We start from the raw sequence: 287,375 nt of genomic DNA on the forward strand, positions 1-287,375 counted from the left end.
AAGGTCTTAGAAAGGCTTCATGAACTGTAAGCCCACAAGAGAGATGCTATCATAGATAGTATTCCTACTTTCTAAATCTTCTATCTAGCTAGACAACAAATAAACACACAGGAAAAAGTATCACTTTTCATCTGAATAGCTCACTATGAGCTCAGAAATACATGTTGAAAATAAACTTGTAATTGGTTGTGGGAGGGAGATCAGCCAGTTGGATAAGGAGCCAGGAAAGGCTTGGGAGCATAGCTAAGGAAACAGAAACACAAAGTTCTTTCTGGGTAAAGAGTCACAGGCTTCGAAGCTCTGAACGCATGTCTAGCTGCAGATTGTTGCAGTGGTGTGAGAATACATCACTAAAATCAAGCATCCTCTCTCAGATGCTGGCAGGAACCACACTCTGACACCATCTGTGAGCCCTTAGGTAACAGACACCCCAGTGTCAGGATTTCTCTCCTGGGAAGCGAGTTAACCTCACAGGGCATTGGCACCACACAGGGCCTGCTCCCCATCCCCTCCCAGGCTTCCTGACTGATAACCAGAGAGGCTGGCTGAAGGTTCTTGCTATGACTCTTCCCCCCAGCCCAAGAATATAAGATAAGCCTCCCTTTTTGCCATATGGGCTCTGATTTCTCTCTCCAGAGACCCCCCCACCCCCATCCTACTGTTGCCTGTTGGTCTATCAATTATTCTTCTAATAAATTATATATTTATCAGTAAATTGTCTCAGACTCCTTTTTATTCTTTTAGACACCCCCTGGTAGGTCTAAAATCGACTATGTAGACCAGGGTGGTTTGAAACTCACAGAGATCTACCTGCCTTTGCCTCCTGAGTGGTTGCTGGAATTAAAGGTCTGAATCACTGTACCTGGCCTAAGGATTTATTTTATGTGTATATGTGAATTCCTGAATGTTGTGTGTGCTCTATGTGTGTGCCCAATGCCGCTAGAGGCCGGAAGGTGGCACTGGATACCCAGGAATTGAAGTTACAGGAAGTTGTGAGCTGCCAGGTGGGTGCTGGGAACCAAACCCTGATCCCCTGCAAGAGCCGTAAGCCTTCTTAAGCACTGAGGCATCTCTCTAGCCCCCAGTATCATCTTGAGCCTTATACCCCATCCAAATCTTACCTAGTAGACACTGAAAGGTATATTGGCAGGACTGGAGAGATGGCTCAGAGGTTAAGAGCACTGATTGCTCTTCCAAAGGTTCTGAGTTTAATTCCCACTAACCACATGGTGGCTCACAACCATCTGTCAGGGGATCAGATCTCCTCTTCTGGTGTGTCTGACAGCCACAGTGTACTCATATACATAAAATAAATAAATCTTTTTTTAAAAAAATGCTGCTAACACCAAAAGAGAAAGAGAAGGAGAGGGAGGAAGGGAAGAAGGAAGGAAGGAAGGAAGGAAGGAAGGAAGGAAGGAAGAAAGAAAAAAGAAAAAAAAGGTATATTGACATAGAATCTCTCTCCTGTGTCTCACACCATCTGTCCCTTACAGGAGTAATCCTTGGCTGTCACAGTCATAGAATACATTTATAGAATAAAACCTTTGGGCCACGCTTCCTAGAGGCAGGAAGGTATCTGGTCATGTGACCTCAGCATCCCTCTAGGAATTGTGTTTGAGACTGAGAGATCACATCTGTGCCTTGGGGCTTCTCCTGAAACTGGAGTAGCCCTGGCAGCTTTTAGGTGGCCTGCCACTACTCTAACTCCTGGTCCTCCGTGTGTGTGCTCTCAAGTCCTGAGACATCCTGGGCTGCTCCCGGTTTAAGGGTGCTGGGCGGTTTGTTCCACATAGCCCTTGAGACATGAACTGAAGCAAGGTTAAGTTGGGAAGCAGTCAGAGTAGAGCTCAGCTCTGGGAGTGGAGTAAAGCCAGAAAGGTTTGCAGCTGGTGGTGCTGGGTATGCCTGCATCAGGGAGAATGATGGGTGGGAAGAGGGTCAGAATGCTGAGACTCATTCATTTCGTCTATTCCAATTTTAACATTTCTAAAAAATAAACAGTCTGATTAACTAAAGTATCCCTGATGATTATATTTGCATCTGTCAGTCTCACATTAGGTAGCAGAGATTTAAAGTGCAGAAACCACTGTGCTGAGTGGCAAATGACTTCCATGACAGAGCTCAGGAGCTGGAGGCAGGAGGATCTGAAGTTCAAAGTCGTCCTTGGCCAGACCAGGAGTTTACCTGCATTAGAGAACCTATCTTAAAAACAAACCAGAAGTCTCTCAAAGGCCTTCCAACGTAACTCGAACTCAACAGTAAACTGCATCTTTGCTGGGGGACACAGGAGAAAGTGTCAGGCTGATTGGACAAGGGTATTTCTCCACAGTATGAGCCCGTGAGATGGCTCAGCACTGGAGGCATTTTGGCCACGCCCGACAACTTGATTTTGATCCTCAGACTTCACTCACATGGTGAAAGGAAAGAACCAACCAACCAACCCCTTCAAGCTATCCCATGGCTTCTGCATGTGTGCTGTGTGCCCCTCAAGAAAATAGGTACATCTGTAGCCCGGGATGCCCTTGTGTTCATGGCGACCCTCCTGGTCCAGCCTCCCTCCCATCCAGGAGGCTTCACGCTCACTTGTTCATTGATGTTTGATGAGATAGTATTGCTGAACAGTTCAGGCCTCCAACTCACGATCATCCTACCCCAGCCTCCCAAGGGCACCACCTCTGTGCATCACCAACCCTCAGCCCTAGGCTGGAGTAGATAGGTAAAGCCAGGCATGCTGCTTCCTGCTGCTGCTGCTTTCTTTTGTTGAAGGCATTGATGGTTAAACACGATGGGAGAGACATGGGGTAGAATCAGATGTGAGCTGACATAGAAGAAAGCACAGGGTTTATGAAGGAGAAATTAAAATAAACTCTTGTGGCTGCATGAATTTTTTTTCATAAAAATGGAGAACAGAAAAGAATTTAAAAAGGAGAGGATGGGGATATGTTGAGGTACATGGGAGGAGCGGGAGGAAAGAGTTGGAGTAGATATGTTCAAGGTATAGTGCTTAAATAGATGAAATTGCCAGAGAGACAGAGAGAGGAAGGAAGGAAGGAAGGAAGGAAGGAAGGAAGGAAGGAAGGAAGGAAGGAAGGAAGGAAGAAAGAAAAGAAAAGAAAAGAAGAGAAAAGAAAAGAAAAGAAAAGAAAAGAAAAGAAGAGAAAAGAAAAGAAGGAAGGAAAGAGAAAATAAAAGAAATCCCAATTGAGGAGACTGACCGGTTGAAAAGCATAGACAAGCATAAAGGATGCACAGGAAAAGGGCAGACAGATAGAGCAAGGGCTCTGTCTCTTGTGGTTGCAGTGTATGGTGCAGAGAGGAAGCAGAGACCACAACCAGAAAGGAAGCCAACCATTCCTGGTGAAGAGACTGGCAGCTTAACCACAGGGCAAGCCTGCAGTTCCGTGTGTCTTAAATCCCCTGGGGTCGGAGTCTACAGAGACAGCTCAGTGGTTAAGAGCATTTGCAGCTCTTCAGGTCCCACCACCAGCCTGGAGGTTCGTAGCTATTTGCAGTTCAAGTTCCAGAAGATCTGACAAGCTGTTCTGCACATCCTGCCCATCAGGCATGCACACTGTACACATACACACAGGCAAAGCCCTCTGCAAACAAAATAAAAATAAATTTGTCTTAAAATCCAGTGGAGAATCTGGTGTTAGAGTGACTACTACTCCTTTGTGACAAGTCAGCACTAAAAAAATCCATTTTTACTCACACACACACACACACACACACACACACACACACACACAAAGGGATTGTTGCTTGAGACTGAACTATTCTGGGGACCTAAAGACAAGGACCAGTCACAAATCTGGCGGCACCTCGCCATCATTGTTTCTGGGTGTGAGACAGCCATGTGAGATGAGCATGAAGAGACAGCAGCTCACACCTGGACATATGATAAGGTCGGTAGCATGAAGCTTGGACAGTTAAGGCCTCAGTAGTCAGTGGCTCGCCCTCTGTGGAGAGATCAGATCCTTCACTGTGATAACCGATCCCCAATACGACTCAGAAGCCCTTGACAGTGGTCAGTATTCGATAAAATCTGAAATTCTATAGCTGGGCGTGGTGGCGCATGCCTTTAATCCCAGCACTTGGGAGGCAGAGGCAGGCGGATTTCTGAGTTCGAGGCCAGCCTGGTCTACAGAGTGAGTTCCAGAGTTCCAGGACAGCCAGGGCTATACAGAGAAACCCTGTCTCGAAAGACAAAAAAAAAAAAGTCTGAAATTCTGTCATATAGCTTAATGCCTGCATGCTGAGTACTTCAAAGCTCAAGTGTAGGAGAGATTTGACTTGCACAGCTGTCCCCCTAACGGGGGACACGGTGACCGATCTTCAGTGTAGATGTTTGGTTCTCCAAACACTCACGAGAGCCCTCTTTGTTTAGATATAAACCAGCCCTTGGTATTCAGGTTGGGGGGGGGGGGTCTGTAGTGAGGATCCACTTGCTTCACAGGTTGAAATGCAAAATGTGACTACCAGGGGCTCCTGGTAAACACAGAAAAGAGCTCTTAGGGTGGAGGCATCTGTCAGACATCTGGCCCTTGATTGGCCCAGGTTTAGCACTACTCAGAAGGTAAGCAAGCCAAGAGACCTAACTCAACAGATCGCCCCACCCCCAACACGGGCTTTGATGTTTGTAGATATAGAAGGAGGAGCTCCAGCCTCCCCCTGCCCTGCATGGGGCAGAGCTCCAGCCTCCCCCTGCCCCACATCTCCTTCTCCTCTGTTTTCACTTTTAGCATAACTTTTATTTCTAAATAGCTTTTTGTTCTTGTTTTCTTCTTATGATTGTCTTTGGAGTTGTTTTAGACAAGCTCTAGCTGTTAGCTCATGGCTGGCCTAGAGGTGAACCTGCTGCTACTGCCTCCCAGGTACTGGGGTTTGTATGTATGAGACACCACAGTCTGATTTTGACATATGTTTTCTTACTTAAAGAATTACATTTATTTATTTATTTATTTATTTATTTATTTATTTATTTATTTATTTATTATAGTGTGTGGGGGAGGCAATGTGTGCCATGGTGTGTGTGTGTGGCAGCAAGAGGACAACTTGCAGGAATTGCTTCTCTCCTCCTGCCACGTGGGACTCAGGAGTTCAACTCTCAAAGTCTCTTCTGGTGACATACTTCCTCTAGCAAGGCTCTATCTCTTAAAGGTCTCCCCAGACAGTACCACCAACTTAGAGCCAAGGGAGCCTATGGGGTGGGGGGCCACTACTCAAAGCACCACAGTCACTTAAGAGGCTCCATACTGCCCTGGGGCCCAGGACTGGGCAGCATCTCTCTGCAGGTCTCCATCCTTCTCACCAGTCCAGCTTTGCAGCTTCCCATCCACACAAGCGGATTCCTTATAGTCAATTTTTATACATATGCATGTGTGTGCATAGCCACATGCACACATGATTGTTCCTGCTACTCTAGAGAACCCTACTATTCTAGTCAAACTCTAAATCAAGATGTGATTTGAGAAGACATTTATATAATACTGAACCCAGTTGCAGGAAAAACTGCATGTTATGTCTAGATCCTAGACTCTACTGTATACAAGTGTTTGGATATAATATAACACATACACAGGAGACTAGGGAAGGGCTAGAGACAGAAGACAGACAAGGGGAGGAAGGACAAGATGCAGATAATGGATACAAGTTATGAAAAAAAGTTGCTTTTTTTCTAGTTTTAACTCTATCATGGATTTTTCCTCTTGTGTATGTGGCGATGCATAAGATGTTATTTTGAGTGAAAGTGTAAAATCCAAAGGGAAGCTCTATGGCTTCTGAATGGCTGTTCTAACTGTAGGAGGTCACTGAGATGGACAGACTTTGCGTCTAGGCAAGGGCTTGTTTGAGTGGTTATATTAATGCATGTGATATTTTTATTTGTAAATCCTCCAATACAGTGATTTTTATTTTAAAAAGCAAGCATTTATGGGCTGTTTTGGTTAATAAGAACTAGATCTATACCTACAGTTTTGACATAAAAATATTAAAATTCCTAGGATCATTTGTTTATGCAGTCATCTTAAATGCTGGGACTTTTGCTCAGGGATAGCTTAGAAAATTATTCTTTTTATTAATATTTATTTAGTTGATGTATATGAATACACTGTAGCTGTCTTCAGACACACCAGAAGAGGGAACTGGATCTCATTACAGATGGTTGTGAGCCACCATGTGGTTGCTGGGAATTGACCTCAGGACCTCTGGAAGAGCAGTCAGTGCTCTTAATCACTGAGCCATCTCTCCAGCCCCCTAGAAAATTGTTATTCTCCTTCATATATACCTGAAGACATTAAGTCAATAAACTGTGGTAAACCTGTATATCTCTATTTGTTTTATCACTTTCATGATAGTCAAACTTTAGAATCAACCTAGGTGTCCATGAACAACTGAATGGAAGAAGAAAAAGGGTCATGTACGCTCAATGGGGTTTCATTTGTTTATAATGAATAACTTATCGTTTTCAGGAAAATGTATACAGATAGAAATCACTGTGCTTCATAAAATAAGTGAGACATTGAGGTTGCATTTTTTCTCTCATTGGTGGAACATGAGTTACACCAATCCATGAGTGTGCACACATACACAAACTCACCGCACACGTGCACGCGTGCGCGCGCGCGCGCACACACACACTTTGATATGAAAGTAGAAAGGAAGAGGGAAGATTGGAGAGGTGAATAGAAGCAATGGAGCCAGGTGGTGGTGGTGCACATCTTCAATCCCAGCACTTAAGAGGCAGAGGCAAGCAGATCTCTGTGAGTTCAAGGCCACTCTGGTTTACAGAGCAAATTTCAGGACAGCCAGAACTACAGAAACCCTGCCTTGAAAAACCAAGAACGAGGGGGTGGGGGTGGGGGTGGGGCTAATGGAGAATGAATATAATCAATGAGCTACTTTTTTTTTTTTTTTTTTTAGCCAAGAGAACCTAGAACCTACACCCACACAAGTGCTGGAGTCTGATGCAGAAGGAATGTGAGTTCAAAGCAAGTTTCAGACCAGCCTAGACTAAATAGCAAGAGTATGTATGTATGTATGTATGTATCCATGTAAGTATATATGTATGTATGCATGATGCATATGAAACAAGGGACTGGAGAGATGTCTCCGAGGCTAAGTGCTCTCATTGCTCTTGTAGAGCACCAACTGTGGTTCCTAGCACCCATGTCAGATGGCTTCTAAGTGCTTATAACTCCAGCTACAGGGATCCAGTGTCCTAGCATCTATTACTATGTGTATTTATGTGCATCCCCCCATAATTAAAATAAACATACATATACAGTAGGAAAACAGATTTTGTGTCAAGTATTTCACAGCACCTCTTAGGTAGAGAACTTCCTGCAACAAACAACATAAATATCCTACTTCTATACTATAAATGAGGTAGCCACTCGGTCCCCGAGGCCACTGAACGCTTCACTGATAGACAGTGTGACCGCAGAACTATTTTACGTGTGCAGGCTGGAGATGAAATCCATGGCTTCCTGTGTGCTTTCAGGTGCTCCATTGGTGAAGTCCTTGCCCAGCCACTCATATTTACTCTCCTTTCTGCTTCTTGGATGTTCTTACCACTACTCAACTGAAGCCAGGAGACTTTGTCTGGCTCACAGGGCAGGGTATTTATTCATAGGCTGTCATTGAAACTTGGGGCTGTATAGGGGTTGTTGGCCAAAGTCCCAGAGGTAGTAAGATCTAGGTTTATAGTGACTCATGATGCCTTGGAAGGGCCTGATGATCCCATAGCTATGACCTACCTGCTGCAGGTCTCTAGCCTGGACCAGAGGAACTGGAGCTTGGGCCGAACAGACATTTCCCTCTGCTGGACATTCGTCCCATCATCCCTCAGCAGGCTCTCAGAAGCACACTGCCAAGAGAAACCAGAAAAGACAGCGACTGAGGGGACACAGCCCATAGATACAGCTAGGATCCGGACACTTGACCAACACCAGGAGTGACCCCTCCTGTTAGAGTCAAGCCTCAGCCCTTTCTTCATAGGCAGACACTGCCAGCAAGCTGTAGGTGGTTTGCTTTGCGTTATTCTTTCCTAGGCTGTGGCTTTGCTCCACTCTGAAGAATACTGCTGGTCTCTGATACCTCTGTGTAGGAGCTTTGTAGTTGTGTGTGTGTGTGTGTGTGTGTGTGTGTGTCCCTTCCATGGGTTAGCCTGCATTTCCCTTTCTCTTTGGGTCTGGACTCCACCCTCTCTCACGAAGCTCCCCAGGAATCCTCAGTCTTTGCTGCTGCTGCTGCTGATCCTCCTTTATATTCTGGTGGCCTGGTGTACTGGCTAGTTTTGTGTCAACTTGACACAGCTGGGGTTATCACAGAGAAAGGAGCTTCAGTTGAGGAAATGCCTCCATGAGATCCAACTCTAAGGCATTTTCTCAATTAATGATCAAGGGGGAAAGGCCCCTTGTGGGTGGGACCATCTCTGGGCTGGTAGTCTTGGGTTCTATAAGAGAGCAGGCTGAGCAAACCAGGGGAGGCAAGCCAGTAAAGAACATCCCTCCATGGCCTCTGCATCAGCTCCTGCTCCCTGACCTGTTTGAGTTCCAGTCCTGACTTCCTTTGGTGATGAACAGCAGCATGGAAGTGTAAGCCGAATAAACCCTTTCCTCCCCAACTTGCTTCTTGGTCATGATGTTTGTGCAGGAATAGAAACCCTGACTAAGACACCTGGGGAACCATTCCTTAGGCCTGGGGTCACATTTTGCTAGTTGGTGGCAGGGATAGTCAGAAGACACTGAGGTCTCTGTGGGCATGCCAGGGTCCATGGCTGGGGTTAGAGGCCAAGGGAGAACCAAGAGGACTTAGGATGAGAAGCACATACAGAAGGGACACTGAATACAATTAAGAATGCCAAAAGCACAGAGTAAGATTGCTGAGAGTCTGTCAGTCTATGTGACGTAGTGGGACTGACAGACAAGGCTCTGAGGGACTGACTGGCCCTTCTGGGTGTCCCTTTCCTCATCTGAGAAGTGGGGATAGCCACACCCAACATTTGGGTTTGAGAGATAGTGCCCTGGAAAGCCAGCCCTGGGACCACACTTCCTTCCTGGTGTTAAATACCTTTGTGATAAGTTTTTTCCAGGAACTCTTCCTTCTTCAACTGCTTTGTTGGGTTCCTTCCAAGTTTTAATTATATACTCACTTTTTAGAAGTTTTCAAATATTTCTTTTTAAATGACACTATGCACTGAGGATTATGTCCCCAGGCTGTCTCCAAACGTCTGGGCTTAAGTGATCCTTGTGAAACATCTGAATGTTTGTTTCCTCTTTCATTGGCCCACAACCCCGTGTTCCTGTTCTCAATTTTCAGTGAGGCCCACAAAAGGCCCTACACATATATCAACAGTGTCTTAGATGATTCTGTTTTTCCAACACTATGGTAAGTGTTTCCAGTGAGGGGGCTGGGTTCTCTAAGCTTTTTCAGATAGTCTCATTATTTTCAGCAGGACAAGATGTAATTTCACCTACTTGGTTCCATTCAGCTGGCCAGGCACTGCCAAGGGTTCACGGTTGGCAGGAGCAGCTCACAGACTAGCATGAAGACACAGTGGGTGTCTTCCTTACCCTAGAGACACACATTGCCTGGATGAGGGTGTTGCTCATTAATGCTATGGGATGACATCCAAGTCCTGGAATTGTCCCCACGGAGTAGAGACAGGGCCTTGTAGGGATGACAACTCGTCTGTGTTAGCCCCCAACCCAACCTGTCTTGCAGCGCTGTGTCACCATCTGGAGAAACCCAACCTGTCTTGCAGCGCTGTGTCACCATCTGGAGAAACCCAACCTGTCTTGCAGCGCTGTGTCACCATCTGGAGAAACAGCATTTGTCTTTGCTGCCTCTGTGCTGAGCTCAGTATCCACAGCACAGAGCTCAGGAACTCTGTACTGGCTGGTTTTATATGTCAACTTGACACAACTTGGAGTTATTACCAAGGAGCCTCCCTTGAGGAAATGCCTCCATGAGATCCAGCTGTAAGGCATTTTCTCAGTTAGTGATCAAGGAGCAAGGCCCCAGCCCATTATGGGTGGTGCCATGCCTGGGCTGGTGGTCCTGGGTTCTATAAGAAAGCAGGCTGAGTAAGCCATGGGAAGCAATCCAGTAAGCAGCACCCCTCCAGGGCCTCTGCATCAGCTCCTGCCTCCAAGTTCCTGCCTTGTGTGAGTTCCTGTCCTGACTTCCTTTGGTGATGAACAGCAATGTGGAAGTATAAGCTGAATAAACCCTTTCCTCCCCAACTTGCTTCGTGGTCATGCTGTTTTGTGCAGGAATAGAAATCCTGACTAAGACAAACACCAAGCAGGCTGGTGCCCCAGGATTGGCTCTGGACAGCCCCTTCCTCTCAGACTTTGGGGACTTGGCAGCTTTGGTGAGGATGGTGGTTCTGCTGCCTCCTGGAGGCTGGCATTTGCTCACTGCCAGGGCAACTCTTCCATCTGAGCTGCCCCAAGGATGAGGTTCAGGCTAAGTGCATGGCTTTATGCCTGCCATGGTAGCATGGGGGACTAACTCAGAGCAGCTGTGTGACCTCACACACAGCATGCAGCTTGGGGTGTCTCCTGTGATGAAGGCTCCTAACGCTGACTCGGGCTCACTCTGCAGGGTCAGAGGGAGGATTGGAGGTGATCAACTTTCTTGCTCTACTGCAGCAAGACCACAACCTTTAGGACCCTTGGGCCACAGCGGACCTGCTCTTTGCTCGACATCTCTCCAGGACTCTGCAACATTCTCTTCCTGTTCTGGCCAAGGCATGGTAACTACTGGGGAAGATGTGGCCCAGGGAGTGGCAGTGAGGCTGAAGACAAACATGTGCTGGCCACATTTGCACAAGAGATCAGATCACTTGGCCTACATCTGAGCAACATTCTCTGTGCTTAGACGCTGTCTGTGGTGTCCCGGTGAGAGGATGGGCAGAGTGCTGGGGAAAGGCAGCAGAAACTGCACAGCACCCAGGCTGCCCTGCTTCTCTCTAACCCCCTTTTCACTGCAATGACCTCGTGTGGAGGATAAGCTGCAGCTCAGGCAGAGGTGAGACAGTGCAGGGCTGGGAGGGCTGTCTTGTCTTCTGGGATTTTGTCGGCTCTTTTGTCTTGTTCTAGAGCTTGGACCTGATCCAAAGGGCCCATTCATATCTGTTCCTAGCGCCATTCCTTTTCCCACTAAGGATCTCCTGAGAGAGCAGCTGTAGATGCAGCAGCTGGCAGTGCCTTGGGAGGGCGATCCAGAGTTCTCTCTTCAGTCAGGTTAGAAGCCTGTGGTCCTGGGCCATCAGTCTGTATGGCAAGTGGGGAGTCCAGTAGGACCAGCAGGCGTATGAGGGCATGTTGGATAGAAGAATGTAAGTCTCCAGGAGGCAATCAGATGGGGCGAGCAGACTGTGTTTCTATGGAACCTTAGAAACCTGTCATAACCACCAGCTCCCCTCCTGAGATAAGCAAAGCCCACCTCCATTCTCAGAGTGGACCATTCTTTCTACCCCATACGAGATGTGACTTCCTAAAACTTTTCCTTAGAGGACGGGGCATAGCAGCTGCTGGAGAATTATAGCCTGTATCTTAACAGGAACCCAGGAAAGTGTTTATAAATTATCACATGGCAGTTGGACCAGGAATTCCAGAGATGGTGGGACATAAGAAATGGATTAGCTACCTCGGGTTCCGGCTCCTTCTCTTCACAAACAGCACTGCCCAGCTTCTTGGGAGTTTTGAAGGGAGCAGGACATGTCATGCAGATGGGAGTTCAGCAGGTCTCCCTTCACTGGCTCTAAGATCTCAAACACACTATTTATTCTAAAGTGCCCATTCCTCCCTCTTCTAAGAGCCACTGAACAGGATAAGTAATCACAGGTAAGAAAAGGCACAGCCTAGAACCAGTGAAAGAAACCCACCCACCCAAGCCTTGGAGAGTCGCTTTGGAGAAATAACACCAGCAGCCGGGTAACAATGAGACATATACAGCTTTATTTAATCTGTAAAAAGTCACACTCTGGCAGAGTGACGCCTTTCTTATCTTAGCAGAAAGCAAGGAGTGTGTGAAAAACCTTTTCTTCAGATTTGGAACCATAGGACCCTGGCTGGGCTCACATCTGGATACTTCCAGAGTCCTTGTGTGTGGCAGCTTCCTCCCAGAGGGTCTCCCTGGCTGGTATGACCCCTCATCAACATCAGACAGGGGGGCAAAAATATTTCTACCTGGACAGGGCTGCCCTGAGTTTGTCCCCTTCCCTCTGATAAAGGGACATTACATGCTTAAGACCTTCCTAGAAAGTCACCTTCAAGGTGTCTTGGCTTCCATTTTGTCATCTGACATCATGATGGTGTGCTAATGGTCCTTCCTCTTCCCCAGTAAGATCCCCACCATCGATGGCATTTTTAAATATCACTCCATTTTTTCTGGAACTGAGGGATGGAGAACCGCTCTGCATCAGACATCCTGCAGATGCGTGGGTGTCTGGTAAGTGGAATCAGACGCTACAGGGACAGAGCACTTTCTCTCTGCAGAGTGAAGCCTGGCGCTCTGTTTTCCAGCTTTCTTGGCTAATCTAGAGCTTAGGCCAGTTCTCTGGAGAAAACACTGTGGTGTACCAGACATCATTCACAGGCTTCAGATCTATCCCTCTGACTCACACAATGGCAGGGATGGATCCACGTGGACAGGGGAGGTGACTGCCACCCTGCCTGCCTATCTGTGTAATAGTTATCCCTTCTACTGGTCAAGGCAGTCAATGGCCCACACAGTAACTACAGTTTTGCATATTCCTCAGACCTGCTCTCTCCTGAAATCACTCTGCAAATACTGTTTGTTGTCCAAGTGGAACCAAAATCCAATCTTGTGGCCCAACCCACCCAGATATCCACTCTGCATATTTCCCTTAAAAAAATGCCACTGAGGATTCAAAAAAAGTCCCTTTGCAGAAGCACTACAAGAAAGCATGTCTAAAGTCACAGAAGTATGCACACACAGACACAGACACGCGTGCTCGCACACACATGGAGTTGGGAATTAAAGAATCTCATCAGATACATATTTGAGGGAGCATAGGGAAAGGCTGGCAAGAGAAGATATGGAGGTCAGGTCAGATGGAGATGTTGGAATGTTACAGTAATGGCATGGGTGTGGCTCTGGTACACACAGAAAGGGTGGAGAGAATGACACTCTCGGCTACTAGAGAGAGATGCTGTGGCCATGCGTGAGTGAAAGGAAGTGGGGGCCAGCTGACGGAATGAAATGTTCTATTACGGAGTGGTCATTTCAAGGAGAGGGACTTGCATGGTCCAGGGGAGGAGATCTGCTTAGCAAGACACTTCCATGGTCTGGTGTCTGTCCAGGACATCAGGGGACTCACAGGATTCTTGAGTTCCATCTGACTGATTGCTGGTCACAGACCTGCTAAAGGGACTTTCTCCAGAGCCAATGCTACTTGAGGTGGAGTGGGTTCGTGATCGGGCGAGCCGGGTCATGCTGGCAGATGGTACTGTAACAAAGAACCAAGAGGTCAGGAGGAGGAGCCTGGTGGAGCTCAGATACTCTACAAGGTTCAGCAAAGATGTTCCCTTTCCCAGCCCCCCTAAGATGGTGCCCAGGGTGACATAAGGTCCCCCCACTCTGCACTCTCTGCTGCAGCTGAGTGACTGTATGTAAGGCTGCCTTGACCCTCTGCATCTGTATTCTCCTCAGAGTCTCCTTTAGAGTGGGATGGGAAACCCTACAGAGTAGAGCCTCTTAGCTGTGCCCACGCCATTCATACAGTGATTAGGAGGTGGCTTTGGGAACAGACACTGGTCACCAAAACCTGCAGTGCATGCAAGACTAAACCAAAGAAAGAACAACAAACCACACAAGTAGGAAGGTATTTCACAAACACAGTGCAAGCCCGATACAACAAGACTACCATCCGTGTCCACAGGCTACTGTTGCCCTCTGGGTGGGAGACACGGATGGGGAGAGGGGAGAGAAGGTGTTTTGGAGCTGATCTCTACACAGGGATGAGGTAGAGGTGGTTGGGTTCAGGGACTGAGAGGGGAGGGACTCTAGGGATGTTTAATTTAGACTCCTTTTTTGCTACTGTTACTACTTTGACCGTAAGATCCTTTCAGTATTAGCACGGCCTGCACAGGGCCTTACTGGAAATGACTCACTATCTATTATTCTAGATCATCAGTCATTTCCCTGTTGTCTGTTCGTTACTGGGATCAAAGGATACCATTATCTGCTCACAGATGCTAGTCTTCCTCGTCAAGGATTAGCAAACAGGTGGTTGTGGTGGCAGTGAGAGAGGGGCCCTCCCTGCTGAGCTTTTGCTGGGGCTGTCACCCTGGCTGAGGGGGAGAGGCTGCCTGGGCAGTTCTATGGAATCCTCTTTTCTTCCAGGGAGTAGGCCTGCTCTGTCGGGTTAACTCAGAACACACTGAGCCCTGTTCTATCGGGCTCTCACTGTACAGGGAAACCGCGGACATGCGGCAGGCAGCCAATGCAGCAGGAAGAGCAGAGTTGGGAGGCGGGCAGGGCCAGCACAAGAAGGTACCTGACTCGCTGCTGAGGTGACTGAGCTGCACATACGGGACTGGAAGCAGGATGGACACAGGAAAAGGCAGGTTAGTGACCCACAAGGACTAAGTGACAACCTTGGCTGCCTAGATGATGCTAACAGGATATTTGGCCAGGAATGAACGTTTCTGTCAAGGTCCCAGAGAAGAGTCTGATGTAAGCACTTTAATGCCACGACTCTCAACAGACCAGGGAACCTATTCCACCCTCATCCTATACAGTCACCCTACCCTGGACTAGGACCCAGCTGCATCGTCAGTATTTTTGGGAAAGGATGAGAACAGGCAAGGAGGGGACTCTTCCTCCTGATGAGCCAGAGGGCTGTGTGTGGGCTCGGTTGGTAGCAGCTCACAGACGGGGACAACATAGCCACTCTAGACAAGACACACATGATCTTCCTGTCAACTACAGTTCTGAACCCAGGGCCCAACTTCTGAGGCAGCTCTCAATGGTCACCATCCAATGGACAAAGATGGAAATACTGTCTGCTAGGTAGAGTTCTGTACTGGGGTTAAAACCCTTGAGAAGTATAAATTTCTGTGACAAATGAGAAAGCTCAGGGGTCTGAGAGGTTAGAACCCAACACGGCAGCACATGACATACACACATGTGTGGACATACACTGCCAGCTCATCTCTTGGCAGAACAGATTTTACTAATGACACTCTTCTTTCTTCTTGGAGTTTCTACTTTGTTTCTGTGGGCACGAAGTACATCTGCTGGGTTCAGATGTACCGCATGCTCTGACTCACGGCTAAGGCAGTCAAAGCCTCAGTGGTTAAGATGTGAGCCTGGAGTCAAGACGTTGAAGGGTCAGCCATGGCTATGCTGTTTACTGGCTGCCCTAGGAGGCATGCTCAACATTCTTGAGCCTCAGCGTGCTCAGTGCCACTTCTTAAAGACAAGTATGGTAGCACATACCTTTAATCCCAGCACTTGGGAAGCAGAGGCAGCTGGATCACTGAGTTCGAGGCCAGCCTGGTCTACAGAGTCAGAGTTCCAGGTCAGCTAGGGCTACACAGATACCCAGTCTCAAGGAACAAAAGAAAAGAAACCAACAAAATCAGTTTTAGTCTGAGGACATTTAGCTGTCAGCCTAACTTAAACACATGCACAGATGGACGACCGCTCTGTATTCTGTTGTTCTCTACCTGAAGGCTGACAAGCACACGGGGCATGTCCTCACAACTGTGGCCTCCTAGATGTAAACTTACCCTAGTACCTATACATTTATAATAAATAGAAAACGTATACTACTCACTGTAGCCCATTCCCTGCAAAAAGTACTTGAAGGCCTCGGTGAGCTTCCCAGGCTACAGGGACAAACAAAGACGGCATTAATTTCTGCATAGGTAGCGAGGTAGCAGTGTGTGTGTGTGTGTGTGTGTCTGTGTGTCTGTGTGTGTGTGTGTGTCTGTGTGTGTGTGTCTGTGTGTGTGTAACTGTGTAACTATTATGAACACTTCCTTACTTACCTGAACTACTTGGGGCAGTCCTCCACAGTCTGCCATCTAGAAGAGGAAGAACACCTAAGTCAGTGGACCTCCGCTGAGGGGAGTGCCCTCACCATCCCAAGCCCAAAGGGCAGGGCTTAATGGTAGGCTCCTTGATGCTTAACTGCATCATCTTTGGATCACTTCAGTGTGCTCTATGCCTTGACATTGGCAATACCTGAGAGGGACACTCAGGCTGCCCATCCACAGGATGCTAAGGCCTGGCTTTCAGGCCTCTCTTTGGGCTGACAGTGTTGCCAGCTACACCATTCACCCTGGCCTTGCTTGTACCCAAAGAAACTAATCGCTCAGTCCTTCACTTTAGCCTGAGTACCTGGACACAGGTTTGTGTCACCATGTCTGCTTTCTAGTCCCCTTCATCTCTTTATTGTCCTTACTCTATGACAAAGGGTATGATGTCATCAGGAGAGGAGAACTGTCCGGCCCCTCCCCACCTTCCCCAGCTGGATCTTCGGTGCTGCTCTTCACCTTTGAAGGGTTTTCATCGGGCTAGTGTGTACTGGAATCGCCTGTTAAATCCTGACTCTTGGATTCTATCTCGAGGGTTCTGACTGAATAGGTGTGCAATGAGGCCAGAGAACTAGCATTTCTAACTCGGTGACAGAGGTGTAGCATCTGCCAGTCTGTACTTAGCACTGTTTGCAGTGCGTTTTGGCCAGACAGAAACCAACATCCTCTTTTCAGATGATATGACCTGACCTCAGAGAGGGGCTATTCCGCTGACTTGCCTCAATTTAAAGGAATATGAAAGGACTGGAGAGATGGCTCAGTAATTAGAGCATGTTTTGTTCTTCTAGAAGACCAGGGTTTGATCCCCAGCACCCATATGGCAGTTCTAAAGGATTTGCCACCTTTTTTTGACCTTCTTGGACACCACCAGTCCAGTCAAGCACATGATGCACACACACACACACACACACACACACACACACACACACACACACACACACTCAAACATACACTTGCAGGCAAAATAGTCATATAGATATATAATGTATATATATATATATATATATGTATATATATATATATATATATATACACATACACACACACATACATTATATAGTATATAACACACACACACACACATATATTCATTGATGGAATTAAAACCCTTTAAATGGGAGCCATTATTTAAGACAGAAGGATGTCACAAAAGGCATTAGAATTTGAGAAAAACAAGCCTGAGAAACAACCACGTAATCTGACAAATATAAAATGGAACAAACTAGTGTGGCTGGGGACTTTTGCAAAGTTTAGAAGCTAAAAACTAGTTAGAAGTAAGACACTGCTGCATGGGGCCTTAACTGGGGCAAGTCCAGGTTACATAGTGAATTCCAGGCAAGTTGTGAACCACATAGGGGAGCTACTGTGTCTTAAAAAGAAGAAGAAAAGAAGACGTAGAAAAGGAAGAGGAAGATGAGGAGGAAGAGAAGGGGCCATAAGACTCTGCCCTGCCTAGGGAAGCTAAAGGCAGTGGAGGGCTGGTGAGAGGACGTCATCACCTTCAGTGGACAGCTCCACACCATGCCCATGGGAATGGTCTCCTTCAAGGGTAGTGTGCACTCTTAACCAATGAGCCTTTTCTCCAGCCCCCATTAGTTCTTATTACATTTTAAAGTTGCATTTATTTAATTTGTGTGTGTTTATGCACGTCATGCTTGGTGGTGTGTGTGTGCCTGCATGTGTATGTGCGCGTGCTTGTGTGTGGACAAAGATGATAACTGGTGGGAGTCAATTCTCTTCGCCGTCAACTCAGGCTGTCAGGGCTGTGAGGTATGGCAGTGAGCACCTTTACTTGCTGAGCCATCTAGGTGGTCCAGTGTTTTGTGAAACTGGGTCTTATGTAGCCTGAACTTTCCATCCAGCTGAGAATGGACTTCGACTCCTGATTTTTTTTTTTTTACCTCCCAAGCAGTTTGTTTGTTTGTTTGTTTGTTTGGTTTTTGGTATTATCAAATTTGTAAAAATCAAATTTGAAGCCATAAATTTCTTATCCATATTTTAGAGAAGCCCGTGGGTCCCCTGCAGTCCAGAGCACTGTGAGTTAGGCAGCCTCAGAGCACCAGGCCTATGTGTATTCTGAGAGCTACCTGTTGCTCAACAGGGCTTCCCTTTGACACACACTTGAGAGAGAGAGAAAGGGAAGAAGTTGGAAGTCCTGTGGATGATGGAGTCCAAGCAGTGGCAGCAGGCCAGCAGGCCAGGTCCACAAACACATGACCAGAGCTCTGTTTGGAAAATAAAACTTCTGTCTGGGGGACACTTATAATATTCTTGATAATCTAGAAATGTATGACAAATATAAGTGGCCTAAGAGAAAAAAAAAACCTGTATCCTTTATCACTAAGATGTGCTTAGATGTTTCCTTAAAAATACAACAGGGGCCAGGCATGGTAGCACACACTTTTAATCCCAGCACTGGAGAAGGAGAGGCAGGCGGATCTCTCTCTGAGTTTGAGGCCAGCCTGGTCTACAAAGTGAGTTCGAGTACAGCCAAGGCTGTTATGCAGAAATAACTTGTCTTGAAAAACAAAACAAAACAAAGGACTCAGGAAATAAAGCATTACTTTATTTCTTGTAATTTTGTAATGTTTACTTAATTTTCAGTAGAATAGGAAAATGTTTATACCATAAATGGAGGAAACAGATACATGGTTATAGATATCTTCTAATCTTTATTTGTCTGTTTGTTTTGTAGGTCAGGATAGCCTGGAACTCACTATGTAGCGCAGGCTGGCATCAAACTTATAGCAATCCTCAGCCTCCTATGACTTGGAATTTTAAGTATAGGCCATTATCTCAGCCGTTTTTTTTTTTTTTTTCCTTCAGACAGCGTCTCTTTGTAGCTCAGGCTAGTCTCAATCTCACTAAAAATCCACTTGTGCCTTCTGAGTGATGGGATTAAAGGAATGCACCACCATGCCTAGACCTCCAGCTCCTCTGATATGATCTAAAAACATAGAAAACAGACACTAATATTTCACTACATATTTCTTTTTTTTTTAAACAAATTTTTATTCGATATTTTCTTCAGTGGGCAGGATATAAATTTAGAAAGTAATTTAGAAAATATATTCTCTGGGCTGGTGAGATGGCTCGGAGGGTCCCAGTGGTTGCAGCTGAGCCTGATACCCTGAGTGCCCTCCCTAAGGCCCATAGGATAGAAGGAGAGAAGGAAGTTGTTCTAACTTCCAAGTGTGCCTTGGCATGTGTTGTTCCCTACCAATAAATACATAAATGTAATTCATGAATTTTTTTTCTTATTCTTCCAGAGAGAGAGAGAGAGAGAGAGAGAGAGAGAGAGAAGGGGGGTGGGGGTAGAGAAAGAAAGACAGAAACAGAAACAGAGAGAACAAACACAAATGCCTATAAGTGGGGAGAAGAGAATCACACAGTGTAGCTTAAAACACAGAGCTGGAATGTATCTCAGTTATCACAATGGTCAGCTATGAGAGCAAATACACTACCTTTAGCAAAGTTGTATTTATAGGGTCGAGGCGAGAATTACATTCAACCTGAAAAAGAAAACAATTCTATAAACTGCTAGAATCACCATGCTAGTGATCTTACAATCAGAGAGATCAGGTCATATGTGATGCTTGCTTGGCTAATGGCTCAGAGTTTATCTAAAAAAAAAATGTCATTTCCTTGTCTTTAACGAACAGCACAAGGACTCTAAAGTCCATAAGACATGTGGGACAGCACCTCCCTTCTCAGAGAGGTGAGCAGGACTGTGGCCCCGCCCTACTGGATCTCCTCCATGCCTTCCCAGCACAGTTGGACTAAGTTGTGTCCGCTGGGCCTAAGCCTGTGTCCACCTCCCTGCTCAGCCCCTCCTGCCTGGGGGGAATGGACGGATGGACAGACGGCTGCCACGCCCCAGCCTCTGACTCTTCTGACTCAAGATCTCTGGCTCTCCAGTGTGAAGCTGAATTCTTTGTGACTGTTCCATTGTGATGGTCATCAAAATCGGGGATGATGGCCTGCCTCGTCTCTTTGTTTGTGATCTTGGCTCCATGAAAACGGTCTGGGAAGATTATCTCTGAGTATATGCCCTATCACTTGAGCCATATACCTCCAGCTCCAGCAGGCCAATATTTTAATCAAATAATTTTTATCAAACAACTTTAATCAAATTTAATCACTTAATCAAACAACTTTTCCTTATCACATTTTCTAAGAATATACACACAGAAGCTGCGATAAGAGCTGGGGATCTAGGAACGTGTGTGATTATACCAAAAAGGAAAATGAAGTCAGTTCAAAACCATCACTGCTGTGTGCAATGAACACGTAGAACACCAGTAGGGTTTTTAGAGACAGACAAGAAGAGGTGGGTGCCTGGAGACGTGCAGAGGTGGAGAAAGGAGGACTGTGCAGGGCACGCAAGTCACTGTGGTGGCGAGTGTACAGTGCCGACACACACAGGCAAACTCCGGGAGGCATGGAGCTGACTGAGCTGACAGGGTTTGAGTGCTTTAGCAGAGCAGTGGCACAAGTGTGGTACTGAGGAGGCAGTGAGCGGTCAGGGAGTGGATCGAGTTACCTATGCCAGAATCAGCAATCCAGGTGAACTTGGGATCTCAGGATTGCTGAAGGGCAGGCTTACACAACTCCTCTAAAACCAGGAGATGATCGAGAAGCCACATTCGGGTCAGAGGCTCAGTCTGCTCTACGCAAGGGACAATGCAGGCAGGGTAAAAAAAACGTATCCTTTTTGTACAGAAAACACGATTCTACAGGTAGAATTTTAAAGTGGCTATCTAGTCACAGTGCTCAGAGTATCGTAGACAAGCCATAAATATTTTCTAGGAGATCAACTTCTGTCTCTGCATAATAAACCATGCTTTCCATTCTCCACTACGTTGTAATTCATATAATGTTCTATGCCTCCACGGTTAACTACCCACAGTCACCGAGGCTGTGTGTGTTTTCAGGCAGGGTTGGAGACAACGCTAATGCTCTACACCTCTGATCACTGGTCTCTGACACATCTTTGCATTTCCTAAATCCTGGAACGGAGATAGCTTCTGTTACTCCTCAGCACTGAATAGGAGATGCTCCGGATGATGCTGAACTAGTGAGCACAACCAGGTGTCAATAGCACATGGGGGGGCTGGCGAGATGGCTCAGCGGTTAAGAGCACTGACTGCTCTTCCGAAGGTCCTGAGTTCAAATCCCAGCAACCACATGGTGGCTCACAACCATCCGTAATGAGATCTGACACCCTCTTCTGGTGCATCTGAAGACAGCTACAGTGTACTAATGAATAATAATAAATAAATCTTAAAAAAAAAAAAAAAGCACATGGGGGCTTTCTCCTTGATATTGCGGGGATGACTCGTAAGTTCCTACCATTAGAGGCATGAGGGGCTCTGGCAAGAGAGGTGGGTCTGTGATTAGAGAAGTGGGCTCTCTGTCTTTCAGATGAAGCCACACCTCTCTAAAAACAGGAGCGTGGAAGTAAAATAAAAAGGCCTTATTTATTTGGATAAGTTATACCTTAAAAATCATGGAACATGTTATTTAATCCAACACAAGGGAAAGGCTATGGAAAGGCTCTCTGCAGCTTCTGCACCTACTGGATGTGTGGTGGTAACTCCCCAAGTGGAAGGCTGACTGTAAACATCTGACAGTTACTGCCAGAGTGGACAGTGGCACACAGAGCCATCAAGGACCACACTGATCAATCTGAGGAGACCTGGTGACACTTCTGGGGAACTAATTTTCAAAGTATGTCACAGTAGAACCTGGTGGATGCGATTAGACACGGCATGACCTAGTGTGATCATGTGTCAACGGTGTCGGCAGGGTGCCTGCCATACAGGCTGGACTACATCAGCACCACTTACCACAGCCTCCACAGCAGGTGAATTGTCCCCCACCACCAGTAAGGTAGAACACCTAGGACCAGGGGGAAGAAGAGCACTCGGTCAGCAAGGGAGCACCAACACTGCTGAACACGGATCAGTCGTGGCAGGCAGCGACTCAGGGGGGAGACAGGCACTTACTTTAGCGTTTTCAATCTGTTATCATTTTGGCCCAGTATAGGCCTTTCGATCTCCAGGTCTCTGCGCCTAGACAAACAAAGCAGACTCAGCATCGTTTACAGGAAAACCAGGGCCTTCGTGTGTCTCCTGGACATGTCCTCCAGAGTGTGATGGGCTAGGAACACTGACTGTCCTCACACCTGAGGACGGAAGGGCCCTGAGCAGTGCCCTGAGCAGCCGCTTCCATGGCACATAAGAACAACAGGGTCTGTGGGATGCTAAGAAGAGGGAGAGCTTGAAAATTCAAGCGGCTGCACTGCTGAAATCCTCAAGGCTGACTGAATTTCCAAGTGGTCTGTAGAAATGAGCACAATCCCTTGAAGAAGGGATGGTGTACTTTTATGTGGGAAGAGAGTCTTACTTATAATAGCTTTGCACAGGACTTTTATCGTTATTTCAATTAAAAATAGGAAAGCTCTCCAGACCAGATTTAAATCCTGGCATTGGGCCTTCCTGGCTGTGCATCTCTGCAAATGTACAGCTGACTCATGCAGCCTTCCCCACCACATTCCTTCTTTGGTAAAACTATTCCTAGGGAAATCAGTGCTCTCTCCTTAGCCTACCCTGGGACAGGGAGAGAGATGACAGCAAGTTTTGAAATAATCAAGGAGAAAGGAGTTGACTTACATCCACATGCTACTCTGCCTGCTTCATGACAAGGCGGCAGCAAACAGCATTAAAACCAAGCCCCAGTGACCCCTGTACGCTGCCCACACCACACACACTGTGTCTTCCTACACGTGCCTGGCTTTCTTCTGGACCTCAGCATTAACTGCTTTTTCTGACTATATGCTAATTTGGCTTTCTTTGTTCCCCTAAGAGAGCCTAGAAACTGCTACTGTTTTTAGCACTCACTTCTTTAAAGCTCTTTCTTACAGCCCTTCCATCCTAGAATGATCAAACACCATAGGCGATCCGATTAAACGACCATGGCAGGAGTTATTTCTCCTCTCTGCTTCCTTGAATGTCAAGCAGATTTTAGAGGTGGGCTACACAGTTAACTAAAGGGTTGGGAGACAACCCTACCCATTATAGGAACCCAGGAAGAGCTGGAGGTTTTCTTGGTTGATATCTTGAGCAATGTGCAGTCTGTAGGTTTGAATGAGGTCCAAATTGGCCTGCAACTCCTCCTAGAACGAGTGGAAGAAAAGACCAGTAAGCTGAACGGCAGAACACGTCCATCTTATGTAGTTTGTATTTTCAGTGACAGGAGCCACTGTGCTCAGGAGGGGACTGGGGGTGCTGTGGAGAGTTATTAATGTACCAGCACACCGAATGGCTTACATCTTCTAAGATCAACAATACCTATGGGCCCCATCAGAGTTCAGTTCCATATTCTGTGTCGAACCAGGGCACCAACTGGTAGATGGATATACCAAAGATAGTTATATGGAGCGAAAAATGCCAGGTCCAGGCAGTATATCCTATGATTTTACCTATTTTAAATTAAAAATTAGGCAAAAGTAAAGAAGAGAGGTAATGGAACAGTGAGTGTGTTTCGGGGGATTAATGAATAGGAAGAAGAGAACCTCTTTGTTCTCTTTGTATGGAGACATTTTATACAGTAATATATGTAGATATATAAGAGAATCTATAGGACAAAGGTCAGAGGCACGCACTTACAGTATGTGCATCATAGTGTATGTGAGTTATGCCCCCTTTGTCAAGAATACAATATGGACGGAGGTTACCCACGAAGAACCAGATTAAAATCCCAGCACTTGGAAAGCTAAAGGAAGAGCATCCAAGTTTGATGCCAATCCTGGGGACAGACATTGTCAAAAGCAAGAGAGCAGGGAATCAGAAGACCTAGAGTGATTGCCTATGAGAAACAGGAAATGGATGTTTCATAGATTTTCTATAATAAGCCTGAATAAGCTCTTCTTCCTAAATGTATAATATTAGTAAAAAAATAAAATGAAAAAAAAAGAGAAAATAATAACAGGAAGACTATAACTTTGGAACTAGACCCTGATTCAAATGTCAGCTCCATCACTTTCATGTGGACAATGGTGGTATATTATGCTGTGTTTCAGGCCTTTGGTTTCCCTCTCTCAAAATTAAGCCAAGGTGCTGGAGAGATTGCTAAGCGGTTAAGAGCACTGGCTCTTCTTTCAGAAGATCCAGGCTTATACCACCTACACCAGATAAAATAAAAACTACTCAGCAGGCACATAGCCAGTAGGTGGTGACAGCCTGCTGTATCTCGACCTTCCATTCTCCTTTAGGGGTATTTAGAATTAAGGATGCAAACTAACTGAGCAGCCTCCACGCCTCCCTGTAACTGCCCCTCCACACCCCAGCCCCTCACAGCTCCACACCTCATCGAGCAGTGTCTCCATCACTCACTTTCCCTTAGAAATCAGGACTGGAGGCAAATCCCCCACCAACAGCTGTCCATCCCAGGACAGCAGCCGTCCTGCTGGACACCAGTGTCCCTCAGTCCCTGGCTGGATGAGGTCATCTCTAAGCTCCTTTCCCAATAGCAGCTCAGCGCTCTTGGCTTGTCTCCTCTGAAATGTTGATTCCTGTGAAGCCCTTCCTGAACCTCCTGGTGGCTCTAAAGCTGTCTGCTGAGGCACTGGTGTTGTCAAACATACCCAGATGGCATTCTGCTCACGGGGGACAGGTGGGGAGAGGCTGTTTTCTGTCTCTCTCTGAGTGCCAAGATCCGTGAGGCTAAGAGAAGCCCCTCCTGCAGGGCTAGCCTTTGCAGGCCCACGTGCCCTTCTGACTGCAAGGACCATGCTCTTTGCAGGATCCGTGCATTGCAATGAGCCTCTTTCTCTCCTGAAGCACAGGAAGGCTTTTTGTACAAGAACAGGAGCTTACCTGGCCAAAGTGATGAGCCAGAATTATGTCCACAATGTTGGTGGTAAAACCTGAGAGCTAAAAGATAAAAAATGGTGTTAAGCTGGGCGTGGTGGCACATGCCTTTAATCTGAGCACTCAGGAGGCAGGGGCAGGCGAATTTCTCTGGTCTACAAAGTGAGTTCCAGGACAGCCAGGGCTATACAGAGAAACCCTGTCTCGAAAAACCACCACCACCACCACCAAAACCCAAAAAAACCCAAAATGGTGTTAATAGAGTTAGCAAGTGTGAGTATTTCACAGGCTGTCCACTAAAGGAAGGTGTTCTTTTCTGTCCAAACATTATTCCTCAATAAAACAAGAGGTCACAGGGCATGGTGGCAAACAACTGTAATCCCAGTTACTAGGATGAGAGAGGTTAAGGGAGGAGGACCATAGTTTGAAGTTAGACGGGATGTATAGGAAGTTACTGGTCAGCATATGCTACAGAGAGAGACCATTTTTTCAAACCAGACAAACCCTACAAATTTAGTGTGATATATTTGTGTGACACAGTATTTTCAAAGAAACATAGGAAGTCTGAAAAAGGTTAAATTTCCATTCTAAGGTAGTATGGCATACTTTGAAATAGGGGCATTGTAGCAGGGTATTTTATAGTTACACCTACAGACCCATGAATTCAGAAGGCCGGGGTAGAAGGTTTAGTTTACTTCAGCACTGGACTTGGAGATTAACCCTAGTGACCTTGGGAGACCTAATCTCAAAAAGAAAAAGATAAAAAGAAAGCTAAAAAGGAGAGAGAGAAGGGGGTGGAGAGGGAAAAGGAGGGTTGAAGGACCGTGTGAGGGAACATGTTAGGTAGTGCTCTGAAACGTGCAGTCTGGGACGGTGGCCTCTGCTGCCTCCTCCCTGCCCCTAGTTTTGCATTTACACTGGGTTGATGGTGGGTAGAGATCAACTTACCACCCTGCCCAAGACATCCAAGACACAAAAAATAAGGTTCCTTCCAGTTTTAGCCATCTTTATTTCAGGGAGTGGGAGGAAAAGCTATATTTACAGAATGTTCTCACATTTTGAACATTTCTCTCCCAATTCTTCCCATTTCAAAACGATGCATCTCACAGTCTAATAAACGCGGCAATCTGTGTAAATCTGGAGACAGTCTATTTTCAGAAACAAATTTCAGCTCAACTCATCTTGCCAGTTCCCCGTTAGGCTTCTGCCTGGGTTCTGGATGGAATTCCCTCTGAGGACTTGGATGAGGTGGAGCTGAGGATGCAGGGAAGGAGGTGCGGGAGAGCCTTGGCCATGGGTGACAGGTTAGGGAAGAAAGATGGCCTGAGGTCACCCATGGGCTGTCAGTGAGCCTCAGGCTGCAGCGAGAGAGGAGCATGAGTAACGACCCAGCTCACTTCACGGGCTGCCCGATCCATAATGCTCAGAGACCCACCGTGCTCTATGAATGTCACAGGCTGCTCCCTGTCTAAGCGTGGGGGTCAGGACATCCACATACTAGACAGACATTTACATAAGTCAGGCTGGGGGAGGATTCCACAGCCACTGGCAACAGCGTTGTTAGTACTCTCCATCCAAAGCCAGGGGAGGCAATATTCCCTAAAGGGAAACCCATGTGGGGACAGACAGACAGACAGACTGTTCAGAATCTGGTCTGCTGGTAGGCAGAAAATATGTGCAAGATTTCATTTGCCTGGAATTGGATAAGTAGACTAGGCTAGCCTGTCCCTGCCTTGAGCAGTGGGATGCCACCATGGCCAGCCCTGGATAGGTTTTTCTTGTTTTTTTAAGACAGGTTTTCTTGGCTGTCGTGGAACTCACTTTGTAGACCAGGATGGTCTATACAGAGATCCTCCTATTTCTGCTTCCCAGAGTGCTGGGATTAAAGGAAAGGCTACCAAGCCTGGCCTGGATAAGCCTGTCCTTATGCCAGTTCACCTCAGACTCTATCCTCCTCTCACATCTGGCTTAAGGAACATAATTCTTTGGGCATACACTGTTCTACCCTTACTATCTTTTTTTTTTTTAAACCCTCTATTATTGGTACATAGACTGTGTCACCTTTTTTGTCTTACAATGGTTTCACAGATATTCTGGCTTGGTGAGTTCTAGCTATATGACCTTAAATAACATATTGATTCACTTGGTGAGTTTAAGAGCAGTAGCTGCTATACAGTAAGCATCGGATACGTGTTAATTTCTTTAAAGATCATTATTAACCCTCTGCCTAGAGCTACATCACTATAAAGTTCTCAGATACCAAAATACTGGATATCATGGGTTTGAGTGTCAATAAAAATCTATGACACATGTGATAAACAGGGTCATAGTCCTCTGGAGAAACTTCTTTCAGTGGCAAATTACAAAGACACTCATTGTAATTACAAAGTATTTAAAAATGAAATTATTACATTAGTCATCTTTTAGCAGGATGTGAAACTCGAGTTCTTTTTCTCTTATGGAAAACATCATTGCTTTCAGCTCGACATCCATAGATTTATATTAAATCACAGAAATACCACTTGTCCTTCAATAAGAAAACAGACTGCTTCGGCTGGAAGCTGTAAACAGTGAACATGCTTTCCCAGGACCTCTCCTAGGCTCCGGTTTAGCATGGAGATTTTATATGTGACAGGTCACTAGCATATTTATTTTTGATAGGCCATTAGTATACTTACTTTGTTTTCTATCTGGTGGCACATATTTTAGAGACCAAAATCCTTCATTTTCCATGTGGTAAACATTAATAATCAATATGACAAGTGGAACAGTAGAAAAGAGCTGTTTCTTATGTTTACTAGAGATAATGAGTCATCCAGTCATTTTATTTATTAAGCAACTAAAAATGCAAGCCAGGCTAAGAGAAGATATCTAAGCTACAAGAATTTAGCAAGAGACTAATATCTAAAATATGTTTTTTTTCCATTTTTTATTAGGTATTTAGCTCATTTACATTTCCAATGCTATACCAAAAGTCCCCCATACCCACCCACCCCCTCTAAAATATGTTTATGTTGAATGAGGAACCCTATCAGAAGGGCACAAGATTTTAACAGGAATTTTGCAAGAATATTCAAAAAAAAAAAAAAAAGGCAGTGACATCACTGCCTTTTAGGAGAAGCGAGTTCTAAGCTATACCTTCTAAGAGGATGCTCAGGGCTGGGGGTAGCATGGCAGTGAGGTGCTTGTTGAGCATGTGAAGGGGGTCCCTCTACCCCAAGGAAGAAAAACACACAAGGACAGAAAATCCTTTGTTGCTGGTGCAATGATAATGGGAAGAAGCCAGACACAGATGGCTACAATCTAAAATACCAGTTACACGAAGCTTCAGAACAGACGGGGCCTGTCCCTTCGAAATAGATGTCAGAATACGGCAAGGCGTGTCAGTCAGGAAAAGGTGGACGATTCTACATGCCAGTTGAGTGGTGATTACGTGTGTAAATATTTGTAAGTTGCACACCTAAAACCTTTCGAGCGGGGCTGTTGTTAAAGCTGGATGTTAGAAATACCTACATAACATGTTCAGTTCACCATGCTCAACAAAACAAAACTTCACATTGTGCCCTTAAACTGTGTAAAGGTCAATTTCTAAGGGACCAGAGAATGAGCAGACACACACAACCACCCAGTACTTACTTTGGAAGCTGCCCAGTCAATCCAGCCCTTAGCACACGGGTCAATGTTAATGAGCACAAGACCTTCCACCAGCTCTGGATGATTCAGCTGAGAGAGACAAAGACAACTGTGTGAGACGCCCACTCCCCACTTCTCCCCAAGCAGTGGGCGAGGTCAGCAGCTTGGTCTATGCCTCAGTGCCTCATGTCTGAAAGGAAGACTGCAGAGACGTGCTATGGAGCATTTATCTTGAAACCTGACTAGCACCTGGAGACCAGTCTCTCCAAATGGGATGCAATCATCTTCCCTTGAATGGGTGCTTGGGGAAGACAGGATTTTGGTTGCTTCAGCAGAAGGGGGCATGCTGCAGTTGTCCAACTCATAGGGGACTTGCTTGTGGGCAGGTACTTTGTACTTACTGCAAATCTGCTGAGAATGTAGGCTCCTGCTCCAACCCCAATACCAATGATGCTCTTCATACTGTGAATAGGACAGATAAACAACCGACAGTGTTAACTACCTATGGAAAGGATACAAGTGGATGCTTCACAACCTTTAGTGCCGTACCTACGCTAACAAGGATAACACCATCTACTTTCAACTGTGCTTTTGTAGTTAAATAGAATATGCTATGGACATAGTGATGCACACATTTAATCTTAGCGCTTGGGAGGTAGAGGCAGGTAAATCTCTGAGTTCCAGGCCAACCAGAGCTATAAGAGAGACTGTCTCAAAAAAAAAAGTATACATATGTGTGTGTATACATATACTTATATATGTGTTTATATACATGTGTGTGTATGTGCTGTGTTGAGACAGTCTGTTCTTATACATCTATACACATTTATATATACACACATATATCTACAGGTATATATGTACACACACACACACACACACACACACCCCTCAATCTTGGGAATCATTTTTACTACATCAAAATTCATCAGCAAATCTTGTCAAACTACCCAGAAAAATTTCACTGTTACCCACTTTACATTTGTATATTTTCAACTTTTTTAAATAAATAAACTTTTATTTTTAAAGATGATTTTATTTGAATTTATGTATATCTGTGTGTGGCTATGTACAGGCTGAGTGCAAGGTGCCTGTGGAGTTCAATAAAGCACACTGGATCCCCTGAGGCTGGAGCTACAGGCAGGTGTTAGTAGATGCTGGGAACCAAACTCAGGTTTTCTGGAGGAGCAGGAACCTCAACTGCTGAGCCCTCCCTGTCTTCAGTCCTTAAAATGTATTTGAATCCGTCTCCTAACAGAATGAAGTATCACGCTGTCCTCATCTTTTTCCTCAGTGACTCTGGTCATTTACCTTATCCCTGAATTTAGCTTTTATTTCTCTACAAATGACTGCAGCAGGAATAATCCTTAAATTAAATAGTTTTACTGGGTTACATTTTATATACTTATAGCAATCATTTTAAAAGTCTAACTTGTGTTTCAGCCCAGGATTAAAATACTTCAATGTCTTTCCTTTATGCCAACAAAGACACTGCCCACATTTATCTGATCTTTCAGACCTAAGGGATCTTGTCTGTGCTTATCAGATTTTACAACATGCCTTTCTTCTACCTGATCTTATATTGGTCTTTCCTTCTGTCCTAGCTCTCCATCTTAGCCTATATGACACCTACCAGGAAAGACATTCCCTACCTAGCCTCATTTATCTATCATATAGATAAATGCTCTCTTATCTATCATAACATCAGACTTCTTTATGCTCATGTTGCTTAATGCCCAGGATCAATCTCAGAGAGCTGACCATGCTCTCTTGCTGAGATACACACCACAGGCATACTTTGCTTACAGCATTTATTGTGATTGTCAACTACACCCATCTCCCAACTAAGCACAATGAACATAGTGACTCTTCTGTTTTGCACATCACTGTATTTAGGGACAATAAAGACAGCAGAGTCAAAACAGTAAGGTGACAGAGTGGGCACAGATCTCAGTGAAGGAATATCCATTTATCTGAGTGAAAGCCTGGCTTTCATTTGTAGCAATGAGGGAAGACTACAAAAATCTACTCACCTTAAGTGTGTGAGAACAGGAGGCAGCATCTCAGCTAGCTCATCCATGGTGGGGTACTGGTACCTGAAACCCAGAAGAATCACTCCTGAATTAGAAAGCACCCACAGTTCCCAGACACTAGGAGACCTTGACCAGTCCAGGAGTCTTAGAGAAACACAGATTTATTTTATTTTACTTATTTTACCAAAGGCTCAAAGGATGTGATGTAGTGCCTAGAAACAAGTGTGGTGTGCTCCATAATCCCCCATGACTGCCATGTGAGGAAGAAATAAAACATCCACACTCCGTGTACCAGAGCAGGCTACAGGAAAAGAACTGGTTAAAGGGCCCACTATGTGCTACTTCCACACCCTTAACATTCACCTCCAGACTCAGGATTGTCCTGCAGTCTGCCAGTCATATTTAGGCAGTTAACTGCAACAGGAAACAACGCTTTCCTGGGCCTATGCATCAGGATAAGCCTATGTAAGACTCAGGATCCTCAGAATAAATGCCCATTTATTTCACTTAGACCTAATACGTTTATTCTATGAATTGCTTATTTATAATATGAACTGATTCTAAAATGGTCAGGCGAGTCCAGAACTGACCCAGAGGTGGGAGAGTAAGAACAAAGTCACAGATGACAGATCAGAAAGAGAGGATATTTTACAATGAGACTCTGTGTGTGTGTGTGTGTGTGTTAAACAGTCTCCCATGTTCGGTGGCCTCTGCTCCACAGCCCCCAGAGCCATCTGCTGCACTGTAAGGAGTGGAGTGTCCTCACACCATTGTGCACAAGTGAGAAAACAGTCTTGATGGACAGCACCTGGACAAATGACAACAGTGTGGACAGAGACAACTAGGATTCTGTGTGACAAGACTTCTTGGGCTATTTCCTTGCACAGTGACTAAGAATCCCACAGGCCTGTTGGATCGAGTGAGCTAACACACAAAGCATTAAATAGTGTGTGGCAGGGCCTGGGTCCTGTGCAGGTGCAGACTCTCCCTTGTCTGGATGCTCATTCTACTGGTTCCCTCCTCCCCAAAAGTTCTCATTGGCACCCTGGGGACACTTGGGAGCCTGTGACTGGCAGGCAGAGCAAGGTTAGGATGACGTTGAGTGTCAAGGCCAGTCAGGTGGTGCCCTTACCCATCAATGTGGCTTCAGAACAAATGGTTCCCCAGGCGTCCAAAATCCATCCCTAGGTGGGAACTTAGATGGGAAGGCCCTCCCAGAGCAGGGTCAAAGGAGTCTGGGCTCAGCCTATGTATTTGGCGATTCAAGAAGGGACACAGAGTGGCAAGTAAAAACAAATGAGTTGGGGGACAGAAGATGGCGAAGTGGGTGCTCCAGACACGTGGCTTGTGCCTACAGGGACACAGGTCCTGGCAATGAAGAGGCTTTCCTGGGTATGTGAAAACACCGAGGAGCCATCAACACACAAGCTTCTGAGACCAAGGGCAGAAAGACAGGCAAGCGACACCACCCGTGGGTGTGAAGCCATCGAAGGGAGGGGAGTGCAGCCTACAGCCTCTTATAGCCCATCTGAAGTGGAAAATTCTGGTTTGTTTGGAAAGTCAGTTATGTTAAATGCTGTTTTTCTGGGGCATACAGGTTAAAGGATGTCTTGCTAAAGCGGACACAGGAAAGAATATTTTCCTGAAGCCAGACACAGGTGAAAGGATGTTTTAATATATAGCAAACATGTGGAAGGACCTATAATGAAGAAATATAAATAACGACCCCACAAGCATTGAGTATTGGTTTGCACTGCCTAAATATTCTTTGCTAACAACACACATGTATTGGTTTGCCATACTAGTGTTGTTGAGCTCCACTAGTGGTGACCCCAGAGAGAAACATGGCCAAGCTCATGAGGTTCCCTCTGGCAGCTTACAGCTTCAGTGGCCTTGCCTCAGGCAGGTTGGTGAGCCTTTCGTTTTCTTCAGGATTGATCTACAGCTGCAGGTTTATGCCTGGTCTATGCCTGCCTAGAGAACTTGTCTGCAGCTGCTAAGTCTTATTTGATGTTTGCTATGGGACTGAACTGCTGCCAAAGAAGATTGCTGAACAGGTCCACTTCCCCCATATCCTAATAACTTTTCTCTTTCTCTACCGCTACCTTCTAGCAGAGAAGAGGTTGAACCTTTATTAAAAGTAGGTTGCACAAAATCTGTGCCTACACCACTATTGTTCTTTATCCTGTGTGGCCCCCACAGAGCTTCCCTGTGGCCTTACTTACCCTGTGGGGAAGGAGGGTGCTGCTTCTTGTTGGCCAGGAGCGTCCACGTGACAGACAGCAAAGTGCTGGGTGATCTCTTGCATATCCTCAAAGTTGAAGAATGTGTTGAAGCAGGACTTATCTATGAGATAAGGATGCCAGTGGGTCAAGTTCCCCAGCTGTCCCTGCTTCCCCTCTGCCCTGCAAAGCTGACCAGGGTTCTCTCAGTCCCTTCTCCTCAGCAGTCCACTCCAGTGAGGGTCTGCACACAGCCTGTGCCTCAAGCTGCCCAAGGAGGACTCCATAGGAGGCACCTCAGTGACTGGAGGACAACTGGTTCTCAATTCCATGAGATGGGTTCAGAGCAAAAAGCATCTAGGGGATTTTTGCTGGGTTTCCTGGTGGTGCACAAAATAATCTTCTACCCACAATGCTGTCTGCTATCTATGCACCTTGTCTCCTATCTGATGAGGAAGGACACTGACCTTCCTGGCCCTGGCTAGGGTTATCCTCAGTTGCTGACATCCACCACATGGGGCTTTCTATGGTCAGAGCTGCTGTGTGCATGGAGGAGATGCTGCCCTGTTGTCTATGCTCTTAGCATAGGGCCTTCCTCACTTCTCAGCCCTGGGCTGTCAACTGAACACTCAAAGCCAGGGCAGCACGAAGGAGACATGTTTGCAGGGTCTGTGTACCTGTAGTCAGAACCTACACAGGGGAGGATATTCCAAATGCTGGCTTTACACTCTCCCTGGCTTAAAGGCTAATCTCACTCCACATGCTAAGTGTTGTTTTTCTACAATGCTTTTAAACAAAAGTGTCAAGGATTTTTTTTTTCCTTTTGGAAAAATCTGCATACAAATAATGAGAAATCTTCTGGTGGAAATAAGATTTGAGTATGAAATTCATTTGTAGCTCACATACACCTAATATAGATTGCCTCATGATTATTGTATGCAATATTTTTAGTGCACCTGTGTGTTGCATGTGACTTATTACATGAACTTGCAACATCACAGCAGAACTGAAACGGCCTTGGATTTTGTAGTATTGTTGCATTTGAGTTTGGATGATAGGGATGCTAAAACTATACTAAGATGAAGCACCTATTTATAGAATCTGGTGATAGGCTGCATGCAGAAAGAAAACTGTTAGTAATCCAGTGAGTTTCTTACAACAAAATTTTCTACCCTCAAACATGTAAATAAAACAAAACAACAACAAAAATCATTGCTGAGGCTGTGTAAGTAGCTCAGTAGTACAGCACTTCCTTCGCCTGAGTGTGGCCCAGCATTCCTACCAGGACCACCACAACAAAACCAGGAAACGACTTGGCTCCACTTTCTCAATACCTGACAGATTTATCTTTCACCCTTAAGCAGACATAGTAGAATGGTAAAACATAGGCCTAAAATTCCCCAAACACACTACCCTACATACGACCTTAGAATATTAACCCTGCATGTAACAATAGAGATGGAGTGTTAAGAAAGAAGATTATCTCTGCTCTATTAAAATACCATTGTTTGGGTTTGGAGAGATGGCTTGGTGGTTAAGAGCATTTGCTGCTCTTACTGAAGACCAGGGTTTAGTTCGTAGCACCCACATGCTGGCTCAGAGCCATCTGTAACTGAAGTTCCAGGTGATCTGATGCCCCTTTCTGACATCCACAGGCATCAAGTACACACATCGGACACATACATACATGTAGTACAAGCACGCAAAAACATAAAGTTTGTTTTAAATGAAATACTGTTTCCTTAATATATAAAGATTATGCATTATGATAAAATGCTGTAAATCAAATACATACGGTTGAGCCCAATGTCGTGGTATGTCAGGATAACAGGTCTGTTTCCTTTTGGTAAGCCTCTTATGGTGACGTGGACCATACCATGCGGTGTTTCAATGTCATGTTCCTGTAATAAGACAATGTAAAACCTCAGGCAGGCTTAATGAACAATAAATCCACCAGAAAGGTGCAGTGCTATTGACACTATTTGAACATTCTATTTCTACTAACCAAATTGATAAATAAATACACAGAAAAAGATCCCTTGTTGTCCTCAAAACTTAGTTTCAGGAGTCTAGGAAATCAAAAAGTTTTTGATAATAAATTTGTAATTGGGTATGAAAAGGAGATCACCAAGTTGGATAAAGAGCCAGGAAATATTTTGGGAAAGAACACTTAGGGAACCTTTACATGTGAAACTGTTCCTCCATACACAGGCCAGAAGCTTCAAAGATCTTGATAATTTTGATAACACTGAAAGGTATATTGGTGTAGAATCTCTCTCCTCTCTTGCCTGTGTCTCACACCATCTGTCCCTTATGGGAGTAATCCTTGGCTGTCACAGTCATAAAATACATTCATAGAATAAAACCTTTGGGCCATGCTTCCTAGAGGCAGGAAGGTATCTGGTCATGTGGTCTCAGCATCCCTCTAGGAATTGTGTTTGAGACTGAGAGATCACATCTGTGCCTTGGGGCTTCTCCTGAAATGGGAGTAACCCTGGCAGCTCTAACTCCTGGTCCTCCGTGTGTGTGCTCTCGAGTCCTGAGACATCCCGGGCTGCTCCCGGTTTAAGGGTGCTGGGTGGTTTGTTCCACATAGCCCATGAGACATGAACTGAAGCAAGGTTAAGTTGGGAAGCAGTCAGAGTAGAGTTCAGCTCAGAGAACTGAGTAAAAGCCAGAAAGGTTTGCAACTGGTAGTGTTGGAGATTTATTCTAGTCCTCTCCAACTTATATGGTGCTAAAAAAAAAAATCGCATCTACCCTCATGGATTTCTGAAGTCGCCATCTGTCTCAAAGTTTTACATGGATAAGAAAGGCTTAATTGTGCCAATTGGAATCTCAACAAATGCAATGGGCTTCCAGTATAATTTTCTTAATAGTGATCCTCATTATAACTTTGGTTTCCCTTATGTGGAAAAGACAATTTCTGCCTAATAGGACATCGGTATATCTCAAATCCTAGGCTCCAGGCCAGAGCAGAGAGAGAGCTTTACTGATTCACGGCACACATGCTTCTCTATGTAATATTCTTGGTTACTGATTTTGCCTATCAAAGCCCACTAAATGGCTTAAATAAAGGAAGGCGAAATGTAGACTAGAGTCGGGTATTATGAACTGTTTATGAAATGAAGCACAGGGTCTGGATAGAAAGTATATGTAGAAGTCAATCCGTCAGAGCATGGGCATGGAGAGCCTTGCTAGACTCACTGAGGTGATCTGCACACGTGTGTGGCTGTGTGTGACGCACACATGCACACCAAGTTAATAATTTACTAAATACCGACCGAGTGAACCTGACTATATGCTTCTCTGACCTGAGCTCTCTGAGGCTAACAGAGCAGGCCAGAGGGATGTGATTTCTGCCTTAGAAATACTGTATTTGTATCAGAGCACCAACCAGTGGGATAAAAACCCACATAATAACAACTTGACAAACACAGTACTGTCCTAAAAAATTAAGAAAGCCATCAGGAAAGTACAAACTGAATCCCACAAAATGCAATTTGATACAACAAGAATGTAGAAAAGCACACACACACACACACACACACACACACACATATCCTTTTGGCAGACCTGTAATCTGGAACAACTGCTCTGGAGGAGAGTTTGAAAATTTCTACATTAAGAAGGGCCTCCCTAGGGTTGGGGATTTAGCTCAGTGCTAGAGCGCTTGTCTAGCAAGCGCAAGGTCCCGTGTTTGGTCCTCAGCTCTGAAGGAAAAAAAAAAAAAAGAGAAGGGCCTACCTACTGTACCTTGGAAGGTGTGTGTGTGTTTCAAAAATGTATTTCATGTGTGTCCCTGGTCACAATATTTCCTTTTAGGTGTACCTAAAGAAACTCTCAAACATGGAGACACACACACACACACACACACACACACACACACACACACACGCTCAAAATGATCAGTCATGTTTATTTTTTTTAAAACCTAGAACCCATAGATAGGGAAATGAATAAATGAATTATGATTTATATAATGAAATGAAAATGAGTAAACTAGCAGTACAAGTATTAACTACAAAAAAGTCTTAAAAACGCAGTGCCCAGACAGAACAGATGCAGAAGACAGTGTGTACAATAAATCAGTCATACTAACATTTCACAGTACACCACAAATTGTATGTGCTTATGATAGGAAGGAAAGCGGTGTGTCCCAACCCTAGCGTTTTGTTTCCTTGAGGAACTGAATGGATTCTGAAACAGGACTCAAGGGGACCAGTATCTCATCTCCACATTCGGTTTATTGAGAAAAATATAAGATTGAATTGAAGAATATTGGGAGAGGAGAATAAGTCTTCTTATTTGGTTGACATCATAGTTTAATAGTAAGGTCCCTTAAATTTGTCACTCTGACTATCTATTAGTAGACCTTTCCTTCTGCCTCACTCAATCCTTTAATAAAATCTGAGTAAAAAGTCCACTTGGGCCTCAGATAAGCCACTGCATGAGACGCAAGAAAACACTCGATTATAACGTGGCCTCAACACAGAAGTCTCCCAATCCGTAGCCAGGCAGTCAGCAGTAGTGTGTGTAAAGGGATGGACAATGAGCTGCGAAAGGACGATAGAACAATGATAAAAATGGAGCTGTCTCTAGGCATGGTGGTGCATGTCTTTAATCCCAGGACTTGGGATGCAGGGGCACGTGGATCTCTGTGAGTTCAAGGCCAGACCGATTTACAAACGAGTCTAGGACAGCCTGTGTTACAAAGAAGAAACCCTGTCCCGAAAAACATGAAAGAAAAAATGGAGGTGTCCAAGATGGAATTTTAAAAACCCTTTAAAGTCGGTAGGGAAGTGGGGCAAAGTAACTGCTTTGTCATCATTCACAATGTGCATAAAATTCAGAGTCAAAATTGGGCCCTTAACAAAACCTCGTTCTTTCCAGGGAAAGCTCAGCCCCTACCTCCCCATACTGTGCTCTGTGTTGTTACTGTTTGGAGTTCCTCTTCCTTTGGAAAGAATGTGACTGTAAACAGCCTGAGAGGAAACGCAAGAGAAAGATGGAAGGCACTAACCTCCATGGGGATTTGTGAATAAAGCAAACTAGGGGGAGAGCCGCAGAGACACCATGATGTAATGATTTTTCGATTCTGTCGCCTTCCTGATCCAGTCAACCCTCATCTGTCTCACTGGCTCTTTCTTTCTCTAGGGACTGCCACACCAGCATTCTAGAATGTGACCCACAATGGCACCCTGTGCTCAGAGGGCAGAACTCAGAGTGGCTTCTCACAGGCTCTGGTGTCATCTCTGAGGTTGTATGCGTTAGGAACACACTACATTACACTCCAGGCTTATGAAACAACCTAAGCTCATACAGCTCGCTGACATCTCCATCTATCCTGACTGCCATCATAATCAGAGCTGTTAATAATCTGAGCTAGGATGGTACTGGTTTGGATAATCAGCAGCTTTGGACTTTCTCATGTCCTTTCCCTTTATCTAAATGTGCGGTCTCCGTATCACTGGCCCTTTGTTTCTGAGACCAGTTAATTATCATCATTTAATGCCTGCCACTATTTCTTCTCCATTCTAGCAACTTTTTGTTGTTGTTGTTGTTGTTTTGTTTTTTGAGACAGGGTTTCTCTGTGTAGCCCTGGCTGTCCTTGAACTCACTCTGTAGACCAGGCTGGCCCTGAACTCAGAAATCTGCCTGCCTCTGCCTCCCAAGTGCTGGGATTAAAGGAGTGCGTCACCATGGCCCAGGTGCAACTTTTTTGCTAATATGAAATGTTATTGTTTTTATTATGTTATGCTTATCATGTTAAACACAGTAATAAATGTTATCATGTTTTACTATGAATCTTCCGTTGTTATGTAGAAATTGTTTGTGTTTGTGTGTTTGTGTGTGTGTGTGTGTGTGTGTGTGTGTGTGTGTGTGTGTGTGTGTGAGACTCAGGTCTTTGCTAGGCAATTGTACTTCCTCTGAGCTACATTCTAAGTCCCACCATACAGGGCTTTTTGGTATAATGTTCCATTCACTACTACTATACAGAGGGATAAAGCTCACTTGTGTAATCTCACAGCAAATACCCAACTGACTGGGGCAGTGGTGGCTCGCACCTTTAATCCTGGTACTTGGGAGAGGCAGAGACAGGGGGATGGATTTCTAAGAGTTTGAGGCCAGTCTGGTCTACAGAGCTCTAAGACAGCCAGAGCTACACAGAGAAACCTTGTTTCAAACAAACAAACAAACAAACAAACAAACAAACCAACCTTTACCCACCACTTCCCCAAACCAAACCAAATTTAAAAACCCTCTGCCAATTACTTAGGCCCTGTCAAGTTTCCTGTCCAAGTTCTTGTAACCCTGTGGCCTTGCCTTCTCCCCTTTTGCCTCTCACACCTTCCACTCGAGTTCACACAACACTTCCAGGCACCCAGTTTTTACTCTGCAGCCACCCACACCCTCCACACTTCCCACCAGCCACATTTTTCATCTAAGAATCTTTTTTGCAATATGCCATCCTACAAGTCATTTTCTCTTCAGAACCAGCTCTCGTATCTTCTTCCCGCAGCCTTAGATGACCAATAGGAGAGAGAAAGAGTGTAACCAGCTTCGCCCTCTGCCCCAGAACTCTCTTACCACGCTGTGTCTCAGGAGTGTGCATGAGCAGTGTGGGATCATTTCTCTACCACTGAGGATCCTGCCCTAAACTTATCATAGTGTGACAGTAAAGATCTTTTCTTACCACTGTGGCTCTAGGCTGTACGTCTGAGAAAAGATGAGGGAGCCATCATGCATGTGACATGATATTGTCTACTGCTGGAATAAACCCTCCACTTACAGAGCATATGTATAGGCAGATGGCAATTTGCGATTTTTGTTTGTTTTTGACTTTAGTTTTTTTCTGTAAGGTACCCCCCCACCCCCACCCCCAGCCACCAACTTAATTCTTATTTGGTGGCAAGCCATTCATTCACCAATCATGAATACTGATTTGCGCTGTAGTGATAATATCTGGTCCTCAAATGGGTCCTCTACAGAGCAACTGTAATTAAACAGGCAACATGAATTATTCAATCCTCGGCCAAGCCTGGATTCTTCTACATTCATTATCAGCTTCTTCTACAGAGATGATATATTCTGCCACATAAGAGCTTCTTACTATCCACTAATGTTTATTGAGTGCTAAAGACCGAGTATTGAACCTGGGGTCTTATGCACGCTAGGCAAGCCTTCTACCACTAAGCTACAGTCCTGGTCAGTTTTTCTTTTAACACTGAGAATCCATGTATCCAAAACTAGTGGCAAACATTCGACAGTCACAAGTACCTTCCATCATTTTATTTCTATCTGACCTAAACTAGAGTTGTACCTCACAACGCCAGAAGATAATGAGGCTTCATTCAAAGTATCAACACTTTTGGGTAGGCTCTCTTTTTTTTTTATAACGCAAGGTGAATTATTTTTAGCAGCACTAGAAGGAAAGAAATCAAAAACCACTGTATATCTACACTGGTGAAAATTAGGTTTAATCTGATACATTCCAAAAGAAAGTATGTCATATGAAGGTTCCAAAGACAGGCACACCTTAGCATAACAGCACAGGACTTCATAATGGAAAGAAAAGCTGGAATAGTTTTTTGTTGTTGACGTTCAGGGCTGGGGAGAGCTCTCACTGTATTACATCATAGCTCCAATTTATAACAACAATAGTAGTAGTAGTTATTGCTATTATTGTTGGATGTGTGCACTCCATCGTGTACTTGTGGAAATCAAAGGACAGACACTAAGGAGTTGATTCGCTCCTTCCACCTTGCTGAAGCATGTTTTTTCTTGTTTTTGCCATACTGTATACTCGAGGCTAACTAGACTGTGGGCTTCCAGGAGAGTCTCCCATCTCTGCCTCCTATCTCACTATAGGAGTGATGGGATCATAGACACATACCACTGCATCTAGGCTTTCTATCTAAAACTTCTATTTATTTACTGGAGTAAAATGGACATGCCATCGAAGTTAGAAGACAACCTGTGAGAGTTTGGTCTCTCCTGCTCTCCTGTGAGTTCTGGGAATCAAACTCAGGTTGTCAGCTTTGGCAGCAAGCACCTTTATCTGCTGAGCTGACTGCTTGAGGCTTTTTTCTTTTTTCTTTTTAAATTTATATGAGCACGTTGTAGCTGTCTTTAGACGGACCAGAAGAGGGCAGATCCCATTACAGATGACTGTGAACTACCATGTGGTTGCTGGCTTAACCGCTGAGCCATCTCTCTAGTCCCTCCATGTGGCTTTTTGAGATTGAGCTCAGGTTATCAGGCTTATGCAGTCAGCTTTTACCCTCTGGAACCTCCCACTGGTCCCTTGCTCGAGTATTACTGTGTGCACCTTGCACTCCTGTGTGAACACCACAGCACGCATGTGAAGGTCAGAGGGCAGATTTATGGAGTTGCTCTTTTCCTGTATCTTATGCAGGTTCCAGGGACTGACCTCGGGTTACAAGGCTTACATTGTAAGTCGATTTATCCGCTGGGCCCTTTTACTGGCCCTTATTAGAATAATTTTAAGCCTTAATATTAAATTTAACTTCACTTAAGACTATACTTAGATATGAAAAAGGAATACTTGCCTAGCATGAGCAAGTCCCTGGACACACACCCAAGCAAGCAAGCACACATGCACACACACTCACACAGTAAAGCAGAAAAAAATAGATGGTTTAAATTTACTAACGTCTTGGTAACTGATGAAAGCAAGAGCTTTCAGAGAGGAGTGCAAATGCGTCCTATTTCTAACGTGCCTTCCAATGAGTCCTCCTGTCGCTCTATCTCAATGATCTCCTTCTTGGTAAATTATGTCAAAAACAATCAACTCCAACTGATCCTACTAGGACCCAAACCATAGTTAACGTCAGATTAAATTAAAAACAACTAAACTCAATCTTGACTGTCCCACTGTCACAGAGTATCAACAGTTCTGAAGACTTTAAATCTGAGTGAATGACTGCCAAGCACAGTGGGCTGATTCTGTCATAAAGAACCAGCTGGAACTGGGACACAAGGACAACAGACCAGCCTGCTCATGCATAGCAAGCCTCATCTAACCTGCCAACCAACCTCAGCTTTAAGGACAGTGGAGTACTTAAATGCTAGTTCTAGATTTATCCAGGAAGAAATAAGTAATGGATTCAGGAGGAGTCAGTTTCTCTGTCCCAATCATTCCGTGTCCTCACTCAGATATTAAGAACAATGAAAACCTACAATGTTGCTTTGCTTCTCTAAAACATACATTTCAAAGATCATATCCAAAAGATAATCTGTCATAGGGGACCAATAATTGTGATGGAACTGGTTTGCCAATACAAAAGGGTTTTTGGTTCTGTTTTGTTTTAATTTCTCTACACAAAGATTGAATAGACTGGATTTGCCCTTGATGCTAATGCTATAAAGACTGTACTTAACATGAAGTGCATACTGGAAGCAATTGTTTCCTGATGGACATGCAAAAAGGCTGAACACTGGCGACAAGGTGTACAGTTTGAAGAGCTGTCCTTCCTGCCAGTACCCTTTAAGTCAACTTCATGTTGTAGCTCTGGCACCCATCCCAGGGTGAGAGAGTCAGGCTGTGGGGGCTGTAAGGCTCCCTATCTACCTGTGTGTTCCTTTCTTAGACTTCTTTCAGGGCTAGTTAGCAGATAAAGTAGGTGGGTGGAGAATGGCTGGCTCATTTTACTGATTTTCTAATTGGCAACAGTAGATTATAAAGAACAGTACCATGTGGGAAAATACTGAGCCAGGATAAAATTTGCATTTCCAAACATAAAGCCAAGAAAAATCTTCATTTTGTATTAATAATAATTTAATCTTTGGTTTAGGAAACAATTTTGCTATTAAGATGTCTCTTCTGCAAACTGCTGGCCATTTGTTTTACCTGAGTCTAGTGACAACCTTCATTTGTCCACTGTGACAAATGAGGTCTCTGATATCATCCTAGGAACAGAGATCTCAATCACAAAGACACAGCCCAACTAAGTAAACTACAGGTGTTAGACAGGTTCCTAGAAAACGCCTGTAAGCCCAGAACTCAGGAGGTTGAAGCAGGAGGCACTGTCATGAGTCCAAGGTCAGCCTGGTCTACAGTCCCTGCTTGAACAAAACAAAACAAAACAAAACAAAATACAAACAACAGCAATACAAGATCCACTTCTCTACGACCAGCAGCACAGGGAGGGAGGCACTGTAGGGATCCTGTACAGAGCTTCTCTGGTGCTTGTACAGTCCTTACCTGACAGTCAAAGTCCTGGAAGTTTCGTGTGCCATTCTGTCAATAGAAGGCAGAAAACACAGTCAGTTTCCCCAAATGTGCAGTAAGCTTAGTTCACAGTGAAAGCAGTGCACGTGTAGCCTCCTGGTTGTCACAAACTACAATGATTCGCACTGAAAGGCTTGGCGAGGGACTGGGGGTTTGATATGCTTCTGCAGGCTGTCTTCAGAGGTGAGAGTAAGATGAGATAAAGTCTCGTTACCCGGCAAATCTTGTTGTGTCATGCCTTCTGTGGAAAGCAAGCACTAGCGTGTAGGCACACAGTGAAACATGAACCTAAACATGAGCTCTAAAGCTCACCCTCAACACACAGGAGAAGCAGAAACCTGGAAGGGGAGATATTGGAGGCCACCCTGAGGGGGATGGAGGTCAGAAAAATGGTTTCCAGATCCACAAATTAAAGAAACTAAGAAGACAAGCCAGGAAATGAAAACTTCAAATCTAACTTTTGTTAGATTTCTTAAGAAAAGCAATGTTGGAGGCATGGGGAGGGCGGGGATGGCTTCCCAGTTAAGAGTGAACACTGTGCCGGGCATATCTTTAACCCCAGCACTTGAGGCAGAGGCAGGTGGATCTCTTAGTTTGAGGCCAGCCTGGTCTACAGAGTGAGTTCCGGGACAGGGAGGGGTAGAGAGAGAAACCCTGTCTCAAAAACAAAAGAGTGCACACTGCTCTTGCTGAGGACATGAGTTCAGTTCTGTCACTCATGTGGGGCAGCTCACAAGTACTTGTAATTCCTGTTCCAGGGAATCTAAAACCTTTGGCTCCTGCAGTCACCCCACACATGTGCGCACACACATACACACACACACACACACACACACACACACACACACACCATGTAAATAAAAATAACAAATCTCTTTTAAAAAAAAAGAAAGAGTAAATGAGCTAAATACCTAATAAAAAATGGAAAAAAAAAGAAAGCAAAAAAAAAAAAGAAAGAAAGAAAGAAAAGGAAAAGGAAAAGGGAAAGGGAAAGGGAAAGGGAAAGGGAAAGGGAAAGGAAAAGGAAAAGGAAAAGGAAAAGGAAAAGGAAAAGGAAAAGGAAAAGGAAAAGGAAAAGGAAAAGGAAAAGCAATGTTGCAGGCTGGAGAGATGCCTGAGCAGTTAAAAGCATGTGCTGCCTTGCAGAGGGTCTAGGTTAGGTGGCTCACATCCACCTGTAAGTCCAGTTCCAAGGGGTCTGATATCTTCTTCTGGCCTCCGTAGGCATTTACACACATATAAAAATGCTTACACAGATAGACATAAATTAAAAAATCAATGGCATTTGTTTACCTAAAAATCAATGTTTCTGAAGGAAAGAAAAACTGAACAGAATTCTTAATAGGCTGGCATATTAATTATATCCTACAAAATAGTCAGGAAGAAAAAGGAGGGAAGGCCATTGCGTCATTTAAGAAGTATACCATATCTAAAAGCTTGAAACAAAACTCACCAAGCTTCTCAGTGGGGGATTATAGGATGGTGATTCTTGAGGGAATCAATGGAATGATGAAGAGGCAGTGTTTAAGATGCCAGGGTTGGGTGAGGGAAAAGGACTGAAGCCCTGAGGGCCAGCAGGAAGAATGGAAACAGGCAGCCTCAGGAAAGAGGAAGTTGAGGGGATGCCCCAGAATGCACCAGAGACCTGGGAAGTGAGAGACTCCCAGGACCCAAAGGGAGGGACCTTAGATGAAAGGCATGATAGTAGTGAGAGGGAACTTATAGAGTCCACCTCCACCAGAAGACAGGACATCAAGTGAGGGATGAGGTTGCCACCCCACAGTCACATCTCTGACTCATAATTTTTCCTGTCTGAAAGAATTACAGGGATGGAAATGGAGAAGAGCCTGAGGAAAAGAAGGTCCAGTGACAGGCCCAAAGTGGGATCCAGCTCAAGAGGAGGTCCCAAAGCCTGACACTATTGCTGAGGCTATGGAGCACTCACAAAAAGGGACCTAGCATGTCTACCCTCCGAAAGACCCAACAAGCAGCTAAGAGAGTCAGGTACAGATATTTGCACCTAACCAATGGACAGAAGCAGCTGACCCCTGTTGTTGAATTAGGGAAGCCTGAAAGAAGCTGAGGAGAAGGGTGATCCTGTAGGAGGACAAGCAGTCTTAATTAATCTGGACCCCTGAGATCTCTCAAACACTGGACCACCAAACATGCAGCATACTCCAGCTGATAGGAAGCCCCCAACACACATACAGTAGAGGACTTCCGGGTCTGTGTTCACTCAGAGATGAAGCACCTAACCCTCAAGAGACTGGAGGCCCCAGGGAGTTTAGAGGTCAGGTGGGGTGGGGGTGGGGGCATCCAAGTGGAGACGGGGTGGGTTGGGGAGGAGATGTGGGATGTGGAGCAGACGGAGGGTGAGTGGGGGGGGCAGGGAATGGAATATGGAGTGTAAAAAATAAATTAAAAATAAAATGAGTACAGCAAGAGGAACAGGTGATATATTTGGAAAGAGAGAGAGAGAGAGAAAGAGAGAGAGAGAGAGAGAGAACCTTTCTGACTTGATTTTTCATGAGGAACAAGCCATTCCCTGAAAAGCTCTCTTATTATTTAGACCGTTATATAATTGCATTCATCTTCCCAACAGCTTCCAGAAGGCATAGAGTTGCTAATAGACACCTTTCTCAACACTGCCCCGCTAGATATCTGATTGTTCAAGCTGGTTTTAGAAATAGTTCTTCTGTGAGCCAGAGGTATAGCTCTGCAGTAGTGCACGGGTCTTAGTACGTTCAAGGCCCTGGGTTCAATTCTCAACATTAAGAAAAGAAAAAAAATATCATTCTTCCCGATCCACCACTTACTCAGCTGTCAAGACAAAACAGAGGCTGAGGCAAAGCCCCATGAGTACCCACACCAAGTGAAACAAACGCTCCTGCTCAGGAGAGGAGCTGGAAACCAGCTGGAGTAACATGGAGCAGTGGTATCCAATGGAGTGAAGTAGCCATTAGTAACACGGACAATCCAAGCTGTACATATATGTGTGTAATCGTTTTTACATTGCTTTTAATTTTGTTTTGTAAGACAGGTTCTCACTATGTAGCCTTGAACTCACAGTCTTCTTGGTTCCTGAGTGCTGAAATTATAGGCGTATGCAGTACACTTTTCTATTAGGTTTAAAATTATTACAGAAACTTGTATATGACATTGATGGCCTTCTGAAGGAATAAAGTTCTAGATAATCAGCCTTGGGTTTTCTACAATGTACACAGGAAATCCACAACAGGTCAACCACTGGGAAACTGCAGATGCTAGCAATAATAAGAAGGATAGAGAAGGCTGGTCTTAGCATCATTCTTGACTCAAAGTTGATAAAACAGCTGAAAAGTCTTACAGAGTTACAGCATATGAAGATAGCTATGATAAACACATACACACACAGGATAGCACACTCCAGGGAAGGCTGCCATAAGCAAAAGAGCATCTCGTGTTGACTGGCTCCTACTAGTCAGTCTCAGGGATATAGGTAAGAACTTCTTCAGAGAGGCCATTGTACTGAATTTCCAGTAAGACTATCAAAGACCAAAGGAAGGGTCCTTGCGTAGACTAAAGTGGATGGTTTCAGTAAGATATAAATGACCAGCAGGGAAGTTCTCTGATTTATATAATAAACAAGCCAATTTTTAAAAATTAAACCAGGCCCACGCCTATAATCCTAACCCTTAGGTGAGGTAGGATTGCTGAGAGTTCAAGGCCAGTCTGGGCGGCACAGAGAGTTCCAGCCTAACCTGCCTAGGTTATGAAGCCTTGTCTCAAAAAAAACAAAACAAAGATCAGAAGGAAAATACCTAACGTTAACTACCATCTGTCTCTGCATAGGAATTATGAGAGATCACAACTTCCTCAATGCTTCTCTACACTAAGCATGCATTTCCCTTTCATAATTTACCACAAAAAGGACTTGTACAAGAAGAGCACAGACTTAAGATAGGCCATGTCGGTGTCCCTGGATGCTCCTTTAGGGACTGTTTGGAAAGTCACTCTAGCCTGATTGGGCTCTTCAGGGGCAACTGTCACTGGTGCACATACTCTGCCTCCTGATGATCATGTGATAGCACCCACAAGGCCTTGTGTGAGGGCTGAGCCTCTGAGATGAACACAAGAGAAATGCCAACAGTAGGAACAGGCAATTCCTTCCAGAAATACCAAATACCAGCTATCTTTTTTTGTTGAGAGTTAGCAAAAATCTTAATCAAATTATTAGATTCCCTCTCAAGATAAAGATCTTCTAAAGGGGAGCATGGCTGGGGATGTAGGTCTGTGATACCAACCTTGGGTAGCATGCCAAAATCCCTGGGTTCCATTTTTAACACTGGGGCAAAGGACAAAATAATAAGGAACCTTCCGGAGAAAGAAAAACATGGTATCTCTCTTTAAAAAAAATCCTTCCCAACAGAAAGTAAAATGAAAATGGGAGAGTAAGCGAGTAGATGGGTTACATAAGCTCAGAAAATACCCTGTCTTTAATAACTGAATAAGACAATTAACATAAATTAATACTCAGTGTTGTTTGAAAGCTTTGACATAAAGCTCTGCTCTACAGCCTAGGCTGGCCTCAAATTTATGATTCTTCTTCTTTAGCTTCCTCAGCAAACCAGTCTCTGAGAAGAAATATGTTCAAGCTGATAATCCAAGATACGAATGAAAATCCTATATATGCTTTAAGCATCTATACCAGTTGTATTTTCAAAAATAACATACTTGCTAATAAATCGTAAATAAATCCTAATAAATGCTAAGACTGTTGTCTATAATCAAGTAAACACCTGTAGCCTGATGAAAAATACAATTTCAACTTTTGAAGCTGACATCTATACTATACACTGTTAGGCTAATGTTACAGGTCACAGACTCCTGCATTAAAAAATTCTTGGGTTGGAGAGATGGTTTAGCAACTAAAAGCACTAAATGATCTTCCAGAGGACCTGGGTTCAGTTCCCAGCACCCACATGGCAGCTCACAACTGTCTGTAACTCCTGTTCCAGGGCATCTGACCCCCTCACATATGTAGGAAAAACACCAGTGTAAGTAAAATAAATAGCTAATTTTAAAAAAAATTCCAGAAATAAAAAGAAAAAATACAAAAAAAAAAAAAAAAAACAAAGGAAAAAAAATTCCTTGGGCTCTCAGATAGGTTGTGACTATGGTTTCATCTCTCCTTACCATCTCCTGTTTCTTGATATTGGTTGTCAGCCACTCAGTCTGTTGTGTTGTCATTAATAACTGCTTGAACACACTCCTTGCACAAGGTCACTTCGGTCATTTCTTACAACAGTTTTGACAATTGCTCTTGGAACACTAAGATATGCCCATCCTCTAGTTCATAACAGACTAGCACCCTAGAACAGTATCTCATGGAAGTGTCAACAAATGTAAGTTTAATGGCAGACACCAAGTGGGGAAGTGCTAGAGAAGGAGCCCAGGGCCTCGTACTCACGAGATGAATACGCTACCATCGAGCTATGCCCCCACACTTTTCTTTTTCTCTCTTTTTGCCATAGTTAGGTTTTTTCCTTCAAAGCACACTCCATCTCCTCATTCCCAGACTTACTACATGGTAATCAAGTTCTCAAGGCCAAGGCCAAGGTCAGCAGCGGCATCCTGAGCCCTCCTCCAAGTAACCTCACTCTGTCTCTTATCACTTCCCTGAGACACGATCCATGCCCTCATTTTTTCCTGGAATTTTTTCATACTCTCAGACTCCAAGAAAGCAACACTACCCACATGGAGTCTGGAGCACAGAAAGTAATCCCTGTGGGCTCCCCTGGGAGCGCTAGGGACTCAGGTGCTGACTGCCCTCTGACACTCACTGTGCCTTCCTTTCCAACCCCTTCCTGACACTCTAGATACCCAGCCTTTAACCAGTAACCCACCAGGCAGGCCAGAGCTTCTGGAAACCTTTATTAGATTTGAGGAATGTTATTATTGCATGTGTGTGCATGACTGGAAGAGGAGGGACATATGGAGGTCAGAGGGCAAAGGGTAGCTGGTTCTCTTCTCCCATCTTTACTTGGGTTTGGGGATCAAACTCAGGTCATCAGGCTTATACAACATGTGCTGCTAGAGGCTGAGTCTCAGGACCCGCCCCAGTGTCCCCACGCTGCACACACCTTTTCAAAAAGGAACCCTGATACACAAACTTTTCTGTTTCTGTTCTCCTGGAGCTTACAAACATGCTGCTCTCAGGGGCTGGAAAGATGGCTCAGCACTTACTAGTGCTTGCTGCTGCTCTTCCAGAAGTCCCAGGTTCAATTCCTAACACCCACATGACAGCTCACAAGTATCTCTAACTACGGTTTGGGGAGGATCCAATGCCATCTTCTGGTCTCTGTGGACATGAGGCACACAAGTGGTGCATAGACTTATATGCAAACAGAACAACCATATCAATTAAAAAATTATTTTAAAGTTGATCTCAGAGTTCTTCCTCTTACAATTCTTATATACACCCCCTTCCCCTTTGCTTATATGTCTAGTCTTTAGTAAAAAAAACAAAAAAACAAAAAAAAAAAACCTTAAACCACAGTAAGGGCTATTTCATGATTTACTATAATAACCAACACAAAGCAAACAGATTGTTCGGCTCATCCCCCTGGGTATTTATTTCTCTTTCTGATATATCTTCAGCGCTTCTGAAGACAGCTATGGCTGTCTACTATGGCCATAGTAGGCAGACTAAAAGTCAGGGAGTGAGAAGCATGGTGGGCTCTCCTGTTTGGCATGAGATCTTCTGGGTGAGGTGGCTGGACAGCCTAACAAGCAGATGGTGAGAAGAGCACCAGACCTCTAGATCCAGGTCAAAGTTAAATGTTAAATGTGTGGGCTGGACAGGTAGCTCAGCAGTTTAAGAGCAGTGACTGCTCTTCCAGAGGACTGGGGTTCAATTCCCAGCATTCAAATGGCAAGTCACAACTGTCTGTAACTCCAGTTCCAGAGGATATGACACTCTCACAACACAGACATGCATGCAGACAAAACACTGATGCAGATAGATAGATAGATAGATAGATAGATAGATAGATAGATAGATAGATAGATAGATAGATAGATAATTTTTTAAAAGTTAAAGGTGCTAGGCACTAGTCTGGGTTCTAACACTTTAATAGACACTGGCTTTGGACCAGGTATAAGCCTCATCTGTAAAACAGCTGAGTATTTGGCAAGAGGATAGAAGAATAACACAATATTTGGTTGGTTTATTTGTTTTGTTTTTTGATGAGATAGGGTCTCTCTACATAGCCCTGGCTATCCTGGAACTAGCTCTGTAGACCAGGCTGGCCTTGAACTCAGAGATCCACCAGCCTCTGCCTTCTGTGTGCCAGGATTAAAGGTGTGTACCACCATGCCCAGTTGGGAGAATAATAATAATATTTCTAAAAATACTCTGAAAATGGCTAAATACTTTTTTGAGACAGAGTCTTATTATGTAGCCCTGGCTAGCCTGGAGCTCATTATGCAGCCTAGACTCTTGACAGCCTTCTTGCCTCTGCCCTCTAAGTACTAGGATTTCAGGGGTGGGCCTGCCTTTCCTTTTTCTTTTAAAACAGGGTCTTGCTATGTAATCTAGGGCTTAATCTTCTCTTATCTCAGCTTTCTAAGCACTGGTATTATAGTTCTGTACTACCACATTTATAATGTTATTTGAGGGGGGAAAATATATCTATACATTCTGCTTTGGTGGTTACTTCTTTTCATTACTGGAGCCAAAATAAACATGGCAAATTCACCCACTTCTTGACAATTCTGAGCTATAGACAAAATTACAGTCATACTAAAATAAAAATGGGAAGAATACCAACAAGTTATAAGACAAGTTAACATGAGCTTCTCTTAAAATATATGGAAAATGCTTCCTTATGGTCACCCCAGGACACATTTCCCTGTAACAGGGTCTGTGTACATTCCTTTTAGGTCCCTGAAGCCTGAAAGGGTTTGGCAATATCTTATGCTAAGAGCAAAGTATCAAGTGAGAGATGGGGTAAAATAATATTCATTTCTAGGTTGTTCCTTAAAGAGACAAGAAAAGTCACAATGGCCAAGTCTAGATGGTCACACAGGCGGGCAGAACATTTCAGAATAGGAAAATCTTGGGTTTCAGACCCAGCTCTACCATTTACTGACTGAGCAAGCTGGCCTATCAATCAGATATTGTCATCTGTTACGTGAAGATTATAGTACTTTAAAGAGAAATCTGAGCATTAAGAGAGAATGCATGTAAAGCACTTGGCACATAAAAGTACTTAGTTAGTAAATGAATAATAGCAGGATAGCCCATACTCCATAATGAAGAAAGGGAGAAGGGAGGAAACCGAGGTGGGGGCGAGGGGACAGGGAGGCCAAACAACAACAAAGTTGCTTAAGGCGTCTACTCGTTCTGATCCAGAGGCTTCCTCTTAATAGCAGTGAGCATCATTCATGGACTTTGCACCCCATTTAGCACTATCTAGAGACCTTTTTAGTTGTCACCACTGGGTGGGGGGCTAGGGAAGGCTAGTAGCATCTAGTGGACACAGGCTGACGTTGTTGCTAAACATTCTACAATACATAGTAGAACAGTGTCCTAAACAACACCCAGTCCAAACACCAGTGCCAATACGGAGAAATCCTGCAAGCAGTGCCTGGAACTCAATCTTGCCAGCCACTTCCTTCTTAGCTTTAGTTCACTCAGCAATACAGAAACGTCCTTCTCCGTGCTCTCTACCTCACAGAGTCACCCAGAGCATCAAATGACACCATGGAGACGGAGGAGAGGCATTTTCCTCATCAGCTTCTTTTACAACATGTACAAAGGTACCAACTTACTGGGCAGAGCTGGCAGTTTTCAAACGCCAGGGAATCCCCGAAGTCAGGAAGATGGAGGGCTAGCTAAGGAGTCAGTAGTCCTCGGCAACGCCATTGTTCAAAGGGGACTCTTGCCTGCTCAGTCAGAACATGGGGCGATCATGAATGGAAACTGGGACAGGAACATGTCTCAGGGAGGAAGGAGCAAGATGGAATGTGTGAAGTTCATGGGAGCAGGACAGCACATGGAAGAGAGCCCAGAGGCCGTTAGGGAGTGGGGCTTTGCTTGGAGTCAGTCTATTTGGCCACAATGAACTACAACAACAGAAAGTTGATTCCTCACAGTTTAGGAAGCGGCAAGGTTTAAGACAGAGGTTTCGGTTTCTGATAAGGGCTCTCTTCCTGCTTTACAAATGGCTGCCTTCTTACTAAGTCCTCACACAGTAACAAGAAGAGGCCACCAACCCATCAGATTAGGCTCTGTGTTTCTGATCTTACTGAACTTTAATCACTTCTATTAAAGTCTGTCTTAGTTTTATACTGTTGCTGTAATTAAAAAAAAAAAAAACAAAACCTGACAAAAGGAACTTGGGAGAGGAAGGTTTTATTTTCGCTCACAAACCAGGTTACAATCCATAGCAGCTGAGAAGTCAAGGTGGCAGGAACTTGAAACAGCCAGTCCTAGTCCCAGTCAGCCCCAGTCAGCCAGCCCCAGCCCCAGTCAGTCAGCCCCAGCCCCAGTCAGCCAGCCCCAGCCCCAGTCAGCCAGCCCCAGCCCCAGTCAGCCAGCCCCAGCCCCAGTCAGTCAGCCCCAGCCCCAGTCAGTCCGTCCCAGCCCCAGCCCCAGTCAGTCCGTCCCAGCCCCAGTCAGTCCGTCCCAGCCCAGTCCACACACAGCGCCAGTGCTCAGCTCACTTTCTCCTTTTTCATGCAATACAGAACCCAACCCCAGACAATGGTGCTGCCTACTGCTAGGCTATCTTCCCACATCACTTAGTATAATCAAGACAAACCCCCAGTCATGCCCACAGACCATCCTAAGCTAGATAACCAATCCCAAAAGACAGCCTTCCCGGGTGATCCTAGATCACGTCAAGTTGACAATTAAAACTGACCGTCACAGGGCTTCCTCTCCAAAAGTCACATGTGGTGGGGGCTAAAGTTTCAGTGTGTAAAATTGGGGGGACAGAATTCACTCTGTAACATTCAAGCAAATCTGATAGCAATGCCCTTATTTGTAAGTAGCTTAGTGGCTGAGCACAACCAGGATTCCTTTGTTTAATCCTCAGTACAAACAAAACAACTACACTATATCCCAGACCAGTTCCGTAAGGTGTCAGTAAGAAGGCACAGCTTGGCATTAGCGACTCTTACATCTCCACATGTAGTTCCAACCAGAAGCCAAGCCTGAGTCATGCTGGCACCGTCTTTACCCCTGAGACTGGTCTGGAGCTGGGGTCTGGGATCTGCATTGTTAAGCACTCCCCTACCTGATTCTGAGGTCAGGTTACTTCCTTGCTGAAGCTAACCTGTCTGCTTTCCCCTGCCCTGAGAATACTCATTTCTGTGGCCAGACCTGCGCTTTATAACTATAGATTTTAGTATCTTCCTCTTCTTTGTGGTACAGTCCTTCATATACACAGAAAAATGGTATTTAATGAGTAGAGATTTCTGGAAACACTGTGGGGGGCAGTCAGCAGAAGTCAAGAAGGTGTTTACAGACTGCCAAAGGAGAGAACATAAAGTCTAGTGAAAGTCAAAGGAAGGAGTGACAAAGAGAAAAGGTCACAGGGAAGAGGGTGGGGCTGCCAGGATGCAATGTAAGTCAGAAAAAATATAAGTCAGTAGAGTAAGATGTTATAAAGGGCCTTGCTTTGGACAGAGAGAGAAGCTAGCATTGACATCTTTTGGTGCGCTCTCTCATCCCCTCTCGCCCACCAGTCTAACCACACCCTCTCCATTCTTTCCTCTAAGGATGTTGTAGACTAACACCGGCTAGAAAGTATTTAACAGAGCATCGTTAGGACAGTAAGCCAAAAGAACAGTGTAGGAAAGAGTTTCTGGTGTGCACACTGAACAGGGAGGGACAAGAAAGATCTGCTGAGTTCTAGTGGCTTTCAAGTATGCCATTCATCATGAAATTCTCCAACACCAAGATAAAATGAGGCACACTCTGCTGGATGTGGTAGAGGCAGGCGGATTTCTGAGTTCGAGGCCAGCCTGGTCTACAAAGTGAGTTCCAGGACAGCCAGGGCTATACAGAGAAACCCTGTCTTGGAAAAAAAAAAAAAACAAAAAAACCAAACACCTTTACTACCAAAAAATAAGGTAAACTCCTGACAGCTATCTCTGACGAAAATGGTCACATTGCAGACTCAGCAAACTTTTGAGAGAGCACTGGAGCCTGTACACATCACTAGCCATGCATGTTAAAATCTCCTTATGGAAACTAAAAGTCAAACATTTGGATCCTAACAAATACCACCTTGACACTTTCTATCTAAGTTGGTTGTATTATTTTTTCCTTTCTATAAAATAGAAAAACTTCAGAAAAATGACCGAATTTGCCTATGGAAAACAAAGGGTCAGGGAGACATCAAAGAGTAGGTTAGGAAATGAGTTTCAAAAAGTATCCCCATCAATAAGAATCAAGCTAAGTATTTTACTTAGTAGTCTCATATATAAAAAGTTAATTAATAGCACAAGAAAACCATCTACTCATCTTTGAGCTAAAACGAAACAGGCGTTACCTTATCATTTAGAAGCGGTTTGATCTCTGTGAGTTGAACATCCTGAAGTTCATCCATGAGGATGGCTCAGAGCAGATGAGTCTCAAGGATGAACCAGGAACTCTGAAACAGAAGAGAAGGAAGAGGAAACATGCTTACGCTGGCATTGGAAACACGACATCATCCATTCAGATACTGGACTTTCCTCCATGTACATCTTGTACTGCACAGGGCACAGCAGACGCACAGTGGAGGCAGACGGGCTCTCAACTGGCCTGTTGTTCTTCCCCTCTGGTATTCATACCTTTGCGCCCCAAACCCCACCCCTGAGTGTGGGGCAGGATCTATGTCTTGCTTTTGACTAACAGAATGAGGGAAATAAGAACGTACATGAGTGCTTTCATGTGGTACATTACAAAGTATTTAAACACCTGTCTTGCTGCCCTGCTGGTTGCATTGAGCCAGCTGGCATACTAGAAGAGAGCCATGTGGCAGGGAACTAAGGGCAGCTTCCCGTAAGACAGCAAAGAGAGGGAGGGGAAGGACAGAAAGTAACTGAGACACTCGGTTCAATAATCTCTACAAGAAACTGAATACTGCCAGCAAGCACATGACGCTAGAGATAGCTTCCTTCCCAGTGGGGACTCAGCTGAGAGAACCCTGACACTTTGTTTGAAGCCTCAGCAAGGACACATGACACCTTGAGATAATAAAGGTGTGTTGTCTTAGGTTACTATGTCTGTGGTGGTATTTTAAACAAAGAACAATAGATACAATAGTTTTTGCAGTCTGCAGTGTATATCGTGGTTCCTAAAGATGGGCAAGAGAACAATACTCTCAGAATTATGCTTCTGGAAGCAACGATGTGGAGAGAGGATTAAGGAAGGCAACAGCTGAAAATTAGTGATATAGAATAGGACCCTGTACTGGCCGGCTTTGTGTGTCAACTTGACACAAGCTAGAGTTATCACAGAGTAAGGAGCCTCCCTTAAGGAAACGCCTCCATGAGATCCAACTCTTAGGCATTTTCTCAATTAATGAATAAGTGGGGAAGGCCCACTGTGGGTGGTGCCATCCCTGGGCTGGTAGTCTTGGGTTCTAATAAGAAAGCAAGCTGAGCAAGCCAGGGAAAGCAAGCCAGTAAGGAACATCCCTCCATGGCCTCTGCATCAGCTCCTGCTTCCTGACCTGCCTGAGTTCCAGTCCTGACTTCCTTTGTTGATAAACAGCAATGTGGAAATGTAAGCTGAATAAACCCTTTCCTCCCCAACTTGCTTCTTGGTCATGATGTTTATGCAGAAACAGAAACCCTGACTAAGACAGACCCTAAATTAGTAATGGCAAGGGCAGTGAAAACAAATCAACAACTCTACTGAGGAATCTCAGTGTAATAAGGAGAACGGTAGCTGACCTGAGATGACCTTCTAAGAGTCCACTATCCTTGATACTTGATATTCACACTCAAATGTAATCACCCACCTGAACAAATCAGGAATGTCGTACATTACTCATAGAACATAAGCGAAGTGATAAAATATGACTTTTTAGAATTCCCTTACATGGACATTTTAGTTTCTGTGATTTCTATCACCAAGGGAGAAAACTAGTATATTGTTAGGGCACACACAGACCTCTGAAGGTCCACGTAGAGGAACCAACACATCAATACTAACCTGCTAGCCACATGAGTGATCTTGCAAAAGAAGTCTAAAGCCTCAGTCAGAGCTTAGATGTCTAAGCCATAGAAACACCTGACTGCAACCATATGAGACACTGACCAAATTGTACTGTCAAGGCATTCTGGGTTCCTGACCCACAGAAACTATAAAAGATAATAAATAATTTTATTTCAAAAGGATATGTTCTACAGCAATAAGTAGCCAGTAAGGAGGACCACATTGTGGAGTTCAAAGAAAGGAAGGTGGCTGAGGGAGATGAGGTAACTAAGCAGAAAGCCTTCCTTCACCCCAGCGTACAGCCCTGGATAGGCTGTAAGCACTGGATACTGCAGCCACATGGTTCTCCCTCTGTGGAGAAAGCACCACACTTTCTTCCTTCTTTCTTGTCCCTGGACCTATCAGAGCAGGAAAAAACCCTAACTCAATGATCTTGAATTGTGGCCATTCAACGCCACTTACTGGAAAGCTCCTGTGCAAAGCACTAGGAAAGATCAGAGTGTCTCTTCCTCCTAGGAACTTACAGAACAGCAGAGATGACTATGGTCTCTAAAATGATAAATATAAAGAATAGTCAAGAGTCCTAGGTGGGAACAATCACTTCTAACCTGTGAGAATTAAGACAACTTTCAAAAGAGACTGGTGTGCTACAAAAGAGACTGGTATACTATAGATGCTTGACAAATGCTGGAATTATACCCTGACTAAACCCACGGTGGACAGAAATTATGCTCAAATGATTTCATAAATCTATTCTAGTAAAGATCATGGCTTACAGTGCAGCACACCGCAGGTATATGCTGCTGTCCCCCATGCTTACGAGGCTGTCTGGTGATATGGTTGCTGCCTCTGTCTAGCATGACAAGAGGCATTGAGCTACATATCATTTGCTCAAGAGACAGAAACTCAAGGCTCCAAAGGTATAAGTAGTTTTCTAGCATGGATGTGGCCCTGGGTTCAATGTCCATCTTTAAAAAAAAAATGTCTGAGACTTCTTTATTCATTTTGTGTTTATTAATCATACAATAAACTGTGGCTGCATTCCATTTGGACTTTATATGGTCATTCAGACCATGTGAAAAATAATACAATGATAAAAAGATACTTTACTTACAGTTCTTCCATCGAAGGATAACCATTTACCTCTACAAGCAAGGCAGAGGCAGGGGGATCAAAAGCTTGATGCCATCCTGGGCTCCACAGGAAGAACCTGCCTCAAAGCACGGATCTTAGTTTATTCTCATGTAAAATGATGATATCCTGGCATCGTTTTTCCATACCACCTACTTCATTTACCAACCAATTCATTCACAACAAAGCAGCACAAACTTCATTGTGGGTGTGTCAGGCCTCAAAGCATCCGTACCCTGTCATTTTTTGTTTTCTAAGGCAGGGTTTCAAATACCCCAGGCTAACCTCAAACCTGGTATACATCTGAGACTGTCCTTGAACTACCGATCCTCCTGCTTCTAAGTGGTGGAACTGCAGGCAGGTGTCAACATGCTCAACCATCTCCTGTTTCTATGATAAAACAAAATGAGATGACTGTGCCAGTATATACTTAAGATGCAAACTAAAGAAGACTGTCCCCTAGCTGGGCAGACTAAGGAAGGAATGCTAGAGCGGTTCCAGGATTGTGAAGGGACGCAGTGAATTCTTTTTTTTTTCCTTAGTTCCTACCATTTTGAGCCCTTCCCGGTGAGCAGTTTTATAAGATCTATGAGAAAAGGAAGATCACATGGTGGAAAACTCCATCTCCAGATCCCTCAGCTGCACAGACTGGCTCCCTCCTGGGGATGTGGCCTGCAGTTCCGGCATCTGCTGCCAGGTTCCATCCTGGCACAAAGAGGTACTGATATTTTTAAAAGGCTGGGAAAGCTTTCATAAGCTACAGTAGACAATAAATGTCTGCCCTCTTTCCTAGTCTTGAGAAGAAGTATGAAGAGTGTATTTTGACAATCACCCTTCGACTGAAGGAACAGGAAAGGGCAACATAGGCACCAACTCCATGCCAGGACTTCTCTCACATCAATCTCCCAGGAAGACATCTTCATTTACTCTATAGATGAGAAACCTAGGCTTGGACCTGTTTTCTGAAATTCCACGTGTAAGGGATTAGGAGATGTCTCCACTATACCATAACATCTATACCAGTCCCACCAGCTGGGAACCTGGATCAGTTCCTTCCTCCCCACCCACACAGTGGCACCCCATGAGACAGATTTGATGGAAGCCTAAAGCAATCCTATACATATCAACAATGACTCAGACCCCTTGGAAATGCAGGTTTGAGTCATCACTCCAGGATAAGAACTCATTCTTTCAAAAGCTAATTAAGTCAAGGAGAATATGAAATAACTAAAGAAGAAGGGAATTAAATTCCAGCTATTTCTTGGCAGCCTTGTTTTAAAAACAAGGGCTACTTCTCACTTCTTAAAATAGTGTGCTTCAAACTTTAACGTACACTCCCCTGGGGCTTTTATCAGTTTTAAGGGATAACGGCTGAGCATGTGATCCATCACTAAGGATCAGGATCCTCTGAGATGAGAGAGTGATCACTGACAGCATTAATAGAGCTAGAGCTCTATTAGTTCATCCTGCCATCTCCCCAAAAAGAATACATCCAGTGTTTTTTATATAATAAACTACATGGATCTTAAAAAAGACTCAACAGGCCAGATCAACCAGGAGAATATACCAGACAGAAGAGAGTGAGTCTGAGAGTCACTGAGTGAGCTGAGTAGACCCAGCTGAGAGTGAGTCTTTCAAGCAGCTGGAATTATAAATGTAAAGAATAAAGGAGTGACTAGGGGTGATGCTCAGTGCTAGAGCACCAGCCCAGCACACACAGGGCCTGAGCCTCAGCACCTCTGAGAAATGAACATCAGTTAAAATAATGGGAAATTAAAAGTTGAGTTAAACATGGCACAAGGTCAGGGAAGAAACAGGTTTTTGTCAAAGTTTCTAGTTAAGGGAGAGAAAAGAATGATGATCCAAATGCATGGAAATGGAGGAACTGGGAAAAAAAAAAAGCAACAGACATTAATGAACATTTCAGTTTTAAGTCAGGAACCAGAGAGACCTGAGTTCAAGAGTGAGAATTACAGACCCTGGGCTCTTCAGAAGGACAAGTGAGTGACGGAGCTAAAAATAAAACATTCAGAGGCACAGGAAGAAAAGCAGAAACGTGGTGCCAAAGCAGTCAAGGGAAAAAGGTTTACGTTGTAGGGGAGAAAACTGGAATGATGGAAAGGAAGGGAGAGGCTGAGAACTGGAAAGGCTTCATCTTCTGGCAGGGAACATTAATGGTGTCAAAACCTAGGAAGTTCCGTGGCTTTACTACAGCTGGGTCTGTGTTGAAGTCCATGACCCATGTCACTCAAGACTTCTGTGATAACCCTGCCTTTGCTCCCACCCCACCTCCCCCTAAAATAGTAGCAGCCTAAACAGGAAGCCATCAAAGAGAACTCTTAAAAACTGTGATAGGATGCTGAAGTGTCACTCTGCACAGTAGATGGCTTCCAGTAGCAGGGTGGGAGGAGGACTCAGCTCCATTTAAGGGGTAGGCTATCGAGAGTCTGACCCCATTCCAGTGTGTGTGTGGGTGGACAGGGAAGGACTGGAAAGTGAACATGATAGGGATATGTGATGTGAAATCCCCAAAGAATACACACACACACACACACACACATGTTAGGAAAAAAAAAAAAACAAAAAAACAAAACAAAAAAAAAACCTCTTATGAAGAGCAAGGCATGCTATAATATGAACACTAAAGAAACTAAGGCAGGAGAGTGCTCCGAGTTCAAGATCAGCTGAGACTACATAAATATGCTGTCTCAAAACATCTGGGTCTGGAGAGATGGCTCAGTGGTTAAGAGCACTGACTGCTCTTCCAGAAGTCCTGAGTTCAATTCCCAGCAACCCTTTGCAATGAGATCTGATGGTCTCTTCTGGTGTGTCTGAAAATAGCAACAATGTATTCACACATACAAAAACAAACAAACAAAAAACCTAAAATCATTTAGGGGAAATGAAGTTCAGTGACCTGTACTGAGAAAGCCCTGGACTATGTGGATCATCTTTTATAAATTTGGAGAATGGCCGGTGGTGGTGTCGCCTTTAATCCCAGCACTTGGGAGGCAGAGGCAGTCGGATTTCTGAGTTCAAGGCCAGCCTGGTCTACAGAGTGAGTTCCAGGACAGCCAGGGTTACACAGAGAAACCATGTCTCCAAAAACCAAAAAAAAAAAGAAAGAAAGAAAAAATTTGAAAAATGTTGTTTCTACATTGAAGTGCAAGAGAAAATGTTACTAGGAGGTGGGGTGAGACAGCAGTGCTTCTTGACACACACAGAACACTAGAAGGGTCTTTAAAGAGTATCAAGACCTGGGATTTTTAAGAAGTTTGGCAAACCTCAGAATAGAAAACACAGAAAAGCACAGAAGTTCTGCTGAAGTGTGGCGAGACTGCTGTGACTCCCCAGAACACATTAGTGTAACAGTGTGGGGACAGGAGCACAGCACAGTGGTAGTGTGCTTATCTAGCATGTGTGGGGCATTAGGTTCCATTTCTATCGTCACAAGAAATAAAGTCCAGTGATGCAAAACGAAAGCCTTTGTCCAGTCAGAACGTAGAAGGCTGGAGCCGCATGGGCCCTTCCAGTCCCAGAGAGTCCATAAGAACACCGGGAGCGCGTTCTAGATGTAGGCGGCCCCGAGAGGGCTGAGGGACACTGGGCATCCTCCCATCTATAAAGGAAGGACTTAGGCAGAATGATCTTCCGGGCTCCTGGGCAGGACTGACATTCTGAATTCTCTATAAACGCACTTCATATTTTCCTCAGGCCAACCAGTTAGCGACCTAATACGAATCAAGAACTTGGTAAAGGTCACTCAGCAGATCAGCAGACATTTGGTCTGACCCTAAGGGACATGGGAGTCTGCACTGTGAAATTTCAAGTACTTAAAAACATTTTTTAAAAAGGCAGTAATAAAATACTGTTTTATTTCATAGCTTTCTCCCTGACCAAGGTAATTTGTCATCTTTGGCTTTGTCTGAACATACTGACACCAAGATACTCATTGGTATTCTAGGGGCAAAGTCAACCACTTTTGGTCTTGGAAAGAATTCAGACAGAACAAAACAGAACCAAAACAGAATTAAGGCAGCAAACCAGAGGCACACTAAAGGGTAATGAGCTGGAAGGGGTCAGCTGCAGCCCAGCTGGTCCTGAAACACTTACAGCTAGAAGAGGCAGGAGCACCCAGGTGACTGGATAGAGCCAAGAGAGCATGCAGACTCATGCATTCATTCTCTCTCTCTCTCTCTCTCTCCTGCTCTCTCTCTCTCTCTCCTTCTCTTCCTCATTCCTTCCCTCTCCTAACAGTTCATTGATTATCACAATGAAAAATAGAGGTACTGGCATGCGGGCTAGAATGGAGATGAAAAAACTGAGACTTAAGAAGACAAACAGGGGCTGGTGAGATGGCTCAGTGGGTAGGAGCATCCGACTGCTCTTCCAAAGGTCCTGAGTTCAAATCCCAGCAACCACATGGTGGTTCACAACCATCCATAAGGAGATCTGACTCCCTCTTCTGGAGTGTCTGAAGACAGCTACAGTGTACTTACATATAATAAATAAATAAATCTTGAAGAAGAAGAAGACGACGACAAACAGACCAACCACTAATAAATGGCTCAGGTGGAACTGAAACTCAAGTTTTCTAACAGCAAATGCTGAGTTATGCCCAGTCTCACACACTGCCTCACTGATGATTATAGACAAAGACAGCTCTGGTGTAGGGAGAATGTGTTCTGTGTATCACCATGTTTAGTAATATCCCAGACATTTACAACTGGATGGCTATAACATCCTCCTCCAACAGCTCTAACAATCAAAACTGCCTCCATATGATGCCAAATAACCTCAGTAAGGCATTAATCATCAGTTTAAAGAACTATCAAAGTTTTACCAGCTTAAAATCCTATCGGGTTTCACCAATGGTATTTCTATGTGTGTTCCATTCTACCAAGAAGAAAGAGGGCCACTTCGGCTGTCTTCCATTGCATCTGGTACTTGGAACATAGCATTGGAGCTAAAAGAAGCTTCCTCAGGGCAGAGGCGAGACAACTAAGGGCTAGGATGGCCAAGAGATTCCTGAAGGAGTGAGAATGGTGGATCCTTAAGAGATATGCTTGATTAACCGCAATGCAGGAGGGGACAAATGAGGACACTCAAGGTAAGAAAACACACACACACAATACAGTGCTGTAGCTTTGAGAGAAGACAGGCTACAGAGGAAACTGAGTCAGAAAAAAAGGGGCACACGAGTACGTTTTTGCATGGACAACACTGATGGTTTCTAGAAAGAGTGACTCGGAAGCTTAGCTTTACCAATTGTTTGAAACTTGGTCATCTTTGCCAGGCGTGGAAAATCCTTTAATCTCACCACTGGAAAGGCAAAGGCAGACGGATTGCTGTCAGTTTGATGCCAGCTTTGTCTTTATAGTGAGTTCAAGCTAGCCACAACAACATGGTGAGTCTGTGTTCAAACAAACAAACAAACAAACAAAACAACAGAACAAAACCCAAAGAATAAACACCAACCTCACTCCTCGATGTCAACTCCACAGCTCCATGCAGGTCCTGCACCAGGCAGCCTGAGGCAGGCTACAATCTCACCTCAAACACGATCACATGGCAAAAACACAACTATATGAAAGAGAAGATAATGCTTCCCCCCAAACACAGCATTCCTATAGAAATGTTCTCCAATAAGAATTACTTAGATGGGGCTGGTGTGATGGCTCAGTGGGTAAGAGTACCCGACTGCTCTTCCAAAGGTCCAGTGTTCAAGTCCCAGCAACCACATGGTGGCTCACAACCATCCGTAATGAGATCTGACGCCCTCTTCTGGTGTGTCTGAAGACAGCTACAGTGTACTTACATATAATAAATAAATAAATCTTTAAAAAAAAAGAATTACTTAGATGAACTCTAGAACACAAAATTTAAAAGAACAATGATAAACATAATTTTAAAACATTCAAGGGGTTTAAAAGGGACATGAGCAAACGCTTCAGTGAACCTAAAGAAGATGAAATAATTCTTAGTGAAGTCCAAGAAAACACAAGTGTAAGGCTCAGTGAAATGATAAAGACAATTCAGGATCAGAAAACTGAATTCAGTACATAGATAGAAATCCTGAAGCTAACATGAGATGGATGAAAAATTCAATAGCCCAGTTAGAAAACTCAAGGGAAAGCCTTATCATAGGATGGATGAAGTAGAAGGCAGAGTATCAGGGCTTGAAAATAAAGTACAGCAATTAGACATTAAAACAAACAATAAAAACAACAACAACAACAAAAACAAACCAAAAACCCATAGAAGAAACATGCAGGAAATCTGAGGCACAATGAAAAGACGAAACCTGCTCTTGCTCTCTTGCCTTCTTGCTCTACCTCTGTCCTCTCACTGCTTCCCTCTCTCTCTACACTCCCCCCCCCACCCCCATGTGCTCACAGCTGGTCTCTACTCCTCTATTCTCTCTGCCTTTCTCTATCTCTACCACCCTCTCAACTCCCCTCCCCATGCCCTGAATAAACTCTATTCTGTTAAAAAAAAAAAAAAAAAAGACCAAATCTTTTAATTATAAGCATAGAAGAAGGAGGGGAAGAAGGAGGAGGAAGGAGAAAGAGAATCATTATCATCATCATCATCATCGTCGTCGTTGTCATCTCAGGTCGATGGCACAGACAAGATCTTCAACAGGATCAGAGAAGAAAACTTCCCCTAGTCAAGGAAAGACATACAAGAAGCCAACAATACCATAGACAGGAATAGAAAAGAAACTCTCTACAGTATATTATAGTCAAAACTCTAAATATAGCCGGGCAGTGGTGGCACACGCCTTTAATCCCAGCACTTGGGAGGCAGAGGCAGGAGGATTTCTGAGTTCGAGGCCAGCCTGGTCTACAAAGTGAGTTCCAGGACAGCCAGGGCTACACAGAGAAACCCTGTCTCAAAAAACCAACCAACCAACCAACCAACCAAACCAAAAAACCTCTAAATATACAGAATAAAGAAAGAGTATTGAGGGCTGGTGAGATGGCTCAGTGGGTAAGAGCACAGACTGCTCTTCCGAAGGTCCGGAGTTCAAATCCCAGCAACCACATGGTGGCTCACAACCATCTGTAACGAGATCTGACTCTGTCTTCTGGAGTGTCTGAAGATAGCTACAGTGTACTTACATATAATAAGTAAATAAATCTTTACAAAAAAAAAAAGAAAGAAAGAAAGAGTATTGAATACTGCAAGAGAAAAACCACAAGTGCACATCAAAGAACATGCACTAGACTAACAGCTAATGTTTCAATAGAAACTTTAAAAGCTGCAAGAGCCTGGAGCAATGTGCCTGAAATTCTAAAAAAGCACAAATGCCAACCTAGAGTACTGTGCCCAGAAAAACTATCTTCCACAGTTGAAGGAAAAAGAAAAACTTTCCATGACACGGTCTAAAAGAATTCCTGCCCACCACACCAGCTCTACAGAGAATACTGGAAACAATCCTCTAGGGTGAAGAGGGGAGGAAGCGTAGCCAAGAGACCAGAGGAAGGAGACAGGAAGCATGATCACTGAAACACCAAACAGGACCAAGAACAGAAACAGCACAACAACAACAAAATAATGGCAGCCAACACACACCTGTCAGTAATAACTTTATATACTAGTGGCCCCAACTCTCCAATAAAAAAACTATAGATAAATATAGCTCTTTTCCTTACCAACAAAGTTTCTTTTTACAACATATGGGAAAGATGGAAACTATGACAGAAACCTACAACTGGAGAGATGGCTTAATGGTTAAGAGCACTGGCTGTTCTTCCTTTGGACCCCAGTTCAATTCCCAGTGCCCACACAGCAGCTTACCATGGTCCTTAACTCCAGTCCCAATAAATCGAGCAGAACTCTCTTATGGCACACACAGAAATGCAAACAAACCACTCAAACACAAAGTAAAAACAAACCTGTTTTTTATTTTTAAATTTTTATTTTTCAACATTTTACTTTTATTTACGCATATGTATGTGTTAGCATGCACATGTACTTGCCTGTGAATGCCAGAAGAGAGCACCGAATCTCCAGGAACTGAGTCCCAGGCAGTTGTGAGCTGCCTGCTGTGGGTTCAAGAACGGAACTCAGGTCATCTGCAAGAGCACTTAACTACTGAGCTACTTTTTCAGTTCCTTAAATAAATATTTAAAAAAAAAATTTTTTTTAATTAAAAAAGAAAAGGAAGGAATGGAAATCTGGTGGGTGTAGTGGCACACGACTTTAATCCCAGCAGAGATTAAAGCAGTGTTTGAACTCAGGTAAATCTCTGAGTTCAAAGCTATCGTGGTTTATTCAGTGAGACTCAGTCTCAGAAAACAAAACAAACCACCAACCAGATAGGTAAATAAATCTACAACTGGTCGAAATGCAGAGAACAACTGACTGAGTTGGTGCTCAACTTCTTTTAATACATCTACAATCCAACTCCTACACCCAAGACTCAAGGAACCTCACCAAAGAGGGGGCAGAGAGACTAAGAGCTAGACAGCCAGGATACCTGCTGCTAGACAGTATGTTCTAGACACGACAGGGAAGATATACCCATGAAATCCCAACAATATATAGTTGCCTAAACAAGACACGTGTGAGTATGCTTGGCCCAGGGAGTGGCACTATTTGGAGGTGTGGCTTTGTTGGAGTAGGTGTGGTCTTGTTGGAAGAAGTGCGTTCCTGTAAGGGATGAGCTTTGAGACCCTCCTCCTAGCTGCCTGGAAACAGTCTGCCACTGGCTTCCATTGGATGAAGATGTAGAACTCTTAGCTCCTCCAATAAGTACCATGGCTGCCTAGATTCTGCCATGTTTCTCGACATGATGATAATGGAACCTCTGAACCTGTAAGCCAGCCCCAGTTAAATGTTGTCCTTTATAAGAGTTGCCTTGGTCATGGTGTCTCTTCACAGCAGTAAAGCTCTAACAAAGACAACATGCGTAATGACAACAGAAGCTGACATGTTAGATGGGGGAAATCTCATAAGACCCACATTAGATGAAGAGCTACTGGAAATCAATGGCTGCTGAGGGAGGAACACTCAGTTTTTTCTAGGGACAAACTCCCTGAGAAGTTACTTAATCCAAAATAATCAGCCCTAAACACATATACATAAAGACAACACTAAATGGACTAACCAGGCTGTGTGTGTATATTTATAGATATAAGAGATTATTATTATTATTATTATTATTATTATTATTATTATTATAGAAGAGAACATAAATTTTAGGAGTTGTGAGAAGATACATGAGCTAGAGGGAGAAGAGGAGCAAGTAGACAGATACAATACTAGGGTATGAAATTCTTATAAATTTAAATATTTAAGTTAAAAGCACACAAAATCTTTGTTCATATTGTTTACAGTTTTCTTAGCTATAGTTGGACCTGGGAGCTTTAAAGAATATCAATACATGGCCTCAATCCAAAAGATCATTTTAATTGTTTGGGGCAGGGCTTAAGCGTTTTTTTGTTTTGTTTTGTTTTGTTTTGTTTTGTTTTTTTAAAGCTCTTTGGGTAATTCTTAACCAGGGCTAAGAAGCACTGGTCTTCAACAGTGACCCCTTCCTCCAATAAGGAAAGAGACACAGAAAATTGAACTAGGTTCATGCACCTGAATGTGTATAGGGCTAAGACCACTGTTTAGACACCAAGCCCAGATTCTGAAAGATATTCTAGGATACTGGGCTACATTCCATACATCTATAAGAAACACAATTATATGATGACTTGGCTCTTAAGTTCTGTCAGGCTTAAAGCCTGAATTAATCTAATCATGAAACCATTGACTTAAACATCCTCCCAAGTATCTAGGATAATGGATGTTGGTTTCACTGCTGTCTCCTGGGGGCCCTTAAGGAAGCAAAGGATCTCGAGAGACAGCCTGAGAAGCCAAATAAACAAACCACGGAACAAGCCTTTAAAAAAAAAAAACCTAGCTCACAGATTATTCCTACACAAATGAAAATGTGGGCATCTTGCTACAAGGAGAAATAGTTTCAGAAGCTGCCTTCCTTCCTACATAAGCAAAATAGGGGAGTGAAGGTCAAAGGCAGCTGTTAAGGTATACCCATAGATCTTCATTCTAACAGGAAATACACTTGCTTCTCCTTGGCCCTGGATAAGGTCAACCACACCCCTCATAACAGACCCACCCTTTTGCTGGGTCATTCTTGGGCTCTGGCAGCAGGTGGGAAGTAGACTTTCGGGGCCTGCCAAGTTGGAAATCTGAGTCTGCCCTATGTGCTCATTGTATTCATTCCAGGTTCTTGATACAGATAACTGCTAGGACAGAGCAATCCCCACAGACAGATCTTGTTAATTACAGACTCCCAACCAGCAGGGAGCTTTCTAACATAGGGTTTATCTAAAGCAACTCCAGTGCCAGATGCACACCCTTCTGCCTTCCCCTCTTGAAGGACGCAGCTCAAGACATTAGGGAAGCTACTGTTGGCAAGGCCTGGTATGGAGCTTGGAAGAGCTCCGGGTTCCTACCAGCTAAAGGCAGAATCCCTGAAAACAATCCGTTCCTTTCTACAGTCTGAATGGACAAACAAGGACAAACAACAGCCCTGAAGTACTTTGTGTTCATACCTGCCAGTTACTGAGTGCTTTCCCAATGTCAGGTACCAGAATCAGCACTTTATCCATTCATTATTTTATTTTATTTTATTTTATTTTATTTATTTTTTTTTTTAAAGGATATCTTTTTTTTTTTAAAGATTTATTTATTATTATATGTAAGTACACTGTTGCTGTCTTCAGACACACCAGAAAAGGGAGTCAGATCATGTTACAGATGGTTGTGAGCCACCATGTGGTTGCTGGGATTTGAACTCTGGACCTTCGGAAGAGCAGTCGGGTGCTCTTACCCACTGAGCCATCTCACCAGCCCCCTTATTTTATTTTTTAAGGATTTATTTATTTATTTAATGTATATGAGTACACTGTAGCTGTACAGATGGTTGTGAGCCTTCATGTGTGTTGGGAATTGAATTTTAGGACCTCTGTTCACTCTGGTCGACCCCACTTACTCAGTCTCTGTTTTATTTATTCGAGCCCAAAGATTTATTTATTATTATAAATAGGTACACTGTAGCTGACTTCAGACACTCCAGAAGAGGGCATCAGATCTCACTACGAGTGGTTGTGAGCCACCATGTGGTTGCTGGGATTTGAACTCAGGACTTCGGTAGAGCAGTCAGTGCTCTTACCCACTGAGCCATCTTGCCAGCCCCCATTCATTATTTTATGTTATATTCTGACACTTGTAAGCTAAGCATTGTCCCCCTGACAGATAAAGATGCTGAGGCACAGCTTAGCTTTGTAATTTGACAGAGGCCACACAGTTAGCAAGCAGCAGAGGAAGGATTTGAACATTAGCATTCTGCATCCAGATCTTGGACAAGTCTCTATTAACAATTTTTCCTGTTTGATGCCAACTGATCACTAATTCTTTTTTATATTTTCAGGTTTGGTTTCGGTGGCAGTTTGGATGAAAATGGCCCCTACGGACTCATATATTTGAATACTTGGTCCCTGTTGGTGGAACCTTGGGAAAGATCATGAGGTATGGCCTTGTGGAAGAGGTATGTCATTGGGGCTTGAGGGTTGCAAAAGTCGACACCATTCCCAGTAAGCTCTTTCTGCCTCTTGGTTGTGACTCAGGATGTGAGCTCTCAGCTGCTGATCTAGTATCATGCCTGCCTGCCTGCTGCCATGCTCCCTGCGGTGATGGCCACAGACTCTAACCCTCTGAAACTGTAAGACCCAAATAAACTCTTTTATAAGTTGCCTTGCTCATGGTGTCCTATCACAACAACAGAAAAGTATCTAAGACATTTCTAAAGTCTACTACAAATTTCATGATCAGCAAATTTTGAAAGCAGAAAAGCAGTATTTAAAACTTTGACTACTGGGCTGGTGAGATGGCTCAGTGGGTAAGAGCACCCCACTGCTCTTCCAAAGGTCTGGAGTTCAAATCCCAGCAACCACATGGTGGCTCACAACCATCCATAATGAGATCTGACTCCCTCTTCTGGAGTGTCTGAAGACAGCTACAGTGTACTTACATATAATCAATAAATAAATCTTTAAAAAAAAAAAACAAACTTTGACTACTATTACAAAGAACATACCAACACCTACCAGGGGTTGCTGGAAAAGCAATCTACCTGTGGGATGTCTAAGGTATTAAGCTACATTCTGGTCCACACCGGTTCAGACCATCTCAACACAGTGACTTTAAAGCAGCAGCGCCTTCTAAGGCTGAAGACTGTCAGGAGGAGCTCTGCTCCACCCCAGCTTCTGGACTGAAAACAAAACAAAACAAAACAAAACAAAACAAAACAAAACAAAACAAAAACAATAATCTGATTTCTCTGTGCTCTCAGCCAAGTTTTAGAGATTAATGTACAGTTCTTATAATTTTTTTAAAAAGTACTCAATTTTCTTTCTTGATACTGGATATCAAAATTAGGCTCTCGTGCTTAACAAGGACTCTACCAGGCTCATTCCCTTTGTTTGTTTGTTCCTTTGTTTTTGTTTTGTTGCTGTTTTCAATACAGGGTTTCTCTGTGTAGCCCTGGTCATCCTAGAATCATTCTGCAGAGACTGGCTTTGAACTCACAGAGATTTGTCTGCCTCTGCTTCCTGAGTGCAGGGACTAAAGGCATGCTCTCCACTATGCTCAGCAGGCCATTCACTTTTAACCATGAACTGAAACCCAAGGTATAAAAATGTAGAAGCACCATAAGGATAAAACTGTCACTTCTAACAAACTGTTTTAAACAAATGCTACTTCTTGAAAAAAAATTATCACAATTATGATTTAGTAAGAAGCTAACAGTACTTCAAAATCTTAAATTATAATTAGAATTAGGAAGCAATTTCATAAAGTTTATTATGATCTACTTACTATTTTCCTTATCCTAATTTATTGGATTTATAAGACTCTCAGCCATCATACTGATCATTCCCCCAAGTGACAGCTATTTCCCTAAAAGTTGAAACAGCATCTTCCCTAAGATATACAAAATATATACCAAAAGGTCTTAATGAGTCACCAGATGAAGTATAAAGAATGGTTGTATTAGACTACAGACTATGGGCATTAGGTGGTAAAATGACAGTCAAAGCTTGGGGGAAGCCACTCCACACTTAGGAAGTTAATATACCTAAAAACTTATGAGCGTGTGTGTGTGTGTGTGTGTGTGTGTGTGTGTGTGTGTGTGTGTAGATAGTGAACATATGGAGGTCAGAAGACAACTCTGTAGAGTCAGTCTCTCCTTTCACCATTATATGTGATCCAGGGATCAAACTCAGATCATTATCTTTGCAGCAAGAGCTTTTACCCACTAAGTCATCTTATCGGCCCCAGAAAACTAATCTATTTTTTTAAGAATTATTTATTTATTTTATGTATATGAGTACACTTTAGCTATTTTCAGATATACCAGAAGACAGGCATCAGATCTCATTACAGATGGTTGTGAGCCACCATGTGGTTGCTGGGAGTTGAACTCAAGACCTTTGGAAGAGCAGTCTGTGCTCTTAACCACTGAGCCATCTCTCCAGCCCCCAGAAAACTAATCTTAATTTACTATATTAAGTCTCTTGGAAAGACAAAAAGTAACACCTACACATAACGAGTTAGGAAGGCTAACAGCTCTATACTACACAGCCCCATATTAGGTTTAATAGCATAGCGTTCTCAGTACTGTAATTAATGTTTACATGGAATGCAACTCCGCCTGCAAAGAAGGCACATTTCCTTCAGAGTGCACCCCTACAGCTAGCAACAATAAATATTTACTTTGGACTAATAACATGTCGAACTCTTTCTGGTGTTATAAGAAACAGAACTTTTCCAAAAGAGAATAACATTCTCTGGGTGGGAGGCAAAGGATCAAACCTAGAGCATGGGCTCTACTACTGAGTTATATACCCAGTTCAAAGCAATTCACTTTTCTATTTAATATATCCTCCATATGCTAATTAATTTTATATGAATAAATATGAAAGGAAAGTAATGACAAAATTATTGGCTACTGTTATAAATACAATGAAATTAAGCACTATATCTAAAGTTTTATTGTTTTTTGTTTTTGTTTTTGTCTTTGTTTTTTTCCTTTAAGAAAGTAAACCCTGGCGGGGGCAGCACTAACACATACCTTTAATCCCAGCAGATCTGAGTTCCAGGCCAGCCTGGTCTACAAAGCAAGTCCTAGTACAGCCAGGGCTACACAGAGAAACCCTGTCTCAGAAAACAAAACAAAACAAAACAAAAACAAAAACAAAAAGCCCTGAAACCTATAAATATGTGCTCTCAATCTGGGTAAGCTTTTGTGTGCTGTTCTCAAGTAGCCTGACTCTTAAAAGGAACAAGGAAATTTCTCAGCGTAGGTAACACCTTTTCTGCATTAAACCTATAGTATTATTAATCTGTGGACCTACGAGGGCCCTTCCCCTCCCTAGTGCACCCTTCTGAGATGGTCTCATGTAGTCTAGGTTGGCCTCAAACTTGCTATATAGGCAAGAATACCTTAAACTCTTGATCCTCCTGAGCCCTTCCTGAGGAACCATTTCCTTTCTTCTTGCTTATCGAGGCTCCTCACCCTCCCCACAAAACCCAGCAAACAACAAACAACCAAACAAAACAAAACCTTCTCTTTCCTACTGTCTTCACTTCTTGCCTGGGTTTGGCCATCCATCATTATCAGTCAAGCAGAGAGACAGGCCCTGCTCCCCGCTCCTGGGAAGCTCACATGTGATACGACCTGGAGTTATTATTTGCATAGCCATATCACCAGACTCCAAGTTTTAGCAAAGGCTTTGTGCTTCTAGAAGCTACCAGCATCTGTCATGCAGCACTCACCAAAAATGTTTGTTGTATGAGTAGATCATTTTAGCAAGCTCTTTTTAAAATCCATAAATATTTTAGTATGAATCTTCAAGATGGACTCATCATCTTTGCTTTTAAAACACAAAGGGAATATGTCTACAATGTAAAAATAATACACAAACATACAAAGGTATAAATTTTAAAACTCAATTCTCGAGGCTCCTACATCCCATTTTTTGAAATGACTATTATGGCATTATATATCTATTTCCAGAACTGATTCATGCCAGTAACACACATAATCTGTTTGTCTGTCTGTCCCCCTCTGTCCTTCCCAACCTCTCTGGAACAAATTCATTGACATTTCCTGACTAGCTTTTCAACATTCTTGTCTAGTGGCTCTCAAAGTGTTGCATTCAGACTAGGAGAGCCCCCACAATCTGGTAGTGGATTAGATCTGTCAGTTCTCAGGCCCCTCTTAAGACCTCTACTGAATCAGAAACTCTGGAGAGAAGCCAAGCAATGTGCCAATAAGAAGCTGTCTAGTTGGCTGATGTACAGTAAAGGTTAAGAACTATTATATTGTTTTTGATAGAAATTGCACCAGGTTTTTTCCTTCTGTTCTTCCCCCCTCTAGCCAGGGCAGACACTGTTACATCGTCTCAGTTTCATTACCCAAACTTCAAAATGCTTCCATTGCCCTTTCAATTCTGTCACTAACAATCTGTCAAGCTCTAAAAAACCTAAATCTTCCCCAAAGTGGTCTCACTGCTGTTGTGCATACTCCTCCTCCTGACCTCTTCCTAACTCCCATGCCACACACAATCCCTCGACCATCTACCCTGACAGTATCTACACACCATCTTCAGTGGTCAAGAAAAGTTATCCTCTCCCTAATAGATCAGATGCTCCTTAGTATCTCCTCTACTCCTTGATCTAAACACATACCTGGTATTTTAAGAGTTGCTGGTTTATATCTTCACACACAGAAGAAACATTGGTAACTTAAGGAAGGAAGGAATGAAGGAAGGAAGGAAGGAAGGGAGGGAGGGAGGGAGGGAGGGAGGGAGGGAGGGAGGAAGGAAGGAAGGAAGGAAGGAAGGAAGGAAGGAAGGAAGGAAGGAAGTTAGGAAGGAAGGAGTTAGTTTCTGGCAATAATCTTCAAGGCCTCTCACACACACTGTCAACTTCTTTACCACTGAGCTCCTCGCTTAGCCCAGGCAAATTCTCAAAGAATAAAAAGTCTGGAATGCCAAGCTGAAACCCTAGTTCTATGATCTTAGACAAGTTTAGTTCTCAGGAAGCTATCTACCAAAGTGAGGAGATTAGACCACTGTTTGCTTTCAGATTTAATATAATGTTATGGTGTTTTCCAGACTGGTTGTGGAGGCACAGGCCTATAAACCCAGCACTTAGAGAGAGAGGAAGGAAGATCAGGATTTTCAGGCCAGCCCAGGACACAGAGACTCTGTCTAAAAAAAGGAGAAAAAAAAAAATCCCACATTGGAATCATTCCTTATACTATCACTTTGCTTTGCTTATAATCTAATGTGGCAGTTTTCAGATATGTACAGTTAAACAATGCTCACTAGTTAGCTAGGAAACTGCTTGAAAAGGAACCCTGTTTTATTCGATTCTGAACTTTCCACAATACTCATTACCATGCCTTATACACAATAATAGTTCACTGTAATATCAGGAAAACATTCAAAATAACTCTTTAAGAAGCTTTATTAAAGGGGGCTGGAGAGATGGCTCAGCAGTTAAGAGCACTGACTGCTCTTCCAGAGGTCCTGAGTTCAATTCCCAGCAACCGCATGGTGGCTCACAACCATTTATAATAGGGATCCGAAGCCCTCTTCTGGTGTGTCTGAAGAGAGTGACAGTGTACTCACATACATAAAATAAATAATAATTTTTTTAAAAGAAGCTTTATTAGGGCCTTTCAGTGGGGAAAGATGCTTGCCTGGAACCCTGAATTCAGTCTCCAAAACCCATAGAAAGGTGAATGGTTAGAACTGACTCCACAAAATTGTACTCTGATTTCCACATGCACAGCATAGCATCTGTGGTCCCACCAATAATTAAATAAAAAAAAATTTTAAGAAACTTTATTAAGTCAGATGTGGTGGTACATGAAATCCTAGTATCCTGGAGGTTGAGGTCAAAAGATCATGAGTTTGAGGATAGACTGGCCTATAAAGCAAGGCTCTGCTAATAATAATAATAATAATAATAATAATATAGAGCTGGCATAATGGCTCAGCTGGTAAAGGCACTTTCCCCCAATCCTAATGATCTCAATTTAGGATCCTCATAGTAAAAGAACTGACTGTTTCAAAATTGTCCTCTGACCTCTAAAAGAGTCCTAATACGTGCATGTTACAAATACTACATATTGATAGACAATAAAAACTATGATCACTCAGCTGTCACCTGGGCTAATAAGCCACACAAAGTAAAAGAATGAGAAACTGAATCTCACATGAATTTCAAGTGCAGACTAAAATGTCATAAGCCTCAGGCACTCCTACTGCCACATAAAAATAAAAACTCCCATGTAGGCTAAAGAAGCATATACCTGCTCCACTATCGGGGAGACTTCTAGATGCAAGACCATCATCTGCAAACTTTCAAAAACAAAAGGGTGGACTAAGGCTGATACAGGATAATCTGAAGAGAAATATAAAGGGAGGGACAGCAAAGAGAAACTGGAGGGCAAGAGGACCAACAGAATAGCAATAGAACATTAATTACCCTTTGAGTAACGGCAAGGAACAGCTGGAACTCAGTTTTTTTTTTTTTTTTTTTTTTTTTGGCCAACCAGGACCCAGGCATTTGGGGGTGCAAAGACTGCGCCTGACCTGGCCGGGGATGGGGGTGGGGTTGGGGGGGATCTTACTGAGGATAAGACCCGGGCCTGCAGCCTGCTATGTATTATTTAATTCTAGTTAGGAAAATTAAGCAGGGAAGATGAAAATTTTGTGGAGCCTTTGAAGTGTGGAGGAGGATTTGCTAAGGGAGGAAAAGGCAGTTTGTGCTAGTTATTTTGGGGGCAAAAAAAAAAAAAAAATCAACACATTTTTATAGCTGTTCATTTGGAACTCAAATCAAAGGAGGTGTCTTAGATTCTTCACCACCGTGTCAACGCTTTCTCGTTTTATCTTAAAGCCTGAAAATGCTCAAGACCAGCTTTGGAGCAGAGCCAGAAAGTCCCAAAAAGAGGTGATACTGGCTAAATCTGCTCTGTCACCTCCACAAGTCCAGCCAGCCCAGCCAGCCTAGTCCTGACAGCTAGAAAAGAAATGCTAATTATACCTTGGGGGGCTGGGGGGGGGACACCCTGGGGGAGGGGAGTGGGGTTGACGCAGGAGAGGCTTACTGTGTTCTACCAGGGAGCCACAGGGGAGAGCCTCTCAGCTTAAGCCATGAGGCTCCAAGTCTACCTGTGACATGCAGGAGAGCTCTGCAGGGGGAAAAAACGGCTTCGAGAAAAAGAAGGGAGAAAGCACTGGATAGGGAAGCAGCGAGGTACAAAGGTGAACCGATCTTAATAAAACCTTTAGCAAGATCCCTGGCACAAAGCGAGTATTTGGGAGGGAGCCAGTTCACGTTAACATCGCGATTGTTATCACAACAGCATTTCCACCGTACTGACCAGAAGATAATTCTATTCGTAGCCCACTTTTACGACCTTTAAAAGCAACTCTAGATAAATGACAAGTGTATTCCCCACCGCCCCAAATTTAAAGATACAAGGTCAAACCCCACCAGCTCTGGCTGTGAAAGCCCCACCGCCTCTGAGTTAAGAGAGCTGGCCGTGTCACTTGTCAGTTGCATGACCTTGGACGCGACATTTCACCTCTCCGTGCCTCAGTTTCTTTGGCTACAAAGTGGGCTTTAGACAAACCGTGGTCCTGTGGTCCCAGGAGAGAAGAGTGCCTCTGTGGCTTTGGGAAGAAACCCACAGAAGGCGAGTCCAGGCCCCTGTCAAAACTCTCTGGGCTGTGAGGGGCAACGGGGTAGGTGGATGCTCAGCTCTAGGAGCTCCGTGCTCCGCCGTGAGAGGCGGAGAACGGGTGACAGCCTCAGGGGGTTCCAGCGACGGAGGGTGCAGACCTCTGTAGCGACGCCGGACCCCAACAGGTCACACGCTGCCCTCCGCCGACTAGGTACCGGCAGGGGCGCGGGAGGCCGGGCTGAACGCGATAGGCTCGGGGGGCTCAGAGAAGGCCGACCGCGAGGACCCGGGGCTGGTCGCGTGGCCATCGGTCCGCAGCGCACAGAGGAGCGACACCCGGGCGGGCGTACCGCGCGGCGCGCCCTCCGCCCGCTGTGGTAGAGGCGCTCACTCACCTGAAGCGCTAGCGCGGGGCCGTCAATCTACAGCAGCAGCGGCAGCAGCAGCAGCAGCAGCAGCAGCAGCAGCAAGGAGGGGGGGCGCTGCGCAGCGCAGGCGCGCTGAGGATGCCGGGGGTTTACGCATGCGCAACGCGCCTGCTTACGCTAGGAACTACAGACAAAATGGTGGTCAGGCCTACAGAGTCTCTAGCAGCGCCATCTTGGCTGTAGTTTTTCTTCTTGCGGTGTCCCGGAGGCTGTTGCTCAGAACTGCCAGGAGGGGATGTGAAATGTTTTCTCTGCACACCTACCTCTCCCTCATGGTTGAATTATTAGTAAGCTCTTATGGGCCATGACATACTTGTTTTAACAAGGTTTAAAGCTACACTCAAGATCATCTGGCACTCCTGAGCCTCAGGGATTCGATTTCCAGGAATCAAATTCCTAGTCCTCTTCCATCTTTTACAAATGGCAGCCATATTATTTCCTTCTTGAGTAGAACAAGAGAGTTGGTTACTTCACACAAAACAAACAAAAAACGACTGAACATATTATTGACTCAACAATTAAAGATTTTCATTGTTAATTGTGCATATACGAGCATCTGTGCAGGGCAGTGATGTTCATATAAATGTAGCAGATTCCTACTAAAGACAGCTGCAGAATGTTGAAATGGGAGATTACAGACATGAATTCCAGTCCTCTCTACGAACAGTGCACATCTAAACACTAAGTCATCTCTCCAGACTAGAATCAAAACGTTGCCTGCATGTGCTGGCAACTTTTATGTCAATTTGAAATAAAGTAATTTGGGAAGAGAATCTCAGTTGAGAAAAGGCCCCTAGTAAATTGGACTGTGTAGTGTATTTTCTTAGTAATGACTGATAATGGGAGCACCCAGCCTACTATGGGTAGGTGGCCCTGGAGGGGATAACAAAGCAAGCTGAACAAGCCATGAGAGAAGCTGGGAAACAGCACTCCTCTATGGCACAAGGGTCACCATACCTTTGGGAGCTGACTCTTTCACAGGGCTTACATATCAGATATTTATATTTGATTCATAACACTAGCAAATTAGTTATAAAGGAACAACAGATAATTGTGTGTCTGGGGCTCACCTCAACATGAGCAACTTATGTTATTAAAGGGTTGTAGCATTAGGTAGGTTGGCCTATTATCAGTTTCTGCCATCTTCCTTCAGTGAACTGTCTACCTAGAAGGGTAAAATTAAACAAACCCAGGCCAGGCCCAAGCCAATCTGAATGAAGGCAAAACTAGTATTGAAGGCATTTTATTACATGATTTATATTTTTTTTTTTTTAAGATTTATTTATTACATGTAAGTACACTGTAGCTGTCTTCAGACACACCAGAAGAGGGCGTCAGATCTCGTTACAGATGGTTGTGAGCCACCATGTGGTTGCTGGGATTTGAACTCTGGACCTTCGGAAGAGCAGTCGGGTGCTCTTACCCACTGAGCCATCTCACCAGCCCCCACATGATTTATATTTAACTGTTAACAAAGCACTGAACTGCAAGTTTACCCTCAGTACATATTACTGGCTAAATTAGGAAACATTGCCAATGTTCTATAAATGACACAAAAAACAAAGCCTCTCTCATAAAGCTGTGAATAAGCATAAACCATGCTTGGAGCTCAGTACCACTGAGACAGGCCAACACAAACCACTGGCCTAGCAGCTGCTGTGTAGCCCAGAGCCTGCAACTCCTGACTCTAGCTTCTACTTCTTTAGTGCTGAGGTCCAAGTTTTCATGCTTTGTTTTTTAAACGTTCTAGTCATTTTTAAGTTGAAGACATCAAACACATTTTCCATCTTCAAGTTTGAACACTTATAAACAAATGTGATCGGATGTAAGAAAATGGAGGAAGGCACAGTCACCTTTGAGGATGACTGAGCAAAGTGAGATGAAGACATGTTCCAAAGTCTATCTGCTCTTGAAACAACAGTCAGTAATAACATCTTTGATTCTCAAATACAGGCTTTCTTGGAAGCTGTCTGGTTTCCTTCTTCGTTCTACTCTGGACAGTATCATTCTATCTTTGATAACTAGGTGTTAACTGTCTGGGCTTTTCTATGACCACCCCAATTTCCAAATAATGACATGGAGGCATAATTATTTATTTAACCAACTTAATCCACTTTATCTTTTTGTATAGAAAGACTTATGTGTAGCCACAGCTGGAGCCTGGGTCCTCTGAACAGATCTGGTGTGGGTTTTCACAAGGTGATCAGTGAATTCCTGATAAGGAGACTTGTTGAACAGTTTCTTTCCAGAGGTCAGGGGTCAAGTAGCTGTAGGTCATGGAGGGGGCATCAAAGATGGCCTTGACAGAGTTGCCCAAGCTGGCAGCGCAGCCCCTGGCTGAAGTGCAGCAGTCATCTATATTGGCCACCATCAGGGGCTTCTTCAGCACAGTGCAGAGACACTGCTATTGCCTCTGAGGGCAGGGATGAGACGCACCAGCACAGAGCCACAGCAGCCTGTCACCTAGCATGGAACAGTATACAGCTTGCAAACACTGTTGCCCCAATAGCCTCTCTGCACAGGGGTGATGGAGAGCTTGGCCAAAACGATGGTCCCTCAGATGGCAGTGGCTACCTCCTTGGATCACCTAAAGCCAACACCAATGTCACGTGACCACTGTAGTCTCCAATAGTGACAAAAACCTTGAGTCTGGTCCGTTGGCCAGCAGAGTCTGCGTCTGCACTGGCAGGATCTTCAGAACTTCATCCTTTAGGGATGCGCCCAGGAAAGAGTCAATAATCTTGGATTCCTTAATGGGCAGGGAGAACAGGCAGATCTCCAAGGACTTGATCTTCAAGTTCTTAACCAGGCGGCCCTGCTTGGTGATGGGGATCCGTTCCTTGTCTTCAACTTTACCTCCATGATCCTCAAGGTCTCACAGAAGCCACTGCAGCCTCTAATCCTGAGCCCCTGGGTTTTCCCCAAGAAGCAGCTATAGTGATGCTTTTGGCCTCAGCTTAGGCTAGTTCCCCAGCTAGCTCTTAACTTATATTAGCCCATTTATACTATTCTACGTCTGCCAGATGGCTGGTCACCTCTCCTCAGTTTGGGTGAGGTTGACACTTTGGGTGGCAACTCTCCTGTACCTGACTCCTTCCCAGAGTTCCTCTTTCTGGATGTACTACGTTAGTATCCAGCCTTCTGCTACAGGCTACAGGCTTTTTATCTTAACCAGTCACAAGGTGCTTTTTAGGAAGGCAAGGAAGGGCAGAGACACACTGTCACATAGTGTACACTTCAACAACTAGGCAAAACTTGTAAGTTTATTTCTAATCCAGACTTTATGTATCTGCTTGAGTTCTCCATGTGGTATTCCATATGAGATAGTAGCTTTCCCACCTCATTAACTACAGTATACTCATTTTATTAAGTCTTCAACAACAAACTATAACATTGTTCTAGGCTTTTACTCTTTAAACAAATCCTCACAGTGTCCTTACGACATAGATTCTAACATCCATCTAATGTTCGAGATAAGAGGTTAAATAACTCTATCTCAGCCCCAGGAAATGACAACACACGGTTTTTAAATAACACGCCATTCACTAACAGAACTTAAAAAAAATATTAAAAACCCCAAAATATGGGGACTAAAGGTGCAGCTTCTTGAGGGTGCTTCCCTAGCACCCACAAAGCTCTGGGGTCAATTCTTAGGGAGGCAGGGGTAATTCCCAAAGGAAAAAATTAAATTGGCACAGCCTTTTCTTGTCATGAATTTAGATTCCAGGAAGTCAATTCAATATTAAAAACTAAAGCACTCTACAGAGATTAGGACACTTCAGAAAATGGGCATGCTGTAAAGTGTCCACACATACCCGTTATGTGACAACATCCTATAATCCACCTTCAGTCCCACACTCACAAACTTTAGCGTCAGTCTTTTATGGCAACAACCCACCTTGGCCTCTAAAACATTTCCTTGAGGTTGGTTTTAGATGTCTCTGGATTATTTTATGGGATGAAAAGCGCTGACCATGAGGATGTTAGGAGCAACGGACGACTGGTTCTGAAGGCCATTTTGAGCATCGTGCACATCCCGACAAAAAGTGTCCTTAACACACTCTTCTGGATACATACATGCTGTCACTCGGCAACAGTGAAGTGCTGTAGAGCTGGGACATTCCAGCTGACTGCTGTGAGGTAGGGTCCCTGACAGGATCCTCATCACTGCGTGGAAGGTGAGCTCTGGAGGGGGAGCTTGAGCAGTTTCCGAGCAGGTGAAGAGTCTAATTGGTCCATACTTCTCTTCTCTGCAGAGGCAAGAGGCCAAAAGATACATTTCATTAAATTCATACAAAATGTATTGGACAGTGTGCCAGACAGTGAAGGGTAGTAAATGACACATGAAGTCTTTGTCCTCAAGGAGATGGCAGTCTAGCAGGAAAGCTAGCACGGTGTGACAAATAAGACAGTGGCTGGAGGAACCACTGTCCCATAGCCAGGAAAGCTATAGGAGAGCATCCACAGCTTGACTTCATGTATCCTTGAAAACTAAAGCTATCAAAAAACACTGGGTAGCTTCATGGAGTGCATCTATGGAATCTACATCGAGGCATTTCCTGTCATCAATATTTGACTTCCTACGGGAAGTATAACAAGTCTAAGGACTTCTGTCTGGAAAGGCAGTTTGCATCTCAAAGGTTATCTATCCATCAGATAGAGCCAACCCTCAGCCGTGGTCCCCTCAAAGGATGCACTTACTGAGCTGTACTGACACCTTCTGGAGGTACTGAGTACTCTCATCCATGAGGGCTTGCAGCTGCTTCACTGATCCTTGGAGCTCATCCATCTGCAGAGGAAAGGTCAGCATGAGCAGCAGTACTCTCTGACTCCCCGCACTACCAAACAAGCTCCTGTTTTGGGGCTTGTTTCAGCCTCAAATGCTTATGCCAGACATTCTCTCTTGGCACCGCTGAAACATACCCCACACGTCTCCACCCTGCTCTGCACCCCAGGACACTGACCCCCAAACCTCTACCCACAAGATGCCAGGCCCTCTAGTTTTGTTTGACTGTAAGGGCAAAGAAGCTGCTAGCCACTGTATGCAAAGCAGCAGGCCTGCTCCTCCTGTATTCTCTACTCCTTCTACTCTCTTGTTAGTATCTAACATCATATATTTACTTTAAAATTTTCCCGGTTTTCCCAAGGAAGAGAGGTTAATATCCATTTTTTAAACCTCCAAAGCTCACCTGCATTTGGAGTATCCCTGAGGGCTACACTTTAAAAGGTTTGGTTGCTGCTACTTAAGTGTTACCACGGTGAGGGATGGGCCTTTAGAGGGAGTCTAGGATCTGTGGAGTCTGACCTTGAAGTGACTATTAGTTCCTTCCCTCTTTTTCTTACCCATCACCACGAAGGGAGTAATGTCCTCTGTCACATGTTCCCAACACAATCTACTGCATGACCACAGGTCCAAATCAACAGGATTTAAGCAACCATGGACTATAACTAGCAACCAAAATAATCCATTCCTTCTTATAAGTCACTTCTGGTCTTGTCACAATGTCACAAGGCTAAAAAAGATGACGAGTCTAGAAAGCAAGGTAATCAACCTAAGAAGCCTGAAGCGCCTTACCACTAACTCCACGTAGGCAAAGACTTGGTTCTGATCTTGTACTATTCTCTGGTAGTCTGGCTTCGTGCTAAGAACTTCCTTCTGGGAAGACCTGAGGTAGGCTGCAGGATCCACCTTGACTTCAGTGATTCTGGTTTCAGTTGATCCTCTAAAAACAAAACAAAAATAAAAGCCTTTTCCTGGAACTTACAATCATTTCCTGGAAACAACATAAGAGAGCCTTTGAGAGGCAAACCCTGTTCCCCTCAAAAATCATGTTCCTCATAGCCTCTTTACATCACATCTGTAATTAGGAGCTCACCTAACATTCTTTTAAAAATTTGTTTTATGGACATGAGTACACTGTAGCTGTTTTCAGACACCCCAGGAGGCGGCATCTGATCCCATTTTAGATGGTTGTGAGCCACCATGTGGTTGCTGGGAATTGAACTCAGGACCACTGGTTCTTAACAGCTGAGCCATCTCTCCGGCCCTCTCACCTTTGCAGTTGAGATTTAGCTGGGGAGAAGCAGCTTTCAAATGACAGCTGAAAGGTGTGTGGCGCTGCACTTGTAACTCCAGCATTAGGAAGCCGAGACAGGACGACTGTGAATTTGAGGAGCTGAGACTACCCATGACTGCCTTGGGAGACCGTATTTTAAATGATGAACAAAACTAGTTCAGAAGCTAAATAGACAAAAATCTAGTGCTTTCCCACCTCCCTCAACTTAACTACCAAAGATGGCCTCTCACACCTTCTACCTCCCGGGCCACTTCCCTCATGGCTGTCTGTTTTCATTAAGGCCTTAACCAAGGGACTCTCCTAGCTACAGCTCAAAAACCATGTGCTCACTAAGGAATCCTGAAGACCATTGTTGGCACAGAACCAGGTGAACAGGTGCAAGACGGCTATGTGCCCGTCTCCCTGAAGAATCTGAGTGGTGACCAAAAACACGACCTGAAAGCAGTTCTGTTTGGGTCCCTCCCTTTCCACCAAGAACACAGACACTTTAAGTTGACTGAAGTATGAAAACAGATTCAACACTCAATCTGTACGAATGGATTTGAAAGAAATTCAAATCAAACTCCACAGGGTAAAAAGACAGCGGCTCCTTTCCAGTTCCCGGATCTAACCTGGGCATCTCTTCAGGTGGAACCTCGTTCTGGTACTGCAGTAAGAGCCGATCCCAGGCCTGACGCTCTAAAGAAAACCTGTGGAATTCGAGAAGGGAAATTCGGTTAACTTTCGGTCACATTTGTAATCATTCAGGGCAGCAGTAAGTACTTTAGGCACATAATCTGGTTATAAAATTCATTAAAAGGTCGTTAAAGGATTAGAAAGCTCAACTGATTCAGAGGATATTAATTTAATCAAGTAATACACAAGCTGTTAAAATCAAATTAACACCCTTATTTCCTAGACTCCACCCTATCAAACTGTCCATCAGGGCTGGTGATAAGCCTTGTCACTTCTAAAGCAGACACACAAGTGCTGCCCACCATGTGCACCAGGCATGCTCTCCAGGCTCGGTCATTTCCTTTCCACTTACTTTGTTATATATTCTTTCACCTCAGCTACTGATGCTTCCAGTGAAAAATCTGCTGCTTTTCTGGAATATAGATGATATTTTGAGATTAATATGAATTCTCTATCAATCACTCGCTTTTCATGAGTTACATAATTTTAGTAGCACTAAAATATATTCATAGTTTTTTATTGTTCAGAAAATGTTCGATGGGCAGTGGTGGCGCACGCCTTTAATCCCAGCACTCGAGAGGCAGAGGCAAGAGGATTTCTGAGTTCGAGGCCAGCCTGGTCTACAGAGTGAGTTCCAGGACAGCCAGGACTGCAGAGAAACCCTGTCTCAAAAAACCAAAGAAAATGTTCTTGGGGGAGGGGGGAATAATACAATATCTACTCTGCACTCAAAATAGCTAAATAGTTTTTAAATCTGTTTTTTTCACCAATTCCCATTCAAATCATGGAGATTAATCTTTCTCAAAATAGTTCTTTACTCTTCCTTCCTAACTTTAAAAGTCCATGACTACTGCAAAGAGAATTAAAGGCAAACCTATTAACTTGGTTTTTAAGACTGTGTTCCGGTTCCTCACAATGTAGCAATCTCTCATGGCTCAGCTCAATTAGATGATGATCTCTAACAGGAAAGAAGCAGGACTGAAACTGCCGAACTGTGGAAGACATACGCGGCTTAGACAGGGTAACTCCTGTCTGTCTACCAAGGCATGTGCACAGGGTCTCTAGCAAGGAGGCAGCAGCCTGTGCTTATTATCTACATAAAGAGATGTTGTTGGGCTAAAATATCTCATGTCTGATTAGAAATGTCACTCTCAAGAACTTGTGGAAGGGGGATCTTGCAGGAATTCCAAATTCAGATCCAGTGCGTGATTTGTTCCAGGGTGGAGTTAGAAGTTGTGACAGCAGCCTCACCCTTGAAGGACTACCAAGGGGATGGTACCCTATTAACATAAACTCTACTTATTATTACTAATGTTTATGTGTGCACATGCACACGTGTACGTGTGCACATGATACAGTGTATGTAGAAGTAAGACGTCAACTTTCAACGATAAATTAATTTCCTTCCACAAGGGAGGCATAGTTAAAAATGAGGTCAACAGCTTGTGCAATGAGAGCGCTTTCCTATCCCCACTGAGCCATCCTGCCAGCCCATTCTGCTAATATTCTTGCTTGCAAAGAGCATTAGAATATGAGCTACCCTCTGCATGGCAATCAGAGACCTGAGGAATGGTCCCCTCAATCTTTCCACAGCTGTCACTTTTCACTCCCCAGGTCTTTTGTGTTTCAGTCCTAGAGTGAAATCATTAGGGTCCTCTTTCAACCCTCTGTCATTATCCTACCTGCTGACTTCCTGGAGTATCACTAGCTGAGACTGAATTTTCTGTGTTATTTCCTCTAATACAAATATGACAAAAGGACTTGACTTCTTATCTCTATATCTCCTTCCTCATCATCTAGAAGAGCCTGGTACAAGCCAAGCATGGCAGTTTATACCTCTAATCCCAACACGTGGGATGTAGATGTAGAAGGATTACCTAAATGTTAAGGCCAGTCTAGACTACAGAGACCCGATCTCAGGAAAGCAAAAATAAAAAATTACAGAGCATGGTGGAACATGGGTGCTGGACAAACTTATGTAAGCAATGGGTTAACTATAATCAAGCTGTAACTCAGTTATACTTAAGGACAGAAGGGGAACTGCTCTTACTCTTTTGAATCTTCAACAAAACATTTTTGCAGTGTTCCATCATTTCCCAGCCTGTCTGTAAAATGTTTCAATTCTTCAGAGAGAGAAGATGCTAGAGAAAATAAATTTATGTTATAAAATAGAAAGGCCACAAATGTTCACAACAAACAGATGACAAAGATATTAAGGGGTTTCCTAGTCTAGGGTCTCTGATCCCATTCTGGCCCTCTTTCAGACAAAACAGTCACGTAAGTATGCAAAGACTTTATTTGGGGGGTTGGAAGTTTAGCTCCATGGCGGAGAACTTTCCTAGCAAGTTCAAGGTCTTGGGTGTGGCACCCAGCACCAGGCATGGTTATGATGGATTAATTAGTAATGGCCCCATGGGCTCCTATGTTTGAATATCTGGTCCATGTTGGTGGAACATTTTTGGAATGATTGGGGGGCTGTGGTCTTGTTGAAGGAGGTGTGTCTGTGAGGGTGGGTTTTGAGGGCCATGATGTTTTATCACAGTAATAGAAAAGTAACTATATGTGCATGGCGGGTGGGAGGGGGCAGGGGAGACACAAATACAAAAAAAAACTATCCTTTTCTCTGGGTAGAGAGCTAAATGGGCGGCAACTGTATTAAGTGTTTTTAATACTCTACTCATGAAGAAGCAGTTAAACATAAGATAGCTATACAATTTTACTTTTTCCAAAAATGTGAATGCTATCACTGTAGAGAAAGCATCACAGAAGTCAGGCAACAGTGAAGAATGTAGTGATAAGGAGCAATTTTTAATGAGGTGGAGAGCCTGGTTTTAACATCATGGCTGTCTCCAAAGGAAGGAATGGAAAGGTCAGAGACCTGTCTAACTTAGCAACTCACCTTTCGCTCTAAAACATTCAAGGCTGAAGTCCTTAGTGTTCTTTAAGAAAGGTTCAAGTTTTTCAACAGAGAACTAAGTATTAAAAAAAAAAAAAGCACTTTTAGTAAAACCAAAGTCTCCCAAGTAAGCTCTCTGTGGCTTCATGCTACTATGAACTTTATGATAAAAACTACAGAGCCGGGGCGGGGGGCAGGGGGGGGGGGCCGCGAGTGCACGCCTTTAATCCCACCGCTTGGGAGGCAGAGGCAGGGCTATACAGAGAAACCCTGTCTCGAAAAACCAAAACCAAAAACAAACTACAGCACCTAACTTTTTCATCCAACACTGTTTATACAGATAAGTATATCAAGAAAAATTCTCTGTTGCTCACTCTATATAGTTTTAAAATATATTTATATACAATTGTTTTTATTTACATATTACATACTTGTATGTTTATACACATACACACACACACACACACACACACACACACACACACACACACACACACGTATGATATACTTTTTTGTTTGTTTGTTTCTTGGAGACAGGGTTTCTTTGTGTAGCCCAGGCTGTCCTTGAACTCAGATCCACCTGTAAGGCATGCACCACCACACCTGACTTATGTTTTGATTTTTAACTTAGGGAAAACAATGGTCATTTAATTCACACAAATCACTTGCTCACCCAAACAGTCCAAAGCACCAATGCCAGAAAACAACTTAAAAAACACTGGTCTACCATGTAGCTAGCCTTCAAATGTCTACAGCAATAGATCTTGACCTCTCACTCTGAATTCCCACCACTTGCTGCCAATGAGGAAATGGTACTGGGGAGCCTCTCAGCTGCTCCGCTGGCAGCAGCAGAGCTCAGTGCAAAGGCCACTCAGCTGCCCAGGAGAGAACTGCCAGCGCGGGAAGGCATCTTATCCCAGGTTCATCACTCAGTCTGACATCTCTCTGAAGTTGTGACAATTACAGACAACACCAAATGAAAACACTTAATGATCCCTGAAACTCTTACCTGGAAGCTGGAGAGCAGGAGGGCGCCCAGCCGTTGGCTCTGGGCTAACTTCACACTGATGGACCTGCAGAGCTCTGACATAGAACAGCACGTTTACTGATCATCAAAGTTAGTCAGCAAAACAAGACTGAAAAATCTCCCTCTCCATGTAACCCAGCTTAAGGCAAGCTGCCTTCTGAGTAAGAACAGAATTCTAATTTTTCCAGGCTCACTGAGGAATGAAGTTCACACTTTCATGTACCCAAATTTTCAAGTCTTTTCAAGTATTACATTAAAATCTTATTTAACAAAGTGGTTGACAATATCGTAGTGAAACCTATTGCTTTGAATGTCAATTAAAAAACAAAGTAGAGCCGGGCATGGTGGCGCACGCCTTTATTCTCAGCACTTGGGAGGCAGAGGCAGGCGGATTTCTGAGTTTGAGGCCAGCCTGGTCTACAGAGTGAGTTCCAGGACAGTCAGGGCTACACAGAGAAACCTTGTCTCGAAAAACCACAAAAAAAAAAAAAAACAAAAACAAAAACCCAAAGTAGATAAAAATAATTTAGGCCAATGGTGGTGGTGCACGCCTTTAATCCCAGCACTTGAGAGGCAGAGGCAGGTGGATCTCTGTGAATTCAAGGCCAGCCTTATCTAAAGAGCAAGTTCTAGGACAGGGCTACACAGAGAAACCTTTTCTTAGAAGGCATTTGTATAGCAGGCACGGCAATGTGCTTTAATACATAATCCAAAAGAGCTATTTTCTGGGGTTGGGGCTGTTGCTCAATGGTTGAAACCTCGCCTTGATTGTACGTAGACTGAATCTGACCCTCAGCACTGAAAAGTAAAAACCATTTCATATAAACAACATAAGTTCCACTTTACAATTGAAGAAATTCAATCAAGTAAGGAAAGTAAGACTGTCTGAAGACAGGCTGAAGAAGCCATGCTTCAAACCCAAGTATGTCAGCAGGGTTGGTAGCAAGCTGCCTGTGGGGAGCTAACATTAATAGCCAGTACCAGCTCAACACCTGCTGTATAACAGACATTTTTCTTTCCTGCTAGGCACATCTCACTAAAATTTTAAGGCAAATATCTTTTATTTAATTGGGCTTTTTTTTTTAAACACAGTCTTGAAATATAGTCCAGGCTGGTCTTAAACTCCTGGCAATCCTCCTGCATTGGACTCCAAAGTGCTGAGATCACAGGCAAGAAGGGCCACGCCTGGTATGGATTCTGTTTTGCTAACAGATGGTTAACACTGGGGCATGGCCCACAGGCTGCTTAGACTCTTTGCCCAAGGTTGTACAGCAGGTCTTGCGCGAATGGACTGGGAGGTGCTTTACATGATCGTGTGACCGACCCAGACAACTGGAAGATGGACCTGCTCTTTTCTCAATGACATCCACTTAAAAAACAATTGTCAGATAGTAGGAAGTTGGCTTTAAGAATTCTTGCCCTTCAGCTGATCGTCTTTCTGGCCATAAGCAAGGAAGTCTGGCGGGTAGCCAGGGATTACCAGGAAAATTATTCATCTTATTACCTGGGTGATCTGATGCTCTGAAATGGGAGTGAAGGTAGAGCTAGTAATGGACAAGCCAGCACTCTCCTGGCACAGCTGGCCAATAGAGCGCATAACACTACAGGAGCAGGTTTTGGACTTGGCTATTTTAACTCAGATCCCCTCCAGATATGCAGCCACCCGAAAGGACAGTGATTCGTAAAGAGAAATCCCAATGGCTTTAACGCTTGAGGGTCTGCTAGCTGCCAAGGGTGCGAGTACTGGGGCTTATTGCCCCAGCTTACTGAGGACTTAATACAAAGGACATGAAGCCCAGGCTCAAACTAGACTTTCTACACTAATATCCTGTACTTTGATCCTGACATATCAAGTGATTACAAAGTTAGAAAAAAGTCACAAATTACATTCAAATATGGCATCCCTAAAAACCATTTTACTGTTTCTTTTTTTTTTTAGTTTTGGGGACTAAATGTGGGGCCTTGGGCATGAGAGATACGTACCTCACCACTGAACTACATAACCTATCCCCATTTAATGTATTTTTATGTGCATCTTCCTTCTGAGTCATTTCTAGTTAAAAAGGCTAGAATCAAGCAGGTTATCAACCCCACTGGCCTTCTGTCCCATCTTAGGGATGAGACACAGAGGGAACTCAAATCCCTAGCATCCTAGATAGGATGACGTGTTAAATAACTAGCAACCAGGATTTCTGTTCATGGCAGCTAATATGTAAACAGCAGTTAATACTGAACACGCATTCGGTGTGTGGCACTGGGATTTATAAACAAGAATGTTCCCACAGAGTCATCTCCATTTTATAGGTAAGGAACTGAGGCACAAGAAGGTGATGTGTTCAAAGCTGCAGGACTAAAACGTAGCCAAGTGCTGTCTACCTGCTACACTCTCTGACATTCATGTCTTGCTGCCTCTTAGATGGGCTAGAAATCCATCCATCGCTTTATGAACGCAGCATCCCACCTGTGATGCCTGGGTGGAAGGGAGCCAATGACTTCCGCCGGTTTACTTCTTTCATGCTTGCTCGTCTCCAGGACTGCCTTCTGTCTTGAGGACGGATAGACTGTTCTTGAGGGGACAAATGAAAGGACCTCAACTGAGATCCCTCCTGGTGGTCGGCACCACAACTTTCCCCCTCTCCAGGGTTCGAGCCAAGGTGGTTTTTTTCCTCTGAAACGCCTTGCGTCATCATTTCCTGGTAGGCAGAGGATTGAGGCAATGCTTCCAAAGGCTTGAGACTTGGCTGCAATGGACGATCCTGAGTCTCGGACATCGTGGGTTCCTGGTCTAGCATTTGTTATAGAAAAGTCAAAATATAAAATCAAAGCTACCTCAGATACAAACCTCAGTAAGTATCCAAGCCAAGGGTGACAACAGAAAATGCACACGCCCACTTTTTAACTGCAGCAACTTTAATATATAAGATGGTATACAGTTGAAGGACCAGCTTCCTAGGAGCCTAGGCAGAAGGGAAGGAGGACGGAGGGAAACCTATTTCCCTGGTGATGGAAACCTAGAGAAGGCCTTTTTGTAAACCCACACACGTGTGATTCCAAAGGCACCAGGAGCCAAGGAGGATTCTGGGATAGTTCAGGAGCCTGATTCCCAAAGCAAGAGGCATTGAATTTCACTGTAAAACTCACCTTCTGATCTGGTCACTGACGTCATCCTGGATGAAGGAGGAAAACAGGAAAATGAGGAGATCCGTTCGAGCTCCAGTCTCACAGGGGCCTCACTATCCCATAATAGGTCTCATGCTTCAGGTGCCCTCACTTGCCTCCTCCGAGATTCTCAGCAGCAAGATTACTATCACTGACTGCTGTCTTCAAGAACTCGGTCTACAGAACCTATCTTAGCTCCTCACTTTGTGAGGCACTAGCCCCCAGTTCCGTGGAAGGTCTTAGGATCTTTGTTTTCCAAACGAGAAAACAAACAAACAAACCCCGCATCACTTCTTACTCTCTCCAGATTTTGCCATGGCTGGAAATCCTACTTTTTAATCTCTGCCCACATCTGTCCTTCTACCCATAAAACAGAGTCATCCTCCTCCCTAACTCTGCTTAAATACGCAGTCACTTCTCTTTGGCAGATTTGGAGGCCACACATCTTTCCTCTATAGAACTGGTTGGAGATCGCACCACATCCCCATTTCCAGCACCTGTCACAGAAAACAGACAGAGAGGCAAGGTCGAGTATCCATCCCGCCACCTTGCATCTAAGTCTCCCTCCCAAAAGACCGCTGAATGTGGAGGACGCTTGGTAAAAGCGAATGGAGGCTGAGGGACCATACTGAAAGGACAAAGACTCTAAAGATCTAAATCACCACAATCCTCGTGGGTGATCACACAGACTCCAGCTTGGATAACAGACATTGAAGCGCTTCTGAGGCTGTACACGTGACAGCCTTCTGACGTCATTATCCCAATCAACAACAGGTCCCACAACTCTGAGTAAGGGACTCTTTCGGGAGACCCAGGTTCCCGGGGCACAGCAGTGTAACCCCGGCTGCCACCCCAGCCCTCCGACCTGTCCCAGGCCACTATCTGGAGTCAAGGACGCCAGCAGTGCCCGGGAGCGAGGAGTGGCCTTCTTTCAGGCGTCCTGTCAGGAGAAAGTCTCTGAGCCCCCGGGGCCCTGCGGCTGGGAGCGGCCGGTGGGCCGGGCAGAGGCGGGTCAGGGGAGAACCACATCCGGGTCCCGAACCCCAGCGTGACGCCGGTCTAGCCCAGCTCCCCTCCCCGCGTTCCTGAACCAGTAAGCCCAAGGTCACCTCTGCAAACTCGGCGTCGCCGCAGAAGGTCCTCTCCCGCGTCAGTCCGGTTCGGGGTTCCCCGCTGCCTCCGCTACTTACGAAACTCCCGCCGAACAACTGCGCGTGCGCAGCCTCCGCCTTCCGCGCTGGCTCGCGCAACCCGTGCCTCCGGCGGAGCGCCTGCGTACTCCGGGATTTAACGTTCTGGCCCAAGCGCACCTTGTCCTACCGTTTTCACCCAGCTACAGATCAAGCACATCTGCAGCTACGTCCAGGCCTGGGGATTGACCTCTCCAAAACACCAGTTTGCTGACTTTTCCCGCCGTACATCCTACCTATGGGTGTGGTGCTGTTCCAGGCCATGGCTTCCCCTCTATCTCTTTGATTCCAAAAGTCTGGACAGTGACTTTCTCCAGGGAGAACTGGAGCTCTGAGCTCAGTCTGTACCCTGCCTATCTTCCTGCTCCATGGGCCCCTCCCATGGGCCCTTAAGTACCTAGCAAAGTTCAAGCACACCCCCTGCCAGCGTTAACAGCCAACCCTACTGCCACAACCCCGTGCCAATTCTTGCCTCTGTTCCTTTGTTCGAGCATGCTTTTTGCCTGGAAAGCCTTTCCTTTCTCCTTCCACCCTTCTATGTTGACGCTAGATGTTCAGTGCTCATGTCTGTTCCACTGTCCCGTGCCTGGGAGGGTCTTCTTCAGGACAAGGTATAGAGGCATCAGAATGCCCCCCATGCATCAATGAAGTGAATCCTTTCAGATCTGAACCTTGTGAACTGAGAGTAGTACGAAAGATTCCAAAGGTCCAGTTGTGGTGGTGCATGCCTTTAATCCCAGTACTGGGAAGACAGAGGCAGGAGGATCTCTGTGTCTTTGAGGCCAGCCTAGTACCCGGGCCAGCCAAGGATACATAGTGAGACCCTGTCTCAAACAAACAAACAAAAAACAAACAAAAAAAACAAAGAAGCAAAAGATGGGTCTGGCAGTGGTGGTGCACTCCTTTAATCCCAGCACTTGGGAGGCAGAGGCAGGTGGATTTCTGAGTTCGAGGCCAACCTGGTCTACAGAGTGAGTTCCAGGATAGCCAGGGCTATACAGAGAAACCCTGTCTCAAAAAACCAAAAAAAAAAAAAAAAAAAAAAAAAAAAGCAGAAGATGGCTAGCTGAACCATAATTTTGATAATTTTGACCATTTTGAAGTAATTGTGGTCCCTTGGAAGTTTTTTGGTAAGAGGTAGAAATGTGTATTCCAGAAGTTTCTACTCTGCCATTCTGGTCTAATAGTTTCAACAGCTATCTGGAAGAGGTGTGTTCTTATTCCTGAATATCACTTCCTGGAGCACCTCATGTGTTGATGTCCCCAAAACAGAACTTAATATTCCCGGCCAGAGCTGGCCATGTTGGGACACACTGAGATCACTGCCTCGTGGAATCCAGTCCCAGTAAACATCCTTGCTCGGAAGTCTTCCGTGGCTCCCTTCTGTTAATAAGATGCATACAGATTCTTGCCCTGTTCCACATCAAAGTTTCATTTCTTAACTTCATTTCCCCACCCCCTTTCTGGTTACTTTAAAGCAGGTTCTCATGTACCCCAGGCTGGCCTCAGTATATAGCCAAAGATGACACTGTAACTTCTGACCCTCCTGTCTTTCCCTCCCAAGTATTGCCACCATGCCTGGTTTTGCCTCTTTCTCCCAGGCTTTCTCTCTCTGAGCCTCTCCTCTGTTTCCTGCCTACAATCCACTACCATCCCCTTTGTCTGCTCAACATTCCAACCCTGGGTGTGCTCCCCTGGGGCTCCCAACTTCCATAATTGATGCTAAACATCTTATTTTCCAGGCCCATTTATTATATCCTCCATGGCTGGCACAGGTCTGGCTGTTGTTAGCCATCCCTCTCCTCCCCCAAACCCTCAAGGAGATCTATAAAAGTTAAGCATTGGGTCTTAGGCTGTCCAAATATCCAGAAATGAGCTAAAACTGGACCATAGGAGAATTTCTGGCAGTTAAATAAAAAACAGCATTCCTCCGAGACTGGTAAGACTGGTTCCCATCTGTCAACGGGACTTATGGCTACCTATGGTGCTCACCAGTTAGCCAAGCCCATGCTGCTCTCAGGGCCCCATCACTATCAAAAGTACCTATTGCTGGGCTTGGTGGCACACGCCTTTAATCCCAGCACTTGGGAGGCAGAGGCAGGTGAATATCTGAGTTCAAGGCCAGCCTGGTCTACAGAATGAGTTCCAGGACAGCCAGGGCTATACAGAGAAACCCTGTCTCAGAAAAAAAAAAGTACCTATTTCACTGGCTAGCCCTTCTCACCTCCTCCTCCATCCTAAGCTCCCTCCGGCTCCTGGGCTTCCTACCCCCCCCCCATGAGTCTTCTCTCTCACTCCTCCCCCCTCCTCTATCCCATCTCTTTCTATACTGCTATCCCCACTGTTCTCTCCCACTTCTGAAGCCCTGGCCATGTGCAGTCTACTTCTTTCTCTGCTCTGGACTATTCCAGAGGCCTCTGGCTGTCCAGTCTTATATTCACAATAAAAACCTTAACCATATTATGGAGTGGTGGCATTGGCACCTTCTTTACTGTATCCCTCATGTAGACCAGGCTGGCCTCGAACTCAGAAATCCGCCTGCCTCTGCCTCCTGAGTGCTGGGATTAAAGGTGTGCACCACCATGCCCAGCTTTTTTTTTTTTTTTTTTTTTTTTTTTTCAAGACAGGGTTTCTCTGCATAGCCCTGGCTGTCCTGGAACTCACTCTGGAGACCAGGCTGGTCTTGAACTCAGAAATCCACCTGCCTCTGCCTCCCAAGTGCTGGGATTAAAGGTGTGCGCCACCGCTGCCCAGAGGAATGAGTTTCTTACTTGATAGTCAACAGTGACTTGCAGGTTTGTGAATTAGTTATTTTGTAAAGGAATTTTCAAGCTCTGGTTAGAAACACAAATAACTTAGGCTGTCTGGGCCTAAAGCTCTCTGCTAAACAGCTTGCCTTGCAACATGCAGGAAACAGACCCTGGGTTCCATCCCCTAATACACAAAGGTGCAAATACAGCCTAATTGGTTTCTGACTGCATGCCTCCAGAAACACTCAAGTACAACTGTCCAGCTCCCAAATCCTCAGTCCACAACCCTGGTAGGATAGGATACATTTAGGGTGTTAACTCCACACTGTAATGCCTAAAAGTATCTTTTCCCCATAGCAGATTATTTTAAGTCTGTTATGGGAAAACCTGGTTCTATTTTTCTCCTTTTTGAATGTGGTGCATTTGTTCCTCAGCAGTGGTGACACACTTCCTGAGAGACACTGAGTTACCAGCCAGGAGCCACCAGAAACTCCAACCCCCAACCCCACTGTGGTTGCCCCATCTGGGTGATTCCAAACTAGCCAGCTGGCTCCAGTTTTCCCCTCCTTCTGAGAAACTGCAGGTGGAATGGTGTCAGCTTTCAAATGGGCTGGGAAGATCAGAGAGCAGGCAACTGTTTATATGACATACTTTATTTCCAATCTACAACCATTAAAAACACTTTGTAAGTTTACACTGTACAGTTCTCATGTCTAAAATAAGACACAGGGCAAGGATAGCTGGTGGACCAGATGCTGTCCTACCACCCAATATGTCCTGGGAAGGAGCCTTTAAAGAAAGAAAGGCAGGGGGCGAGGTGACAGAAGGGAGAGGAGAAGGACAGAACAGTGGAAGGGATAGGTGGACAGTTGGCCCAAGGATGCCCTTGGTCCCTTCCCTCCTGAGTGGTCCGGCAGGGCCCACGACTGCAGGACCCTCACCAGGAAACCAGGCTGAGCAGGAGGGGCGTCACAGTATTGGCCAGGGTGAGGCGGGGAGCCAGGATGGAGAGGAGAGGCAGTCTCTAGCTCTTCCCTAGGCGCTGGGGGTTGGAACTGATTTTTGGCACTGTCTTCATGGTCTCCCTGGAATCAGGAGGACGAGGAGGTGTGGCATGGGAGGGTGAGGTGAGCAGGCACCGAATTTTGTTCTTGCAGTCTTAGGTTTCTTTCCCTTGGCAGAGGCCCTCTGGTCCTTCTGGCCTCCTGCCTCCAGGGACTCTCCCCCTTGCCTACTGTGACCACCGATTACTCGGGGAGGGTGAGCTGGGCTGAGATGGAGCCAGAGAGATAACAGGAAACCTGCAAGACCATTGCCCCCACTCCAGCTTCCAGAAAGAGGAAATGCCACAGTGCTGTTCTGTGTGGGGCCAGACGCCCTGAATCTAGGAGTCCCGCTGACTGGTTGTTTTCCATTGTTCCTGCCCAAGTTGCACTGAAAGCTCACCTGGGCCCACAACCCTGTTGCTGTTGGCAAACTTGTCTAGTCAGAATGACTAGAGGCTCTTTCATGCCCCAGACATCTGGGTCTGCTGCAGTGGGGCCAACAATCTGCACTTCTGCCAATTTCCCTGGTGATGCTTCTACTATGGGGACAGAGTTGCCATTGGTGCCCCAGCTGCCTTGATCACATTGGCAAGGCCTAACTGAAGAGGCACCAAAAGGTCTGGATAGATGCTAGGAATGATGTGGTGGGTGAGCCCCCTGTGTGAAGAAGTAAACTAAGGCACAGAGATCAATAGTTGAGCCAAGAACAAGGGTTGCCAAGGCCCAGTGGATCCAGAGGCTGTAGAGCCCAAAACAGAAAGGATATCTGAGGCCCATAGGTCATAGAGCTCCTAAGAGGACCATAAAACTGGGAGGCTCAAACTTGGGATAGGTCTCCAGACTGCCAGCTGAGGTCTCTCGTTATATAAGTGGCACAGGTGGCTTTGCATGTGTCGAGATAAGGACTCAACTGCCTCAGTCCTTCCAGGATACTTGAAGGAAACCAAAGCCTCTCCCATTAGGGTCCAGGGAGCTAGTGAAGGCCATGTCAATGGGGTAGGCAGAGAGAAGAGGAGGGTCCCGGGACGGTGAAGAAGGAAAGTGGTCAGGTGGAGCAGGGACTGTGGCCCAGGATCATGTCCTTGGTCCCCTTTCGTGGATCTGTGGACTCTGCAAACTGCAGATGCCGCTGGTTCAGGGTAGTAGGTTCTGCCAAGATGAGCTGATCAGCAGGGGAGAACTGATGGGATGGAGACAGAGGCACAAAACCAAAGAAGAGAGCTTTCAAGCTTCCCCTGCTTTATAGCAAAGCCACCGGAAGTAGGCTGGGCAGAGAAGATCCAAAGGTGAAGAGCAAGTCCCTGTCCACTCCACATCCTCCCAGGGGAAGGTGATGCTACGGGGAGACTGAGGACAGGGAAGGCAGGAGGCAGAGAGTGAGATGAATCTGATGAGGAGGACTGGAGGAGATGGAATAGCATGATCCATAGAAGCAGCGGACACCTCTAGTGAGAGAAAATACAAAATAAACACAGGACAGGATAATTCCAGATCTGAGAGCAGACCTTGGAATCGGGAGACAGACTGCACATGGCACTTCCGAGATGGGGCGGGCGGGTGAGTTTGTTGGGACAGGGAGGAGACTGCTAAGGTCACATACAAATCCAAAGGAGGAAACAGCACACCAGAGGACATAGGAAGCTGAGGACTAGTGCTATAGAGAGCCCAGGGCCCCAGAGGAGAAAGCCTGGCCCTAGGTTAGGGCCACTCCCTACGGTGGCAGAAACCAGGTAGGGTGTAATGACAGGAAGGAAACTATAGATAATGATAAAGGAGGACGGAAGGTGTGTGAGGTGGGAAATGAACTCCAACCTAGATGGGGATTCAGCCACACCCCTGAGCATGCTTCATTCACTCTGTATAGAATCTTTGAAGAGTTAGGAGCTCTGGGTTGTGCTGGTAGCTACGCCTTTGTCATGCTCAGAGGCCTCGGGCAAGCCGCATCCTTCTCCACATGTATATCATAAAGGGGTGAGGCAAAATGATAAATACCGGGTTCTATCTCCATGAGTACCTAAATCAGGCCAGTGAAGAAGGGAGAAAGCAGACCACCAGAGGTCATCGGCCTGGGGCAGGATGGGAGTTACTGTGTAGGGGTTAGTTAGTAATTATTATGGGGGTGTGGTATTTCAGTTTGGGACCAATAAGAAGTTCTGGAGATAGCAGCAGTGGTGGTTAACAAAGCATTGAGAATGTACTTCAAGGACATCTAAGGCCAGCAGCGATGGCAAATGCCAAAGGCGATAGAGGCAGAAAGGTAGTAGGAGATTCAAGTCCATCCGCGGTTACACAGTGAGTTGGAGGCCACCTGATGATACAAGAGACCCTGTCTCAAAGTAAATAGTTTTTAAAAAGCCTCTTAGGTGCTGAGGGTGTAACTCAGTGGTAAGATGCTTGCCTCACATGGACTAGGCTCTGAGTCTCATCCCTCGCATGTGCAAACGCATGCACATACACACACAGAAGGACTACAGTAGCATTTTAAAACGTGAGCAGGTTGGTGAGATTCTCCTCTGGCCCCCTTCTATTAAAGGCCAATGAGGGAAGGAGGTGCTTGGAGCCAGGGCAACTGAGGGGCTCAATGCTATAAAGAGCATGGTCAGATTCATTCGGATTTATATAGAATGCCAGCTTTTTTTTCAGACAAACAGGCATGATATATGTGGTCTTCTCCACAGCCACCACTTTATAGCTGGGGGAACTGAGACATAGACTAGCCACGTGATTGGGCCAAGGTCATTCAAAGTGGGGGCAGTTTAATATTTTGTAACTAGTCTTCTGGAAAACATGTCTTATCTTAGGCTAACCTGGTATTACACCAGTCAGATCCAGGGTCTGTAAAGAGATCTCCAGTTCCACATCAGTTTGTCTCTAGGAGTAATCATGATTTGCTGATAAAAGTGTTTCACTTCTGGCCGGGCGGTGGTGGCACACACCTTTAATCCCAGCACTTGAGAGGCAGAGGCAGGCGGATTTCTGTGTTCAAGGCTAGCCTGGTCTACAGAGTGAGTCCCATGTTTCACTTCTCGCCATGGCCTCTAGGAAACTGGAGAATGAAATTTAAGGCTGGGTATGGTAGCGCATGCCTGCAATTCCAGAACTTGAGAGGCAGAGGCAGGAAAATTACCACAGATTTAAGGTCTGCATGGCTATTTCCAGACCGGCCAGGGATACATAGCAAGATTATATCTAAAAACAAAAACAAGACAAACAAACAGCAGGGGGAGGAAGGGAGTATACTTTAAAGTATGTAATTAAGACATACCCTTAGTTCTTGTCCTCTGATTTCCCAGTTTTGTTTCCCAACAGTAGGGAGAGAACCCAGGGCCTTACACATGTGAAACAAGCGTCGACCACTGAGCTACCAACCACTTGCTAAAATCATTGAGCTAAGACCTTAGAAAATTGCCCAGGCTGATCTTGAACTCACTCCACAGCCCAAACATGCTTTGAACTCAATCCTCCTGTTTCTGCCTCCTCAGCAGCCAGGATTTAAGGCCTGTGCCACCAGCCTTTCTGGCTTTGTCGTTTTATGAAACGTATGACTAAGACGGAAGACTGTTTTGATGCCCTTTGAAAACCCTTGGAGTAATTTACCCAAAGCAGAGTTTGGCTGAGACACCCTCAGCCCCAGATCACAGCTCAGGGCTCAGGGCACTATGAACACTGACTCAGGATGCTAAAGTTAGGAATGGCTGGTACTGTGGATGTAAACACTGGTCACTGGTGCCTATGGATCTCCAGGGGGCTAAGCCCATAGGACCTCTGTCCAGAGGCTGTGGTAAGGCCTAGAAATCTTCATGATGAACTTGCTCTCAGAGGTTCAGGTGCAGTGGGTCCCTGGAACTACCCTCTGGTCCAGAATTGGAAGTCTGTCTCTGGGTTTGGCAGTGGCGAGTTTGGGATGCTTTGAATCTAGCCAGCGTCCCAGTGAGTTTGTATAGAAAGCAGGGAAGAATCCAGCTATACAGTTGATGACTTCCTGGTTCAGGCTCTAGGGCAAAAACTCTGTTTTCTCCTTTATAGAATGAGAGCACTAAACCCTATCCTGTCAAAACTGCCCCTCAAGAGTTGCCCTTGAGAGACTAAGGAGAGATGGGGAGATGGTGACGTGACCCCCTAAACAGTATAGTGCTCTAGGGAGGATGGTGGAAGGATGGTTGCTATTACAGTGAGGAGGGAGAGGGAGGCAGTGGAACTGGATCCATTTTGGGTAAGGGTAAGAGTCTGGGTTCTGTCCAGGTAAGGGACAAAGCTGAGTGACAGATGTATCCATCAAAGGTACAGAGCGAGAGCAGCACGGTGGTGCCTAGAAGGTCAAGTCTTTTGAGTACTCATTCTTGTCACCTGGAGGCCAGCTGGTAGATGAATATCCCTGGATAGGCCAAGAGACAGGGCCTGACTTGAGCACCTAGAGAACAAGATCTCTAGAGGCCAGCCTTGGTGGGAGGAAGGCTACAGGGTAAAGGGCGATAAATGCTGATGATGCCTTATTCAGTCAGGGGTCCCTAAAAGGCTCTGAGTCTCAATTCAAAACCAGTCACCAATGCCTCCTAGACAGTCTCATTTGGTTTAGCCCTGGGAAGAGGTGAGACATAGCTTAGTTTCAACCATGTAACTTAGCTCTCCCTCGTGCCTCCAGCCAATCTGTGTCAACCCTGTGAGCACAAGCCAGGCAATCTTTTAGAGGATGGGACCCTAAGGTTCCTTGGGACGTTGGTTCTGGGAGTAGGGTAGAAGCTGGAGGAGGAGGAAGAAGAGGATGAAGAGGAGAAGGAGGGAGAGGAAGAGGAAGAGGAGGAGAAAAACAGAGGTGAACAGAAAGAGCATAGATAGGAGGAGGGGTGGAGCTCCTTCCCATGACCCCAGGCCTCAAGGGGCGTGCCCCCATGTAAGCCAGGCAGTTTTCTGCTTTGGGAATGTTACCAAGACATAAAAGGCATTTGAAGAAACAAACAAACTTAGAAATTACATTTCAAAAGAGTAGAGAGATTTACAAACTGACCCTTCCACCCCACCCCCAAAGAAAACAGAACCAGTTACCAAGTAAAATGCTAAAGATCAAACCAAACCAATATTTACACGGAACATTTTCAACCCCACTGAGCCCTATGTCCAGAGGCTTCCATAGGGACAGTGACAAGTGGCCTTGCACAGTGGCAAGCAAGAATTAGAAACGGTGACTGAAAAACAAGACCTGGAGCTTGCAACACCTGTTGGGGGCCACAGGAGCCAGGTGCTGAGACAGTGGAAATGCACAACCCATACAGAGACGATGGTAAGGCTGAACGGCCCCTAAGCCCTGAAGTTCAGGGCTGTAGGGACTTTTCTCAAAGCCTCCCAAGCTCTCAGTAGCTCTGGGAGGTGGCAGAAGGCCTCTGGTGGCTTGTGGCCTGGTGTGGTCCCCTCAGCTAGAAATAACCTTAGAGGGGCCTCTGACCTCTTAGAGGAGAGCATTTGCATCCTGGAGGGACCTGGTCCTCGGTCCAATGGCCTGCTGACTATGCCCACGCAAGTTACTGGACACGAGTCAACAGCTGCTAGAAAGCACTGACCCTGATATACTGCCCATAGGAAATGGGGTCGAGGGGCTTTGGGTAACTGGCCCAGGTGTTTCTAAAAAGATAGCCTGGGTACAGGTAGGTGGGAGTGTAGAGGCATCTCCCTAGTTCTGGAGCAAACCAGCTATGCAGCTAGCTGGCTCTCTGCCTTTCCAAGGGGACCTCTGCACAAAAGCCAATCCATCCCTGGATGAGTCCGGGTCCCCAGCCAGGAACAGGAGGGTGGCACGTCACATGTGTACAACTGTAATTGGTTCCTTGGCACCAAGGGGAGGCAATGTGAGCCCTCCCCATACTGCAGTTGAGTTATACTGGTGTGGTTCAGGCGACTCCTAGGGGTGTAGGAAGGACAGGCAGTCGAGTTTGGGCATGAGGAGCCACGAGTGGCTATAAGGCTAAGAGAAGCGCTGGTGAACAGGCTGGCAGGCTGGTAGACACTCTCAGATCCGTGTGCAAAGCTGCAATCGACAACATTCTACAAGTCCATCCTGTTTTCCTGCGAGTTCTTACTTCGGGAATGTGGAAGGAACAGAGCCGCAGTCATCTGTGTTTGACTCTCATGAGAAGAGGTGCTGGCGGGAAGGGAGGGATGGGAAGGATGGTGGAGGATGTCTGGGGAGTGATGACATCATTCGGGCCTGCAGTTTGTCTGAAGCACTTACAGTCTGGCCTGTAGAGGCCGGGCCACCTACCGGGTGACGAGGGAAATGTAGTGCTCTGAGACTAAATGGTACTGGAGGAACAAGGTGCAGAGCCCCAGCTCCGCTGAGGGCCCTTCTGACAAGACCAGGAGACCTGAGCCTGCTACTGAGCTGCCTCAGCCACACGGGGGACTCCATGCTGTCACAAGCCCCACACTGTCCCAGTGGCAAGGATACCTCTAATAAATTACCTTAGGGGCTCTGGGGGGGTGAGGGTGGGGTAAGTTAAATTATTAAAATAAAGTAAATCACCTTAAATATTTATAGTATGAAAAATTCAAATAAACAATCTAGGCAAATAAACAATGTAGTCCCTTGTCTTGGGCTATGTCTTGGCCTCTTGGCTCTCCCTCTGGTCTGACCTATCCAATAGTCTCTCCCAGGAAGTGTTTCTGCTGCTGCAGGTCTGTGACGCCGAACCCTGCTACCAAGAGGCCCTAGGGATCGAGACATGGCATTGAGGAATGTACCTCTTTGTCAGGTGCTGAGATAGATGCTACCATTTTTGTTCTCATGTACTACAAAAGTTGGGCCCTCATGTCCCCATGACAAGGGAGTCAGCTCTTCTGGCCTCCTACTCTGAACCCTACATACTCCTACCTGCCTCCCAGTTCTTGCTACATGTAGGCACAGACAGGGGTCTCCAGAGCTCCAGGATTCCAAGTGTACTTAGCCCTGAAATCTGCTCTATCATGTCCCCATTCCCTGCTCCAGGCAGGTCTAACAACCAGAGCAGCAGGGCTGAGAGGAGGGAGCAAGAAGTGACGGTCACACCCAGGCCCAACTCTTCTGAGAGCCTCAAGCCGGGCCCTGAGCAAAGTGGAATTCTCTGGGTGGCTTCTCCTCCACACGTGGTCAGAAGGGAGCACCTCTGCCAGTCTTGGTCCTGGAGCCTGGCCAGAAATGCCTCCTTTTCTGGATCCTTCTAAGAAGCGGTGTGGGTGGTACCAGGCCCCCTTTGGGATCCAGAGCTGACTTGCTGAGCTCTTCAGGTGCTTTTGAGGCCCAGTCCTGGTCACCCAGGTTTGGTCGTTCTCCTTGCTCACTGTCTTCCCCTGGAAATCAGAGGTCACTGCCCAGCAGTCAGCAAGACACCTTGCTTTACCTTAATGTGAAAGCTCTTCTGTGGCAGTGGCACAGCTGCCATTCCTCCTGGATGGACTGAGGCTGAGGACACGAGCCCTTGCCTCATCTCCAGGGTCTGGGCTGCTTGAGGTGGGTGCTTGGTTGCTCAGGGACTCACTGGGGAGCTGCCCTCTCCTCCCCGCCCCAGCCTGACTCTGAAGGGTGCAGCCTGCACTTGGAAGGAGAGTGCCGGATGGTGTTGCGGGATGGCCGGATGAAGCAGGAGGCAAGTGACTGGGCGCTACAGTCACATACGGCATCCTGGGGAGAGACAGAGAAGAGATCAGCAGCAGCCTGAAGCCTGGGCTACAGCCACCCAGGCACCAGAATTCAGCCATGTCTCATGCTGAGGCAGGAGCTGCAACTCTGCTCTAGACCATATTACTCCTATTAGGGCAACAATGGATCCACATTCTAATAAAGTCTGCAAGGCACAGAGAAGGCAGACGCTGTCCGAGGTTGAGATTCTCAACACTCTACGCAGACACGACCAGCTTGGCTTGTGTTTGGGAAGTTTGCCTGCACGCGTGTTTGTGCACCGCAAGTATGGAGTGCCCGTAGAGTTTGGAAGAAGGTGTCAGATGCCCTGGAAGTAGAGCTATAGACAGTTGTGAGCCATCATGTGGGTGCTGAGAATTGAACCCAGGTCCTCTGGAAAAGCAGCCAGTGCTCTTAACGGCTGAGCCATCTCCCCAGCTCCTGGGTCTTAGTCTTAAAGGCTCTATGGTGTTCTACTGAATGGAAATACGTATTTTCCAACACCCCCACCCCCACCCCATAGTGATGGAATTTAGGGGCTTGAGCAAGCCAGGCAGGTGCTCTACCACTGAGCTACATCCTTAGTTCCAATTTACTCTCTGTTTGCTTCTTTGTGTCAGGGTCACACTGTGTAGCTCCAGCTGGCCTTTGAATTCACGATGTAGTCCAGGCTGGCCTCAACCCGTGGTGCTTCAGTCTCAGCTATTCAAGTGCTGGGACTAAGGGCATGTGCTATCATATCCGGAGTACTGAGGATTCCAGATACACTTTTGATGTGTATTTAGGTACATTCATTCTTTTTCTTTATTATTTGTGAGTGGGTGGGTGGGGGGGTTGGTGTTTGTTTGTTCTTGAAACAAGGTTTCTCTGTGTAACCCTGGCTGTAGACCAGACTTGCCTCAAAGATCCACCTGCCTTTGCCTCCCACCTGCTGGGATTATTCATTTTTTAATTATCATAAGAACAAAGAGATGGTGAAAAGCCTTGCTGTAGAACCCAAACACTCTCTCAGCTCTGCCACTTGCTAGGCAAGTGACACTCTACGAAGAATCTTTCTCTCCTCTTCTCAACAATGAAAAATGTATTGTGTTTCTCAGTGTCGTGAGGATCCGATCAAACAGGGCATGTAAAGGATGTGACATGGTGCCCACTAAGCACCTAACATGTCTCAGTAACACACTCCTTTCTCCTTTCTATCTCTTTTGAAGTGTTGGGATTGAATTCAGGGCTTCCCTGTGCTACGCATGTGTTTTTACCATCAAACCACACTCTAGCCCTGAACTGCTGTTGCTTTCCTTCTAAAAAATAAAAAAGGACATATTTTTGGTGCATGCCTTTAATCCCAGCACTTGGGCACTTGGGAGGCAGAGGCAGGAGGATTTCTGAGTTCAAGGCCAGCCTGGTCAACAGAGTGAGTTCTAGGACAGCCAGGGCTCCACAGAGAAACTCTGTCTTGAAAAAAAACAAAAACAAAAGCCAAACCAAACAAAAAGGACATATTTAAATACACACACACACACACACACACACACACACACACACACACACACACACACACAGAAAGTTCAAGGCTAGCCTGGGCTACATGAAACTTTACAGAAGAGAAGCAAAACACAGAACAGCACAAAACAGAAGAATTTGAACTTTCTAGGCTAATCCCCCATTCTGAATGAAGGGTAAAGTCCACCCATACCTCACTGGGAAGGATCAAGGATCCATCTCCATCCCGAAGGATGCCATCCTTCCCCACCTGGGACAGCATGGTGGGTCTGACCTCTTCGCTACCACCTGCCTTGGCCGCCTTCTTGTTCAGGATCCTGGATACACCCTCGGGTTGATGGTAGCTGGCTGGCGAAAGGGGCTCTGGTTTCTTGCAGCTTTCCTCGCCTGCTGCAGTAGTGGGGCTCGGTGCCCGGCCACACACGTTCCGGAAGAACTCCTGAACAATGCCATACTTGGGAGGCTCAGGTTTGGTTCGGGCCTCAGACATGCCCAGTTTCCACACAGACTCGGTGCTCCCAGAGTGCTCCACCACACTAAAGAGGCTAGAAAGCCCATCATTGATGTTCCTCAGTACAGGGCTATCCCGTGTGGTGGTGGAGCGAGCCCAGGCGGAGCCATTTTGCTTGCCCTGGTGCAGGTTCCACAGGCTGCGGTCCTTGGTGCTATCCAGCTTGGACACCGATCGTCTCTGGAGCTTGGGTGAGCCGTACTTGGGCGAGCAACATGGCCGCTCAATGCGAGAATGGACCTTGTCCAGGGAGGAAGAGATCTGCTTGCTGCGCACAGACACAAGCGAGGAGCTGCGGGGTGACCAGCTCTTGCTGTGGAGGCTGCTGCGGGGTGGGTCGGTCTGAAGACCTACACTGACCGTCCGAATGGTCTGGGTGCCCACGGTGGCCACGCCTACCGTCTGGCTGGATGTGTTCTTTACCTTCCTCTCCAGAGAGCCGGAGCGCATGGCCTGCCGCACGCAGTTGGTGATCTCCTTCATGTCGTCACTCATGTTGCCCGACATCTCAAAGTCATGCAAGGCGGGGAAAGCAGGTCCGGAACCCGAGGTGCTGGCCCCGGATCCTCCATCCAGCCGCTGCCGGGAGAAATTGCAAAGCCACCGGCTGTAGGAGCTCTCGGCCAGCCCGTCAGCCTCGGCTGACTCCTTGGGCTTGGCGGTAGTGAAGAGGAAGCCTGGCTCAATGAGGATCTTGCCCTCCTTGTCATGGACCACAGGGACACCCAGGCGCCGGGCCACTGGCGGACTATAGTAGACTCGGATTCCCGTCTTGTCTGGAGCCGTGTAGCTGCGCTGCATCTGTCTCCCTGCAGGTTCCTGACAGGCCAAGCTACCAATGTGGCTACAGTCCCGGGTGGAAAGCCCCGCCTTCTCCTTGGCGTCTTTCTCAGGCTCCACTGGCTCAGTACTCACAAAGGCAAAAGCAGGGCCGTTGGGCAGCTTCTTGTTCCGGGCATCCCCGCCAGCAAGGTACGGGGAGCAGTCGAGCAAACTTTCAAACTCAGACATGGAGGAGACTGATTTGGTCCTGGGAAAAGTAAAGGAAGAAAATGGGGTTAGTGGGAAATAACAAAGTGGACATGCCGTGGGGACCAAGCCTGTCTTGCCTATCTCTTGTAGACATCTGGCTGCTGCCTCCTCAAACCCTCTTTACACGCTTAAGTAGCACAAATGCTAGGATCATGGTTGGCCTCTGGGCAGAGGAAGGCAGAAACAGCTCTTTCAATCCCCAGAACACAGCCCTTAGCACACAATGGTGGAATCTGGAGTTAAGTACCTGGCTTCCTCACACCTGTGCTGGGGGATCTCTGAGGGGTTCGGCCTCTGCTGGCTTCCAGGTTCCTCAGCAATCCTGAGTTCCAGCTACCCCATGACATCTTGATAGGATCCCAGCTGCCTCTCCCCCCCACCCCCCTCTTCCCACCCCCATGGATCATTTGAAATTCCTTTGATCCGCTGGCTGCCTTCATTCCCTATTTCACATCCAGGTTTGGTTTGCTACTGGAATCCTCTACCACACATGACTGGTCACTGCACGGCTCTGTGGGCATCTCCAATTCACCCACTAGAGAGAGGGAGGCACCCAAGGCCCCTGTGCTAGGAATGGCAGAGTTAGATCTACACCTGGCCTTCTGACTCCAGTGAGCCCCTCACTCTAGAATGTTCTGTTCTGTACTATTCCTCTCTTCTTTCATGAAGGGTCTTTTTAAAATTTTTTTATTTTTTGGTTTTTTTTCAAGACAGGGTTTCTCTGTGTAGCCCTGGCTGTCCTGGAACTCACTCTGTAGACCAGGCTGGCCTCGAACTCAGAAATCCGCCTGCCTCTGCCTCCTGAGTGCTGCGATTAAAGGTGTGCACTGCCACTGCCCAGGTCATGGAGGGTCTTAATGATGAGAATGCTATTCTTGCATATCCTCTTGGCCATAGCATAGTAGTAGGCCTAATAGACACTGCCTAATAATCCCCCAAATGGATATCTACCATGATTCAAATTCCAGGGAGAAAAAGAGAACCCTCAAAGGAGCCAAATGGCTTCTTTGTCAGCAAGTGCAGCTGAGGCTCCAGTTTTCCATACCCAGAATCAACATTAAACTGCAGCCTGCAATCCTTGTGACCCCAGGCTCTCCAGTTCCCGAGTGCCTGGGGTCCCAAGGGAGGGGGGAACATCTGGTGGTTCTCCCAACTCTCATGGGGGTGGGAGTGGACACACGGAGCAGGGGAGTAGAGAGAGTCAAAGCCAAAAGTCTATAGGGCATGGGCCAGAGCTGTGGGGTAGAGGACAGAATTGGGGGATGAGTGGCCAGCACCTCTTTAAGCCAGTTCCCCCGAGCTCAGCTTCAGAGACACCCTCCTTGTCATGGGTCTTCTCACTTCGTGCCTGTCAAAGGAAGAGACAAGAAGATCAGTTCTGGTGACCAGTGTGTGATGGGTGATGACATCAGACCCACGTGGGAACTGAGCCCAAGACTCCACACGTGAGTTGTCTCCTCTGGAGGGTAAGACGCCGTCAGTAGCAATCTAACTGTCTGGACCGTTACCTCTCACCCCCTTACAATGGCAATGGGAGCCAGGCTCAGATATCTGCAGTGCAAAGAGGGACCAGAGAAAGAGGGACCACTTGAGACAGAACTTTTTCCATGACAGCCACTGTACAGTTGATGGCCATGACAGTGATTGTGAGATTTTCCCACTCTGGGTCTAGAGACGCAGCCCTCGGGGCCCATGAGTAACCAGAAGCGCATCACTAGCCCTGTGAGCCCCTCAAAATCCTCTCTGCTTCAGTTCTCCAGAATAGGCTTTTGTAGCCCCATATCCTGAGTGGGGTGCCATTTCTTCACGCCATCATGAGGAGGGACGACATGAGGGACCTGTATGTACCCTTTGTTCCTCAGCTCTGTGTTCTATTAACAGTCCCCCTGACCTTATGTGTGAATTCCTCCAGTGTCACCCCACCGACCCACTCAGGATGAGGCCAGGGCAATGAGGAAATGGGGCCCGGAGATGGAGAGTGACTCACCCAAGACCACACAGCTACTTAGAAGGCCTGCTTTCTGTTGAGGTATGACTGAACTGGCCTGGGGTTTCTTCCACAGCAGAGAACCCTTCCCAAGTCCACATTCATGGACAGCAGTCATGGGGTAGTGACTCTGGGGCTCGGGAGCCCAGGGTGTAGTGAGGGTGTGGCTTCTGGGACAGAGTTAGCATCCCTCTGTTACATTTCTCACAAGCAAGGAATTTTCTGGTACAGTCCGGGCCAATAGGATGTGGGTAGCAGGGATGCTCTCACCTCTTTCCAGCTGTTGTCTTGCTTCTCCATGTCTGAGTGCTTCAGGACCCAGGGCTCGGCAGCCTTCTGCAACTGAGAAAGAGAAAAGTGTGTATGCTGGCGGGCAGGGTTACTCTGAGCAGGGCCACTCCCCAGTCTCAATTCTATAAGCCACATGACCCACCCACAACATATGTCCGGCATTGGCTTCTCAATAGATAGTACCTCTGAGCCCCGCACAAGGTGGATTTGGAAACCAGTAATACAAACAGCTACTGGCAGGCATCTTGCTGACCTGGCTGATAGAGTTAACAGGAGCTGTTGCTACATTACTCTGCACGGCAGTTCACAGAACAGCTAGGGCGGCAGACAAGCAGTAGCTATTTCACTCGGGGACCATGCTGCGAACCTGCTGAGTCCTGAGGTGTTCCCTGGAGTACCACAATTCCAGGGGGCCCATTTGCATGTGCTCATCAGCTCAATTAGTCCTCATAGCAGACATAGGAGCCAGTACAACTGAGATTATTTCCAAGTAGCAGGTGAGAGGATAAAGTCAACAGAAGGAGGGCCCAGATGTGGAGCAGTTCAGACAGCAGCTGAGATGACGGGCGCCGCATCACCACTTCGCTCCCACAGGGGACGACTCGCCCTAGTTCCCCACCCCCCGCCCCCCCAGCTTCCCCAGTGTTAGTAAGGCTCCCCCCACCCCAAACCCTTTCAGTTCTGAAAAAGCAAGTAGGCTTTGCCTTCCATTTCCCAGAGGTGCAATGAAGTCCTAAGCAACACCAGGACAGGCTGGCTACCTGTTTGCACCTGAACCCCCATCTCAAGCTCTGCTTACTTGGAACCCAATGTAAGACAAACAGAATGGGGGTGGGAGGGCAGCAACAAAAGTCATCTCAGCATGAATGAACAGCAATCACAGATGAAGATGTAAGCCAAGGCCCAGTGGGGGGAGGGGGGGGACCTAGGAGCAACGCACCATTCTTGTGGCTAGCTCTTTTATTCCCTTGGCTGTCCTGAGAGATAAGAAGATTGAACAGCCATCCTCCTTGTGTAGAGGAAGCCCAGAGATCAGAGGGGATTTGATTAGCGCTAGGAGCCCCTTTGTGGTAGTTTGAATAAAAATGAGACCCATAGGGGCTGGCGAGATGGCTCAGTGGTTAAGAGCACGGACTGCTCTTCCAAAAGTCCCGAGTTCAAATCCCAGCAACCACATGGTAGCTCACAACCATCCATAATGAAATCTGATGCCCTCTTCTGGAGTGTCTGAAGACAGCTACAGTGTACTTATACTTACATATAATAAATTAAAAAAAAAAAAAGAAAGACAAATATTTAAAAAAAAAAAAATGAGACCCATAGGCTTATAGGGAGTGGCACTATTAGGAGGCGTGGCCTCATTGGAGGAAGTGTGTCACTGGGGGGCGGGGCATTTGAACTTTCAAATGCTCAAGCCAGGCCCATTGTCACTCTCTCTTCGTGCTGCCTTTGGATCTGGATGTAGAACTCTCAGCCACCTCACCAGCACCAAGTCTGCCTGCAGGCCACCAAGCTGCTCAACATGACGAAAAGGGAGGAAACCTCTGGAACAGCCAACCAGCCCCGATTAAATGTTTCCTTTTAAGAGCTGCGATGGTCAAGGTGACTCTTCGTGGGGAAGAACACTGACTAAAGATACTCTTCCTATCTGTTGCTCTGCTGGTTGCTTGACCAAGCTGGTTTCATCTAGAGCACAGCTTATACAGATGTTGGGGCTGACCTCTGTCATCCTAGCTCAGGAGAACTGAGCATGCCAGGCTAGTCTGGGCCAAATATTGAGATATGTAGTCTCAAAACAAACAAACAAAGAAAGAAAGGACAGGGGGAAGGGAAAAAGGAGGAAGAAAATAAGAAATACAGGATGCAGCTTGGGCTTGAATGCAGGGAAACAAATCAGCATCAAAAGGTTGCAGGAGCCGAGCTAGGAAGTCAGCAAATTCCATAGGTGGGCGCTGCTGGGAAATTAAGCACAAGAGCGAGCACCCACGAGCTGGCAGGTCCCAGCGGTGTGCTCACACCTCATTCAGCAGGGCATTGATTTGGTTAATGATTTCCAAATCATTAAAAAATGATATTAAAAGTTGGGCAGTGGTGGTGCATGCCTACAATCCCAGCATTTGGGAGGCAGAGGCAGGAGGATCTCTGTGAGTTTGAAGTCAGCCCGGTCTACACACAGCAAATTCCAGGACACTTAGAGCTACACAGAGAAACCTTGTCTCAAAAAAAAAAAAACCAAAAAAAAAAAAAAAAGAATCTATCAGATGTTAGGGCTACAGAGATGGCTCAGCAGTTAAAAGCACTTGTTTCCAGAGGACTCAGGCTCAGTTCCCAGGACCCACACGGCAGCTCACAACCATCTATAACTGAGAAATCTGACACTAGCCAGAGAATATGAACAGGAATATGGTGTGTGTACATGTAAGTAAGCAAGCAAAACACGCATCTACATAAAAACAAGTAAATCTTTAAAAAAAAAAAATCCAACAGATGTGAGGAGCTGGCATGTTTCTGTCCTGTCATTAACAGGACATTTTGGCTCGTTCTTCTCTTCTGGGAAGTGGCCTTACAGGACTGAGAGGGTTTAAAATGGCGGGCTGACAAGACAAAGATGGTGGCTCTCAGGGGGATTAGGTGAGTCCAAAGACTGGAGAGTCATAAGAACTGGCAAGAAAGAAGCAAAGCGAGTCTGCGCACTGCACACAGACAGACAGACAGACACGAGAACAGTGGGGAAAGCCCCCTGAAGTTCTCTTTCTCTCACTCTCTATCCATGTGAGAGCCTGTGACTACAGCATTGTAAATACTGTTCACATATACACCTGTGCACAGGACAGTAGAGGGCTGCTTTCTGCTGGTGTGTTTGTTTGGTTTGGTTTTTTGAGACAAGGTTTCATGTAAACCAGGCTGGCTTCAAACTCACTAAGTAGCTGAGGGTGATGACCTTGAACCTCTAACCTTTCTGCCTTTACCTACCAAAAACTGACAGCCATGAGCTGCCACACATTGTTCCTGTGGTGCTGGGAATCCAGCCCAGGGCTTCATGCGTGCTAGGGCAGTGCTGTACCAACTGAGTGACGTCACCTGCTCCAAATCAAACATGGAGCCTGGACTCTGTCCACGCGGAATGAGTGGGAGTCAAACAGCAGTTAAACCGAGCAAGGCTCTCCTCGGAAGACAATGACTCAATTAGTGAAAACCAAACCAGACAGAGATCTCTCCACAGATGTATACCTGCAGAGCAAAGGGAGGGAGCCGGACGGAATAAGGATTTTGTAATACTTAGGTCTTGGTTTCCCATTCTGGTCTGAGGACTCTCGCTTTCCTATGGAAACCACTCTTGGCTCTTCCCTTTTGGGTCCTGGGTCTCGACAGGCCCCACCAATGGGCACAAGATCGACACCTGCTCAGTGAGAACTCGTGAGACAAGATCACTTCCTTATTGCAACTGCTAAGATGTAAGATGCGATCACCGAGGCTGCCATGTGGTGTGCTGGGAAGGGAAGGGCCCGACTCTGGCGGCTTCCCCTGTGCCCTGGGCTCCAGCTATCACTGCACCAGAGCCTCCTCACCTGACTGAGGCGGTTCTGCAGCTCCTTCACCTGCTGCTCCACCTGCTGCTTTTCTCCCTGCAGCCGCTCCACCAGCTGCAGCTTCTCCTGGCTCCAGTGGCGCTCGCTCAGCTGCAGCTGCCTCGTCAGCTCCATGACGGCGCTGTAGGACTCTGCCAGGAGGTGTTGCTGCTCCTCCCGCTCTCTCTGCAGTGCAGCCTTCCAGTCAGGCCCGGGCCTCTCACTGGCACCCTTCCCAGCCTTCAGCTCCATCTGCAGGAAGAAGCACCAGCTAGCTGGATAGTGGCAGGGGACACTGGCTCCAAACCCATACTGGGGAGGTCTTCAGGGACTCTCTGTGCTATGGACCCCTTTCTACATACAAGACTGACCCCGAACCCAATGTTCTCTTCCTAAGCCTCTGTAAGCAAAGCACCACTTCCTGTCCCTCACCGTGGCTCCAAGGGGCTAGATAAGCATTCCACATCCTGCTACAAAAGGGAGAGCCCCGGCTACTGATAACCAAACATTTATCAGTTCTTACCAGGAGCACCAGCTTCCACGGGTGGAAGACATTCTTTATTCCCCACTGCTACCCCTTGAAAGCTGGGCCTCACCTTGTCCCAGAGGCCCTGCACAGGGAGATGTACACACAGTCACATAATACGCTGGCGCAGGAATGGTCCAGCATATTTTTCTCAGCCTCGACCTCATCATGGGGAGGCAGGAAAGAAACATACAGCCTCAAGACTCACTGCCCATGGATCTAGAACGCTGATCCTTATGAGGCTGGTCCGAGAGCCAGAGCTCCTGGGACGGCTGGGCCTGGGGAGCAGTGAGGGGCAGCGGGGAACGCTGGAAGAAGATGGATACCCACAGGGTGAGGAAGAGCGCAGGGCTCAGGGAAACTCAAGGAGTCTCCACACACCAGGCGAGGGTGGAAATGCACCCATGGGAACAAGAAGGTCAGAAGCCTGGGGGGCAAGAGCAAGCCTGCTACTTAATACCTAGGAGAGAAACCTAACTCCTCTGGGCCTGCTTGGCCATCTGGCCAGCAGAGACCTTCAGCATGCCTGTCTCCCATGGCCACAGATGGCAAGGAAGGCACCCGGAAGCCAAGATGTGCTGGAGGCGGCCAGGGGCCCAGTCCAGAGAAGCAGAGACAGCATTTCTACCTTCCTATTTGTCAGATCAGAGTGGGGAAACAACTTGCCCCCAGGCACACAGCAGATGCCAGCCCCCTGGGGATGCTGGTGAGAGCGCTGTTAGTCAGGCTGGGTGGCTGTGAGGGGAGACCCAATTTGAGTATGAGGAACACATTAGAGCCAGGTAGCAGGGGCTGGGAGTCCTTAGGAAGAAAGAAGAAAACAAATGAGGGTGGCAGCCAGCAGAGCCCAGACAGGAGTGTGCAGCCTGTTACCAAGTACAGGTGTGAGGGCAGAGGACGCCCTCGTGAGTCAGGTCCTGAGCTTATGTGTACTCTTGAAATGGGTACAGTCACGTCACAGATACCTGGCGACCGTGGGACCCAGGGAGACATGGCAAAGCCATTTGTCCCACCAGGGTGAGACTCAGAGGGAAACGGCAAAGCCTTCCTCTGTGTGTGGGCGATGTTATTAGTGTATGAAGATGTCCGCCACAGCAGCCCCCTCCAACATTCGCAGCCTGGAGACAGCTCCCCTACAGAGCGCTCCTGCTCAGATTTGCTGAGCTTGTCCCCTGATACTGTGGTACACCATAATCCCCACCACCCGGGTTATCTGCATTAATGACCACCAACTTCATGGTAAATAGGCTGAGTTTCCAGAGCTCCATAGAGAGTCCAGATCGCCTGATCCCAGCTATCTGTGTATCCTTGTGTCTGTCTGTCTTTTCTTCACCCTCTCAACACCCTAGTCCGGTCTATTAGGAGCCATGCAGGATATGACGCGCAGGCTGGCGTGGAAGCGTTCTGTGAGTCCACAGTGCAGCCTACATTCCTGTCAATCTCTCTGGGGCACACGGTGAGGTGCAGGGGACCCTGTGCATCCTTAGCATCCTCCTCCGAGACCTGCCTGTCTAGAGCTGGGCCGGGAAAAAGGAAGGGACCGTCCCTAACAAGCAGGGAGGCTTACCTGCGAGGCGTGGCCCTTGAGCTCTGCACGCTCTGTCTCCCAGGTGGCCTTGGCCTTTGCGAACTGCTGCTGAAGTTCAGTCAGACCCCGACGCTCGTCCTGGAGCAGCCAGCACAGCTCCTTCAGGGTGACCTTCATGTCGGCCAGGGTCTTGATGCACTCATTAGGCTGCCGGCAGAGTAAGGCCTGGTCAGGAACTTTATGAAGGCAGAAAGGGCAGCCCTGGCATAGCAGACTCACCCAGGAGTCCAGCTGGGGCCCTACCAGCTCCAGAGAGCTCTCCTCAGGTCCTCTCACCAGTAAAATGGGGCTGAAGGCCTGTCCTAAATAGCTCAGCTGAGCAGCAAGTCTCATACACAATGAAGTCTATTCCAGGAGCAGCTACTCTGCCCAAACGCAGAGAAACAACCTCACCTAGGCTTAGCGGGCTCCAGGCTGCAGGTCTCTCCTCTCTGACTGATGTCCCTCAAATGGCGCCAGACTGGATCCCAAACCTCTTTCCTGGTGCCTTTCACACTGCTCGCCCTCACTCTAGCTCACTATAGAACCCTAGGGGGTGACTCCACCGCCCTCTCCAACCTGTGGCTTGATTTGACAGTTCTTACTTAAGGTCTCTCTTCGTATGTCCCTGGCCTGGTATATCCTCACCCTCCCACAATGTCCCACTGGCCAGCAGCACTCCAGCACATCTTGCCACACCTCAGCACATGCTGTCCTCTGGGTTCAATATGGCCTTTTTTCCCTATTCTGAATTGGACAAGCCCCTATTCATCCATGGAAACGCACGGACACGGGACCCCCATTCTCTAACACTGTTTCCTATAAAACAAACGGGCGAACTGCTTCCCTTACTTGTGACATTGGCCTTCTGTCACTACCCTGGCATGTCCCCCTAGCACTGAGAAACTGGTGGGCCAGAATCCAAGCAATAAGCATCCACAGACCCTGTGTCCTGTCAGGGCTGAGAAGATAGCAGGAAGCGCTCATTAATGAACGAGTTACACACAGTTAAGGTAGGACCCGAAGGGGTTAAACACACCGTGTTCTGGGTCCAGCTCTCCCCTGTGCAGGCCTTGTTATCCGAGTGCTGGGCGTTCATCTCCTCTTCCTCCATCAGCAGGTACAGTTCCTTCATGCTGTTCACCTGGTTTGAGAAACCACATTCAACAAACCGGGAGACCCCGGCGGCAAGCAGTCCAGATAGCATGTGACCTACTCCCAACCAGGTACTGTTAGGGACAAGAGGCAGAACTCAGGTGCCACGCTCCCATTCTTCCAGCCCCGCGCTAAGGCTATGCTCAGCCATACCTCCAGGAAGTCATCCTCTTCGCTGGGCAGAACCTTGCCCTGCCGCCAGCGCTTCAGGAACCACCGGAGCTTCATGAAGAGCAGCAGAAAGTTGTGCTTGAACTGCTGGGACTCCTGCACCAGGATGTTCTTCTCTTGGCTCCAGAACTTCTGCTCCAGTCGCCGCTGGAGGCTCAGACTCTGCAGCTCAAACTCCCGTCTCAGCAGCGCCCTCTGCTGGTCTTCCTTCAGCTGTCATTGACAGGGGTGAGCAAGGGAGGCCCCAGTTGATTGCAGAACCAGACAAGGGTAGAGGGGAACACTGATGGCAAGTGCCTACTGGGGACCCCCCGCCAGGGCTTCTACTACCAGCAGCCCATTGTATCCTGGGAAGAAGAACTCTCACAAGCAGCAGCAGTGGGCTGGAGAGAGCAGTCACTAAAGTGCCCTCTAGACAAGCACAAAGACCAGAGTTCACTCTCCAGAACCCACCTATGAAAGCTCAGCCGCCCAGCGTAGTCTCATAGGTGAGCCCAGGTGCCAGGGAGGGATCCCATCTCAAAACCCTGAGCAAACAGCCTGAGGAACGATCTCTGGACACCATACTCTGAGCACCCACAGAGCAGCAGGTGTTTCCCACGTGCTCACACTGGTGAGTGGGGACGGCAGAGAGAGGGTGGGTGCAGAGCAAGGCATGCTGGGTTAAAGAAGGCTGAGAAACAAGAAGCACCCCAGGGAGTAAGTAACACTGGTTCACAGCTAAGGGAGCCTGGGATGTACAGCTCTGAGCAAAGCACGACTGGACTGCTCTGTGCTCCTGTCTGCAGTCTGCCTGCCTCTTCAGTTCATCCTACCACGCACCACCAATCGGTAAAGTGAGGGTATCTTATAAGGGAGGAGTATGAGGCCTGCAGGCTATCATGTGTTCACGGTGGGTTCCACGGGCCGTCCAATGAGGTGCTTTTTAATTTTTACACTCTCTTACTGTTTTGTATGTGTATGGGTGGGCATGGCTGCCGTGGCATGTGTGTGCTGGTCAGAAGACTCAGGCAGGTTAGCTCTCTCTCCCTGTGTGGGTCCTGGGGATCAAACCCAAGTTGTGAGGCTTGGTGGCAAGTGTCTTTACCCATCTCACCAGCCTCAACATTAAGGTTTAAGAAATGTTATAGCCGGGTATGGTGGCATACACCTTTAATCCCAGCACTCAGGAGGCAGAGGCAGGGGGACTTCTGAGTTCGAGGCCAGCCTGGTCTACAAAGTGAGTTCCAGGACAGCCAGGGCTACACAGAGAAACCCTGTCTCGAAAGAAGAGAAAGAAAGAAAGAAAGAAAGAAAGAAAGAAAGAAAGAAAGAAAGAAAGAAAGAAAGGAAAAGAAAAGAAAAGAAAAGAAAAGAAAAGAAAAGAAAAGAAAAGAAAAGAAAAGAAAAGAAAAGAAAAGAAAAGAAAAGAAATGTTATTACAGGGGCTGGAGAGATGGCTCAGCGGTTAAAAGCACTGACTGCTCTTCCAGAGGTCCTGTGTTCAATTCCCAGCACCCACACGGTGGCTCACCACCATCTGTAATGAGATCTGATGCCCTCTTCTGGTGTGTCTGAAGACCGCTACAGTGTACTCATATATATAAAATAAAATGAATCTTTTTTTTTTAAAGAAAGAAATGCTATTATAGATCTGATCCACAGCCAGGTTTGATACGGGCACCATTTCACAGACAGGAAACTGAGGCCAAGAGATGAAACAAGAGCTGGAGAAATGGCTCAGTGGTTAAGAGTACTAGGACCCGGATTCAATTCCTAGCACCCACATTAGGCAGATCAAAGGAAACCTGACACTTCTGGTTTCTGCAGACACCTACACAGACATGCATCTATGCACATACACTTACACAAACATGCATATATATATATATATACACATACATACACACATACCTACACAGGCATGCACATTTACATACACATCTACATGTAATTAAAAGTAAAAATTCTTTAAAAAAAATTTTTTTAAAAAAAGACATGAAACAGAGACAGGCGTGGTGCTGTATGTCTTTAATCCCAGCACCCGGGAGACAGAAGCAGGAGGATTTCTGTGAGTTAAAATCAACCCAGTCAACATATCAAGTGGATAACCAGGGCTACACGGAGAAACCCTTTCTCAAACAAACACAACCAAGCAAGACCCAGAAATATTAAGCAGGCTCACCGTCACCCAGAAAACTATTACCATGTGATTGGCTCCAGCTCAGTGTAGCTGCTGACAACCACAAACTGGCAGAGCGCAGGGGTGGGGAAGCTTGGGTTTCCCCAGTGTTGTCCCCTTCTTTTTAGTAGTGTTTGATTTCTTCCTATGCTGGGAACAGAACCCAGAGCTTCTCACGCGCTGGTCAAGTGTTCTACCAAAGAGCTATCCCATGGCCCCTTTACCTTCCCTTCTGAGACAAGCTATAGTCAGTAAAAAAACAAAAAACACAAACCTGTGGTACAAACCCACCTGGACCATTTTCTGGTTGAAGCTGTCAGCCTCCTCCTTCCGGAGCTGCCGCTCCTGGGACAGCTGCTCTTGCAAGCCCCGGAGGCTGTCGTGGGCCTCGGCCAGGACCAGCTGAAGATCCTTGATCTGCAGGAGGGAGGTAGGGTGGAGGGGACAGACAAGGAGGAAGGAGAAGACACAGGCTGTGGTCAAAGAACAGAAGCAGTAAGGAGTCAACAGAAAACTGGATGGGAGTCACCTCTACGAGGCACAGCACTGTCCTTGCCTAGCGGGTCATCAGGACAATTACACAAAACAGTACGTGTCAAATCTTCCCAATATAATTTTAACATTTCTCTCTTGCAAACGTAGCTGCAGAAAAGAAAAATCCTGTGCAAACTCAATGTAAGTCACAACGTTGTTCATAGTCTCTTTAATTGATCAAATTAACTGATTAAATGTAATTGATTACTTATTTCTGATGTAGAGTCTCACAGGCTGGTGGCAAACTCCTGAGCTCAAGGTATCCCCCTACTTCAGCTCCCCCAGGTAGCTGGGGCTATAGGTGCTTGCCACTCCCAAGCTAGGGCACTGTCTATAATTACAAATTTAGACGCAGTTTAAAAGATAAATGAGGTTTCAGATGTGTTTAGTGGATCTGTATGTGTTAAGTTCCATCCAGATGTTCCGTCACAGATGCTGTCTTTGAGCGTTGTTACGTAACAGAACTACGGTGAACGTCGGTGTGGTTAACTACAGAATGATCTTGCTTTTCTTTGTTTCTTCATGTAATAATGCTGCCCAGAAGTTTAATTGTGATTATTTGTGGATTTCAGTAACTATGGAGTAAGATCATTTTAAAAAAGCTAACCAAATTCTCCATTTTCTGGGGGAAATTGTGTTTTAAAAGCATTTAGAGCTAAATGAAGTTAATTTGTTCTTGGGCTGTCAAGATGGCTCAGCAGATAAAGGTGCTTGCAGCCAAGCGTCAGGACCTGGGTTTGATCCCTGGGACCCACATGGTGGGAGGAGAGAACCAACTCCTATAAACTGTCCGCTGACTTATATACCATGTGCACATACCCACACACAAGATAGATAGATAGATAGATAGATAGATAGATAGATAGATAGATAGACAGACAGACAGACAGCAGACTAGTAGGGAACACAGATGTCTAGAGTCTTCTTATGATTCTAGATGTTACTTACAAAACAGGAAGTCATGAGCTTGAGGCCAGCGTGGGTTACATAGCAAGACCCTGCCCAAAGCACCAAAGGGGAGAGAAGTGTTCAGTTTGTCAAAAGCCATAGGCACCCATTCTCCTTCCTTTCTCCATCTCTGCCCTTCCCCGTGTGTGTGTATGTGCATGTATGTGCATGCATGTGTGGTGCATGTGTGTATCCATGTGTAATGCATTGTAGTGGCTATTCCTGGTTGTCAACTTGACTATATTTGGAATGAACTACAATCCAGAATTGGAAGGCTCACCAGTGACCCTTATCTGGAGGCTTGGAGATCCTTATCTAGATCTTGGTTTGAAGATCTTGAGCCATAGTGGCTATGGATTCCAGAAGATTGAATCTCGGAGTTTAAGGAACACACCTTTAATCTGGGCTACGCCTTTCATCTGGGATTAAAGGTGTGGTGGGACACACCTTTAATCTGGGCTACACCTTCTGCTGGAGACAATATAGGGACATTGGAAGAAGGGAGTCTAGCTCTTGCTCTTGCTCCTTCGCCTGCTTGCTGCGTGAGACTGAGTAACTGCTAGATCCTTGGACTTCCATTCACAGCTGCGACTGAACCATTGTTGGGAATTGGGCTGCCGACTGTAAGTCATCAATAAATTCCTTTACTATCTAGAGACTATCCATAAGTTCTGTGACTCTAGAGAACCCTGACTAATACATGCATGTATGTGTGCATATGTGTGCAGGCATGTATGAATGTGTATGCATGTGTGGTACATGGGTGTGTCCATGTGCAGTGCATGTGTGTGTACACACGTGTCTGCTTGTGTGTGCATGTGAGTCCATGTGTGTGCACTGGTGCTGGGTTACATAGCAAGACCCTGCCTTGTGTGGGCACAAGGCCTCACACGTGCTGAGCAAGTGCCTCATCACTGAGCTGCAGCCCCATCCATCACTACTTTGCTGTTATTCCCCAGTAACAACATTTTTTAGATGAGATGAAGTGGGCATGAAGCAGGCGGATCACCGGAACCTGTGAGTCTGAGGCCAGCCTGAGCAACACAGTAAGACTCCATCGCAAAAGACAAGTGTTAAGTATTTCTGGTAACAGGAATGTTGACTCTAACACGCTGCACAGGAACAGAAGAGTGGACATGGTCCCAGGCATAGCAGGTTCCTGCTGTGAAAAAAAATGTGGCCAATAATATAATTTGGCCGTCTCTGCAGTGATACGAGGCGTGTCTTGTACACCTGTTCTGTATTAAAAATCTCTGCAGATCTGGGCAAACTGTCATGTGCCTGTAATCCCAGCACTTGGAAGTTGTAGGCAGGAGGATGGTAAGTTTGAAGTAAGCATAATATAATTACTGAGACCCTGGCTCAACAAAGAAACAAAAAAAAAAAACCTCTTAAATAGAAGTCAGGCGCCTGCCCCTGCACATCGCTCTTGAACTGGGGGTTGGCGCTGTGCTTAGTCATAGCTAATCGGTAAGAATGAAGGAAACGGAGTCAAGGTGTAAATGAGCCAACACAAACAAACAAGCCTATTTTCTTCTCAGAAAACGAGATCTAAGCATCTCAGGTTGCTTCAACGTAGTCATCGTCCTCCTCTTCTTCCTCTTCTTCCTCCTCCTCCTCTTCTTCCTCTCTCCCTCCCCTTCTCTCTGTCTATCCATCTCCTGACTGGGGATCAAAGCTAAGGCTACACAGCACTACAGCTTAGCTCCTTGTCCAGACAGTGCTTTTCTTTTCTTTTTTCTTTTTAAAGATTTATTTATTATATGTAAGTACGCTGTAGCTGTCTTCAGACACCCCAGAAGAGGGCATCAGATCCCATTACAGATGGTTGTGAGCCACCATGTGGTTGCTGGGATTTGAACTCACGACCTTTGGAAGAGCAGTCGGTGCTCTTAACCACTGAGCCATCTCTCCAGCCCCAGACAACGCTCTTCCTCTTCCTCCTTCGCCATGGTTATGAGGACATCCAGACCACCTCACTAGGCAGTTGGACCCTTCAGTTCCAGGGAGTTTCCCAGGCTCAGGAGGACAGGGAACTTCTCAAAGATCAGAGAATCTTAGCAACTCTAGGGATTATAACTGTTGTGGTGGGAAAGCCGGGCCCATGGGAGTGGACATGTCGAAGGTCACACCACCAGACCAGCAGAGTGACTCAGCACTCAGGATCCCTGAGTCCATGTGACTTGTCACGGACACCGACCTCATCCTCAACCCGTGGAGGCCAGGCCAACAATCCTATGAGGCTCTGTACTTGTCTGTGGCAAACCTGACAATTTTCGAGAGTGAAATGACGTACCCGAGATCTCACAGCCAGCACCCAGAAAGTCACAGCATGAACTCAAACAGCCTAAATGGAGAGGCCATTGCTTCTCTGCTACATAAGTTAGTCATTTCAAGATGGCCTCCAGCTCAGCATTCAGGCTGCCTCAGCGTCCTGACACTGGGATTACAGTTTGATATCATGTCCCATATCCAGCTAAGCTTCCTCTAACTAAACCACGGGATTGATTCAAATTCCCTTTTCTCTTTCTCTCTCTCTCTCTCTCTCTCTCTCTCTCTCTCTCTCTCTCTCTCTCTCTTTCTTTCTTTCTTTCTTTTTTTGCCTTGGCTGTCAGAAGTTTAAATGCTTAAAACCTATACCATCCTCCTCCAAGGGCCACCCTGCCTGCTTTCAGGAGGCAATCGGCTTCCACCCAACAGCCTGCTTAGGCCTAGACCCACCTCAGAGGCATAAGAATCGTTATCTTCAGCTCGGTAGGGCCTGAAGTTCCGACTAGGGTCAGGCTTGGACTCCAAGTCCCCGGTACGGAAGGCCTCTCGGATCCTGGGCTCCCACTCAAGCAGGTCTCTGAAGTCAGGTGGCTAAAAGCAGAAGAGATCCATAGGGAGAGGCCCAAGGAGTGCAACAAAGGTCCCCACCAGGCCTCTGCCATATAATGGGCTTTGTCCACATGAGAGGGAGCCTGGGTGAATTGGCCTTCCCAGGGTGCGAGGCCACAACTCATTTGCTTATTGCATAACGAGCAGTGGGGCAAGTGGAAACATTAATTTTGTGAATGGCTCTTACGCAAAGCCCTCTGAAACAATTCTATCACCCTGTCGGTGACCCGTGTGGTCCCTGCTCACTCTTACTTCAGGAAGAGGGAGACTCAACACGGGCCTCCCCTTTCAAGAAGCGATCTGAAGCCACAGCAGCACAGCTGAAGCCACTACCCGCCCGGTCCCATGCAGTGCAGGGCCACACACAGCAATCTCCCGCCATTCTCTCAGGATGAAAACCACACCACTCCACGCTCTCTGCAGCCCAGCCTCACAACTCTGTCCTGTTCCTTCGACCTACCGTGTTCCTTCTCTCAATGATCTGAGCCCCTTCAAGATCTAGGACAAGTTCCTGGTTGATAAAAACCATTTCTCATGTCACATTCACAGGCTTGACAGATTGACTAATTAATTCCCCCTCGCTAGGCGGTGGGACCTTTCGAGTGGGGCTCCTATCCCTCCCTGGTTCTGCAGATCACCACCCATCCCGTGTTAAGCACGAAGGGTGGGGACCATCCACAAGGTATCCCAGCCTGCGGACAGGGAATGCAGGGTGTGAGGAAGCACACTGCCCAGCGACAGTAGCCATAACATGAAGCCCAGGCCCAGGAAAGGCTGTGTGGGAAGGATCAGAGGGGGCGCTCCCAGCACGCAGCCAGCCTCAAGCATCTGCGATGTGTAACTACAACGAAGGAACTGCAGCTCAATCCTATGCTTCGTTAATTTAATTTTTAAAATTTGTCTTGGGAGTTTTGGGTTGTTTCTGTTCTGTACTGGGGATAGAACCTGTGCCGCCAACTAAGGCTGATCCTTTACCATCGCGGCACATCCCCACATGGCTGCTGCACTGAACGTCACCAGTCAAGACGGTGTACAGAGACATCGGCAGGAAGTGGTAGGTAGGCACACGAGGTGTTCGTTTATTTTTATATTTGCGTCAAATGTTTACGTTTTGCTTTTGCACTAATGCATTTTAAATTTTTCAACAAGTGTCTTTTCCGTTTTAGTTTTTCTGGGTAGCCTGTCATGGGTATCAAGGCTAAGCTTCTCAAAAGTTGATCAAAAAGTTTAAAATATTTTTTTAAATTTAATATTATGGACTGGTGGTGGGCGGTGATGACACACACCTTTAATCCCAGCATTTGTGGGGGGTGGGGGGGGCAGAGGCAGGCAGATCTCTATATGAGTTCAGGGTTAGCTTGGCCTACAGAGTGAGTTCCAGGACAGCAGGACTACACAGTGAAACCCTGCCTCGAAAAAACCAAAAAGAAGTGGGATGTGGGGATCTGGCAAGCGAGCTGACCAGGTAAAGGTACTTGCTACCAAGCCTGAGCTGATCCCCAGGACCATCTGAGACTGACTCCTGTGACCACCACATGTGCACAACGGCTCCCCCTGAACCCCACCAAATACGTGTAATAATTTTAGTTACAAAAGAGATGGAAAAAGGAGGGGGCTACCCTAGAGAAATGGCTCAACAGTTAAGATACATTAATGCTCTTTAAAAGGACCCGAGTTCAGCTTCTAGCACCCTAATCAAGGAGCTCACAACCACCTTCAACTCTAGCTCTGGGGGCTCCAGCACTTTGCTCTGCCTTCTGTGGGTACACACACACACACACACACACACACACACACACACACCTGCACACACATATGCAAACTTTCTTTTTTTTTTTTTTTTTCTTTTTCTTTTTTTTCCCGTTTTTTAAGACAGGGTTTCTCTGTATAGCCCTGGCTGTCCTGGAACTCACTCTGTAGACCAGGCTGGCCTCGAACTCAGAAATCTGCCTGGTTCTGCCTCCCAAGTACTGGGATTAAAGGCGTGTGCCACCACGCCTGGCTCAAAAATGTTTTTAAAAAGAAGGGGCCAGGGATGTGGCTCAATGGTAGGGTTCTTGCCTTACATGTATGAGGTCCTGCGTTGTGTCCCCAGCACTGGAAGAGGAGAGGGAAAGGGAGAAAAACGGGAAGTCTAGCAAAAAGATGGGACCTCAGAATTAATCCCTATCCATAGTAAACGCATACCAGGCAGTTTGCTGAGTCGGCAGGCTTATTCCTAGTTAGGTGAGAATAAATAATTGTTTTTCCTACCTGTAACAGCAAATAGTTGGCTGAGAGAACACAGCCAGGCACTGCTGTGTTTAGTCTATAGAATTTATATAAAGCTCAAAGACGAATAAAACCAGAGAACAGGGAGATGAACCATGGCTGCCTTAGGGCTGGTTATGTTCTAGGTGATGACCAGGACTGCTCCCTGCAGGGCAGTTGTGAAGTTGTGTACCTGGGGCTTTGTGTCCTTCTGTCATGTGCCTGGTTCAGAACATGTAGCATCTTACCTGGAAGTCAGAGCCAAGGTCTTTGGACAGCATGATCTCCTTAGCAGGGCCCTGGGAGCCCAAGGCAGGCAGAGCAGGGAAGGGCTCAGGCTGCTCCTTGCCAGAGCTCCCCAAGGCCACATCTGCCTTGCGGGTGAAGGCGTTCAGCTCCTGTTGCAACACACTCAGCCGCACCAGGATGGCGTGGATGAGCTTGGCATCCCTGGGGCCCTCGCTGTTGTCAGGCGCCTCGTGCAGTCGCAAGTCAGCACACTCATTGTCCAGGCACAGGCGGAGGCCGACTGAGAAGCCATTGGCATCAGCCACCAGGACGTCGATGGCCTTGCTGACCAAAGCGGCCTGCTCCCGTAGGCCGGGCAGCGCCTCGGCTTCACGGGCCCTGCACAGCCGGGCGGCGTGGGGCTCCAGCGTCTCACCCAGAGGGGCAGGCACGCACTGCGCAGAGTCCCCAGCCTCAGCGTCCGTCTCCAGCATGGGGCGTGTGCTCTGGCAGGAGGCCAGGTCACAGCGCTGCAGATTGGAGAGGAGCACGCGGTTCTCATACTGCAGCTTCTTGACCTTGCCGCTGAGCTCGCCGATCTGCAGCTTGGCGGCTGCCAGCTCCTCCTGCGAGGGCTCGCTGAGCACGGAGCAGCTGTCCTCCGACAGCGTCACGTCCAGCTCGTGCTCCGAGCGGTATTTGGCCAGCTCGTTCAGCAGCAACTTGTTCTGGTCCTCCAGCTCAGCTGAGGAGCGCCTCAGCAGCTCAGCCTCCTCTTCCACGAACTGCAGGTGGCGCCGCAACTCGGCTAGGCTCTCCCCGCACTCACCACCCAGAGAAGAGAAGGCCAGCCTGGCCTCGGGACCCCCGCCACCCCCGTGGTCCTTCATGTCGTCCATCTCGGCTCGCAGGCCACGGTTCTCCACCTCCAGCTCCACTATGCGCCGGCTCAGCAGGTTGGCCTCCTCCTCCACCAGCTTCAGGTGCACCTTCAGCTCAGTCTCACGGGAGTGCGGAGCATCCGCCAGCTCCTCTGCCGACAGGGCTGCATCCAGGTCCCCATAGAGCGATCTGTACTTGAGCAGCTCCTCCTTCATGCTGTCGTTCTCCTTAGCCAACTTGGTGAGCTTCTTGCACATGAGGGCCGACTCCTCCTTTGCAAAATGCAGCTGGCACTTCAGGTCTGCACTATCCTCCTGCAGCCCAATGGACACGGAGACAGGCAACAACAAGGAAGGTTAGTGTCAGCTTGGACCCAGCCACAGGATTCTGGGGTGCCCTGACTGTCGGAGAACACAGGGGTGAATCAGCTTGGCTCTCAAGGCCTGGAGGCCACAGGATAGAGAGCAGGGACATCAATATTGAGAGCCCAAGACACACTACCTACAATCTGGAAGTCTGGGAGCAGGTGACCTTCAGACATGTGACTATGGCCATTCCTGCCCCATCTCTAAAAGTGGGCAGAGCCGGGCGTGGTGGCGCATGCCTTTAATCCCAGCACTTGGGAGGCAGAGGCAGGTGGATTTCTGAGTTCGAGGCCAGCTTGGTCTACAAAGTGAGCTCTAGGACAGCCGGAGCTATACAGAGAAACACTGTCTCGGGAAAAAAACAAACAAACAAACAAAAAAAAAAGTGGGGAGAAACATTGTTGTCATATGATGACTGCTAAATGGGAAACCGTTCAAAAGGTGCCTTGGCTGCTAACAGGATTCTGGCCTGTGCACGACATGACATTTTTATCCAGTTCTTCCAACAAACCCACAGAACAGGAAGGCATGAGGAAACAGACTGGAAAGCTGATTTGTCTCAGTCGGGTGGCAGTCAAGCTGCGGAGGGACCGACTCCCCTTGGGTCTATCCGTCCCTATGTTGGGTTATCAACTTGTGGGTCCAGGAGTGTGTAAGGATGGGGTCGGAGTGGGCTTGGAGGAACTAAATGGGGAAGCCAAAAAAATGCATAGGGGAAGGAGGGCAGGAGAGACATTGGGAAGGGATAGGGACCTCTGGGGGACTACTCAGGACACTTGAAGTTGGTATGGGCATCCAAACTACCAACTGCAGGGAGTGTGATGGGTACAGAGGTCCTACCTGTGCAGTAGGCTTCTTATCTGTCTTCCCCAGAGACCGGGTTCCTCTTTTCTTCAAGGAATGCTAAAGGGAAAGAAGAAAGCAAACTGAAGGGTCACAAAGATGACACACATCCAAAGAGGTGTCATAAAACAGAGTCATACTGAGGGTCCCCACTCAGCCTGTCTGTGCTAACCGTTACCCACAGCGGAACCAGGGATCACCGAGCACCTTGTGCAGGAGAGAATGACCACAAGTACTGGAAGAAATGACTAGGCCGGGTATGGTGGCGCACGCCTTTAATCCCAGCACTTGGGAGGCAGAGGCAGGCGAATTTCTGAGTTCGAGGCCAGCCTGGTCTACAGAATGAGTTCCAGGACAGCCAGGGCTACACAGGTAAACCCTGTCTCAAAAAAAAAAAAAAGAAAAGAAAAGAAAAGAAAAGAAAAGAAAAGAAAAGAAAAGAAAGAAATGATTAGACACCGGCACAGGGGTGCAGTACCCCACTGCACCCATCTGGCCTCTGTGGTCCTGTTGGCTGGAAATCAGAATTTGTGCTCTTGTTCATCTTTGATGTTTGGGGCTTTTATCCCCCCCCCAATTATACTACAATTACATCATCTTCTCCCTTCACTTTCTTCCCTCTGACCCTTCTCATGTATCCCCTTCCCTGTTCTCATGCAAATTTATGGTCTTTAAATGTTGCTACATATATGTGTGTTCCTAAATATATAAATACATCCTGCTCACTCCAGATGTCACATGTATGTATGTTTTCATGGCTGACGCTTGTCTTTCATCCGCTCATCAGAGGTTTCCCGGGCAAATCTCAGAGGGTAGAGCACATAGCAGTGAGCTAGACAGATGAGATGCTAAGGATGCTGTGGGCAGAAAGCCCTCCAGGCTGAGGACCATTCTTAGTGGTGCTTGCTGGCCAAGGGGGTCGCTTTATATGCTCTTCTTGTGTGGAATACACATCTAAAGACTATCCCAGGTCCCCACTAGCTCCAGCTGAGGCCATCTATGTGATGTGACTCACTCCCTCACAGCCAAAGGGGCTTGTCTCTAAAACTGCATGCAAGTCTCCGCCTCACGGGAAGTGACATTTCGTAGGACCCTGAACACAGGATGAAGACTAACTAACAAACAAAATACGGGTAGAAAACTATAAACAGCACAGGAGACTCGATCATTTCTGAAAATGACTGAGAGAGACTAGCAACAAACGAGGATTGAAAAACCCAGAAGCGTTGGAGGGAGGGGAATCAATGCATTGATTACACGGGTAAACACTGCATGGAACACAAAACAGGACAGCAATCCATGCTGTGCAGCTCAGGGGCAGAGCACAAAGCCCCAGTTCCCATCCCAGAGACAGACAGACACAGACACACACACACACATACACGCGCGCGTGCATTAAAAAATAGGCAATGAGCTGGGGGAAATATCTGCAATAGGAAAGCGGGTTAGGAATACAAGAAAGAGCATAGAAGTCAGGCCCAGTGAGGCAGGAGAATCGTAACCCAAGGCCCACCTGACAGATTTTGACCTTGTCTCATAATAAAAAGACAAATGAAAGACTAAGGGACGCAGTTCACTTTTAGAGCTTGCCCAGTGTGCATGGGACTCTAGGTTCAGAGAAGGAAAAAACCAAAACCAAACAAAATGGTTTATGGGAGGAAAACAAACAGATCTTAACCCTGAGAAGACACTCAGCCCTTCTCAGGAGGGAGACACCCAGAGCAATGCTACTGGGCTGAGCCTCTCACTGATCAGACTAGCGAAACCCTGAGCCACCTCACAGTATATCCTACTGGTGAGGCTCTTGCTAAACAAGAAGGTTTAGTTGTTGCTGGCATGAGTGCAAAACAGCGTAAGCCGCACAGATGGGAATTTGAGGAAATGCCACAATAATTAGTGCTGCAGTTACTTGTTTAAAAAAAAAAATCATTCACTTCGACACAAGATTCCACTGAACGCTTCCTACCGAGAGAGGATAATTCACGCTGGCAGCGTTGGAAACCACAGGTTGCTCTCAACTTTCTGAGTTGAGCTGCCCACTTGGATTTCTGAAAATGCTCCCAGTTGACTTTAAATACATGCTCACCACCAACCCTCACCTCTCACTCCCCACCCTTGTAGGCAAACCACTGACATAACACAAACTTTGCTTAAAATTTATTTGTATTTTATGTGTATGGGTGTTTTGCCCACATATATCTTTGTATATCACATAGTGTGCAGTGTGTGCAGTGCCTATGGAAGCCAGAAGAGGGCACTAGATCTCCTGGACCTGGAGTTAAGAGTTGGCTCTGAGCTGCCATGTGGTACTGGGAATTGAACTTGGATCCTCTGGAAGAGCAGCCAGGGCTCTTAATTGCTGAGTCATCTCTCCATCTCTGTGAGCCCTGTTTTGCTCAAACAGAGGAGGGAAGGAACTTGACCAGAATTCTATAGCAAATACAAAGCCAACCTGAGACCAATTTTTTTTTTTTTTCACTTTGTAGACCAGGCTGGCCTTGAACTCAGAAATTCACCTGCCTCTGCCTCCCGAGTGCTGGGATTAAAGAAAGGCGTGCGCCGCCACCACCCGGCTCCTGAGACCAATTCTTGACCTAGCTCTTGACTGAGTTCCAAAGGCTTGGTAGGAGAAAACGCATCTATGATTAGGGCCAGCATGGACCCTAGTGGTGTAGTGGTTTTCAACCTGCACGCAGAGAAGAATTTCCTGGGGGATTTAAGAAAATACCAATGACCAGGTACCACGTCAAAGATTCTGGAATAACTGGCCTGGGTTATGTCTCAGCCACTGAAATTTAAAGTAGCTTCCCAGGAAAGCAGGTCAGCTTTATCATGTGTGTAAGTGTGTCCGCATGGGTGCACATGTGTGTGTACATGTGTGTGAGCATTTATGTGTCATGCACAAATCCATGTGTGCATGTGTGCATATGTTTTCATGTATGTGGAGACTAGAGGACAACCTTAGGTCTGTGTTCAGAACACCTCCATCATTTCATCCTGTTTTTCTGAGTCATGGTTGTTCATTTGCCTGGATTATGCTAGGCTAACTGCTAAGGATCCAGGGAGTTCCTTACTGAGTCTGGGGGTTGTTGTTGTTGTTGATTTGTTTCTGTTTTGTTGGTGGTGGTTGCTTTTCATTTTTGGTTGGTTGGTTGATTTCTCATGACACAGGGTTTCTCTGTATAGCCCTGGCCATCCTGGAACTCACTCTATATATCAGGCTGGCCTTGAACTCAGAAATTCAACTGTCTTTGTCTGCCAGTGCTGAGATTAGAGGCGAGCACCACCATCACCTGAAGTGTCTGGTGTCTTCACATCTTCTCGGCCTACTCTAAGTGAGAACTTTGGGAACACAAATGAGGCAGGAAGGTGGAGATGAGTTTGAATACACCAGGCTACCTAAAGAGATCTTGGAAAGGGGGCCACACAACAAGCCCTTCACAGGAGCTGCTACACCAGGGTAAGGGCCCTGGAAGGGAGCTCAGAGGGAGACTACCACAGAGTGATGTGGTGCTCTGGGTCAGACTCAGCCTAAGAGAACTGGGCTTGCCATCACAGGTTGACTGGTGCCTTGGCTGTGGTATCAGTTCTGGTGAACCCACACATTGAAGAATCCATGACTTAGGTGATCCCAGCTCCACCAAGGATTGAAGAGCCTAGGCTATCTAAGGACCTCAAGAGGTTCAAGCTATCACACGCACCCATGAGATGATATAAAAAGCCAGTAGGAACAACTGGGGGTCATGATAGTGGCTGACACAAAGCCGGAACACTCTGTGAAGAGAAGGAAGTAATTTACAAATAAAACCTCCAACCCAATATGGCCTCCAGATGAGGAACAGAGGAACAAACTATGGGGTGGCCACGTGGTAAAAACTTATTCAGTCATGAAAGGAACAAGATCCTGATGCCCAGGCAGCATGGGCGCCGTGAAGACACCATGTGAGCCAGGACATCCTGACATGTTGTGTAACAATCTCCTCCTAGCTTAAAACATTCCACCCTATTGGAAGTTCCTTACGCAGGAAGACAACTCAAATTGATTCAGGAAGTTCCTGAAACTGACCAGATTCACTAGGCTCCTTTTCTGCCAGAATAAGTATTAAGAGCTGAGAGTCCTTCTCACGTGACATGAAACTGAATTCCAAGGATTCTTAGAGGAGGAAAGCTGCACAGAAGACTCTGAGAGCTGATCACCTGCCTGGAAGAGGCTTAGACCAGAGTTGCTAAGAAAGAACACGCTCTAACCTGTTGAGCTGCCTACAGGCTGTGCTGTGTGTTCCAGGTTCCCAGCTTTTGTGAGCTGTCACCTGTGCTGGGGTAAGCAGCTGTCTGTGAGTCATTTCTGTTCCTGTAAGTAACTCCCATAAAACCTGTTTTTTCACAATGTTGGACTATGGTGGTATCCATCCTTTGGCTTATCATGGGATCCCTATCTGAGGTGAACAGATGTATGTGTTTTGTCTCCCCAGTAAAAGTTTTGTCACACAACAGGCACATAGAATCAGATTTCATTTCTACAAAATGTCCAGACCATGCAAATTCTCAAAGATGGAAAATATATTACTGATATCTCAGAGCTGAGGAGGGAGTGTGGTGGGGAGATGGGAAGAGGCTGCTAATATGTGTGAGGGTTTTTTTTAAGGGTGAAACAAAAAGGTTCTGGAATTAGGCAGTAGGGATGGATATACAACTGTGCAACCCACTAACTATGCAGCTTAAAAGGGCAAACTTGGGCCAGTAATGTAGCTCAATAGTAGAGCATCTGGCTGGCACGGGTTCAGTTCTCAGCACTGCAAATAAAAAGGACGAAGGCAGACTTCATAGTATGTGAATTACATCTCAATCCAAAACTGGATTGCTGAGCACAGCAGCACACATCTGTAATTCCAGCACCTGGAAATAGAAACTGGAAGGATGCCGGAAGTTCAAGGCCAGCTTGTGTGCATCGCAAAGTCCAGTCCAACCTGGTGTGCAGTTAGTTCCAGGGAAGCCTCATCAGAAAACACATATGTTGCTGGGTGGTGGTACTGACACTCAAGAGGCAGAGGCAGGCAGATCTCTGAGATCGAGGTCAGCCTGCTCTACAGAGTGAGTTCAAGGGCAGTCAGGGATACACAGTGAAACCCTGTCTCGAAAAACATAAATTAAAACAACTCCCCTCCCCAAGCCAACCAACCAACCAACTAAACAAACAAAAAACCCAGCAAAGCCATAAGTCAGGTAGCTAAAGCCACGCCCCTCATGCTGTCCCATCCTCCTCCCCTCCCCGAGGGATCTTTGCCAACTGATGCTTCAGGAGCTGACTCTAAACCTTCAGCCCCCTGTTTAAGGTTGAAATAGAGAGTGCTATTTATGACTTTCTTTCCTTCCTATGCTTATTTGATTCCGTGGTTTTTGTTTTGTTTGTTTGTTTGTTTCTATAATAAGCACTTCAGACTGAAGAAAACCCCCAAAGCATCTGGCATTTTAAAGGACTATATCTATGCAACATGATCCTGCACATTACAGAAACCCTGTGTGCAAACGAAGCCCATCTTTATTTTTTAAAGACACAGAAAAGCACATTGTCAAGCACAGAGAAAGATCCAGAAAAACACAAAGCAAACTGTTATCCTCAGGTTAGGCAGATGAGCAGGGGGGTGGCCTGGGAAGGCTTTCATTATTTTGTATATGTTTAAGCTAGATCTGTCATTTTGAATAAGATTCCTCAGTCACGTGGTGAAGATTCAGAGAGTACACAAGAGGAACAGAGAGATGGAGCAGGTCCCGGATTCCTGCCTCGGAATTTGCTGGAACTTTCCTCAGGGTCATGTCAGGTATGCGTTTATGGGCTTTTGTGGCAGGATTTTTGCCTCATTAAGTTTATACTGCATTTTTAAATTTAAGGAAGCATTACACACACATATACATAGAAAATAATGTGTGTGAATACACAGAAAATCCTATGGGAAGTGTGTGTTCACCTCTCAAGTAGGAATCCTAGAGTGGTAAATTGCAAGAACCTCAAAAGGATTCTCCAGGTCTAAGGTCCAGGAGGACCCAGCCCCAAGGCAGATTCCCCACTCCTCAAGCCACTATTAGCAGCCTGGGTGATAGCTCTGAGAATCCCTGGCCCAACCCTTCCCAGCATGAGCCTGGGGTCTGTCTTCCCCAGAAGCCTCCAGGCAGTGCCCTAAGTTCAGGAGAGAGCTGTCTAAACTCTGTCCCCTCTGTCCCCAATATCTCCTGAGCTTCCTGGCTGCCGACTCAGCAAATGTGGAGGGTGTCCATGTAAGTCTTACTGAAACCAGATTGCTATGTGCACAGAACTGACCATGAATGGGACCTGGGTTGGGGGAGCATCTCTAGAGTGAGGTATGCTCTTTGCACCATGGCCAAAATGCCATGCAGACAAGCCATATAGTCCCCTGGAGAGACCACCACTTGGGTGGAGAAAAAAATTTTTAATTTTTTTATTTTTAATTTTAAATTGTATAGTGTGTGTATGTATGCAGATGTGGTGTATGCGCACACACTTGTACACACATGGAAGCCAGGATGTCGGGTGTCCTGCTTTGTCTCCTTGCTCCTTTGAGACAAGGTTTTCCACTGAGCCTGGAGGCAAGCAAAGTGCTGGAGTTATAGGTCTGCTTGGGATCATGCCCAGCTTTTTATGTGGGCTGCGGAGATCTGAACTCAGATCATCATGCTGAGTCAGCAAGGTCTCTGAGCATTACAGTCACCCCAAAGCCAGCAAAAAATAAGTTTAGACCCAACAGTTTTCAGCGTAGCTGTTCCTTCCACGTACAGCTGCCAGCTCTGTGGGGGGAACCCCTGTGCGAGGGAGGCAGCAAAGGCTTCTCCAGGCCCACAGCCAGTGGCTGGTTGAGATGGTAACGATAATGGTACACACTGTGTTTAGCAAGCGCCTATTCTATGCTGAGCACTTCCCAGCCTCATTTAATCTTCACAAACACCCACAAGCTGTAGGGGCTGATTTTCCCTTTCTGTAAACAGAGCAAGTGAGCATTGAGCTGCTGTGCCATCTGCCCAAGGTGGCAGTCACTCTCAAGGAAACAGCAAAGCCAAGATTCCATGCCCAGGTCTACGTGGCTCCTTGGCTGGGTTTGCTCTGCAGCTCACACACTGGGGCCAGAACACACTGCACAGCAGGAGAACCAGGCTCAACCCCAAGTGGCTGGAGGTGCTCGCCCCACCCATCAAGAAGGAAAGCCAGATGAGGAACCACAGATGCAGGCTCTGGAAAGCCCCTTGATGAGTCCGGAGCCGATCGGCAACTCTGTTAGGAGTGAGTGTGAGTGTGGGAGAGCCAGGGCCCGGGGTTTGAATCCCTTACGTATCTTTCCCCCGGTCTCATTCACAGACAATTCTACTCCTGTGTACATACCCAAGAAAAACACATACAGAATCACAAAAACTTGAACATGTCCACCACAGCATTATTTATGACAGCGGAAAAGCAGAAGCCACCCAAATATCAAATATAAGGCACTCTGCCCACACAATGCAGCATTACCCAGCTATGGGGAAAAAAAGCAAAAAACAAAAAAAAACAACGAGGTCCTTCAACATGGATGTCCAAACTCTGAAAGCCTTGTTCTAAGTAGTAGCGCCCACCACCAATGATCACGCATTGCTTGATCCCATTTTAATGCAGTCTCCTGATTGGAGAAATCATTAGAGACAGAAAACAGGCCAGCAGTTGCCAGGGGCTACGGGGAGTGAGGAGTGACTGCTAACAGGTGTGGGGTTACTCACAAGAGTAAAGGGAGCTTTCTGGAATTCGGTCATGCTGATAACAGCACCCCAATCTATGCAACTGAACTGTAAAATGGTGCATTCTGTGATCACTGAATTAAAAACTGTGATTTTAAAATGTCCAAGGAGTAGTACCTACAAAGCAGGGACAACGGGGGGTTAAACGGCATGACGGCACATGGGCAAGGCTGGCAGTGGTGCCTGGTACAGGGTAAGCTCTCAGACACAGCGGCTGTGTTAGGACGAATCACACTCTCACACTGGCTCTCTGCCTGCAGACAAGGGAGATGATAGTGGGAATGAAGGGGCAGCTGCCGTTAGATTCTGAAGCGGCAACCCAGCTGGGCCACGGTGCCACTGCAGACAGCAGTGAGGACATGCCACCTCCCTTCTGTCTCGCCAGGAGCTGTCTCCACGGCAACAGCATCAGCTCCCATTCCCAGTCGGGTGACAGCATCACCTCATCATCTGTCAGGATGGAAAAGGCAGATCCCAAGGATAAGACTGTAGCTCTGGCAGAAGTGCTGAGGGACCCTTGTCTCCATAGCAACCATGTCAGGAAGGAGAGGGAGGAGGAGAGGGCAAACAGCAAATAAACAGGCTCTGGAGCCAGCACTAAACACTGGGAGGCTCCATCAGGCTTCCCAGGAGTGAGAACCAATATCTTCAGCGCCTACTCGGTGTCAGGGTCCATTGTGGGATCTTTACATTAAAACCCTAAAATCTACATTTAAAGGTCCACAAAGAGGCATGGTGAGAAGTCAGTGGGCAAAAGGCGCCTGCTACCAACCCTGATGACCTGAGTTGGATCCCTAGGATCCAGAGTGTAGAAGAAGAGAACCAAGTGCTTCAAGTTGTCCTCTGATTGCCACATGCCTACAGTGGAGCACATATGCAGACAGAGACAGACAGACAGACGAACAGACACACACACACACACACACACAGACATGAAATAAAGTTTTCAAATGTTGTAAAATTTTAATCTCACAAGTAATTCCTAAGTAAATCATGGGGTTGTTTGTTTGTTTGTTGTAAGACAGGGTCTTGCTATGCTATCCCAGCAGCTTTTAGATACCTAGACATCAGCCATCTTCTCCCTCAGGCTTCCCTGTAACGGGACTGTAGACGTTCTCATCATGTCCTGTTTAAGGACTTTCTCTTGGGGCACTGCCTCATGTAGCCCAGGATTTCCACACAAAGGATGACCCCAAGCTTCTACTGTAGGTCATGTCTCTATCTCCTGGGTGCTGGGGTAGAGATGTGTGGAGCCACGCCCATTTTATTGGGAACTGCATATTGAGTCCAGGAGCTCACTCATCCTAGGCAAGCGCTCTACCATCTGAGCTACAGTGCCAATCCATTTTTATTTTATTCTTTGTGTTTTGAGAAAGTCTTACGTTGTAGCCCAGGCTGGCCTCACATCACAGAGCCCAGTTGGTTCCTAACTACTGGGACTGTACATTCTTCTTATTTAACCGCCAGGGACCTGAAGAGATGGCTTGGCAGGTAGGAACACTTGCTGCTCTTGCAGAGGACTAGCTCTCGTCCCAGCTCCCTCACTGAGCAGCTTACAAACACGATAGCTCAAGTTCCAGGGATTCCAATGCCATCTTCTGGCCTCTGCAGGCACCGGGACACATGTGGTGCACAGTCAGACAAGCAGGCACACACATATACCCCCCCCATACACACATACATACACATACACACACAAATATACACACATACAGAGAGGCAGGCAGACAGACAGACAGACAGACACACTGCAGCTCAAGCAGGCCTAGAACCTCCCCCTTCAACCACCAGGCCTAGTTTCTTAATTTCCTTCTCTGGTTTACAGAACACCTTGGGGAGCTTGTCATATCAATACACATTTTTCTACTTTTTAACATGTGGTAAAGGTTAGATGATATAAATGTATCATTTTAAACATTCTATTTTGTTTTGTGTTGTTTTTTTTCGAGACAGTGTTTCTCTGTGTAGCTCTGGCTGTCCTGGAACTCACTTTGTAGACCAGGCTGGTCTCGAACTCAGAAATTCGCCTGCCTCTGCCTCCTGAGTACTGGGATTAAAGGCATGCACCATCACTGCCCGGCTTGAACCAGGCCTTTTTTTTTTTAAAGACAGGGTCTCACAGACCCCAGGGTGGCCTGAATTCCTAAGTCTTTTGCTTTTGCCTCCCAGGTGTTGGTAGCAACAACACACCCTGCTTAGATCACAGGCACAGTTTGCCTCCAAACCCTTTCATCAGCCCAAACTGAAACTCTATTCCCACCCCCAGTGAGCCTCGCTCCCTCCTCCCCCGCCCAGTAGCTCTGCTCCCTGTCTTATGAATCTCATTCACTACTCTGGGGAATCTCAGATAAAGGGAACTTTACAATATTGATCCTTTGCTTTCCGGCCCTAAGGCTTGAACCCAGGGCCTCCCATGTGCCAAGCACATGCTCTACCTCTGGGCTGCGTTCCACAAACTTCTTAGTGATCCAAAACATCCTCTTAAGCTGCTACTATTGGCTGACATCACAGAGGAAGAAGCCGGGACTTGGAGGGGGAAGTGGCTGCAGACATGTCTCTGCTGAGGAAAGGCTGGGGCAAACTCAACAAGCTGCAGCCGAGTGCCTCAGTCTCCCTAGCTGTGCAAGAACAGGCTTTGTAATGCCCCTCCTTTTCACCATCAGAGATGAAAGCGACAAGGTTGTGTGCGACAGTTCGCAGTGCATAGGCAGCCCGAAGCCAGCAGGAAGCCTCCCACCCAGCTCCACAGCATGGTGCCCTCCACAGAAGCCCACAGGGCAGGTCCTCCCCTCTCCACCCTACATGGCACTGGCCCATAGCACCAACATGCCCAGTAGGAAGAACAGCCAAAGGACTGCTCTGCCCCGGGGACACTGATGTCTCAGTCCTGAACGTCTGGCATGCCGGGCCTCTTGGGAAGCAGGTGGGTGCCCCAGAAGAATGCAGCCCGGTTCGCCTCATGAGCAACCAACCAGCTGAGGGCCAGCTATGCCTCTGGGGCCAGAGGCCACCTAGTGTTTGAACTGCTGACCCCACCAGGAATCAGGAGTTACCCAGGCTTTAAGCATCACCCGGGCTGATGGCTTTCCACTGTGAAGTCCCCTGCACCCTGCATGACCTTGAGAATCTGCCTCACTCTTCCTGGCCGGCTGCTGCTCACTCGGCCATGGAATGTCCACAGCTTTGTTGGGCCTTTGCGGAGGTTTCTGAGATAAACTGTCTTTATGTGAGCCTAACACACAGCTGGAGAAGGTTACAGTAGGAGGAAGGGCTGACATCACCATGACTGGGGACATGGATCTGAAAGTCACATTCAGAGACAAAAGTGGGAGACCCAAGCCTAGCATCCTTTTTTTTTTTTTTTTTTTTGGTTTTTCAAGATGGGGTTTCTCTGTATAGCCTTGGTTTCTCTGTGTAGCAGGCTGTCCTCGAACTCAGAAACCCACCTGCCTCTGCCTCCCAAGTGCTGGGATTAAAGGCATGAGCCACTACTGCCCGGCCCTAGCATCCTTCTTAAACCAAGTGGCCACAGCACACTAGTCCCTAAAACATCTCCACACAAGCCAGTCAGTGGCCCTGTCGATGACCAGGGAACAACTGCCAAGTCTTATAGACAAGGAAACTGAGGCACAGGGCCAGGCCCATGCTGGGCATTGCTGAACATAGCCTCAGTTAGTCCCAGAGAGAGTAACCAGGGCTGAATACAGATTAGGTGCTCAGCAAATGCTGGAAGGGTGGATGGAGAAACAGCGCTGTCAAGGCACAAGGGTGCCCGTCTTCAGTCCACAAGCAACCAGGCAGGGATATGCATCACACCAGCCCCAGCTGGGCTGCCGCCCTCACCTCTCTGGGACGATCCAGCTCCGTCTGTAGCACCTGCTTGGCCAGCTCTGTCTCAATGAGCCTCTGTCGAAGCCCCTCGTTCTCCTCCTCCAGCCTCATCCGCTTCTTCTCCACCACCTCCAGCTCCTTGTGAAGCCGCATGGAGATGTCCTTAGAGACCTGAGCCAGGGTGGGAGAGAGACAGAGGGCATGGTCAAGCAGGAGGAGGACACACCTCGAGTCTCAGTGAGCATCTCTCCTTGGTTACAGTGTCACCTCTTCACCCTCACTCAGCAGAGAGGTCTAAAGTCTCACCAAGAGCCATGAATCTAAGGATTATCAGATCCGATCCCAGGCACTCCAGCTCCCAATATGTTGCCCCCCCAAAGCTGTGATGATCTTTATTTTTTTTCTTTTTAATTTTATTTATTGTATGAGTGCTCAGCTGCATATACATTCGCCTGCCTGAAGAGGGCATCAGACTTCCCTAGAGATGGTTGTGAGCCACCATGCGGTTGCTGGGGATTGAACTCAGGACCTCTGGAATAGCAGTGGCTCTTAACCAATGAGCCATCTCACCAACCCCTCTGGTTTAGTTCTTAAAGTAGCCTTTATGTTCCGCCAGAGCTGTGCTGGAGTCTGAACCCAGCCTTGCTTCTCTCTGACAATCACTCTTCCACTAAGCAGTACTCCCAGCCCTGTCTTCACAAGAGCCTGAAAGGAAAGAGAACTGGTTTGGAAGGCCAGCACAAAGCGGGCAGTGTGTGCTTCTCGGCAAGTCATTTCCTGGCCTTGTGCCTCAGTGTTCCTGACGTATAAAATGGGCACAGCAGTAGCAGAACACTCTCAGGGCCGACAGCAGGATCACATCGGCTATTGCTTACAAAGCCTTCACCCAGTGCCTGCCACAGTGAGTGTCTGGTGACTCGTGGCTGCTGCTCCCCGGAACCGAGGTCCAGAGACGGGCATGATTTGCTGGAGGTCACAGTGACCCTGAGGCCTGTTCTGGGATAAAGAACATGCTAGAATGACACAGGCTGGGCTAGTGTCCAAGCCATCCCTTAGATGCAGCTCACAGAACAGCAGTCTCCAATTTCAGGTCCAGGCTCAGCAGGAAAAGCACCCCAAAATTGGGAAGATCCCCTCAGTCCTGGCCCTGCTGCTGGGCGTGGGAAAGCAGGGCAAGGGGGCTGAGGTGGGGTGAAGGAAGCCCTACAGAGCAGATATATGCAAATAGGTGCCACTCCCCACGTAGGCTGGGTCCTGCTAACTCCTACCCACTAGATGCTAGGCTTTACTGAAGGTCAGAGCAGGAGTGACTTTCTCAGGGTCCTGTACATCGGGCATGCCTGGGCTGGGCTAGGACTCCCTGGGGTTTGGAGGAGCCTGCATAGTCAGAGCCCCCTGAGGAGCCCAAAAGCCTGGTCAGCCAGACCTGTGTGGCACAGACAACCTAGCACTCAAGGCTGCCAATGTCGGAAATGACCACGTGTCTCCTCCCTCTGGAAGGGAAGAGGCCCTCCCTGGCTCTGCCCTCTGCCTGGGCCCAAGCCCAACTTAGCACAGACCCCTTTGGCAATGTGCAGGGAAGGCCAGGAAAAATAATAGTTGAAAGGAAACTGGGCACAGCTCTACTCTCTCCTCGGCCCACTGCCCCCTCTAGCCTGGAGCTCTCTGAGGACGCCAGGCAGAGGCCCACAAGCCTCCCCTGTGGCCACTGTGGGCCACAAAGCTCTCCCCACCCTTCAATAGCAAAGAAAAGATTTTGCAGAGAAGAAAACTCGATTCAAACCCAGTGCCAGAGCCCTGAACATCTGGAGCCTACATCTGGTCACCATTACATGGATACACTGTTCCCGTGGTGGCAAGAGGGAGCAAATGCCATCATGGGTGCTTGAGTGGTGGCTGGAATCCAGGAGGTGCTCAAAAAACACAAGGCTTCTTATTTACTATTATTTTTAAATAATTCAGTCTATTTAGTGTATTACAAAAGTTGTATTGATTTCATAGTTTCTTGACCTGTTTTTGATTGTGTAAAATATTTAAGGGCTCACTGGGCAGCTCAAAGGCACGAGGTCAAGGAGCCATCCACACAGGGATTTTGACTTTTAGCCTGTGCTGGGAATGGTTAGACTTTTGTGCACACTAGGCAAGTACTCGCCCACTCAACTACATCTCCAGGGACACAAAAAAGTTTTCCTCTCCAGGAGGGACTTGAGCTTGCTACTAGTCAGGGATAGCCTTGAACTTCTGATCTTCCTGTCTCTGTCTCCCAAGCGCTGTGCTAATCCTATGCCATCTTGCTTAGTCTATGCCGTCTTGCTTAGTCTATGCAGCACTCAAGACCAACCCCAGGGCTTCGTGCCTGCTAGGTAAGCACCCTGCCAGCTGAGTCACAAAAGCGTTGTTGTTGTTGTTGTTGTTGTTGTTGTTTAATGCATTCCTACTGCTTTGCCTCTTTGTATTGGTTTTATTCACCTTGGCCCAGGCCCAATTTTGGGCTACTAGGTCACTCAGGAAGCTCTGTCCTCACCAACATTCCATTCACTCATTCATTCATTCATTCATCTCGCCTTGGTACTGGGGTAGAAGTGGTAAACCTAGGGCCACGCCTATCTGGATTCATTTAGATTTGTGTTCCAGCAGCAGCCCAGGGCTCACCACACACTGAATGCCTAGAAATACTTGTTGGGTGGACAAACAAATCAAGACCCAGAACAAGAAAAAGGAGGAGTGGCTGGTGGAATACATGTGGGAGCGGAACCTGCCCTAGCAAGGTGTCAGGCACTCTCCTCCACAGCCCCTACCCCATTGTCCAAAGAGGGTCACTGGGGCCAAGGGTCGTCTCCCAAACATGCTTCCATTGGGATAGGAAGGGCTCTGTCTCCACCATGGCCTACCTGGGAAGCCCATCTGGTCACCATCAGAGTTCCTGGATCCTCTTCCTTCTCCATGAATTCCCTGTCCCCAGGGCCACATGTTAAGAAAGCACCCATCCGGGCTGGTGAGATGGCTCAGTGGGTAAGAGCACCCGACTGCTCTTCCAGAGGTCCAGAGTTCAAATCCCAGCAACCACATGGTGGCTCACAACCATCTGTAATGAGATCTGATGCCCTCTTCTGGTGTGTCTGAAGACAGCTACAGTGTACTTACATATAATAAATAAATAAATAAATCTTTAAAAAAAAAAAAAAAAAAGAAAGCACCCATCGGGCTGGGCAGTTAAGAGCACTGACTCCTCTTCTGGAGGTCCTGAGTTCAAATCCCAGCAACCACATGGTGGCTCACAACCACCCGTAATGAGATCTGACATAAGTACACCTCCTCTGGTGTGTCTGAAGACAGCTACAGTGTACTTACATATAATAAATAAATAATTCTTTAAAAAAAAAAAAAGGCCGGGCATGGTGGCGCACGCCTTTAATCCCAGCACTCAGGAGGCAGAGGCAGGCGGATTTCTGAGTTCAAGGCCAGCCTGATCTACAAAGTGAGTTCCAGGACAGCCAGGACTACACAGAGAAACACTGTCTCGAAAAACCAAAAAAATAAAAATAAATAAAAAGAAAGAAAGCACCCATCCCCTGGGAAGCTGCAGCATTCTAAACAGAAGAGCCTACAAGCTTAGATCCCTGCATCCAGTGCCTTGAAGCCTCCATTAGAGTCCGGAAGAAAAGGGTACCACCGCCCATATCCAGGCCCAGATTTCCAGTGGTCCCAGGGCCCTGGGCTCTCACGGGTCACTTATAGCCTCTCCAGGCTATAACCATAGGCTCTTCTCACCCTCAGGACATGTTTCATGACAGCTTTGAATCCCAGAAAGGAAAGGGCAGTTGCCCAAGGTCACATGACTAGGAAGGTAGCATGGGTCAACTATGAAGCTGATGATGCCGAAGAAGGGCAAGCTTGAAGGACTACAATGATTAACAATGGCCTGTCAACAGCAAGTCCCAACACAACTTTCTATGTCCAAAGAGCCTGAAGGGCCTTGTGTGCCTGTCTCATTGAGCCCCGAAGTTATAAGCAGGGAGACAAAGAGGAGAGGCAGCCTTGGACACACAGCAAATGCCTAAAGCACAAACAAATGTGCTCATCCATGAGGTCACTATTCACAGTGCTGGTCCCTGCCAAAGGCCAGCAGCAGCGGTGGCCCCCAGCTCCTGGGTAGATCAGTCTCTGGGCTCTGAACCTGGGATTGCAGTGCGACCCTGTGGCTCTGATCTTCAAGGAGAGAGATGGAAATCATAAGCAGTACCTCAGGCCAGGCAAGCATCCTGAGGCATGTGTGACCAAACTCAAAAATCACATGATGGGTGTTGTCACGCCATTTGACAGAGGGAAACTGAGGCTCCAAGGAGGAAGTGATGCAGGTCACCCAGGACACAGAGCCAAGGCCAGAGCATCCTTATAGAAGGATGGGGTACATGTTACTGACATGTTCTGGGGCTCTCTACAGGAAAAGCAGTGGATCCCAGAGTCCCCCAGCCGAGGCTCCTCCCATCACGTGCTCCTATGATTGGTGCCATGCCTACCACACAGGACTCTATTTTGTAATTTCATTTTATAGTCATGAAAGTCTCTATAGGGGGCTGGAGAGATGGCTCAGCGGTTAAGAGCACTGGCTGCTCTACCAGAGGTCCTGAGTTCAATTCCCAGCAACCACATGGTGGCTCACAACCATCTGTACTGAAATCTGGTGCCTCTTCTGGTGTTGAGGCATATATGTAAGCAGAAAGCTACAGACATAGTAAATAAAGGTTTGTTTGTGTGTTTTTTTTTTAAAGTCTCTATAGGATACTAAACTTATCTCCATGTTCCACAGTGGAAACAGGATCAGAGATTGAAGCAGCTTACCCAAGCCCACACGGCCATAAAGTGGCCAGACCATCCTCATGCTAGCGGGTCTCCCTGTTGAGGGTCGGAGATCTTGTTAACTGTGTGGACCAGCAAAAGGAGCCTGGGAGGGTTGTTCTGGGGTGGCGGCTGGGGAATCTCACTAATAACATACCAGCTCAATAAAACCACCGGAGCTCAAAAGCCCTGCAGGGCACAGGGCCAAGGAGCCTGCTGAGCAGGAGAGGAATCCCTAGGCATACCCCCCACCTCCGTCCCCGCCCCCAGTCCCTCTCCACCTGGTTGAGAGGTGCCTAGGGGAAGACAGGGAAGTCAGCATTCTGAGGACCTCCATAATTGCCTCTAACATCCCCAGCACACTGGGAGGAAGGGTGATGGCAAAACTGTGCGGCCCGCTAAGACAGAGCCAGAACATGAGCTCAGCGTTGCAGCTGCGGGGGTGGGCAGGAGCAGCGCGGGCATGCAGATTGGCTCGTTCAAATCCTAACAGAAGGGGCCCTTCCCCTCCTCCTGGAGGGCTGAGCCCCACCCCCATCCCAGCTGCTCTGGCCCCGCCCACCAGCCTGCTCCCCACCTCTCTTCTCGGTCTTGCTTGTCTAGGGTCCCTCCCAGATTCAAAGACCAGGGCCCAACCGCAGATTCGCCTGAACGGCTCGCTCCGCTCTTTCCCTCCCTGCTCTGTCTCCTACCGATGAGGGAACCGGGGAGTTGTTAGGTTGTTTTTTTTTTAAATCGTGTTTTGTTTATGATTTTTTGGATAACAAGATCTTAGTGTGCAGTCAAGGAAACTGGCTCCACACAGGTTCACAGGCTTGCATAGAGTCTCAACGCTGGTCACAGAATGAACAGTGTCCTTTCTGAATGCCCTGCAGGGCTGGATTCTCAGGGCTTTCCAGCAGCAGGTGTGTGGCTTGCTCAGCACCTGCCTGCCCTCCGGGGCCCTTGGGATCTTTCCCCAAGGAAGTCCTGGATCTTTCCCAGGCTCACGCCCTCTTCCCCCTTGGGCTACCTGCAGAACTCCTAGGCTCCTCCCAGTTCTGTACCGGTCGCAGCACCCTGAGTTCCTTGTTCACACTGGACTGAGTTCTGAGAGCGGAGGCTGGCTCAGGGTCCCCACATTTTGGGGGCTTACATAAGACAGACTGGCAATGGGGACTTCTCTCCTCCATCCCCGACCTAAGTGGCGCCATTCAGGCTTTCTCCTTAGGCAGAGAAGCAGCAGGTTCCAGCAGTGAGGTCTGAGAGGTGGATGGGCCTGACGTCTTGACCCTGGATAGGTGCTTCTCTCCTCTGAGGCCCAGCCCCCTCCTCCAGAAAACGGATGCAGTAATAATAGCTACTCACTGTCAGTCCCTCTGGTGTCTTAGCCAGGGTTTTAATATTCTGGATTGTAGGTTCTTATACCCATTTTGCAGATGAGGACATTGAAATATAGAAGACTTGATTAAAACCTCAAAGCCCAAGTATCCTGGAGCCCAGCTCTGAACCATCCTGGTTCAGCTGCAGTCTTCCCATAAGAAGCCTGTGGTGCTGAGCAGGGACCATAAGTAGGGCCTACTCAGAGGCCAAAGCCACATACAAAGCAGACATACAAGAAACGGCCTCTTGCTGCTTCAGAAGGGTTCTTGTCATACCATTTCCTGGCTATCCTGTTTGGAGGATGTGTTGATCCACCAGGGGTCCCCACTTTGAAGATGGAAAAACTGAGGCCCAGAGAGGCAGGATAATTTGCTCAAGGCAAGCAGTAAGCCACAGGCCTAACCTGGATCCCCAATGGGGTTTATGATCCAACCACCCAACGAGGGCACCTGTGAAGGTTGGCAGTGACCCCAGACTGACCTTGACGTCCTGTTCCAGACCTCGGATGAGTTCCCCATCAACCTGGCCTGTCTGGGCAGCGCGGAGGCTGCGGCGCTCAGCCTTACGCAGTCGGTACTGCAGGATGCGACAGGTTTTGCTGGCTTGGTCCAGCTGCTGCCGCAACTCCTGCAGCTGATACACGTCTTCCTCCATGTAGACATCCCGCATCTCCAGCATCTCAGCCCGTAGCTCCTCAATCTCATCCTGAGGGGTGAAAAGAAAGGGTCAGACCTACAGATGTCATGGCAGTAGCCAGGGTGCCTGAATGCTGGCCACACTCAGAAAGCCAGCTGGGGTTACAGGCTGAATACCACCACCCAAAGACAGCCACAGCTAAATTCAGGGGATCCTAAATATATGCCTTCCACAGCAAAGGGGGCTTTGCAAACGAGACTAAGAGAAGGGTCTCTAGATGGGAGTATTATTCTTGACCATCTGGGTGGGCCATGAGAGGGAAGTTAGTGGGAGCGAGCAATGTGAGGGAGAAATAGGGGAAATACTGACAGGTTGTGCAGGTAGAGAAAGGGCCACCAGCCAGGGAGTACAGGTGGCCTCCACAGTGTGAACCATCCACAAGGGCCAAAAGGCCCAGGAGAGGATGCTGTTTGTCTCAGAACACTCAGCAGACATGTGAGCCACCAGGACTCGAGTCTCAAAGACCTGGAAGATAATTTACAGCCACACCACTCTTACGATTTGGATCTTAAAGCGCCCCCCCCCCCCAAAGTCACTTGCTATGGGCTGAGTATTCCTCATGGTTCTACTGTGAAGCAGTGGACCATTTTCAGGAGGCAAGGGAGAGACATCTTTGGAAAGGGCCCTTGAAAGGCTATTGATACCCTGTGCCTTGCTTCCTGGTCACCATGAGGTGACAGCCTCCTGCGTCACGCTCTCCCTGCCTTGATGGCTCTGTGTCACAGGAGGAACAAAATGATCTTGAACGGAGGCCTCCAAAAGCATGGGAAACACAGCCTTCCTTCTCTTGTCATAGCGACAGAGGGAACAGTAGAGGCTTGTCGCAGACAGAAGCAATGGGAAACATACACCAGGGATCCACTCCACAAACATTCATGAGTGTCTGCTACATAACCGACACTGTGTAGCACACAAAACCAGGGAAGGATGTTAGCGCAGCCTTGTTTGGAAAACAAAGTAAACAAAAAGCAAATTCAGATACTGTTAAGTAAGTATCATGGAGGCAAAAATAACAAAGTAACAATGTGGGTTACATGGCAGTGAGCGAGGAAGGGGGCCATCTCTAAAGAAGGGACATCTAAGCCAAGGCAAGAAGCAACATCCAGAGGAGTTCCAGGAAGAGGGAACAGTGTGTACAAAGGCTTAGAAGTAGAACTCAATGTATCCAGACACTGCAAGACGTTGAGTGTAGTGGTGCATGCCTTGAAGCCCAGCACTTGGGAGGCAGAGGCAAGCAGATGTCAAGGGCAGCCTGGTCTACAGAGTAAGTTCTGAGATAGCCAGGGCTACACAGTAAGGCCCTGTCTCAGCTGAGAAAACAAAGACACATCAATGGGACAGGTAAGATGGGTCAGGGTGCTGCCCACCAAGCCTAGTGGCTTGAGTTTGGTCCTTGGGACCCACGTGGTAGAAGAGAGGAGAGAACCCACTTCTGTAAGCTGTCCTCTGATCTCCTCATGTATTCTGTGGCACATACATGTACAAAGAAATGTCATTTTAAAAGTATATTGGTCAGGTAGTGTGCTGCACGCCTTTGATCCCAGCACTCAAGAGACAGACAGAGGCAGAAGGATCTCTGAGTTCAAGGCCAGCCTGGTCTACAGAGTGAGTTCCAGGACAGACAGGACTACCCAGAGAGAACCCTGTCTTGAAAAAAAATTTTTTTAATCAAAAACATATTTATTTAATAATGGTGCATACCTTTAATCTCAGCATCTGAAAAAAGGCAGAGACAAAAAGGCAGGATCTCAGAGCAGAGTGACTTGATTTCAGACCAGGCCAGTCTGGTCTATAGAGAAAGCTGCAGGCCAGCCAAGTCTTATACATAGTGGGACTATTGTCTAAAAAAGCTTTTGTTTGTTTGTTTTAAAGATCGAGCAAGGGTCAGGCACGGGGATATGGAATTAAGAAGATCATGATTTCAAAACCAGCCTCATCTATGTGAGACTGTCCAAAACCCACAAGGCTGGGGATATGGAGGGATCAGCCTTGCAGGCCTGGAAGGTCTGGTTGGAGTTTTGAGTGGGGGATCTTCAGGTGACCTCGCTCAGGAAGCCCAGCTACTGCCACCTCTGTCACAGCTCCTATCGGTGCCTCACCCACCTCAGCTCATCTGAAGCTGTTTGGCAGTTGCTCTCCCAGTGACTGTGGGAATCTTCAGGTCGCCCTACCTGCCTGCCCCTACCCCCCCCACACACACACCCAGCACCTGCTTAGCCTCCTGCACACTCTCAACAGGTACTAACAGAACGAACGAAAACATGCCTAGCTAAGGAAGAGAGAATAAGAGAGACTTCTCACTGTGAAAGATGGGACGTGACTCCCAGACACTACACAGAGGGGGGATGTGGACGCCTCCCAGAGGAAACACATAATTATGTCTCATAAGAAATGTGGAAACTGAGTCACAAACATGAATAATATTTGCTGTTAGCTTTAACGAGATTACACACAGAAGGGAAACTGAGTCACCAGGGACCAGGCCCTGACGAAGGCTCTGCTCCCAGGAGAAGCTCACAAGGTTGGTACTGATGGAAGCAGGGAGACAACCAGAACAGAAAGGCTACTCTGGAGGGCTGGAGTCCCCTAAAGAAGATGGGAATAAAGGGGAGGGTGTAGGGGTGGGATCCCCTCTGCTCCCCACACCCTGTGCTCGCCCCAGGGATCTGATAGTCTGGAAAAGGAAACACGGAGACCTCTCCTCACACCTGCCTGCCAGCCTCCACTGGGCCGAGCACAGGCTGTGGGTCCACACTGCAGTGGGACCAGAATATGTCCTGGCTGCAATGGCTCCCTGTGAGGGGAAAGGGTGTGGCTTGCTGGATTGATGGACAGGTAAGAAGCCAAACTATCCAGGCCACAGCACACTCCAGGGGCCCTCCCATCCATCTGCCTAACTTCTGGAACTATTTCTCAGAACCCAGGAAAGGAAGACAGAAGTGACAAATTGGCGGCTCCACCCCACCACATGCTGTCTCTCTCAACTCACAACTGATCCAAGTATCCCTGTGCAGCACCAGACTGTGTCCAGAGGGTGTGTTCACCAGCAACCGGAGTGGGTGACCCTGCCTACTGGCTGCAGAGGAGCAGTCATCTCAAAGTACCCAGAGTCACCACCCCACACCATGCCAACTGGGCAGACCAGCGTGGACAGGGAGGAAGTGAGACAGTCGGTGGGAGAAATGGGGAAGTGAGGAGCCCATGAACCAGCTCAGCTGGCAGGGAAGGGGGCAGGAAGGAAGGGGCAGGAAGTGAAGGCAGACAGCTACATCCATGGCCCAGGCTGCAGGGCCTTGCCAACCACGAGCAGCTCACATGTTACCCTGTTATCCTGACAACACGGTAACTGGGAGGATGTGAGGGTCCAAGTGACTCTAGGTCAGAATGAGTCAAGGGGAACACAGACATACTCAAGCTCAGGCTGATGGGATCACAGGTGGAGATGTCGCTCCATACAGATCACAGGAGGTGACATCCCTCTATATTTTAAGTAACGGGCTTTTGTGAAGGTAGTCCACCACGGTCAAACAGAAAGTTTTGAAAAATACAGAAAACATCAATCACAATTTCTCTATCTGGTTCTGAATGACAAGTGTTCCCCAGGATGGTATAGCTCACTGGCAGTGTCTGCCAAACATGCTCAGGGGTGTGGTTCTACCCCAGGGCTATGCAACCCCCACCCCACACATATTCCCAATCCACACCTACTAAGCAGAAACTTCAGGGGTGGGTTCCCCAAGTGATTCCGAGGCAAGGAACTTCCTTCCCACTTTCTTCCCCACAGAAGACAAGAGCCCCATCTCACGGCACAAGTCCCTGGCTCTGAGCCTGACACAGGCGTCTAGGGAAGAAGTGACTGAATGGCTATCCCCAACAGCTGTCTCTCGGGGGAACTGCCCTCACCACAGTGCAGGCTGTTGTGGGCATGCCAGTTCTGTATCTGAGGGGGTTGGGGCGCTGAAGCCTCTGGGGGCTTGCCCCAGCTGCGGGCAAAACACCCACCAGCCCCTCCTGGCACGGCTTGAGTTGACAAAAGCAGGCTTGTAGCCCACATGGGCTGGACACTGTAGTGCTTAGGCAGAGACTCTGGGTATCTGGGTCTGAGGAGGGGGCAGGGAAAAGACAGAGGCTCGGTGTCCACACCCAGCCCAGAGATCTTCTGGGCACCTGGGCCCTACAGTCAGAGTTTTGCCTTTGGAGGCTCTGGGGTGACAGGTCCAGTTGGAGAGAGCTGAGACACAGGCCTCCTGGTTTCTTCACAGACAGTCCAGAGGCCCCACAGAGATGCCACCTCTTGAACTCTTCTATAGGACATCAAGAAAGAGGGATCAATCTCATAGAACAAGGTTCTGAGGTTCCCCCTTCCCAGCATGGGGGCACTCCAAATCTCACCCTCTACCTCAGATGTAAAAGGCCACACTGTGCAGTGCCCACCCTGGAGTCTGAGGGGCCCCCAGTTCTCAACCCTACACCCTGAAATAAATTAGACCCCTAGACTGTTATCAAGCCTAAGGAAGCTGAAGAAAGGAGTCAAGCAGCCCCGCCAGGCTCTGACTCCCTGCTGCCCTCTGTCCCTTAGACAACATCTAAGTCCAGGTTGCAGACAGGGAGTAGAAGGGAGGGCAGGGTCTAGGGACAGTGCAGCCTGCCATGATCGTCCCTTTGCAAGGCTCCTTGGCTCTGTTCGGAAGGCAGTGTCTGTTGACTAGTCTGAATAAAAGCAGGTGGCTTTCAGGCTCATTCCCCTGGCTTCCACCTCAGGTCCAAGCCCCTAACCTCTGACCCCTTGCCAATCTGTTCCCTATTCTATCTTGCACCTGCACCCAGCTATACTAGGACTGAATGGCTGACCCTGGCCCTACAGGGAGGCTCACAAACACAGGCTCATCCACGCACTTCTGAGTGTTAAATCTCTTGCTAACCCTGTGAGAGGCATCGAAAATGCTCCCATTTTGCAGAGGGGGCATCTGAGGCTCAGAAGTTTCCCAGAGCTGTTCAAGCTAGGGAGGGGTGAAGCTGGATTACATACAAGGCAGTGGCCCTGGGCCAGGGCATGCGAACTGCATTCTTCCAGCTTTACGCAGGCCGTGTGCTATGCTCTACTGACCTTCACCACGAGAACTCCCAGCTCTCTCGGCTTTCCAGAACATTCCTCTCTCTCTTCCCTGTTCAGAACCTACACCCTGAACTGCAGGTCCCTGGTGGTAACGACTTACGGTTACATCGGCTTGCTCCTCGTCGTTCTACCTCTAACTGCCTGAGGAAGGGCAGGGCAGAGTGAGGCTGGGTCTCACCCACTTCTGCTCCCCAACATCCCTAGGATGTGGAATGCAACAGGCACCATGGGCAGGTGTGAACAAAAGAGAAAGGCTATTGGCCTGCCTGGTCTCTTTCCATAGCCTGGAGCCTTCTGTCCTTTTGACCCCAGATCTAGGGCTTGTGTGAAAGGGCAGGGAGAGCCCAGGCTGACTCCAGTGCCACCTCAGGAGGATAGCAAGGTCTGCCTGCCCAGGGAACCGCAAGCTTCCCACACATCTCCTACATGTCAAGTACCTCCGTGAGGGCTGCCGGCAGGAAGCAACCTCTCAGAGATGGCCAGTTCCCAGGACTCCTGGGAAACTGGCCCGGAAGAGTCTCTAAGTTCAGGCTGGGCTCGAGGACCCAACATGAACTCACAATATTGCTAATAATAGGCTTGCAGGGTTGCAAGGGACTCCACAGTTTATACAGACATTCCTGGTGAATCACCTCATGAGTCCTGCAGAAAGCAAGGCAAGCCAGGAATCCGTTGTACAGAGAGAGCTGTGTGCATCAAGGGACCGGGCCTGCTGAGCCTACCCCAACAGGCAGAGCCCTGAAGGGATGCTTCCCTCAGGTCCCCTCCTCTCTGTTGGCTACTCAACAAAGTTGCATCTTTATTTGCAACAACCTCTTGAAATTTGCATCTCCTTCCATTGTGGACTCAAGAACAAAGTGAGGTTGTATCAGAAGCACTCAAGACTTGGACACCAAAGAAATTGCTAATATCTTCATATCCTATAACGGTTGTTGCAAAAATGTCAAAATATTGTTTATACTCATCAGTACCTTGTAATTACAGTAGTTAAAGCAGCTATCAGAATCCAAGAGTTAACAAGCACATAACTATATCATAGTTGTAGCATACTTTAGTAATTGTTTCAATCTAGCTTGAATCTCCTTGGATTTGGAGGTTAACACTGAAAGACATTATCCTGAGGGTCTCAGCAGAGGTTATAACCTATAATAGGGTCCTATAACAGTATAACTTATAACAGTAATAGGGTCCATGCATAGAATACAATGCCAGAGCCTCTATTCTCTTGGGAGCACCATGATCTGCAAAGCCTGGGTTATTACCCCAGCCCCTGATAGCTCAGAGCATCAAAAGGGAGAAACAACACTGGGGAGATGGCTGGGCGGGCAAAGTACTCGCTGTGCAAGCACACAGATCTGAGGTCATCCGGCACCCATGGATAAAGCCAGGCGTGGAGACAGGCAGATCCCTGAACTTCCTGGCCAGCCCTGACTTCAGATCCAAGGATTGATTCTGTGCCGCCTACATGGATGTAAGATGATTGACTGTCCCTGAGAACACAGAGGGGAATGGCTTTGGTGAAGTCCTTCCTTGTACAGGAGTGCAGACTGTGTGCATGATGGATCTGGCCTGTGGGAAATGAGGACTGGACACGACATCCCTTTGCAGACACACAGCAAGTGGCAGTGGGTAGTCTGACCCCAGAGACAGTCCCAACCAAGAAGGAGCCAAGGGGACATAAAGTTCCTGAAGACAAGAGGATGATATGTGGAGACCCTCAACTCCCTCCCACTGGAGAATAACTCCCAGTGCCACCCTGGAAGCCTAATGACCACATCTGAGATCCCAGTTGTGCCCAGGCAGGGTCAGAAGCTGGGAACTGACAGCCTATCGCAGTGAGCCCACAGACAGCACACCTGGGCCTCCTGCTCTGTCACTGCCTCCTAACTCTTTACCTCAGAAACACAGACTTCCTTGGGCACATCCAGGTGTTTGAATACTTAGTGAGTGCCTACAGCAGGCCTGGTGGCCGGGCCCAGATTCTTGTCATGGTGACCCTTCCTTGACCTCAGTAAGCTGCTCCCAACTTAGTACAAGACACAGTAATTCTCCCTCCCTCTCTTTCTCCCCCCACCCCCATCGCTTCTCCAGCTCCGGGGATTGAACTCAGCACCTTGCATATTAGTGCTTGCTCTGTACCCCAGCTCCCAAAGAGTGATTTTTTTTTAATGAACTATTTATTTATTTTATGTATGTGAGTACGGACCAGAAGAGGGCGTCAGATTCCGTTACAGATGGTTGTGAGCCACCATGTGGTCGCTGGGAATTGAACTCAGGACCTCTGGAAGAGCAGTCAGTGCTCTTAACCCCTAAGCCATCTCTCCAGCCTGTGATTTTTTTTTTAATACTTAAAATGTGATTAAAACTGTTTAAATGTTCCCTGCTTTAAGCCCTCCAATGATAATCAAAACGTGGGGACAGCCCACGTGACTCCTGACTCACAAATGGCTAAGCTGTGACCCCACCATGTAACACCAGCAGCAGCGAGGGGTGGGGGTGGGGGTGGGGTGCTCTGGAAGCCTGGAGCAGCCGGGCTTTGACTCCTCGAAGGAAGCCAGCCACAGGAGATGCTGAGGGTGCCATGCATGTGACACTGTGAATGGGTGAGGCTAAGGGACAGAGAACAGATCAGTAGTCGAGGGAGGGCTCTGGTTGTAGAGGAAGTTTGGCTGAACAATGAACACTTCTAATCCCCCACTCCCTTTCTTTTTTGATTGCTAAGGATTAAACCCAGCATCTCTCACATGTGAAGTCCAGGCTCTGGCCCTGAGCTACTACATCCCTAGCTCTCAGGTATAACTTATATACAGTAAAAATAAAATTAAATTTAAAAAAAATTAATGTATCCAATTAGGGGCCTGTGAGCTGGTTCAGGGAGCAAAGACCCTTACCACCAAGCTTGACGATTTGACTTTAATTCCAAGAACCCACTTGATGGGAGGGGAGAACCAAGTTCCACAAGGACCCCCACATGCACGCCCACACTCACATTAATTAATTAACTAAGTAGATAGATAAATAGATTGAAGAAGAAATACAATCCTAATGTACCTAGTTTATAGGCGTTAGCCCTTATCTTGACTGGGGTTAACAGTTATAGTACATTTATCAAAACTTATTTTACAGTGAGACCTTTTTTTCAAATAGACATAAAGCAAAGCAGAAACAGAACCTCCGGGGGGTCTCGTTCATCACGCAGAGCAAACCTATCCTAGGAGCTCAGGCTCCACCAGGCCCAACCCTGACTCCCTTCACCTCCATGTCCCTTAACCACCCCTCACGTGGGCCACACTCAGCCACCCGAGTCTTCCTGCACCAGCAGAAATCACCTGGCCTGTCACAGCCTTCAGCCTCTGCCATTCCTGTGTGGGTGGCCTATGGCACCTCCTGTCAGGCCTCCTGCCAAGCCGTGCAGCCTACCCTTCTCCTTCCCTCACACTGCACGACACAGTTCTATTAGTGACGGGTATTTTACTCATTTGTCTGCTTGGTTGTGGAAGACCCACTTCAGTCACCAGAGAACGGGCACATATAGAGGGGCTCAAGAAATAGCCATGAGGGAACAGAACAGCCAGGCTGAAGGGAGGACCACCATCCCACTGAGCAGCTGCAGCAACTGTTTAGACTCCGAGGCCAATCTCCACGGAGGCTTCAACTCCCAGCACCATGACACCCGACCGCAGCCGTGACATATTCCAAATCTTACCCAAATGGATCATTTCCTGCCCAGCTCAAAAGCAGACTTAGGGATGGACAGGAAAAGCTATGCTCTATATGGGGCCAGGGACTTCACTCTAATCAACCACTCTACAAAGGACCAGGGGCTCCGCTTTGCCCTCCTCCTCCCACACCACTTGGCTACCATGGTCCTCCCCTGGGCCAAGGCCCAGGCTGCCTACCCATCTGCCACCCTGGCTCCAGACCACTTGTCACCCACTCTGGCCCTGGCAACCTACCCCAGCTATGGAAGAGCTGACCAGCAGTGGCCACAGGGACAGCAGGCCAGCCCCACCCAAAAGGCCAGAAAAGCCATCTGCTGTCCCTCCTCCTCCCCGGGACTCTGACAGGGCTCCAGATGAGATCATCACAGTCAGACCCCAGGAGAAGGCTGCAAAGAGCTTCACTTCCCTCCCAGTTTGAATGCAAACACTCCAGGAGAAGGGGAACTCAAAGACTCCTTGTCCTTTACAGAACGCGCAGTGAGGCCAAGAAGGACTCTGGGTTCCTGCCTCCTGTTCAAGCTCAACCCAGCTTAGCCTCTGTGGGCAGAGGTTTGGGGGAATCAGGGTTAAGTGTCACAGAGGAAGTCACATCCAGCCATGCATCACCGAGTTACAGGATCTCAATGCTCCTGTTCCATTGGCACTGGGGATATCTGACCCTAGAGATCTATGAGGTCCCACTTCTCTGGGCCCTGCCTCTCCAACACCAGAGAGAGCAGACAGACTGACCACGGCAGGCTCATGCCAACAGCACACAGTTAGTCCCTCCCTCCCCAGTAGGCAAGAAGCCTGAAAGCAGAGGCGTCAGGAGTCAGGACTTAGGCTCATTTTGAGGCTCATAAATGGGACAACAGAAGTAACAACAGCTGGGCACTTCCAAGGGTATGGCATGTGCCAGACACCAGCAGAGGTGAGAAGCTATTCTCTCTTTCTCATTGGTGATACTTTGTGGCAAGCTCTATTCTTACCCTGCCCACTTCCCAGGGGAACCAACTGAGGCTGAGGGAGGGAAGTGAGGTTGTCTCCAGGTCTCTCTCTCTCTCTCTCTCTCTCTCTCTCTCTCTCTCTCTGTGTGTGTGTGTGTGTGTGTGTGTGTGTGTGTGTGTAGCCTAGGGGCAGCGCCCCGAGGCCCTGGGCTGCTGGGCACACTCAAGGAAGCACAGACACTGTCTCTCCTGTCCTGCCCAGGAAGGAAGGCAGCTTTGGATCAGGGTTTGTTGACAACATCCCCCAACCTCTGGGCTTCAGCCAAGTCTGTAACAGAAAAGGGCAGGGAGTCGAGGCTTGCAGAATCACCGAGAACCACACGGCCTGAATCCCTCTTGTCCTTTACAGCTAATGTGACTAGCAAGCAAGGTGACGTAATGCTCGGGCTGCAGTTTAAGCCTGGTTAGAAGGAAGGGGCTAAGCACCCTGGAAGCGCCACACTGCATGCAGAAGCAGGAGTGGCTGCTGCGAAGCCAGAAATGTCCTGTTAACAAGTCTAGTCACTGTGAGCTAAATGTCCCACCGAGGAGTCCCCACAGCTCCTAGTACCTAACACAGGAAACCAGGCCTGGAGCAGTCCCCAGGAGATCATGGAAAGGGGACAGGGGAATGGATCCATAATGAAAGGGCAAAGAGGACACTGGGGGCGTCTGGGTGAAAAGGCTGGGGAAGCAAGACTTAAAGGCAGCTCAGCCGCGCACTTAGCCATGGGCTGGGACAGGAGGATGGTGCCTAGGCAAGGCAGACCAGGGAGGGGTGACCAAACAAAGTCTGGTGCTACTGAAGAGTCCCAAAGAGCCACGGAGGCTCAGGCAGTTGGGGAATCACAGCACAAACACATACACACACATACACACACACACACACACACACACACACACACACACACACACACATACACACCAGCAGTTGGGGAATCACAGCACACACACATACACACACACACACATACACACACACACACACACACACACACACACACACACACCAGTCACCTTTATTTTCATCTGTAGCCCAGGCAGGAGATGTTTTACCACTATCTTGGAATGGGCCCCCAAGGGTGGTCCTTCACCACTAAGCGAGCATCACCAGGTTGCAAATGAGACACAGGTTTTGGCCATCAGGGGAGGAGTGACTTAGGGTAAGTGAGCTGCCAAGGAGAAATGTGTCTACACATTTCTGGAGCTGTTGAAGGGTAAGGGCTGACAACCAGGATGAGTGAAACACAGAGGGGACCAACTCCTCACACACCGGCTCCCTCCTGTTGAATGATCATGGTGACACTGCAGAACATTTCCTGGAGGGGGAACAGGGAGCAAAGCACAGGCCCAGATGCAGCCCAGGCTTGGTCCAGATCCCAAGCTTTCAGACCTTTAGACTGAGACAAGGGAGGGATGAACAGTAGCTTCTACCTCCTCCGACTCCTGCCCCAGCTTGGAAAGCCAGCAAAGGCAGCCACAGTGCTGACCGCAGGGGCCCCACCTTCCTGCACCAGAGGGGTGTGTATAGACTACAGATGATGTCATATGTTGGAGGCTAGGGGCTGGCCACAGTTAGAACCCTGGCTGACAGCCAGCCCTTTGCCTTGAACTTAACCAAGCCCTTTTCTGGAGTGTCCCTCTGCCACAGAGGCTACCTAGAGCCTGGAGTCCCTCCCATCTTCTGTATACAGGACAGAAATGGGCTCTCATGTGTCTGAACTCTTATCTCCCAGAGTATCTGCAAGAAAGGGATTGAATTCCCTCTATACAGACTGGAAGACTGAGGTTCCAAGAGGCAACATGCACAGGAAGGGACATAACAAGGTGTGGCTTGGCCTCGGACCTGATTCTAAAGACGGAGTGTGCCTGTGGGACCTCACAGTCTTCCTTGCTTTTGCCTTCATTGGCACCCTGAGATAGCAGCAATTTTGTGCCTAGTGCTAGGGCCACCTGGCCCCAGCCCTGCTACAAACCAACAAAACTATCTTCCAGCCAAGGGTCTACTGCTCAGGTACCTAGTGTCCTTCCTAAGTCCTCCTGACCTTCTACTACTCCTCAACCCCAACCCCTAGTTCCATGACTCTCACACCCATGACTCAACTATTCTTTCCTCCCTCTCGCTCTGTCCTTTCCTGACAGGTCTCACTATGTAGTAACCAGCTGGCCTTGAACTCCTGCCCCAGCCTCCTGAGTACAAGGACTGAGCGTACATACCTCCACACCTGGCTCCAGCCCTCCTTTCCAAACCTACTATCCATTTCTAGGCCAGAACCATAGCTGATCAATTAAGCATACACATCTACTTAGTGAGCCCCTGCAAGGCGGCAGGCCCTTATCCAGAAGCTGAGCACTGAGGCAGCCAATCAGGCAAATCCCCAGCTGTGACACCTCCTCCTCCAGGAAGCCTGCTCAGCTGCTCTTAGGTGCGTATACCTCTTCTCACTTCTAGACTAGTTCTAGACTAGGCATGGGCACCCTCTACAGATCAGGGCATTGCGGCCTCTGTGACTTGCAGCAGAGGGAGGCAGGGTATGCAGGAAATTCCAAAGGGATTAGAAGAGTTACCCTGAGGCACCGTTCCTTCTGTGGCAGGCTTGACATGTGTCTATTTCCCTTAGTCCCACAGGGCGTGGCTCTGGAGCCTGGGCAACTTAGATGCAGTTTCTCCAGTTATGGAGACCTCCAGACTCCACCTGCAGCCCTCCTCAGCTGGGCCCCTGGGACCCCAGATCCAGACAGTTACAAACCCAGTCCTGACGCCACTTATGGTCCCGGCAGCAAGACAAGAAGCCTTATGAAACAGCTGGAAACAGAAGAGTCATACACAGTAGCTCCGGGGAACACTGACCAAGAGTTCCTGTGTTTATGTGCGTAGGTGAAATGTCACCGTCAGTGTAAATAGACGTGCGTGTGCATGAGCATGTATGTCTGGGTGCCCTGGTTAAGCAAACACCATGTCTGACATCTGCATGATCAACCCTTGTGTTGGTGCTAATGTGTGCGGAGGTTGGGTCCATCCTGCCTGCGAACCTCTTTGTGGGTATTCATGTGACATCTGTTGAACCCCAGGTACTTGTGCAAAGGTTGCTTGCTCTCTGAGGAAGAGGTGGCACTGGGTACTGGAGTGGATGGTGTCTGTGTCCCCTGACAAGTCTCTGGGATCCTATGGATGCTGGTGCGTATAGATAATGTCTGTGTGCACGTATGTGCACACTTTCCCGTGTATATGGACTTCCTGTGTCTGAGAGTGTCTTCAGGCTGTGTGAGGGAGTGTGTACTTCCCAGCCTGGCGTCTCCTGCTGCTAAGTGTTGTGTTTGGTAGTGTGTGGCATGAAGGGTCTGTCTGTCACTTTCCATGTGGATCCACAGTGAACGTGTCTGGAGGCTGGTTTCTGGAAGCATATAGCATAAGTGAGTCACTGAATGTATACATCAGCCAGGCATGAGTAACTGTGGGTCTCTAGGCTTGAGCTCTGAAGAAGTGTGCATGTGTTTATGTGTACAGGGCTGTGTCCAGGGACACAGGCCCAGCCCCTTGCAGAGTGCGCCGAGCTCTGTGGTATCCTCTGGCCACAGCAGCTGCCGCCCACATTTTCCATCCTGCTGGAGCTGCTCCCCCAACCTCCAAGCCCTGCTGCACCCCCCCTCCCCAGAAGCTACAACTCAGGGCAGGAACCAGGGGACATCGCTGACATGGTGACAGGCTGGGTCCCTCCTCTCCTATCTCCCAGGAGCTTTGAAGGAACTGCCTCAGGCATGCCACTCACAAGACTCTGGGCTACATCAGAGGAAGGGAGGGAGGAAGAGAGGGAAAGGATGGTGATTGGGTTGGCACATTTACTGAGCAATGGACACTGCATCCTCACAATTAAGAGGTCCATGACAATTCAATCCCCATTTTACAGACATGTATAAAATGCCCCAGAGGCACACCCCCACCTACAGGCTTAGATAGATATCAATCAGCCTTTTAGGTTTTTGTTTTTTGAGACTCAGTCTTAGCCCAAGCTGGCCTTGAACTCACTACACTGCCGAGGATAGCCTTCCTCTGCCTCCCAAATGGCAGGATTACAGACGGGCGTGTGCCAGCATTCCAGGCTTATTCGGATCTAGGGATGGAGCCAGGGCTTTGTGCATGCTGAGCAGACACTGCCCCAACTGAGCTTACTCACCATGGCTGCCTACAAATCTTGGCCTGGCACCTGGCCCACAGGACTCCTCTCACCAACCTCTATCCAAGACCAGACACGCCAGTAGCGATCAAAAGCACAGTCTCGCCGGCCACATGGCAGAAGGATATGGACCAAGAGTGAACAGCAAGGTTGGAATATGGGCTGTATGACAGAATCCTGGAGTCTCCACTTGCCCATCTATATAATGGCAATCGCCAGTCAGTAAGGGCTTTTCTCTGGGACCTGTGACTCCCAGCTGGAACCCCCAGGCAGGGGCCTAGTCTCCCCACTGCCAGCCTGTGCAGGGGGGAATGTGATCTTGCCTGTCTATCCTGCCTGAAGCGGGAGGGTTTATTAACCCTCAAGGGCTGAGGATGCCCACCCTCCCGACTCCTCCCAGTTCCTCCGAAAATGAACAAACAGACATCCTGTCTGCTCATTGGCTTGAAATCCTAACAGTTCCTCACAATACAAGGATCTCACTTTCAGATGCTTTCTTCACTATTTACATCTACCCTGATTACTGAGAAAATCCTTGGAGAGTGTCCAGGCACACCCCATCCGTCATCTCCATTATACAAATGAAACAAACAAAACAAAACAAAACAAAAACAAGAGCATCGCGGAGAGGTCCAGCCCTTGACCATGACCACACAGCAAAGGTAGAATCAGGGCTCCAAGCCAGATCTTTGAGCTCCAGTACTCTGAGATACAACATGGCCCAGGGGGACAAGGGGAACGGTTAGTGGTCATAGGGACCTCAGGCCACTGGGTCAAAGTCAGACCCAGTTAACCTGGCTGCTCTACAGCTAAAGTTGTATTTCTGGGTCCTAAAAACCACATCGGATGACCCCCCCACCCCCCCACCCCCCGCAGACACCTTGACTAGAAGGGACCTCATGTCAGACTGTAGCCACCACACATACCTCCCCAGTTGCACCCCAGGGATCACAACCAACACTAAGAACCATTTACATGATGCTCCCACCAACCCTATGCCTGTATCCAGGCCTCTCTGCATAGTTCAAGTGACACCAAGCTCACCACCTTCCCTGCAGAAGTGCTTTCTGTCTTTTCACTGGCAGAGGCTAGAGGTTCTGCTACCTCTCTAACTTAGGTCCTAGAGCAGGGGTTCTTAAGACAGGAGATATGCAGTTACCCAAGGGTCCTTCCTGGTTGACAGTTTACCCACACCGTGCCACCCCTAGCGCACACACACACACACACACACACACACACACACACAGGGAGGTGAACCTGACGAGAGAGCCAGCTAGAGTCCAGGGCATTCCCTGGACTCAGAAGGTCAGTCTGCAGTGCACACCCTGGGGATTTGGAGTCATTTTCCTTCTAACCCAGTTTCTGTACCTCAGATGTAAAGTAGTTTAGAGAAACAGGAAACACTCAGGAGACTGCTTCTCCCTGACTCCCAGCCCTGGCTGCCTGGAGCAGGTCGCCTTCCTGCTCTGGCTAAGCCAGCCCCTGGCACTGTGACAACATAACACCTCCAGTAAGAAGCTGCCCTGTAGGTGTACAGTCCACACTCCCAGGGCTTTTACTGTATCTCCGTGAGGGCAGACACTGTGGAAAACAGCCCTGCAGAGCAGTGTGGGTACTGCCTGAATGCATGCAGCAAGAGTTGGCATGGCTCCCTTCCTCACTCGCCCAACTTTCTTCAGTCTAGAATGTTTTTCTTGCAGCTCCTCATTTGGCTGTCTACATCATCTCCCAACTCCTGGCCTCCATGAGTCCTCTGCCCCACCTCCACAAAGCTCACCCTTATCACCAGGCGCATTGTGTTTTGTTGTGACTATTGTTTAACTCTTGGTGTCACAGAGGCTCTCCCTAGTTCACTCATACTCCAAAATCTGCTCTAAGCAAACAGTGACTGACTGGATGGATGGATGGATGGATGGCCTCGAGGTAAGGAGGAAGACCCCAGCCTGATCCCATAGAATCCACAAAAGAATGTGACAGATGCACAAGGCACCATGCTCTCCATCCTGAGAGCAGCAGGAGATCTCAGCCACCGCATCTGAAGTTTCCTACCGTGCCAAATGCTCTAGCTACGTGCACATTTAATCTTTAAGGATGATCTGTGTGTACTTATTCAAGTCTTAAGATGAGAAAACTCAGGTCCAAACATGGTAAGTAATGTGCCCAAGATTACACAGCCAGGAAGCTACAGATCCAACAGGGGCCTGAAGCTTTCGCCCAAAAACTCAACTGAATGGTTGGCAGAAAGTGAGGCTCAGTCTGGCCCTGGAACTGGAACTCAACCCAGTCTTGGTCTCTAGGAGAACCTGGACTCGACCCCCAGCCTCCTGGGACCACTTTCCCATCTACATACTCATGGGTAGCTTCAGATGGAGTTAGGGACTCTGTCTGACCACTTCCTGGGAGCACAGGAAAGGGCCCGGGATCTGGGCAGGAAGAAACCAAACCAAGAACTGTGAGTTGTGCTCATCTGGTGCTCGGGTCCAGGTCTGGAGTAGCTCAGGCTGGGAATTCAGGAAGCCACGAGGAGCATCTCGGAAGACTGACTCCATCCTCAGGGCCTGCACTCTAACCACTGACTTCAGAAGACTTCGCCCTCTAACTGAACCCCAGCTCCCAAATGTCAACAGTGAGTAACACCTTTGTGAAGACTTACACTCCCATTTAACTGAAAAAAAAAAAAAATGGAGGCCTGGTTTGGGGAAGGCCCAGGCTACAAACAGGTGGTAAATAATCCTTTGTCAGATAGACCTGTGTCCTCTAGTGTACAGGAGTTTCCTGAGAACATGCTGGATAGAGGACCCAAAGGAAAGCAAGAGGGACACCCCAACATCCTAAGGAAGACTCCCCCGACAGTAGAAGCAAGAGGCAGTTAAGTGCCACAGGGCAGACATGTCATTAGAGTGCTGTCAACTCAATGGCTCCTGGCCAGGGCACTCTGGGTGTTGTGCCAGGCCATCAACTGTCAAGTGCAGACAATACTGTAGCCTCTTCCAGCAGCGGCAGTGCAGCCCGTGAAGATCCCAGCTTCCCACACCAAGGTCAAGAAGCCAGGGCAGGACTGTCCCCATAGCTGCCACCATGTCAAAGAAGAGGCAGCCAGAGCATGGGCTGCACCTAGGTGCCCAGTCACCGACGATTGCTTCTCCCAGACAGCTCTCCAGGCCCACACACAGAGGGAATACCCCTAACCAGCAGGACAGTTTCCCTCTTCCCACAGGGAGCACGGGCCAAGTCTGCCCAAACCTCTCTCAGAGGGGACAGAAGACAATATCCTGGGATTGAGGAAGTGGCCTCTGAACCAGTTCTCCCACGACATCATCCTCCCAGGCTGTGGGACCGTTAGACTGGGCGGAAGTGGACTCGAGCCAAGGGGATGTTCCCAGATGTCACGCTTTCAAACTGGATCCGCCCCAAAAGGCAGGCGAGGACAGGCCTGCCGGGGAAGCCCTGGGTAAGGACTTAGGATGGTGTTCTGCCTCTCCTTGCCAGGGGATAGCACGGTTTCCCTGGCAGCCTAACACACGGACATTGGTTCCAGAACAGAGAGCCGAGAAAGCCTGCTGATCTGGGACCGGGGTCCTGGGCAGGTTAGAGGGGGGGAAGGTCAGCCTTGGCTGACTATCCCCACTCACCCATCAGAACGTGTCCTCTAAAACAGTTTTACCGCGGGTGGGAAAGTGCACATTGGGGTCCTTTACTCGGTGTCTTATCCATAATCCTCCTCACCGGAAAAGTGGGAAGAGAAGGTGGGGCACTCTCCCTGCTTGGTCAGCGCCCTGGACTCTTGAGCCCGGATGACCAGTCCTCTCCCGCCCCTGCGCCTCCCCCATCCCCCCCAGGTCCCCACCTTGAGATAGTCGTTCTCGGAACGCAGCTCTTCCAGCTCCCGCACCAAGCCTCCGGGCCCACAGTCCAGCATCTCCTCGGTGAGGTCGGAGAAGGCTAGCGAGGCGCTGAGTGGCAAGCGGCTGCTGCCCACCGACGATGCGGCCACCGACGGCTCATCCGGGGAGGCGGGAGGCCGCGGAGGCTGCTGCCCCGACTGCGCTGGCTGGGGCGGCTGCCCGGTGCGGGTCCCCGCCGGGCCGCCCGCCGCAGACTCGGCGTCGCTGCTCAGCGCCAGCTCCAGGCCCAACTGGCGCGCCTCCTCCGACGCGCAGTCCGACACCTCGGAGCTACTGTCCGTGAGGCTGGGCGGCGGCGGCGGCGGGCGGGGCCCGGTACCGGGACGAGGGCGACCCTTGGCGCGGACCCCCGTGCGCACCCCGGCCACCCGAGGCCCCGTGCCTCGGGTACCAGGAGCCACCGCGCGCCCCTTCTTGTCGGGCCTCGCCGAGGACGCGGTGCCACAGGCTGTAGCGGAGCCCGGGCCTGTGCCGCGGCGGCCTTTGGCCAGAGACCAGCCGGCCACGTCCTTGGGCCGGGCTGGTGATGGCGCGCGGTGGCTTTTCTTCCTCTCCGCGGCGGGCGCGGGCGCAGGCGGGGGGCCGTAGCCCCGCGCCGATGACTCTCCCGCTGGCGTCTCCATCGCGGCCTCCCCGGGTCTCAGCGAGCGGCGCGCATGGCCCGGGAGTGGCCGGCTTGGGTGTCCCTGCGGCGGGTCTCGGATGCGCTCCCGCCGCTCAGGCCGCGACTGCGCTCCGGTCTCCTGCGTCCGGGGGCTGCGCTCGGGCCCTGCCCCGCGCCGCGCGGCCTCTCCGCCACTCGGTGCTCTCAGCGCGCGGCCCGATCTCCTCCAGGCGCCGCGACTCCGACTCCGGCTCCGCCCGGTGCCCGCCCCCTCCGCCTCGCCGCGCCCCCGGAGTGCGCCCGGACCCCGACTGCAGCCTGCTCGGCGATCGCCGCCTCGGACTCCCAGTCCGGCTGAGGCCAGGGCCCCGGCTCCGCCCGGCGCGGCCCGCCCCCCACGCAGCCCCGCCAGCTCCCCGCCCCGCCGCCTCGGCTCGGGGGCGCGCGGCTCGGCGAACAAAAGGCGGACGCGGCGGGAGCAGCGGGGAGGGACGCGAGCGGGGAGCGAGGGAGGGATCCGCGAGGCAACAGCGACCCCCTCGAGGGTCAGGCGGGCCCGGGCAGCCGCGGCCTCGGCTCGCTCCCGCCGCTCCGGGCCGCCGGCCGCTCCTCTGCGGGCTGGGGGATCACACCCGGCCGAGGAGCCTGGAAGCCCGGCGTCGCCGTAGGGGCCTCGTGGACGACAGGAGAGACTATTCCCTGGCAGAGGCCCCGCGGACCTCAAAGGGCCGGAGCCAGCATCCATGCACACCCAGCACCGCGCCGCGCGCCCCTTGTGGGTGCTGAGCCTGCGCGAACTCCGCCCCCTTTAACTGGGCATGACAAACGACCCCATCCTATAGAACCTTAAACTGAACACGACCTGGCACGCGGTCGGTTCTTGGTCTGAGAAGGAAGCAGGATGGATCCTACAGAGTATGCTGGACTCCTTTTGCCTCGTCTATCTGTCCGCTGCCATTGGAACCGTGGCGTTCCGCGTGCATCTTGGATCTTGCACACCCTAGTTGCCTATGAACCCGGGCATAGTCTTGTCTCCCCGACCCCAATTTCATGGTCTTTGCGATTAACTTCAGGCTGTGCCTTGAGGATGCCAGACCGTTAGGTGCTTAGGGGGCAGGTTCTAGGCCGGTTAGGGGCTGGCATGGGACTGTGACCCTGAATACCAACAGGGTCAGATTGACTCCACCACAGACTCCAAGGCCCCAGTATTGGTGGGCATGGTTTCTTTCCTCTTGAGCTATTCAGGCTATCAGAGTTAATTTCTCAGAATCCCTTACACCTTCCTCACCTCTGCCCTCTCCACACTGTGCCTAAACCATAGTAAGTTCTTTGGCCCTGGGAAGGCACTCATCAGCATGGTAGCTGCCCAGTCTCTTGCCACCCAGAAGGTAGCTCGTACACACACACACACACACACACACACACACACACACTATGCAGCCTCTTTTTCTTCCTTTAGACCCTTCTCGGTCTTTCTCTCCCCTTCTCTTTTCCCCCTTCTTTTCCATGGGTTCCTCGTCCTCCTCTTCTTCCCTCATCTTTACTTTGGCTCCTCCCCTTTCTCCTAACCTGACCTACATCATGGCCAACTAGTTCAAGGTCTACTCCTTTTTCTTTTATTGACCCACCATCCACCTCGAAGTACAAGCAGGTCTGCCTAGCACCTGGGAACCCTGAGGACCCTGGGGAGTCCTCCTACACCCAAGCCGCGGAGTCCAGTCCTAGCCTGCTCTAATGGGTCCATTACAAGTTCATTATCGTGATTGTCCCTGCTCTTAAGGGGCTCATTGAAGTGATACAGAGAGAATGTGCAGTTCTTGAAACTTGTTGCTTCCTATAGAACATGGGTTTTTGCAGTGTGAGGGCATATGCATGAGACCATCCTCAGCTGGGTAGGCACTAATGCAGACCATGCTCCATATTTCAACAAAGAATCTTAGAATTCTCCCCCCACACCTCTCTCTCAAGATGGTGTCTCATTTTATTGCCAGGCTGGCCTTGAATTCATGGGCTTAAGCTTTCCAAACAGCTGGGAGTACAAAAGTCTGTCAACTCTTGTCTCAGAAGGATTAAGGAACTTTTTTTTGGCTTTTCGAGACAGGGTTTCTCTGTGTAGCCCTGGCTGTCCTGAAACTCACTCTGTAGTCCAGACTGGCCTCGAACTCAGAAATCCACCTGCCTCTGCCTCCCGAGTGCTGGGATTAAAGGCTTGCGCCACCACCGCCCAGCAGGATTAAGGAATTTATGTCTGGTTGCATTCTCCAAAAAGAAGCACATGATATATATTCCAATTGTTGTTGTAGTAGTAGTAGTAGTAGTAGTAGTAGTAGTAGTAGTAGTAGTAGTAGTAATGTGTGCATGTCACACATGCATACACACACACACAAGTGCACACATGCCACAGTGCACATAAAAGGTCAGAGGACAACTTTTAGGAGTTGCTGTCACCCATCGGATCGCTAGCTCTTCTCATAGCCATCCTGGCACTGCCAACAGCCTCAGGGTCTGCTTCCTGCCCTCCAGCCTGGGCAGAAGACCTCTGTGGCATGGCATGGCATGGCATCTGGCAAGCCCTCACTCACAAGCTTTCTCTGTTGCTCCCTCTCTCCATCCGTGGAATCCGGTCACCACATGAAAAGTACGGTTAGGTCTCATGGGGTGGTCCCGTAAAGTCCGTCCAGCCAACTCTAGCTCTAGTCCCCACTGGCTACCGGACCTTACAGAAGCTTCCCTGACAGCCTGGAGCCACCACCAGTGAGGAGTAGAGAAGTGAATTCTCTCACCAGCCCTGCCACCTAAACTGTAGAACAACTCTCTGAAGGCACCAGGGTTTGCCTGCCCCAATTTTTTTTTTTTTCACACAGTAGTGGGTTACTGGAATGCACAGCCAAAGTCAGACATCCGGTCAAGGAGGAAGCCTTCGATGGTGGCTTTAGTGGCGGGGATGGTGACCCAAATGGAAGACCAGCTTCTGCTTTCCCATCAAGCTACCAAACTGACCAACAGGATGGAAACCAAGTAGAAACTAACTCACTAAAGTGAAGATTGTTTTCATCATACAAATCATGAAAGAAATAAGCCACTGGCTGGTAAATGGAACCCATGTGAACGGGGTTATTGGGGAACCCTCTCGAGGAAGTGACCTGTATGCTGAGTTAGCCAAAGGGCCTGGGAAGAGAATCTGGGGCAGACTGAAGAGCAAGGGCAATGTCCCTGGAGGAGGAGAGAGTGTGACAGATGTTCAGGGAGGGGTGATTAGTGTGGCTGGAAACCCCTGGGAGATAAAGGAACGGAAAGCACGGATTGGATTGTTCCCAGTGCAGTGACAAACACTGGAACCTCTAAGCAGGGAGTCACAGCATCTAATTTACATCCGGAAGTAGATCTCTCTCGGCTGACAAGAACAGCTTAGGGGTTGAGGAACATGACTGTGGGGGCTAAGCGGGCTCTGATGCATCTAGAAGCCATAGAAAAAGGATACATTCTGCTTTAAAGAGCCAGACACTGTTGGCCGGAAGCGAGGACTCGAGTGAGTGATGTCAAGTTCATCTCCTGTCACCTGCTTTAGAGACAGAGCAGTGACAGAACAGCCACTGTTTGCTTCAGCAGGAAGGACAGGCTTGGAGGTATGGAAGGGTAAGAGAGCCTCAGTTCATAGAGGACTGGGTCAGTTTGAAGCATCCGTGGAGATGTCCAAAGAGAGACCCAGAGGGAGGATGTCAGGCAGGTGCCATAACTACCTGAGTTCAGAGGATAGCAGGATGGCCCAGTAAGCACAGGTATGTCCCCTTCTGGTCATTTTCTCTTGGTTATTTTCAACTTGTGTTGCTGAAATCATACAGAATTGTAGATTCCGTGCTTAGTAGAGCAGAGGAAACACTCCCCACACATTCCTAAACCCTTTGCAAAAAGCCTCCATTTTCATACTTGAAAGTAATCCTTGGTGTGAGTATTTCACCGGCACTCACCTTTCCCCTCCAGTAGATACATTGTTTCCTGACCGCTAGGTAGAGTGGATACATCGTTTCCTGACTGTGCTAGACACAGTGGATACATTGTTTCCTGACTGCGCTAGGCTAAGTCGCATTGATGTCAACCTCTAGAAACGAAGGAGAGATGGCTCAGCAGTTAAGAGCATGTGTTCCTTATGGAGAGGACCCAGGTTCAGTTCTCTATACCCACTTGGTGACTCACAACCAACCATCTGTAACTCTAGTTCCAAGGGATCTGATACCTCTTCTGATCTGCTGGGCATCAGGAACACCTGTGGTATAGGTAGAGACAAGCATGCAAAATGCTCATACACATAGGATAACCCCCTACCCCCAAATCTGAGGCAACACAGTGAATGCTAGGTCACCCATGAGGATATAGAGAAACCCTCTCTCAAGAAATTAAACACCAGGGATATAGCTCAATTGTAGGATGCTTGCTTAGCGTGCTAAGGTCCTGGGTTCCATTCTTAGCACCATACACAACAAAAGTCATTCCTGGGGTGACGGTGGCCTTCTGAAGGGGACCATGAACAGTCTGGTGGCAGAGAAAGGTGAAGAGAGCTGCATGGCAGAGGAGGGCTGCTAGGCCCCTGGCCCCTGGATTCCAACGGTGGCATCTCTGAAGGGGCTGTCACCTGACAAGGGGGTGTTCCTGTCAAATCACATACCAAATCTTCAGGACATGAGGACACAGAACAGGACAGCGAGGCAAACCTCACTGGTCTCTCAGAGTGCTTGGTGGTCAGTTATTAAATGTAGGGGAAGGGGGCTGGAGAGATGGCTCAGTGGTTAAGAGCACTGACTGCTCTTCTGGAGGTCCTAAGTTCAAATCCCAGCAACCACATGGTGGCTTACAACCATCTGTAAGAAGACCTGATTCCCTCTTCTGGTGTCTGAGGACAGCTACAGTGTACTTACATATAATAAATAAAATAAATCTTTAAAAAAAATGTTGGGGAAGGGCCTGCAAGAGGTAGTGGGTAAGCCAGGTGTAGTAGTGCATGCCTTTAACCATCCCAGCAGTAGGGAAACAGAGGCAGGAGGATCTCTGGGAGTTTTGAGACTAGCCTGGTCTACATAGCTAGTTCCAGGCCAGCCAAGCTACATAGTGAAACCCTTTCTCAAAAAAATTTTAAAAGCAGGGCTGGAGAGATGTCTCAGGAGTTGAGGGCTCTGACTGTTCTTCCAGAGGACCCAGGTTCAAATCCCAGCACCCACATGGCAGCTCACAACTGTCCGTAACTCCATGCTCTGATGCCATCACACAGACACGCATGCAGGCAAAACACCCATGCACATAAAATGGAAATAAGTAAATTATTAAAAACAATTTTTTTAAAAAATGAAAGAAAGATATGGGGGTGGGGGAGGAGGAAGCACCAGGCCTGTGACCCTGAGCTGTTTACAGCTCAAACACCCATTGCAACAACCATGTTTGAGGTGACAACAGGACCCTTCATTTTCCTGTTTTCCCTATAATACAAGCCCTTAGGCACGCCATACTTCCTAGAGGGAACATTCCCCAGGTCACCTGGCCTTGAGGACCCAGTCATTTGATGGCCATCAGGGCAGTCTTCTAGCTGTGTGGAGACAGACTGAGCCATCATGTGGGTTCATCTTCCCAGTGTGTTTTTCAGGGACTCCTGGCCCTGTGGAGCCATTAGCCCCCTCCATGTCTGAGTCCTGTGATTAAAATATGTGTGTGTATAGCAGCCCTCACAGTCCTACTTCGAACCACAGAAAGAGAAGTAACCCCACTGACAGTGTGCCCACCATGTGCCAGACATTGGGCTTCCTGTGAGAGACCCTGCCAAATATACCCAGGCCAATGAAGAAAGTCCTTATCCCACCTGGGGTCAGGGGCATAGGTTCTAACCTTAAGTGAGAGGACTGACCCCCACTGTGGGCATCAGTAAACAAGTGGTACTTACTTAGGCACCAGAGAGAAGCACATTGGCGGCTCAGAGCCTGGTATCTCTCCCATCTTTCCGTTGACGGCAACAGAGCTAAAGACCTGGGTGGGGGGGGGGGGGTGCAGCAGAGTCTTTTTCCTGTGTTTGTGGGATTTGAGTTTCTGATGTAGCATAGATAATCATTGGTGCCTTCCCAGTTGGAACTGGCCTGGCATGGGGCCAGGGCTGCCGCCTCAGGGCAGGTATAAGAGGCAGGGAGAAGGGCTGGAGCCAGAGTGGGGCAGAGACAGCAGTCACACACAGAGGACAAGAATTGGAACCCACATCACTGTGTCTAGACAGCCAGGTGGACAGGCCATTCTACGTGTGGCCTTCTCTTTGGGGGCTCATAGAGACCATCCATGGATGAGCCGCAAAAGGGTCATCAGAGATTGTCGGGGTGAGTACATTCAGCCACCTTCTTCCTAGCTCCCACCCTTCCCTTCCCCCACTGCCCCTCACCTCAGATTTGACTGAGGCTCCAAGTGGAGGCCAAGTGGCCTCTTGTCAGGAGTTGAACACTGGATCTCTCTAAGAGGTGGGTGTGACAAACCCTGGCATTTAGCCATTTGCAACAAAGGTCAGGTGCTCCAGCTTACCACACAAAATTGAGCACAGGAGAGGGAGGATGGAGCTAGGTTTAGCATCCTAATGCTCTTCATTTCTTACAGACACTAGTGCTAACAGATGAGGAGGGGCCAAGTCATTGCCCAAGGCTGCAAAACCAAGCAAGGGATCTCTCCCTCTCCTCTCCTCTCCCTCTCCCTCTCCCTCTCCCTCTCCCTCTCCCTCTCCCTCTCCCTCTCCCTCTCCCTCTCCCTCTCCCTCTCCCTCTCCCTCTCCCTCTCCCTCTCCCTCCCCTCCCCTCCCCTCCCTCTCCCTCCCCTCCCCTCCCTCCCCTCCCCCTCCCCTCCCCCTCCCCTCCCCCTTCCCCTCCCCCTCTCCCTCTCCCTCCTCTCTTTCCCGATTCCCCTTCCTGCCTCCTCTTTTCCCCCAGGACCTTGTGCACACACAAGCTAAGCTACCCTGAAGGGGAGGGGCCTGTGTTGGGTTAGAGGGGGAGGTATGTGTGTAGGAGGGTGTGAATGGCCACTACCACTGAACTACAGCCTGTGTTCTTTCTCTCCCCTTCCCTTCCATTCACTTCCTTCATTTCCTTTTTGTCTTCCCCTCTACTTTCTTCTTTCTTTCCTTTCTTCCCCTTTCCCTCCCCTTCCTTCTTTCTCTTTATACCAGAGGTCGCATCCAGGGCTCCACACTTGCTAGGCAAGCACCTCCTAATGAACTGTGCATACATCCTTAGGCAAAATTACATCTTCAAAGGGTCAGTTCTTTTGGTCTGAGCATGCCCCTTCAGGTTTTTGCTATAGCACACTCGTTGGCTTTGACAGGGAGCTGAACTGTAGGCTGTTGGTCCTGGGAAGCAGTCTGAGATTTTTGGTCCTATGTGTTAAATGTTAGATAGAGGGGCAGTGAGATGGCTCAATAGGGAAAAGTACTTAGCATACAAGCCCGATGATCTGAGTTCAACTCTTAGAACCCACATAAAGGTGGAAGGAGAGCCTTGACCCATGCCCACAAATACATATGCACACAATATATACACACAATATATACACACAATATATACACAATATTCTTTTTTTTTTTTTTGAGATAGGGTCTCAAGGTGTAGCCCTGACTGACCTGAAGACCAGGCTGGCTTTGTTGCAGAGATCCACCTGCCTCTGTCTCCCAAGTACTGGCATTAAATGTGTGCACCACTATGCCTAGCTTATGATATATTTTCTAAAAGTTACACAATGGGAAATTGAGGCTTGGGGTACAAATGGCAAATGGACTTAATCTTGGTCATTTATGGAACCAGCAGTCCTGAGTCCCTAGTATGGACCTTAGGTATCCTACAAGAGAATCAATGTTCCCAGGCCAGACTTCTGGAAAAGGCACTGAAGTGGCCAGAATTCACAGCTGGAATTCACTGTGTACGGCTAACATGTGCTAGATGCTAACTGCACATGCGGCCTTGAATGCCGAATTGCTCACAGACCCACCCCGTGGCCACTTGGCCTGGGGATCACAGGTGAGAGGGAGCAAAGGGCGGCTGGGTAGGCATGGATCCAGTGGGGTGTGCCCAGGCACCTCCTCATAGCTGGCGTTGTCTTGCAGCATTTCCTTGGCCAGGCCCAAGGACTCTACCCTGTCCTGAGCTGTGACAGAATGAAAGGCTGGCAATGGCGGTACACTCAGCTGGTAAGGGCTCAGCGCAAGCTGAGGATTCACTTGGGAGGTGATGAGCTCTCTAGCAGGGAGGGGCCTGGGCTAGGGTGGAAGGGTATGTGTCTGTCTGTCTGTGTGTCTGTGTGACTGTGTGTAGTTATCCCTCTTAACTCCTTTCCAGCTGGCTGGGGCTTTAAAGAAAGGGCTGATGGAGGACCTAGGGCATCCCCAAGGTCCCTCCTTCAGAGGGAATAGACCATTGTTGCTGTGCTTTTGGAGGACAATTTCATCATGAGGATTCCTCCAGGTCTGAGCCTGCGTAATGGAGAGGATAAGGAATATTAGATATTCCTTCTCAGACAGGCGTCTCCCCCCCACCCCCCCAGACAGGGTTTCTCTGTGTAGCCCTGGCTGTCCTGGAACTCACTCTGTAGACCAGTCCGTCTGCCTCTGCCTTTCGAGTGCTGGGATTATAGGCATGCACTACCACCTCCCAGCGAGGCGTCTCCTTCTATGATGAGCCTGATGCTATTGTGTATAGGGCTGCTCACATGTGTGAACACATACTCGAACACACCGTGGTAGAGTATGAAAGCTCAGTTAAATGAATGAGCATGGAGTCCCAGCAGGATCCCTGCCCACTGATACCCACACATGTATATAACCCCAGCTCGCACTCAAAGTACACTGACAGCCGACACACCCACCTGCCCACACACATGCCTCTATTTCAGGCAACATACAACTCATGTGGGCGAGCACACATTTTGTGGAGAGCTAGGTGTGACAGCACTTTTTCTGCACTGACTGAAAGTGAGCCCCAGGGCTTTCCTGTAAGGTGCAGAAATCAGCAGCACCTTCTTAGGATCCAGGGAGAGAATTCAGAGACACCAATAACAGCAGGCTATCCACACAGGCCTCATCGCAGAGTTCTGGACGATCAATGTCAGCCATTCTTGTAGTGGGTATTGTTGTAGCCACTATTGCCTGTCCTAACACACACAACTACAGCAGAGCCGGACTCCCACCTGCCCTCTGTCCTCTTCCAGGCTTAGAGCTCAGAGCCTGGTGTTTACCCTGGGGCGAGAGCAAACTGGAAACAGACCATCGTGACCCTCTGAGTGGCACTGTGCAGGCCTTTGCCCACCCCGTTCCTTCACTAGCAGTGACTAGCCAGGAGAAAGCACTTTGGAGGCAGGGACAGCGTCTTGTTTGTGGTGGGTGCTTCCCAGCTCCTTTGGGAACATGCCTCTTGAGTGCAAGCTGGGGTTATCCTTTGGGCTAGGACTGCAGGGGTCTGGGCAGGGGACAAGACAACCCTAGCTTTTGAGGTCCGGATATGGTGACAGCTGGTGCCCCTGTGTCCTTCAATCTGCCAAGCGTCTTTGTATCTTTACAGCCCACAGAGATGGAGGACACACTGTCTGGGGAGGAGGGTGAGGAGGAGGAAGAGGAGGAGCCAGCCCCAGCCCCAGCCCCCCAGGACCCTGTGGAGCCTCAGCTTACAGAAGCTAGCCAAGTCCTAGGTGCCTCGGAGATTAAGCAGGTTTGGACACATTCTATGTACTAGGACTTGAGTCCTCAAGTCCTCTTCCCTATATCAGCCACACCTGGGGCACTGAAGTCACAGCCACAATGTCCCTAGCTAAATGTCATTTTGAATCAACCATGCGTTCTCCCTGGGCTTCCCTGTCCTCTCCAGTCACACTAGCACCATCCTTCTCACTGGGTAGAACTGGGGAAAATGGCCCGGGTGACATGGATCCTAGAGACTAAAGCCAGAGCCTGGGTGGAACAGACACTTAGGGGAGTACCAGGAGGGGGGACTCTGTCTCTTATCTACCCTCTAAAGACCAAGTGACCAAGCTGAGTTCTCAGAGATCTGCCCTGGGTTGGCATCCAGGCTCTGACATCTATTCACCATCTCCCTGGACCTCAATTTTCACATCTATAAAATGGGAATCAAATTATAGCTAATGGGCATGAAGTCTCTGGCAGAGTGAAGGCTGAGTGGTGGGAGGGGAATAGATGGAGGCAATCCCTTCACTCAGCTCCAGCTCCATCTCCAGCTCAGCCTCCATCTGCCCCCAAGAGTCACTGGCCACCCCTGGAGTCTGGTCTTCTGCACATCAAGGGATGGCTTCAGTCTGCGGAGACTATACCGACAGATGGAGGGTCACAGTGGGCCAGTACTGCTGCTGCTGAGAGATCAGGATGGACAGGTGAGCTGGGCTGGGGCACGGGGGCTCCCAGACAGTCCAGGGAAGGGTAAAAAGCAAGAAAGCAGAGGACAGATTACATCACCTGTAAGCTATATGGACAGTGGCACTGAGACCGGTCACACTTGGAGCCAGGCCACCATTTGCTCACTTGCATGTCTGAAGTCACTCCTGTGTGCCAGGTTAAGACATGGAGCAGAGCAGGATCAAGCCAGAAATGGTCCAGCACTCTTAGGGTTAACAGTCTAACTTCGTGTCTGTGTGTGTGCGCGTGTGCGTGTGCGTGTGCGTGTGTGTGTGTGTGCCGGGGGCGGGGGGGGGCATTGAGCAATTAACCACCAACACCATGCATTGCACACACTCTTATATTTGCAAGCACAAGACCATGGATGGGTTGTTTTGATTTATTTTGAGGCAGGGTCTCATTCGTTAAGACACAAGCTGGCTCAGAACCCTAAATGTAGCCTATGCTGATCTTGAACTGCAAATCCTCCTGCCTGCCCCAGTCTCTCCAGTGGCTCTTACAGGAGGGTTTCAGATGGGAGATCTATATCTCAATGATGGATGCATATTTTGAAAATATCCTAAGCTGGTGGTGGTGGGGGAAATGAATTGTAGGAAATCAGAGAGAGCAAAGGCCTAAATGCCACAGAAGAACTTCAACGGCCGTGCCTGAAATCTATGTGGTCACTCAAACAATAGAATTTCTGGCGGATTCTCCATGCAGAAGGTGGGTGGGATTGCAAGCTGGTTTTAAATGTTCCTGTACAGAAGAAACAACAGAGTTGGAAGAGATCTCATGGGGCTCCAAATAGACAGGAGAGTCTGTCTGGAGAGGCTTCTTGCTTGAGAGCCCCTTCTGTGGCAGAGACTCCGTGCTATGAGAAGTTTCTCCTGGCAGTAAGCCTAAATCCTGCACCCCAGGACCCCCCATGCAGCTCTGTGATTATCCACACCCCAACGCCAATAGCCATCCCACAGAAGGAAGATGGCTCTATCAGTCACACAACTAGCAGGCAGGGGAGAAGCAAGGAGCAGAGCCACAGCTCCAACGTGACAGGATGTGAGGCACATTCTTGAGATAATCAGGGGCAATTGAATACACAGTGATACAAATCGATAATACCAGAGTTGTCGTTAGTTCTCTTGGCGTGATGCTAGCTAGCACTGGGCTTATATAAGAGTAAGGAGGTGGTGGATTAGGAGTGAAGGGTCATAGTATCATAGGCAAGTGGGCCTGAGAAATATAAAGAGAGAAAGCCAGTATGGGAAGTAGAGCAAACTTCCCGTGAGGTCCAAGGTGGAAGGAATTTGTACTTGTTTTGACCTTTAAATACTGCTACTGCTACTGCTACTGCTACTGCTACTGCTACTACCAATAATAGTAATTTTTGGCAGTTCAAAAGGGCCCTGCATGTGCTAGGAAAGCACTCTACCAACTGAGCTCTATCCCCAGCCCTGGGCTTTTCTGTACATTTGAAGTTGGTGGAGAAAGGTGAGAGGGAGCAGCGTATGTGTGGGCTGTCAGTGTGCAGAACAGCCTGTGCTCTGGCATTGAACAGGTACCAGAAGGAAGCATCCACAAAACCACGTATATCACCTTGGGGAGGGAGGGGGAGGGTTGATGATTTTTTTTTCCTGTAATTTCTAGCTCTTCTAGAAGCATTCCTTGTATGAAATAAGTACATCTGGAGCCAAGGCAATAGTTCAGTCAGTAAAGTGTTTGCCATGCAAGCATCAGGACCTGAGTTCAATTCCCAGCAGTCATGAAAAAAGCCAGGCGTGGCAGTGCATGTCTGTAACCCACAGGAGGCAGGCACCCTGGCCAAGTCCCATTGGTCATCTCCATTGTTAGTGAGTGCCTGTCTCAAAACAGCCTCTATTGCTGGCGGAAAGCAATTGAAGGAGATACTCCATATTGGCCTCTGACTTCCATATGCATGAGAACACACGTGTGTGTGTGCGTGTGCGTGTATGTGTGTGTACCTGTGTACACACATGAACACATTCATACAATACACACAGACACACAAAATACATTTAAGAAAAGGTAGGCCGGACATGTTACATGCCTGTAAAGGCTCTCGTGGAAGTAAGATCTGGGTTAGCCTGGGATACACAGCAGGACCCTGAAGAGACACAGACACTTAGACAGATAGAACAGAGGGTGGCAGGTGGGGTGGGGGAGTCATGGCAACTCAGGGAAGGCAGAAATGTACAACAGAGGGTGGCCCTATCTCCATCTCTGTGCCCAACTCCCCAGGAGTCCTGCAGGCTGAGCATGTACTTCGAAGTCTGGTGAAGGAGGTGGCTGGTGGACTCCGAGCTCCTTTCTTGCCATTTTCTCTGTTTTCCAGATGTTTGGCGCCTTCTCCTCCTCAGCTATCCGACTCAGCAAAGGCTTCTACGGTACTGGAGAGACATTCCTCTTCTCCTTCTCCCCACAGCTAAAGGTGAGGCTCAACCTTCTGTCATGGAGGAAGGCTATGACAGGTCACAGCTATGGGGAGTCCCCATGCTGAGCTGCCTCTTGTCCACTTCTCCACAGGGCAGTGGTAGGCATGGGAGAGCCCTCAGCTCACCATCAAGATCTCCAGAAACCATGAACTTATTAAGGGAGGAAGGCAGGTTACTCTGTATAGGACGGAAAGGGCAAGATGGGATCAAGTGTGGTAGACCTGAGGTGTGGGAGGGGAGGATGCTTACAATGGCATCTTGTAAAGTATGCACATGAAGGCTGGAGGAAGAGAAGGAGCTGCACAGTCCCTGCATGTGAGAAGGGGAGCCCAGAGAGCCCTTGGAGCCAGAAGAGGCTCTCTCTGATCTTTCTGATTCTTTCAGTGGGGTGCAGCTCTTCCTTGGCCAGGCTAGTACCAGAGCAGCCAGTGTTCTCAGACCAGCTCTTGGCAGGCCACAGTCACAGCGAATAATGGATGGGAAAGGGGTAGGCGGGAGTGGAAACACGGAGCGGGCTGCAGAGCTGTAGAGCTTAGGCCGGGCAGAGGGCCAGCAAAGCCAGAGGGATGGAGGGTGAACAAAGGTGGGGTTGGAGAGGAGCGGTCTCCCTGGGGTCAAATTCTTGGAGCAGTGGAAGCAGCTGAGCAATGCGTAGGACAACTGTAGGACAACGGGGAAGGAGCCAGGATGATGGAGGGCCATTCGAAATGAACTGGAGGGGCTCCCTTGCTCTCCTCGATAAGGACAAATGCTGGATGTGACCATGAAGACAGTGGCTGGAAACTGCAAGCGAGGAGGAAAGGCGAGGAGGTGGGTGGATAGAGCCTCAGAGTTCACTAGGGGGCTGGAAAGGAAGGGGTCCCCTTCAGGATAAGCAAAAGAGCTCAGTGGCAGGCACCAGTGACTCCTCAGAGGGCACAAGGGGCTGAAGAGCTGGAACTTATGAAGAAGGGAGACAGGGGGTCCCAGACATCTTCTAGCTATAGATTTTTCCACTGTTGGGTTGTTGGCTGACTGCAGCTGCTGGGTGCTGCCCGATCGACAGAGCGCACACAGCTTTTATGACAGTCACAGCAGCAACTCACAGGAACTTACCACCTCACAGACCAGCTCATTCAGCCGTTGCAAAAATCCCACAGGTGCACGCTGCTATCCTTGCCTCGTCTTACAGATGAGGGAACCGAGGCGCAAAGTGGTTGGGGATACGCCCAACTCAGTCAGTGGTGAAGGGAGAAGTGCAAACCAACCCCGGAGGCTCCACTCAGGCAGGGCGCTCCGGAGGCAGAGGACATGGGGGAGAAGGGTGCACACTTGGGAACCACAAATGTGGATGAATCAGCGTGTGAGGTAGAACGTGTAATTAATTGCTTAGTGTGCCCTTGACAACGAGTTGTTCACAGTCTGTGAAATGGATGGAGAGCTAGTTGTGGGTGCTTTTGTTTGTTATTAGATGTCTCCCCACCAGCACACAGACAGCAGTAAATACATCTGCCACACAGTCATCAAGTCTCCCACCAAGATGGTCAAAGGGGTGTGGACGGCCTTGCTAACAACAGAACATACCTGTTCTCTGCCTCTGTCAGCGGCAAGGAACTTTCCCTTCTTGGGTGAAAGGCAAAGGTGTCCCCAAGGCTGTAGGCTGGTCACCCTTCCTGCAGCTCATACTAAAAGCCCAAAGCTCTAGCATTTTCCTCTTGAACCAACATCGTCTTGTTGGAGCCTCCGGCTGCTTGCTATCATCAGAGCCGGGGATTTGGTTCTCTGATGACTGCCCTTGCTTCCCCTGTGGCTCTTCTCGTGATGTGCATATACCATGACTCTTCTCCAACCTCTTTCTAATATTGGTTATTTGTTTTTCCCTCACTTTGCCCCAGCAATGCCGGCCTAAACTGGAAGGCAAAAACCCAAGCCCACCCTGACCCAGGGCCTCCGCACGTTTTGTTCTGCTCAGCAGCCCTTCCACTGGATCCGTACACACCAGCCTCAGGACTATCCTGCTGTCCCCATCACAGTGACTGCCCTGGCTACCTTGTTTTAAGTGACCATTCCCTCTAAATCCTTATTGCCTCCAAGTGTCACTTCTCTTTCTAGCGTATGTAACATACCATTTCTTAGCCCTTTATCTGCCTTCCCTCTACATGTCTCCGAGGCAGTTGTTTTGTTCATTGTGTTTTACTGTTCTACCCAATGCCTAACTGGGCCTGGTGCATAAGTGCTAAAAAAAAATATTATTACATGAAATCCATTACTTCCAGGGGGTCACGGTCATCCCATACTTTGAAAAACTTGATTCTTGCCTGTGTCTTGGCCCGAGCTCTTTATGAGTTCCCAGTAATTGCACAAGTAACTGCTACTCCAAGTAACACGTGGAACTTTGTCTTAGTTTCTTCCGTAGCAATGTTTATCTTGCTCTTTCCAATCAGAAGGACACGTCCTTGAAGACAGCAGAGGAAGTGCAGAATTGATACAGAAGTCCCGTCTTCTTGTGCTGACTCCTTAGCTTTATCGCACCCCTTCGCACCCCTTCACAGTCTGGCCTTTACCTTTCTATTCTTCCGGGGTTGGGGAAGAGGAGTTGTTCCTTGTGATTGGGACATCGAATTACAGGAAGCAACATACTGGACTTTGGGGCCCTTTAAAAGCAACTTTATTGCCTATTTTGGTTCTTTAGTCTTCGTCCTTTTAATTCATGAGTGTGGCAAGGCACCCAGGGCGTTCTAGAACTACATTGTAGCGGGGCAGACAAGGCGAGCGAGCACTGCTCAAATGGAGCTGTCTCAGAGCTAGTAGATGCCTAGGGAAATCAATCAGGGGCTCTCTGCAATGGCACTCAGGCTGTAGGGTAAGAAATGACCCTTGGGGAGAAAAGCCTGGGTTGGGGAGGTCTGTGGACAGACGGGTCTGAACGTAGGGAGGCCCTAAGGCATGAGCACCTTCAGGTGTTGGTGAAAAGGAAGGCCAGTGTGGCTCAGGTGCAGTACCTAAGGGGAGGAGAGGGCACGGAGGAAAGCAAGGATGGGGGCAGGTGCACGCTGGCTGGAGGACTGAATTCTGTCTCCTTCACAGTGGAGGGGTGCCAGAAGGCTTTAGGTAGAAGACATATAGTGTGATTTAAAGTTGGTGGGCCACGCAGGTCACTATGGAGAGGGTTGTGGGAAGTATATGGCATGAGATCAGGAGGAGGCTGTGACCTAGATAGTGGGACGGAAATTCACAGGGGTTCACGGGGAGTCTTAGGTCAGATAGGGTGGTCTAAAGGCAGTTCCATTCCAGCTCTAGGCCTAGCTGCCTCCCTCTTTCTAGCTTTGAAAGCAGGAAGCTTTGGAGGTTTGATTGTTAGCATTTATTTGGCACTGCCAGGATGCAGGGGATCTGTGGCAGAGGGCATAAGGGGTGAAGACCAAGGAAATGGAAATATTAAGGCCTGGCAGCCCAGTCTTTCCTGGAACTCATTGGGTCCAGAAGCCTCCAGTCCCTACACAACACTGCCACCATGTGGCTTGGAGTCAGCCTGCAACGACAGCACTCAGAGGTGACCCCGCTTTTCCTTTTCCTCTTCACTCAGGTCTTTAAGTGGACAGGGCACAACTCTTTTTTTGTGAAAGGAGACCTGGACTCACTGATGATGGGCAGTGGAAGGTGCGTGTCTCTGTCCCCCACATCCTGGGGTGGCCCATGGCCCTTTCCCAAGGGTAGAATGGGCAAGGTGTGTTCCTCTCAGGCAGACTGCAATGCCCTTTGGCATCAGCACCACGTCTCATGCCTGGATGGCCACACTCAACCAGCCCATCCCCATCACACGCTTAGTGACATCTTAGTGTGACGTGACTGGGAACGAGGAGTCACAAGATGGGGAAGTCCCAGAGTTCCGAGTCCCATGGGACAAGGCTTGATAGAAGATGTGCATCTGGCTAAGAACACAGTCTGTGAGTTTGGGGGCAGGCGTGGGAGTTAGGAAAAAACAAAGGTTGTTCTCACCCTGGGGTGAGCCCTATGTGGAAGCACATTAAGTTATACCCTGAAGGTAAAAATAAAAGCATTCCTCTATCAGCTCAGCTCCACTGAGGGGCAGCAGGACACAGGGCACATCGGCCATCGCTGATTACCCATCCACTTCCTGCTTCCAGCCCAGGTTCTCTTTCAAATGTGATGAGAATGTTCTAAAACAGGGTTGAGGTGATAGCTGGACCACTGTGTAAGTTATTAAAACCAATGGCTTGTTTAAAAAAATGCCCTGTACGCTAGAGAGCACATGAGGAGGCCCCAAATCCTGATGAGCTGGAAGGGATGAGAACAGCCATGATGGAGGGACAGTGGTCGTGTGGTGATGGCAGCCAGTCACAGAGGCCTAGCACATGGCACAACCGTGCCGAGATTCCCCGTGTGTGCGTGCATGCACACGCATATGGAGAACTGAGGCTGACACTAGATGTCCTCCACAGTCCATCTCCACCATATCATTGAAGCGGCCTAGGCCCCGTGTGCTGCCCTCCCTGTGCTAGGGTTTTTATGTTATCTGGCTTTTTATGTTGGTGCTGGGGGCAGGTCCTCGTGCCCGAGTAACAGACATTGTACCTACAGAGCTGTCTCCAGAGCTCGTTCCCTCTCTCTTCAGTGGCCAGTTTGGGCTGTGGCTGGACGGAGACCTGTACCATGGCGGAAGCTACCCCTGTGCGACCTTCAACAATGAAGTGCTGGCCCGCAGGGAGCAGTTCTGCATCAAGGAGCTGGAGGCCTGGGTTCTGAGCTGACGCCTCCCGGGCCTCCTCACACAGGGCAGCCATTCTGCCCAACTCAGGATGGGGAAGAACCCTCATGTGGACTGTGGCTCTCAGCCAGCCTCCTTATGGCTTGAAAACCCAAGAACAGGGGCAGCCACTGCTCTTCAGCAGAGCTGATTATAAGGTGTGAAAGACATTGACTGAAGAAGCATACAATTTGTCTTTATGGGATTTGACAATCCCTAGAAGATCAAAAAACAAAACAAACAAAGCAAAAATCCTACCCCTCCCCCATAACATATTCATATTAAGTCAAGTCGGGTGTATGCACGGTGTGCACACACATGCACAGGCACGCACGCGCACACACACACACACACACACACACACACACACACACACTCGCACTCGCACTTCTCTTTTGTGTTTGAGAGATTACTTTTACTTTAAGAGCCTGGGTTCCACTTCTAAAACTAATAAAGAGAAGCATCATTCACTCTCTGTTGTCTCTTCTGGAGCCCAAATGGCACCGCTGAAGGCCAGCCACGGGTCAGGCGCTCACACATCTGTCACTTGATCTCACAGGACAGACATAGAGCTACGCTTGGACATTATGTAGATCTGGACGGAGGCTGAACCTCTGTAGACAGAACCCAGGGGGCTTGAGAGGAAAGAGCTTGTTTTCAGGCACGAGAGTCTTTGAGCTTACGCCCCCATACCCTTCCCGTGCATGGTCTGCCTTCTGCTGGAAAGGAGCCGGCTATAGCCTGCTTTTATTTTGGTGAGGAAAACCAAGTACCTGGGACCTTGTCCGTACTACTGTCCTGCAGACCCCACACAATGCTGTGACACCAAGAAGCATCTATGTGGGCCCTACAGAATATATTCCTTCGTACAGGAATCCAAACCGGGCATGCAGGGTATGAGAGTCTGCGATTAAGGAGCTTGCCTCTAGTTTCAGGATAGAAACGCTCATGAAAGCTTTATGGCAGCTGTCCCCTACCCAACTGATGTCACCGTCACTAAACCTGTGGTTCTATTTACAGCAAGCTGACAGTATTCAGTAACTCGAGAGACTAAGCTGTTAAAATCTCCATTTTTAATGCAGTCTCGTAAACGACACAGGTACTCACAAGGAAAACAGCATCAAAGGCAGAAAATGGGTCAGATTTGTTTCCCACATACCATGGTACAAAATTAGGACTACAAAACTCCACAATAAACCATAATGATTTAAAAAATATAGACTGGCAAAAATACAAAAATATTCGCAGAAAACTTTCCACTTCTTAACCTTGAGTCTGGGCACACAAAGGGGAGGGGGACCCCTAGCTGTCTCGTGGATCTACAGAGGCACCGTGGCTAGTGGGGGAGCTAGCACCTCCCGTGTGCATTTATGACCCCATAGTGGCAGACACACCAAATACTCTTCACCCATGAGTGGACAAGACAGAACGTGGCTACCCGGAGGAGAGAGGCAGCACAAGGCTGCTCGCCCGGGAGAGCATCATCACTAAGATGTCGCCTCCAGCTCCTGCCTCTGTCCCCACTGCCTGCATCTCTAGCATTTCTGTTGACCACTGTTGGCTCCAATTGGACTCAATTCCTGGTAAAGCTGTGCAAAGTGGGGGTGAGGGGGGCAGCAGGGAGAACCACAGCGGCTCGGCACTGGTAGGAACAGCAAGCTACAAAGAGAACCTGAGACTCACTGCGCAGTCTGCTAAGCTCACAAAGGCAGTCCAGAATGTTCTAAAACCCGTAAACACACTGCAGCAACAGTGGTGCCGGAGAGAGCAGCCAGAGGGTGGGGTCGGTGGTCAGCTGACCAGTTCAGCTCAGAAGAGATGGGCGAAGACCTGTCCCCAGGCTGGCAGCAGTGAGTCCCCTGGGGCTGGAGGGGTTGCAGGTGCTTTAAAACTCTGATTTTGTCTGGAGTCACGACAGACTCAGGAGTAGCCTGGTATGAGGTGTCCTCTGAACCTAGCCTCTCCTAAAGCAGGGGACAGGGGGAGTTGTACCAGGAAGACAGAGATGGAGCTGAGGTCATCGGTAGAGTACCCGCCTGACACACCTCAGCTCCTCTGAGGAAAGAACTGCTCCCGATGCCCCCCATGCCTGGCACTTAACAGGGATGGAAGTGGTGGGGTGTTGTGGGGGGAGCAGGGTGCCGGGCACCTCTTCAGTGGGCTGGGATTTTGGTTTTTTTTTTAACTACACGGCGCATCACAATTTCCATTCTAGTTTGTACCCTTGTCTCAATTCCTGATTTAAAAACAAAAGGCAATCCTTTGTCCCAAGAGTTCAGGATAGATGGGAGAGTTATCCTGGGAAATAGGTTGCTAAAGGAGAAAGGTTTCAGTCAGTGCTAAAAATACACCAGATAATGCTTCTTACAGCATCTGTCTCAGTCAAGAGACACCACGGCCAAGGCAACTCTTATAAAGGAAAGCGGTTAACTGGGGGTGTGCTTACAGCTTCAGAGGGTTAATCCACCATCATGGCGAGGAACAGGCGCTGTGTGGTAGCTGATGGACAGGAGGGAGGGAGGGAGGGAGGGAGGGAGGGAGGGAGGGAGAGAGAGAGAGAGAGAGAGAGAGAGAGAGAGAGAGTACAAGAGCATGCACATCTTCTGTGACACACTTCCTATAGCAAGGCCACACTGTCTCGATCCTTGTAATCCTTTCAAACAGTTCCACTCCCTGGTGACCAGGCATTGAATTATATGACCTTATGGGACCATTCTTAGTCAAACCACCACAGGCTAGATAGGAAAAATTTGTTAATGTTACCATTTTTCATTTTGAATGAAAACGAGACCCCCCCACCCCAGCACGAGAATACATTCCAGATACTAAATAAAGGTCATTGGTGGGCCCGGATTATATTTCCTAACTTAATTGTGAAGAGGGAAAGAGGTTTTTGAAAAGAACTAACCGCAGATATTCACTTAAAATTTTAGACATGTTTTTACTTTGGATACTTCTTGGAGGCAAGATGAAGTCTTATTATTCCATTTCAGAGGTGTTATGAGTGGAGCTATAATGTCACCATCCTATTAGAGAGAGAGAGAGAGAAAAGAGAGTCAGGACACAAAGAAAAGCCAGTTTCCATCATTGTATCTGGGCTGTGTCTCAGACACACACACCTCTGTCCTGAACATAGATTGCTTCTACATACACTTCCTCTTGAGAAATTCAAAGCTGTACATGTCCTGTGACTATAAACTAGAAAACACCATAGTCCTAAGCAGACAGAGGTCTCATGGGAAACTGGCTGAGTCACAGGACACAGCTGCCCAGAGCTGCCTGAGTTCACACCCTGCATGGGGCTCACGGGGAGACAGAAGCTATACTGCAGGCTTGCTTCTCTTTTCTCTAGTCTCCTCGAAAACAAATGAGCCAGGTCTGCAAATGGGGGAGGACACAGAGGAGGACAGGGACAAATGACACCCAGAACCCTGGGACCTTTTTCTTTAAATAAACCTCTTAACTTTGGCCCCATTAACACAGCTCCAGCCACATGCACCCTTCCACCCAAGGGTCACACAATGACCCGAGAGGAGGAAGCATGAGCACCAAGGCCCCTGGCCGTGCACGCCTCCTGGAACAAGGCCGGGCTGCCTCTGACCATTCGTCTCAGGTACTCAGCACCTCTTAACCCGCCACTCAAACCCGCCACTCTCGTCTCCTTTCTAGCCCTTGGGTGGAGTCATAGTCTGGAGATGAAGAGGGCAGTGCAGCCTGAGTAGTTTCCCTCCCATCTCCTCTGGCATGGGCTTCAGGGCGTCACCACTCTATGGTTCCAGCTGCTGGAAGGGGCCTCAGCTCCTGGACGCCCACCTGCTCCCTCAGCCTGTCCTAAACTACAGTAAGATCACCCGGGCACTGAGTCACTGTTCCATTTGTTCCTTCGGTTACTTTGGTAACGTCCGGATGTTAAATGTCTTCTGCTGAGCACACCGGATCTGACTGGACAGAGCTCCTGGGAGCTGCTGCTCCTCTCAAAGGCAGCCGCGTTGTAAAGCGCTTACATCACACCTTCGGACTTCAGCTCCAGCAGGTGTTAAGAATGCGAACTGAAAGATTTCACTTGCTCCAGTTCAATGGCTTCAGGCTGCCCCTGGCACACGGATGGCAGGGGGCATCCACCACTCGATGCTGCTCCTGAAAGGGCTCATGGTCTCTGTTAGCTTTTCAGCTTTCCCCGTGCTGTTTCCGTCTCAATGCCCGCCTAATGGCCCTGCTGCTGGCCCTGGAAACAGCCGCTGATCTCTCTCCTCCTTTAGGAGCTGGCCTGTAAGCTTCTCCTGATGCAGGCTTTTCTCATCTAGCCAAGTCTGGCAAGATCTCCTTTGCACCCCAAAGCACGTAACACTACACAATTGCTTTTCACTTGTATGTCTGTGGTACACACTTAGAATGAGACACAGGCACTAAGGAACTATGACCCTCTTAGGTACTGGCTTCATCGTGGTTCCTAACACAGGGCCTGACAAGAAATAGACCATGGTCTAAGGCACTTACCACACACACATTCTATTTCTGTTTTCCTTTAAAAAATAAAAGTGTGTGTATGTTGTGTGTGTCTAAGGTATGTATGTGTGTGTGTGTGTGGTATGTGTGTTGTGTATGATATATGTGTATTCTGTCTATGTATGTGGTATATATGTGGTATGTGTGTGATGTATATGTGTAGTGTGTGTGTGCTGAGTGTGATATATGTGTATTGTGTCTATCTATATGTGTATGTGCAGGGGGTGTATATGTGTCTTGTGTGTGTGCGGGCAATCTTGACTGTGCAGGCACAAACTCCTCAACCTCTTTTAGAATTTTCCCTCGGCATTTCTTATTTTATGAGTATGGTACCCACGGAGGCCAGAAGAGGGCATCAGATCCTCTGGAACTGGAGTTACAGCTGGTTGTGAGCCGCATGTGGCTGCTGGGTGCTGGGAATTGAATCAGGGTCCTCAGCCATCTCTCCAGCCCCACATTGCTACAATTTAAATGAGAACTTCTCAGTGGATAAGAAGGATCACTTTCGGGCTTTCCTTAAAGATTGAAAAGTACACCAGGCACCTCTGTGGCTGCATCCCTACACTCGCATCTTGGGAAGCGAGGCAGGGGACCTGAAACTCAAGGCCAACCTCGGCTACACAGCAAAGTTGAGACCAATCTGAGCTACATAGGACCCTGTCTCACCCCAACTCCAGGTTTCTTTTTTTTTTTTCTTTTTCTTTTTTAATGTACGAGGATGAGCGAGCGTCCCCCACCTGTGGCTTGGTGAAGTCCCTGAGCGCACACCACTGAACAAAGTGCTTCCCGGCGGCGTCCAGGCTCTTCCCGTCTTTCTTCTTACAGTACACCCGAATGAGCTGCTCTGCAAATTTCTCTGGCAGCAGTTGTGACACCTTTTTTTTTTATAAAAAGAAAAGATTTTATTTTAGCTTTGAGTTCACTCTGCCAAGAACTACTCAGCTGCCTCCCAGGTTCTGAGGAACCATTTTTTTTTTTTTTTTTTTTTTTTAAAACTAGCTCCTACTTTTTTTTTTTTTAATATATTTATGTAAGTACACTGTAGCTGTCTTCAGACACTCCAGAAGAGGGCATCAGATTTTGTTACGGATGGTTGTGAGCCACCATGTGGTTGCTGGGATTTGAACTCAGGACCTTTGGAAGAGCAGTCAGTGCTCTTATCCGCTGAGCCATCTCTCCAGCCCCTGAGGAACCATTTTTAATGTTGAGTTAAAAGCACTGCGCTGCTCTCCTGTTTTATTCCAATTATAATTCAAAGGAGAAAATACTTATTTACTGCAAAATGCCTCAGAATTTTATGTTAATTACTATGGAGCAATGGGCTTTGCACAGACAGCCTGGTCTCCCCTGGTGGGACCAGATGGGTGTTAATTTCCACCTACAAGGGATGGAAGGCATTCAATCATGTCTCCTGGACCCCTGGCTCCTGAAGAAGTTACTGCACCCACAGGAGAGGCATGTGGCTTTCAGTCACGTAGACAATGTCCTAAGCTTCTGGTATTCTGGCTAAACGCCTCCCTACAGTTACCTAGCAACAGCAAGATAGCCTAGCCCACTATAAGAGGGGCTGCTTGGCCCTACCTCTCTCTCTCTTTCTCTCTAAGCTTTTACCTCTCATACTCTCTAGCCTTCCTTCTCTCTCTCTTCCCCCCTTCTCTCCCTCTCTCTTTCTACCTTCTTTCTTTCTCCCTGCCTTTCTACAATAAAGCTCTAAAACCATAGACTGTCTCTGACCACCAAGGTCCACCATGCTTGAAAATTGGGATAGGCTTTTTCCTAACGAGCCGCTCTAACCTCCCGCCAGAAGGCCTTCCTATGCTGCAGCCAAGGAACGGACTAAGAACTCTCGCCTGTGTAGGAACCACCCAGTGACCCCCTCTCCCCCTGCCCTCTTGTCCCTTATCTCCAGGGCCAAGTGTCGCCCGGGGCCCCTATTCTGTTCTCAGCTCCTCTGCCGTGTCCAGTGTGGGATGCCGGAGGCTGAGAACCTGGTACCTGGGGCTGCCCCTTGTCCACCACCCGCCGTGTGGGGTCAGTGGCTTAAAAGCCTGAAAGATACAGGACATAAATTATATACATACCACAGACTCTCATGTAAGATATACAGATAAGCCCATTTAACTTGTATAACTTCAGCCATGGTCCACTAGATGTTGTAGCTGACACTTAAGACCAAACACTGCACTTTAAATGATATTCAGCAACCAGGAGACACTGGAAATTGCCTGTTATTATACCTCTTTTTTTGAGATAAAGTCTCATGATTGTAGCCTGGGCTTACCTTGAACTAAGGATCCCATGTTCTAGGTGTATCTAGCACTTTATTTAAAAAAGTTTTTTTTTTTTTTTTTTTTTTTTTGTGGATCAGGGATTGAACCCAAGGCCTCAGGGTATGCAAGGTGAATATTTCTCACAACTGAGTTCTGTTCCTACCTCTCTTTTTCCTCCCCTTCCTATTTTGAGAAAATGTCTTAGGCTCTTGGTATCAAGGCCTGTACCACTATATCCAGACACATATGTATATATAGGTCTATTTCTTTATATATAGATTTTCTGGCTGGCCTCGAACTCAGAGATTCACATGTCTTTGCCTCCCAAGTACTAGGATTAAAGGCGTGCGCCACCACTGCCTAGTTAGATTTTCTTTTTCTTTTCTTTTTTTTTTTTTTTTTAAAGATTTATTTATTGATTATATGTAAGTACACTGTAGCTGTCTTCAGATACACCAGAAGAGGGAGTCAGATCTTGTTACGGATGGTTGTGAGCCACCATGTGGTTGCTGGGATTTGAACTCAGGACCTTTGGAAGAGCAGTCGGGTGCTCTTACCTGCTGAGCCATCTCACCAGCCCGATTTTCTTTTTTTTTTTTGAGGAAGGGTCTTACTACTGTTGCTGTGGGTGGCCTGGAACTCACTATATAGACCAGGCTGCCTCACAGACATCCACCTGACTATGACTCTGGACTGCTAGGATCAAAGGTGTATACTACCATGCCCAGCTAGACACAGTTATTTAATATTGCTGTTTGTTTTATCTTGAGAGAGTCTTGTGTACCCCAGGCTGGCCTTCAACTCCTGACTCTTAGCTTCCCAAATGTGGGGATTACAAGTATGTACTAGCATCCCTGGCTTATGCTTTACTTATAAAAACAAATTCATTAGTTTTATTTTATGTGTGTGTGTTTTACCTGTAGTATGTATGTGTGTATATATGTATGCATACCACATACATGCTAGAAATCAAACCAGTGTTCTCTCCCAGAGCTGTAAGTACTCATAATCACTGAGCCATTTCTCTAGCCATGCCTTTTTACAGGTGAAAATAGATTTTTCTGTCATGCAACACATGCTGACCAGTTTCTCCTCCTCCGATCCTCTCAGCTCCCCACCCCCTCCCCAGAACCACTCCCCCTCCTCCATCTCCCATCAGAAAAGAGCGGGCCTCCCAGAGACAACCAAACATGACAAAACAAAACACAATCAGACAAGGCAAAAGCCCTCACATCGAAGCTGCATCAATCAACGTGACAAGAGGAAAAGAGTCCCAAGAACAGGCAAGAGTCAGAGACACGCCGTTCCCACAGTTAGGAGTCCCAGGGAAGCACCAAGCTAACAGCCACAGCACACATGCAGAGAGCGTGGTGCAGAGCCAGGAGGCCCAGTGCTTGCCACCTCGGTGTCTGAAAGCCTGTGTGAGCCCTGCTTAGCTGACTCAGTGGGCTGCACTCTCTGTTTATTTTTAACAGTACACACTAACTTTACAACCTGATTAGTATGCAGAACACAAACTGACTTTAAGACTTGCCAAACACATACCTCTAGAGCGGACCTTTCTTACGTGACCATTACCTGCTCTTTATTGATCCTGACCGCTTGCTTGCTGTTGCTCTTACAATAGAAGTGAACACGATCGATTGGATTCTTGTCTTCCATCCCATAATCCACATTGATAACCTTAATTAAAACAACAGACAAGTAAGCAATCACATAATGACGCGAGACGTGAGAAATGAACTGAGTCCTCTGGGGGCTCAGAAGTAGGGATAATGGACATCATCATACATGGGATAAAAATAACTGGCACATGACCACCTCTGGGGATTTGGTCTAGGAACCTGGGTGGAGGGGGAAGGGTCTATGAGTATTCACCTAAGCAGGGTACAAAGGCATTGCCTCACATGTGATAGACACCAAGAGATAGTAGACAACGTCTGTGTACGCATGGGTATGAACAAGAGCAGGCCAGGTGTTGGCTTTGGCTGGCACTCTTTAGGTGTCATGCACTTCATTTTTCTGAGACAGGCTCTCTCACTGGCTGGGAGCTCATCCAGTCACTTAGGCCGGAGGTCCAGGGAGCCGCAGGGTCCTCTGGTCTTTCCATCCCTAGTTCTGGCCTGAAAAGTGTGTGCTGCCATCCTTTCTCTCTCTCTCTCTCTCTCTCTCTCTCTCTCTCTCTCTCTCTCTCTCTGTGTGTGTGTGTGTGTGTGTGTGTGTGTGTGTGTGTGTGTGTATGTGTGCGTGTATTGTCTATGTGTGAGTGTGTGTGTCTGTGTGAATTTTTTTAAGCGGATTCTGCAGACAGAACTCAGGTCCTCAGGCTAACGTGGCAGTAGAAATATAAGTGAGCAGGAAAGAGCCAGGTAGGAATCTAAGAATTCAGAATTCAGAAGGCATTTCCTTGAGTTTGCCCCCAAAGGAGAAAAAAGGCAGCAAGATGGATGTAGTGTTTTTTTTTGTTTTTTGTTTTTTTTTTTTTTTCAGATGAAAGACTGTCTAACTGCTAAAGGGAAAGTCTATAGGAGGAGGGACAGGACTGGCGGTGTTGGCTTACAGAAGACATGAATGCAGAACGGGCTCCTCAGGTGCAGTGTCAAGCAGGGTGGGCATTAGCCACATACACTGACTAGGCTGGCCTTGAACTCAGAGATCAGCCTACCTTTGCTACCCAAGTGCTGGAATTAAAGGCATGCACCATCCTGCCCACCCACCTCCCTGAAGGGAAGGCATTTTTTTCCTTTTTCTTTTTCTTTTCTTTTCTTTCTTTCTTTTTTTTTTCCGAGACAGGGTTTCTCTGTGTAGCCCTGGCTGTCCTGGAACTCACTTTGTAGACCAGGCTGGCCTTGAACTCAGAAATTCGCCTGCCTCTGCCTCCCGAGTGCTGGGATTAAAGGCATGCACCACCACACCCGGCAGGCATTTTTTTAAAACACAAATTTTCATTGAGTCTATTCTTGGGCCCACTTCTTACATCAACTATGAAATCTTCGGCCTTCAGTTCAACATCCGGGGCTTTTTCAGGTTTGGCTTTAGCAACTTCTTGGGGAAGCCGTTCATATTCTTCCTAGAAGAGATAAGACCCCCAATTAGGATCCAGTTTGTCATTAAGCACTTATACCACGTTACTTCTCTTCTTCGGCAAAGGAAAACATAGATACCCCGACAAGACAGCTCCACTGCCTGCTGGCTTCGAAATGAACAGGGCACTCTTCATTAAAAAACAAACAAAACCAACCATCACAGTTCAGAAAGAACGTTGCATTTATCTATCTATGGCTACCTCCTGCTGTTTTTGCAGTGACTAGTGTTGCACGCAGCCCCTGTGACCCTCTCCCAGCATCTCCCCAGAAATCTGCTTAGAGCAGCAAGCTCGCCTTTCCCAGGCCTTCTGTATTTCTGGCCACATACAATACAAACGACATGCAAAATCTAAGGAGCCGACTGTCACAGTGCTGGTCCAGTTCCTGAGCAATGACAGACTTTTAGTAGTTAAGTTTTCGGACAGTCAAAAGTTAAAGGTTGGGGCTGGTGAGATGGCTCAGCGGGTAAGAGCACTAACTGCTCTTCAGGAGGTCCTGAGTTCAAATCTCAGCAACCACATGGTGGCTCACAACCATCCGTAGTAACATATGACACCCTCTTCTGGTGTCTAAAGACAGCTACAATGTACTTACATATAATAAATAAATTCTTTAAAAAAAAAAGTCTCAAATACCTTTAAAAAAAAGTTAAAGGTCAATTTTTGACTGCATGGTGTCAAGTGTCCCTAATCAGCATTGCTTAAGGGTCAACAATAGACAAAAAAACCCCGCCTTCTCAGAGTCTTAGTGGCGTTTGCACGGGTCTTATTTTGAGGGATTTCTGCCTTAGATATCCATTTTCCAGTGGTTGGATCTATCTAAAATTTGAGGCCCTTATTGAATTTGAGAGGGCATATTTACAGTTGTCTAGACCTGCCTTTGGGTCCTACCTGACTCCTTTCATGAACAATTTATTGACTATTGCTCAGCCTCAGTTTCTTATCTGGTAAATGGGTCTAAGAATATTGAGAAGACTAAATGAGAATAAACAGGAGACGTGGTTGCTGTGATAGACTAATGGCTTGCTCTTGAGAACAGTGGTTCGATCAACCCTCCACTAACAACAGGGTTGCTGGTGATTCAACTTACCTTCCTAATCTTCTCACGCTTTGGCTGGGTCTCACCCAAATACTTGTATAGATTGCGGCATTCAATGTTCCTTAAAATACTTTGGGCCTCAGACAACTGTGGATCAGTAGAGTGTAAAACCTCCAGAAAAATGTTATCTGTCAATGTGATGAAATTTCATTCACGTTAAAACGATGGCAGGATTTAAAGACACTCCACTGGGGTCCTGAAATGGTCTCAATAAGGCAGGAACATTATGATGTCTGAGTCAAAGAAGATGGCAGCAAGAGAGGGAGAAGGCACGGGCAGAAGGGGGTGAGATGAACTGAGAGTGCATTGGAACCAACGGATCGAGCTGGCGCAGGCAGTACACAGAGCCTAACGTATTACTGTGGGGCCTTCATTTTTGTAAATGAGACAAATCTTGCTACTTAGTCCCAGATGGCCTTAAACATTTACAAACAAAATGATGTCTATGATCTACTTAAAATGGCCCAATGTCTGCAGAAAGAGGTACGTGGGGAAAACTTCTGTGCAGTAACAGTTGAAGCTAAGTGACCAGTACATGTAAGTTTGTAAACTGACCTAATTAAAGGTTCTTTTTTAAGTTTTAAAATATTTTATTCTATGATCACAATAGACGGGGAAAAAATCTCTTCTTTCAATTTTCTTTACAACTTTTCTAATTCAGATATCCTTCAACCGAGTTTATGATCCTCGCTTTCCACACAAGCGCTGTATGTGTATACAATTTTCTTGCTTTGTGTTTCTTTTTTGAGAGAAGGTCTCATTCTTAGAGAAGCTTGAACTCACGATGGAGCTCAGGCTGGTCTCCACTTGTGGCAATCCCCCTGAGTAGTGGGTTTAAAGGTATAATGTTACGGTAAATCTCCAACCCCAAAAAGCCTGGGCAAAGAAATCATAATTCAATTAATATGAATACAAGCTACACGACTAGATTGGGCAGATCTACCGCTATGCTACTGTACTCCCCAGCTAGGAGGAACTTGTGGTTCCTCCAGCCCACGTGCTTCTGCTCCATTGTCCTTCCTCCTCCTCCCTCCCCTCTGTCATCCTCTCTCTCTTCCTCCCCCAAACTTTTCAGCTCCACCTTCCTTTCTACTGCCCAATCACCAGCTCTAGCCTTTATTTTACCAGTTAAGGTGGGGAGAAGGCTCACAAGTCACCTGTGGATGGGATTCACTCCCTGCCTGGAGCTCCTCCCAGGAAAATGGAATTAGCATCAAATACAAGACCAATCTATCCACAACAAACAGTGTGAGCCACTGCATCCGGCTGGACAGTGTGAGCCACTGCATCCGGCTGGACAGTGTGAGCCACTGCATCCGGCTGGACAGTGTGAGCCACTGCATCTGGCTGTGTGAATACCATTTTTTTTTTAAATGAAACATTTGAACACTGCAGTATGTATCTCCCAAGAACAGGAACATTTACTTTTTAAAACATAAATAAATGAGCCAAGAAATTTAACAGTGATATTTTTAAAAATTGTTAACATGTCTTAATAATGTAACTTAAGCTTTTCACCATTAGTAACAGTGAAACCAAGCAAATATGTAGATAAACTAATGGTCACATGCTTTTAGTCTTTGAAAATCTAGAGCTAGACCAGTTCCTTGCCGGAATGCTGGCCTTTAGGGCAGATCAGGGAGCCATCCTGCCTATGCTGCTGCCACGATGCACTGTTGAACCTGATCAGGTGATTAAGGTGATAGTCCTCAGATTTCTCCACTATAAACTTTTTTGGGGGAGTGTGGTGCTGTGGACTGGACCCAGGGCCTCATATGGCATTCCTATCTACCATCAGCCCTTAATTAACGACCTGCTGGGTTTGAGTCTGTATGATACCCTAGCAACCTTTCAGCCTTTGACTTAGCGCTCAGTGCTGACAAGGTTGTTTGTTTGTTTTTTTTTAATTTTAGTTTAAAATTTTTAGTATTAATCTAGTTGTATTAGGTAGCAACAAATATTGTGTCTTGAGTGCTTACCCGTCAACTTAGTGAAGGCTTCCATGTCATCAATGGCTGTGGAAATGCGGAACTTCTTCCCGGCAGTCCCTGTAATCTCCACGTAGGGGTCTGCTTTGAGGAAGGCATCTGTAATCCTGAGGTCATTTTGTAAAAACATAGAAGGAAATTTTGAAGATTTGCTTTGCATCGTGCACACAAGGATCCTTCTAGTTTAAGAAAACATATAAGGTACGGTCAATGTTTGAAAGACTACTGTGTATGACCGTGAGTTGCACACCTACTGTGCTCCAGGCAGGACAGCAGAGCTTTAGAGGCCTTGAGTTGCACACCTACTGTGCTCCAGGCAGGACAGCAGAGCTTTAGAGGCCTTGAGTTGCACACCTACTGTGCTCCAGGCAGGACAGCAGAGCTTTTGAGGCCTTGAGTTGCACACCTACTGTGCTTCAGGCAGAACAGCAGAGCTTTAGAGGCCTTGAGTTGCACACCTACTGTGCTCCAGGCAGGACAGCAGAGCTTTAGAGGCCTTGAGTTGCACACCTACTGTGCTCCAGGCAGGACAGCAGAGCTTTAGAGGCCTTTATGTTATTTGGTTTTTCCAATAATAAGGATACTCAGCCTCAATTTTATGGGTGCAGAAATAACATGATTTTCCTTTAAACAAGTTCAGGAGAAGTGTATTAAACCATGAACCAAAGGCTCTCCCTGACTCTGAACTGAAAACAAAATTACTTAAGCTCTTTTCTCCTCTTGAGACAATGTCTCAGACTGCCTTTAAAGTTGCTACATACCTGAAACGCTGAAATGACCTTGAGCTCTAGCGCTCTCTCTCTCTCTCTCTCTCTCTCTGGCATCACAGACCTGTACTACCACATTAATCTTTACATGTTTTTTCCCCTTTTTTGACAGGGTTTTTCTACATAGCCCTGTCTATCCTAGAACTCACTTTGTAGACCAGGCTGGCCTTGAACTCACACATATCTGCCAACCTCTGCCTCCAGATGCTGGGACCAAAGGTGTGCGATACCATGCCTGGTTTATGCTAGGCTTCTTTTAAGTATACCTTTTTCTACTATACAGCGTGCACTGGGGATGCTAATGTGGCAAAGCACCCTGCAAACTTTCACAGTGAAGGACCACTGACATCCTTACATTATGTCGATGAGGTTGCTGATCTTGTGTTGGTAAGCTCTTCGGTGTAAGCAGTTGCGAGTGTGGAACATGTCATACAGATTTCCAACCTCCTGTAAGGGAACAGAAACAGGACTGCAGGGTCAGATGGTGTCTACCTTTGTTTGGGAAAGGATCTCACAGACATCCTAGAACTCAGAGACATCTATCTGCCTCTGCCTCCTGAGTGCTGAAGGCACAATACATAAATAAATATAAAAAATGACAGAGCTTTAAAAAGGGCCAGCAAACAGAAAGACTTTCCTATAGCATAATTCCATACCACTTCCATTTTTTTAAAGATTTATTTATTATATATAAGTACACTGTAGCTGTCTTTAGACACACCAAAGAGGGCATCAGATCTCATTACAGATGGTTGTGAGCCACCATGTGGTTGCTAGGATTTGAACTCAGGACCTCTGGAAGAGCAGTCAGTGCTCTTAACCGCTGAGCCATCTCTCCAGCCCTCCATACCACTTCTTAAGTTAGATGAGTATCATCCAGTAAGGACCTAACAGGGTTGAAATTTCAGTTGTGTTAATTATTTAACTAGACCCTTCCACATACCTCACTGTGTTCACCTGGTAAATAGAAAGGATGGTTTGTCCTACCAAAACTCATATCCCAATTTAGTCCCTAAAGTAACAGCAGTAAGGGAGTGGTAGGCCCTTTAAGAGTGGATTAGGGTATCACAGCTCTGATCTCATGAAGTGACTAGGTTAGTTTGTGGAAGCAGGCTGTTATAAAGCCAGACTGGAACTGCCCTACCTCTCCTCAGGACCATTCTTGTTTGCACTTCCAGCTCTCGCCATGCATGGAACAGCATGGGATCCATACCAAAAGTAGAGCAGATGCTACTAGCACGCTCTTAAACTTCCTGTAGAACTACAAAGTAGATAAACCCCTTTTCTTCATAAATTACACAGGTGCAGGTATTGTTATAGCAACAGAACACAGACTGAAACAAACGAAATAGTAATACTAACTCGTAGGGTAATAAGAATTGAGTTGACCTATCAAAAGCACTTAAAACCTACCTAGAATAAGACTCAATAACTGTGGGGTTTAATTTTATTATTACTATTGTTATTGTTTAACAATGTAATAGAGGGGGCTGGAGAGATGGCTCAGCGGTTAAGAGCACTGACTGCTCTTTCAGAGGTCCTGAGTTCAATTCCCAGCAACCACATGGTGTCTTACCACCATCTGTAATGGGATCTGATACCCTCTTCTGGTGCATCTGAAGACAGTAACAGTGTATTCACATACATCAATAAATTTAAAACATGACAGAACTTTTAAAAAATAAAAGAAAAATATAATAGAGGAAAAAAGTGTTACGACAGTTAGATGCTAAGCATTAAAAGAGGTGTGAAGAGCTATAGAGATGGCTTAGCAGGTAGAACCCACCGGTGGTACTCTTCCATGTTAGGCATGTAAAGCTGCCTGTAACTCCAGCTCCAGGGCATGTGATGCCTTCTTCAGGCCTCTAGAGGAACCTGCACTCATGTTCATACACACGCATGCAGACACATATACACATAACTACAAATGATAATATGTCTGTTGTTGTTGTTGCTGTTGTTTTAAAGAGTATGTGGGGCTGGTGAGATGGCTCAGTGGGTAAGAGCACCCGACTGCTCTTCCAAAGGTCCAGAGTTCAAATCCCAGCAACCACATGGTGGCTCACAACCATCCGTAACGAGATCTGACTCCCTCTTCTGGAATGTCTGAAGACAGCTACAATGTACTTACATATAATAAATAAATAAATCTTTAAAAAAATAAATAAATAAAGAGTATGTGGGGCTAGCTAGAGAAATGTCACTAGTTAAGAGTCCTTGCTGCACAACCATCAGGACCTGGGTTCTGATCCCAGCACCTATGGAATACGCTGGGTGTGGTCGAGGGAGACAGAAACAGAAGATGACTAGGAAACACACATGAGGGGTAGGGAGAGACCTGGATGTGAGGGGTAAGGCAGAGAGCGCTGCAAGAGTGCAGCCTCGCACGCATTCACTCACGCAGGAGTGCAGAGCAAGCATACACACACACAGACCACACACATGCACATGATCTAAAAAAGTCATTCATGAGAAATAGAGAATTGCGAGGAGGAAGGAAATGAAAGAAAAGAAAGATGGCTTCTGGAATTTCCCAGCTGGCTGGATGCTCATCTTCACGTTCCAGATCGAGAACTGCATTTTTATTTTCTGGGGATGCGCTCTTACCTTTTCTCTCGAACAAATGTGCTTCACCTTACGGATGTAGGTCTTGTCCTCCTTGACCTTGTACTCCACTTCACAGATACGGGCAAACTTAATGAAGCGCTTGTAATCAAAATTATTTTGGATTCCAAGATGGTGACAGTCTCTAGAAAGTTCCAAAGCAGAGATAGGAAACTTTTCAACGAGGAAGCTGCCTTAAATACAAACACTACAGGCTTTGGATCTACCAGCTTGCAGAAGGCTGGTCAGGGCCTGGAGGATATACTGAAGGACACAGGGGGTGTAACTGAGCCAGGCAAGTCAGTGGGAAATGTCCTGGAAGAATGTGAGGGGAGTGGCTAGAGAATAAAGGACTGGAGAGCCATCACCAGGGACAGTGTGGGTGCTGGGTTATGAACTGTAAACTAACAGCAACAAGGCAGTTATCAAACAGCTAGGGGATTTTAAATCCTGACCATGTATTAAGTCCTATCTTAGTCAGGAATGATGGAACACACCTTTAATCCCATCACTCCAGAGGCAGAGGCAGGAAGATCTCTGAGTTTGAGACCGGTCTGAATTACACAGCAAGATCCAGACAGCAAGGACTACAAAGTGAAACTCTGTCTCAAAAAAAAAAAAAAAAAAAAAAAAAAAAAAAAAAATCTTCAAGCAATTGCAGAGTGCTTTTAGGTTTAACAGAGACACTTTATTTACAGAGCCACACAGATAGGTTTTTCGATGAGATGCTATGTAGTCTGAGATTTACTTTAAGATGATGGGAGATCTCTCAGGTGGCGAAGACAGGCAGATCACTGGTCTGCACAGTGAGACCTTGTCTCAAAACCATAATAAAATTGTAAGTGCAGAATAAACAAACAAACAAAAAGACTAGGCATGTGAGCCAGGCAGTGGTGGCAGGTGGATTTTTATGAGTCTAAGGACAACCTGGTCTACGTAGTGAGTTCAAGGCCAGCCAAGCCACATGCTGAGACAATGCATCAACAAACAAACAAAAGACTGATCAGGTACTGACGTTCACAGCAACTTGAGGCATGAGCTCCTAGAAGGTCGGCATTTGTTCTCACTTATTACTAAAATCTTTCAGTAAGTTTAAGAACAAAGTCTTGATCATGAAGATGAAAGCAGACAGAGAGAAAAAGGGGATTTTTCCTAGTTCAAAATGATAGTCTTCTACCTTGACCCCAGCCTGGGAGCTACCCCGACACCCAGAAGAAAGAGTGACTGTGGCGTAGGAAGAGGGGTGGAAGGAGCCCCGCGTCCTCAGGCTGAAGGGAAGGCAGTTTGCCTCCCACAGTGCCCATGAAGCCAGTGTCAGTCCATGCCAGGACCACAGAGCCCAGCTTCGGGCCAGGCAGTGTAGGCCCTACTGCTACATTTATACAAAGCTTCTTACCACCGCTTCTGGGAGTCTTCAGTGCGTACCTGGCAAAATAATCCCATTTGTCTACGTCGATGCCATTCCTCTTGTTAGACACTATCTCGTAAAGGAAGCTCTTCGTGGCAGGGCGGCCTTTATACGGCCACTGGAAAACAAGAGAATCTCATGGAAGATTTAGGTAGACAGACCTATTTATAAGCAACCGTATCGATCTGCAAATTATAAACAAGACGCTCAAGTTAGAAGATGATCATCTTTCTATCTCCTTCTCACTTCTAATGAAGTAGAAGGAGAAGAAACGGTGAAGTATGTGCTGTGCTGTGCTGTGCTATCACCACCAAGCCTTCCAGCCAGGGATGCAGCTCCAAGGTAGAGGCAGGTATCAGTGAGGGCCTGGACCTGAATGGCAGGCACTGTGAAAATAAATGAATAAATACCAAGTTTGTGAAGGATTGGTGGGATGGCTTAGCAAGTAAGGGCTTTTGCTCCCAACCTGACTACCTGAGTTCTATCCCCAGGACCCACAAGGTGGAAGGAGATTTTAAAACGGACTCCAACAAACTGTCCGTGACTTCCACATGTAGCCCCCCCGCCCCGCCTCTCCACAACACACACACAGATAAGTAAAAATGTAACTTAAAATTTTTACAAGTGGGGCTGGAGAGATGGCTCAGTGGTTAAGAGCACTGACTGCTCTTCCGGAGGTCCTGTGTTCAAATCCCAGCAACCACATGGTGGCTCACAACCATCCGTAATGAGATCTGGTGCCCTCTTCTGGTGCATCTGAAGACAGCTACAGTGTACTTAGATATAATAATAAATAAATCTTTAAAAAAAAGTTTTTTACAAGTATATAAATAAAATGTTAGGTCTTCCGGTGCCATCGAAAGGACACTACTAATACATTTCCCCAAACCAACAATATGTTTATTTAATTACAAACTAGTAAAAAAAAGTTCCTTAAATGTTAAACCTTGAATGTATATATTAAAATAATAATGTCTTTCACTAAGTGTGGGGACTCTATAACCTCAGCACTCAGAAGACTGAGGCAGGATTATAACTTCAAAGTCAGCAGGGCCTATAAAGCAAGACTTCTCTCTCCTGCCCTCCCCCAGGGAAAAACAAAAAAAGAAATCCCTCTTTCTGTGTGCACATATATGTATGTATTTATGTATGTGTGTATATATGTATGTATGTAATGTATGTATATACTAATAGATTTCTCTTAGTTCCCTCCTTCCCGATTTTGCTGCTGTTGTTTTCATTCTGTAGCCCAGGCTGTCCTGGAGCTCACTCTATAGATCAGGCTGCCCTTGAACTCAGAGATCCACACCCAGCTCCCCCCCCTTTTTTTCTTTTGTAACCCAGTCTCACCTTGAATTCATTTTATAGGTGAGGAAGACCCTACCTTCACCTCTCTCCCTCCTCTCGGGACAGACTGCAACAGCCATGTGCCAGCATAGCTGGGTTATAAAACAGCTGGGTTTTAAAACAGCTGCACAGCTACTCTCAAGACAAGACATTCAAAGCATGTTTGAAACTAAATTTTTGTTTTAGAAATGAGATAATTGTTCCTCAATCTAGCTCCTGTGTGTTTGTGTGTGTGTGCACATACAAGATGCACCAGAGGTCAATTGAGTGTCTTCTGCCTCTCACAGTGTTGGGGTTACAAGCCTGTGTCCAGCAATGCTTTTTTTTTTTTTAAATTGTTGTGGTTGTGTTATTTTGTTTACTTGAGACAGGTTCCCCCTATGAAGGGCTGGGTGTCCTGGAACTGTCTATGTAGACCAGGTTGGCCTCTGCCCCTTGAGTGGTGGAACTAAAGGTGTCTGTTACCAAGTGTGGCTTGTGACATGGATGTGAGAGATCTGAATTCTGATGCTTGCACAGCGAGCCCTCTCACTACTGAGCCGTCTCTCCGGCCCACGGTGCATACATTCACATTTTGATCCTCTTGCTTCTGCATCCCAAGTACACTAACTATCGTTTGGGGTAAATAATGTCTAACGGACTCAAGATTAGGGAAAAATACGTCACTCGGTTATATAAGAAGGCAAATGCACGAAACTTACATCTTGACACTTAGCACTGAATGTATAGCTCTGAAAGAATCCAGACGACATCAGATAGGAAATACCAGCTGGCTTTGATTAACACAAATAAAAACTTACCAAGGAATCTTTGACTGGTGTTATAGGTGGTCCCATAATTTGTTCCTTGATAAAGGTAATGTCTTCTTCAGGGACGAGACCATAGTTCTTCATGACAAGTTTGAGTTCATTAGAATTGACCAGATGCTCAAACATCTCAATGGAGCCCTGTTCGTGCTGGGGGAAGTCAGTAGAATACGGCTTAGTACAGGTTCTCAGCCACCGGGGGCTCTAATGAAACAGGCTGTTCTGGATTCTAGGTCCTGCTCAGGTGAAGTCCCACCACATGCTAACTATCCAGTTTCCAACAACATTGTTACAGCTTTTAAGTTAGTCAATATTTTACTTGTCTACAAAAAATTTTCATTTGGTTGGCTGTTTTTTTGAGACAGAGTCTCACTATGTAGCTCTGGTTGGCCAGGAACTTGCTATATAGACAAGGCTGGCCTTGAACTCACAGAGATCCACCTGTCTCTGCCTTCTGAGTGCTGGAATTAAAGGGGTGCATCATCACGCCCTGTCACAAACAACTTTTATTAGTCTTTAAAATGCACAACGGGAGGAGTCTCACTGAAGCGCTCTCAGATTCTCTCTTACTGACCCCCCCGCTCTACACCACCATTATATACCAGTTTATTATTCCATAAATACAATGAATAACACTTTATAAAATATAATAATTCACATTACCAAGGAGATTATTACCAGATCATATCGGTAGAATGACTATCATTCTAAAATTTAGGGTTTTTTTCCCCCCATCAACAGAACATTTGAAGTGATAAGCTGTTTGTTAGTGCTTCCACCTTGTGGTCTACTAGGATATTGCACTGCTAGGAACTCAAAATCCCAGCTCTGGCGTCAAGATCTGAACTGAATTCTCAGATCTGTCACCTCTTTGCTCACCTCCTTGCTCCCATCTCTGCTCACTCATCACAATCACTGCAAAGATCAAATGACCCCAGAGACATCCGCCCTATTGTGCATTTTAACAAAACTGACTCAAAATGAAAACAAACCTGAAATGATCCTATAACTATTTTGAATTGGCTCAACTATGAACAGATATCTGTTCATAATTAACAGATATCTTATCAACGTATGTTATCTTGATGATATGTTTTCTGTTTTGAGTAAAGGTCTCATTACATGACCCACATTGACCTAAACTCACTACACAGCGTGGCCTGGAGCTTGCAATTGACTCCTTGTGGCCTCTGGAGTAATTACTGGAGAATGCTGGATCACACTGTGTGAATTCAGGCACACAATCACTGTTTGAAGTACAAAATCATATTATCCAATAATAGTAATTAGGGAAGCGTGAGACATGGGGTTGGAGAAGTGGCTTAGAGGTTAAGAAAACCTGCTATCCACGCCGAGGACCTGGGTTTGGGCTCCAGCACCAGCATGGTGACTCACACCATCCGTTAGTGCAGATCCAGGGTATCCAATGGCTTATTCTCACCTCTGTACCAGGCACGAAAGTGATCACACACATGTGCATTCAGGCAACACTTATAGAAAATAAAATACATAATTTTAAAAATCCTGTGAAATTGGATCTGGGAAATAATTTTCTTAAAAAGTGTGAAACAGAATCTAGGAAGATTCATTATATATGGGAAGTTTGAAAGTGTTAATAAATTTAGATCTATGAGAAAAGGATTGACTACTATTCAAAAACATTATCCTTATTAAGCTGGGGCTATAACTGCAGATAAGACAGTTAAAAGAAAAAAAAAGTATTCTTATAAATAAAGGGAAGATTGTATTTGTACTATTTGTATAGAAGAATTAATTCCACATGAGGTCAAGTATGAAATGAAAAAAGTAAATATATATTTTTTTAAAGATTTATTTATTTTTTTATTATATGTAAGTACATTGTAGCTGTCTTCAGACACTCCAGAAGAGGGAGTCAGATCTCATTATGGATGGCTGTGAGCCACCATGTGGTTGCTGGGATTTGAACTCCGGACCTTCGGAAGAGCAGTCGGGTGCTTTTACCCACTGAGCCATCTCACCAGCCCCTAAATATATTTTCTAAAGGCTGGAGATACAGCTTAGTTGTACAGCACTTACCTATCACATGTATAACATATGTATTTGACCCCTAGCGCACACACATCAGGCACGCGCACACACAAACACACATATAGCACACAGAGAGAGAGAGACAAATATACACACATGGCACACATACAATAACGGCAGAGTAGCTCCTAGATCCTATTAGATCAGTCCTGCTTGAGAAAGAAATTATAAACCCTGGACAACTAACTCCCTAACTGTTCATCGGCCAAAAGCAAGCAGGTGTTAAAAGGGAGGAAAAGTAGGAGGGGACGGGCCAAGAGCTATCTATTCACACAGGGTGAGGTTGTGGACTAGCATCTGGGATTTTCACACGCTGCTTGTGAGCGGGTAAAGTAGAGCACACTGGAAAACCCAGTTAAGTAAACATCTGGCATATGACTCAGTAATTCTACTTCAGGTATTCAGTCAGGAGACAGGAGAAGATATTTCCACAGAGCTGTTATACAGCATCACCCACAGCAACCTGAGATGTAGTAGCTCAAATCCAAAACAACATGAAGTTCATCCAAAGAAGCAAGGACAAACTGTGGCTCATACACTAGGATACAATCTTAGCAGTAAGAAGCCATCAACGTGCAGGAATCTTAAAATCATTATACGGCACAAAAGAGCATTCACTTATGACTGTACTGTGCCGGGGAGCAAACCTAACAAGTCAATTGTTGTCAAGGGATCTCCCACTAACCTTTGCTCTTAGCCCACTTATCAACTTTTTAAATGGTTAAACATTAGAGGAAGCCCCCCTAAGCCCCCCCCCCCACGAAGTGCAAACAACAGGAAATCATATTTGCAACAGCTTTGATAGTATAAGGGAAACCAAGATACCACATCTAAGAGGAGAGAGGTGAAGCTGTGTGTGTGTGTGTGTGTGTGTGTGTGTGTGCACTGCTGTGGGTCTGATCGCCAGCATCACAGAAAACAAGCCTGACACAAGGGAAATTTCCAAATGATGAAAATGGTCCACATCCCCACTTGCCAAACTCAGATCAGCTCTGCACAGTTTCAGCCAGGAGGGATGGATAGATAGCACACGCCTTTAATCCTAGCTCTACAGAAACAGAAGCAGGCAACAGTTTCAAGGCCAGCTTGGTCTCCACAGTGAGACCTTGTCCTAGAATAAAAACAACACAACATATATCTGCATAATTTATTGAATGCAAATTATACCTAAAAAAAAAAAAAAAGAGGGCAGAGAACAAAGGGCTTGGCGTGTAAGGAGCTTTCGTCTTGCGTCCCTGCGCTTTTCTATGCCAAGGGTAGTAGAAACTGGGAAGCCAATCTCATTTCTCAGAAACTGCTTCAAAATGTACAGGTTCATCTCCAGTAAATGTGTAATTATAAAGGGTTCGCTTAAAGCCTGAAGTGAGGGTGTACCATACGCTCAGCATTGGGGAGGCTGAGGCAGAACAGAGGACAAAGTCACCCTGAACTATATAGGAAGACCCCGTGTTAAAACAAACGCTCAGTTACTGAGACCGACGATACTTAAGTTCACGGCTATTACCAAAATGAAAGCTGAAGCTGGGCTTTAAAAACAAACCCTAGGGGTTGCCGAGATGGCTCAGAGTTTAAGAGTAGTGTCTACTCCTCTAGAGGTCCTGAGTTCAATTCCCAGCAGCCACGTGGTGGCTCATAACGATCTAAAATGAGAGCTGATGCCTAAGAGTTCTGATTCTGCAGGCAGAATATTGTATATATAACAAATGAATGAACAAATAAATAAATCTTTAAAAGAAAACAAAGTCTACAGTAATCTGACAGAGTAGAACGGACACTGCATTGAAAGAGGGGAGCTGGCTCTCCAGGGCTGGTCCACCACTCCATGACCCTGTGAAGTCAGGCACATCTCTATGCTTCTGAGGGCTCTGAACAGAAGATAAGGTCCTTTCTCCACAGGCTACTGTGAGGGCTGAAACACAGACCCATGAACAGAAGCACCCTGAATGCTGTCCCAGGGAAGGATGCTACAACACACAGAAGGAAACAGATCTTAGTTGAATAACTAGATAAAATACTACTTCTTTCTATGGACTTTGCGACACATCAATACATACCTTCCACTTTTTCTCTGGGCGAGCCCGTGGGATAAACCTTCCATCAAACATATGAGAAAATGGCCCATGACCTAAAAACAAAAGCAGTCTTCAAATAAAAAAAATATTTATAAATTGGTAAAAACTGAAAAGTTAAAAAATTTTTGTTTACTTTGAATATCAACAGCTACTGTTAATAATGTATACATTAATAATAATAATTAGTAATAATAAAAACAGAACACACCTGACCTTTCAATTTTCCAAATCAACAGACTAAGAGGCAAGGCCATATTGGAAAGTTAACACTGCTTGGATTGGTCTCCAGTTTTGTATTAATGACAAGGAATGCTAAAGAGTTTTTCGTAAAATAGTCAAGGTTCATTTATTTTGGGCTGGGGTTGCGGCTCAGTGGGAGAGCCAATGCCTAGTACATACAGGTCCTACAGTTGAGTCTGATCGCCAAAACCGAAAAGCATACAAGAACCAAGCATCTTCTAAGAAGGGCCACCAAGCCTCCTGCACCCTCGGGGCTGACAGAAAGACCGTGTTCTACACTCGGCTCCTTCAGGCTCTGACCATGGAAGCACAGGCACACGCACTCTCCTGTCACTAATCAGGTCAGGCAGTCATCTTTCTTTCTTAAGATGAAATTCTTCTACCAGGGTTTAATTGGCCTAAGACCTCCTATGAATCGGGGAAGAACATTGTTTTAAACCCGTGCTAATAGTGAGAAGAGGTGGACTTAACAAAGAAACTCAAGGAAAAGCCACTTTAGTCAACGACAGGATAAAAGGTGAATCACATCCCATTATCCTAAAGACAGAATAAGAGAAACTCGGGGCACAAGGCCCTTCTAGCCCAGCACTGGCTCAAGCTTGCAATCTCAGCACGCAGGAGGTGGAAGCAGGAGGACTGTCAAGAGTTGGAGGCTAGCCTGGGCGAGTTCTAGACCAGCTTGGGTTACAGAGTAAGAACCCTATCTCATAAATTAATTAATAAATGAATAATGCCTTTTGTGTGACATGGTAAAGATGCTTAATACAGAAAATTCACGAGTCACAGCAATGTTTTATCCTCATCAATATTAGGAAGTACCGTGATTAATGAAAAATTAAAATACTGCCATGTGGTGGTGGCACACAACTTTAACTCTAGAGGGAGAGGCAGGCGGATCTCTGAGTTTGAGGCCAGCCTTGTCTACAAAGTAAGTTCCAGGATAGGCAGGGCTACATGAAGAAACCCTGTCTTAAAAAACCAAAGGGGGTAAAAAAAAAAGAAAGAAAAGAAAAATGAAAAATACTTCTACATTTCCTTTGGTTAGACTTGACTTTTGAATGCTGAGACGAGAGACATTGTTAGGATCTTACCTAGGTCGTGGCAGAGCCCCGCAATCTGAACACAGAGTATATCTCGCTCACTGATCTGTAGCTCTGGCTGTTTTTCGGCAAGTGCTCGCACCAGGCAGCCTGCTAGGTACCCCACTCTGCAGAGAAGAAGACCAAACGTCACACTGAGGTTTGAAAGATGAAAGCTACCTTTAGAACTTGAAACTTTGATTTCTGAGAAGTGTCTCCTTGATGTTCCAACACAGACTGAAGATGAGGGCTTAGCGGGGGCTGAGGGAGTGGCTCTGTAGAAGGCCCAACTAGTATGTACAAGACCCTGGGTCTAATCCCCAGCAAAGCACACAAAAACAAAATAAACAAACGGCATAAAAAATGTTAAATGCACTTTCACGCACTTCTCCCAGAAAGGAATTCCTAAAAAGAAGAAATATATTTTTTCCGTTGCTGTAACTCAGCTTTAGGAAGGCAGACAACTTGTTCGTGCCTTGGAAGGGTCTAGAAAGTGTTCAATAAATATTGCTTATAACTTGAGTACAGGTACACGCATCTTGTCTACTGGACCTGGACAGTGTGGCACACACTGTAATCTGTGCATCTGCGAGCTAAGGCAGAGGGATTGGGAGTTTGAGGCCAGTCTAGGCTATTTAATGAAACCCTAAACAAAACAAAGAAAGAAAAGGAAAAGCCTAGATAACAAGCGAAAACCACAAAGTAAATAAAAAATCAAATACTGGGGCTGGAGAGATGGCTCAGTAGTTAAGAGCACTGACTGCTCTTCTCGAAGTTCAGAGTTCAATTCCCAGCAACCACATGGTGGCTCACAACCATCTGTAATGGGATCGGATGCCTTCTTCTGGTATACGGTGTACTCATATACGTAAAACAAATAAATCTTTAAAAAACCCAAATACTGAACTCTCAATTATTCTCTCCCACTTCTCCCAGCCTTACACACATAATGGAAAATCAGACCGAAGTCTTAGCCTCATTGCACACAGCAGACGACCCTCTCGGAGCTGATGAGCATTTCTCTAAATTTCCTGACATAATTACTTTGTTTAAAAAGGTAACTCTATACAATAAAAAGGAGCCAGGCATGGTGTCCAGAATCTTGGTTCTCAGGAGATTAGACACTGAGTTTGAGGTCAGCCCCCACTGGGAGCCCCTGTCCCCAAAGAAATGAAATGACTACATAGGGACTAAAGGAAAACTAATGAAACTTAACACTCAGTCATACCAGCAACCAGCCCTATTCAATGTAAGTATTTAATCCAACTGATGTATCAACAGACATCAGGTTTTCGGAAGGATATGAGGTAGTTTAAAAGCGCACACACACACACACACACATAAAATAAACAAAATATGGTCAACGGGAATCCCAAGTCTCGATTTTCCCATCAACACAATGAAGACGGCACAATGAGCACTTGAAAAAGTACTCGCTAAGAGATTAAATGAGCTGCCCTTCCCCCTTACCCGAGACTGTGTTCGAAGCGATTGTGGGACGCTCCAGGGAAAACATAGTAGCCGCCCCCCAGCTGCTTGATATAGCGAAGTCGCTGGAACTGAGGTGTGTCGATGATTCTGATAAGGAGAGGGTGGAACTCAATGTGGCCATGAATGGGATCATTAAATACCTGGAAAATTAAGTTTAAAAAGTTGTCCTCTGCCCTCCTCTGTATGCTCACACTGGCACATGCATGTCTCCATCACTCATACACAGAGACAGTAAATACAATTTTAGAAACTACCTTTAACAGTTAACATTGTAATACAGTTTCCTTTTTATATCAAAATCAACAGTGTTTTGTATTTTTATATGATAATCACTTTAGTGACTTAATTACATTAATGAAAGTTAATTAAAATTAGAAAAAGTTGATACGCTAATGGTGTTTGCCTGTGTTTTACACCATAGGTGCTTGGGGAACAGTAACGCCGTTCATCCTCCATAAAGCCATTTGAAGATTGTTAACCATACCAAGTTCATCACCATTAATACTCAGGGAATGGTGATGAGGACCGTCCTGAGGAAGAGAAGGAACTGAGAATATCAAAATGAAGTCCTCTGGATATCCTTTTTTACAAGTTATTAATAGTCAAGCTCAGTGACCTCTAGATATTTAATCACAAGCGAACTTATTCCTCCCAATGGAAGGTCCACCTGACCACCACGGGCAAGTGAGAACACATTTTATTACTAAAGACTGTCAAAGTAATTAGACAGCCTACTTTTAGTCCATTTAAGCCTGAAACACCTTTACTGTCAATTTCTTTATGTCATCCTAAATCCATTAAAAACAAAATAAATTTAAGCTACTTTTCAAAAATGAGCTCAGCAAAAGCTATCTTTTGAGTTAGGTTGGCAGACAGAAGAAATCGCTGGGTAAGCATTGCCGAGCTCAGTTCCCAGGACACACAGTAGAGAGAGAACCAACTGCATGGAGCTGCACTCTGACCTCCACACACCCACGCCAGCCCATCCGTGCCCCTCCATCAACAAACACAAAAACAATAAAACTACCTTTAATGGTTAATATTATAATACATACAGTCTCCTTTTAAGATCAAAATGAACAGAGAACACTTTATACTCTTATATAATAATCATTTTAATGGCTTTATTTCATTCACAGCTAGAATTTTTAAAAAATTGAGATCCTAGCCGGGCAGTGGTGGTAGCCTTTAATCCCAGCACTCGGGAGGCAGATGCAGGTGGATTTCTGAGTTCGAGGCCACCCTGGTCTACAGAGTGAGTTCCAGGACAGCCAGGCTACACAGGAAAACCCTGTCTCGAAAAACCAAAAAAAAAAAAAAGAGAGAGAGAGAGATCCTATTTGTGTGTGTGTGTCAATGTTTGCCTGATCACGTCTGCGCACCTTGTGTGTGTGCACGCGTGCATAACTGCAGAGGCCAAAAAAGACCATCGGATCGCCTAAGGCTAGAGTTTCGCAGCTGTGAGCTACCAAGTGTGTGCTAAGACTCTCACCTAAAGAGAAGTTAATGCTCTTAATATTTGTTCAGAAACATCTTTTTATTTATTTACTTTGTGTGTGTGTGTGTGTGTGTGTGCATATGTGTGTATGTGTGTGTGGGTGTGTATGTGTGTCTGTGGGTCTGTGTATGTGTGTGTATCTGTCATGTATAAGCGGTGGCTAGAGGACAACCTGTGAATTGGCTCACTCCTACCATGTGGGTCCTCGAGTTGAACTCAGGATGTCAGGCTTGGTGGCAAGTACCCAAAGCCATTGAGCTAGCTCATGCACCCTGATGAATGTTGTTTAAAAACTACTTCTTGGGGGCTGGAGAGATGGCTCAGAGGTTAAGAGCAGGCTCTGCTCCTCCAGAGGTTCTGAGTTCAATTCCCAGCAACCACATGGTGGCTTGTAAACATCTATAATGACATTTGGTCTCCTTTTCTGGCTTGGAGGCAAATGTGCAGGCAGAAGGCTATACACATAACAAACAATAACTAAAACAACAACAACAAACAAAAACTGTACTCCTTTAATGTTGAGTATTAACTGGTGGTCATTTTTATTTTACTATTATTACTTGATATGACTCCTTTCACAGTCACATGGTCCATTTATGACTCGTGGCAGCTGTATGACATCCTAGTCTGTTATCAGCCACCAAGATAATACAGCTCCATTACTGTTCAGGGTCTACTGTATACACCAAGCAGAATGGGTAAGAGTCAGGAACCGGTAAGAGGAACAAAGCAGAGAAAGAATTCCCAGCAGCCACATGAGCTCACAACCATCTCTAACTACGGTCCCAGAGGATCTGATGCCTTCTTCTGGCCTCCCTGGGCATCCTGTATAAAACTGGTCAACAGATATGCATGTAGGCAAAACACTTAAAAACATTTAATTAATGAAATGAAAACTTGCTGGATGTGTGGTATGTGTCTTTAATCCCTGCACTTGGGAGGCAGAGTCACGTGGATCTCTGTGAGCTGGAGGCCAGCATGGTCTACACAGCAAACTTCAGGCTCAGTGGGTAAAGACATTTAAAGCCAAGCCTCATGACCTAAGTTCTATTTCTAGCATCTACATAGTGGAGGGAGAAAACTGACTCCCAAAACTTGTCTTGTGACCACACTTGGGCTATTGTACTTGTACATACATGTGCACACACACACACACACACACACACACACAGGCACAAACTTTACATGGTATCATAAATCAAAGTTTTGTTTGTTTGTTTTGAGACAGGATGTAGTTTGAATAGAAATGGTCTCCATAGACTCATGTGTTGAAATGCTTGGCCCATAGGGACTGGCACTAATAGGTGTGGCCTTAATGAAGTAGGTGTAACTTTGGTGGAGGAAGCGTGTTACTATGAGGGTGGATTTTGAGGTCTCACATATGCTCAAGCTATAGGCAGTATGACACACAGTCTCCTTCTGCTGTCAAGGGTCAAGGTGTAGAACTCTCAACTCCCTCTCCAGCACCCTGTTTGCCTGCATACCATCCCCCATGACAATAATGGACTAAACCTTGGAAACTGTAGGCCAGCTCCAAGTAAATGCTTCCTTTATAAGAGTTACCATGGTCATGGTGTCTCTTCACAGCAATGACACCCTAAGACACAGGTTTCTCTGTGTAGCCTTGTCCTAGAACTCTCTCTGTAGACCAGGCTGGCCTCAAATTCAAAGATCTACCCAGTTCTGCCTTCCAAATGCTGGGACTAAAGGTATATAACAGTACACCTGACTGCTGGAGTTTGTCCTAATTACTGTTCTATTGCTATGACAAAGGCAACCGATAAAAGAAAGCAATTAACTGGGGTCTGGAAGTTTCAGAGTGTTAGAGACTGCAATCAAATCAAAGTTTTCAGTTACAATACAGTATCATCTCCCGTTTATACCACGCAAATGCTGTTCATATAGATTCCTCGCACCCTCATTACATTATGTACAGTAAATGCGTTCATACACTCACTCCTCACCTTCATTAGATCAATCCGAGACTGACTCAGCTGCTGGATACATTCTATCATCTTCTTCCTCTCCTCCAAGGAACTAAAATTGAAACAATGTAAATAGATATATCAATCCTTGATAAATAAGTATCCCAGGTGTCCTGGGAGCACATGGGCAGTTCTAAAGCAGCTGCACCAATAAAAAGAAAGAGCAGCTTAGAAGGAACAATCAGTCAGGAACTCAAACGCACTCCTAGAAACTTTCTTTGTTCCCATAAGGAGTGCTAGGTCACGAAGAAGGCCCCGAAATGTCAATGCTGCTGACAAAGTCCTAGAATGATGGCCCAGGCCAGATTCTTAAAAAGAAAGCTCAACTCCACATTCCTCAGAATTCTCAGTGTGGGTTTCTGTTTGTCATGAGAGTCACTACTTTCCATCTCTGTCTCTGATGGTCAGCTGATGGGGGCAAAGTGTGTCTAGTTCCCACTAAAGCAGAAGAGGTCTGCATCAGCTCAAGGACCACGCCCTTCAGACGCTCATATGAAACCCACTCGCTTTCCTGCCAGGCTGCCTGCTGCTCTCTCCTCTCAGACGCAGCCCAGCAATCTGTCCCCCAGTAAACTGTCTTCCTACCTCTGGAGTGATCTAGTTTGGTGCTTTGTTGCACCTGCTTGCAAGAAGTTCCTTCTGAACCAAGAAGGTCCACCCAGGCTTCTGCTGAGTTATCACCCAAGCATGAACTAGTATCTAGGAAGGGTTAACTTAGTACTTCACCTTCCACTATCTACAATGTTACAGCTCGGGACATAATCTCATGGAAATTGGACTTGGACCCCTCAGAATCTTATAACATCCGGCTCCATTTGTAACTGCTCATTGGTCAAGCATAATAAACACACCTGTCTGAAATGTTAACACAAACAGCAGGAGGAAGGCATTAGTATCCCTGACTGAGCTACTATGTAATCCGGTTGAAAAAAACTTTTGCTAAAAGTCTTAGGTGACTGAAGACTGAAGTATCACAATTGGCCTCTGTTGTACTGAAATCCACAGCAATAACAAAATCTAGGAGGGATTTTTTTCAGAATGTACAGAGACATTATTAAGCAGATAAATTAAAAAGGAACAAAATTAATACACCTTAGAAAGTGTGTGTGTGTGCGCGTGTGCGTGTGTGCGATCCCCATAGCCTAAGCTGGCCCAGAACTTAGTGTGTAGCTCAGGCTGACCTGGAACTCACACCGTCCTCCCAAGTACCAGGATTACAGGATGAGCCATCATCATATGCATTTTTAATATAACAATGTTTACTTTCTGGAAAAACCTTCAGAAATCGGCATTTAATCAAAAATTGAAGAAATACAAAAAGTGTTTGTCTAAACAGGATGCCACATAAAACTCAGAGTCCAGAGCAAGAGCTTAGATACAGGAAATTTATTTGGGAGCATAGAGCCTGGAAACAGCAGTTGGGGGACTGGGAAAGATGAAAGAAGAAATAAGCCAGGCGGTGGCAGCAAAGGGCTTTCATCCCAGTACTTGGGAGGCAGAGAGGCAGGTGGGTCTTGCTCAGCCTTGTGTGAGGTCGACAGCACGCATGCCTATGCATATGTAGATATGTAGATAGTATCATAAAAACTAAACATTTTTTTAAAGATTTATTTATTATATGTAAGTACACTGTTGCTATCTTCAGACATCCCAGAAAAAGGCATCAGATCTCCTTATGGATGGTTGTAAGCCAACATGTGGTTGCTGGTTACTGGTATTTGAAGTCAGGACCTTCGAAGAGCAGTCAGTGCTCTTAACGGCTGAGCCATCTCTCCAGCCCCAGAACTAAACATTTTAAATTCATCACAATGAGAAGATTTCAATTATGTGTCTGCGTGTGGGTCTGAGCCCATGAGTGGCCTCTGTGGAGGCCAGAGGTGGGTGTTAGGCATAGAGCTAGACAGAGTTACACACACGGGCTGCCAAGGAGACTGATGTGGATGCTGGGAACTGACCTGGGGATCCTCTAGGACAGGAAGTGCTCCTAACCTCCGAGCCACATCTCTGGCCCTCACTTAATCTAATTTTAGATAACTTAAACAAACAACAGGTGGCTACAGTACAGGCTAACACAAGTCTAAAAAGCCCCATGGACTCCATCTCAGAGGCAGAAGGCAGGGTACAAGAAACCCACTGTACAGTAAGTAGTGTTCCTTTTGGATTCGCCTCTCTTGTTAACTCCCAGAAGAGTGCCTAGAACCAAATGTACTTCCCATAAACATCGCTAAACAAATCAATGGTGTTTGGGTCTTTGAGGAAAAAAGAAGAAAGTCCACCAGTTCACAGGTAATAAGGTTATTGATGGGTGACTGAGACAGGTAAGATGGGTTAGAAAAAGGCCAAGTAAAAGCCCTGAACTCTGTGACCCAGGCAAGTTTCTAAGGCAGTGAAGACCCTCTACTGATGCTGCTTCCACTCTCAAAGTTCTAAAGCACAGGATCTGACAGAACTCAGGATGAGTCTTTGGTTTTACCCTTAGTTCACGGTCACCACAAACACGGAACTAACTGCAGTCAATTATGAAAGAGAGAAAAGACCACGTTTAAAGCACACGTAAACACTGAACACTCAGCTAAGATCTTTAAAAGAATGACATCTCTACCTCAGACCCCAGAACCTCCAGCCACATACAGAAATATATACATATGTGTGTGTACAAAGCTATCATGGGACAATTATGTTCTTTAACAGTTTATACACAAAGACACACCCCAGTCCTCAGACAGTCTTAAGACCTACAAAGAGGGCGGTAACTTTGACTTTTCTTGCTAATGTTTTCCCTGCTCATTCCTATACATTTCTAGTGCATATAATTCAATTAGTCTGAATTTGAGAGTAAAAAATTGGTCACTACAAACTTCATGAACTCTTGTTGGCAAAGCTCTTTGAAATAGAAACTAACCCCAAGCCCCGCACAGCAGAAACAGCAAGCAAGGGATTGTTTTAAAGCCTGCCGCAGTACTGAAATGAGCACGGGTGAACCCCAAGCTCTTGGGCTTTGTTTCCGAACAGTGAAGGAAGTGCGTCTGGCCTCACTATGCGTCTCCTTATCCTTACCTTACTCCCAGATCTTCCAGACGATCCTCATCCAAAAAGGGCAGAAACGAGCCGGCGATTTTATTGTCTTGGAAAAGGAAAAGGTAAACAAGATATTTATAGCATGTATTTTCCTGTGCCTTTCAGTTTGAATCTATCAGAATTTGCTCAGCTTGTACGGACTAAGAACCTACTGTAGTGAACCATGTGATCTATAGCCAGCCTTGTACAGCTACCAGTTCCTCATTTATGGTATTAATGGAAAATAGTCAGAAAAAAAAAAGTACATCTGTACTGAACATGTAAACACTTCTGTACATTACTGTAGATAACATGTAAAAATACAGTACAACAACTATTTACATTTCATGTGGTATTATAAGTAATGCAGAGATGATGTATAGTTTACAGATGTGGGTGTACAGAGGTTAGATGCAAACTGTCATTTTATGTAATGGACTTAAGCATCAGATTTTAGTTACATGCTTGGGTCTTAGAACAAATGTTTTTCAGGTATTAGGACACAAATGCACCATTTTAAAAATACAGACACATATATTTGATATTGTATATATTTATAAAGTATAAATCACAAATCATCTAAAATATACTAAATATATATTTAATTTGTATGTGTGTTGTATGTGTGCACCAGGACTGGACACATGGAAGGCATCGAGTGTCTTTACCACAATCTGCCTGACACTCTGAGACAAGGTCTCTTTGCTGAACCTGGGGCTTGCATTTGTCTAGGTTGGAAGCCAGTAATTGCCAGCGATCCCTTCCTGTCAACATCCCACCTCAGAAGGGACTACTAGTGTTTAAAGGTGACACTCATCTTGTTATGTGGGTACTGTGATCTAAACTCCAGATTGGAGTAATCATTCCTACACAAAGAACTCTCTCTCCAGTCCTCCCTCCCTCCCTCCCTCCCTCCCTCCCTCCCTCCCTCCCTCCCTCCCTCCCTCCCTCCCTCCCTTATGTAGTTGTTTGTTTAGGTTTATAAAACAGGGTCTCACTATGTTGTTCTAGCTATCCTGAAATCCATGCAGAGCAGGCTGGCCTCAAACTCAACAGAAATCAACTTGCCTCTGTCTCCTAAGTGCTAGGAATAAAGGGATGTACCATTATGCCTGGGCATACATGTGTGTGCGTGTGTGCATGCGTGCGTGAGAATTTTGCCTCATAGCTAGGTTGGCCTCCAGAGGTCAAAACTTAAAAAGTTAACTAAGGCCGGGTAGTGGTTGCGCATATCTTTAATCCCAGCACTTGGGAGGCAGAGACAGGTGGATTTCTCAGTTCAAAGCCAGCCTGGTCTACAGAGTGAGTTCCGGGACAGCCAGGGCTACACCCTGTCTTGAAAATCAAAAAAAAAAAAAAAAAAAGTTACTAAGGATTAAACCCAGGTCTTTGTACATACTAGGCAGGTAACCTGCCAAACCCAGCCTATACCATACTTTCCATACAATACTTTTAAAATCTTATCTAGGTGACTTATTTGTGTCAAAAGCTACGGGAAACCGAAAGTAAAACCTAATTATATTTGTGAGTTCTGCCAAATCAGCAGCTTCCTGTTTTTAAAGCCAGGGCTGGCAGCAGGGCTAGAGAAGGACATTTAAATCAATTGTTCTTAGAACCATCCACTTCAAACCAGAAGAAAAGTACCCAGAGTTTTAGTTCTAAAACTCCTTTGAAAGCAAACAATCCCCTGTGTTTGGAAAGAATTATATATACATACATGTACTTTTTTTTATCTTTCCAAACAGTTAATTAATTCTACCTCTTCTGGAATTCAGATTCTACAACTCTGGACTCTATTTTCACATAAACAAAAACCTTCTTTTTTAAATTAACAAGAAAAAACGAGGCAGTGTTCTTCTGAAAAATCAAAGTTGGAGTGAAAACAGTACTTTTGTATTTTTTTTCTATCATGAAAAAGTTACCCAAGGTAAAAAGTCCAAATAATATTACGCACGTAGCAAATACCAATTCACATAAGTGCAAACTGATACCTACTGCTTAACACTGTGAGGTAACAGTTGTATCTCTATACAATGATGCAAATTTATATAAGAAAGATTGTCATATAACCAATTTTTCCCACCCAATAGCCTAAACTTAGTTCTCAGTGATGAAAGCCTGTATCTTTCTTAGTAGATACTTTGTATTCTACAATATATACCAATCGGAATCCATTTGGGGGGGGGGGGGTGCGCGCGCTTGTGTACGGGTGCATTTGCACATCTGTGCATCTGCTTGTTGGGAGCTGGGGGTCAATGTCAGGTGTCTTCCTTCCTTCCTCCTCTACCCAGTATTTTTCTAAGATTTATTCACCTTTTATTCATGTGTACGTGTACCCATGTGAGTTTATGTATACATTTCAGAGACAGTGCTTGGCCAGCACCTCAGGAACTTTCTTTCTCCTGCCCCCTCACCTCTGGGATTATCAGTATGCACCACTACACCCAACTTTTTGTGTGGGTGGTAGAATTCAGAACACCATTCCTCATGCTTGCATGGTTACTGACTGATTGGGGGGTGTGACTCAGTGGCACAGTCCACACAGAACATGAACAAAGCCCTGGGTCTGATCCTCCATATAAACACACACACAAAAAAGCCTACCCCTCCCTAAATGGCTTATAGATGTGTATAGCAGTCCTTCATACAAAGTACAGACATAATAAATGTCAGCCATAAGTATTCACTGTAAGTCAAAAAGCATTGCCAAACAGCCCATAGTTGACCTAACGGGCACTTCTATCAACCTTACTGGTTATACATATTTCATCTAACATTTTTTTTCTAATTATTAAATTATAACCCAGTATTTTAAAAATTAGTATTGCAGTGGTTGTTTGTCAATGGTCTCTTGCTTTTTTACTTATTATTTGTTTAAGATTTATTTATTTAATGCATATGAGTACACCATTGCTCTCTTCAGACACAACAGAAGAGGGCCTCAGTTCTCATTACAGATGGCTGTGAGCCACCATGAACTCAGAACTGAACTCAGAACCTCTGGAAGAGCAGTCAGTGCTCTTAGCTGCTGAGCCATCTCTCCAGCCCCACTTCGTTTTCTACTGACTAGATGTTTTTCTCTTGCCTTAGTTGATTTTCTAATTTTGGCTATGTTGTTCTCCAATGGTGTTTTGTTTTGAGATAAGATCTCATTATCTAGTCTAGGACAGCTGAAGACCTGAGACTGGAACCTGAAGTCTTGCCTGTCTTGCCTCAGCCTCCCAAGAAGGTTTTAGTCAGAACACCATTTCAGAAATAACTGGAATGAATTCGGGAATCCAAAGACTTAACCTTTAAAAAATCCAACTCTGCATTTTTTTTTTTTTTTTTTTTTTGTCTAATAATGTGACTTTGGAAAGTTACTTAACATCTTGGTTATCAAAACATCATCTGGGGCTAGAGAGATGGCTGATCAGCAAAGGGCACACACTGTTCTTGGGGAGGAGTGAGGTCAGCCCTCAACACTCACTTTAGTTAGGCCAGTCACAGCTCCTGAGCTCCAGCTCCAGAGGGTTGGCTGCCCTCTTACAGCTTCGACAGACACTGTGACAGACACTGTACTCATCATACACATACCCCCTACCAACACCCCCATAAAAACATAACTAAAAATAAAAACAGAGCCAGAAGAGATGGTTCCATGGTTAAGAGCACTCACTGCTCTTGCAGAAGGCTCAGCTTCAGTTCTCAGCACCCCTGTGGCAGCAACTCCATCATGGAGTCACTCCAGTCTGGCCTCAAGGACCCCAGCACTATATATATATATATATATATATATATATAACTATATATATATAACTATATATATAACTATATATATATAGTTAAAATGAAATCTTGCCAGGTGTGGTGGCCTACACTTTTAATCCCAGTACTCAGGAGTCAGAGGCAGGTGGATCTCTGAGTTCGAGGCTAGGCTGGTCTATAGAGACTACATAAGACAGGCCCTGTCTTACCCCACCCCCACCCCCAAAGTTACTCTTCTGTAGAGGGAGAGAAAAAGAGAAACGTGAGTTCCTATTTTTAAGCTTTCTTTCTTTTTTTTTTTTCCCCCAGAGCTGAGGACCGCACCCAGGGCCTTGCGCTTGCTAAGCACTCTACCACTGAGCTAAATCCGCAACCCCTTTTAAAGCTTTCTTAAAGTCAGTCCTTCAGTTAGGCACAAGGGGCTCCACCCCACAAGAAGTAAAGTTCACTGAATTTGAAAATCATAACCACGGAGGGGCCACTTTCCAAGCGAACACCTCCGGGGATCGATCATGCAAGGGGTTAAGCTTCACAGCCACCAACCAAGAAAAAAAAAAAAAAAAAAAAAAAAAAAAGTTGAGCAGATTCAAAGTGTTGACGGGAGCAAGACCAAGAACCAGAAGCATCCCTTAAAATTCTTAAAATTCTTGAGTGGCCAAGTTGTGGAATGTTGGGGTTTCAGTGAATAACTTGCTCTTATGTTGGAAGAGAAATTCCCTTAGTAGCACTCTGCAAATACAATGAGCACATACTGAACCCTACTAGGCTATTATGATAGTCAGTGAGAATCCAGAGATTAAGCACCTTCCCTCCCCTTTAAGGAAAACCCCAAATTCCGGGACCAGCTTCAGAGTTAAACTTAAAAGCGCTCAAAATCTCTCATGGGGCCAAGTGTTCCGGGAGCTGCGGTTAGCACAAAAGGGTCTCCCAAGCCAGGTGAGCCTGAAAGACCGCAAGCCACAGCCGGAGGTCTGGGGTAAAATCTTCTAAGAAGGGCGGGGATCGCTCCTGGCAGAAGTGACAAGTTCCCGAAAAGACCCTTCTACCAAACCTCCCTGGGCCTCTACTAGGTTCGCCGCCCAGAGTGAACCGATGGGCTTGCACTTCACCTGTGCCCACCTCGGGTAGCCCGTGTGTTCGCATCCCGACAGGGCGCCTCCTTCTCCAGCGGCGGGTTCCCGCCAGCCGCTTCCCCCAGAGACCTCCCCCTTAGGATGCCTCCCATGTGGACTCTCCCTGCTCGGCCCCACGGTGGCCATCCTTCGTCCCTCAGGCCCGCTACCTCTGAAGATGTCCAGCACTTTCTTCTCTCGGAAACCACGATTCTCTAAGAAGGAGCACACGTCCTCCGGTTCCCAGGTTCGGAGGTCGGTGTTTTGGAAGTCGTCGTCTGCAGACAGATTAGCTGTTGCAGGAGGAGTGCTCGGTGGCGTCCTTGGGCTGCCATCGCAGCGGGGTCGCTTAGCTGGCTGCTCCAAGGGTGCGCTCTGCATGGCTACCTCCGACACCCGGGGCTGCGAAGTTAAGTACCGCGGCACCGGCTCGCGCGCAGCCGCACTGACACCACACCCCAAAAGTGAGTCCATTCAGTTTTGCCAGCCTCCAGGCCTACTGCGCAGGCGCCCCGGACATCAGCCCTGGGAGCGTGGCCTCCCCGGGGCGCTCGCGCCCGGCCCATTGCGCAAGCGCAATGCCTACGCGATCGCCCTCAACTCCGCCCTTGTGTTTCTCCGAAAGGGTGGTGTTATTAGAAAAGCAAAACTGAGTTGTGGTTAAGAGTGGAGACTTTAGTGAGGACAAGGCCAAAGAGGGCATCTGGGGCTAAGGAAGGTTCACCACGCTCCAGATTAAAAAGGTCTTCTGGTGAACTGCAGGTATCTTCCTGAAACAAATACGTTTTGCCAGGTTTCAAACACCCCAAGCTGTAAACTTGTTAAAATAAAATTAAAAACAAAAAACAAAAAAACCCTATAAGGCAACAAAGCTGCCACTCCTATCCCAGAGCAGAAAACAAGGGACTGGCCCAACTGGAAAACCCTGAAGTGATTGCCAGCTGGTTGTCGGACTGTCCTGTTAGATTCCACATTCACAGTTAGTTGGCAGCAGACCGCCCTATTATTTCCAAATAGACAGTATTTTTACTAATTACTAGTCAGTGTCCAAATAGCAGGCTTTCTTTTTTTTTTTTTTTTTTTTTTTTTTTTTTGGCGTTAAGCCATTTTGGGACAGACCCCAAACTTCCCCATAAATCTTTATCCACCCATTACTAGTACAACGACCACTAATTTACGACACCTCTTCAGAAACCAAGACACATACACATCTAGGTATTTTAACGTCAGGCAGTACAAATGAGATGTTTAGTGGTGAGCCCGACAGCTGTAAGTGATGCTTAGGCATAAAATACAAGCTTGAGAGCCGGGTGTGGTGGCGCACGCCTTTAATCCCAGCATTTGGGAGGCAGAGGCAGGCTGATTTCTGAGTTTGAGGCTAGCCTGGTCTACAAAGTGAGTTCCAGGACAGCCAGGGCTACACAGTGAATCCCTGTCTCGAAAAAACAAAACCAAAAACAAAACAAGCTCGAGGCCCGATGTTCATTACCCAGCAACAAACAAACAACAGACAAACTAGAAATCGGATGAACCAAAATATTCTTAGCAAACAGTGCTGATGTGATCAGGGCCCTGTTCTAAAGGCTTTACAAACATTCATTTAACGAATTTCAGATGTAGGAAAGTGAAGTATAAAAGCTGGGAGAGAGGGCTGGAGAGATGGCTCAGTGGTTAAGAGCACTGACAGTCCTTCCAAAGGTCATGAGTTCAATTCCCAGCAACCATATGGTGGCTCACAATCATCTGTAATTGGATCCTATGCCCTCTTGTGTTGTGTCAAGGACAGTATGGTCATATACATAAAATAAATAAATAAATCTTAAAAAAAAAAAAAGCTGGGAGCTAAGAAACAACAGAGACTGGGCTTCCTGCAAAAGACCATGCTCTTACTAAATCTGCCTTAGTCAGTACTCTCTAAAGGAACAGAAATGTTAGAGTAAATATTTATGTGTGTGTTTAAAAGGGATTTATACAGGATTTAGTTCATGTAGTCCAACAATGGCTGTGAGACTCTGGAAAAGGCCAAGAATGTGGTAACTGTTGGGTCCAGGAGGCTGGTTGTCTGTCATAATAGTCCCAGCCTGGCACTGGAGTCCTGGAGGAGTCCTGGAGAGCTGCTGGCCCCCTGTCTACACTAGAATCCCAAAGGAGTTGGCTTTTGTCCAAAAGGAAAGCCACAGGACTGGCATAGATGAATGTGCTAGTGAGAGCGAGGGCAAGCAGGCAAAGAAGCTCTTAACTGTCTCTCATATCTTTTCATCTGGGCTGCCAGCAGAAGAACCAGAAGATTTAGGACGGGTCTTCTGGTCTCAAATAATCTAACAATCTAATAATTCCCGGAGCAGTCAAGTTGTCTAGCCAAGATTGGTCATCACCCTAGCGGCCCCTCCCTTTGCTACTTATTTATTTATTGAAACAGGCTCACTGCGTAGCCTCACTGGGCTTTGAGTACAGGAACTTCTTCAGGCTCCAAACTGCTGAAATTACACGTCTTATCCACCACACTATTGCATATTGTGATGGTTTGTATATCCTTGGACCAGAGAGTGGCACCATCTGAAGGTGTGGCCTTGTTGGAATAGGTGTGACCTGGTTGGAATGGATGTGTCACTGTGGGTGTGAGTATAAGATCCTCACCCTAGTTGCCTGGAAGACAGTCTTCCACTAGCAGCCTTTGGATGAAGACATAGAACTCTCAGCTCCTCCTGTGCCATGCCTGCCTAGATACTGCCATGCTCTCACCTTGATGATAATGGACTGAACCTCTGAACCTGTAAGCCAGCCCCAATTAAATGCTGTTTTTTATAAGACTTGCCTTGGTCATGGTGTCTGTTCACAGCAGTAAAACCCTAACTAAGACACATATATTGGTTGTTTTTAACTTTTGTTTTGTTTTTTGAGACAGGCTCTCATTATGTAGCTCTAGCTGTCCTGGAACTATGTAGACCAGACTGGCCTTGAACTCCCAGAGATCTTTCTGTCTCTGCCTAGGACCTGTTGCATGGATCCACTGTATATTTTTTAAATGAAAACTTGTGTGTGTGAATACATGTGCCATGGTGCAGATCAGAAGACAACTTGGAGTTGTTGGCCCAAGTGATCAGGTTTAGCTCCTCAAACTTGGCAACTGTGAGTTCTATCACTAGTTTTTGTTATTTACATAGCATATGGTTTCTTTCTTTTTAAAGATTTATTTAGTTAGTTTATATGAGTACATTGTCACTGTCTTCAGACACACCAGAAGAGGTCGCCAGATCCCATTACAGATGGTTGTGAGCCATCATGTGGTTGCTGAGAATTGAACTCATGACCTCTGGAAGAACAGTAAGTGCTCTTAACCTCTGAGACATCTCTCCAGCCCGGCATAGGGTTTCTTCTATTCCAGGCTAGTCTCAAATTCACCGCTTGGCTAAGGACGGCATTGAACTTGTAATTGTTCTACTTCCTCTTCTGTGGTTTGGGGTTACAGTGTGTGCCCCGTACCGATTTCTATGGTGTAGGAGATCACACCTTAGTCTCATGCAAGGTGGGCAGCCAGTCTGCCAACTAGTTTACATTTCTAGCCCCCACCCCTCGCTTTTCTTTTATATTGGGGTTTTATCTTAAAATCATGTTCTCTTAGTTAACCCAACATTTCCAATTACAGTCCCTACAGATTCAAAGCAGGGAGTATAGGGAAAGGCTGCATTTGGACAGGAAGTCAGGCCAGGAAAACATGTTCCACCCTGTCAACAGGGTACTTGGTGAAAACATCCATCAGTTGTCAATACTTAGAAACTGAAACAAGAAACTAAAAGAGGTGTATCTTCAATCTGCCAAGGCTGATCTGACTCGTGCTTAGACGATTTATGGGAAAGTCTTTCTCCATAGCACTAGGCAATGAAAAGTGATACAAACAGGGTGTGAACTTGAGCCCATTGGATTTGCCTGCTCTACTTGGCCTAGCAAGATGACTTAATGGGTAAAGGCACGTGCTGTGCAATCATAGGAATTGGAGTTTGAGTCTAAGACCCTGCAGAAGGGTTCAGCTCTACGCACAGTCCTGGTGACCTGGTTGCACTTAGTCATCCCACAGCCTGGGAAAGTAATGCTATCAAAACAAAGGAGCCCTACCCTCACTGAGAGGAACCACTGCCCAAGTTAATCCCTTCCCACGGTTAGTAGTAGCAAGTCAAAACATCAACCCATTGTTAAGACTCATTTCGCCAAAAATCCTCCCTATTCCAAGAAATATGTTCGGGACCTCTGACTGGCACAGCCAGATGAACTGTGCACTTTTGGTCCTGGCTGCAGGAGGCTGGTGACTTCTCCATCTCCCCCACAGCCAACCATCACTTCTCCATCTCCCCCACAGTCGACCATCATCACCCTTCATGACTTGCTGTTTTACTTCCTCATCTTTCACTAAACGTGGCTTCCTGAAGATGCTTTCTCCATCTATGCAAACTTCAAAGCCAACCCCAAATTCTTAAAATAAATAAATAAAAAATAAACCCCAGCTCTTAAGAAGGCAGAGAGAGGCTCGGGGTGGGGTGGGGGATGGGGTGGGTGGGGGAATCTTGAGTTCAGGAGCGCCTGATCAACATAGTGAGTCCCTGTTTTGACAGCAACCACACAAAGCTCAGAGGGTGAGAATGCTTGCTGAGCAGGTAGGAAGACCTGTGTGGGGCTCAGCACATCTGTAACTCTAGCAGTGGGGAAAGGGCAGGGAGCAGGGAGAGAGAGTCTTGTTAGTTGTCATGGTGCACATCCTTAATTCCAGCACTCTTGAGGCAGAGGCGGGGCCATCTCTGTGAGCTTGAGGCCAGCCTAGTATACCTAGCAAGTACCAGGCTAGCCGGAGCACATAGTTGTAACCTTCCCAGCCTTGAGGAGGCTAAGCAGACCTTGAACATTTGCCACGACAGGTCTTATCAACCCAGACAGAGACATCTGCCTTGGTTACAGTTGCAGGTTCCCATGGGAACTTAGCTGACCTCGCTCTGCAACATACTCCAGCTGAAGCAGGGGATGGGTTTTGTGGTCTTTCCTTTTATAAATGCAAAGCTTATTATTAAACTTTGAGCCTTGATCAGAACACAGACTTGGCTTCATGCTTCTTTCATCCCCCTCCCCCCCCACCTTTTTTCATTTCTAGCCCTCCTTTTCAGGTTAATCCCTTTCGACTGTAGGCCGCTGGATGGCTACACATAGTATGACCTAGTCTTTTAAAAAAAAAGGGAGGGGGGAATAATGCAAAGAGTGATAGAACAGGACCTGACATGTGATCCTCTGGCCATTCCATGTGCACAGGGGCACACACATGAACATGTAGCAGAGCCATGGTATCTGGCATGAATTTTGGAGTGATGGCATCTAGGCTTTGAAGTAGCCTTTTGTAAATAGTGATTGATAGCTGAGATTTATGGAGTTGTTCTTCCTAAGGATTCACAGAGATGTTGCATAGCTTAGTCCCAAGACATACCTGGTAAACCAGGAGGGAAGCTACACCCAAGAAAAAGCAAGAAATCAATCTTCTCACAATAAATGCAAACGAAGAGAACCACACAAAAATGATTCCACCTCTAACAACAAAAATAACAGGAAGTAACGATCATTGGTCTTTAATATCTCTCAACATCAATGGACTCAATACCCCAATAGAAAGACATAGGCTAACAGATTGAATATGTAATCAGGACCCAGCATTTTGCTGCATGCAGGAAACACACCTCAGTGACAAAGACAGACACTACCTCAGAGTAAAAGGCTGGAAAAAAATTTTCCAAGCAGATGGTCCCAAGAAACAAGCTGGAATAGCCATTCTAATATCCAATAAAATAGACTTTCAACCAAAAGTTATCAAACAAGATGGGGAAGGACACTACGTACTCATCAGAGGAAAAATCCACCAAGATGAACTCTCAATTTTGAATTTCTATGCCCCAAATGTAAGGGCACCCACATTTGCAAAAGAAACGTTGCTAAAGCTCAATGCACACATTGAACCTCACACAATAATAGTAGATTTCAACACTCCACTCTCACCAATGGACAGATCATGAAAACAGAAACTAAACAGAGACACAGTGAAACTAACACAAGTTATAAACCAAATGAATTTAACAGATATCTATAGAACATTTCATTCACACACATAAAAAGATTATACCTTCTCAAAACTTCATGGTACCTTCTCCAAAAGTGACCATATAATCCAGCATAAAACAAACCTCAACAGATACAAGAATATTGAACTAATCCCATGTACTCTATCAGACCACCACAGACTAAGACTGGTCTTCAATAACAACAAAAACAATAGAAAACCCATATACACATGGAAGCTGAACAATGCCCTACTCAATGATAACTTGGTCCAGGAAGAAATAAAGAAAGAAATTAAAGATTTTCTAGAATTTAGTGAACATGAAGACATGACATACCCAAACTTATGGGACACAATGAAAGTAGTACTAAGAAGAAAACTCATAGTTCTGAGTGCCTCCAAAAAGAAACTAGAGAGATCATACACAAGCTGCTTAGCAGCACACCTTAAAGCTCTAGAAAAAAAGAAGCAAACACACCCAAGAGAAGTAGACAGCAGGACATAAACTCAGGGCTGAAATCAACCAAGTAGAAAAAAAGCGTCAAACAAAGAATCAACAAAACTAGGAGCTGGCTCTTTGAGAAAGTCAACAAGATAGATAAACCCTTAACCAAATTAACTTGTGGGCACAGTGACAGTAAGTCTCATACAGCTGAGACTTGCTTAGGTAATGGTTCTTTCAGACAACTCCTAGTTCAGTATCTGGAAATTGACTTGCTCAAAGTGCCTTTTGTGTAACTCAGAACACCAATATGTACATATACCACATACATACACATAGTATTTAGTTAGGGCTGGGGTATATCTCACTGGGTGGTGTCTAAGTCCATGATGGACTCAGACAGACAGAGATAACAGCTGAGTCAAACATTTCATTTTTGCCGTAGTTTCTATAACTTTTAATCCTCATAAGAGTTTCCTTCAGTGCTTATTCTAGGGTTAAGTTTTTATGGTTATTAATATATTTTCATTCATTCATCAAATATGAGTGTTTATTGGATACTTAGAATTTGCCTGGCACTGCTCTGTACAGCTAACACACATCAATAAACTGTATAGACAAAAATCCCTGCTTCCTGAAATTCACATTCTACTGGCAAGGCCAGCAGTGAACAATAATGTAATTCACAATAGGAGACTTTTCTAATATATCAGAAGCTGGTGTTGTAGAACATTATAGAGCAGGCTAAGATACCAGGAGGAGAGAGAGGGGGGGTCACCATGTTGGGTAGAATGGTCAGGAGAGGTCTTTGTGATAGGTGATATTTAAGCAGAGGTGATGGAGTTACCTCTCTGGTCTAGAAACGCATTCCAGAAAGAGGAAGCAAGTTCCTCTACGCAGAAGCATGTCTGGAGCTGAGAAACAGCAAAGGGAAAGGAGGAAGCAGTGAGAGATGAAGTCAAAGAAGGAGCAGAGTGGGCTGGTGGGATGGCTCAGCGGTTAAGAGCTCTTCCTAGAGGTCCTGAGTTCAATTCCCAGCAACACATGGTGGCTCATAACCATCTGTAATGGAATCTGAAACCTTCTTCAACAAGGTGGATGACCTCCGTTCCTGGACTCACCACTGTAGACATTATAAAAGGACTGACTCAGTCAGGTTATCTTTAACTCCTTTAGTCAAAAGGCCAGGTCTCATCCTCCTAAGAAAAGACTGTATTCTGGACCAAGACCCAGATGCTGTCATATCCATGTAACAGATGAAGAAAGCACGGGACTTACTGGTCCAGGGTCACACACAAACCAAGTACCCCGAAACTTGCACTTAATTAGCTTTGAAATTTTTTTCTATAACTTAAAGCTAAGTAATAGCACTATTGCTTTTGAGAGATTACATGGCTAGACTGTGGAGAGCCTGGTGTGATCATGCACGTCTTTACGTCTTTAGTCCCAGCACTCCTGGAGGTGAAGACAGGTGGAGCTACATGAGTTTGAGGCCAAGCCTGGTCTACAAAGCAAGTTCCAGGACAACCAAACAAAACAACATAAACTCTTTGTGAGGAGTGCGTCATAAATCACATTTTAAATATTGTATGGACTCCTAAACGCAGCTGTAGTCACACCAGCCTGTCTTTTTTGGCAGGATGGATTTGCTTGGTAGTCTGAGGAACAACAGGAAGGAGACTTGTTGTTGCTACAGTTAGCTGATGTGAAGCATCCACAGAGCTCTGGAGGAAGTCACAGAGCTCTACTGGCTACTGTTGGTCTGTTGTGTTACTACAGCCTTGCTTTTCTAGATATTAATATAAATGTTATGTGCATGTATAACATAGCCCTTGGTATCTGAGTTCTTTTAGTACAGAGTTTGAGACTTATCTATGGTGTGTGCATACGACACTCATACTATGTATTTATACGTCAAATACATCTAGATGCTGTGTATGAGAGAAAATAGGCAGTAAAACTTGTTCAGCTTTACACAGACATCATGCTTTCCTGCAAATGACGTCATTTCTTTCCTACTGCCTATGCAAGAACATAGTTCTCACCGTAAAGGAAAGGAAAGCTACTTTATTCTGGACGTAAGTATGAGTGTCCACAGCCTGGAACACAGACTCGGACTGCCCCAAAGACCACATGCCAATATGGCAACAGTTCAAGTTTTTATAGTAACAGAACAAGGAAAATTATGAATAAAATAGGGAAATACATTGTTGGAGATACCAGGTAGGTAGATTAGAGCAGACAGATCTACACTACAGCCTCAGATGCTATGTGATGATAGCTTTTGGGTTGGTGGAAGCTAGGACCTGGTTGTACATTTCCAAAAGATTTGCCCCATAGTAACCATAGTAAAGATACCAGAACAAACACAGAGTGGGCTAATAAATGGTTATTTAGGGGCCAAGACAGCCCAAGAAGATATGACTGTGTATTCTCCACAGTCCCTGAAGTTTGTTGCTTGTTTGCTTTTATCAGTCTATCAGCCATAGAAAATGTTTAACAGTAGGTTCATGCCGTGTTTTGTTTTGTTTTTTTGTTTTTGGTGGGGTGACTTAACATTTTTTATGTCTAAATAAAATACCATTGTGTATACGTCTTTTTTGTTTGTTTGTTTGTTTGTTTTGTTTTGTTTTTCGAGACAGGGTTTCTCTCTATAGCCCTGGCTGTCCTGGAACTCACTTTGTAGACCAGGCTGGCCTCGAACTCAGAAATCCGCTTGCCTCTGCCTCCTGAGTGCTGAGATTAAAGGTGTGCACCACCACGCCTGGCCGTTCTTAATCCATTCATCTGTTGATGGGTACCTGAGGCTGTTGGTCTCTTTTCTTGTTTTTGAGGTAATGTCTCATGTAGCCCAGGCTGGTCTCCAATTTGAACTTGTTATGGAAATGACCTTGAATTTCCTGACCCTCTGTGCTGGATAGTCTTATATCAACTCGTTACAAGGTGAAGTCATCTGAGAGGAGGGAACCTCAATTGAGAAAATGCCTTATTAAGATCAGGCTGCAGGCAAGCCTGTGGGGGCATTTTCTTAATTAGTGAGTGATGGGGTGGGCCCGGGCCTGTAGGGGAAATCTTCCTGTGCACTGAGTACCTGCAGAGAGCTGAGGACAGTCCAGATGTTGGTATTGTTATTTTTATGAAGCATCACTTGTCCCAGTGTTGTGTCAACATTCTCCCCCATCACCTCTGACTGGTTTAATAAAGAGCTGATGGCCTAGAGGCCATCAGGGCAGGAGAGGAAAGGCGGGACGTCCGGCAGAGGTAGGAACTCTGGGAAAGAGTCAGGCATGGGAGATTCTGTAGCCAGACAACAGAGGAAATAACAGGACTAAAGTAACAGGCCTCGAGGCAGGATGTAGATTATAATAAACTGGTTAATTAAGATAATGAGCTAGTTGGGAACAAGCCTAGCTATAAGGCCTAGTAATTCATTAAGTCTCTATGTCACTATTGGAACCCTGTGAGTTGAGACAGCCCTGCAGTACAGTCCACTGTGGGTGATGCCATCCTGGGTTGGTTGGCCTGGGTTCTATAAGAAAGCATGATGGTTTGTGCAGGAATAGAAACCCTAAGACAACATCCTTCTTCCTCCACCGCCCAAATGCTGAGATTACAGAGGTGTACCACCATGCCCAGTTTTATGTTGTGCTGTTTGTGAGACCTAGGGCTTCATGCATGCCAGACAGGAACTCTATCAATTGAACTATACCCCCTACAAGTCCTGCTCATTGGAAGCACTGTAGCACCATACAGTTCCAGAGGGTGAGAGTCTATGATGTCCAGTAGAAGGCATGATGGCAGAAACAGCTGAGACCTCAGACTGCAAGCAAGAGGCAGAGAGCAGTCTGGGAATGGATGATGTGACCCTCCCTACCCCTGCAAATGGAGCAGGGGTTACAGACAGGGCTGGGGAGCTGGGGTGGAGGTGGGCAGAGGCCCTATGAGTACTAACAGTAATAACTAATAACACACTGGGGCCAGCTTTGGGAGACAGATCACTCTTACTGGGGGTGAATCAAGTGTTAAATAGTTTTGAGGAAGGAGCTAGAAATATCCTGGATGGGCAAAGGTCATTGGCTGAAGGCTGAAGGTACTGAGATGCCTCACTAGCATGGGGAGGCATTCCAGGAATCTCAGGTGCTAGCTGAGTGGCTCCTTATCTGGAGAAAGGAAGCTGACCCTGTAATCTACCCCAGGTTTTGTGGGTAGATTGCATTCTGCAGGTATTGGGGGTGGGGTCTGAGATCTCCCAGGTTGAGAAGAGGAAGCCTCGAAGACAAGAGAAGTTTGCTTGCTATATTTTACCAAGCTCAGGACTTTCCCATAAGGTCAGACTTCAACCTTAGCAGCAGGACTTTCAGGCAGCATGAATTTTTTGAAACCTCAAAGCCCCTCTAACAAGGCCACACTGTCTAATCCTTCAACTACTGAGGCATGTAAGTGGGGGCATTCGCGAGCTCACATATAGGTTCCCCTGAAGGCTAGCAGAAGGTATCTCCTCCCTTGGAACTGTAGATAGGCTGTTATAAGCCTATATACAGTGTGGTATTTTGCAAGAGCAGCCAGTGCTAACAGCTGATTGCTCCAACCCAAGACATGTGTTTTAGAGAGCTGCAGATTTGCTTCTAACTAGAAGCAGTAAAAAGTACAATAGTTTAGTTTTTAAAATTCTAATTTTTATTAACTATTTTATATACATTAATACAAAGTCCTGAAAATTGGCAAATTCATTACTTAAGTTTTTTAACATAGCCACTGGATAAATCTACATTTATATTTTGTACATTAATAATGAAAGTGATACAGTAGTTATAGCTACACAGAAATATGTACAAGGACTCAAGACAGACTATTATTTGGCTTATTACAACATGTGTAGATACTACACAAAACACAAGAATACAATTTCAGACAAGCAAAACATAACCCAAACCTCTTTTTAAAATTTAAAAATAAAACTTTGGTTACCATTCATCATTAATTGGCAGCCAAATCTTAGACTATCGTTCAAATTAGCCAGCACTGGATATGTTAGACATGCTGAGCTAGACTGCCAAGCCAATACTTTATATTTTAAAAAATAAGGTTTGCTGCTAAAAATATGTATACTGATACATCATCTAACTATTAATTTAAATGGCTTATTCACATCCTTCCCGATGCTAGGCACACAGAAGAAAAGGTGAACACTAGCGACCTGATTCTTCAGAAGGCTAAACCTCCAGTGTGGGAAGATCCTCAGGGGATCCAGGAGTTACACCCAGGGGAAACTCAGGAGAAACCGTAATTACTGGAACAAAGGGTGATACAAAATAGAAAGGAAAAGCAGCTCTTAAACTGAAACACTCCACTTACAAGACATGAAGTGATTTTAATGTGAAAACTTCAAATATTTTCAGGAAATTAAATAAACAATGAGAATGAATAATTTAGCTTTTTGAGTCAGGGTCTTGCTATGTAGCTACACTGGCCTGACATTCCCAGCAATTCTGTGTACTGGAATTATAGGCATGTCCAACTGTGCCCAACACAAATGAATGAATGATCTTATCATAATGCTACTTTACTTGGGAAATTTAATTTCTCATTTATCTACATTTTATTCTCCTAGATGAAGAAACAGTTTCTTATTTTGAGAACTACAATACTGAATACAATCACATAAAATAATTAAGGCAATATCATGAAAATCGTAGTTTTAAAAATGAGTATCCCTTTTATAGGGTGATAACATCAAGCTAAAAGGTACAGAGCCCAGGTACAGAGCTGCTTGTACTCAACGAGCGGAAGAAGACGGGGCACGGACAGTCCCACACACTGGTGGCACCTGAGGGGCAGTTGCTCCAGCAGGCCCAAGGCAGGCTGGTCCATCAGTGAGCTCTCCTACTGTGGGAGCTAACCTCAACACAAGCAGACAAGTATCTCACAGACTCACTGACCGAATATTAAAAAGCACAGGAGACATTTGATCATTTTGAAAAGACGGTTAAAGAATAGTTTCTTCTTAATTCACCCTAAAAAGAAATCCTAGGAACAAACACTAAAAAAAGAAAATCTTATTACTGTTTATGAAGGCACTTAAAACATTCTTTTCTAATCTACCTTAAAATATATGTCTGTTAGCTATAAAGGGTGAATAAATGCTTTTAAAAAGGAGCGTACTTGTGGTGCAAGGTTTTGTATAACCCAGTGATAAAAATGTGAAGGATGGAGCCCCAGCTTTCTCCAGAACAATCCAAAAGTGCTTTGATCAGGCAAAGGGTGACGTTAATGATTTGCTCTCTCACTGACAACATCTTGTAGTCGCTTAAGTAAAACATCATCGTTCTCTTGGCAGAGACGTTTGGCAGGTGAGTCTGCATCTCCACTGATGGCTATCACGCGCTTCTTGGTTTTCTGCTCGCCTTGCCTTATCATGTTGTTGATATCTTTCAAACTCTACAAAAACAAGAGGGCATGTGTAAAAGGCAGGAAAAAGAAACTTTATGTAAAAAACTAAGCTAACTCTCTTTTCTTCCTCCCATCTTCTACCCCAATCTAAGCACTGGTATAGAGATTATCTTTTGAATCTAAACCAACTTACAGCGGTGGCTTTTTGAGTGGTTTTAATCAGACCAGAAGGAGCAGAGGCACCGAGGAACCAATGTTACAAATGTGAAATTCACAAGTTTTACCACCCACTCTCTGAGTCAGACATTTTGTGGTAAGGCCTACCAATCCATGTTGTGTTTATTTAGTGTGTGTGTGTGTGTGTATGTGTGTGTGTGTGTGTGTGTGTGTGTAGGGTGCATTACAGCTGTGGCATGTGTACAGAGGTCAGGGAACAACTAACAACTTTTGGGAGTTGGTTTCTCCCTTTTGCAGTGTGGGTTCCTGAGACAGAATTCAGGTCACCAGGACAGTGCAGTGTCTTAGGTCTTCTCTTTTCTTTTCTTTTCTTTTCTTTTCTTTTCTTTCCTTTCCTTTTCTTTTCTTTCCTTTTCTTACTTTCTTTTCTTTTTTCTTTTTTTTTTTTCCGAGACGGGGTTTCTCTGTGTAGCCCTGGCTGTCCTGGAACTCACTCTGTAGACCAGGCTGGCCTCGAACTTAGAAATTCGCCTGCCTCTGCCTCCCAAGTGCTGGGATTAAAGGCGTGGGCCACCATGCCCGGCTGTCTTAGGATTTCTTGCCTAAACAAAACACCATGACCAAAAAGCAAGTTAGGGAGGAGAGGATTTATTCAGCTTACACTTCCAGATCACTGTCCATCATTGAAGTCAAGACAGGATTACAAACAGGGCGGAATCCTGGAGGCAGCAGCTGATGCATAGGTCATAGACTGGTACTGCTTAGTGGCCTGCTCAGCCTGTTTCCTTATAGAAAAGGATTACACAGAACCAGGGATGGTGGCACCACACCCACAATGGGCGGGGCTCTCCACAACTGATCACTAGTTGAGAAAATGCCTTACAGCTGGTTTTCCGGGAGGCATTTCCTCACCTGAGGCTCCTTTCTCTCTGATGACTCTAGCTTGGGTCAAGTTGACACATAAAGCATCAGGACAGCCAGCCAGTGCTTTCACTCACGGCCAGCTGCGTGCGACCCAAGTTTGTCTGTCTGTTGAATCTCTTCATTTACTCCTTACTTAATATGTATGAATGTCTTGTTTGCATATTTGTGTGTATGCTGTGTGCATGCCTGATACCCACAAAGGCCATAAGAGAGTATCAATCCTCTGAGACTGGCAGTAGAGATGGTTATGAGCCACTGACTGGCTGCTGGGAATTGAATGTATGTCCTCGGAAACAGCAGAGTAGTGTGTGTGTGCGTAACCAAAAATGTAAGCCGGGCGTGGTGGCTCACACCTTTAATCCCAGCACTTGGGAGGCAGAGGCAGGTGGATCTCTTGAGTTTGAGGCCAGCCTGGTCTACAAAGTGAGTTCCAGGACAGCCAGGGCTATACAGAGAAACCCTGTCTCGAAAAAACAACAACAACAAAAAAATGTAAATAAACACACACACATGTACACATTTTTCTTTTTACTTTTTCTGTGTTTGTTTCTGCTGTGCGAGCATAGCACACATGTCGACATGTAGACATCTCAAAGGCTCAGGGAGGTTAAGTCAGGTCATCAGGCTTGGTGGGAGGGGCATTACCCTGATTGATAAGCCAACTTACTGGTCCCTTTCTTTTCTCGCAGACAGGGTCAGGCTGGTCTTGAACTACTGGAAGTCTGTCTGCCTCAGACTGACACATTCCTATCCTGGTTTAACACAGTGATGCTGTTACACATCTGATGTGCTCACTGACTGCCTGGAAATGACTCCGATTTAGCTGCTGTGGGGTCTGTGAGTCACCGCAGGTAATGCTGACATTTATAGGCTCAGGAGAGGTGGTTCCTGAAACTCCCAGTTGTCTAGAGTGAACGCTCTACCTGGCCCTGCCTGCTAGCTCTCTGTGATTCCACAGGTCTGCAGAACAGGGCTAGTGTTCAGCAAGCTCCCTTGGTGATTCTAACGCTGATTCAGGGATCAGTGCCCTGGATCTCGATGGTCTAATATCTTCTAAACACCTTTATGGGACAAGTCTCATCTTGGTCAGTTTTCCTGGGTAAGTAGAGTGAGACCTCTGTAAGCATGGGACCAAACAGGAACCTGAGGCATTAAGGAGCTGTTATTGCACTGACACTCACATATTTGTCTAAATAATACTTGTGGCTTTCAGAAACTTAAGACACTGCTGTGCAGTCCTAGCAATACTGAAAAAGCCCATCTCTGACACATCTCCAACAGTATACTAGGTAATGCTGAAGCCAGTCTCTTCATAAACACAGACAGAAGAGTAGGCCCTGCTTTCTAACTTTTCACTAGCTGGAGGGTAGCTCGGACATCTGTTGAGACACTTCTCAAAATAAGCAAAAAACAAAACAAAACACCAAACAAACAGGGGCCAGAGAAATGGTTTAGTGGTACCCCCTCCTGCCTGAAGGGCCTGAGTCCACTTCAGAGCTTCCACACCCCTGCCATGGGGGCCTGGGGGTCTGCACTCTCTGCAGAGCTCCTACACTTTGTTGAATGTTGCTAACCATGTTTCTAAAATACTTCCTACCCCAACAATAGGGCTTAGCATCCTCCATTAGCCCCACTTCTGTGACTGTTCAAACAACTCAACAGCTCAGCGCTGGCATTACAGGTTATGTACCACCATGTATGGTAACAGCAGTGTTTCTGAACACACAAGCATGGTGCAGTTAGTAGTTTCTATTTTCTTAGTGGTGACTTTATAAGAAGAAGATGAACAGCTACTGGCTGACAAACTGACTCGAGGTTTAAGAGGTAAAGCTACTTGAAATCCAACTTTTTCATAGTTACTTGAAAATTCTAACCGGAACCCCAGCCCTGACCAAGTATGTATGGGAGCTGCTCTTCAGGCCATCTGTATGCACTGTACCTTAGAAGGGCTGCCGTTGAACTTGTACAGCAGTGCGCTCCTGGGGGTGAGGCCCGCTCCGTTCTTGTGTGGAGACACATAGAGGGAATGCTGCTGGGAGATGCGGCGTGGGGAACCCGGCTGCTGCTTAATGTGTGGGAAAGGAGAGAGCGGGGGAGCATCCATCTAGAGTGACCCAGAAATCATATTTGTAAGACAAAAGAATAAAAAACCATATTGCTCTTTGTAGCAAATTTTTGCTAGAAGATGTTCCATTTTAAGGGCTTATTTATGGCCGAAAAAGCAAAAACTTGTTATTACTCATTGTTTTCATCAACCACTACTAAGCAAGCTAAAGCTTATCTTCCTTGGTCACCCGAGAAACCCTGCACCTAGTCCTGAAGATTCTGGACAAGGTGGCCACACTGGCACATTTGTCATCCCATACTCGGCAGAGGCAGGAGTATAGGCTAGCCTGGGCTCTGTCTCTCCAAAACAAGGACAGGAACACAAACGACTGGGACAAATCACAGGCACACGTGGGATCCGGGTTCACACCGTGGGGGTGACAATAGAGGTTGGGCTCACTCAATTCCAAGTATCATAAACCAGCCACACCAGACTCTGGACCACAGCAAACAAACCCCCACAAGCCAGGCTCCCTGGTTGATAAAGACGAACAGAAGTACATTCCTGAGCGCTGCCCAAGGAAGCGCAAGCAGGCTGAATGAAATGACAGCTGCAGTCCAGGACTGGAAACTGGATTCAATAAAGAGAACACTGAAGCAGACTCAAGCTGAAATGAAGATGGAATTGAGAGAACTCAGTATAGCCTGGCGAGTAGAAGACAGACCCAGGTCTCAAAAACAAAGGAAAAGAGCTAGGCCATACAAGGAAAGAGTATAAAACCATTTTCAAAAACAGGACGGGTGTGACAGGCTCCAGACCTTAGCGCAACTGACCCCATGATGGAAGTACCATTCAGGCTGTATATATCAGCACACAGCACCACATGCCAAAACTAAAACAGAGAACTAATCCACCAAAGTCCATACACTTCTGGGAATGGCTCTGAATGCATTAGCCTTGTTTTTTGGCTTCTGTAGCTCTGCATCTGGCTCACTGTTCTCACTAGCTGAAGTGTGTCAGCCCAGGACATGGTTTTTATGCTTAAGAGCTCGCCCTGAGCAAGGCTCAGGCTACACTGGGATCCCAAGACTGAGTGTGGTTTCTGGCTGGCTAATACAAACTTTCTATTGGCTTAAATTCATGTCTAAGCAGTCTCCTCTGGAATACCCGCCATTTCTGGAGGGTCTACCAGTCTGTCTCTGAGGCCCTCACAGTGTGGAAGAGGCCTGGCAGTGTTTAAGGAGCTCCTGGGACAACCTAAGTGCCACATCCCCAAGACTCCCTCTGGTCATTTGCTGCCTAAAGTTGGGTAAGAATTTGACACTTCCACCCCAGAAGGAGACAAGTTAAAAGGTTGCCTGCTCTGTCACCTCTCAAGGTAAACTTGGTTAAGGAGCCTTCTGTAGCCATCCCAGGAGAGGTCAGAACTGCTGACCCAGTGTCTGCATCCACATGTGACCTCACTGGGGGAAGGTGTATAAATGTGTCGTGGCCACACCTGGTTGTCTTGTCTGTCTGTCTGTCTGCCTGTCTATGTATTTGTCAGTTCTGTTTCCATGTATTGACCAGTGGCTGTTTCTGGTGTGAGAACCACTCCCACCCTGACCCTGACTTAAGATCTGCCTCCTCTTGCTGGGGACCAGAATCCTTTTGGCTCTGCCAGGCTGCCCCAAAAAGTTGAAAAACCCTTCATTTGTCTTAAGCCAGAGCACTCCCTTGTTTCTTCCCTGACTGGTCTGGGTAGGGTTGGTGGGGAGGGGCTGGGCCTCTCATGGTGGTGGTGGGGTCTGACATCTAAGCACACAGGGAGGGAGAAATTCTATTTCTATTGTCTACTGGTTATCCAATACAAAGTGGTCAGTCCTGAAACCATATATATAAATGCCAAATTAAATGGACTCAGCAGGTTACATTTATATATGTATGCATTTATATATGTATGCATATATACACATACACACACTCACACACACGTTATAATAATAAAGAAAAAGAGGCCATCAATTTGAGAGGGGGTTGTGAGGAACATGGGAGGGACTGAAAGTAGAAGGGAGAAATTATATAAATATAGTTTAATTAAAATTAAAAGAATTTTGAAATAGCAAGACTTAAAACTTACTATATGGTCCTGATTGGATAAATCATACTTCAATGCAAATGACTTCACTCTTCCTACATATACTGTATTGTAAAATTTGATAAGATCACCTCTTTCCTCTTTCACTGGTTCACTGGAACAGTTGGGAGTCTTTGTGGCATCTTCTATGTCTGTTAAGAAGAATTCAGCATTGTGATAGGTATTCTGTAATATTAAATTAATAACTTGGATTATATTTCTTTTAACAAAATTAAAAAGAAAATCCGTATAAAAAAGCAGTTATATTCTCAGAGAAATCTATCTGCATACTTCACAAAGCACACTGGGAGTGCAGTGGCACAAGCCTGTGATCACAGCACTTGGAGGACTGAGGGGAGGGGGAGAATCAAGAGTCCAAGCTAGCCTGGGCTACACCAGGAGACTGTTAAAGAAATAATCCAACCAGAATGTCGAGAAATGTAATTGTGTGGACTGAATGTGAGGCGGGTGTCTCTAGTGACAGCTCACAACACATTTCACAAGGGCAGTTCTGAGCTCACTGTCACCTATGGCCTTTATTAAAGGGAACCAGCTCTGGTTAGGTCTTAAGCAACTTCAAAATGGGCAGCAGGGAAACACCCTGAGTTCAGAGGCCAAGAAGGCCCACAGAGACTCAGCCTGTTTGTCTGAAGTAGTGGAAGGATTATAGAAGGCAAAGCATATGTTTACAGGTTAGGAAAGACACAAAGTGAACCAGGTGTGGTGATGCACTTCTTTGATGCTGGCACATAGAGTTCTAGGACCCCTGGGTCTACACAGTAAGAACCTGGCTCAAACAACAACAAGAGGATTGCTGTGTTTATCTTCTTGCAAATACAAGGAGAGGAAGTTGTAGGGCTTGTTGTTAGTTTTGGTAAGTTTTATTCTGTAGTAGGCTTGTAGCCCTCTTCCTGCCTCAGCCTCCAGAGTGTTGGGATTTAGGCCTGAGCCAGAACTGGCCCGCACATTCTAGGACTCTTGTTTCTCCTGCAAAACAGGAATTCTAGTTTTCAACTGTTATCCCCTCAGCTGTTAAAACAGAAAACAAAGTTCACTCTAATGTGCTGTCTTATCTGTTGGCACCACTTAAATTGACTTCAAGCAGAGCTGCAGTCTGCTCATTTGCCAGGAGCTATCTAGGAGAAGCTAAAAACTAGGAGGTGATCTTCCTGAGATGGTTCTGCCATAGACTGTCATTGTATGACTGTCATGGTTTGAATATGCTTGACCCACGCAGTAGCACTATTTGAAGGTGTGGCCTTATTGGAGTAAGGGTGTCACTGTAGGTGTGGACTTTTAAGACCCTCATCCTAGCTGCCTGGAAGCCAGTCTTCTTCTAGCTGCCTTCAGATGAAGATGTAGAACTCTCAGCTCCTCCTGCACCATGCCTGCCTGGATGCTGCCATGTTCCTGTCTTGCTGATAATTGACTGACCCTCTGAACCTGTAAGCCAGCCCCAATTAAATGTTGTCCTTATAAGAGCTGCCTTGGTCATGTGTCTGTTCACAGCAGTAAAAACCTAACTAAGACAATGACAAATCTGCTTTTCTAGGCAAGGCCAAGGATATTTAATCTGATTCCTGATATTAATATTCTTTTCCTGTTATTATTAAATATATAACAATCACTAGATACTTACCCACCCTTCTGAGCAGATTTCTACAGACCTACAAAGATGTACTACGTTGTAGTGATGCTATATAGAAAAATAGATAATGATTCTATAGAATTCCTGACTTGATTCAAATAATTTTAGGAAGACAGTTTTTAGAGATGGTCATAGTTGCTAGAAAGATGTAATAAACTTAGAATCAAGAATGGAACGCGCCCACTCCTCAAAGTAGTAAGGGCTGCATACTAAGAAGTACAATGAGTTTTCCCAATCACACTAAAGAGAGAACTAGACTTGGGACAATTTTGTGTTCAAGGAAAAACATTTAGGTCCAAGTATAAAGTCACAGGTGTGCACTATGATAAGGCAAGGCCATGTAAAAACTTTTGCTTTGAACTTTTAATGAGTATATTATAATGAAACACTGCTGTGATCTTAGTATCAACATCCTTCTATAACTCCCATTTTATGTAACATTTTATCTCTGAGGTAATTTCCTAAAGAATTTTTTGTCTAAGAAGGTATAAAAAGACCAGAGAAAAGAAATAAAGTTGTTGGTTGAATGGTTTGGCTTGGGGAGTTCTGCCCTATCCATCCATCCATCCACCCATCCATCCATCTACCCACCCACCCACCCACCCACCCACCCATCCATCCATCCATCCATCCATCGATCCATCGATCGATCCATCCATCCATCCACCCATTCCATCCATCCATCCATCTATCCAAATACATATGTCTATGAGTCTACATGTTAGCATGTAGAAAAAAATATATGTAAGCATGCATGAATACTTGTAGAGTTGATTGTATCAGACAGTAGGGCCCGGTCAGAGAGTGGGTGTATGAATGTTTGAATGTATATGTGACTGTGTGTATTTACCTGTACAGAGCATCCTAATTCTTTTTTTTTTTTTTTTTTTTTTGGTTTTTTGAGACAGGGTTTCTCTGTGTAGCCCTGGCTGTCCTGTAACTCACTCTGTAGACCAGGCTGGCCTCAAACTCAGAAATCTGCCTGCCTCTGCCTCCCAAGTGCTGGGATTAAAGGCGTGCGCCACCACCGCCAGGCACATCTTAATTCTCTTCTTTTCCTTCCTGTCTGGTTCAGAAAGAGTTAACCAGCGTAGCCAGAGAGGCTCCTGGCTGATTCACCAGAGAAAGGAGCACCAGCAGCAAATCCTTTCACTCAATCCCCTGCTGCTGAGCAGCACATTCATTGCCAGATATCAGCACTGTTAATGCACAAGCAATAAAGAGTTAAGTTCTTAGCACAGAACAATAAAAAGGGGTTAAGTTTCCCTAGTGCTTATTTAAGTATAAAGAATTAAATAAAGCACAGAGAATTCTAATGCTTAATAAAGCACAGAGTTAAAGAGAAAAGAAGCCAATGGGTTTTTTAATTAATTAGTTAATTAATTAATTAATTAACTAAATGTATGAGTGCTCTGCTGCATGAACACGCAAATGTCAGAAGAGGGCATCAGATCCCCTTATAGATGGTCATGGGCCACCATGTGGTTGCTGGGAATTGATCTCAGGACTTCTGGAAGAGCAGCCAGTGCTCTTAACTAGTTGAGCCATCTCACCAAGCAAAGCCAGCGTTTTTAAACCACAGAATAAGCAAGAAAGATTTTAGAATCTTTTAGAAGTTACCAGCAAGCATTCAGTATAGTTAGAGAGCTAGAAGGCCAGAGACCATCAGTCTTCAAAGCAACATCTGAAGCTCTGTCCTCCTAAAGCCTACTCCAGGGCAGGCAGGCTCCCAGCACTCACTGTCTAGGGAAAGTGTGTAAACTCCAGCTACTTGGACAGAATCACCTCCTGCTTCTGCTTCTGCTTCTGCTTCTGCTTCTGCTTCTGCTTCTGCTTCTGCTTCTGCTTCTGCCTCCTCCTCCTCCTCCTCCTCCTTCTTCTTTTAATTTTAAATTTCCCCCCAGAGACATGGTTTCTCTGTGTAACAGCCCTGGCTGTCCTAGAACTAGCTCTGTAGACCAGGCTTTCTTTGAACTCACAGAGCTCCACCGCTTCTACCTCCTGAATGCTGGGAACAAAAGTGTGCACCACCATGCCCAGCCTATTTCTTTATAGTAGTAAAGAATCTACTGCCAACTATAAGGAATTTAACATATCAAAGATGAGTTCTTATATTCAACAGATTTGAAGTATCCCTTCGTCTTAGGAAAACCAGAAAACTAAAACAGCTCCGGGCCATGACATTCCAGGGAACCTCTAAAAGGGTCAGACATACTTTGGATGTCATCTCCCATAGCCAAGTGCTAGGGATTAAAGTCAGGGCCTGCACATGATTTTCTGACCTCCATGGACACCTGTACACATGCGTATACACACACACACCACACACACACACACACACACACACACACACACAGGTAACACACACATTCTAACAAATATATTTAAAATCAAATAGCCTGGAGAGATATTCCAGTGGTTAAGCGCACTTATTGCTCTTACAAAGGACCTGGAATTAGCCCCCAGCATCCACAAGGTGGCTCCCATTCTATCCAGTTCCAGGGGATCTGACACCTTCCAAGAATACTGCATGCATGTGGTGCACAGACATGCAGCATCTACACATACAAAAAAATTAAAAAAAAAAAACAACCCACAATTCCAGTCCTTAAAAATAAAATAAACAACCTAGGTACTTGGCTCTGCCTGTGGGAGATACTGCTTATGCGTGTGGTACCCTGCACAGCCCCCCCCCCCCAAGAAGGCCTTTGCTAGAAATGGCCCCTCAGTCTTGAGCGTCCCCACCTTTAGAAGTGTAAGGCATAGAGTTCTGAGTTTTCTTAACTCTGCAGCCTCAGGTATCTTGTCAAAGCAATAGAAAATAAAGTCTGAAATTTAGTAATAGCTGATGTAGGTCAATCTCATTACATGAGTCAACACCAATTATTTAATGTTTTCTTTAGATTATAAACTTCAGTGTTACAGAAAAACATACTAGATACTTTAGCTTGGCTCTTTGGTTTGAATTTTTTCCAAGGATTTAAAGTCAAGTAGAAAAGAAAAAGGAAATCCATCCATGGTTGTGATTAGACCAGAGTTCTACATCCCAGGAGATAGACGAATGTTTGAGCAAAGAACATAATGGAAGCATTTCTATGGCTTAGGGGACTGGCTGAGACACATGCTGGGGAAATCCACGTCCAGCTTCCTAAGGGACAACTCAATGACTGCGTTGGTTCCTCTACGCAGACTGTCATTAGTATTCAGATTGAGAAGACGCATCCTTGCCACTAAACATGGAGAAGGTGTGGTCAGAGAGATGGCTGCTGGGCAAGGAGCCACCACATGGGTGCTCTGCGAGAGCAGTTAGCACTCTTGACCACTGAGCCATCTCTCCAGCTTGTGTATGCATCTTCAAAGTCATTTTTGTGCACTCAGTTGGTGGAGTGCTTGTCTAGTGTACACCAAGTTCTGGATTCTATTTTCAGCATCTCACAAACTGTGTGGTGCCACAAGCGTTCAACCCAGTGCTCAGGAGGTGGAAGAACTGGAATTGCAAGGTCACTATCTGATATACAAGGATGAGATTAGCCTGGGCTACAAATCTTGTCTCAAAAAAGAAAAAAAAAAAAAAAAAATCAAACACCAGAATAGGCAAGGAATCCAGAGGTTTCTGCAACTTCACCTGGTTTATTCTTTTGTGATTTCCTACTGTCTCAGGAATAATACACGTAAGTAAAAGGAAGTAACTGCTGCCTACATATTCCGAAGTCACACTCTGACAGATTAACTGGTGTTACAGTTTATACCTGAAATGTCCCCTAGAGGCTCACAGTCGAAGCCTTGGTTCCCAGCTGGCATTGTTTTGGGAGAAAATGGAAATTCTAGGATAAAGAAAAAGTACCTAGAGGTGGGCTTTTAAAAGCTTTATTGGAGGGGGGGGGAGGTGCTGGAGTGGTGGCTCAGCAGTTAAGAGCACTGACTGCTCTTCCAGAGGTCCTGAGTTCAATTCCCAGGCACCACATGGTGGCTCACAACCATCTGTAATGGGATCCGATGTTCTCTTCTGGTGTGTCTGAGACAGTTACAGTGTACTCACATACATAAACTAAATAAATAAATCTTTAAAGAAAAAAAAAGTTCTATTCAGGGTCAAGTCTCTCCCCTCTCCTTCCAGCTGTCATCCACTGTGATGTCTGCATGCTGATAGCCCAGAAGTGATGACGTCAGTCAGTTGACCATGGAATGAGAACTCTGAATCCATGTGGTAAAATAAATCTCGTCTTCTTTGGTTTTTTGTTCCTTCTTTTAAATGCTTGTCTCAGGTATGTGTTGCTGCCCCCAAAATTGAACACAGTGGGACTTTGTTGACTTGAGATAATCTCAGCTTATATCCCAGTAGGCTTGCCTTTGTTACTTTTCCTACTGCTGGGATTCAGTACTCTGAAAGCACTTAAGGAGAATGGGTTTGTTTGGTGCATGGTTCGAGGACACAGCCCATCACCAGCTGGTTACGATGCATCACGGTCAGAAAGCAGCTGGATTCCTTGTTATGAACTCTAGGACCAACCTGGGGACGGGGCTGCTTTTCTTTGCCCACACCGATAACCCTTGTTATGACAATCCCTCATAATCACCTGGAGGCTTACTAGGTGATTCTAGATCTTGTCAAGTTGACAATCAATTCTAACCAACCCAACACTACAGTGAATCAGAGCTCTGCAATCTAAAAATTGCCTTTTGGTCTGAAAGTGTAGTGAGTGCAGTGGTAGAGTGCTTGCCTAGCCTGCTTTAGGCCTAATCTCTAGAACTACAAGGGGAAAAAGTGGAGGGTTGGAGAAATGAACTGAAGAAAAGCATGTCCTGCTCTTGCAGAGGACACAGTCAGTCTGGTTCACATCAGCCAGATGACAAATGCCTGTAAGTCTCGCTCAGGGATCCCAACACCCTCTTCTGGCCTCCACAGGTACCTATAGTCAGTCATTCTCATATTTCTCTCTCTCTCTCTCTCTCTCTTTCTCTCTCTCTCTCTCTCTCTCTCTCTCTCTCCTTACACAGCCACTTTCACACACACAAATAGTAAGTCTTTAAAAACAGTGACTATATTGCTAATTCCACCTACAATGTGAGTCCATGTCAAAGGTGTATTGTGTACAGCATGAGAGTTGGATAAGCTTACCACCATCGGTCATTTCACAGTCACCATTGTACACCACGACTCCTCCTGGAATACTCTTCAAGAGAACACTCCTGTATACCTACAGGCCAGAGGGGGGGACCACTTAGTCATAAGAGATACAAATTAAACAAAGCCAAAACAAGAGCAAAATCAAGTCAGCTAAGGAATACCTCTCATGTGGGTTATCACCAAACCAGGTAAATCATATTAACTCTCATAAGTACAGATTATGGGAAACATCACAGAGAAGAAAAATTGAGGCAGAAAAAACACCAAAAACCAAAAAAAAGTTCCTTCCCTGTCCCTAACGTCTTTCCTACAGATGGCTACAAAAACACAGTCCACTTTTTTTTTCCTTTTTTTTTTCGAGACAGGGTTTCTCTGTATAGCCCTGGCTGGCCTGGAACTCACTTTGTAGACCAGGCTGGCCTCAAACTCAGAAATCCACCTGCCTCTGCCTCCCGAGTGCTGGGATTAAAGGCGTGTGCCACCATCGCAGGGCTCCATCTTTTTTCTAAGTCATCTACAAGGTGCTGAGAGATTACTCCACAAGGAGTGGCGGGGCTCAGTTTGGATCCACACCACCCTAAGGTAGGGCCTCTTCTAGACTGTGTTCCAGAGGATTTTCCTAAAGAGGCCCAGAAAATCTGCCACAGTGTTTAACCAATATTTATACTTTGAAATGTCTTTCTATTGCTCACTATTGGTGTACGTGGGGCTTAGGAAAACAGAGTCATTTGGGCTCAGAGGAGGTATGATTACCCGCTCTAACTCTCACTATTTGTCTACGAACTAGATTAAATGGCCAAAGCCTTAAGGTAACTTTCTGTGCTCTTTAATTCAAATAATTAAAAGGCAAGGCAAGTAAGTTATTCATTAAATATTTCCCTTGTGCCAGGACATCTACCATCAATTAATATTTCCATGATCAAAACAGGATTGTCACCATGTCACTAATAAGTTATCAAAGATGTAAACATTATGACTTCAGGCAGTCATACTGGTGATCCATGCCTATAAGCCCAGCATTGGGAGGGAAAGAGCTATGAGCCAGGGTCATCCTCAGGTGTGTTAGTAAGTCTGAGTACAACCTACCCGGGCTGGGAGTGAAGGAGTGGGTACATGATACCCAGTCAAACTAAAACTCAACCAACTGCAGACAGCAAAGAAGCCAGGGTCAACAATTCATCAAATTTCATTGGCTTTAACCATTAGAGTATCAAGCGAGCTTCATACAGTTAAGAAATAGTATCAGTAGCCAAGTGTTGCGGCTCACCTTTAATCCCAGCACTCAGGAGGCAGAGGCAGGCAGATCTTTGTGATTTTGAAGCCAACCTGATCTATATAGTTAGTCCCTGGACAGCAAGGGTTACATAATGAGACCCTGTCTCAAACAAACCAAACCTAACAATGAAATGTTGTACACCTATCTTTTGTTAGGTTTTCTAGTGAGAAATGTCTCTCCTCCTAAAATGAACAGAAGCCACTCCAGAATGTGTGAGGGTAGAAGCAGACATGGATAAGTCAGGAGGAGTCAGGTTTCCAGCCTTCTACTTAAGCTTTCCTTTAATGAAACTATTTCTTGAGTTTCCTGGCATCCTTTAAACCAAGAAATCCAAACTACAGTAAAACTATCAAGTAACTACTTTTTATATATCCTGATAGCAAAGAAATGGCATAAAAATATATTTTTGGACAGAGGAAAAATAATGTAACTCACGTGACTATTAGCTTGGGGCTGATTCCTATAACTTTTCATTATTTCTTGAAAAGTTCTTTCTTCTTTTGTTACCTTAAAAAAAAAAATACATTTATCAACTGCTTTTGAAAGAAACACGGCTCTGAGCAAAGATGTCAATTATAGGTTGGTATTAAGAGCAGCCTTGCAGAAAGCCATTAACCCAGGCTGATCTATGACTAAAAACCACATACAGTTATGATTTTTGCTACTTTTAAAGTTCAGGCTTTGTGGCCCATGGGGACACAGTTACCAGTCTCATTAATCAACAAGCAGTAGACCCGGTAGGATAGAGCACTACTGAAAATGAGTGTTGGAAAACTGATGGAAAAAAAACGAAGACACGCTGAGCCCCTGGCAGGGTCTGGCTTATTACTTTTGAGTACTTATTTAAAAGTAAATTAACCACCTACTAAAAGACAGAAAAATATCTTGCAGTGATTCATCAAAGAACTGGGTAGTTATTATAGGATTAGGTTTTGAGTGTTTTAAGACAGTTGGTAGGGAGTCTAATACTTAGAAGTCACAGTAGGAAAGGAAAGAGATTAGTGATCCAAAAAGGAATCCTTCCTGTTATCTGCTATCATAACACTGGTTTCAACTAATCCTTCCCTGATGCACTATGACTTAGAAGTAGAAAAGCCTAAATTCTGACAGATTTCTGGAAAAACACAAATGATTAGTAAAAATATGTATTAATACTTTATATAGACATTTAAAAACTTATTCTTCTTTTACATGTATGAGTGCTTTGTCTGCATGAATGCCCATGTACTAAATGCATGTTTGGGGGCCAAGGGAGCTAGAAGAGACCATCAGATCCCCTGCTACTAGAGTTATAGGGGCTGTGAGCAGTTATGTGGGCGCTAAAAATTGAACTCAGGTCCTCTGGAAGGGCAAGAAGCTAGTGTTTTTAACCACTGAGTCATCTCTCCAGCTCCTATATATAGAGATTTTAAAGAGGTACTGAACAGGAAGGGCACAAGAGAGTTTGGAAACATACCTTTTGCCTCGAATGCTTAAAAATCAGGTCTTAAAATTATATACCAAAAAAAAAAAAAAAGTGAGCCGGGCGTGGTGGCGCATGCCTTTAATCTTGGGAGGCAGAGGCAGGCAGATTTCTGAGTTCAAGGCCAGCCTGGTCTACAAAGTGAGTTCCAGGACAGCCAGAGCTAGCTACACAGAGAAACCCTGATTCGAAAAACCAAAAAAAAAAAAATTATATACATTGGCTAAGATTGCGAGTTTAGCCAATATATTGTGAAGACAGAAGTTATAAATGACTTTTCCAATATATGTCAAACTTTTAAAAAATAAGCAAGATGGGTTCCTTGTGACCTAAACATGGTGTAGCAACAAAAAGCAAAGAGTACTTGCTAAGCAGCATGATACAACAAAGAAAGGCATGAGCACAGGCATCCTACGCCAGACTAGGAAGGAAGAGGGAGGGCCACGAAGTGTTGCTACTTATGGGTGACTGCGGCCAAGCGACTTCAGTTCTGCACCTTACTCATCGGAATGTCATGCTCATTTTATTTTTAAGTCTCACACCAGAGACATCACAGGGAGAGGTGCAAATGTGTTATCCACATTTCTAAATTCCTTTATAACCAATGTACTCTTCTTTTTAAAAACATAAAAATTTCATGTGTGGTGATAATGATGTGTGTGTGTGTGAACTCAGGAGCACATCTGACACAGAACAGAAGACAACGTTCACGATTCGGTTTCCCCTTTTTCCCTTTCACTATGGGTTCAGATCAAATTCAGGCTTGTGTGGCCAGCACCCTTACCCATTTTACATGTAGCCTTTTTTTTTTTTTTTTTTTTTGGTTTTTCGAGACAGGGTTTCTCTGTGTAGTCCTGGCTGACCTGGAACTCACTTTGTAGACCAGGCTGACCTCGAACTCAGAAATCTGCCTGCCTCCCTCAAATGTAGTCTTAACAAGTGAAAAAGTTTATTATTATGAAACTCATAGGAAAAGTCCAGACATTGTAGTGGCTTGAAGTTATTACTTAATAAAGATAAGCAGTATCAGCTTGTAGCACATAAGGAAAACTAAGGACCAAATTCAACAGTGTTTACTGATGCTTCAAATTAAGGTAACAAGGGCAGAAACCCCCTCCCATCCTATACATACTTTTGCCATGATGTAAAATGCACACAGAAGGAGCTGATCCAAATGCCTATCTTTCATTAAATCAGGGCAGTGAACTAAAGTGAATTCAAAACATGTCCAGATCTTCCTTCGTAATTCATTTGAAACATCAAGTTTTAGACATAAGTCACGTAGGCGCACACTTGCCAAATGATAGACCTAAGAGAGAAGAGAACACATTATTGTACAGCAAGTTACTTGTCAAGTGTCTAAGTCTTACCATGAACATGGGCTTATAGACCAAGCTTAAAAAACAAAACAAAACAGGTAGGCTGTTAATTATTACCAAATCATCTAATTTTTCTGTTTTATAGCATTAGTTTAAATGCTGTGATTAGAGAGTATAAATAAAAGCTATAGATGGAAACTACTTTACAGTGTTTTTTATTCTTTTTTATTTAAAGATTTATTAATTTACTTTATGCACAAATACACTGTTGCTCTCTTCAGACACACCAGAAGAGGGCATCGGATCCCATTACATATGGTTGTGAGCCACCATCTGGCTGGGAATTGAACTCAGGTCCTCTGGAAGAGCAGTCAGTGCTCTTAACCACTGAGCCATCTCTCCAGCCCCCTATTTAAAGTGATCATGCCTAATACTCTATAATGCCACCATGAAAAGTAAGAAAAAGTAAAAATAGGGTTCACCTGCATAATAACTGTCATGAGTTCAAACATTTTCAAGTGTTCAGAAGCCCCTGTGTGTTCTTTTTGGGTTGGAGTAAAATTCCTGGAATGTCAAATATGCCAAGTAACAAAGCTCTTAACTTTTCTGAGCCTGAAAATGACTCAGAAAGCAAAACATTTTTAAAAATAACAACAACAAACCAAAAACCCAAAACCCAAAAACCCAGTCTCCTGAGACTGGAGTGGCTCTATGGTTTAGAGCATGCCGGGAGTCTGAGGAGGCAGAAAAAAGTGTCAGGGTCCCTGGGACGGGAGCTACAGACTGTGTGAGCCACTACCTGGGGACTGGGAATTGAACATGGGCCTTCTGAAGAAGCAGCCAGTGCTCTTAACTACTGAGCCATTTCTCCATGCCCTAAACAAAAAATCTGAAAATAAGGTAGGGAGTGCTGGAGGAAGACATTCAACATTAGCCTCTAGCTTCCATGCGTCCACACATGCATATGCACATATTCCAGAGAAAAAAACTTTTGTCAAAATTAGGAATCTTTATGCATCAAAGACTATAATTACTAGAGTGAAAAGACAACTGCTGCAATGGGAGAAAATCTCTGAAAACCATGAATCCGTTGAGGATATCCAGAAGAAATAAAGGACTCCTGTGACGATCACAAAATCTAAAGGACATTTATGCAAAGATATCTAAACTAACAATAAGCCACACTTATTAAACAACGAGAAACTAAAATGTAAGCAGGAGTGATGGCTCAGTGGGTAAGAGTACTTCCAGAGGATAGGAGTTCAAATCCCAGCACCACATGGTAGCTAGTAACAGTCAGGGCTACAACTCCATTAACAAGAGTGTCAGACTCTTTTTGGCCTCTGAGGGCAGTGTACAAATATGGTGTACAAATAAAATACCCATACACATAAAGAAAAGCACACACACACACAATGCCCTGCTTCAATCCTCTAGACCAAGCCAGAAAGAAAGAAAGAAAGAAAGAAAGAAAGAAAGAAAGAAAGAAAGAAAGAAAGAAAGAAAGAAAGAAAGAAAGAAAGAAAGAAAGAGGTGAGTTCCAGTGCGGCTCTTCTATGAAGCCTGCTGTCCCCACCACTGACAATGCAGATCTCTGTGAGAACTGTAATTGGAGATTGAGCCCAGCAACACCAGTGAGGAAGTCTAAGAGCAGGAAGTCAGCCTTTTCATTACAATATATAGAAGGAGCCCTGTTTGGTCCTGATCTTGAGCTTGAGGTAAGATCCTTAGTGTCCCCTTTTACCACATCTCACTGCACTTTGAATAAAGTTCTTCCACTCCTCCACACCCAACCCCCCAAAATCTCAGAAAGTCACTGTTGATAAAGAAGGTGGACACTGTCACTGTGGGTAGGAAAGGACACTGTCACTGTGGGTAGAGAAGACACTGTCACTGTGGGTAGGGAAGGACACTGTCACTGTGGGTAGGGAAGGACACTGTCACTGTGGGTAGAGAAGGACACTGTCACTGTGGGTAGGGAAGGACACTGTCACTGTGGGTAGGGAAGGACACTGTCACTGTGGGTAGAGAAGACACTGTCACTGTGAGTAGAGAAGACACTGTCACTGTGGGTAGAGAAGGACACTGTCACTGTGGGTAGGGAAGGACACTGTCACTGTGGGTAGGGAAGGACACTGTCACTGTGGGTAGGGAAGGACACTGTCACTGTGGGTAGGGAAGGACACTGTCACTGTGGGTAGGGAAGGACACTGTCACTGTGGGTAGGGAAGGTCACTGTCACTGTGGGTAGGGAAGGACACTGTCACTGTGGGTAGGGAAGGACACTGTCACTGTGGGTAGAGAAGACACTGTCACTGTGAGTAGAGAAGACACTGTCACTGTGGGTAGAGAAGGACACTGTCACTGTGGGTAGGGAAGGACACTGTCACTGTGGGTAGGGAAGGACACTGTCACTGTGGGTAGGGAAGGACACTGTCACTGTGGGTAGAGAAGGACACTGTCACTGTGGGTAGGGAAGGACACTGTCACTGTGGGTAGGGAAGGACACTGTCACTGTGGGTAGGGAAGGACACTGTCACTGTGGGTAGGGAAGGACACTGTCACTGTGGGTAGAGAAGGACACTGTCACTGTTGAGAAGGAGCAGTAAGGACAAACAGCAGTGCAGTCACACAGTCCAGAACGGCAGTTGCCTAAACAAATACCAAGGGCCTGGGAGACACCATAGTTTAGTCATTAGGCCACTTGCTGTACTAGCATGAGAACTGGGGTTCAGTGCCCAGAACTCACTCACAAACACAGGGTATGGTGGTATGCAATGTAGTTCCGTGCTGCGGAGGAGGAGACAGATAGGAGTCCCTGGGACTTGCTTGCTAGCCAGCCTAGTTTACCTGGTGAGTTCTCTTAAAAACAAAGTGGATGGCACAAACAGAATGACAGCCATAGCTGTCCTCTGGCCCCACCCCTAACACACTAGATATTGACCTCACTTCTAGGAATACACTTAAGCTGAACGCAGAGCCAGAGAGAGCCAATACTCACAGCGGCACAATTCATAAAACCAGAAAGTGTAACAACCCAAACATCCCTCACAGATGAATAGATACACCAAGTGTGGCATATACGTTACTCAGCTTTAAAATGCAAAGAAATGCCCACGCGTGCTATTGCACAGATGAATGTGGGAAAATGAGCCAGTCAACAGACGCGCTAGTGTGTCATTTCACTGGAACATGGCACCTTTTCAAACACTCAAATTCATGCACACAAAAATAGCATGGAGATCGCCTGATGGGAGCAGGGAGAAATGGTGGCTTCCGCTTTAATGAGTAAAGGGTTTCAGGGTGAGAAGACGAAAAGGTCCCAGGGGTGCACAGTGGCAAAGGTCACACAACAAGGTGAGGGTATCTAGCACCGAACTGTACGCCTAAAAATTAAAGAAGCAAATTTTATAATATGTATATTTAAAGAGAAATCAAAAGAGGCCAACACTGCTTAGTATGCAGTCTTGGCTGAATGAGCTGTGTTTGGATGCTGTGGAGACACGTACCTTCCTATAGAACAGTGCTAAGGACCCAGTCCTCTTGGGTTTGCTTACTCCGGTCAGATGAGCATCTTGTGCTTTAGTCAGATGGGTCTGTTTCGGAGAAGTACCAATTAGTGACTGGGCAGTCAGTGACACAGGGCTCTCAGCTGTGGACTCCTGAGTTGGATTCATGGAGATAGGAACCAGTGTGATTTCTCCAGCATCATTGGCGATACCTGCATGCACAAGCAAGACTCTCAGGTGGAGATACAAGCTGAATGTTCACAGCAAGTTGTCAGTGTACATGTATGAGTTAGTGCAGGGACGTTAGAGAAAGGGATGCAGCTATTACACAGGAGCTATCTATAACACAGTTCTGCTTTTACTTTTTGAAGCAAGAGCAGGTTTCCTTTCGATAGTCTTATGTTTCATTTTATTTAAGGAGACAAATTTTGAGTAGCAGGGTGTGACGCCTCATGTCTACAATCCTTGGGAAGCTAAGGCAGGAGGACGGCTGTAAATGTGAGGCCTGCCAAGGTTACATGGTGAGTTAAAGCCAGCACGACATAGAGGCCCTGTCTTAAAAACAGACAACAACGACAACAAAAAATCTTGTCTTCTGTTTTTGTATGAGCCTGTCATGTTTTTATATGACACTTAAAACTTTTACAAACATCATCTATTTATCTTATGGGAGGAATGTGTGTATGAGCCACAATGTGAGCATAGAGGTCAGAGGACAACCCACAGGACCAGTTCTCTCCTACCATGTGGCTTCTGGGGACTGAACCTGGGCTGTCCGGTTTGCAGGCAAGATCCTTTAGCTGACGAGCCATGTCACTGGCCCAACTTTAATACTTTAAAAAGCAAATTTTACTCTTTTAAGCACTATTTCTCCCTTAATACACCAACTTATAAAGTTCAGATAACAACAAAAAAAAAAAAAAAAACTAAATCCTGGGCTGGTGAGATGGCTCAGTGGGTAAGAGCACCCGACTGCTCTTCCGAAGGTCCAGAGTTCAAATCCCAGCAACCACATGGTGGCTCACAACCATCCGTAACAAGATCTGACTCCCTCTTCTGGTGTGTCTGAAGACAGCTACAGTGTACTTACATATAATAAATAAATAAATCTTTAAAAAAAAAAAAAAAAAAAAAAAACTAAATCCTAACAAAAAGGGTTGTAAATTTATAAAATGTGGAAATTTAAGATAGTATATGTTCAAAATAAAACAGGAGGTGTAGGACTGAACACTTCAGGGCAGTGAGACTATGATGATAGATGTCATTATACAGTGTCAATACTGTAATGTGCACAGAATGTCCGCTACCCAGAGAGTGATGCTGAAAGTAAGCCATGGGTTGTACGTATGAATGAGTCAGTGAGGCCTCACTGATCTAAGAACCCACCGGCTCGTGTGTACAATGTCGATGTTTTCACAGGCTGTGAGAGTGCACAGGGAGGATGACAGGAAGTATATGACAAGCTCTTCTACTTTAAAATTCCTGTGAACTTCAAATTGCCCTACAATACAGGGTCAGTTAAAGGGAAAGAGAAGGCCTGAATTCCATGAACAGTCGGACCAGAAGGGAGAACTGCATCGCTAGGATGAAGCTCGTGAGATTTTTGATGAAATTGAGTCATGAAACTGTAACCATTGAATTGAAGAATGGGACACAAGTCCATGGAACAATCACAGGTGTAGATGTCAGCATGAATACACACCTTAAAGCTGTGAAAATGACCCTGAAGAACAGAGAACCTGTACAGTTGGAAACATTGAGTATTCAAGGCACTAACATTCGGTATTTTATTCTACCAGACAGCTTACCTCTAGATACACTACTTGTGGATGTTGAACCTAAGGTGAAATCTAGGAAAAGAGAAGCTGTTGCAGGAAGAGGCCGAGGCCGGGGTAGAGGAAGAGGACATGGTCGCGCCAGAGGAAGAGGGGGTCCTAGGCGATAATGTCTCTCAAGATTACTGTTTCAATTTGATAAGGAATTTGGGGATATCTTTTGTACAGGTTTTGTTTGTTTGTCAGTTTTTAATAAACATAAGTGTAGGGACAGAGTTGTCTATTGATTGTCAAATTAAAGTTGTAGTGAGTATCTATTATATTCACATAGTATGTTCAGTTCAGGGAGTTGGACGCATGAAATACATGTGTACTGAACATGGGTTTGATTTCTTTGAGTCCATTATTTGGACCTCTTTTGAGATGAAATAAAGTTGAGATGAATTGGCATTTCGATAAAGTTCTTTTGGGATGAGATCTAAAACTCATCCTCTTTAAAAAAAAAAAAAAGGGAAAGAGAAGAACTTAGGTTTAAGAATAAACTACTGGGGCTGGAGAGACGGCTCAATGGCTCAGAGCATTTGCTGCTAATGCTGGGGACCCAAAGTTCAGTTCTCACCACTCACAGTGGTTCACAACCACCTATACTCCAGTTCCAGGGAAACTGACATCCTCTTCTGGCCTATACAGGCATCAGGCATGTACATGGTGCATAGACATGCATGCAGGCAGAACTCTTATATACATAAAGTCAAGTTTTTAAAAAATACAGAGTTATATCATGTGATGCAATGTCATAAGACATTTCTTAAATTTTTATGTAACTGAACAATATAAGGCAGAGATGAAGATGCTACCATGCAAAGGGACTGTAACTTTCCGTCCCGTCGTCCCTGTGACTGTGGTTGTGGCCATTGTCAGAAGAGCTTGCCCAGGGGAAATTGATAAGCTTTCAGCAGTGACACTCGAAGGAGCAATTTTCAGCTTTGTTCCTTCTGCCATAATCTTATCCATCAGTGTGTCCTTTGGTGGGTCATCTCCAAACAGTCTCCTCTTAGCACTTCCTGCAGCAGGGGAGCTGTAGCGCTCATGGACAGAAATCGGAGACAATGGTTGCATATCTAATAAAGAGAAAAAGAAAAGGTTTAAATTTAAAACGTATTCCAAAATAAAAAAATTCAGGTTTCCTTATTCACACACTAAGCACTTGAGCTGTAGAAGGGAGCATGGTTCCCACACTCACGGACTGCTGAGCCTAGAGGGAGAGAGAGCAGAGTGAGCAGTGTGGCAGCTCAGCTTTCCGCATTCCTGCAGCTCTGTCCATAGCAACAGAGCAACCCATTAAGAACAAGGGAGAGGCTGAGCAGTCGAATGACATAAGCACTAACTGAAGAGATGGATTCTAGCTCTTAGTATTACCTACTAAATAAATAGCACCCATGATTAAGAGGAGGCACAAGCAAAACTCGGTTTGTGGAGTCACAGTTTTGCCACCCCCACATTCCTAGCAGTTTAAGGCAGTGGCTGTGGTTTATGAATCAGTAAACACAGAGCCATCTTTAGTAGGGTCACCAGGAAACAGGAGCAAACGTGACACATGCCACTGCTGGCCCTGCCTTAGTTGGAGGGTCTTCTCTTCCGATCAAAACCAAAGAGAAGATATTGGATTGGTGAGATGGATCAGTCGTTAAAATGCCCATCATGCAAATATAAGAAGCTGGGGATTTGGAGCCCCAGCCTCACGGTGTGATGGCACAGGTCTGTTATCCTGACAGAGTAAATAAAGCGGGGGAGGATGGGCAGAGACAGGCAGACCCCAGAACTCACTAGCCAGCCTGCCTCATGTGGTAAGGCGAAGTGCAACATCGGAAGACATGGGGTATTAACCTCTGTCACACAGACACAGTTAGGGACAGGGCCTCTCCCAATGCAATTCACTACAGTGAACACAGGATCTCAAGACAGTTTTGATACTATATGTTCTTCTTTAAGGAAGAAGAGATATTTTATTCTAGAATCAAACAGATTTAAATAGAGGTTTCATTTATCCAAATTCAGCATTTCAATATGATAGCAGCTTAATCAAGTTTTTATGTTAATATAACAGATAGTCACAGGAGTTTTTTTTAGGTACATCAACAGAAACAACAGATCTCTGCAATAGAGCTCATGTACTTTCTTTTTTGTTTGTTTGTTTTTGTTTTTCGAGGCAGGGTTTCTCTGTGTAGCCCTGGCTGTCCTGGAACTCACTCTGTAGACCAGGCTGGCCTCTGCCTCCCGGGTGCTGGGATTAAAGGTGTGCCCCACATTCTCATTCTCTTCTTTTTTTTCCCCTTATATTTTTTAAAATGTTTTCAGCTTCTAAATTTTTTTTTATTAGATATTTTCTTCATTTACATTTTAAATGCTATCCTGAAAGTCCCCTATACCTTCCCCCGGCCCCTGCTCCCCAGTCCACCCACTCCCATTTCCTGGCCCTGGCATTCCCCTGTACTGGGGCATATGATCTTCACAAGACCAAGGGCTTCTTCTCCCATTGATGGCCGCCTAGGCCATCCTCTGCTACATATGCAACTAGAGACACAGTTCTGGGGGGTACTGGTTAGTTCATACCGTTGTTCCTCCTATAGGGTTGCAGACCCCTTTAGCTCTTTGGGTATTTTCTCTATCTCCTCCATTGGGGGCCCTGTGCTCCATCCAATAACATTCTCACTCTCACATTCATATTTTCTTCTCTCTCTCTCTCTGTTTTTTGTTTTTGTTTCTGTGTAGCCCTGGCTGTCCTGGAATGAACTCTCTCTGTAGACCAGAGTGGCCTTGAACTCAGAGATCCTCATGCCTTGGCCTCCTGAATGTTGGGATCAAAGGCATATACTACCATGCTGGCTCTCTGACAACATTTTTAACTTTCCAGTTGGTATAAGAGAGCTGTTAAAACATTCAAAAAGCTTTCCAGGATAGTCACATAGATACTAGGTCATATGCAGAGATGAGCAATGAATGGTAATTAAATGCTTTGGGCTGGTTTTATGTCAATTCGACACAAATTTGAGACATCTGGGAAGACAGAACTTCAACTGAGAAAATGTTCCCACCAGCCTGGCCTGTGGGCAAGCCTTTAGTGAATTTTCTTGACTAATGACTGAGATGGGCTTACTTCACTGTGGCCCATGTTGCCCGTTGCCTGGCAGTCCTGGGCACTATAAGAAAGTAGAGTGAGCAAGACAGCGCTCCTCCATTACCTCTAAATCACCCCTGCCTCTAGGTTCCTGCCCTATTTGAGGTCCTGCTCTGACTTCTCTTAGAGGTGTACAGTGATGTGGATTACAAGTTGAAACAAACCGTTTCTTCCCCAAGTTGCTTTATCACAGCAATAGAAACCTAAGAGAGCCATTAGTAACTTCTGTCTGTTATACAACAACAAAAATGGACTTTTGTCTTCCAAGGGTCAGCAAGCTCTCACCAGTTCCAGCATTGTTCAAAAGTTCAAGTCCAATGTTTCCTTTGACTCAAGGAGAACTATTAGTTGTGAGCTTCTACAAAAACTGTAATGTAAGTTACATATGTCTGGCTTTGTTTTGCTTTAGTTTTTGAGACAGGGTATCATTATGTAGTCATGGCTGGCCTGGAACTCATTATGTGGAACAGAACAGACTGACTTTAAACTCATAGGGACCCACCTTCCTCTTCCTCCCAAGTGCTGGGATGAAGTCATGCAGCAGCACGCCCAGCTCGTCACATATTTCTAGAGACATTCAATTCTGCATCGTTGTTCACAATGTTTTATCACTGTCCTGAGCCAATCTCACAAGCACACCATGTGCTCTGCTGCTGCTCTTTTGTGTTCTGTGCATGTTAGGCAAGCAGTCTACCACTGAACGACAGTACCCACCACATTAAAGTGAAGGCATCTCAATACTTAAGTTGTTTGTTTGGTTTTCTGAGACAGGGTTTCTCTGCGTAGCCCTGGCTGTCCTGGAACTCACTCTGTAGACCAGGCTGTCCTCGAACTCAGAAATCCACCTGCCTCTGCCTCTCGAGTGCTGGGATTATAGGCGTGCGCCACCACTGCCCGGCCTCAGTACCTAGTTTTACTTTAAGTAGGTGATCGGTCAGTCTACTTTTAAAGTATAGGTAATAAAAGTTACTCTGGCTATGATGTGTAATGTGAGATGGGGAAGCAGCTGTGGCTAAATAAAACTCTTTGAATGATTCTGGATGTTACAAGAGCAGCCCTAACTTTAGTCCTCAGTAAACAAGTAGATTCTTGTAGCTCCCAGAGTCTACTTGAGTGCCTTGAATCTAAGAAAACCAAGAAAGCCCTTGGAGTGAACAGGAATGCTCAAAGGTGGTGGTTCTGGGAGAGAACTGGGTCCCAGCCATGACGTTATCTGCAGACGCCCTGAAATGCCTTCTCTTATGAGAGCACTTGCTTAGCATGGTATGAAGCTTTGGGTTTGATCCCCAGCCCACTGATACAAGTTAAAAAGTCACACAGAGTAACTTAGATGGTGCTTGCTGCCTTATGTTATTTATAACAGGGCATCTTCTTTGCCCTGGCAGATGGTGGACGGAGCAGCCATTTATTTGTACACTCAGTAAACTGAGCGTTTACCATAGTTTTCCCAGTATTTGCAAAGCAACAGTGGAACAGCGAAGGTTTTGACCATTCTTGGAATTTAAGAACGCAAAGCACACACCTGGAACCCAAGCACTCAGGAGGCGGAGGATGGAGGGTCAAAAGTCTGAGGCCAGCCTGGCATACATAGAGAAGCTCTCTCAAAAGCAAAACAAACAGAACAAATTCCAAGGGATTCGTAATCCAAGAGATGAGTGTGTCAGATGGTACATCACAATAAAAAAACAAGACTGCACTAAAATCTTCCCATTATTAAGGCTCAAAAGGTACAATTTTAAGAGTGTAAATAAGTCTTTTAGGAGATATAGCTCAGTTGTGGAGGTTAATTTTTTAAATTAGATTTTAACTTATTTAGTTCAGAGGAGAATGGCAAGCCATGGTGCACTGGTGGAGGTCAGAGAATTAACCAGAGTTGGTTCTGTACCCCAGCATGTGGGTCCTGGGGAGTCACACTCAGGCTGGCAGGATTGGTGAAAAATTCACTAAGCCACAAGCCTTTTTCTTTCTTTTCTTTCCTCTTTTTTTCTTCCTCTCCACAACCCCCCATCTCAGAAACGGTCTTTCTCTGTAGCTCTGTCTGGCCTGGAACTCAGTATGTAGACCAGGCTGGCCTCAAACTCAGAAATCTGTATGCCTCTGCCTTTATAATGGTGAGATTAAAGGCATGTGCCACCAAGCTCAGCACAGAACTGCTTTTAATACAAAGAAAGTGTATAATAAAAAAAAATAATAATATAAAAAAAAAAGAAAGAAAGTGTATAATAGGTCACATTGAATATGGGTGAAAGCACTGAGCTTGTCAAATCTTGATGAAGAAATTAAATGTTTTATGCTTCTAAGGAGTTAGAAGCTGTTTTCTTAAGAAACTGATCTGTGGGTACTGGAGAGATGGCTCAGCGGTTAAGAGCACTGACTGCTCTTCCAGAGGTCCTGAGGTCAATTCCCAGCAACCACATGGTGGCTCACAGCCATCTGTAATAAGATACGGTGGTGGTGGTGCCCTCTTCTGGTTCCCAGGCATACATGGGAGGCAGAATGTTGTATATGGAATAAATAAATAAATAAATCTTAAAACAAACAAGGTGGTCTGCATCTGTCCCCAGTGCTCCATCAACGTCACACCTACCCTGTCGAAGGCTCCCACTGTCAGTGCGAACTTCCTTGACTCTTGGATGTATTATTGGAGACATTGGCATCATGGGGAGATGGCCTTGCACATTTCCTCCATTACCTATTTCAAAGTTATTAGGGAATATAACCTACAGAAAACAATAGCACAGATAAAATACCACAGACAGATACCCAAGAAAAACAAAAACATGTATACAAGTCCTTGTGCATGAATGGTCATAGCAACATCATTCCTTTTTTATTGAAAAAAATTTTTCCATACAATATATTCTGATCAAGTTTTCCCCTCCTCCAATTCCTCTCGGACCCTATCCATCTTCCTACTCACTCAAGATCTTTCTTTCCTTAAATCAAACAAGAGACACACAGACACACAAGCGCACGCACGCTCAAAAACAAAAATGAACATGTAAAAGACCAGTAAAACAAAGCAAAATGAAACAGTCTATAAAAATACCAATGAGTTTTGTGTTAACCAACTACTGCTGGGCATGGGGTCTGCCCTGAAATGTACTTGATATACAAATGAGACTCCGGTGGGGAAAACTGATTTTTCTTTGGCAATAGTCATCATCTGCAGATAATCTGATAATTTGGGGTGGGTGGGACTCCTTCCATTTCCCCCTCTCAGTGCTAGGACACATCTGGCTTGAACTTGTGTAGAGCATCGTTCATAACATCCAAGGCTACACAAAGAAACCCTCTCTCGAAAAACAAAACTTATTCTCTTCGTCTAGCCCTGGCTTACTTCTTCACAGGAAGGGACTCTGTTTGCAGAAGCATGCAGAGCCTCCCACAGTGCAGAATTATTAGTCCAAGCCAAACTCTCCAAAATCTGTTCTTCAATGCTGTTCAGATGTTTCACCATGTCTCTGGAAAGGCCCTCCTCTGAGCGGATCACCACCTCAATAACCTGAAGAGAAGAACGTAGAAACAGCAGTGAGTTCAGACTAACAAGCAATCACTGCTCTGGGCATACAGACATGAATGGCTCACTTTACTGCCACAAAGAATCACACTGGAGCCATAATTCTGTGGACGACTAGAATCTGTGTGTTATAAATTTAAATACAAGATGCTTTTAAGTCTCTTTATTCTTCTCTAATGCAATATATCCCAACTGCAGCCTCCCCTCCTTCCAGTTCCTGCCTCTTCTCCCCCCCCCAAATCCACTGCCCCTCTTTCTCCCTCGAGAAAAGAGCAGGCCTCTGAGTAATATCAAGTGAACACTAAAAATATTACCACATACAGGGCTGGCCAACAGTTAAAAATGTTTTCTACACAAGCAAGAGTTCAGATCCCCAGAGTGCATGTCACTTCCAGAGACTATCAGAGGCAGTAACTTCCAAGACCTGCCTCTAACTCCAGCCTCGGAAGGCAGAGGCCAGCAATCCTTGGAGAAGGCTGGCCACAAGACTGGCTATATTGGCAGGTCTGGGTTTCATTAAGAGACCCTGCCTCAAAGGATACGGTGAGAACAGTTAAGCAAGATTCCCAGCATCAACTTTGGGTTTCCACACATTCATGCCCAAACATACATGTGCACCTACACACATGTGAGTCTACATGTATTCATACATATCACACAGACACATGAAAACAAAAAAAGGGGGAAAATATTACCACATACTTGAGCTATATATCAGCAGAAAAGTCCTTATCTACGATGTGCAAGGTCCTGTGTTCTATTCCTAGACCAAGATAATTAACTAGTAAAAGAATAAGGTAAAATAAAACTATACACATCTTTCACGTCTTCTTGTTTTGTTTTTTGAGGCAGGACCTCAGGTAGCCAAGGCTGGCTGTGACCTTCTGCATAGGGAAGATGAACCTCTGATCCCCCTGCCTCCACCCCTGAGTGCAGGATTACAGACATGGCTGTGATCCTCCTGCCTCAGGCCAGTGATCCAATGGGTATAAACAGGGGAAAAGTCCAAGAGTGGTTGTGGCCTAGTCTTATCTTCCAGTCTACTTTCTTTTTAATCCACCTCCCCTTTCCAATATCACAAAAGAATAGAACAAACTATTTAAAAGTGACTGTATGTGTTTTCTCTAAAAAAAAATAATAATAATAAAGTAAAATTCTGGTTAGTTAATGACTCTAGCACAGGGAGAGGGCCTAGAGCCTCTGGAGCGAGTAACTTTGAAACCCAGTGCTATCTGGGTCTGTGCTAAAGGAAGCGAGGCCTAGGGAGAGGAGCATGCGAGGCTCAGTACTGAGCGCTAGCTCACATTTGCAAGTCAGTAACTTGAAAAGAACTCAAACGTGAAACTGGCTCAATTTCCTCCTCCTTTTGTCTTTGTCTATACCTCAAGAGGAATAATTACTACGAGAATACTTCCAGAAATATTTTCTAAACATTACAACAGTGTTTCTTCAACATTAAGATAAATGCTTATGTGAATACATACCAGAACAGAACTTTGCAATCACCTTACCTTATAAAAATAAAATGGCTGCAAATCGAGAACTTCAATAATCCACGGGAAAGTACGGGGTGAGCTATATGCAAAGAGCACAATTTCCAAACAACAAGCCATCAAGGATTTATGAAATATATCTTGCTCTAAAAGAACCTTGGGGAAGAAAAGATCAGACTTTAGTATTTCTCAGTAATTTCACCCTTGGTCCTTCCAGAAACAACACTATAACCTTCCCATGTGGTTGGGAAGTGAGGCAGAAAGATTTATATTCTAGCTGTAGCTGTAGAGCAAGACAGAGGCCAAGCTAGGCAGCATACAGAGAAAAGCAGGTAACGGGGAAGAGCAGCCTGCAAAGAACAGGCAAGCTTTGTCCACCGCCCAGAGAGGTCAGGTAAGGAGGACAGCTGGAGGGGACGCCTGGGTCCCCTGGGAAGGGGAAACAGAAGAGGTTTCTGGAGGTGGGAATGGGAGTGATGGGGGAGAAAAATAGTCAAAATAATCTGCAAAAATATTATCCTAAATTATCAGAGACAATTAGATAATTAGGATATAGGTCCAGCTCTGTTTTATATAAATATAATAAAACATATATTATATATGTGTGTATACATAAATGTATATATCATATATGCATATGTATCATGTACATATATACCTCACTCTCAAGCTGATAAAGTTTTCCAATCATACTTACTCTCATTTGCTGTAGATTTTGAATTTTAATGAGGGACATGAGAAATGAGCCTAAAAATGTTAATATAAAATAGGTGATATTTCCATTGAGAGAAAAAAATCTTATGATTGATTCTTTTCTTTTAAGTAATTTGTCAGTATAAATGTTAACACCGAAATAAAAGATAAAATAATACAGAAGCTAAAAGTTCAGAGAAAAAAATACTTCATTGAGAAAACAAAAGCCTCTCTCATCAATGAGTGTAAGATCCAACACGTTGGTGGTGAATGCCTTTAACCCAGCAGTTCGGAGGCAGAGAGGCAGAGAGGCAGGGAGGCAGGGAGGCAGGGAGGCAGAGAGGCAGAGGCAGGTGGAGTCTGAGTTCCAGTCTATAGATCGAAGTTCAGGACAGCCAAGATTACACAGAGAAATTCTGTCTCAAACCCCACCCTCTGCAAAAAAAAAAAAAAAAAAAAAAAACTAACATGCTTTCAGTTTTAATAAATGGTTATTTGGGGACCACAGGGGAGATGATTCAGTGGGTAAAGCTGTCTGGCAAAAAGCGTGACAGCAGGAGTTTGATCCCTGGAACCAAACACCAGGAGTGAAACCAACCCCTCACTTCCACAGGCACACCACGTCCCGATCTCCCCGACATATATAAATGTACTGGTTAGTTTTATGTCAACTTGACACAGGCTGGAGTTATCACAGAGGAAGGAGCTTTAGTTGAAGAAATGCCTCCATGAGATCCAGCTGTGGGGCATTTTCTTGATTAGTGATCAAGGGGGGGGAGGGCCCATTGTGGGTGGTGCCATTCCTGGTCTGATAGTCTTGAGTTCTATAAGAGAGCAGGCTGAGCAATCCAGCAGAAGCAGGCCAGTAAGTACCATCCCTTCGTGACCTCTGCATCAGCTCCTGCTTCCTGACCTACTTGAGTTCCAGTCCTGACTTCCTTTAATGGTGAACAGCAGTTTGGAGGTATAAGCTGAATAAACCCTTTCCTCCCCAACTTGCTTCTTGGTCATGATGCTTGTGCAGGAATAGAAACCCTGACTAAGACACACAGGGAGACTCACTAGGTTGAGCCAGCACAAACAGCTAGTAAGAGGACAAGGGACAGCTTGGCACACAGTTCTGTCATTCTATGGAGCTGAGAGTAGGGCCTCCTGGCCAGCCTCCTGGTTACTTCTATAGGCCATTCACATTTCCTATGACTGCCCCTGTGAGCTGGAACATTTTCAGATAGCTGAACTTCTTTTCCTCTCGCTGCAGGTGCTGGTACAGGAGGAGCCTCTGCACTCTCTAACCAGCATGGTGCGCCAGGAGATCTTTGTCACCATCACTGACCTCAGGTGACACCCCCAAGCACCTCCCACATGCACCCTGGTTTCCCATTCAAGGTCATAGACTGCTAGAGCTGATTAAAATGGCTGAGAAGAAGGCTCGGTGTGTAAGGGCACATGCTACTAAAGATGGTGACCTGAGTCTGATGCTTGGGACCCACATAGAAGAAGGAGAGAGTCAGCTCCCACAAGTTACCTCTGCCTTTCACACATGCACTGTGACAAGTCTGCTCCAACACTGTCACTGACTTCTCCAACACTAAATGAATAAGTGCAAATCTTAAAATCCCCTACATATTAACTTTTGAAAACTATGTGGGGGTGGCATCCTTTTGTGAGAACTTTAATATCGTGCATGATACCTAGTCTTGGTTGTCAGCTTGAGACAAGTGGGAAGCAGGAGCCTCAGCTGAGGAGTTGCCTCCATCAGATTGGCCTAGGGCCCTCCCTCCCTGCCTCTGAGGCCTTTGCTTTGTTTTTTGTTTGTTTGTTTGTTTTTAATTTTTTAATGGATATTTTCTTTATTCACATTTCAAATGTTATCCCCTTTCCCATTCCCCCTCCCCACTGCTTCTATGAGGGTGTTCCCCCACCCACCCATTCTTGCCTCCCTGCCCTCGAATTCCCCTACACTGGGGCATTGAGCATTCACAGGACCAAGGGCCTCTCCTCCCCTTGATGCCTGACAAGGCCATCCTCTGCTACATATGCAGCTGGAGCCATGTGTACTTTTTTTTTTTTTTTTTTGGTGGTTTAGTCCCTGTGAGCTCTGTGGGGTCTGGTTGGTTAATATTGTTGTTCTTCCTATGGGGTTGCAAACCCCTAGTCCTTCAGTCCTTTCTCTAACTTCTCCACTGGTGACCCCATTGGGGACCCCAGGCTCAGTCCAATGGTTGACTGCGAGCATCGATATGAAGCTTTTTCTTAATCAATAATTGATGCAGGAGGGCCCAGCCCACTGTAAGAAGTGCCATCGCTGGGCCAGTGAGAAAAATTGCCAACTGTGAGGCAGGGTGGAAGCCAGTATACAGTGCTCCTCCCCATGTCTGTCTCAGCTCTTGACTCCAGGTTCCTGTCTTGGCTGAGCAAGCCAGGGGAAGCAAGCCAGTAAGTAACATCCCTCCATGGCCTCTGCATCAGCTCCTGCTTCCTGACCTGCTTGAGTTCCAGTCCTGACTTCCTTTGGTGATGAACAGCAGTGTGAAAGTGTAGGCTGAATAAACCCTTTCCTCTCCAACTTGATTCTTGGTCATGATGTTTGTGCAGGAATAGAAACCCTGACTAAGACAATAAACATTTAAAAAATAAGCTATTTGAGCCAGTGAGCCCTCTGAGTGGGTAAAGGGACTTGCCTTGCCTGGCAACCCGAGTTTGGTCCCTGAAAGCACATGAACTTGGGAGGAAAGAACTGACTCCACAAGTCTTCTGACCTCCAAACCTGCGCCATTCTGTGCACACGGCCAGACACACATCATAGACACAATATCTTTAAAATTTATCGGCACTTTTGTTTGTGTATGTGGTTGTGTGTGAACACATAAGTGTATGTTCCATGGTGCCCATACGTGTACTGTGAGGATCAAACTAAAGTTGTCAGGTTTGCACATTAAGTGCTTTTTAGCCACTGAATCACCTTGCTGGACTCCAAACTTAATTTTTTTTTAAAATATTTTTTATTAGGTATTTTCCTCATTTACATTTCCAATGCTATCCCAAAAGTCCCCCATACCCTCCCTCTCACTCCCCTACCCACCCGCTCCCACTTTTTGGCCCTGGCGTTCCCCTGTACTGGGGCATATAAAGTTTGCAAGTCCAATGGGCCTCTCTTTGCAGTGATGGCCGACTAGGCCATCTTTTGATACGTATGCAGCTAGAGACACGAGCTCCGGGGTACTGGTTAGTTCATAATGTTGTTCCACCTATAGGGTTGCAGATCCCTTTAGCTCCTTGGGTACTTTCTCTAGCTCCTCCATTGGGAGCCCTGTGTTCCATCCAATAGCTGACTGTGCAAACTTAATTTTTAAAAGCTATGTATGACCCTTCTTTTATTAAGAATCACCAGAAATCTCAAGAGAATAAAATCTCAGAAACTCCACTTAGGTTAAAGCCAAAAGCCATCCATAACCACGAAGCAAGTCACAAAGACCAAAGGAAGATAGGATGACAAGAGACTCACAGACAAAAGACACTCAAATATATTTGAGAGCTGACAGACAGACAGACACTTAAAGGAACTTGACGTATGAAACCTGGAGGAAACACTGCATTGATGGCACAGCCAGAATGCAAAGTAGAAATGAGACAAGAACAGACCCGGGGGCAGGGGTGATCTGGAAATCTGCAGGAGTTAGACTGTGGGAGGGACGGAGGGAGGGGACACAACCAGGGATCTAAGGGTCAATGATAATCCCTTAGGAGTCTGAACTGTTCTCTAGAGAAACTGAATGAGACTTAACGGGTACTTAAGAAGAGGCAGATGTCTGTAACTAGGCTGTCAGACATTTTCCCTTCCTACAACAACCAAGCAAGACTAGGACACCAGTAGCTACAACTCTTATCACCTGAAACCACTGGACGCTATCCCCACAGGTTATCAACTTTCAGTGCCTTATTAAATATAAGTAGACAATCACAGATAATCCAACATTTGCAGAAAAACCTCTCCTTGAAGTACAGAGCATAACATACAGAAACATTTAGGAGACATGTTAGGCAATAGAAGAAAACATTAAAACACTATAAAATTAACCTTAAGGAATAAAAAATAAATGCAAAAAATTGGGGTATATGCTCAATGGTAGGGTACTTGTCTTGTATGTATGTACAGGACCCTGAATTCACAAAACAGAGCACTGCAAAATAATGAAACCAAACAAACATAATGAATCACAGGACAGATACAAGTTTAAACTAAAAGGCTGCTCTGTAGGAATGCCCAATGGATGACTGTAAAACCCACAAAAGGGTACATTAGGAGACTAGGGGTGCAATTTAGTTGGTAGAGTGTGGCGGTGGCGCACGCCTTTAACCCCAGCATTTGGGAGGCAGAGGCAGGAGGATCTCTTAGAATTCGAGGCCAGCCTGGGTTTCAGAGTTCCAGGCCAGCCAGAGAGAAACCTTGTATCCAAAGCCAAAAACAAAACAAAACAAAAGATTTCTGAAATAAAGACCAGTCCTACACAAAGAAAGAACACACCACTAATTAGCATCATTAGGAAGTAGACGATAATGGAGTAAAGTCTTCAAAGTCATAAAGAAAAATGTCAATTTAGATTCTGCATACAGACAGCTACAGTAAAGTGTCAGTCAACAAACAGTTAAGTAGACGTTAAAGGACATAGGGTGAGAGATGTGCTTAGTGGCTGTAGTGGCTCTTCCTGGTTGTCAACTTGACTATATCTGGAATGAACTACAATCCAGAATTGGAAGGCTCACCAGTGACCCTAATCTGAAGGCTGGGAGATACAAGTTTCTGATCTGGATCTTGGTATGGAGATCTTGAGGCATAGTGGCTATGGATTCCAGAAGATTAAGACAGGGAGATCTCCGAGTTCAAGGTCATATGGAACACACCTTTAATCTGGACTACACCTTCTGCTGGAGACCATATAAGGACATTGAAAGAAGGGAGTCTTGCTCTCGCTCCTTCGCCTGCTTGCCGTGTGGGACTGAGTAACTGCTAGATCCTTGGCCTTCCATTCACAGCTACTATTGAACCATTGTTGGGAATTGGACTGCAGACTGTAAGTCATCAATAAATTCCTTTACTATATAGAGACTACCCATAAGTTCTGTGACTCTAGAGAACCCTGACTAATACAGTGGCTAAGAGGAATGGTAGCTCTTCCAGAGGACTCAAGTATCAGCATGGCAGCTCACAACCAGCAGTAACTTGGAGAATCCAATGGCCTTTCCTAGCCTCCCTGGGCACTTCATGCACAAGGTGCACAGCAGGCATACATACACAGAATAAAAGTAAAGGGAAAAGCCTTTAAAATGAAATATGGGGGCTGAGTCAGTGCTCAGCGGGTAAGAGCATTGACTGCTCTTCCGAAGGTCCTGAGTTCAAATCCCAGCAACCACATGGTGGCTCACAACCATCTGTAATGAGATCTGATGCCCTCTTCTGGAGAGAGCTACAGTGTACTTATGTATAATAAATCTTTGGGCCAGAGAGAAGTCAAAGTGTCTGAAGACAGCTACACTGTAGTTACATATCATAAATAAATCTTTTTTAAAAATTAGATATGGTTTCTACATTTTACTGAAATAGTGAGATATCTATACCAGTAGAATGAGAGTCATACACACACACTCACATACACTGACAAAAAAGAAAGAAAATACATACGAAAAGAAGCTAGAGCCTTTAAAAAAATGGCCAAAACACAGATAAAACAAGCAAGCAGAAGAGGAGAGGTGTGTCTTTGCACAGGCTGTATTTTTCTGAGCTGGAAGGGAGGAAAGTAGAAACGGTGAGGGGGAAAAAGGACAAACAGGAAAGAGAAATAAAATGGCCGACTTAGACTTTACCACATTCATAATGACATGAAAGTGGCTAAAACTGCCAGCTAAAAGACAGAGATGACAGAGCAAATATGAAAAACCATGACCTACACTGGGAATAGCAGTGCATGCCTGTAATTTCAGCACTGAGAAGGCTGAGACAGGGGGATGATCACTGTGAGTCCATCAAAGCTACATGGTAAATTCAAGGCCATCTTGGCTACAAGAGGCTCTCTCTATCAGGCCCACCCCTCAAAAACAAACAAACAAACAAACAAACAAAGAACAAAAACCCCATGACTCAAATATTTGCTTTCTGCAAGAAACTCATATAATAATTGAGGTTGCTTGGAAGCAGAACAATGGAAAAAGGTGTATCATGCAAACATTAACCAAAAAAAATCGGGAGAAAGACTTCATAGCAAACAAAATTACCTAGGTCAGAGAAGGGACACTATATGGTGACAAAAGGTTCAACTTACAGAGAAGTCAAGGAAGCAATCTTAAATTTGCTAAATAGCAAAGCTTCAAAATATGAAAAGAAAAAACTCTGATAGATATGAATGAGACAAATTCACAATTATATCCAGACATTTCAGTATCCCTCTCAGTAACAGATAGAAGCAAGCAGAAAATTAGCAAGAGAATAGTCTCAGCAACATCATAAACAACAATATCGGATATAACACAAATCACAATGTGATAAAATACACCTGGACAGTTAAAGAACATTCCATACAACAGAAGAACATACATTTCTTCAAGGTTTTATAGAACATTACCAAGATAAACTCCATCTTAGGCTACAAAACATAGTATCAATAAATTAAAAGAGGTGGATTCACACGATGTGTTATAAAACTATAACTACTACATTATACTAGTGGCTAAGTGGAGCGTGAGATAAAGGGCAGCCAGAGGCCTTCCTCCTTTCTGGTAACAGAGTTCTGGGCAGTCAGTGCAGTAGACACCATTTATGTGTGGCTTTATTTTCTGAGGATTCTTTCATTTGCCCATGGTCAGTCTTAATTCAAAAATCTTAATGAACAATCACAGACACTAATTCTTAAGTTTTAAATTGTGTGCTCCTCTGAGCAGTGTAAGACAGCAGCTTGTCTCAGTCTGCCCTGCTGTGGATGGGAATCATCCCTTTGTCTGGAGATCCATACTGTACATGCTACCTGCTCGTTAGCCATTTAGTAGCAGTGACTGTGATGTGGTGTGTCAGGGCTTATGCTTAAGGCCCCACCTTTTACTTAACAATGACCCTGATGTGCAAGAGTAGAGGCAGTGGCAATTTAGGACAGACAGACAGTAACCACAGCGCGCTTTGTACAGGGATGAGGATGAAAGGACAATAAGGTACTTTGAGAGAGATGGAAAATATTCACATAGCTTTCATTATAACTTCTCGTTGTTACTATTATTAGTAGCAACTATTAGTGCTATGCTCTCACTGTGCCTGAAGAGATAAGTGTTATCAGCCAGGCATGATGGCACATCGGCCACCTCAGCACGTGGGAAGCAGAACAGGAAGGTTGCTGCCACCTCTGGCTACATAGCGAGTCCTTAGCTTACAAAACAAAATCGGGCTGCTAAGATGGCTTGGCGGGTAGGGGTTCGCTCCACCAAGCCTGAGGATATGAGTTCAGTCCACCAGAGGGAAAGAAAAAGAACCTAGCGCTGTCCTGGCGCCCCACACATCTCCAGCACACGTGCATGAGGACAAGTGCATGCTTAACAGTTGCTCCAAAACCCAGAAGCAAACCAGTGTTCTCACAGATATGCATATACATACGAACAAACAAACACAGGAATAAGAGCTAACTGGAAATTATCTCCCTCCCAAAAAGGGGGGGCTACTGGGTCTTAACTTTGTTCTGGTTACACACCCACACATGACACACCTATACAAGGTTACACACCCACACATGACATACCTATACAAGGTTACACACCCACACATGACACACCTATACAAGGTTACACACCCACACATGACACACCTATACAAGGTTACACACCCACACATCATACACCTATACAAGGCCAGACACTATTTTACTGTCAATTTCTTTGTTTTGATACTATACTGTTTAAGTTGTAATCCCTGTAGGAAGATGATCTCTCTGTTACGTTTGCAACTTTGTATGGATGTATAACTATTTAAAAATAAAAGTAAAAATTTTACTTCTCTCTTAGGTATTCCATTAAGATGTTAGCATAAACCACAAAAGACAACTGTATGAAATCCAAGAAAAAGAACCAATACTAAAGAAATGAGATGAACATTTCATTTCAGGGTGCAACAGAGAAATGCTTTTGTGACAGTCCACAGCATTCTTACAGATCCACCTGTTTATGGTGGAACAGAAGATGGGATGGCTCCAGGACTGACTGCAGAGTGCACAGAGGGAAGGGGCGAAATGGAAGCAGCTTATGCTAGGCTTAACTTTGGAGAACATTTCTGAATTTTCTGAAAATATGACTGAGGAGATGGCTCAGGTAAGGGCACCTGAGGCCAAGCCTGACGACCTGAGTTTGAGCTCCAGGACTTGCACAGTAGGAGAGAAACTGACTCCTGCAAGTTGACTTCTGACCTCCACAGTGTAAGGTCCATAGTGTAAGGTACAATCCGTCCCTCCACCAAATACATAAATACACAGTAAATGTACAAAACAAAAGAAACATATTTATAGCAGTCCTTGAGGTGATCAGACTTGGACAAATATTCAAAGAGAACTATTGTGTTTTTTTTTTTTAAAGAAAAACAAATACTATTTTATAAGTTAAGAATCCTTGAGTTATAAACAAATAAACAACTGTTAGCTTAATAATTTGAGAGGAAGACCAGAGACCATAGAAAGCTCACTTACAGGGAGCTGTGCCGGTGTTGCTGGCCGCACGTAGGGGGCACTGAAGGCACTGTGTGTGTGTGTGTGTGTGTGTGTGTGTCAGGGTCATGCACTGCCACTGAGCTTTGTATTGCAAATGTTCTTCATTCAACTCTGGGTAATTAACAATCCCCGCCCCACCCCACCCCCAAAGAAAAACAAACCCTATGAGAATACCTTTGATTTTCTACAGAACAGCAACCCAGACTAAATGCTAAGCACCAGATGTCAAGCGTCCAGAAGTGTAGCCCTGTGGAGGGAACTACCAGATTCAGAAGAGAAAGTTATGAAGCTAATCTTAGGCAGAACGAAAAGCATACAAAGAAGCCGTGAGCAGTTTCAAGAACAGTCAACTCCAAGTCAGATGATGTCTTCTGAGAAAGAAATCAGGCAAGAACTTTTAAAGATGAGTTATTAAAAAGAAGAGAATTAATTTTGCTTGGAAAGACCTCCATCAGCACATTTATTATCTGAAAGCTTCCAAGAGGCGAAAGATCAATCTGTGCAGAGAAAGCTGAGGACTGAACACAGGCTTGGAAGAACCTGTCCGGTGCACATAAGCAGACATGTGTTCAGCTTGTTAAAGATGATGACTTCTTTGTAATAATGAAATGAAGTCTTAGGAAGAGCAGGTGGCTGAAGTTGGACAAAGTGACCTCATCAGTCAAGGTGTGAAACAATCAGGTGACATCACTGAGAACTAAGGGAGAAGAAACCAACTAGGTCTCAAGGTCTCAAGAAGTTGTCAAACTAGAAAGGACAAAGCTGGTTAACAGTTGACATTCAGTTCCTCTTTCGGAGCTCATGGACAGCTGCTGCTTGAATCCATTTCTATTCCTGCCAAGTTCAGCCTCTGTGTAAGAACTGGAGAGGAGACTGTCCACGCAGAGGTGGCAGTGACTCATTCTCCTCTGATGGAGGCAGAGATGAGGTTTTTACACGCTGACAGCTACGTGCAAGTGTGTGCTCCTATGTTCTGGGACCACAACTGCTTTCACAACTGTTGCAGAACTATGGTATAACTGTGTTCTCAAAGAAGCTTTTAGACTCTCTAGGTAAAATGAGTGTAGAGTTGATGGTTGTAAATACAAGTGAGTGTAAATTTTCTAGTAGAGTAGAAATCTCATTTTCATATTCTCCCTTATAATCTTTTTCTTCAACTAAAAACTAAGAAATTATGTAAATTTTTATTGCTTACATTGTATAGAATAAAAATTATTACTTTTTTAGAAAGTGAAAACAAACTAACAAAAAGAAACCTCTTACTTCCCTGGTAGGACTGAAAGCTGGCTAGGAGGATAGAGTTACTTACCGACATGTCCATTCCATGAAGCCGTCGTGTTTCCTGGACCATTATAGTCTCCAGTATTTTGTAATACAAAATTTCTGCCAGTTTTAGTCTGTTTACAGCAAAGTCTATAGAAAACACAGGAGAGCATATGCTATTGAAATGGTGATGGCAAACTCAACAGTAAGCGGGTACATTAACTGCAAGAGATGGGAACCTGACTGTGGGGACATTCTTTCTCCACACTTAATGCTATCTGTGGGGACAGTCTCCATACTTAATGCTGTGCCGCTTTTATTCTTCTCTTCTTACCTATGTGAGATCCTGGCTGTTTATCTGTGGACTGGGTATAGTGTTGGCAGAAAGTCTCTCCTATTCCTTTCACAATTTTTATAATGTTTCCCATAGGATTCCGCATACAAGATCTATAAAATACAAGAGAAACTTGCTTATCAGGAAAACCCAGATTATCAACATTCCTCAAGATTCTTCAAGAATCACCCAGGGGCTCGGATCCAGCTCAGTGACAGACAGCTTGCGTAGATACCCAAGGCCATGGAATACAGATACAAACTTGCACGCGCGCACATACACTGTAAGTATTAGGGACTGAACTTAGCAGGCATTTGCTGAGTTGCCTTACCAGTCAGCTATAAGCATTTTTAATCATGCTATTTTGCCAGGTATGGTAGCATACATTTGATGCCTGCTTAGACATGAAATGCATGCAGTGCGACAGAGGCCAAACAAGGTGCCAGTCTAATGTGGGTGCTCAGAATCAAACCTTGGATCTCTGCAAAAGCAACAAGTACATTAACTGCTGCCCATCTCTCTGGTCCAGGAGCATTTATGATTATTTATTTTGGTAGCGGTCAGAGGATATCTAGAATCCATCTCTCTTCTTCCTAAGCATCAAACTCAAGTTACCAGACTTGGCAGCCAAAGATAAAAGATGCAGTCCTGAGCCACCTCACTGGCCCTGAATTAATTTTTTAATATTGTGTAATATCTTCATTCTTCTGCATAAGGATATTTTGTTTTCCCAACATCATTTCTTTCTACTCTTTACCCACTATATGGTCTTGGTACACTATCAATGATCACTTGAAAAAAAATATAGCTTATTTCTCTCCATTTTGTTTCCCCAGTTTATACATGTCTGGGTCAATACCATGCTTTTTTGATTATTGAAGCTGTGTACTATTCTACTATATTGAAATAAAATGTAAAGCCTCCAGCGCTGATCTTTTTCAAGTTTGTCTTGGCTTTTTGGGGTACTAAAGTTCCACATGAGTTTTAAAGTTTGGTGGTTTTGTTTGTTTGTTTGTTTGTTTGTTTGTTTTCCTATTTTGGTTTGTTATAGTTTTGGGTTTGTTTGCTTTTTGAGACATGGTCGCATGTAGCCCAGGTTGCTCCTGAACTATTCATATAGCCAAAGATGCCTTGAAGTCTGCTCTGCCTGCTTTCACCTGCACGAGCTAGGACTGCGAGCATGTCTGCCCACACCTGGCTCCCGTGTCTGTCTTTTTGTGCTTCTCATTCCGTCCCTTCTCCTATTGCGGTAACATGCTTGCACAGTGGCCTTGCCACTTCTTTTCAATTTACTCATGCTGACAGTTCAGTACAGGCCAATCTACTCAGGTAGGAGCTATGACCAGATCTTCAGGGCAGTCTTCCAGCCTTCCCTACAACGTCTCTTCATAGATATTTTTGAGACTATGGACAACTTTGGCAACCTTCTTGTGGCCTACAGGAAAGAAGGAATGAGTGTCGCTGCTCCGCAGCCTTTGCTGGAGAGCCAGACTTCCCTCCTCTTCTGAGATTTAGGTAAGTATCTTCATTCCAGAGTTGCCTGGGGATATCTTTACCTTTATGAGGATCTCCCCAGAGTTATAATGAACTCTGGAAAATGGAAGGCTTTTAAGTAGTTTCCCATAATCCTGATTAAACCCTGGTGGGAAGACATGGGACATTCTTTCTTTGGAAGAGTATTAAGACGTAGAAATGAAAGTAGATTGAGTAGATGACATAACCTACGCGTTCTCTCTCTGTCTCTCTCTCTCTGTGCTGAGACAGTGTTGGAGTATGACTTGGATCCCTTCTCCTGTCTCTACCTGGCAAGTGCTGGGATTACAGGAGAAGAGCTCCGCCCCCGCTCCTCCTCCCTCGTTTCCATTGAGATATTTTATTTACATGTATATTTCACATTCCTAAAAGATTAATCTCAGGACTTTCATTTCTATGTCTTAATACTCTGCTTTTTCAAGGTTCACCACGCTCATAAGCCCCATCTCAGGCAGTGACTCTGTACTTGCTCTTCCTGTGAGACTTACTACAGTCTTGCCAAAACTGCTCATGACTATGAGATCCCGCCATGCCTCAGGGTTAGTCAGAGCCTGGCGACTTAGAGAATAACTTTTTGTCTGTTTCTTTATTGGTGTTTATGTATATCTGTGGATGCCAGAGGTCACCCTTGGGTGCCAATCCTCAGAAACTGACCAGTTTGTTTTCAAATAGGTTCTCTCATTAGCCTGGATTCTCAGATGAGCCCCAAGCATCTTCTTGTTTCTGCTGCCTTGGTGCTGTACTTTACAAAGGCATGGCACCACACACTCAGCTTCCTTAGTGGATCTGGAGAATCACACTCAGGGTCTCAGCGCTTTACCAAATGAGTTATCTTTAAAACTGCTCTGGGGGCTGGAGAGATGGCTCAGCAGGTAAAAGCACTGACTTCTGCTCTTCCAAAGGTCCTCAGTTCAATTCCCAGCGACCACATGGTGGCTCACAACCATTCGTAATGAGATCTGATGCCCTCTTCTGGAGGGTCTGAATATAGCTACAGTATACTTACATACAATAAATAAATAAATCTTAAGAAAAAAAAACCCAAAAACCACAAAAACTGCTCTGGGCTCATGTAACCAGGAAGTGCTCCTTCCTGCTCAGTCATCAAGGTAAAGCCACAAGGTGAGCCACAGAGTCAGGTGTAGCCTAAGTTATTTGACAGGACTAATTCTCTGAGGACAACAACAGTGGCCTGGACCTGGAAATGTTGTCACCTCGCTCTCTTTGCTTGTTTTTGAGACGAGGTGTCATGTCTCAAGGCTGGTCTTGAACTCCTGATTATTACCCTCACCAGAAGGATGGAGGAAGAGCCCAGTGTGGAACAGTGATGGGTAGGAGCACAATCCTATCAAACACACCCTTCCAGCACCGCCTGTTAGGGAACAGGCTGTTGGAACAGACCTTCCATTACCTTTCCTTACCACTAATTTAGAAGATTATAACACGAAGTCCTCTCTCTCTCTCTCTCTCTCTCTCTCTCTCCTCAAAGGAGCTGCTGAACATTATTTTCCTGATTCTCATTATTCTTTTATTTCATTAGGAGTCAGAAAAGAAGGGTCTCTGCTATCACATCATCCCACCATCTTTACCAGGAAACATGGCTCTTTAAAAATCAACTCCATGAAATCCCACTATATACTGTCCCCAGAAGGTAACCAGTCTCACCTTGAATAACTACTCCTGTTGAACTCATTTAAAGTAAACTTAGGGGCCAGCGAGACAGCTTAGTGGGTAAGGGCATTTGCCTCTGAGCCTAACAACCTACATTCAATGTCCACGATCTGCTTGGTGGAAGGACAGCAATGCCTTCATCACGTGGTCTTGCCTCTATAAACATGCCATGGCACGCTAAAGTTTCCCCATAAAAAAGAAAGTCAACTAAAAAGAAAAACCACAAATAACTCAAGATCTTACAAGAGTGCAGTGTCTGCACTCAATAAATTTTCAAATACACTTGAAAGCCTATTATTCTGCGAAATAACTTTATTTTTCAGTAGATACTTCTGCCTAGACTGCAACACATTTTATGATCAAATCGATGCAGTAAAACTTGCCCCATGCACTCCCAGTCTCAAAAATGCCAAATATATTAAAAATATAACTGAACAAAAAAAATCTGATTTTGACAAAACATAAAAATGACACACTTACTCAAAAATATTCAGAAGCTGCTCACTTGGTGCGCTTTTTAATCCAGCGACGATGCTCTGTAACCGGCTTACACTTTGAGTGGCTGAAGCTACAGGCGTGGTGACTGCCTCTTTTTCTTGTAAATACCGCCGTCCAGTAAGTGGGGTAGAAGGTGCAAATGACCGTTTCTGTCAGAAAAGGAAACTCTGTTGGTTTTTATTATTTATTTATTTATTTATTTATTTATTTATTTTTCATTTTTCAAAACAGGGTTTCTCTGTGCAACAGCCCTGGCTGTCCTGGTCTGTTTTATAGACCAGGCTGGCCTTGAACTCAGAAACCCACCTGGAGACCCACCTGCTTCTGCCTCCTGAGGGTTTAAAGGCATGTTAGCCATGCCCAACAAAAATGTGTAAGATTAACGAGTTATTTCCTCTGGCTAAATGCTTACTGCAGCGTGTGCCCCATCTTCTGTATTCACATTTACAGGTACACTACTTATTACTGTCCTTCCTTTACAGGCTACCAACCAGATGTCTAGCAATATTATGCTAATGACAATTGTACAACTGAATCAGACTTCATATCTATAGTCTCATTTATCTCATACAACATATCCGAGAAATAATGTTTACGTACGACCTACTTTAATTTTATACATGAGGAAATGGGCACAGGTAAGTATAAGATTTGCCTGTGCTAATGAGGTCAGTAGAGAGCCGGGAAGGAGGCCCCACTCTCTGCAAGGTGACTCCCCATTATTAGCCTTTCTCCTCTACCAAATCTCCCAGGTAAACACAGAATCCAGCCTCGGCCCTCGATACTCCCGTCTACAGCTCCATAGCAAAAGTCAGCCAAAAACAGTGTGTGTCAAGTGCAGGGACAGAGACGACAACTCTGAAGCAACATAACACAGGCTACCTGAAGCAAAGGGACCTGTAAGAAACTGTGTGTTATGTCAAAAGACACAGGGCATGACAAAACGGTGTGCTTGGAAAATGTACATAAGGCATGACCAACGGCAAGAGTAAGTAGCATAGTCTACAAGTTACCTGTCAGGGCTTTCATGGCAATATGAATTAGTAGAAGAAATGCAATATCTAATTTGAAAGATGCCTCTGCTGTTAGTAGAACGAGAGAGAGAAAAGACAGGCATCGTTCACAACTGAGGCCAGGCTAGGCTATATTACTTTTTCAAAGTGTTGTTGAAGGTTGCATTCCACACTGGCCTGTGATGTCAGTTTCCCAAATGGGGTGTCAGCAGTGAACTTTCGAGGTGTTCCAATCTCCTCCTCTGCATCTGCTCCCAAAAAGATCCTCTCATCGAAGTCCCCAACAGTTAGGACATACTCTTCATATTCCTTGTTCACGGCTTTGCTGCAAAGAGAACTGCTTTCAGCTGCCAGAAGAAGTCTGAGCTAGACCGCACACTTATCTCAGCAAAAAGACAAGACACAGACAACAGCTTGGGGAAAATGATGACTCCGTATTTTCATTACCTTTATTTATCTAAGAATCTCAGAGGTTCCTACCCAAGTATGAACATTCACGACAGTCACAGCAGTAACTTACCTTGAAGTGCAAGTCAAAGCAGACTATACACTTAATTTTAAAACAGCGACACTAATCCGAGAACAGAAAGTAACATTTGGGCACTAAGGACATAAGAGTGGCTTTGAAAGAAGGACATTGTCAGTTGCTAACATTAACTAATTAGAAGAATATAAAATCAAACATAGATGTATTGTGTGTATTTCTGAGTCCTCATAGGAGTATAATTGTTTCAAATGCAAATGTTTCTTAAATGTATTTAGCCAACACGGTTTAATGACAATTCCATTCAATGGCCTTAGAGCAAGATTTTGATATGAAGGAGTTACCTTTATATTTAATGTTTCAGTCAACACATTTCAACAAATCATCATTGCCAGACTAGGACAGGCCATACACTATTTGGATTGGATATTTACCTATTATTTATATGATCTCATGTAATGTAGCTCAGGCTGGTCTCAAACTCACTATGTAGCAAGGCTGGCCTTGAACCTCTGAATGTCCTGCCACCATGTCCCTGTGCTGACATTACATACAGGTGTGCACCACCACGCCCATCTGTAAATACCTACCTATTATCAGTAAAGCTGGAAAGATCCAAGAGGCATTCACCTTTTAAAATCTGCCAACAAAAAAATAATTTAGGGAATATTAACAAGCACAAAAATGAGATATTAAAAATATTTTCACATATATATGAAACACGCGTGAAAAATTATTAAAAATTTCAGACCAAGGGCTCAAGACATGGCTCAGGAGTTAACAGCACTGGCTGCTCTTGCAAAGCACCTGGGTCCTGTTCCCAGCGCCCACATTGTGGTTCATGACCATCTGTAACTCCAGTTCTAGACCCAATGCCTCTTCTGACCTTGGAGTGATCTTGCACACATGTGGTACACATACATATACACTCAGGCACACATGTGTATATATATATATATATTTTGTTGTTGTTGTTTTTTGTTTTTCTAGTCAGGGTTTCTTTGTGTAGCCCTGGCTGTCCTGGAACTCACTCTGTAGACCAGGCTGGCCTCGAACTCAAAAATCTGCCTGCCTCTACCTCTCAAGTACTGGGATTAAAGGCGTGCATCACCACTGCCTAGCTAACATGTATATATATATATATATATATACACACCATACACACACACACACACACACACACACTTAATTTTAAAACAGTGACACTACTCCGAGAACAGAAAGTAACGTTTGGGCACTAAGGACATAATGGTGGTGTGCTCACTCAGCCTGAGTAAATCCCCAATTCAATATCTAGGACCATACCAATATCTAGGTATTTTTGGTTTTAATGGTCCTAGATACTGAATTGGGGATTTACTCAGGCTAAGTGAGCACATCACCATTATGCTACACAGCCCTAAAGACAAATTTTCAAAATACTTCAAAGTTAGTCTATGGCAATATTTTTCAAAAGTTAAAAAATATTTTTATTACTTCTTTAAGAACTGCATCAACGTTATTTTGACTTTATTTATCCCCTCCTAATTTCTCCCAAACCTACCCACCTCCCTCCACTTGACCCCAATTGTGCTGCTCAGATACTTGGGCATACCAGCAGGGTCACCCACCGGAGTGTGGTTAACCTACCATGAACCATACCTTTAAAAACATAGACTCTCCCTCCCCTGAAGCTGTGAGCTTCCATGTGGGTGCTGGGAATTGAACCTGGGTCTTCTGCACGAGCAGTAAGTGCTCCTACCTTCAGAGCCATCTCTCTAGCCCCAGACCTGGGGTATCTGACCATGGGTCCTAGAATGCTGAGACGGTTCTTTACTTTCAGGCTGCTCCTGGCCCTTAAACATTTAATTATTAGTACCTTCTTATCAAAGAGCTTTGAAATATATGGCTTAAAGTAATGCTCCTTTATCCCTTTTGCTTCTACTAGAAGTCCGTCATGCAGATCACAAAGTACAGCAATGATGCACGGAGGCTCTTCTGCGGCTTTGAAGTCCGGAGCATGGAAATCAGATGGTAAGCCTAGTTAGACAAAGCATGAAGGGAACAGGAGGGACAGAACAGTCAATTTTTATACTTTTTCTAAAAGTTAATAATTACTTTTCAAAAATAAACATCTTACCTTTAAATGATGGATTTAACAAGTCTCGTCTATTTGGGCACATTATAGCATTGGCAAAGATCAGGTCCAAGCAGCACAGAAGTAAATGATAGGAGTTTACTAAATCATCACCAATCATACGGAAATTCCCTTCATAAGGAAAAAAAGTTAAGATCCAGAACCCGCTCATGTCAACCATCACCAAATCCCAGGGTAGAAAGCGGGGAGAGTGTAACTTACCCTTGGTGTAAACAAAGAGTGTCCAGCAGAAGTTAAAGAGGTCCTTAACACTGCAGGGGATCCTCCTGAAGGGAGAGATGCTTTGGTTTTGTTTATTGTTTTATTTGGCCAGGCTAACCTGCTAAGCATGGAGAGCAAACATAAACGAAAGGGTCAAATCGCATGTACAATTCCACTCGGGACGCCATACGGACGGCTCAGCACACTCCACGGAGTGTTGCAAGATGCACGCAACAATCAGATTAGAAAAACATAACTAAAGTATCACCCTTATTTTGAAATATAAGTGATTGTAAGAAATTTAAGTCTCTGCCGAAGGTAAATACGGACTTTTAAAATTAAAGTCTCCTAATGACCCTGCATCACAGATCTAGGAGAATCAAGGGTCTTCTTACCTCTGTTTTCGGCTCCGGGGCAACTTTGGTGGCTCTTCATATGGATTTTGAAAGATATCTAAAAAAATGGGCTCAAATTTTTTAAAAATTACAGTAGATACTTCAAAATTTCTTTCTAGCCTTTCTATCCGCTCACGAAACTCTTGTGGTAGGTTTGACATGTCCATCCATTTCTTCATTTTACTAAAAAACTGTATTAAGCTTTAAAAAAAGAAAGAAAAGGTAATTTAAAAATTAGTCCACATAATGAACTGAAAATGACACAGTCACTTCATGATTAAAAATCTTTGCTTTCAGGCTGGAGAGATGGCTCAGAGGTTAAGAGCACTGACTGCTTTTCCAGAGGTCCTGAGTTCAATTCCCAGCAACCACATGGTGGCTCACAACCACCTGTAATGGGATCTGATGCCCTCTTCTGGTGTGTCTGAAGACAGCTACAGTGTACTCATATACATAGAATAAATAAATCTTAAAAAAAAAAGTCTTTGTTTTCAAAACCTAAACTAAAACAACATAAGCCCTCACTCCAGCCTAAACTTCCACTCCCAGTACTACTAACCACACTGGTTCCAGGAGCATCTCGGGGACTGAGAAAAGCGAAGTGACAGTGGTCCTCTAGGATACGGGCAATAAAAGCACCTACCTGATTCTTTCATCCTCTACAGGAAGCCAATGCTCTAGATGTAGTCTATGAAGTCAACGTCAGTCAACAGTGTAGAGGCTCACAAAGTCAGTGTGAAGGAAAAAGAAGTCTCCCAAATGTAAAGTTGTTCACAAAGCACCAGACTACTACAGGCGGGGTCCTGTTCAAGTGTTTGCATTCTTTTTCTTTGTTTGAGATAGTTTCTCTGTGTAGTTGATTTCCATTCCTTAATTTTATTTCTTGTCACTACTAAGCATTCCGTGGGTCTTAGTTCTACCCTCTCCTCGTTCCTTGGCCAACTGCACAGGACTATTGACCTGGGCAGGCAACAAGGAACGGCACTAATCCAGATTCAGGTACATGCTGGTGTGCACCTCTGGGGTGGGGGAGGGGAGTCACTGATAAGTCTATTTGAGGTCATGTCTCCTTCCTAACCCTGAGCATCCGCGTAGAAGGAAGCAGTTATTAAAGCCCCATTCTGGAATGGGGAGTGGTACGTGTAGTGTCAGTTTACATCAATTAAAACAACAACAACAACAATTTTAGGTTTGTGGAAAATGAATAAAGTCAAGACGGTTAAAGGCTCTTCACTAGATCTCAATTGTCATGGGTAAAAATGAAGATTCATGCTACAGTAACATTAAGCGAAACCTAGCCACTGTTGTAGAAACAATCTTTTTCTCATCACTGGCCACATAATTTTTTAAATCTTTATTATAAACTGGTTGTTATTACCATGGTGGCTCATGCCTATAATCCCAATAATGTCATAAGAGACAGAAATTATAGAAATATTCCTTATTAAAGGGGCATAAGAGAAAAAAGTTTGTGTTAAGTTCCCGATTAAGAAATACCACAGAAACAGGCCATGCTGACACACATTTATAACCGTACAAGCTGGAAGAATGAAGCAGGAGCCAGTTTTGATAGTAGCCTGGATCTGGGCTATAAACTGAGATCCACTCTCAAAAATAAGATAATAACTAATTAATTAAAATATCACTGAAAGCAACTTCAAGATGAAAGGCTATAATGAATACAGCATATTTTGAAATGATTACATAACAAACACTGAGAGAGAGAGAGACTTGATGATGAACGACAAAGTGATGGAGTAAGTAGGAAGGATGCAACGGGAGTGGCAGTGAGACTGGACCACAGCTGTTCCCCAAAAGCTTTAAACTGTTTCCCTTAAGAAAAAACCAGGGAGTAAAGACAGAGCTACAATGTCGGTAACAGAAGTCTGTTAGGGTTAGGGTCTAACAGGAAAGGACATGCATTAGCACACCGGGGCTGAACCAAGTCAGAGGACTTAGAATGAGAGAAACTGAAGCCTAAAATCAAAGTTCAGCCTCTGTGAGCATGGGTTGTTGTGGGAAGCCACATGTGCCGTTGCTGAGTGGCACTGACTACTGCTGGCCACCACGCATAAGATTGGACAAACAACCAATGTGTACATATGCAGTAAAGTTTTTTGCAAAGACACTGCCTGGCCCAGGCATGATAATGAGGTTCTGTAAGGTACTGAGAGTATAACCAATCAGATGTGAGACATGCAAATGAGGTATGATAATGAGGTTCTGTAAGGTACTGAGAGTATAACCAATCAGATGTGAGACATGCAAATGAGGTATGATAATAAGGTTCTGTAAGGTACTGAGAGAGAGTAGCCAATCAGATGAGGAACATGCAAATGAGGCTTAGTGCATAACCAATCCGGGTGTGAGACACGCCCCTCCTAGGCCTATAAAAGCAGCACCAGTTCTGGGCTCGGAGGTCTTTTCGCCTCTATAATCAAGCTCTCCCAATAAACGTGTGCAGAAGGATCCTGTTGCAGCGTCGTTCTTCCTGGCCAGTCGAGCACGCGCAAGAGGTTGTGAGTGCACACATGTGTGTGCACATATGTGTGTGCACACATGTGCATACACTTCTATTTTTTGTTTGTTTTTCGAGACAGGGTTTCTCTGTGTATCCCTGGCTGTCCTGGAACTCACTTTGTAGACCAGGCTGGCCTCCAACTCAGAAATCCACCTGCCTCTGCCTCTCGAGTGCTGGGATCAAAGGCGTGTGTCACCACGCCCATCGTTCATACACTTCTTTATATGGCTACAAGAGGAAGCCAGTAAATGACACTGAGTATCTCCCTCAATCACGTTTCCACTTGATTTTTCTAAATTATTTTAAAATTTATCTTTGTGTGTGTGTGTGTGTGTGTATGTATGTGTGTGTGTGTGTGTGTGTGTATGCCATGTCTGAGCAGATGCCTATGAAGGCAAGAAGGAGGTACCCAAGCCCTTGGAAATGTAGTTTCAGAGTTGTGAGCCCTGACATGGGTGTTGAGAGCCAAATCCAGGTTCTGTGGAAAAGCAAGCCCTCTTAAGCACTGGGCCATGTCTACACACCCTCCACTTTAATTTTGAGATTGAGGTGTCATTTTGACTGAACTGGCGAGCCAAGAGGCCCCCAGGATTGGCCTGTCTCGTTCCCCCAGCGCTGAGGATCCAGGTCGCTGAAGCCTGGTACTGATGGGAATACTCTACCCAATCGAGCCACCTCTCCAGCCTCTCCAGCCCAAATCTAGTACTTCTAAAACATTTGGAAAACTCAAAATGTCTTACCTTAACTTAGCTGAGCGCAGTATTCTGGTGAGTGAGACACAGTTTCCTTCCATGACGCCCTTTCCCACAGTAGGAATGATGCTCTTGCGGCAAGCAACATATAAAGAGCATGCCAGCCAGTGTATAACTTCTCCCTGCAGGCCAATGCAAACACAATACATGTCTGGAAGAGGCCTTATAAGTTCATTTGTCTGAGAAAATATGGCTAACACAATCCCAAACATCAGTACAGACCCCCCACATTCTTCTTTTTCTTAGAACCATAGCATGAAAAAAAAATTCAGAAAATTTTCTAAATTTCTAATCTACAAAATAGATCTCTTACTTAATTCCAAATTTAGTCTTACTGAAAGAATTCTACTAAAATCTCTTTGTATTATCTTCCTCAATTTTTGACTTTGTTTTGTTTTCAAGACAAGGTTTCTTTGTGTAGCACTGGCTGTCTTGGAATTACTTCTGTAGTAGACTAGGCTGGGTTTGAACTCACAGAGATCTGCTTGCATCTGCCTCCTGAGTGCTGGGATTAAAGGCATGCGCCACATCTGGCATCTTTCTCAGTTTTAAAACAGTCTTGATGATATTTATTTTTTTATGTTTTATGTTTCTTTTTAACCAATTTGGCAAAGAAAAGAAAAAGTAGAGTAGAAAGTCATCAAAGGTGTCACATGTCAAAAATATTAATATTAGTATATAATGTGTCACATTGACATAGTATGTTAATAATCTGACATATGATATATTAATATTATTATCTACAATATGAAGGGCAATGTCAATTTTTTGTGAGGTATAGATTCAGGGTTGTATTTATCCATAGTAAATTATCGTTAGCTAGTAAACAGTTCTCCATCGTTTGTAGGTCTCAGTTTACGTATCTAAAAACAGTAACAACTGGAAATTCAACACTTAATATTCTGCTTTTGGTTTCAAATGTCTTCAAACTGAAAACACCTCATGACTACATGTAATACAGTTGAAGTTTGATAATTAAGAATTATAGATGCGCCAGGCGGTGGTGGCGCACGCCTTTAATCCCAGCACTTGGGAGGCAGAGGCAGGCAGATTTCTGAGTTTGAGGCCAGCCTGATCTACAGAGTGAGTTCCAGGATAGCCAGGGCTACACAGAGAAACCCTGTCTCAAAAAAAACAAAAAAAAAAAAAAACAAAAAAAAACAAAAAAAGAATTATAGATGCAGGGGCTGAAGAGATGGCTCAGTGGTTAAGAGTACTGACTGCTCTTCCAGAGGTCCTGAGTTCAATTCCCAGCAATCACATGGTGGCTCACAACCATCTGTAATGGGATTGGATACCCTCTTCTGGTGTGTCTGAAGACAGCTACAGTGTACTTGTATAAATAAAATAAATAAATCTTTAAAAAAAAATTACAGATGCAGACACCAACATGGCCGTCTAATCAAAAGCCTGAACAAGGATGGCATCTGTAGAGGTGCTAATGTGGAAAGGAGAACCAAGATGAAAAACTCCAGGCAACCAGTGATGCTGAGGGAAGGAGAAAGAGCACAAACAACTGTTTCTCCAGCATCAAACGCTCAGCCAGAAAACATAAACATATGCACCAAGCATACGTATTCATATAGTTAGAAACACACACACAGACACACACACACACACACACACACACACACACACACACACACGGAACAACAATAAAGAAAACGGCCATGAATTTGAGAGGGCACAAAAGGGAAGTACATGGGAGGGGTTGGAGGGAGGAAAGGGGCAGGAAGAGTGATTTAATTAGATCATAATCTCAAGGAAAATGAGAATGCTAGAAAGAATTACAGATGCAGGGCTGGAGAGATGGCGCTTGCTGTGGGGTTGAAGCCCTCCCTCACTGTGATCCCTGGGACCCATGCAAACATGGAGGAGAGAACTGACTCCACAGGGGTTGTTCTCTAACCGCCACACACGCACCAACGCATGGGTCCCCATTAGAAATTAAAATTTTAGTTAAAACATTTTTGTGACAAGGTTAGAAATATACCTCAATGGTAGAGTGCTTAAAACAACTAAACAACAAAAATCAAAGACAGTTCTAAACCTCCAGATCTAAAGCTAAGAAAAGAAACAGAAACTGCTTCCTGTAACTGGTAAAAACAAAACATAACAAAAACAGGTTATAAAAACGAAAGAGAAAGTGTGGGAAATACAGTGTAATAGCTGACTTTGACTAGAATTCAGTAAAGACTTCACAAAAGAAGATCTAAAACTACTAAGCAGCAAGCTACCAGAAAGTGTGAGTGAGGAGAGTGGGTGGAAGAAGCTGGTCAGCAGGGCTCCTGTGGGGAGTTAGAGGGGGGTGGAGTCTGTGGCAGGGATTCTTAGTGGGCAGCAGAGGGAGGAAGTTGCCTTTGCTCCAAGTGCCTTTCACCAACAACTAGAAGAAAAAAAGAACAAGAAGAAACAAAATACAGGACAGAATCCTCCAAACTCAATTCATAAAGGAGTGCTTTCTAAAAGCAAACAATTAAGTGTCAATCAGCTCTGCCTAACTATGGATTTAGAATTTAGATCGTCAGCATTCTCTGGAGTCACAGGTGAATAGTCCAGGCAGAGTGACCTGCAAAAAAAGCACACAACCTGGGCTGAGTTTAACTTGCTTAAGAATTTGAAACAAGCAGCTAGTTGCAGTGACTTGGATACACATTGTATTCAACCATGCTTATCTGAGGAGATCAAATAAGACCTGGGGTTTCTGAATGCTTTTCCAGGGAGTCAAAAAACAAAACAAAACAAAACAAAATATATACATATAATATATATGTATTGTATATATTACATGTATATAGTATATATTATATACATATAAAAATATATTTTTTATATTTTTTTCAACTGAGATGTCATTAAAATTTCCTTTGAATAGCATATGTGTGTGCGCATGTATGTTCATGCACTCACCCATTCATGTATGCATGAGTGACGGCCAGAGTTAGATGTTGTGTGACTTCATCTATCATTCTCAGCCTGTTAGGACAGTCTCTAACTGAATCCGGAGCAGGCCAGAGCACTCCTGGGGTTTGCCTGTCTTCACCCTTCCATGTCTCATTACCTGTAACCCCCCTGGGTTACAGCCCACACTGCCACTGCACCTGCCTTGTATGTGGCTGCTGGGGATCCAGGGGCTCGGCAAGCACGTTCTCTGCCAGGCCAGCTCTCCAGCTCTCTCATACTTTCAGATTCTCCCCGTTTTCCGGTTATGAACCTTCTTTTGTAGATCACTATCTTTCATTAAGTCTATTCTGCCTTTTGCTGAAAACATGTGAGTTAGTCTCAGGTACTTTTCTCTCATAGGAGTATAGACACGTGTACAACAGTTGCTCCCTATTTCCTACTC

At 46.0% G+C, this 287,375-nt stretch overlaps 6 protein-coding genes and 2 pseudogenes across 33 annotated transcripts in view; 2 read left to right on the top strand and 6 right to left on the bottom strand.

The window, feature by feature from the left end:
- Positions 11,944–76,734, bottom strand: Ndrg3 (N-myc downstream regulated gene 3). Of its 14 annotated transcripts, NM_001355391.1 has the most exons (19): positions 76,155–76,305; positions 73,193–73,248; positions 72,278–72,375; positions 54,639–54,740; positions 43,069–43,104; positions 34,636–34,741; positions 32,844–32,964; positions 30,619–30,681; positions 28,987–29,047; positions 28,589–28,675; positions 24,959–25,015; positions 23,153–23,256; positions 22,088–22,153; positions 21,929–21,980; positions 19,544–19,591; positions 16,032–16,067; positions 15,818–15,869; positions 14,534–14,572; positions 11,944–13,483 (listed from the first exon to the last, which is right to left on the bottom strand). In NM_001355391.1, exons 4-19 carry the CDS (start codon positions 54,693–54,695, stop codon positions 13,302–13,304), a joined length of 1,167 nt encoding a protein of 388 aa, NP_001342320.1. In that variant the 5' UTR covers positions 54,696–54,740; positions 72,278–72,375; positions 73,193–73,248; positions 76,155–76,305; the 3' UTR covers positions 11,944–13,301. The 14 variants fall into 14 exon arrangements, with proteins under 14 accessions (NP_001342320.1, NP_851287.1, NP_001342323.1 ...); XM_030251732.1 differs by lacking the exon at positions 73,193–73,248 and having other exon boundaries at positions 11,947–13,483; positions 76,155–76,593; NM_180956.1 differs by lacking the exons at positions 72,278–72,375; positions 73,193–73,248; positions 76,155–76,305 and adding an exon at positions 76,601–76,713.
- Positions 78,737–79,554, bottom strand: Gm14276 (predicted gene 14276; annotated as a pseudogene).
- Positions 79,664–91,677, bottom strand: Dsn1 (DSN1 homolog, MIS12 kinetochore complex component). The gene is made up of 11 exons (NM_025853.3): positions 91,577–91,677; positions 90,450–90,475; positions 89,770–90,093; positions 87,291–87,364; positions 86,285–86,357; positions 85,436–85,526; positions 83,738–83,797; positions 83,322–83,399; positions 82,209–82,356; positions 81,335–81,422; positions 79,664–80,883 (listed from the first exon to the last, which is right to left on the bottom strand). Exons 2-11 carry the CDS (start codon positions 90,472–90,474, stop codon positions 80,798–80,800), a joined length of 1,047 nt encoding a protein of 348 aa, NP_080129.2. The 5' UTR covers position 90,475; positions 91,577–91,677; the 3' UTR covers positions 79,664–80,797.
- A 3,365-nt stretch (positions 91,678–95,042) lies between these two features.
- On the bottom strand, positions 95,043–164,269 carry Soga1 (suppressor of glucose, autophagy associated 1). Of its 2 annotated transcripts, NM_001164663.1 has the most exons (15): positions 162,831–163,867; positions 144,790–145,014; positions 138,121–138,279; positions 126,496–126,558; positions 124,429–125,604; positions 121,772–121,912; positions 117,860–117,985; positions 115,390–115,620; positions 115,121–115,225; positions 114,082–114,249; positions 111,989–112,240; positions 108,399–108,470; positions 107,419–107,489; positions 104,792–106,139; positions 95,044–103,101 (listed from the first exon to the last, which is right to left on the bottom strand). In NM_001164663.1, exons 1-15 carry the CDS (start codon positions 163,509–163,511, stop codon positions 102,955–102,957), a joined length of 4,965 nt encoding a protein of 1,654 aa, NP_001158135.1. In that variant the 5' UTR covers positions 163,512–163,867; the 3' UTR covers positions 95,044–102,954. The 2 variants fall into 2 exon arrangements, with proteins under 2 accessions (XP_017174512.2, NP_001158135.1); XM_017319023.2 differs by lacking the exon at positions 121,772–121,912 and having other exon boundaries at positions 95,043–103,101; positions 162,831–164,269.
- Positions 161,229–181,550, top strand: Tldc2 (TBC/LysM associated domain containing 2). 10 transcript variants are annotated; one of them, XM_006499836.3, is made up of 8 exons: positions 164,325–169,839; positions 171,336–171,519; positions 171,606–171,689; positions 173,056–173,202; positions 173,708–173,878; positions 176,233–176,328; positions 179,898–179,971; positions 180,948–181,550. In XM_006499836.3, the coding sequence occupies exons 2-8, from the start codon at positions 171,442–171,444 to the stop codon at positions 181,081–181,083; spliced, it is 786 nt and encodes a 261-aa protein (XP_006499899.1). In that variant the 5' UTR covers positions 164,325–169,839; positions 171,336–171,441; the 3' UTR covers positions 181,084–181,550. The 10 variants fall into 10 exon arrangements, with proteins under 10 accessions (XP_006499901.1, XP_006499899.1, XP_006499900.1 ...); XM_006499837.3 differs by having other exon boundaries at positions 171,365–171,519; XM_006499838.4 differs by lacking the exons at positions 164,325–169,839; positions 171,336–171,519 and adding an exon at positions 161,229–162,434.
- Positions 181,551–182,135: 585 nt separating this feature from the next.
- On the bottom strand, positions 182,136–219,698 carry Samhd1 (SAM domain and HD domain, 1). 3 transcript variants are annotated; one of them, NM_001139520.2, is made up of 17 exons: positions 219,481–219,698; positions 214,452–214,518; positions 211,374–211,446; positions 207,891–208,051; positions 206,433–206,548; positions 205,084–205,154; positions 200,954–201,109; positions 198,824–198,924; positions 197,402–197,543; positions 195,150–195,241; positions 194,019–194,134; positions 192,031–192,167; positions 190,833–190,925; positions 189,434–189,538; positions 186,323–186,460; positions 185,923–186,045; positions 182,136–184,105 (listed from the first exon to the last, which is right to left on the bottom strand). In NM_001139520.2, the coding sequence occupies exons 1-16, from the start codon at positions 219,689–219,691 to the stop codon at positions 185,962–185,964; spliced, it is 1,863 nt and encodes a 620-aa protein (NP_001132992.2). In that variant the 5' UTR covers positions 219,692–219,698; the 3' UTR covers positions 182,136–184,105; positions 185,923–185,961. The 3 variants fall into 3 exon arrangements, with proteins under 3 accessions (NP_001132992.2, NP_061339.4, NP_001357539.1); NM_018851.4 differs by lacking the exon at positions 185,923–186,045; NM_001370610.1 differs by lacking the exons at positions 182,136–184,105; positions 185,923–186,045; positions 186,323–186,460; ... (6 more) ...; positions 198,824–198,924; positions 200,954–201,109 and adding an exon at positions 204,163–204,993.
- Positions 219,699–230,494: 10,796 nt separating this feature from the next.
- Positions 230,495–287,375, bottom strand: part of Rbl1 (RB transcriptional corepressor like 1) — a 58,642-nt gene continuing 1,761 nt past the window's right edge. Inside the window, exons 2-22 of one of the 3 annotated variants that reach the window (NM_011249.2) lie at positions 284,018–284,151; positions 280,757–280,957; positions 280,362–280,426; positions 280,143–280,271; positions 279,882–280,042; positions 278,614–278,663; positions 277,678–277,864; positions 276,509–276,675; positions 272,825–272,937; positions 272,537–272,640; positions 261,821–261,958; positions 260,130–260,294; positions 259,377–259,509; positions 254,469–254,732; positions 251,837–252,048; positions 248,141–248,317; positions 245,982–246,053; positions 244,262–244,340; positions 237,498–237,646; positions 235,271–235,435; positions 230,495–232,278 (exon numbers count right to left, since the gene is read on the bottom strand). In NM_011249.2, coding sequence (NP_035379.2) covers positions 232,108–232,278; positions 235,271–235,435; positions 237,498–237,646; positions 244,262–244,340; positions 245,982–246,053; positions 248,141–248,317; positions 251,837–252,048; positions 254,469–254,732; positions 259,377–259,509; positions 260,130–260,294; positions 261,821–261,958; positions 272,537–272,640; positions 272,825–272,937; positions 276,509–276,675; positions 277,678–277,864; positions 278,614–278,663; positions 279,882–280,042; positions 280,143–280,271; positions 280,362–280,426; positions 280,757–280,957; positions 284,018–284,151 — 3,036 coding nt within the window. In that variant the 3' untranslated portion in view covers positions 230,495–232,107. The other 2 variants (XM_006499018.1, NM_001139516.1) reach the window with 2 other exon arrangements.
- On the top strand, positions 253,379–253,884 carry Gm14277 (annotated as a pseudogene).

Source organism: Mus musculus, chromosome 2, assembly GCF_000001635.26.
Source record: "Mus musculus strain C57BL/6J chromosome 2, GRCm38.p6 C57BL/6J".
Lineage (NCBI taxonomy): Eukaryota > Metazoa > Chordata > Mammalia > Rodentia > Muridae > Mus > Mus musculus.

Bases quoted from the DNA above. Each gene is read 5' to 3' on its own strand.
- Ndrg3 (NM_180956.1), bottom strand. From the start codon at position 54,695: ATGGATGAACTTCAGGATGTTCAACTCACAGAGATCAAACCGCTTCTA. The intron at 32,965-34,635 runs GTATGTATTTGA...CTTATCTCATAG, and splicing joins CCACGACATTGGGCTCAACC to ATAAGTCCTGCTTCAACACA. The intron at 15,870-16,031 runs GTAAGTAAGGAA...TTGTCCCTGTAG, and splicing joins GACTGCCCCAAGTAGTTCAG to CCTGGGAAGCTCACCGAGGC.
- Soga1 (XM_017319023.2), bottom strand. From the start codon at position 164,237: ATGGATGCTGGCTCCGGCCCTTTGAGGTCCGCGGGGCCTCTGCCAGGG. The intron at 115,226-115,389 runs GTATGGCTGAGC...TTCTCAAACCAG, and splicing joins AAGAGGATGACTTCCTGGAG to GTGAACAGCATGAAGGAACT. The intron at 107,490-108,398 runs GTGAGAGCATCC...TTCCTTTGACAG, and splicing joins AAGACAACAGCTGGAAAGAG to GCACGAAGTGAGAAGACCCA.
- Samhd1 (NM_018851.4), bottom strand. From the start codon at position 219,691: ATGCAGAGCGCACCCTTGGAGCAGCCAGCTAAGCGACCCCGCTGCGAT. The intron at 214,519-219,480 runs GTAGCGGGCCTG...TCCTTTTCCAAG, and splicing joins AGTGCTGGACATCTTCAGAG to ACAATAAAATCGCCGGCTCG. The intron at 189,539-190,832 runs GTAAGAAGTGGG...GTTTTAATTAAG, and splicing joins CCGAAGATTTCATAGTTGAT to GTTATCAATGTGGATTATGG.
- Dsn1 (NM_025853.3), bottom strand. From the start codon at position 90,474: ATGACGTCAGTGACCAGATCAGAAG. The intron at 83,798-85,435 runs GTAAGAGCAGTT...TCTATATTCCAG, and splicing joins TTTGTTGAAGATTCAAAAGA to AAAAGCAGCAGATTTTTCAC. The intron at 83,400-83,737 runs GTAAGTGGAAAG...CGAATTCCACAG, and splicing joins GTGAAAGAATATATAACAAA to GTTTTCTTTAGAGCGTCAGG.
- Tldc2 (XM_006499838.4), top strand. From the start codon at position 162,357: ATGTTCCCAGATGTCACGCTTTCAAACTGGATCCGCCCCAAAAGGCAG. The intron at 171,690-173,055 runs GTAAGGGCTCAG...GTATCTTTACAG, and splicing joins AATGGCGGTACACTCAGCTG to CCCACAGAGATGGAGGACAC. The intron at 173,879-176,232 runs GTGAGCTGGGCT...TCTGTTTTCCAG, and splicing joins TGAGAGATCAGGATGGACAG to ATGTTTGGCGCCTTCTCCTC.